Source organism: Schistocerca americana, chromosome 1 (assembly GCF_021461395.2).
Source record: "Schistocerca americana isolate TAMUIC-IGC-003095 chromosome 1, iqSchAmer2.1, whole genome shotgun sequence".
Classification (NCBI taxonomy): domain Eukaryota; kingdom Metazoa; phylum Arthropoda; class Insecta; order Orthoptera; family Acrididae; genus Schistocerca; species Schistocerca americana.
The window spans coordinates 688,408,355-688,696,712 of NC_060119.1; the positions used below are offsets into that span (position 1 = coordinate 688,408,355).

The 288,358-nt window shown below is 41.6% G+C and overlaps 1 protein-coding gene across 1 annotated transcript; it reads left to right on the plus strand.

Annotated features, from left to right (window-relative positions):
• The first annotated feature begins 76,542 nt into the window (after window positions 1–76,542).
• On the plus strand, window positions 76,543–186,631 carry LOC124591583 (hairy/enhancer-of-split related with YRPW motif protein). The gene is made up of 6 exons (XM_047131748.1): window positions 76,543–76,595; window positions 79,832–80,094; window positions 136,660–136,883; window positions 136,953–137,044; window positions 148,579–148,796; window positions 183,520–186,631. The coding sequence occupies exons 1-6, from the start codon at window positions 76,543–76,545 to the stop codon at window positions 184,176–184,178; spliced, it is 1,509 nt and encodes a 502-aa protein (XP_046987704.1). The 3' UTR covers window positions 184,179–186,631.
• Window positions 186,632–288,358: the final 101,727 nt, after the last annotated feature.

Sequence of the window (288,358 nt, forward strand, 5' to 3'; positions counted from 1 at the left end):
AAATTCCTCTTCTTCAGAAACGCTTTTCTTGCCACTACCAGTCTAGATTTTATATCCTCCCTACTTCGACCATCATCCTTATTTTGCTTCCTATCTACTACTTTAAGTGTCTCATTCCCTCATCTAATTCCCTCGGCATTACCTGATTTAGTTCTACTACACTGCGTTACCTCGTTTTCTTTTGTTGATGTTCATCTTATATTCTCTTTTCAAGACATTGTCCATTACGTTCAACTGTTCTTCCAAGTCCTTTGCTGTCTCTGACAGAATTACAATGTCATCGGCAAACCTCAAAGTTGTTATTTCTTCTCCATGGATTTTAATTCCTGCTCCGAATTTTTCTTTTGTTGCCTTTACTGCTTGCTCAATATACAGATTTAATAACATCGGTAACAGGCTACAACCCCGTCGCTCTCCCTTCTTGCCCATTGACTCTTATAATTCCCATCTGATTTCTGTACAAATTGTAAGTAGCCTTTCGCTCCTTGTTGTTGACCCCTGCCACCTCCAGAATTTAAAAGAGAGTATTCCAGTCAACATTGTCAAAAGCTTTCTCTAAGTCTACAAATGCTAGAAACGTGGGTTTACCTTTCCTTAATCGATTTTCTAAGATAAGTCGTAGGATGAGTGTTGCCTCACGGGTTCTAACATTTCTACGGAATCCAAATTGATCTTCCTCGAGGTCGGCTTCTAACAGTTTTTCCATTAGTCTGTAAAGAATTCATGTTAGTATTTTGCAGCTGTGACTTATTATACTGATATTTGATCATTTTCACATCTGGGATGTAGCTCATTTTCAACAAAAGCTTCAGCATTTTCTGGTGAAAACCGAATAATTAACCATGACGTGAGTGATTCCATGTATGGCATTACCAGCGAACGTCGCCATTATTCACTGTCGCTTTCCGATGGCGGATTGCTTCTCAATTTTTGCTTACGTGCGAAGCGTGGAAAATCAATTTCTATTTCCATTTCCTCTGCAGTGGCTTGTGACTTTCCAAGTTATTCGCTAGTTCTTCTGTCTGCTTCCTTTCTGTCATTACTGAAAACGTCAAGGATTCCTGTGATGTGCTCCTTCACCACGATTATATCTATAGACTTAGAATGCAAGACATTAGTCTCTGGTTCCAAAACCGCCGAATATTTGGCTATTGTTTGTAAAGCTAAGAGGAACACTGGTTCTGTAATGCCTGAATGCAACTGATACTCAGATTTTCTTGTTGCATAATTTCACTCCGTGGATAATTTTTCTAGAGCTCTCACAACCTATAAAAAATGTTGAGAAAATAGTCTGATGGATTTATATTTTTCAGACCATCTCGTCTCACACATTCGTGATAAACTGGGAGCATATTTCCGCCGTGTAGTCGATTCTCAACCAAAGTTTATAGTGTCTTTCACAGTGAATACAGCATTTCTAATTTACGGTACTGCATTTGCATCGTTCACCGTAAGGTTGAGTTTGTGACTAACAATGAATGTATGAGGCTGAATAATACTTCTTTCTAAAATTACTTGCCTGCCGTTGTTGAACAGCCACCGAACCTAAACCTTACACAATCTTTTGGTGGATGATTATTATTGATCGGGAAACTATCAATTGCTTCGGCGATTGATGAGGCACCTTTTTGTGTGTTTAGTTCTACAAAACCTACAAATTCTTCCCGGATTTGCACCTTGCTTTCATCATAGAACCGCACGCCAATTAATAACTGTTCCTTCCTGGGTATGTCTGCTGTTTCGTCAGGCAAGACTGCGTAAAACATTTTTTTTTTAATGTCAGTGGCTATATTGACCCTAATGACATTGCCACACGAATTTATAAATTAATTTTGTAGTTTCGGTGATGTGTAAACAGCTTTGCGGTGACAATTATCCAGATGACTCCTTTACTTGTCGTCGCCAAAATCGATTCTTAAATTGAATAAACGTAATAAAACACCTTCATCTTCCTGTTTTCTTCTTGTAAGAGACGTATCATGTGTACCGCAAAAACTATACAAGAAAGAATCGACGAAATATCTGCCTGTTTTCATCGGTCACTTTTTTATGCACGTGATGCTGTTGGACGTCTCCAGGTACTTGTTCAAGAAAAGTTTTTGCTGCAGCTGATGCTTTTTAAGGGAAGCTGGGTTTTAACACGTTTCCGACAGTTTTCGTGCATATTGTTGAATTTTGTGAATGGTCTAACTACAAACGATCCCAAAATGCTTCTAACAGTGCCAGCGACAGGAGGAAACAAAAAATAGTGCTTGCATAGGACACCTTTTAGTAGCTTGGAATATACTAGCCACGGTGCATATTGTTCTAACCAAGCATGATTAATATTTGTTTGCAAATGGCTTGCATCACATTCCAAGGATTTAGTAAGAGCTGGTAAAGAGATCGGAATATCAAAACCAATTGCAGAATGATTTAAATAAAATATCTGTATAATGCGAGAAATAGCACTTGGCCCTGTACAATGAAAAGTGTGAAGTCATCATGAGTACTAAAAGGAGTCCCTTAAATTTCGGTTCCACTACAAATCGCAGAAGTGTAAAGGCTGCCAGTACAACTAAATGCCTAGGAATTACAACTACGACCAACTTACACTGGAACTTTCACATGGACTACGTTGTGGGGAAACCTTACCAACCTTACCAGGAAAATTAGAAGATGCAACAGGTCTACTAAAGAGACTGCCTATACCACGCTTGTCCGCCCTCCGTTAAACTATTGCTGTGCGGCGTAGGACCAATACCAGGTAGAGTGACGGAGGACAACCAAGAAGTTCAAAGAAAGGCAGCCTGTTCTGCATTATCACGAAATAGGGAGACAGTTAGTCGTGTGAATGAAACAGAGAATGTACTTTATTCTCGAAGTTTCAACCAACATTCTCTGGAACGCGCTACCGTCTTCATTGTGTATTTCCTTCAACTGATGTTAACAATAATAGGCTCTCGTACTCACCCACAAAGTCACTTGAGCGTTTTCGTTTTGTTTTCCTAGTTCGTAGCGGTTTTCCGTAAGTTTATTAAATACCACAGTTGCAAATAACAGCCATCAATAATACATTCTCCTTCAGTATGAACAACAGACTACCACCGCTTTTCGATTCTGTGACTGCAGAAATAACGTGGTTTTCATGCGAATAACTCGTCAAGCCATATTCGGAGCGCATTTTCATGCGGAAAGGAAGTTCAAGGTTTTTTCCATAGGAAGCGGAAAAGTTGAGTATCTGTTGGCAAAAGGTAAGATGAATAAGGTGCTTGCGGAATGACTTGCCAACCAAACTACTGTGTAGTATTTTTTGTCAGTCTAACTGAATGCGGGCAGGCGTTATCGTGGAGTAGCATCACCTTCACGCAGTCTTCCTGGTCGTCGTTCTAGAATTGCGTCTGCAAGACGTCTCACTTGTTGACAATAAATGGCAGCAGTGATGGCTACACATAGGGGAAGCAATTCATAGCACACCACACCGCTGCTGTAGCACCAGATGCACAACATTATCTTTTGTGGATACGAGCAGATCTTTGTACGGGGAGTTGCTGCGTTGTTTTGGCTCAACAATTCCTTTCGTTCCCTTATGTTAGCATAAATGCTTCATTTCTTGTCACCAGTAACGATACAGTATAGGAATGGTCGGTGTTGTTCACGAGCCAACTGATGATGAGCAAGGACAGATGCACATATGGACAACTACTGATTTTTGTGTTTCTGGCACGGACAACAGCTTACGTACTTGATGCGCGAATGGACCATTATGGATCATGAATGAGATTTTCACTCTGCAGCGGAGTGTGCGCTGATATGAAACTTCCTGGCAGATTAAAACTGTGTGCCCGACCGAGACTCGAACTCGGGACCTTTGCATTTCGTGGGCAAGTGCTCTACCATCTGAGCTAGTTCTGCAAGGTTCGCAGGAGAGCTTCTGTAAAGTTTGGAAGGTAGGAGACGAGGTACTGGCAGAAGTAAAAGCTGTGAGTACCGGGCGTGAGTCATGCTTCGGTAGCTCAGATGGTAGAGCACTTGCCCGCGAAAGGCAAAGGTCCCGAGTTCGAGTCTCGGTCGGGCACACAGTTTTAATCTGCCAGGAAGTTTCATATCAGCGCACACTCCGCTGCAGAGTGAAAATCTCATTCTGGAAACATCCCCCAGGCTGTGGCTAAGCCATGTCTTCGCAATATCCTTTCTTTCAGGAGTGCTACTTCTGCAAGGTTCGCAGGAGAGCTTCTGTAAAGTTTGGAAGGTAGGAGACGAGGTACTGGTGGAAGTAAAAGCTGGGAGTACCGGGCGTGAGTCGTGCTTCGGTAGCTCAGATGGTAGAGCACTTGCCCGCGAAAGGCAAAGGTCCCGAGTACGAGTCTCGGTCGGGCACACAGTTTTAATCTGCCAGGAAGTTTCATTATGGATCATATTTCACTAAAATTACCTCTTGTTAGAAAACTCTGCCAGAGTTCCGGTTTGGAGTGGATGAAAATGTGATGCATTTTTAAGCTTTCGTTCGCATAATGTGCTCATGAAACTTCAGTAGAAAATGCATTTTCATAAACAATCCGTGTATAGACTTCATTTGTTGCCGCATATAAAACTAAAATCGACACTTGGTGCAACTCTTCTAGAACACATTGATACCAGTTCCATATTTGCACTTTGAACAGTTTCCTTGTTTGAGCAAGTTTAATGAAATATAAGCCGGCCGCGACAGACGACACACACACAGAATCTTCTCAAAAAGGAGGTGAGGTACTGCAGAAGAACTTCGTCCTCAGAGAAAAAGCTTCAGGTATTTTATTCACACGAAACTGAGAACTTTCTCTGAGATTATACTTTTACTTTGAGAATCTTCTCCGGATTATATTCTATGTTTCTTTCATACGACTGAGTGTCACAGATCTGACGCGCGAAATGGGGTGTCAATCATTAAAACAGAGGCGTTTTCGTTGCGGTGAGATATTTTCACGAAATTTTAGTCTCTAACTTTCTCCGTCGAATACGAAAATACTTTATTGACATCCACCTACATACGGAGAAGTGGTCATCGTAATAAATTAAGAGAAATCAGAGCATGCAAGGAAAGACATAAGTGTTCCTTTTACCCGCGCGCTATTCGTGAGTGGAACAGTAGAGAAATAGTGTGAAAGTGGTTCGACGAACCCTCTGCCGGGCACGTAAGTGTTGCGGCGGCGCGGTTCCTTTCGTCGAGTGCCTGCACCTACCTGTGAACTCGTTGCAGCAGACCGCCGGTAGGAAAGCTGAGCAGAAACCTATCGTACTGCAACTCGCACCGGGCTGCATACAAAGTAACTACTCTAGAAATCGGGAAAAGGTCTTAATTTTGAATGAAAGGTGGAAATACTGGCAAAACTTCGATATATTCTGAACCTTGATAATGTACACGTTCACTGCCAAACCCGTGCTAATCTTAACACAATTATGCACAAATCCTTTCAGACACGTTAGTAAGTATATAGTAATGTACTTCCCGAAATGTGAACAGCTACTAAGCACGGGCTGTTCTTAAATGAAAATGCTCGCCATACTATTACGTTTATAGGTGTCTAATGCACTGAAGTTCTTAGTCACCAATCTGCTCAATATGCCACGCGGAACTACTGTCTTTTGTCACACATGAAATTATTTAAAAAATTCGTACTTACTAAAAAAACACACCGGAATAAATTCACTTTAAAACACTTTCAAAGCATGTAGCACAACTGAAACCGGCAAACTATAACTTCCTTCGGAGCTCATACTACGCATGACCGTACCACTGAACGGCTGGGCTCCGCCTTCCTTAGACTGCTGTAGGTATTCTGTATCTCCAAGAGAAAAGTCGCGCGAGGAATACTCCGTTCTGATTAGTCAGTTTTCTTTAAGGCTAGTCCGCAGCTCGTGATCGTGCGGTAGCGTTCTCGCTTCCCACGCCCGGGTTCCCGGATTGGATTCCCGACGGGGTCAGGGATTTTCTCTACCTCGTGATGACTGGGTGTTGTGTGCTGTCCTTAGGTTAGTTAGGTTTAAGTACTTCTAAGTTCTAGGGGACTGATGACCATAGATGTTAAGTCCCATAGTGCTCAGAGCCATTTGAACTATTTGAATCTTTAAGGCTAATAGAAAAACATCGTTCTCCAGCGTTAGTCCACGCTTTTCACGACTAACCAACCAACTAATAATACCTTTCGAAGTGTACTTCTTCCCGAAATAAAGCCGCGCGGAGTGTCCGCGATGTCTAGGGCGTCATGTCCCGGGCTGCGCGGCCTCTCCCGCCGGAGGTTCGAATCCTCCCTCGGGCATGGGTGTGTGTGTTGTTGTTAGCATAAGTTAGTTTAAGTAGTATGTAAGTCTAGGGACCGATGACCTAAGCAGTTTGGTCCCTTAGGAATTCACACACACTTGAACATTTTTTCCCGAAATAAATGTTTAATATTCTTATATTTTGTTTATACTTTACGTTATTAACTATTTTCATTTGCACCCGAATTAGCTTTCGTTTTACCATAAACTTACTTCACATATTATGATTAAAAATTCCCCGTCGTCTGCATTCACAATGTCTTAAAAATTACTCACACTAGTTCGTACAGCGTTCATCAGTAGAACAGGGATCTACATATTTACTTTAGACCACATTCACGCATCATTCACACTACTAAATGCATATACAAAACTGTACATACATAAATAAACAAAAAAGCCTTCAAGGAATAAACAGAACACTTAAAAAATTATTTTGACCTGTTTCTTGAATGTCTCTGTGCACTGCTGTCCTCTAGCAGATGAAAATTAGAAATACGTATTCGACTGAACCCGCTTCAGACCAGCTGTCACTGTGCATGCATGAGTCATTCTCCCGATATACAGGCTCTAGACAGAAGTACACAGGCTCTATGCAGGATCGATATAAGGCGCCACGCCTCAGTGTGAATTGCGGAGTAGTCATGGAGAGTATTTGACTCAGTACAGCACCTTCGCTCATTGTCAAAAATTAAGATCATCAGGTTCAAATGGTTCAAATGGCTCTGAGCACTATGGGACTTAACTTATAAGGTCAGCAGTCCCCTAGAACTTTAAACCTAACTAACCTAAGGACATCACACACATCCATGCCCGAGGCAGGATTCGAACCTGCGACCGTAGCGGTCGCGCGGTTCCAGACTGTATAAGATCATAAGGGGTATCAAGTGAAATTTGTGGCTGGATTGAGGAGTTTTTGGTACGGAGGACAGCTTGTTATCTTGAGTGGATGCTCATCATCAGATGTACAAGTAACTTTGGATGTATCCCAGGGAAGTGTGATCGGACCCTTGATGCCCATGTTGTATATTAATGTCCTTGCAGACAATATTAATCGTAAAATCAAGCTTCTTTCAGATGATGCAGTTATTTAAAATGTAGTTCTATCTGAGAGAAACTGCTTAAATATTCAGTCAGATCTTGATAAAATTTCTGAATGGTCCAGAGATTGACAACTTGCTCTAAATGTTCAGAAATGTGAAATTTTGCACTTCACAAAACGAAAAAAGGTAGTACCCTATGACTATAATTCCAATGAGTCACTGTTGGAATCGGCCAAGTCATACAAATAACCAGTCCTGATTTTAAGTTTCTCGCTGTTCTCATTATTTCTCATTACTTTCGTCTTTCTTCGATTTCTTCTCAATCCATATTCTGTATTCATTAGACTGTTCCTTCCATTCAGCAGACAGTGTAATTCTTCTTCACTTTCACTGAGCATAGCAGTGTCGCCAGCGCACCTGATACTGATATCCTTTCACCTTGAATTTAATTCGACTCTTTAACCTTTCCTTTAATTCCGTCGTTGCATCTTCGACGTGCAGATTGAACAGTAGGGATGAAAGACTACGCCCTGTCTTACACCCTTTCTAACCCGAGCACTTCGTTCTTGGTCTTCCAGTTTTATTGTTTCCTCGTGGTTCTTGCACATATTGTATACTAGCTGAGGTACCCGGCTTCGTTCAGGGAGTTGGTGTGAGAATGTTTAATAGTTGGAACAAAGGGATAAAGAGGTAAAAATAATTTATTGAAAACATATTCTAACTATTTACAATACTTGTTTATAAACAACATTTTTCATTTTGTTATCTAGGATACAAATGCACAAATATTTCGAATTTCCTACTCGATAGTACTATAGTTGACCTTGAGAGAAGCAGGAGTCTTTGAGATTGATGCTGCAGTATTTTAAAGTTTGTCCTTGCGCTTTGTTAGTAGTGAAACCGTAGGCTAATTTCATTGTAAATTGCAAGTCTTTTAATTGGAATGGCGGTTCAGTAAATATCAGTGGTATTCTGGAGAAACATAGTGTGTGTTTTTTGTACTTACTGTCATATGTTCGACTTCGATGATGTTATTCGATAGCTGTTTGACGATCATCTTTGTTCCAGTAAATAGTTTTTGTGAGCTGGAATTTCTGAGTAATATGATCGGACATCCAATTTTAAGTGATGGCACTGTAATGGCATACCTGGTAATTGCGAAGAATTTAGAAACTTTCTTCAACGTTTACTATCGTGTCAATCGATCTGTAGATTGTCTCTTCACCGGGAATCTTCTGTCGAATATTAAAGTTGATATCGTCGACAGTATTATTTTTAGTTTCCAAAACTGCGCTTTCGAATAGCCAGTCCGGACTGGTATAATTTGAGAACAATGTTTGGATAAATTTGGTCGATGAATTCGCTTTCAGCAGTGGCTACGTTGCAGAAATCACCTTTGAGTTTATTAAGGCTGGTCATCCAATCAGTAGAATATGTCCCTTCGCCTATTTGTAAAAATTATTGAGCGAAATGTGCTGTTGCTTCGTCTTTCGATAGTTCAACTCTCATATTTTTTGTTAGTCGCAGTATTCCTTTGTGTGACCAGAGATGTGATTTTTTTTAAGCATGCATTGATCTCGTCTGCTGGTGTTGATTTGGGGATAACTGGAAGCGCAGAGTATGAGTAGTGCTCCTCCAATCACTTCAGAGTTTCCTCCCAAGCCTTGTAATGTTCTGCCCATGGCGTTGAATGATTTTTGTATGTCCCATAAGATAATTTTAGCTTGCTTTAGAAGTTCGCTCCGTCGAGATGCTCTTGAGATTTTACATACCGGGAATTGTTCTTCGGCTCTATTCAACGATAGCTGTAGTGGAGAATGAGCAGTTAGTCCTCCTTCCATAAGTATGGCTGCAATGCCGGATGATGCCAGTAAAGAGCAAGTTCGATGTGTTGTTTAGCACGTATTTCCATAAGCAGTAGATTTATTAGAAACGTTTTCCTGGTACCAGCTGGTGCGTTCAAGTAAACAATTCCGCCAGTGTTGCTGTCGATCCGGTCCATGATAACATTGTAAATTGACTGTTGCTGAGGAGTGGTTTGTTGTGCGCAATGTATTGAAGTAGTTCGTTGATTTGCAGCTTTTTTCCTTTGTAATTTCTAAGTTTAGTACACTGATAGCATCTTTCCATGGTGCCTGAATCCCAAGTTAGTTAAGGTCTGGTTGTTTATTGCTAAACATTTATCTTTGATGCGAATGAGTGTTTCATTGAAGATATCGTCATTGAATTCGATGGTCAGTTCAGAATGAGCTTGTCGCCTATGGCACAGTATGTCATCACTCATACTCTCTTTGAAGGAGTCCCGTAGCTGTTTTGGATTAGATGGTTTATATGTTGTTAGAATTATGGCGAATAAGTCTCATTTCTTCAGCTGAGGCTGTGGGTGAGACTTCTTGTAGTGTTAATTCCCACTGGTTGTCGTTTTCCAGTAGCTCTGAGCGTTGGCACCCTTCTCTGAACGTCTGGCATAGGTAACTGTCAACAAACTTCAGATCTGAGAAACTTGTTGGCTCCCGTAGCAACATCCGGATGTACAAACATTCGGCGTTGTTCCGATGTTCGGTGTATACTCAGCCTAATGCGCCAGTTTTCGTGATGCCTGAATGACCTTCTACTAGAATTCCTCTTTTTCGTCATTGAAATATTTTTGTTGTTGTGTTCCAGGTATAATTGAGCCATGGCTGGCTCGCGTCATGCCGTGTTTTTTATCATTGGTTGCTGTCCAGTGGTGTCTTATTTCTTCTTTGGTTACTGCCGTAACATTGCTGTCTTCTCTCTGTGAGTGGCAGCAGCAGCGTGTATCAATACTAGTGCTGCTGTACTATCTTTGGTGTGGCGGACATATTTTTCCGGGTGTGCTGTGTATGCCAGTCTGTCGGTTGGGCGGAGCAACGAGGAAGTCTCCGTGGCGCGTTGTCAGGCCGGAGCCGCTGGCGGCGTGAACACACGGTTGGAGTTGTGAGGCGCTTCTTGCGAGGGTTACGAAGTTCGTCGCCCACGGATCCTGGACGCTAAAGTTGAGTGCTCACTTAACCTACTATCAAGCCTCAACTGCTATCACATCTCTTAGTTTGATTCTAGTTGTCGCTTTCTGGGATATTCCAGCGAGCAACAATGTGTATGCATTGAAGTCAGCTACAATTGCACCCGTCTTCGTATGTATTGTTTAACTTAATTTAACTCATTCCTTCATTAAGGAAGTGTACCAGCGGTATCTGCTGCCTTGTGGCCGTTGACGTTCCGGTTACCTGCTCTGGTCGTTGACGTAGTTTTCGGCAGTGTATTTTACTCTTCGTGTTGATGCTGTCCAACACGGCGTGCAGTTCGACAGCTGTGGTGTTGTTGATAGTTTTGGACGTTTATTCTGACTTGGCTGGATTGGACACCAATATCCAGAACGTTGTGCTATTGACATCTTGTTGTTGTTTTGCTGGTCGGGTGGAGCAGAACTGGTCTTGTTGGTTGGTTCGTCGTCTGGCTTTCGGTTGGGTTGCCTTCCGGTTGTCGGTCTGGCTGCCTGTCTCACCCAAACGTGCGTTGGTGTTACCTTCTCAGGCCAACCCATGGAACCTTCTGAGAGCCGCTTCTTGTATTTTACATAGTGATTTCCTTTTTAGTCAAAAGCACTCTGTGTGGCCTTCAGCCGAATTGTATCTTATTAAAATAGCAAGGCTTTTCTTCCTAGGCCTTAAACCGCAAAAAAAAGTGTTTCTTGTTTGGTATGTGGCCTTCAGCCGAGTATCAGCCTTTCAAAAATAAAATTGAAAATTCCTTGTGCCTAGGCCTTAAGTCGCAAATATTTTTCAAGCTGGTATATGGCCTTCAGCCGAGTTTTCAGCCTTTTAAAATCAAAAATCTAGCGGGACAACCATAGCGACATGTAGTTTCCCCCTTCAAGCTAGACAAGTTTCGTTCTTTGTAGTTTTTTCGTTTGACGCTTATTTCGTGAGATATTTGGCCCGGTCACGATCAATGGACCACCCTTTGTAAACCACATCTTTGGACCACATCTTTGTAAACATATGTATAAACGGAACAACATTCACTGCTAACCGATCAGTCATTGTATTGGTATATAATAAGCATCACTCCCAACAGTTGAGTATGTGGGGGAAGGCCGGCATTCCGCGGTCATACTCGCCCTACTTTCTGCGCGGGACGAGACCACAAGTAGCTCACAACAGACACAAGTGTTTTCGGATACATGAGTGGCGACGGAGGCGGGCTGATCGCTTCTTTGAGCACACGGAGACGACATTATAGGACTCGCTGGCGAGGTTAAAGCAAGTGTACGGAGCTCATACGTAATGTCTTGTAAGTAAGGTCCAATCACAAAACCGTTGGCAATACCAGCTATACATTCACAGGAAACTCTATTGATAGGATAGACACATTAGTGCGAGGCTAGTCCTCCTTTCGAACGTGTACCCTCTCGTAAGCATTTCCTCGTCTGTAAACAACACGAAAGTATAAAAATCGTTCTTTCCGTATAGTGCCGTAAAATAAGTTCCCAAACCTTACTCGAAATGGGAACTCTGCTGGCGTCAATGATTGCACCTTCTGTGTGGATGATAGGGGTTCAGTTGTTGTTCATGTGGTACTCCCGAAGCAGTTGATTGGCTTGTGTTCAGAGCTCGTGTAAGGCGCTGACGGCTAGAGGCAGGGTTGCGACCAAGGGTGTGTCATATACTCCTCCATATCGAGCGTTCTAGTATATCTCATACTGCCAGTATCTTCAACTGTAACACGGAAGGATCCAGTTTCTCGTATGCGCCCATGTTCAGATGCAAAAGTACTGTGATGTGGCCGGCCGGTGTGGCCGAGCGGTTCTAGGCCCTTCAGTCTGGAACCGCGCGACCGCTACGGTATGGATGTGTGTGATGTCCTTAGGTTAGTTAGGTTTAAGTAGTTCTACGTTCTAGGGGACTGATGACCTCAGATGTTAAGTCCCATAGTGCTCAGAGACGTTTGAACTGTGATGTGTTTGCCGTCGGTGTGGGAACAGCTCGGCATAGCGTCGCACTTCCGCTCTTTCGTTGCTTTCAGTGAACCCATGCACGAGATACATGTTGGCCACCTCTTCATCAGTAAACCCATCGACAGTACTGCTGTGTATCACTGACAACGAACAATTAAAACGGCCGATAAACAATATCCTAGACAAAACCGAGCAGTGCTGAAGGCAAGCTCTTGCGGCTCCCCTCGTCGAAGGTTCGAGTCCTCCCTTGGCATGGGGGTGTGTGTTGTCGTTAGCGTAAGTTAGTTTAAGTTAGATTAAGTATTGTGTATGCCTAGGGACCGATGACCTCAGCAGCTTGGTCCCATCGAACTTACCACAAATTTCCATTGCTGAAGGCAAACTTGAGGGCAACGATGTCAGGCGGACATAATTATTGTCACTAACAGCTACCGTGAGCAAATGGAAACAAATCACAAAGCGCATACCGTCGACGTGTTCACTGTTGTGCACTTTTTTCAGTGCAATACAGATACAAACACAATTGGGACACGATACCCAACTAAATACAGTAACTCTGTAACGAGCCCACGGACATCGTGTGTTCCTCACATAAAATTACCGAGAAGGTATCTCTGATCAACCCATGAAAGATTGTCGGCAGAATTCTGCGCCTTTATATCGATCACGGTCTCTCAGTCCAGAAATTTGAAGTGAAATCTGCGGTCCGTACGCGCCTATTAGACTTCGATGAATGTCAGTGTCATATGATATGAGAGCTACAGCACGGTATCCATCCTCCTCATGAGAGGACGGCCACACGCATGCTGCCGTCAGCACCTGCCAGCCCATCCCCATCTGTCTGCGGGTACGCTCTCGCCCTCTCCTCTGTATACCGTAGGCTGCCCCAGCCCGTCTGGCGACCTACTCCTGCACCTTGCCCCCCCCCCCCCCCCCCCAACCTCCACAACTTTTGCAGCCACTCTTCTCCCCACAGTCTTCCGATACCCATTCATCTGCGCGTCCGTCTCCAATTCACAGTGTCGAGGATAGGCCTACACAAACCTGTCTGCTTTCACCCCCTGCGACCTTTGAATACGCGACCAGGAAAGTTGCTGCGGCAGCAAGCAAGCCTCTGGATAAACCAGAGACCTCATCGCAATTCTTAACAGTATATTAGTCACAAGAATTTTTGTGTGTTTGTTAGGTTATTTCCAGACTACGAAAAAAATAAGGAGAGAAACGTTCAGCAAAAAAAATTAATTAGCAGCTATTAGATGCTTGAGAAAGCATGGAAAGCCTTCAGAAAGCTGGGCTGTTAATATAATGGAGAAAGAATTTAACTGTTCAACATCGAAAAAAACGATTTTTCTGTCAAATACTTAGAAAATCAGAACAGTTGACTCTGATGGTTTACCTGCCCAATTGTAGGTATTGGATTGGTGCATAAGTTCGTAGCGTTTTTCCGTAGCTTCACAACAATTACATGTAACAGCGATTTTAGTCATCAAAAACATATTCTTCTTCATCGTTTACATCAAGCTGCCAACGCTGGGGTAACGTTTCAATTTCACGATTGTAGAAATGACGTGGTTTTGAGACGAAGGACTCGTCGAGGGCATTTTCATCCGGAAAGGAAGTTTCTTGAAGATTTGATTCATGAGTTTCTCCCGGCGTATTTGATAATCAACATATCCGTGCTCCCTCTGAGCAGCCATAGTGTACGGATCTCCGTGCCGGCACGTTCATAGGAGCTTAGTCCGTCAGTTCACCTGATGATGGCGACATGTATGATCGCCGAAATATTGTGCCCGTTGGACAATCTAGACCGGCAGTACACCCGTGGGTATTTTGATTATTCTTGAAGATTGTTCGATGGACATCGGAAAAGCTGAAAATTTGCGGGCGCAATATCAGATGAATAAGGTGGGTGCTGCATGACATCCCCACCCAGCTCCTATTTTTTCTCATTCTAGTAGAAATCGGGCGGACGTTATCGTGAAGCAGCATCATTTCACGCAGTCTTCTGGTCTCTGTTCTCGGATTGCGTCTGCAAGACGTCTCAGTTGTTGACAATAAATGTTAGCAGCGATGATTACACGGGAGGGGGGGGGGGGGGCGGAGCAATATGTAGTATACCACACCATCGCTGTTCCACGAGATGCATAATACTATCTTTTGTGGACGAGGGAGTTGCTGGTAGTTTGTGCTCAACCATTGCTTTCTTTCTCTCACTTTAACATGAAGACACCATTTCCAGTCATCAATAATGATGCAGGAGACGAATGATCGGTGTTGTTCACGAGCCCATTGATGACGAGCAGGCAGAGACGGGCATAGGGTCACTCGCTGGTTTTTGTGATTTTGGCTTAGAGAGTGCGGTACCCATACACCCGATTTTTGAACGTTCTCCATCGGAAGCAAATGTCGCACGATCGTATAATGATGACAGTTCTTCACGTTAGCCAGTTCTCGACTACATAACGGATTAGTGCGTTTAACAGTTCTTCATCAAACCCCAAAAGTCTTCCTGAACGTGGAGTCACTAATGTCGAAACGATCCTTCTTAAAACGAGAAAACCATTTTATTGCAGTGCTCCACCCAGTGACATTATCCCCATATTCCCAATGATATTATCCCCATACAAAGCGCAAATGTTTCTGGCTGACTTCGCTGCTGACATCCCTCTACTGAACTCCAACAGAAGAATACAGTTGGCACTCTATTTTCTAGTGTCCACAGCTCCACTCACTATCTCCAAATGACAAAATGAGAATACATAAACTCATATAGCAACAGTGAACTATAGTAAAAAAAAAGATTGCATTCATTAGTTAACCTCAGGTTTCAGGAAAGATATTCTGACTGTCTTCGCAGGCCACGCAAAAGTACTAGCGGGGCGTATACGACCGGCGGGCCGCTATTGGCCCACACCTGACCTAGTAGATAAGCTATAGCAATAGGAATACCAGCATGCAAAACAAAGATGCTACGAACTTATGCACCAACCTTATAAAATAAGCCAAAAAAACTCACACACCTTCATCAGCAATTTGCTATCGATAGCAGTAGCAACAAAACGCTCAATGCGTTTGGAAAAAGGAGCACGTCATTTACGTTTCCAAGAAGGGTGTCCATGTGCGGTAGACGTCAAGTGACGTCAATCAGCCGACCGTAGTGGCCGTGCGGTTCTAGGCGCTACAGTCTGGAGCCGAGCGACCGCTACGGTCGCAGGTTCGAATCCTGCCTCGGGCATGGATGTGTGTGATGCCCTAAGGTTATTTAGGTTTAATTAGTTCTAAGTTCTAGGCGACTGATGACCTCCGAAGTTAAGTCGCATAGTGCTCAGAGCCATTTGAATCATTTTTTTTGACGTCAATCCGTCGGGCAATTCCAAAACATGCTGTACACTCGCGTATTATGACCTTCATGGAGCCTGAGAAATTTCCTCCTGTAGGAATCAGTATGTACTCGGATAATGGAGATCTATGAAACCCAGCTCTCTTGTCGTCCGAGATCCAGAAGGCAGCAGTACCGGTGTCCAGGTAGATACTATATTCCCTTACTTCCAAAAGGCGTTCGATACATTCTTGCGCTGTCGCTAAACTAACTAAATACGAGCGTGCTCAATATTAGCCCAGCTTTGTGTACCGATTGCAGAGTTCCTAGCAAATAGAGCATAGCATGTTATTTTTAACGGAGGGTAATTTTCAAACATAAAAGTAACTTTGGGGGTTCCCCAAGAAAGTGTTATAGGACCATTACTGTTGCTGTACACCCAGATGACCTAGTGCAGAGGTGGTTAATAGTTTTGAATCGGGGACCACTTTGTTGAAGCAGATGTTAGAGGAGGGCCGTACGTATTGAAATGATTGCTTGCATTAATTAACTTTACGTTTCAGAAAAGGTATTTTGATTGTCTTGGCAGGCCACATAAGCGCTAGCGGGGCGTATGCGACCCACGAGCCGCTACTGGCTCGCACCTGACCTAGTAGATATGGTTGGAAGCTCCGCGAGGCTGTATGCCGATGAAGATCTTTTGTATAGGAAAGCTACAATGGCAGTGGATTGTAAAGAAATACAGGATGACAGCAGTTGATCAACGCAGATGGAGAGAGTGGCAGTTGACCAAGACAGCTGTACCCTACTGCGTCTAAATGGATATTGTATAGTTACACAATCGGCGGTCAGTCACCGAAAACAGTAATATCATTAGAATATCTAAGAGTGTGCGTCCAGAGACACCTAAACTGGAACGAACACATAAAATTATTAGTGGGGGAAACAGGTACCATAGTGGGAGAATCCTAAGGAAATGTAATTCACTCACGAGTACTCGACCGATAATTGCGACCCGTATGCGACCCCTAGAACGCAGTTAGAGAAGAACCAAATGAAACTACATGGTTTCAGAGAAGTTGTCAGGTATCTAACATCTCTGATGTACATATGCAGATTAAAACGATGAAGGAAATTTGTATTAAGGCCAGGATTCATATCCAAGTCTGCTGCTCACTAGCTAGATACACTAAACACTTCGCCAGCCAGGCACAGTGGCTTTGCACAATTGCACGGACTACCCCAGCACGCCTCTCACCTCGATCTAAATTTCCATTCACGCCTTAGCCCATGCAGTATTACCCCTAACCTGTAATAGCATTGCCGGCCGGTGTGGCCAAGCGGTTAAAGGCGTTACAGTCTGGAACCGCGTGACCGCTACGGTCGCAGGTTCGAATCCTGCCTCGGGCATGGATGTGTGTGATGTCCTTAGGTTAGTTAGGTTTAAGTAGTTCTAAGTTCTAGGGGACTGATGACCTAAGATGTTAAGTCCCATAGTGCTCAGAGCCATTTGAACCATTTTTTTTTTTTTTTTTTTTGTAATAGCATTGTAGAGGCTCTCCAATGGTGTGCATTGCAATTGCACCTCAGCATCGAACGAAATAGGAGATACTGCCTGAAACCCAGGCATAGGTGCTTTAATCAAATGAAACTGTATGATGTTAAAGTAGTCCGTGCTGTTGTGGAAAGCGACTGAGACAGGGAGTCACAGTGGTTAGTGCATCTACCTAGTGAACAGAAGACCTGGGTTTGAATTCTGGCCTTGGTACAAGTTTTCCTTCGTCGTTTCGGCAGTCATATTACATCACAGATATTTAAGGCTTCTAAAGGTCTGTGGAACCATATGGTTTAATCTGAGTAAAGCAACCATGCCTGGGTTTCAGGCAGGATCCCCCGTTTCGTACGATGTTGACGTGTTTCGTCAGTATGGATCCAGAGCCTCTGCAACGCTGTTCGATTGAGGCGTGAATTTGAATTCGGGTTGAGTAGGGAGACACATTAGAGTAGTCTGTGCAGTTGTGCAAAGCTGCTGCGCCATGATGGCGTACTGGCTAGCTCATCTATCTAATGAGCAACTGACCCGTGTTCGAATCTTGGTATTGGTACATATTTTCATTCGTCGCTTCAGTCTGCATATATACATCAAAGATGGAGAAGATTCAAACAAGAGCGGCACGTTTCTGAACGGGTTCGTGCAGTGATCGCGTGAATACCACTGAGATGCTCACCCAACTATAGTGGTAGATGCTGCAAGAGAGACGTTGTGCAACAAGGGGAAATTTACTGTTGAAATTCTAATGTGTTATGTTCCATGAATAGTCAAGCAACACATTATTTTCTTACACATATCACATGCGAAAACAGTGAATTAAATAACCTAGAGCTCCAGCGTAGATTAAATGACTGCCGTTCTTGCTGCGCACCTTTCGTTAATGGACCAACAAAGGTGGCAAACGTGGGAAAGGTGGGAGGGGGAGGCAGGGAATTGGGGAATATCACTTTGGTCTCAAAGACTGCAACAGAACAGGAGAATCCATTATAGTTTTGTGCTGATCCCGAAGTTTCGCATCAACTTCGTTTTCAAGTTTTCGAATCAACTGATCGGAAAAAAGTTCTATAAACAATTTCATGTACGTATATCGACGTAACTATAGAACTGACAAGTAATTGTTGCCATGAATGAAAGTTTTTACAGCATCATTTGAAAAGTAATCAGTAAAGGACAGTGATTAAATTTGGTCCCGATTATGCAAACATCCAAACAGACAGTATTACCTTGAGTTATGCAATACAGCACAGTTTTTTTGAAGTGTTGCTAGTTGTTGTATATTATTGGTTTTCATAAGTATAATTAACACCACTGTGTTACAAATTAACGTCTGTCTACACGTAAGCTCACGCGAATGTATTTTGTTCAGTTGCTGCATTACCAGGGTTTCCCATTATTTGCGTAATTTCAGAGTCATTGTAGTCATTTACTACATTTAACTTTTCCTGGTTTTGGAGCTGACGACCGTTTTTATTATTCTGCAATCTAAATTCTTTCAGACAGTTTTGGCATACAAAATTGCGGTTAACTTCAATGAAACTTTAACTTATTACCATTTTTTAAATTTTTATTGTGATTGAACACAGTAAACACAGGTGCGATAAGAATCGAGTTGTAATTATCTATATTTCTATCAATAAACATTGATTTTCGGATTCGATGTCTCGTTTACGTTAATTATGGAACATTATGTACACCTTTTTCTTCACCAGACAGCACAGGTACGCTATAATTTCAAGCCATCAATGTCTACTAATAGATGTCCGGCTAGTTTTGATCATGTAGTGTATGTGGCATAGCGTGACACGGCCAATCGGATATGTAGAAGCCTATCGCAGGAGAAGTCTCATCGATTACACCCCTGCTCCTGAAACTAAGTGTGCAGACCTCCCAGATCGTGGCATCTTTGTTCCACAGAGGTCTCGGAGAAACGACGCTTTCTCTCTCTCTCTCTCTCTCCTTAGCATAGTTGTAAGCCCGCACGGCGAACAGATTAAGCCGGCGAGGAGCAACCGGCCGCGGCTGCTGTTGTCGAGTTCCCACAGTGTGGAGTGAGCTGTGCCCCCCCCTCCTCCCCCCCCCCCCCCACCACTCTCTCTCTCTCTCTCTCTCTCTCTCTCTCTCTCGCTCTTTCTCTCTCTCCCTGGAGCAGGGCGTCTGTGGCGTTTAGGAGGTTTTTCAGCAGAGGAGCCTCTGGCGCTGAGCCGCACAAAAGGATTCCTCCGGCTGCTGGAATCGCAGATCACGCTTCAGTCCCGCTTGTACCTGCTCTTTGTGGAGGTGCTGCTCCCGGCGCTGCTCTGTTCTAGACAAATTAAATCGCCTCTCGGTTAGTCTGCGTTTTCTGTGGCCGATCGTGGAATCAATACTGGCAGAACAGAGATGTGAGAAGACGTCGGCTGGTCCCGGCGGAGGTTCGAGTCCTCCCTCGGGCATGGGTGTGTGTGTTTGTCCTTAGAGTAATTTAGGTTATGTAGTTTGTAAGCTTAGGGACTGATAACCTTAGCAGTTAAGTCCCATAAGATTTCACACACATTTGAACATTTTTTGAAGACGTCGGTGGACAACTGCACGTATCTATGAACAGTCTCGAACTACCGTTTGGTATTGCTCTTATCGAATCTCTCTCCTTTTTCCCATGTCTGATGAGAACTTGAGAAACAAAGCCATGCCTACATGGAAATACAGCGTAAACAGGCAAATTCTTGAATGGAGCAAACAAACTGACCTCACTTTGTACGAGAATTATTGCTATATCTTCTATGTAGATGGCGTCATTAAAAAATTTGTCCTGTCTTGTACGTTGTAGACCACGACACAAGTTGATACAATTTTGCGTTTCGCAGTCGGAAGAGATTTTCCTGAGAAGAGAAGACGCCTGAGCTCAAGTTGTATTGTTGTGTACAACATCTATATCTTGATTTACAAGTACATACATACTCAGCAAGCTACCGTGTGGTGCGTGGCGGAGAATACTTTGCACCACTACTAGTAATTTCCTTTATTGTTCCCCTCGCAAGCAGAGCGAGAAATATCTATTTTTTACCTTCGTGGTCCTTACGTCAAATATACTTTGGGGGCAGTAGAATCCTCATGCGCTCGGCTTCAAATGCCAGTTATCTAAATTTTCTCGATAGTGTTCCGCGAAAAGAACGTCGTTCTTCCTCCAGGGATGCCAGTTAAAGTTCACGGACCATATCCTAATATTCGCGTGTTGTTCGAACCTACCGGTAACCAGCACACCGCCTCTGAACCGTTTCGATGTCTTCCTTCGATCCGACGTGGTGGGGATCCAAAACAGTCGAGAAGTACTCAAGAATGGATCGAAATAGTATTCTCTTGAAGGTCCTCTTTACAAATGAACCACACTTTCCAAAAATTCTCCCCATAAACTGAAGTCGATCATTGGCTTTCCCTGCTACCGTCCGAAGTGCAAGTTCCATTTCATATTGCTGCGCAACGTTACACATAGATATCTGATTGACGTGACTTTCAAGCACTACTAATGCTGTGCTCGAATATTACAAGATTGTTTTTCCTACTCATCCGCATTAAATTATATTTTTTTCTGAATTTAGAGCAAGCTGCCATTCGTCACACCAATTTGTCTGAGTCCTCCAGTCGCTCAACGACAACACAACCCGGACTACACAACAGCGTCATCGGTAAACAGTCGCAGTTTGCTGTTCACCGTGTCTGCCAGATCGTTTATCTATGCAGAAAATAACAGCGGACCTTCCAAACTTCTCTGGGGCACTCCCAACTATACCCTCCTTTCTTCATCCAAACGCGCAAGCGCACCAGCACATAAAAATGTAAAGTCTTGGGAAGCCATCGCGAATTTCAAACAGCTTTGCACCACCGGACGCACTGATACATCATCAGGTGTCTAACAACCATAGTGGATCATCAGGTTGAGGGAATTTCAAACAGCTTTGCACCACCGGACGCACTGATACATCATCAGGTGTCTAACAACCATAGTGGATCATCAGGTTGAGGGAAATATTTTATTTTTTCTAGAAAAACTTTTTCGTTGGATCTCGTAAAGGGAAAAACCTGCCAAGAATATTGTCTACGAATAGACAGGAAGCTCGTCGTTATACATTTCCTCTATGAACGGCTTGAACTATATGTATGTTTTGGGATTTGAGCGGATCGTGTTGACAGTTTTTAGAGCTACCTGCACAACGTATGGATATTGCAAATGAAAGCCTGTACAATGCATAAAAGCGACAGGACTGTGGCCAATGTACGGCACTGCTGAGTCGACAAGACCCGCTCTAGATGCAGGCAAGAGCAGCAAGTGGAAAGCGAGTCATTCTGTGGCCACCTGTGGTACACAGCAATGAAAACGAAAAAAATTCTCTATATTTTCTGATAATTTCTATCGAAGTTGTAAGTGAAATGTCTTTTAACATGACGAAGTAACAAATTTATAAGGATTAGGGTCTAACTTCAGTAGAGGGTCTGTACCATTTCTGCCACTGTGATTTATGACCCTTACGTAAAATATCACCACCTATCATGTTCAAGGTCATCCCCAGCATCCCCCTCTCCCAGTAGCCCATTTGCAACCACATTTATTTATGACTCTTTCATTAACAGACCGTTCAGTTGTGCTATTATCTGGTATTTATGTAAATCTAATTTATGTCCCTTATGTAGGGAAACCGCGCACTTGTGCTCTTATCTGGTATTTATTTATGACCCACTCTCACAACATGAGGCAGTTTGAAGACTGCTAAACATGTGGATACTGTGATAAGGAGTAACACAGTAGGCAGTTCATTCAAAGAGGAGTGGACGTCTCTAAAAAAAGCGATCACATATGTCACCGAAAAATCAGAACAATCTTTGGTAAAATTGAAAGGAAGGGCGGCGACACAGAGATTGCAAAGGGAATACCATTGATACAGGCACACGAGGCAGAGGAAAAGTGCAAAGAGTACACTGAAGGTCTCTGTGAGGAGGATGAGTTGCCTGATAACGTTACAAAAGATGAAACTAGAGTCGACTTAGAAGACATGACGGACACAGTATTACAGTCAGAATTTGAAAGAGCTTTGAAGGGCTTAACATCAAGTGAGGCAGAAGGAATAGATAACATCCCATCGAAATTTCTAAAATCATTTTGGCAAGTGGCCACCAGTTAGTCTGTAGTATCTATAAGTCTGGCGAAATACCCTCAGACTTTTGGCAAAACATTATCCACATAATTCTGAAGATAACAAGCAGCTCATGCATCCAAGTTGCTGTCAAGAATAATATACAGAAGAATTTGAAAGAGAATTGAGGATCTGTTAGATGACGATCAGTTTGGCTTGAGGAAAGATAAAGGCGCCACAGATGCAGTTCAGGTGTTGCACTTGATAATGGAAGCAGGACTGACGAAAATTCAAGACATGGTCATACGGGTTCTTGACATGAAAAGAGCGTTGGACAATGTAAAATGGTGCAAGATGTCCGAAATTCTGAAGCAAATAAGAGTGAGCTATAAGGGAAGACGGGCAATATGCAATATGCACAGCAATCTATACATCGAAGAAGCAAGAGTAGGATTAAAATTCAGGATGACAGGATGCCAGTGATAAGATTCGCTGATGACATTGCTATCCTCAGTGAAGGTGACGAAGAATTACAGGTTCTCTCCAATAGAATTTATAGTCTAGTGAGTATAAATTCTGGACTGAGAATAAACCGAGGAAAGACGAGAGAAATGAGAAGTAGCAGATTGCAAATAACAAGGAATTTAACATAAAAAAATGGTTCAAATGGCTCTGAGCACTATGGGACTTAACAGCTGAGGTCATCAGAACTTAGAACTACTTAAACCTAACTAACCTAAGGACATCACACACATCCATGCCCGAGGCAGGATTCGAACCTGCGACCGTAGCAGTCGCGCGGTTCCAGACTGTAGCGCCTAGAACCGCTCGGCCACCCTGGCCGGCTTGGTGATCACGAAGTAGAAGTGGAAACATTCTGCTACCTTGGACCCAAACTAATGCAGGAGAGACAAAGCGTGGAGGAAATAAAAAGCAGACTAGCACAGAGAAAAAAGAACGCTTTCCTGGCTAAGAGAAGTCTACTAACATGAAACATAGGCCGTAATTGGAGGAAGAAATTTCTGAGAATGTACATTTAGAGCATAGCTGTGCATTGTAGCGTATCATGGTCTGTGGGAAAACCGGAACAGAAGAGAATCGAAGCATTTTCAATGTGGTACTCAAAAGAATGTTAAAACTTAGGTGGACTAATAAGGTAAGTAATGAGGAGGTTCCTGTAGAATCGGCAAAGAAAGAAACGCATACAGAACACTGATAAGAAGTAAGGACAGGATGATAGAATGTTTGTTAAAACATAAGAGAATAAGTCCTATAGTACTAGAGGGGCCTGTAGAGGGTAAAAACTGTAGAAGAAGACAGAGATAGGAATACCTACAACAAATAATTGAGGACGCAGGTTGCAAGTGCTATTCTGATATGCAGATGTTGGTACTGGAGAGGAATTTGTGCCTGGTAACATCAAACGTCAGAAGACTATTAAAAAAAAATCATAACATCCTTTTTTATTTAGATTCATCTTAGTTACTATAAGTTATGATCCAAAAATGACGTCATGGCTACCCAGACGCTTTCAGAGTATAACGGAAGCCTGAAATTCGATGGATATAGTATGTACCTATCAGAAGTGTTATAATTTCTTAATACGTGTGAGAAATTTTTCCTCGCATTATTAGTGAGTTAAAATATTTAACGCCAATCCAGAAAACTGCCTCTACACTTTAATGTTAATATCTGCGTTAGATGCGTATGACGCTAAAAGGTTATTGCAGACTTCTTAATAACTGCGCAAATTTCAAAACATTCAAGGAATGTTTCTATACGCCTATATGTCAACGAACTGTACTGATGTCTCATGTTTGAACAATTTCTTCCACCCCCTTGAGCAACTACAACCACCAATGGGGTAGAACGGTAACAATAGGTATTAAAATCCATGGAGAAGAAATAAAAACTTTGAAGTTCGCCGATTACATTGTAATTCTGTCAGAGACAGCAAAGTACTTGGAAGAGCAGCTGAACGGAATGGACAGTGTCTTGAAAGGTGGGTATAAGATGAACATCAACAAAAGCAAAACGAGGATAATGGAATGTAGTCGAATTAAGTGGGGTGATGCTGAGGGAATTAGATTAGGAAATGAGACACTTCAAGTAGTAAATGAGTTTTGCTATTTGGGGAGCAAAATAACTGATGATGGTCGAAGTAGAGAGGATATAAAATGTAGACTGGCAATGGCAAGGAAAGCATTTCTGAAGAAGAGAAATTTGTTAACATCGAGTATAGATTTAAGTGTCAGGAAGTCGTTTCTGAAAGTATTTGTATGGAGTGTAGCCATGTATGGAAGTGAGGCATGGACGATAAAAAGTTTGGACAAGAAGAGAATAGAAGCTTTCGAAATGTGATGCTACAGAAGAATGCTGAAGATTAGATGGTTAGATCACACAACTAATGAGGAAGTACTGAATAGGACTGGGGAGAAGAGAAGTTAGTGGCACAACTTGACTAGAAGAAAGGATCGGTTGGTAGGACATGTTCTGAGGCATCAAGGGATCACCAATTTGGTATTGGAGGGCAGCGTGGAGGGTAAAAATCATAGAGGGAGACCAAGAGATGAATACACCAAACAGATACAGAAGGATGTAGGTTGCAGTAGGTACTGGGAGATGAAGAAGCTTGCACAGGATAGAATAGCATGGAGAGCTGCATCAAACCAGTCTCAGGACTAAAGACAACAACAGCAACAATGACGTCTTTGTCACAAATGAAAAGGCGAGAAAAAGTCCCACGTGTCATTACCTCCAGTGTCCAGAGCACCTCTCCCACGACGAATAGACAGGTGATTCACTGCACGTCATTTCGCTACTCGTCTTTCCAGCAAACACTCCAGAGCTGATAAAGTGCTCAAGCAACGACTGCCCAGGAACTGTGTGTAGGTAGCTCCCACAGGTCTTAAACACACTCCAGTAATTTTATAACCCGCGTAATACTCATTTGGGATATTTCCAGAAATAAGGCATTATTAACAGTTCATCACCTTGTCACATTTTTCCAGAATAAATCCTGTATAGTAACCATATTCGCATCAGCTATACTAGACACAGAAAGTCGTTATTCTCTGATGGCGGAACGACTGTGCAGAAAGACAAATGCGTCATTGAATGCTCTTCTTATAGTTTGGATGGGGTAAAGATGGTGCCTACACACTGCAGACCCAGTAGGGTCTATAGCATTTCACACACAAGCCTAGATACTACGACTAGCGCTCCCACCTCGTTTTTTACTGCACCGACACATCAAATTTTTTTCTACTTTAATAGGATTTTTAAATGTCCTTAACACCTTTATTTGCAGAGACGAATTTGGGCATTCAACCCTGCTGCTCTAGTCAAAAATTTGCACCTGTCTCCAGGAACTGACGTTCCAAATATGTCACATTGCTTACCCATCATTTTATTTTCCGTAACGCAACAATATTGTAGTCTACAGAGATACAGAGTTCTCTTCCTAAGAGATATCAGGTGCATTTTCTCTGGTGTGTCAGTATATTCCTGCCATTTCGTATTTGCAATTTGTAGCTGTAAACGGCCCAAACAGATACTGCTCATAACGTCTTTCATGCAATGCAAGTGCCAATGGAAAGTGCCAGTTTGTCTACCGTTACGAACAAAATGGTTTTACGTCCCCTTTCGACATAGCAGGTCCCAAATTAGTGCAGTGGCTCCCAACCTGGGACTAATTACACCATTAGGGGTAAAATGTAATCTTCCGATTGGTAAAAACAAAATGGTACAATTATGTTCCAGACACACAACTAAATTATTTCCAATGCATCACACGATGTTGTTGGGGTTACTGCTTATGAAACTAATGTGTGAATATCATATTTCTCACATTGCCCACCCATTACATACATACTTTTTATTTTAAATCTTTATCTCTGACAGAAAAATTGGGACATACACACCACATATGCTTAAATATCTCGTGAAAATGCCTTCTTTGAGTTGTATATAGTTCCAGTGAAAGACCAGAAATTGCTTCATTGTTGAGTTTGCAACAGTAAGTATCAATGACTACTGTAAAGTTACAGTGCCTGATGCATTATTATTATCATTACATGTGGCACCCTCCTCCCATGAACCATGGATCTTGCTGTTGGTGGGGAGGCTTGCGTGCCTCAGCGATACAGATAGCCGTACCGTAGGTGCAACCACAACGGAGGGGTATCTGTTGAGAGGTCAAACAAACGTGTGGTTCCCGAAGAGGGGCAGCAGCCTTTTCAGTTGTTGCAGGGGCAACAGTCTGGATGATTGACTGATCTGGCCTTGTAACAATAACCAAAACGGCCTTGCTGTGCTGGTACTGTGAACTGCTGAAAGCAAGGGGAAACTACAGTCGTCATATTTCCCGAGAGCATGCAGCTTTACTGTATGATTAAATGATGATGGCGTACTCTTGGGTAAAATATTCCAGAGGTAAAATAGTCCCCCATTCGGATCTCTGGGTGGGGACTACTCAATAGGACGTCGTTATCAGGATAAAGAAAATTGGCGTTCTACGGATCGGAGCGTGAAATGTCAGATCCCTTAATCGGGCAGGTAGGTTAGAAAATTTAAAAAGGGAAATGGATAGTTTAAAGTTAGATATAGTGGGAATTAGTGAAGTTCGCTGGCAGGAGGAACAAGACTGTTGGTCAGGTGAATACAGGGTCATAAATACAAAATCAAATAGGGGTAATGCAGGAGTAGGTTTAATAATGAATAAAAAAAACAGAAGTGCGGGTAATCTTCTAAAAACAGCATAGTCAACGCATTATTGTGGCCAAGATAGACACAAAGCCCACGCCTGCTACAGTAGTACAAGTTAATATGCCAACTAGCTCTGCAGATGACGAAGAAATTGATGAAATGTATGATGAGATAAAAGAAATTATTCAGGTAGTCAAGGGAGACGAAAATTTAATTGTCATGGGTGACTGGAATTCGATAGTAGGAAAAGGGAGAGAAAGAAGCGTATTAGGTGAATATGGATTGGGTGTAAGAAATGAAAGAGGAAGCCGTCTGGTAGAATTTTGCACAGAGCATAACTTAATCATAGCTAACACTTGGTTCAAGAATCATAAAAGAAGGCTGTATACATGGAAGAATCCCGGAGATACTAGAAGATATCAGATAGATTATATAATGGTAAGACAGAGATTTAGGAACCAAGTTTTAAATTCTAAAACGTTTCCAAGGGCAGATGTGAACTCTGACCACAATCTGTTGGTTATGAACTGTAGATTAAAACTGAAGAACTGCAAAAAGGTGGGAAGTTAAGGAGATGGGACCTGGATAAACTGACAGAACCAGAGGTTGTACAGAGTTTCGGGAAGAGCATAAGTGAACAATTGACAGGAATGGGGGAAAGAAATATAGTAGAAGAATAATGGGTAGCTTTGAAGCATGAAGTAGTGAAGGCAGCAGAGGATCAAGCAGGTAAAAAGACGAGGGCTAGTAGACTTCCTTGGGTAACAGAAAAAAATTGAAGTTAATTGATGAAAGGAGAACATATAAAAATTCAGTAAATGAAGTAGGCAAAAAGGAATACAAAGGTCTCAAAAATGAGATCGACAGGAAGTGCAAAATGGCTAAGCAGGGATGGCTAGAGGACAAATGTAAGGATGAAGAGGCTTATCTCACTAGGGGTAAGATAGATACTGCGTACAGGAAAATTAAAGAGATCTTTGGAAAAATAGAACCACTTGTATGAATATCAAGAGCTCGGATGGAAACTCAGTGCTAAGCAAAGAAGGGAAGCAGAAAGGTTGAAGCAGTGTATAGAGGGTCTATACAAGGGCGTTGTACTTGAGGACAATATTATGGAATGGAAGAGGATGTAGATGAAGATGAAATGGGAGATATGATACTGCGTGAAGATTTTGACAGAGCACTGAAAGACCTGAGTCGCAACAACGCCCCGGGGGTAGACAACATTCCATTAGAGCTACTGACGGCCTTGAGAGAGCCAGTCCAGACAAAATTCTACCATCATGTGAGCAAGATGTATGAGACAGGCGAAATACCCTCAGACTTCAAGAAGAATATAATAATTCCAATCACAAAGAAAGCAGATGTTGACAGATGTGAAAATTACCAAACTATCAGTTTAATAAGTCACATCTGCAAAATACTACTATGAATTCTTTACAGACGAATGGAAAAACTGGTAGAAGCCGACCTCGGGGAAGATCAGTTTGGATTCCGTAGAAATGTTGGAACACGTGAGGCCATACTGACCCTACGACTTATCTTAGAAAATAGATTAAGGAAAGGCAAACCTACGTTTCTAGCATTTGTAGACTTAGAGAAAGTTTTTGACAACGTTGACTGGAATACTCTCTTTCAAATTCTGAAGGTGGAAGGGATAAAATACAGGGAGCGAAAGGCTATTTACAATTTGTACAGAAACCAGATGTCAGTTATAAGAGTCGATGGGCATGAAAGGGAAGCAGTGGTTGGGAAGGGAGTGACACAGGGTTGTAGCCTCTCCCCGATGTTATTCAATCTATATATTGAGCAAGCAGTAAAGGAACAAAAGAAAAATTCGGAGTAGGTATTAAAATCCATGGAGAAGAAATAAAGACATTGAGGTTCGCCGATGACATTGTAATTCTGTCAGAGACAGCAAAGGACTTAAAAGGACTTAGAAGACCAGTTGAACGGAATGGACAGCACCTTGAAAGGAGGATATAAGATGAACATCAACAAAAGCAAAACGAGGTTAATAGAATGTAGTCGAATTAAGTGGGGTGATGCTGAGGGAATTAGATTAGGAAATGAGACACTTCAAGTAGTAAAGGAGTTTTGCTATTTGGGGAGCAAAATAACTGATGATGGTCGAAGTAGAGAGGATATAAAATGTAGACTGGCATTGGCAAGGAAAACATTTCTGAAGAAGAGAAATTTGTTAACATCGAGTATAGATTTAAGTGTCAGGAAGTCGTTTCTGAAAGTATTTGTATGGAGTGTAGCCATGTATGGAAGTGAAACAAGGACAATAAATAGTTTGGACAAGAAAAGAATAGAAGCTTTCGAAATGTGGTGCTACAGAAGAATGCTGAAAATTTGATGGGTAGATCACATAACTAATGAGGAGGTATTGAATAGAATTGGGGAGAAGAGGAGTTTGTGGTACAACTTGACTAGAAAAGGGATCGGTTGGTAGGACATGTTCTGAGGCATCAGGGGATCAACAATTTGGTATTGGAGGGCAGCGTGGAGGGTAAAAATCCTAGAGGGAGACCAAGAGATGAATATACTAAAAAGATTTTGAAGTATGTAGGTTGCAGTAGGTACTGGGAGATGAAGAAGCTTGCACAGGATAGAGTAGCATAGAGAGCTGCATCAAATCAGTCTCAGGACTGAAGACGACAACAACAACAGGTGGCAGTTTGAAGTCTTCCAGTTGCTGACAGTTCAGAAGTAAGTAGAATCAAATTATTTACGAACAGTAGATGTAAGTGTAGTGCACGTAGTGCACACAGTTTACTTTGGTTAATATTAACTAGGAGTATAGTATCTGGGGGGAGTAAGTCACTAGGAAGAGGAGTGGTGAGAGGAAGCAAGTTCTGTAATATGCACCTAGCCTCAGTGTGGATAATTACCTTTCTTTTGTGAGCAGTAGTTTTAAGTAACACTCGGATGCCTAGAGAACCGCTTCATCATTCTACAGAAAAAAGTTGTTATAAATAAGCCATATCAGTTGAAACACGTATGTTGTGTGGCGGCGATGGCGAGGCATTGCAGAGTCTCTGACCAGAGAGCCATTTATCGTAGTTAGTCTGCGCTTGACCGCGCGAGTGTTGCGAGCAGTACGCTAGTAGTCGTCATGCAGTACAGTCTGTCGATAGCAGTAGCTCAGTGCAGTTGCGTCCAGTATGTCGGTAGTAGCAGTCGAGTGCAGTTGTGTGTGAGGAGTCGGCGAGCGTCGACATGGCATTCTGGTCAAGATGCTGAATGAGGTATATTGTTAATTAAGGTAATCATCAGATAATGTAAAGTTTATTTATTGTAATTAATTTTCAACAAGTGCCCCAATAATAATTTTCATTTCAAAGCAATATTTTTAACAAAAAAAAAATCATTTAATTGAACCAACGATTTCCTTCCATTTCCCTCAAAGAAAAGTTTCAGTTAAATTTCAAAAAAATATTATTTGCAATGCAGTTCCTCCAAGCCGTGGCCAACAATAAGAGCAGAAATTTGACATGCAGTTATACTGAGGTAAGAATTTAATTCTGATTTTTTTGCACAGGGCCAAAGACCGATATTTCGGTTTAATTGAATTATCATTATCACTGAGATTTTCTTATCACTGAATGGACTTTCATTTTTTGTGAGGAACTTATACATGGGTCAGATTGCGATTCTCTTTTTTTATTGTCATTAAATTTAATTGCTAGGGTGGTTAGCATTCATAAATAATATTGTCATTTTTTAAATTTTTGTGGGGAGGTTACACTTGGCGTCCCTGCCAGGATCGTATTTCGTTGAGAATCTTTTGAAAAACAGTCAGATATCTGCTCTTATTTGCTTAGATATAATTAGGATTTGGCGCAACGCTTTTACTAATCTTGTGACTTTATTTCTACAGGTCAACGGCAATTCGTTGCTCTGTTGTATTTGTGTGTTGTTTTTGCATTGTGCGTATTTCTTTTGTGAATAATTGTGACTTTAGCAAAAATGCCGCGAAAGACTATGAATAGTGTATCGCGAGGTATTATGAACGAAATTACCGACTTAAACAACGTGACCGGTAGTAATTGTGACAATCCTGCGTTCACTGACAATCAGTGCGTTCCAACCATTAATAATGATGTAGACCTTAATGATGAACAAACGAACTCGATTGTGTCTTCTGTTGATTTGACGACAATCGATGATGCGGAGCGCCCTATTGTAATGAGCGCTGCCCATCTTAACACACCCGATTTGGAAAACTCAAGTAACGTACAGACAAATTTGTCTAATGAAAATGAACAGGATACACAAAGTACGACGGATTTATTTAATTCCGAAATAGTGAGTGACAGTGTAGGTCCGACTGATAATCCTTTTTGTAAATTGCAGAATGACCAAATGGTCACACAAAGCGCGACAATTCCAGGTACACAATCAAACAGCACAGATAATGGAGTAGGTAATGTTACTTTGGAACAATTTATGGCAATAATGCTACAGTTTAGGAACGAACAGAACGAAAAACAAGACAAACTTAGTGAACAGGTCAAACAACAGAACGAAAAACAAGACAAACTTAGTGAACAGGTCAAACAACAGAACGAAAAACAAGACAAACTTAGTGAACAGGTCAAACAACAGAACGGAAAACTCAAACAACACTTAAATGAAAAACTAGATGACAATTCCAGACAGCTTAGTGAACAAATTAGAGCCGTTGCCGCGCAGTGCCATGACACTAAGGAACAGTTGCGCGTGGAAATTGAGGCTTGTTCAAAAAAAAGCAGCGAAGAAATTAGGTCTGTTGCTCAGGAATTAAGGGAAATGCAAACAGCTGCAACAGAAACACTCAGAGACGAAATTAGCGGAGTCGCTAAACAATGCTCTGAAAAGGCTACACAATTACGCGACGAGTTTAAAGCAATGACAGCAGAACTTTCGCGCACAATGGATGAAAAGATAGACGCGAAATTCGAACAACAGAACACTCAGATTGACGAACGCTTTAATCTGCACGTACAAAACAATGATACGCGTTTCCGCAAATTTATTCAGGATCAAAACAAAGTAAAACGACAAGTCATGGAAACAATCACTGCACAAAGACAAGAAGACAAACGTAAAATGTTCGCGAAAGCGTAGACATATGTAGACAATAATATTACTACAGTGTCCGACAAAATTAATACCATAGAACAGTTGAATGCGGAATTACGTGATGAAATTTCTGATCTTAAATCAAAAACAGATACACACACAGTAAATATTCAAACAGTGACAGACAGATTCGAACAATTAGAACTAATACAGGATTGCGATGTCATCAAAGCTGATGTTAAAAAACTGAGCGAAACTACACGTAAGTTGCAAAGACAGATTAATGCGTCCGATTCTAAAACCGATGATCAGGCAAAAATACTGACTGAAAAATATGATGAATTAGCCAGTCGTATTGATGCTATTGAAAGTAATCATGATAATAAATCAGACGATACTGCACCGGTTTCATTTAACCAAAAACCTGAATTTCAAAATTTACAGCAGACAATTAATGAGATCGATTCGTCTAATAACACGTTGCGTAGAAAGTTATCGAGTTTACAACAAGAAGTAACAGAAATGAAAAGTATTTCAGTTAATAACACATCACGGCAGACGCCACTTCGCGAACATTTGTCAGACTCGCGCAACGCGTATAATTTGGGTAATCTACAGAGAGTACGGGACTTAGATTCCGAACAACCACAGTTCAACAGATTTTCTTACAATCCTGAACCTGTTCCATCACACAGAGAGGATAATTTCGATTACAAACATTTTCTGTCAGTGAGAAAGTTTAAAGTGTTTAAAAACGACAGAGCATAGATTCACCCACTGGATTGGATACAACAGTTTAGCTTTGCTTTTCCACCGACTTGGCCCGTTACGCATAAACTTGAATTTATTTGCAGTTTTTTGGAAGGAGAACCGGCAACTCGTATGAGACCGATCGCGAGACAATGCTATTCGGTAGAAGAGTTTCAGAATGCTTTTCTATCAGCGTACTGGTCGAAGACGACACAGCGCGGAATTAAAGATCAACTAATTAGTTTGCCAAATTATGAGAACTCCAATTTTCCCATTGTCACGCAATTTTTTGAGCATATGGTCCAACAAAACCAGTACCTAAGTGAACCGTACAGTGAATCCGCACTTATACAATTATGCATTTCCAAATTACCACGGTCATTACGAGTGTCACTTTTAACTGGTCAGCAAATGGAAAACATTTCAGCATTCAGAGATCTTTTACAGCTTTTAGAAGTACAGCAATCTGATTATTCTTTTGTAAACAAAAATTTTTCTTATAATAACCAAGGTCAACAAACGTACAGCAATTATGATCAGACACGTAATTTTAATAGAAAAAGTAACAGACGATTTAGGAACGACAACTACCAAATCTTTAATAACAGCCAAAATTCAGATTATCAATATCGTCAAAATTTTCAGCAACAGGAAACACATTTTGGTAACAATAGACGTTTTCCACCACAACAGCATTAAAGTCAGCCGGTTGGAATACATAACCAACAATGTAATGCACAAGGTCAACCAGGCTTTAATGTTCCGCCGCGTGCACGTATAATCCCAGATCCAACAAATACTAACGCACGGCAGCAAGGAAACAACTACGTACAGAGAAGACAGTATTTCAATTCCTATCGCAATGCACCGTATAGGAATGACTTTCACGACAGACGTAAAAACAATGAGCATAATTACCAACATACGTTTAATAACAGTCGGTCTTACCAGCGACAAAGTAATCAACAAGAACATATTCTCATGAATGAACCCGACAGTAGGTATCATCCAGAGCGTAATACGTCTGGAAGAAGTAATAGAACAGTTCAAATAGTAGAAATGCCACAACATCGAGCTGAAAATAGTAACACATCAGATAGAATCTGAGTAGATACTGTACAAGTCGCATCTTCCAGTAACACAAGCACTACCTTTGACACGCAAAATGTAGTTCACGAAAATGTAATTACTTTTGACGACATACGAGACACTCATTTACAGGAAAGACATGTTGTTCAGAAAACCATTTCACATCCTGTTATCGAAATTAAAATTGGTTCATCGAAATTCTCAGCAGTAATTGATTCCGGATCACCTATATCAGTAATAAACGAAGAAACTTTCAACGAGTGCAACAAAGAAAACACTTATCCGACATTACCTTTAGGCAAAACAAAAGTGAAGGGAGCAGTATCGAGTAAAGGAGTAGACGTTAAATTACAGACGCATTTATCATTTTGTATTGGAGGTCATACTTTCCACTCAAATTTTTGGATTGTTCCTTTATTGACAACAGACGTTATTTTAGGTACGAATTTTCTGCTGCAACACGACGCAGTTATTGATTTCCAGAATTCTTATTTAATGTTGAAGGATGAAAATATACAATTGGCTTTAGAGTTTCAGCATTCATTGTCTGCGGAAGAACAAACACTTAACCGCACAGAGGTCATTTCCGCAACACGTAACATAGACTGTAATTCTGCATTGTTCACGGATACATACGCACATAACTATAATACTCCAGACGAAGCTGACTACGACGTAATACAGATGATTTCTGATAAGGTTAAAGAGAGCAGTGCAAATACAGACGACGAACGCACGCAGCTATACAAAATTCTTTTACAGCAAGCTCCAGTTTTCGACAACATTCCTGGTACTATGTCCGGTTTTATGTATGAATTTCAAGTCAAACAGCACGACACATTTAAAGCAAAGCATTATCCCATTCCATATATTCACAGAGAACAAGTTAAAAAAGAATTGCAGGATATGCTTGATCAAGGAATTATAGAGCCGGCAGTTAGTCCGTACATAAACCCGTTGCATATTGTTAAGAAAAAAGATGGCTCACTTCGCCTTGTACTTGATTCACGTCACATAAATGACATTATTATTAATGAAACAGATCGACCACAGACACTAGAGGAACTTCTACAAAAATTTCACGGTACTGCTATTGATTCTACATTAGATTTGAAATCGGGATTTTGGCAAATTCAACTTCATCCAAATTGCAGAAAATATACGGCTTTTCTCTGTTTCGGCGACTGTTATCAATTTTGCAAATTACCATTCGGCTTAACTATTTCTTCTGCAGCTTTTATTCGCGGTTTGAACACAATACTTCCCACAGAACTTAAGGACAGAATTACGACGTATGTAGACGACATTCTTATCGCAGAAGCTAACTGGTCTGAACACAATCTGATTCTTGAACAACTGTTACAAACTTTTCATGCACAAGGACTTACAGTTAACCTTAGTAAATCGCACTTTGGCAAAACTTCTATAAAATTTCTTGGACACGTAATTTCAGCAGAAGGCATTGCACCTGATCCGGAAAAACTTCAAGCTCTACGTGACATTACTGTTCCTACGACAAAGAAGCAATTACGCAGTTTTTTGGGCTTAATTAACATTTTTCGTAAATTTATTCATCACTCTGCTTTAGACACACCCAGATTATGCCAATTAACAGGTAAAAACAGTATTTGGTCTTGGGATAAGCAAGCACACTCTGAATTCATGAACCTGAAACATGCTCTGTTGAATGCACCATTTTTATCGCACCCAGATCTTACCAGAAATTTCTCCATTGCCACCGACAGTTCTAACACGGCTTTAGGCGTACACATTTTCCAGGAAATTGAAGAAGATGGGTCAATAGCAATTAAAAACATCGCATTTGCAAGTCGCATTTTGTCACCTGCTGAACGAAATTATTCTGTTACAGAACTTGAAACATTATGTGTTGTATGGGCTTTTACGAGATTTCGGCACTTTCTTTATGGCAGACATACCACCGTCTACACAGATCACAGAGCTATACAATTTTTACTTTCGGCTAAATTTACTCACGACAGATTAAGTAGATGGAAACTTTATTTACAGGAATTTAATTTTACAATAGTTCACATTCCCGGCACACAAAATGTTATAGCAGACGCACTATCGCGTTCTCTGAGCAACAATCAGCGAGACGTAGCAACCAACTTCTGCAAAACAAATTTCAGTGTCATGTACATTCAGCAAGTTGCATTTGAAAACTTTATTTCATCGTCATTACAGGACATAGCACAAGAGCAAAATAAAGACAATGTGTGGAAAGAAATTAAACACCTTTGGCTAGATAAGAATAATGTTACGATTAGAAACCATTACACTGTACGCAATGACATTCTGTTTCGCCGCTCTCATCCTGACAGCAACAATTGGTTATTATGCATTCCTGACGAACTGGTTAACAAATTAATCTGGTACACTCATTTAAGTTACGCACATTACGGAGCAAGAAAATGTTTTCTTATACTGAGACAGAACTGTTATTTTACCAACATGGAGAAACGTATACGACGAGTTTTAGCGTCTTGTAAAATTTGCCAGAAAGCTAAATCAAACACCACTTCACATATTCCTCCTTTATATCCCATTGTACCTGTTAAATTAAGACACATGGCCGCAGTAGATATTTTTGGTACAATTCCGAGAACTAACAGAGGTTTTTGCTACATCTTTGTCGCTGTTGAGCTCACCTCAAAATTTGTTACTTTCACTCCGTTACGCAAAGCTACTGCTAAAACTGTTTCGAAAGCATTTGTAAAACATTTTCTATTTCATGTAGGGCATGTGATGAGAGTAATTTCTGACAATGGATCTCAATTTCGTTCTGGTATATGGACACGCATGTTACGAGCTAGAAACATTTCTCCGATTTATATATCCAAGTACCACGCTTCTTCGAACCCTTGTGAACGGTTAATGAAAGAAATTGTTGAGCTGTGCCGAATATACTGCCACAAAAGACATATTGATTGGGATACACACATACTCTCATTCCAAGATGTAATTAATTCCATTCCAAATGAATCCACTATGCTATCTCCGTCTGTTATATTGAAAAACGTTGAACCACCAAACAAAATTAAAGAGTTAGTAAACTTCCCTAAATGTCGTCGCCTACGACACCATGAAATAATTGACATTGCGCTGAACAACATCAAACGTGCCGCAGAGCGCCGGAGAAGACAGCAAAAGCAGGTTTGTACACGCCGCGACTTTCACGTTGGACAGAAGATATTAGTACGTACACACTATTTATCCAGTAAATTAAAAGGTAAGTGCAGTAAATTTGAACTTCTATACGCAGGTCCATATCGGATTCGCAGCATCCCTCACCCCAATGTTGTACACGTCGAAACTTTGAGAACCAGAAAATCGAAAGGCAATCACCATATCTCAAACATTAAACCGTTTATTGAATGAAGACACTTTATGATTCAACACACTATGATGCCATTTACTAATGCAATTATATTCACCTGACTAATTTAAATTTCAAAAAAAAAATATATATATTATTTGCAATGCAGTTCCTCCAAGCCGTGGCCAACAATAGGAGCAGAAATTCGACATGCAGTTATACTGAGGTAAGAATTTAATTCTGATTTTTTTGCGCAGGGCCAAAGACCGATATTTCGGTTTAATTGAATTATCATTATCACTGAGATTTTCTTATCACTGAATGGACTTTCATTTTGTGTGAGGAACTTATACATGGGTCAGATTGCGATTCTCTTTTTTTATTGTCATTAAATTTAATTGCTAGGGAAGTTAGCATTCATAAATAATATTGTCATTTTTTAAATTTTTGTGGGGAGGTTACACAGTTTTCTGTTTTGACTCATTAGTTCGTGATTTAACAAAATACCTACAAAAACTAAATATAATTTATTTTCCATCATTTTAAAAAAGAAAGTTTATGAAGAAAGTTATTTTTCATTCTAAAGGTTATTAGATGGATGGGGGATAGAGAGGGGTACTAGGCAATATCTAACTGTATTCAGGGGTAACAGTAAGGTTTTGGACCACCGGTCTAGTGCAGTTTTTATCGAATCCATACGTATGAACAGGGATATTCAAACATGAAGAATTGCCAGTACCCCACCAGAGCAAAGTGCAGCACACAAGCTCAGATATTAATACCTTACATCACAAATCCATTCATGTCAGATAAGTAACTAATGAGCCTGTATGTGTCATATAGACATCATCCAACCCACTAAGAGTATATCCTCCAGTCATCTGTGTATTGTATGAGAATTTAAGTTACAGTATTGCATGTGACACTGCCTTTCCCTATTTTTTGCTGTTACCAGATGTTCCATTGACACAAAGTCGTCATGATATCCAGCATATGCAACTTTCATCTTCCTGATACTGAAATGCTGTTTGCTTATTGTCATCAGCACTTCTCTTTCTTTAATTGCAATATCCCAATTTGGCAATGGCCCAACGGTGTACTAATACACCATTATTTGTCTATAGTGGTAGACTTCCTCCACACCTTTGCAATTGACAGGTTCCTACGACTTCTGAATAACAATGACAGCGAAGAATCACTATATTTTACAAGAGCTCATCCCACTTAATAGTTGGTGCCGTACTACCACCAAGGTCAGGGATCTCCGATAGGTTGCTAGGCTTTCCCTCATTTTATAATCACACTAGCGTATTACGACAAGCAACCTTCACGTGTTTTGTAGGAACCTGAATGGGGTCCCATGGAGGAAACACAACGTCATTTAACCCCCACCCCTGCTCCATTCGGAGAAACGAATGATTGTAGGTAAATATCCATATTAGCTCCACTTCCTTATTGTGATCATTTTGTGAGATGTGTGTGGGAGGAGGTATTACATTTCCCACGGGATACTCTCTCGGATTGTGACAGGAAACCTCTTCGTGATACGGAGTGCTTCTCTTACAGCGACTGCCATTGGAGGCTGCCAACCATCTTGCACTCACTGTATGACTGCATGCGTGCCGCTCCTCATTGGATCTTCTAATGACCCGACTTGATATAGGTTCCAGACCGATGACCAACACTAAAAAATCTGTCTAATAAGTGCTTTGTAAGCTATTTCTTCGATGAATTTCATTTCCTTAAGATTCCTACAAATGAATCAGAGGACCCTGGCACATTCTTTTGCTTTATGTAGTCGCTCTAATACAGATCATTCTGGACAGTTCTCCTAGGTGTTACATAGCTGTTAATTTTTCCACCAACACCGTAATCATGCAGTACAGGATTTCTTGTCCTATATATGTTCATTGCGCTGTATTAATTAACGTCCAGTCTCTGTACCAACTGTCGATCCACTGCAGTTCACTACTTTCTTCTGGTGCTGCTGTCTTGTTTCAGACGACGGCATCATCCTAAAATAGCCTACATCTCCATCTAAACATACACTCTCCAAATCAATGTACAGGGCAGGATGGAGAGTACATGATAATACTAACAACGATTTTCCCTCCTGTTCCACTCAGATATACTGATAGAGGGAAGAAATGATAGGCTCTGTGCCTCAGTACCTGCCCCTGGCCTGTCTCTTAATTTATTCTTGTGATCGCTATGTCGAATACACGCTGGTGACACATTTTTTGTTGAATGCAGTTTCTTAAAATTTATTCAATAGCATTTAGTGAGAAATACATCGTCTATTTTCTGTTACATTGTTCGAGTGGGGTACACCAACCTGATGCGATCCTGTCAGTCTAGTGGAGCTTCTGACATTATCCACTGGATAATTTATATTGCTAGACCTGCTTTCTCGGTCAGCCACAACGAAATCAATTACTTAATGCGATCAGATATCTGTAATTAACTTGCATATTACGATAAGCAACCAAGTCCTGTTGCCTTTGATGATAGGATGTAGTGACTGATATTGTACTCCTTACTTATCGTTGATTCTGGAAGCTTCCAAGCTGAATGCGCCTTTTCTCTTGAGTAAGCATTGTCCCGCTGAATAACATCAACTGCCCCTGCGCTCGTGGCCATTCACCGCCGTTACGTGCGCGGAGAGTCGTCGTTGGGCTACAGCATGGAGCAGTCAGATGCAATTGAGTCATTGATAAATAGTGTGACGAATTTCCTACAATATATAGTTAAAAGTTGAAATGTTCATGTCGGTTCATAACGAAAATTATTCGAGTAATTCAGTTACTTCACGGAAAGGTGCCCGGGATTAGTTTTGAGATGTGGTTGCAACAGTATCATGTTCGCGAATAAGTAACTTTCGTGGGAATCATTGATATTAGGGTGTAAATGAAAAAGCTTCCCTGGTCAGTGATTAACTGTTTAATTAATATGGAAACATAACGTAGCAATAATGACATCATTGTGAATATGAAACGAGCTTAACTGTCACTGTAAGACTGCATGAGTTTAGGCATTGTTAGGGAAGTGTGTTATGTGCTAAAGGGACAATAAAACAAAGTAGTCTTACTTGTACTGTTATCATTTCGAACTGACGTTTTTCGTTAGCACCACAGTCAGGTTTATTTCACAACAAAGCGTGCTCTCTAAGTAAAGCTCCCATACTCGAGTCCGATAGTCACAAAGTTAACTAAAATAGCTGAAAGAAAGAACTGTACATCTCTTGCTATGATAGGGACAGTAATATCTCAACCCACTTTGTACACTTGCCATTATTCTATATCCCAGAACATCTATCTAAGGAGGAAATCAGGAGGTGTACATGTATTAAGGTGATGACTGTATCGTAGTTTGAGAGGTATATTGCTCCCTGTGCGGTATAGCAATACGTGCTGCAAAGTCCCAATCTGTTTGCAACGTTTTTTGACGGCGGTAGTCCCATACAGGAATCACTGACTGACTGGCGAAGTGCCCTGGGTTGTGCCCTCACTACAACATACAAACTGCCTCATAGATCAGTGTTCTGGACTATAAAACACATTTAAAACTTATTTACAAGAATAAACGTAAAGCATTCCTATATCATTATTTCCAGAGCAGAGGGTGACGCTGACTTTTTATTTTTTGTGATGAGCTTTCTATACTACACATAGTGACGCAATTGCAATTTGCGCCAGACGTAGTATTCTACTACAAAGCACTAAAGTGTTTGAACCAAAACTTTTTGTAATGCCACTAGGGTGGTTTGTTGCAACTGCTTCGCTGTAACATAGCACTGCATGTTGCAAATCATTGCAATTCTGTACATTCTTCTGAAGTTCTAAAAGAACCTTTCAGACGAACCGAGTTTGACACAAAATTCCTTGCTTTCGGTACAAAGTCCCTGATTTCGAGTTTTACCAATGAGAAAGAAATTTTTAACACATAATTACAACATCGAAATAGTTTGCTTTCTACCTTTACAGGATATGGAGAAAATTTTTGTAGCATTCTTCATTTATTGAAGTATAGATATGCTTTTGGTGTGGGATATACTGTGAAAAATACCATTTATTAGTACAAAAATGTCTAGCAACACCATGGAATTATAAGTACCAGCTTAATACCACATTCTTTGGACAGGAAGAAGTACGTCTGAGCATTTAGTAAGACTGATAAGATATGTGGCTTCCTTACACTAAATGTTACTCTACATCCTAAAAAACCTACTTTGGGAGGAAACTTAGTGGCTCACATTTATTAAAGTAATGGCCTACGTGCCCTTTTAGTGCAAGATGTCATTCCCAGGTGAACATCACTCTAACCTAAGCATCTGCAAGGAACAGCTGGAAAAAAAAAACAGCTTAATGCCAGCCAGCTGTTAACGCTGGAAGCTACCCAGGAATGTGGATCACTGTAATATATGGATGACATTCACATAGGTTTTAGCAGCACAAAGACAAGTTTTTCGACAGAATTTTCCAAACAGTTTTGATGTGGAAATAACATTTATTACTATGATACAAAGATAAAATGAATTTCTTGTTCATGGTCACAAATATGTAATCAGATTTATGTATTACAATAAGCAAACTGTTATGCCTAGCACCATCCTAGAGCTATAAATCACGGCTTTATGTCATGTACTCTAATCAGGAGGATGTGTACCAGGGTATTTTATAAGATCGATAACAAATCATAAATCTCTATGCATGTCTCTAGCACCCACAGTATCATGTAAGCTAATGTGTATTGATATACATCACAGTAGTACCATAGTATGCATAGTGACAGCTGCTACTCCAGTACTGGCAACATGTGAGTCATGTGCATTTTTTACTGTGATAGAACAATTAAGTTACAACGGTAGTGCTACATACCTGTTTTCTTTAACAGGGAATTGATTAAGTCTGTTCAACAACTAGTTCTTTTTATTAAGACCTTTGAAATAACACTGTTTGTAGGAACCAGTCGTATTCGATAGTATTTTTATTTGACAATATTGTAGAGAACAATATCCTGGAGTGATAAAAATAGATTTCCCAACCCTTAATATAACACTTCTGTATAATACCTATATCCTCTTTTTCGGAGTGTGTTAACAATATCCACGCAGTCTATAGATAATGCAAAAACTATAGGCAGACAGAACATAATTTATAACCTTTATCTCATTCTTGATTGCCTGGAAGGTTTAGTTACACACCTGTCAACTTCCATGTGTTCTTTCAACCCCAGCAGACAAGTTGCAAGACACTGTTAAATACAGTACAGCAGCAGTTTTGTAAGTTACCTGGTAATTTACACCTTACGGAAGTCATTGGCACAGAATACAGTTGAGCATGTTTTTAAAAAATTATGTTTGGTATCATTTAATGTATTTAGACAGTCTTTCACAGCGTCAAACATGAACGATTTATTCCACAGTTAAAAATCGTCACTTGTAGTCTGACAACAAAATGTTCTTTTGCCTGGGAAGATGCAAAAATTTCTGTTAGACTGTTATTATTAAAACGGTTATCAATAACTTTTTTTTACTCCTGGGATTGTGATTTGACACATAAATTTGTTATATATCTTTACTCTATGACTGGACGTCATCTACATAGTAGTCATATTGCTGCCTGCGATAACATTCCCGGTGGGCTGCTTCTTGCACACAGAAGCCATGGTTCGATGTTAGTTGGTCATACATACCCATTTAAAAAAAAAATTCTAGAAAAATCTTGCGTTATATCCACATCTATAAGCCAATAGTCGTCTACAGCGTTCCAATAGTCCACGTAGCTGGTTCATTAAAACATCAATTTCAACTTTGGCCAATTCCATTTTATATAGTTCTTTTACATTTCCTCAAAATGGTTTCTAGGCCTTCCTTGTAACAATACAACTCTTGCTGCCATAGTATTCCTCTCGTGTAGGAGAAATGGTAATTTCTTCTTCGCATTAGGTACCTAGAACGTATCTCCTTTCCTCTGTTAAAGTAGAGATATGTGGTATCGTCCCCCTTTTATATCTAGTATTCACAGATTCTGCCATAACTTTCGGTTGTTCCCACTGTATAAGCATAACTTTAAAAATGGTGTAATATTAAAAAAGTTATTTGACATTTGTGTAGACAATGAATCATAATTGTTATGTTACAAATAGTTCACATATTAACAGACCTGGATACTACTCTATGTAATATACCCCGATACAGCATACTGGTTTGGTGGAAAGTATAAATTCCCTCTGGAGTACTATGCCTACATTGCAAAGCACTTGTTAACACGTAATACAGAAGTGTGCAGTACAGACCTGATAAATGGGTGACCACACAGAATTAAGAGTATAATTGTTATGTAATGAGTCAGATATTTTGCATAATATACTTCTCAGTGGAGCCATAAGTCATTACTAGATTAGCAGAGTACAAACTGCCTCTAAATCTCCACATCACACAGGACTTGTTACCAGATGACACAGAACTGTGTGGCACAGATCTTAATGTCAGCACTCAGTGAGTAATGAAATACTGTTTTTTAACCCTATGGATGTCTCTCTATGTCAACATACAATGGTATTGTCTGTCAGTTCTATATTTGGACACAAAAATTATGATCATTTAATGCTAGCCAGAAGAAGGTGGTAAGATCATGGTGCAGTCATGCTATCACATTAAGGATTGACTTATCTAGATATTATTTGCCTCGATATAGAACGTTGATGTGTGGTGTATCTCTTCATCAGAAAATTGCTATATCCTTTGTGCATATACAATTATACTGCATTTTTTATAACTTTACCGTAGGATTTGTGACTTTGTATTCAAAACATCCAAAATGTCCACTTATTTTCTATATCTCTCATGTCTGACGTATCATGAAAAATTATATCGATGTAATAAAAAATGTAAAAAAATCCATCATTTCTCTGCAAGTATTCCAGTGTGTGTACCCTTTCCATTAGTATTTACATTAAATGGAGATATCTCGTATCTCCCTTTCACATACAGATTTTTCCATAGACTCCATTTAAGGTAACATGTAAGCCTTTCTTAGGCATAGTCGACAGCCTGTTCTTGTTTGAATAGGAATTTATGCTTTTCCTTTATGGTGATGATTTGCACATTAACTGTGTTTAAGGGAGTAATTTAATAAGGAATGGTCTTAGACTATTCAATACACTGCTTCTAATACGTATGGAATAACACTATTTATAGGAACAATAGTAGTTAATGATGCTTCTTTTTTATTTTAAGACCTGTAGAATAACAATATGCACGAAGTCCAGTCCGCCACATATTGAAACAATATAATCACAACTTTTTCAAACAGATCCAAATGCGACTGGACGTTTAGAAATAGACTTTTCATATATTCTCTATTGTAGAAAACACCTCGAATCCATCATTTTCCTGCAAGCATGTCAACATGTGACCACTTTCCATTCGTATATACAGTAAATGCAGCTGTCTTATATTCCTCTTTGTATAAAGATTTTTCTTGTATTCTATGTGTAAATGTATATCCAAATCATGCAACTTTTTTACAAGAATATTTGTATGCTTATTGCTTATCCTAACATGTGCTGGTTGCTCTTTATTTATTTATTTATTTATTTATACGTCAAGTTCCTTAGACCAAATTGAGGAGCAAATCTCCAACGTCATGGGACATGTCAGTACATGAAATTACAACATATGTAAAAGTAATAACGGATAAAAATAAAATGTTTATGAATCCGAAAAATATCAATCAATAAGTTTAAGTACATGCAGTCAACAATATAACAAGAATCAGTTTAATTTTTCAAGGAACTCGTCGACAGAATAGAAGGAGTGACCCATGAGGAGATTCTTCAGTTTCAATTTGTAAGTGAGAAGGTTTACTGCTAATATTTTAGAATTCGAGTGGCAGCTTATTGAAAAATGGATGCAGCAGTATACTGCACACCTTTCTGCACAAGAGTTAAGTAAGTCCGATCCAAATACATGTTTGATTTCTGCCGAATATTAAGTGGGTTAGAGCTGCTTATTCTTGAGAATAAGCTAATATTGTTAACAAGAAATGACAGTTAGGAACATATATATTGAGAGGCCAATGTCAAAATACCCAGACCCGTGAACAGGAGTTGACAAGAGGTACGTAAACTTATACCACTTATTCCCCGAACCGCTCTTTCTGGGTCAAAAAAATCCTTTTAGAATGGGGAGTGTTACCCCAAAATACAATACCATAAGACATAAGCGAATGAAAGTAAGCAAAGTAGACTAATTTTCGTATCTAACGATCGTTCACTTCAGATAGCATTCGAATAGTAAAAATGACAGCATTAAGTCTTTGAACAAAATCCTGAATGTGGACTTTCCATGACTGTTTACTATCTATCTGAACACCTAGAAATTTGAGCTGTTCAGTTTCACTAATAATACATGCCCATTCTGTGAAATTAAAACGTCAGGTTTTGTTGAATTGTGTGTTAGAAACTGTAGAAACTGAGTCTTACTGTGATTTAGCATTCGTTTATTTTCTACAAGCTTGAACTTAGGTCATGAACTGCACTATTTGAAACGGAGCCAATGTTGCACATAACATCCTTTACTACCAAGCTAGTGTCATCAGCAAACTGAAATAATGATCCCTGGGGCACCCCCCCCCCACTCCCTCCTGACTGTACCCCACTCAGACTCCACATCATAGTCATTCTCAACAGTGTGCATAATGGCATAATGACCTTTTGCTGTCTGTTTCTAAAGTAAGAGGTGAACCAACTGTGAACTACTCCCCGTATTCCATAATGGTCCAACTTCTGGAGCAATATTTTGTGATCAACACAATCAAACGCCTTAGTTAAATCAAATAATATGCCTAGTGTTCAAAGCGTTTAATATTCTGCGAGGCACTCCATCATAACCGTGAGAGTCCTCAATCTTCAGTGATTTAATTATTGACTCAATCTCTCCTCTGTCCTTATCGCAGAGAAGTATTTCAGACATCAATCTCGGAAAGGCATTTGCCAAGAAAGTAATCTGATTCCGTGTAGAAATTAAATTTTTATTTAATTCACCATCAATGCTCAGAAAATGATTGTTGAATACTGTACATACATCTGATTTATCAGTAACAGAAATATTTTTACCATGAACTGACTTTATTTCATCAACCTTGTGCTGCTGATGAGACACTTCCTTCACAACTTACTATATGCTTTTAATTTTATCCTGTGAATAAGCTACTCTATTTGCTTACCACATACTCTTTGCCTTCCCAATAACATTTTTAAGCTCCGTACAATACTGTTTGTGATGGGCTACTGCAGTTTGATTCTGACTACTTCTAACATTTTGATATAATTCTCACTTTGTTTTAATGATATCCTGATTCCACTAATCAGCCACCCAGGCTGCCTATTACTGCTAGTATATCATTCAACGGTAATACAGATTCCCCACAGAGTATATACAAAGTGAATGCAGGAGCACTTCCTCTAATTCTTCTTCCAAATGGCTATCCAGAAAAACTTCCGTAAATAAACACAATGCTAACTGCCAAAACCATCCATTATATATGTGTACACTAAAACACATGGACTGTGGTGGTGTTGGACTGTGTTACTGAGTTAGCTATCTTAACTACAGCTTTCTGCATACTGAAAAAATGGTTCAAATGGCTCTGAGCACTATGGGACTTAACATCTGTGGTCATCAGTCCCCTAGAACTTAGAACTACTTAAACCTAACTAACCTAAGGACATCACACACATCCATGCCAGAGTTCTGCTTATTGATTTTTATAAAATCTCTCTTCTAGATCATCTAACAAAGGATAAACGCATTCTTACTTTCTTGTATGTTAATAACACAGAACACATCAACTGCATCTAAGAAAGCTTTTTATATATTATGAAGATCCAACATCATGCAACAGAAGGAAATAATTTTTGAGAACTTGTGTTTATCCAGATGCAAACACCTACCACAAGTACCCTATTTTGTGTAGCCACAAAGGAAAAATAGTGGTTTGCAGAATATGTAAACAAGAGGTAAGAACATCCAGTAAACTGTCCACTAATTTTTTAAGGAAATGCAGCTTTTGATCCATAAATAACAAAATATAGCAACATATTATGCATTCATATTTTCAGTATGGCCATAGAAGATGTTTATAAATAAAACTGAAACCGCATGTGGTGAGAAATATTCTTTCAATCATTTTCAGTAAACTTAAGATGGAAAAACGAATAATAATCGACTCCAAAGTTTCATTTTCTGTGCATTGCTCTGAGTAACTCTGTGGGTGTACTATAATTTTGTCGCTCTGTTGCGTTGTTGGAAAAGCTTCCAGACATTCGATCTGCTAAGTCCCTCTACAGCTTCTAGAAGTGTGTAACATGAATTGTGAAATACGGGTATTGTCATGTGTCCACTGTCGCAGCATAACACTTGGTTATGCAGTCTGTCCTGAAGATAGCTTAAAAGCATAGAGGGCCAAAGAATAGAGATAGGGAAAGAGAGAAGACAGAGGAAAAGTGTCGGGAGAGAAACAAGTGAAGTACAATATATATCTTTCAAGCACAGAAACTTTTTAAGATCTTTCTTCTATCTCTGAGGTAGCTTTACACCTGTGCGACATGTAATTTATATATACAAAATATAAACATAAAGGAAAGTGCAGCAACTAAGAGCTGGGAGGATATCTCTGAACTAAATCTCAGGGAGGTTTAAGGAAACCATCGAGAATCGATTCCAGTCCCTAGGCCGTGCAAACAGCTCTTATTACCAATAAGGTAATAAGTTTTATAGACCTCTTTATCGGGAAAAAATATCTTCAGGCTGCTCGCCAACGCATAATACATACAGCATGGAGAGTCTAGACTGAGGGAACACCAGCAATGGCTTGAAGCATTGGTGCACACCCAGTTGCTTCTTTGTCCGCACATTACTAAATTTGGCCAAGTAGGCAACACATGGTCCTAGAAATCCAGCTGTTTCTAATACTTGTTCTTTAAGGACGATTAGGCTGCAAAACTTCAGGATATGAAGGTAGTCTCTTAAAGGTGGAGGATGAGTTAAATACGATCAAGTAGTAGGTAGTGAAGTTATTACAGGTGATAATTTTAGATGTCTATAAACCAAAAATGCTAAAATTAGTAGGTACAAACCCTCGAGGAATAGTTACTGATAAATGAAAGAATACAGAAAGTGAACAGCGTTTATCCATCACAATCCACTTTACTATCCAGATCTACAATATTTGCAATCCGAAAACCATTCAGATTAATCAAGCACACGATCAGAAGTTTATTTTACAGTAGTTACTTAAGAAATGGGGACTTACCTCGGATTAATTTCACTGTCAAGGTCAGTATGTTAGAAAATGAATATCATACGGGCATAGATGGAAATAGCCATTATTTAACAATTGTACATCAGTCCACTCAACGAAAAAAAATTAGGGGAACAAAATCATGTAGTCGCAAATTTTTGCGCAATGCCAAGAAGGAGCATCACGATCAGATACTATAAATCCCGGCTGGTTGGGTTTTGAGAGTTGGGGGGGGGGGGTTTAAGGTAACTTTTTAATATTTTTTCTCGAATAAATTTAATAACGAGGCTCCTAGAGAAAATCTTTCCCAGTAAAAAATTGAACTTCATTCAATTTCCTACAAAACAGTTCCTGTTCTGTTTTCTCAAGAATTGTTAGTTTCCCGGTTGCAGAGGATGTTAAAATTGCAGGTTATTAAAATTATTTTTTCAGCGGTGTGAAAGTACTGATTATCTTTAAATGAAGTGGGTTAAAAACAAATATTAAACGTGTGTACAGTGTTTAAGTCTAGTAGAGTCGTATTAATGAATAAATTGGGTTCCGGGGGTGTAACAGGGTGGCCGCCGGATTGTATTCAAGCACTTCTCTCCTTCACAGGCCTGCAAACTGAAGATCTAGCAGGTGATTTCCTATTCGATTTACCCTAATACGTCACTAGAAGCAAGTACAGGGTGATTCACTATCCACAGCTCTCCTTATAAATCACTGGCGACGCAGTGCGTGGACATTATCGTGGTAAATCTCTGCACATTGTTCTACACTGCTAGAGGGAAAATGATTCTTTGTCATCCTCTATGGTAGACTATACCTCTCCAACTTTCCTGACCAGTTCTCTTATGTGAACAGCAAAATAACTTCATTTAGAGTGTGTTTATAAAGTGGAGCTCAAAAATGGTTCAAATGGCTCAGCACTATGGGACTTAACATCTGAGGTCATCAGTTCCCTAGACTTAGAACCACTTAAACCCAACTAACCAAAGGATATCACACACACGCATGCCCGAACCAGCATTCAAACCTGCGACCGTAGCAGCAGCGCGGTTCCGGACTGAAGCGCCAAAACCGCTCAGCCACAACGGCAGGCTATAGTGGAGCTATTTTCAATCTATTAAATGAGTACTTTTACAGTTGTTAAGTAGGTTTCTATATAAAACACATTCCTGGAAAGAATAGCTGGGTACTGTGTACCTCGTAAGTGTGTGGATTGATTAAATGTGACACCTTTCTGTTGTCTGTCGTTGACAGCGTATTGTAAGGCTGCACAACAGTGTTGTAGTCACTTGGTGGTGAATTAATTGCTCTTTTCTTGTAACTAATTGTGTTACTGGTTCACTGCATAAATCGTTTTCATTCAGGAATTGCTGGCACTTGTAGAGTAGGCTGTACTGAGTGGACACACTTACCACGTGTCCACAGTATATCTTCCAAGACGGGTGTGAATATGCCCGACGGAATCGGACATGTCATGTAACAGTAATCTGGAGTAATGTATTGACTAACGTTGAATTATCTGAAGTTCTATAACAACTAAGTCAGCGCTGCAACTGGAGCCCGTGGGTCTCTTCAGATGTTGGGAGAGCTGAGACTCGACTGATGCACTGAGTGCCCCATATACGTGAAAAATATTCCAGACAATGATAGCGGAAACAACGATCTCGAAATTTCCGGAAACATATTGACAGCATGTTTCACTTGGGACAGGTTCTTCAGCGTGGCACACAGTTGACAAAATGCTTCAAAGCACTGTGGGACTTAACATCTGAGGTCATCAGTCCCCTATACTTAGAATTACTTAAACCTAACTAACCTAAGGACATCAAACACACACCCGTGCCCGAGGCAGGAGTCGAACCTGCGACCGTAGCAGCCGGTCTGAAGCGCGTGGAACCGCTCGTCCACAGCGGCCGCCGACAGTTGACAGCTCCAGCTGTTGAGCTATTTTGCATAATGACTCACCTAATGACCGCAAATATGTACTACCTTAGTAAACTGAATTTACTTTGTCTATTCACATTGTGAGGTGGCGGTCTCTTTCATGCCTTTCTCCTCACATTTTATCCTCTTCGCATACTGTATCTGCGTAAAGACTCTCTTGATTCATTTTCATTCCGATTCAGTGTTATTTGTTGGCTTTCCATCTCTAATTCATGTTTATATGAGAGGTTAGAAGTAGCTTGTGGCAACGGGGTTTCCTATCCTTACGTATCTAACTCATCATTTCATTCTTACGGTAGTTTTTACTATTAAATGCATTTGGTCTCGGATGAAAACAGGAGGAAATGTCTCTTCCTCTGGAAGAGCTGTCGGTCCCTCAGAAAGCAACTCCACACGCTAGCGTAACCCACAGAAATTCAGGCGAGCCTTACAGCGATTATCTTCCTGGATCAGCCTCCGCAGACAATGAGCGGAGGAATAAAAGACCGGTGTCCTCACAGCAGAACAAGAAACAGCTGGTGGAAGGGCTGAGAACTCTTGTTTGTTACGAGCCTTTGGTTGGAGTCCTCAGCTGTCCATTCGCCATTATCCTGCTGTGTGTGGTCCTCAGACATGTTTCCTCAAGCAATTGTCCTTCCAGTGGGAACGGAGTGTGAAGCCTAACAAATTTTTCAGAATTTCCAACAAACAAATCCGGAAGTGGGAATGAGACGACACTCACCTCCTGTTCCCAAATAAACGCATCTCATTGGTGAAAATATTTTATCTTTATCTAAGTCTTGTTTCAAAGGAGATTCTTTTTTCTTTCATAACCACTAATGTTTCGTTTCATTATCGAGTTAACGAATTGGAGCTCACCACCCTAGTGGTGTTTCTTTCTGATCTCTTCCTTTATTCATTGTTTTGATGTTTTATTTTATTTTATTTTTTTGCATAATTACATAGTTGTGCAATCACCAGTGAAAACGTAGTTTGCGTAGTGTATGTGTGAGTATTACCTCAAGCGAAATTGCGCTGCTGGTGATCCTAACAACCGTTCATTTTCTTATCATTTTTCTATTTTAATTACGTAAATTCTTTCTCAGACTGTTTTATATCCTCTATGTTTATATGTTTTGAGTAAGTTTTACGCACTGTTTGAGGAAATAGTTTTCACTCTATCATTCATCAACCATTAAAGTAAATTGTTCAACCGAAGTGCCCAGGTCCCTTGACCATAAGCAATAGGAGAGACCCCTGACGAGTTCAGGAACTTAGTAAATAACGTTTTCCGAAATGCGCGGCAGCTGATTTTTCAAGTAGCGTATTAGGTTCCCTGGGGTAATCTATAACTCTGTATGATCTGGGGGGTGATAGATTCAGCATCAGTCTAATCTGTATACTCAAGAAACACCTGATGAGCAGAAGTTCGTGTTCACAGCACAGCCGCCTTCTGGCAAAATAAGAGAACTAGATGGGAAATACTGGGGAAGTGTAGCCTGTAAACTGAAAATCGAGCTGTGCTCTTAGGTGGGAAGTTGCCTTTCTCGAAAGACACTACAGTTGCCGTACAGGATAACTCAGAATCAATTTCCCCTTTCGCAGTGTACAACAGTATGCAGAGATTTACGCGCATCTTTCCCATAAGTGTTTCTTACGTTAATGTTATTACTAACTTATATCTGCATTCCACGTAGTGTTAACATATTTTGTGGAAAATAAAAACTCCCGGGTACGTCAGTGCACTGCGTCGCCGTGATTCATAAGCCAAGCTGCGGAAGCTTTGTGAAATGCAGTGTAGTTGCTTCTTGTGACGTAGTGGGATAGATGCAGTGGTAATCACGTGCTCATCTTAAATTTGCGGACCTATGAAGGAGAGAAGTGCATAAACACAATACGCTACCTCTCCTTCCCAGGCTTCTGCCCCACATATATATCCCCCCCCCCTTTCCTACACCGTCTTACTCCTCCTGGACATAATTATTTATACCTTAATACGGCTCTAATGCGCTTGGATGTGGTAGGTATATTTAAGATTTGTTGTTGACACACTTTATTTAAACATTAATGTCATACCGTTAAAACAATATTTTCACTTATGCGTGATTTTGCATCCCCTCTAACGGGGAGGCTGTCAGTTCTAAAGAAAAAATGAATAGGATCTTCTTTTTTTTAGAACATTTAATGCAGTTTAATTTTGTACATGTAAATGTTTTCGCTAGAAGCCGCTGTTTTCGAATTATTCGATAAAAAGGCAAAGTTCCCTTAGAATGTCTTCCAACCCAAGGCTCACACCTGGTCAAATGGTTCGAATGGCTCTGAGCACTATAGGACTTCACTTCTGAGGTCATCACTCCCCTAGAACTTAGAACTACTTAAACCTAACTAACTTAAGGACATCACACACATCCATGCCCGTGGCAGGATTTGAACCTGCGACCGTAGCGGTCGCGCCGTTCCAGACTGTAGCGCCTAGAACCGCTCGGCCACGGCTCACACCTCAGTGGTAAGGACATTTAGTACGTTATTCATGACACTCCCTATTAGTACTGTGCATAAATTTGCGACTACTCGATTTTTCTCCTAATCGACATTTTTTGGTCTTCGTTGGCTGGGCTGCTTTTTCTATCTGCGAGAAAGTGTCGCCTGTGCAAGAAAAGCCAACGAAAAGAAACTCAGAAATGGTTGAAGGCAACCAGTAAAGAGAGTCGAATATTTCAAGAAAACGTTAACTGTCGCATAATAGAACGTACTGAGTTAAACAGATCCGTTCTCAAACTTGCTGAGAAGATCTGTGAAGGTACGATGCAAATTCGGTTCGAAATTCTACGAAGGAGACAAAACGGAAAGTTATGTTGAGTAGACATAAAATTTTATCAGTGAAGATGCAGAGTTGTACTGCAGATAACAACAAAGGGACAATTGTACGTATAATTGACGATTTTTGTGTTGTTCACAATATATAACAGAAACACATAGTGCCAGATTTCGTTCCAGCTGTAACAGCAGAGTAAGCCATTCCAGAAACAATGAAATAATATTCTCCTGGAGATGATGTTTCAGTAGAAATGGTGGCGGCTGGAGGAGAAAAAACACAGAATTAACTCGCATAATTGGTTAAAGAATTCTGTGGAGGAAGAATTTTCAAAAAAAAATCGGAAACATGAGCTAACTGGTCTGTTTGAAAGGAAAAGGACAGATACTCTGCAAAAAAAATATAACTATCCTCCATCGTATACAAGATATTAACTTAAAGTATCAAAACTTCGTAGGATAAAAATATATTTCAACCAAACAAAAGGAACAAGCTGCCCTTACAGAGAGATATAACACAATGGGTCGCTGAACGCTAGACTGGGGCAGTTACAGTGAATTTTCACTGTCTTTGAAATGGGTGACTGATTCAAAATTCGAAGGTCTTTATTTCTGATTCTTTCTTTTTGAGTCATAAGTCTTCTTACTGGTATGGTGTGGCCAGCCACGAGATTTTCTCCCTTGTGCCAACCTCTTCATCTCATAGCATCACTTGCAATCTACGTCCACAATTATCTGTTGAATGAATTCCAGTCTCTGTTTTCCCCTGCAGTTTCTACCCTCTACACCTCCCTCTAGTAGCATGGAATTTATTCCCTGATATTTTAACACTTGCCATTCCTCCATCTATAGCACAATGTGTCAAAAGCTACGATTCTTTTCTTTTCCGGTATTCCCAGAGTTCATGATTCACTATCATACAATGCTCTGCTCCAAGTGTAGATTCTCAGAAATTTTGGCCACGAATGGTTTGGGGGCTAATTTTGAATTTGATTTGAAGAAAATTATTGCTCTTTCTACTTTAAGACAACTTGGTTTAATAATAAGAATTTTGGCAATGGGTTATCCAAAACTTGCATTTTTTCATTTATTAGCTCATGCTTTATTTAAGGCGTTATTGTTTATGTGTGCAGGTTCAATAATTCATAATTTAAAGGATTCTCAGGATATTCGTTTTATAGGTTCAATTGTTAATTTTACACCTTTAACTTCAGTTTGTTTTAATGTTTCTAGTTTCTCTTTGTGTGGTATACCTTTTTTAGCAGGGTTTTATTCAAAGGATTTAATTCTTGAGATGGTTTGTTTAAGATGAATTAATTGTTTGATTTTTTTCTTTATTTCTTTTCTACTGGTTTAACTGCTTCTTATTCTTTTTGTCTTTTTTATTATTCAATTTCTGGTGATAATAATTTTTGCTCTAGATTTTCTTATGATGATAAGGGTTATTATATTTCGTTTGGTGTAATTGGTTTATTGTTTGTTGCTGTTTTTGGTGGTAGCCTTTTGTCTTGATTAATTTTCCCTGTTCCTCATGTGATTGCCTTGCCTTATTATTTAAAGTTTTTAACTATTACTGTAGTTGTTTTAGGTGCTTATTTGGGTTATCTTATTTCTAATTTTGCTTTTTCTCAAAATTTGTTTTCTTTACGTACACTTTCTTTTGTCAGATTTGCTGGTTCTATATGGTTTATACCCTTTCTTTCAACTAAGTTTATTAGATATATTCCTTTAAAATTAGGTTATTATTCATCAAAATCATTTGATTATGGTTGAGGTGAATTATTCGGTGGTCATGGTTTATATAGACTATTTATTTATTTAATTGGTTATATACAGGGTTGACATGATTTTAATTTTAAGATTTATCTTTTAACTTTTATTTTTTGAATATTTGTTTTGGTGGTATTATTTTTCGTTTACTTAAATAGCTTATAGTTAGAGCGTGACACTGAAGATGTTAAGGAAGTATTTTTACCTTTAGGTATTTATAAATATACATATATTATTTTTACAGTGAAAATGTAATGTTTTATTTAAACTATATAAATTTTAGAAATGTTAACGGACTTTAACCGCTAATATAAAAAGTTAGCAGCTTTCATATTGGCTTTACATTTCCTTAATTGGAACTTTATAGTTCAATTATATTATTAACAGTAATACACCTCTTTTTTGGCTTCAATTAATAAGAATAAGGGTATAAAATTTACCAATCTTCCAGGTCGAAACTGACTGCAATATTTCGCTTCTTATTCTATTTAAGGTTGATTGATTATATCAATACTTTTTGAATGCAACCCTTTATTCTGCTCATTGTAAGGCTCCTTGATTTCATTCATGGTATAGTCCGCCTAGTAATACTATAATAAAAAATATTGTTGATACTGTTCAGATTATAATGTCTGAAGTTTTAAAAATAATTACAATTGGAAGGATTAGTGCGATTTCTACATCAAAAATTAAGAAAATTACTGCAATTAAGAAAAATCGAAGTGAGAATGGTATTCATGCTGATCTTTTTGGATCAAATCCACACTCAAATGGTGATCTTTTTTCTCGGTCATTAATTAATTTTTTTGATACTGTTGTTGCAAGGATTATAACAATTATTGGGATAATAAATCTAATAAAAATTCTTGTAGATAAAATCAGGATTGTTTTTCTTGATTTATATCAAGCTTTCTGATTGGAAGTCAAATGTACTATTTATACTAGAAAAACAATTATCTACCTCATTAATAAATAGAGATGTATAAGAATAATCATACTACATCTACAAAGTGTCAGTATCATGCTGCTGCTTCAAATCCAAAGTGGCGTCTTGGTGAGAATTGGTTTATTGAATGTCAAAGTAGACATGTTGATAAGAAAATTGTTCCGATAATTACATGTAGACCATGGAATCCTGTTGCAACAAAGAATGTTGATCCATAAACTGCATCTGCAATGGTGAAGGGTGCTTCTCAATATTCGTATGCTTGAAGTATAGTGAAGTATAGTCCTAGTAATACTGTAAAGAATAGTCCTTGTAATGCTTGAGTATGATTAGATTCTATTAAACTATGATGTGCTCATGTTACTGATACTCCTGATGCCAAAAGAATAGCTGTATTAAGTAATGGAATTTGTATAGGATTAAAACGTTGAATTCCTATTGGGGGTCATAGTATTCCTAGTTCAATAGTAGGTGCTAGTCTTCTTCTAAAAAATGTTCAGAAAAATGAAACAAAGAATAGTACTTCTGATGCAATAAATAAAATTATTCCTCATCATAATCCAATTGATACAAATCCCGTATGTAGCCCTTGGTATGTCCCTTCTCGTACTACATCTCGTCATCATTGGATTATAGTTAGTAGGGTAATTCCAAATCCGATTATAAATAAGTTAATGTTAAGTAGGTGAAATCATTTTGCTAATCCTGATACTAGAACTATTGCTCCCATTGCTCCTGTTAATGGTCAAGCTCTATAATCTACTAAGTGGAATGGGTGGTTTGAGTGAGTTGTTAACATAGGTTTAATACACTTCTCTAGAATATAAAGTTCTTAAAATTGAGAAAACATAAGCTTGAATTATTGCTACTGCTGATTCTAGGATTAATAGAAGTATTTGCCCAATAATTAATAGTGAAATTAAGTTTATTGCTATAGATGGTCCTGTATTTCCTAGTAATGTTAATAGTAAGTGTCCTGCAATTATATTTGCTGCTAGTCGTACTGCTAGTGTACCTGGTCGAATGACATTTCTAATTGTTTCAATTAATACTATAAATGATATTAATGCAGGCGGTTTTCCTTGAGGAACAAGGTGTGTAAATATGTGATTGGTATGATTAATTCATCCAAATAACATAAACCTTAATCATATAGGTAGAGCGATTGCAAATGTTAGTGCTAAATGTCTTGTTCTAGTAAAGATGTAAGGGAATAATCCTATAAAATTATTAAATAGTATTGTAATAAAAATTGAGATAAAGATGAATGTTGTTCCATTAAATGATTTTGGTCCTAGTAATGTTTTAAATTCATTGTGTAAGGTTAAGTTTAGTTTATTTCAAATAATATTAATCCGTGATGGTGTAAGTCAAAACATTGTTGGGATTAATAATAATCCTAAGAATGTTCTAGTTCAATTTAATGATAAATTGAAGATATAGTTGATGGATCAAATGTTGAAAATAAGTTTGTTATCATTTTCAATTCAAGTTTTTTATATCAATTGTTCTTTTTTCTGCTCTTTTAATAAGATTTGGTTTAAATGAGAAAAAGTTTATTTGATTAAATAAAATTAATGTAGCCGAAAATATAATGAATAGGGAGAATCATATGAGAGGGGATATTTGAGGGATTTGGATTAAATTTCCCCATCAGAAGTAGTCGTTAATTTACTATTTTTTGGTTTAAGGGACCATTACTTACTTTCAGTCATCTGATGTATTTCAAGGTGTACTAATTATTTAGTTATTTTAGATTGACACTCTAATGTTATACATTTTAACTAACTCCTTAGATTATCTTAGATAATCACTTGATAAATACGTTTACTGAAGTTCTTTCAATTACAATTGGTATGAATCTGTGGTTTGCTCCACAGATTTCTGAGCATTGTCCAAGAACAGTCCAGGTCGCTTTATTGTAAATGTTCCTTGGCTTAGTCGACCTGGCGTTGCGTCAATTTTAACCCCTAACACAGGTACTGCTCATGAGTGTAGAACGTCTGATGCTCTTGTTAATACTCGTACTTCTGTATTTATTGGTAGAATTGTTCGGTTATTTACATCTAGAAGTCGAAATCCGTCGCTTTCTAGGTCTTGTTCTGGTGTTATATAAGTGTCAAATTCTACGTCTATAAAGTCTGAATATTCTTATCTTCAGTATCATTGTCGTCCAATGGTTTTAATTGTGATTATAGCATCTACTGAATCATTAAGTAAATATAGTAGTCGTAATGATGGAAGTGCAATAAAAGTTAGCATAATTGCTGGTAATGCTGTTCAGATTGTTTCAATTAAATGTCTGTGAAGTATGTTTCGGTTTGTATAGGCAATAAATAGTATATAACTTAGGGCATAACCTACAATTACTGTAATTAATAATAATACGACCATAGTATGATCATGGAAGAATGATAGTTGCTCCATTAATGGTGAAGCTCCATCTTGAAGGGATAAATTTGATCATGTTGCCATTAATGAATTTTCCTAATAAAACGTCAAACCTTTATTTGTAGAGCTCAAATCTACTGCACTAATGTGCCATATTAGAATCTAGAAATTAATGGTAGTTCTGAGTAACTATGTTCTGCAGGTGGGTTATTTTGTAGTCATTCTGTTGATCTTCTTATGTTAGCTCTAAATATGATTGCTCAGTTTGTAACCATTCTTTCTCATATAATTACAATGAATATAATGATTCCTACAATAGAACTTGTAGATCCAATTCTTGACACTACATTTCATGATGTATATGCATCTGGATAGTCTGAATGTCGTCGTGGTATTCCTGCTAGCCCTAAGAAGTGTTGAGGGAAGAATGTTAAGTTTACTCCAATAAATGTAATTGTAAATTGGATTTTAATCATGTATTATTTATAGTTAATCCTGTAAATAGTGGGTATCATTGAATAACACCTCCTATAATTGCGAATACTGCTCCTATAGATAATACATAATGGAAGTGGGCTACTACATAATATGTATCATGTAATACAATATCAAGTGATGAATTTGCTATTACTAATCCTGTTAGTCCACCAATTGTGAATAGAAAAATAAATCCTAAAGCTCATAATAATGGTGGATTGAATTTGAATTTAGCTCCATATAGTGTAGCTAATCATCTGAATACCTTAATTCCTGTAGGTACAGCAATAATTATTGTTGCTGATGTAAAGTATGCTCATGTGTCAACATCTATTCCTACTGTGAATATGTGATGTGCTCATACAATAAATCCTATTAGCCTAATTGATAATATAGCATAAATTATACCTGATGTTCCAAATGATTCAATTTTTCCTCTTTCTTGACACACAATGTGAGACATAATCCCAAATCCTGGTAGAATTAAAATGTAAACTTCTGGGTGTCCAAAGAATCAAAATAGGTGTTGATATAGAATTGGGTCACCTCCTCCTGCAGGGTCAAAGAATGATGTATTTAAGTTTCGGTCTGTTAATAGTATAGTAATAGCTCCTGCAAATACTGGAAGTGAGAGAAGGAGGAAAAGGGCTGTAATAGCTACAGATCATACAAACAAAGGTGTTTGATCTAGAGTTATACTTTCTGATCGTATATTAATTGCTGTTGTAATGAAGTTTACTGCACCAAGAATAGATGATACACCTGCTAAGTGGAGTGAAAAAATAGCTAGGTCTACAGATGCACCCCCGTGTGCGATAGCTCCTGCAAGAGGGGGGTAAACTGTTCATCCTGTACCAGCATCGTTATCTACTATAGAAGATGTAAGAAGAAGGGTTAATGAAGGCAGTAGTAATCAAAAACTTATATTATTTATTCGTGGAAATGCTATATCTGGTGCACCAATTATTAATGGTATAAGTCAATTACCAAATCCACCAATTGTAATAGGTATTACTATAAAAAAATATTACAAATGTGTGGGCTGTAATAATAACAGTATAAATTTGGTCATCTCCAATTAGAGATCCTGGTTGACCAAGTTCAGCATGAATAAGTATTCTTATTGATGTTCCTACTATTCCTGCTCACGCTCCAAATAAGAAGTATAAAGTACCAATATCCTTATGGTTTGTTGAGAATAATCATTTTTGCAGTAAGATGGCTGAATTTTAGGTGGTAGACTGTAAATCTACTTATGAGATGTTTCTCTCTTACCATGTTTTAGGTCTTATATTCAATTATGATTCTAGACTGCAATTCTAGAGGTGCAAAATTTTACTAAGGCCTAAAAGATTATTCTTTTAATTATAACTTTGAAGGTTATTAGTTTAATTAACTTAAGTCCTTAGTATAACGAGATTAAGGTTGATGTTGAGATTAATCCTATTGTTGAAATTATTACTGTTATAGAAAGAATAATTCGTGATTTTTCAGACTTTATTTTTATAGATCATGAATTTTCTGTGTATGACATAATTAGGGCTATATCTAATACATATATAATAATAAAGTGTAATTGTAGTTAATACAACCATAATGGTTATAATAGTTGTTATATTATTTTCTATTAATGATTGTATTACAATTCATTTTGGTAGAAATCCAAGGAATGGTGGTAAACCACCTAGGGATAGGAGAGATAAAAATATTATGAATTTAATTTCAGTTTTTATATTTCTGGCTGAGTAAATTTGGTTTATAAAAAATAGATTTATTTGCTTAAATAATAAGACAATAATTAATCTTAATAGTGAGTAAATAATATAATATAGTTCTCAGATGTTTTCTCTGACTGTTAGGGATCTAATTATTCACCCTAAATGTCTAATTGAGGAATATGCTAGAAGTTGGCGTAGAGATGTTTGATTTAAGCCACCTATTGCCCCAATGACAATTCTTAGAATGATGATTGTTCAAATGAAAGTTATTAGTTGAATACAATAAGATAATACCATTATTGGGGCAATTTTTTGTCATGTTATTAGTGTTAAACAGTTATTTCATCTCGAAGCTCCTATTAGTTCTGGAAATCAGAAATGAAAGGGTGCAGCCCCAATCTTTAATAATAATCTAGATCTAATTATTATTGAGGGAATAAATTGTGTTTCTCACCCTATTGGATACTTTATTTGAATCAGAAAAATTGAAAATAATAGTATTGTCGATGCTATTGCTTGGACAATAAAATATTTAATTGACAACTCATTTATTATTATATTTTTTATTCTTGTTAGGAGCGGAATAAATGAAAGTAAGTTGATCTCAAGTCCTATTCAAACTCTGAATCAGGAGTTTTATGAAATGGACAGGATCGTTCCTACCATTAATGTTGATAGGAAGAGAAGTTTTGTAGAGTTGTTGTTCATTAAAAAGGAGAGGATTGAGCTTGTTTAGCTTACCTTTTTACATTAAGGTGTATGATGCACGTTAGTTTTTGATACTAAAGGAGGTAGTTTAATTCTGTCTTATGTAATTTTTAATGAAGGTAATTTTTAGTTACTTGATTTACCCTATCATGGTAACCCTTTTATCAGGCACTTCATTTATATTTAATATATAAATTAAAATTTTTTTTCTAATTTGTTTATGTATTATTTTGGTTATTTCTAATTAATTTATCTCGATTCGGAAAATTTGAATATATATATATATATATAAAATTTATATTAATATATTACATTTAATTAAATTTAAATACCTATAATGTTATTTTATTATTATTAAATGATTTTTTAATACATTTATTTACCTAGGATTTAGCTTAAAATAGGTTATTATATTATTAATTATATAATAATATGTAATTTAATCTTAAATATTATTATAACTGGATATAATAAATATAATTAATAATATGAAATATAAAACATTACATTAATATAAATAATTATATTAATTATAATAATATAATTACATAATTTTCTATAATTAAATTATTTAACTAATAAATATTTAAGTTAATTTAATATAAAATTAATTTTATATTAATAACATATTACATTAATTTACATAATTATATAAAATATATTTATTATATTATTTAATCTTCCTTCAGTATTAGTGAAAAGAAAGGTAAAATAAGAAAGAATATAATGCATTTATTGGTATACATGTCCCATATTAATCTTTATTTATATATAATAGAGAAGTTGTTGTGGTCATATGGGGGTGCGTTTCTTTTTTTGTCATTTTTTTGTTTTTTTTCTTTAAATATTTGAAACTTTTATTTTTTCTTAATTTTATAAATTTTCAAATTTCTTATTTTTGTTTCCAAAAGTTTTATTCTTGCTTGTTTATTCACTTTTTCTTTGTATTATATGTAAGTTTCGTTAAACTAAATGTTCTTTTTGCAGTAATTTGATTTAATTATCAAGTGATTTTGGATTTAGCAATTGATTTAGTATCGGCATAATTCGTGCCAGCAGCTGTGGTTATACGATTGATACAAGTGAATATTATTGGTTAAAACAGTTGTTTATATTTTTAGGGTTAAAATATGGATTTGTAAGGTGAAATGTTAAAATTTATTTATAACTCTTTTTATGAATCTGTGAAATTTAAATAATAAACTAGGATTAGATACCCTATTATTTTTAATATTAATTATATTTACCAGGGTACTATTAGTTAAGGTCCTTAAACCCAAAGAATGTGGCGGTATCTCATTCAATTCAGAGGAACCTACCCCGTGATTGATAATACACGATTTACTCTACTTAATTTATTTGTTTGTATATCTCCGTTATCAGAGAATCTTTTTAGAGTTATAATTCTCAAGATTTATAATTATAAAATATTTCAGGTCAAGGTGCAGCTTATAGTTAAGAGGAGGTGAGTTACAATAGATTTTTGTTTATAACGGATTTGATGGTGAAATACTGTTAATGAAGGTGGATTTGATAGTAATTTAATTTATTTAATTTAACTGATATTGGCTCTGAGGTGTGTACACATTGCCCATCGCTCTCATTATTGATTATTCTATTTTATTATTTTAAGGTAGCTTCAATTTAGATGAGATAAGTTGTAACATAGTAGATGTACTGGAAAGTGTATCTAGGAAGAGTTTCAAGATATAACTTATTAGTAAAGTGTTTCATTTACACTGAAAATTTTTCTGTGCAAATCAGGATGTCTTGATTATTTATTTTATTATATTTATTTTTTGTTTGTTTAATTATTTAATAAAAATAATTTTGTCGAATTTTGTCTTAGTATATTTTGTAGAATTGATTTTTTAGATTATAGTTTATTGGAAATGTAATTGTTTTATGAAATATTATTTTAAATTTTAAAAAGTAGATTTTATTTATTGTACCTTTTGTATCAGGGTTTATCAAAATTTTAGTATTTACTTTACTTGTCTCGATTTGGGTTGATTTATAAATAATTTATAGTTAATGTATCACAATTATCATTAAATTATTTATAGAAATGAGATGTTAATCGTTTCCCAAGATATCTAGTTTCTTAAGAAAAAATTTAATTTTTTGAAGTTAATTGTTTTTATTTAATTTTTTAAGTATAAATATTAACTTATTTATTCTTTAAGGGATAAGCTTTGAAGTTAATATCCTATAATTTGTTTTATAAAATATAAAAGTAAGCTTAAAAACAGCTATCTTTAAGATTACGTTTTAGTTCATTATTTTTTATTTTGATTTTATAAGTATTTTAGGTTTTTTATTAAGATTATTGATTCAATTTTAAAGTTTTTGTAATAATGATAGAATTAGTATATTTATTTGTATATACGTTTTACCTTGTGAATTTATTATAAGGAACTAGGCAAAATTGATTTCCGCCTGTTTATCAAAAACATGTCCTCTTGAAAATACTTTGAGGTCTGGCCTGCTCACTGAGCGGATCTTTAAAGAGCCGTGGTATTTTGACCGTGCAAAGGTAGCATAATCATTAGTCTCTTAATTAGTGGCTGGAATGAATGGCTTGACGAGAATCAACTGTCTCTTAATAAATTTTTGAATTTAACTTTTGAGTCGAAAGGCTTAAATTTTTCTTTAGGACGAGAAGACCCTATAGAGCTTAACATTTTACTTTTATATAGCTTTTTGTTTGCCTTTCTATATTTAATGATGATGTTTTGTTGGGGTGACATGAAGAATAAATATACTCCTCATTATTATATCATTTATTTATGTTTGTTGTTTTGATCCATAATTTATGATCATAAGATTAAGTTACCTTAGGGATAACAGCGTAATTCTTTTTGAGAGCTCATATCGACAAAGCAGATTGCGACCTCGATGTTGGATTAAGAAAAATTTTGGGTGCAGCAGCCCAGTAATTAGGTCTGTTCGACCTTTAAATTCTTACATGATCTGAGTTCAGACCGGCGTGAGCCAGGTCGGTTTCTATCCTAAGATTATTAATTCATATTAGTACAAAAGGACCATATGGTTGAAATATTTTTTATTTTATTGATTAATATTAATTAGATTACTATTTTGACAGATTAATGTGTTGAATTTAGAATTCATTTATGTAGATTTTTTCTACAAATAGTATTGATACTCCATGATTTATTTATGTTTATTTTGAATTTTCTTTTACTAGTTGTTTGTGTTTTAATTAGTGTTGCTTTTTTAACTTTATTAGAGCGTAAGGTTTTAGGTTATATCCAAATTCGAAAGGGTCCAAATAAAGTAGGATTTGTAGGAATTCCTCAACCCTTTAGTGATGCTGTTAAGTTAATTTGTAAGGAGCAGCCAATTCCTATTATATCTAATTATTTACTTTATTATTTTTCTCCTGTATTTAATTTAATAATTTCCTTCGCTGTTTGAGTGATTTTCCCTTACTTAACTTATATATGTTCCTTTTCTTATAGATTTTTGTTTTTTTTATATTGTACTAGATTAGGTGTTTATACCGTTATAATTGCTGGTTGGTCTTCTAATTCATATTATTCTTTATTAGGTTCTCTTCGGTCTGTTGCTCAAACAATTTCATACGAAGTTAGTTTGGCTTTAATTTTATTATCTTTGATTATTTTAATTGGTAGTTTTAACATGTTTGATTTTATAAATGATCAGCTTTATTATTGATTTACTATTATTTCTTTTCCTTTAGCATTAGCTTGTTTTGCTTCTTGTTTAGCTGAAACTAACCGTACTCCTTTTGACTTTGCCGAAGGTGAATCTGAGTTAGTTTCAGGTTTTAATATTGAATATGGTGTAGGCGGGTTTATTTTAATTTTTTTAGCTGAGTATACTAGAATTGTTTTTATAAGAATATTATTAGCTTTAATTTTTTTAGGCAGTGATTTTTATTCTTTTATATTTTTTATTAAGCTTGCTGTTATGTCCTTTGGTTTTATTTGAGTTCAGGGTACATTACCACGTTTTCGTTATGATAAGTTAATGTACTTAGCTTGAAAAAGTTTTTTGCCTTTATCTTTGAATTTTTTTATTTTCTTTGTTGGTTTAAAGATTTTATTTATTTCATTTATTTAGTGAAATTTGTGTGTGCTAATCTACCTTCTTCATCCTTCTTACTTCATCCATTATGTCTTTTGCTAGGAGAATTCCTCAACTTCGTTTACTTCGTGGCGACCGACTTCGATGATAATTTTATTTCTAATCTCATTTCTGCCAGTCCTCATTACTTCGTCTTTCATCTGTTTACTTTCTATCCAGATTGTTTACTCATTAGACTGTTAATTCCATTCAACAATAATGAAATTCTCCTTCACGTTTACTCGGGAAAACAATGTCATCAGCGAATATCGTTTATACCCTTTCACACTGGGTATTAATTCCACTCTTGAACCTGCCCGTCATTGCTTTTTCACTGTGTACAGTAGGGGGCGAAAAATAACACCTCTGTCTTACATTATTTTCAATTTAAATACTTCGTTCTTGATCTTCCATTCTTGTTGTTGCCTCTGGCCCTTATACATATTCTATATTACTCGTCTTTTCCTGTACCTTATTACTATTTTTCTCAGAATTTCAAACATTTTGCACTGTTTTAAACTGCCGAACGCTTTTCTACGTCGTCAAATCCAATGAACGTGCCCTTTGTTAAGTTTTGCTTTCATTATCTAGAGCAACTTCAGAACTGTCTCTTTAGTGCCTTTACCTTCCCGAAACCAAACCTGATCGTAATTTAACAGGTCCTCGATTTTCTTTCACATACTTCTATATATTACTCTTGTCAGCAACTTGGATGCGCAAAGCTGATTGTTCGATAGTTGTTGCGCTTTTACACTTATCTGCCCCTACTATCTTCGGGAGTTCGTGGATGATATTTCTCCAAAAGTTTGATGATATGTCTCCAGTCTGTTGTTTTTGTTCCTAAGGAAACAACTTTTTTATGCAGTTGTGTTATGTGCTGCCATCTGATTCTTGATGGTAAGTCTACAAGCAGTATGTTCCATCTTGCTAAGGGCCATAAGGTGTACCAACCCGTAACACGCTTGGATAATGAACGAATCAGAAAACTGCTACATTCGATTACAGTAGATGCCATACCCATATGAGAAAATGTCAAGCCATCACGTTGTCAGTCAAGAAAAGCACAACGAAATACACTTGAAAAATTATTCATCAACGCATATAGAAATTTTATACAGATCAGCTGCAGGTAACTTGCACATAATCCAAAAAATAAGCTGATGAAATAAAACAGAATTTCTGCATGTACTGAAACTGCTGTACATGATGCACAGAAGTTTGCTGCCATTAGGAGCAATGTGATGTTTTAAAAAATTCTTGATACTGAACTGCATTAACTGGATTCTATTATTACTACCAGTTTCTGTTTGCAGCGACTAACAAATAGTATCACTTGCTTACTATGATACCAACATTATAATTTTTATAAAGATATTTTCTGTTAGCAATGTGAAACAATTCGGAGCAACAGGATCAATTAAATAGAGAAAAGCAATTCAATGAAATTAAAGTGTCACATATACAAGAATTTAATAGTAACTCATGAGTTCCTATATTGCAGTGCAAACATTATGTATTTAGACTGGCTTTCAATATGTACCATTTGAATATAAAAGTGTCTAGTCACATGTTAATGATCGTTATGATTCGATGGATCACACATCATACTGAAACTAATGTCCATCATTTCCGCATTGTAGGGTCTGCTGCACAATATAGGTCACAGTACTACATTTTAATAAATATTTAATACCTGTTATCTGCTTACAGTGTTCATTGGTCTCACATACTATAAACATGTTTCGGCGTTATTGTCATTTTCTAGTACAATCTGCAGTAATTATACCTAGTATGTATGTTGTCAAATTAGATGGTAGCTTACATATGATATGTACAAATTTACACTTACAGTAAGTTGTTTGTAATGTATGTACATAATGCACCTGTGTCTGGTCATTATTTTCTTACTGTCTTATGAACAATTATGTGTTTTCCATAAGATTTTGATGCTGTTCTACTTTGAGAGCTCATTAACTTGATCCAGTATTAGTTACTTTAAGTTGTTGTAACATATCTATATACTGGATTTGTACATGCTCGTAATTTTCTTGCTGTCTTATAATGTGAATAACTGCATATTTTTCGTAAACCTGGCAGTTTTTTCTGTATTGACAGCTTTATAGCTTGATCCAGAGATACTGTATGTTTATGTTTGTTCACCTATATCACAGATATTGTGGTTTGAGTTGGCATTTGCTTAATCTTTGGTGTACGTTTTAATTTGGTTTGTTGCTTCTAAATGCTAGTAACGTTTTCTGAGTAGTATTTACATTTAAGGCCTGTTTGGTTATTTCGAATGTAGTGCATGCTGTATCTTATCGGCAGGTAAATTTCAATTTCTTCTAAGATATTCATACTGATTCCATTTATAATTTTGTGAAGTATCTAGATTGCAGTTATGATGTTTTCCGTTTTATGATTGTGGGTTACTAGATTTGGAAAGAAAATGGATGGCTTGGTGTCGGAGTCTCTTGTGTGTTCTCTACATTTGATGTAGAAGTTACATACCATTTGTATTTCACAGTTCCCACAGTTCACTTTACATATTCCAGGATATGAGTATCCTGGTATTGTAGCATTTCCTGAATGGATTTGTGCACTTAAGTTGTTAGATGTTTTGAAAACTAGTTTTGTAGATGTGTTTTTTAATGCAGCATTTAGTTCATTTATGATATCATCCCAGTAAGTGGCAGGTATGTATGTGTTTTGCTTTTTCAGTTAAATTTCTTGTATTAGTGTTGCTTCCTATGTTTATTATAAACAAAGTGATATATTATCATGGACATGTAGATGATACACTATTGCTGAAAGAAACAACAGAAATGGTGATACAGCTAATCCACCAAGAGCTTAACAATGTACACAACAAAATTAAATTTACTACGGAAATGGAAATTAAGCAGTCCATTGCTGTTCTACCACTCAAACCAGAAGCCATACACAATTAAATAAAAACGATAGAAAATATGCAGCATATAAAAATGATTTCGATCCATGCATAGTACAATGACTATAACACAGAAAAAACCAAGTCCAAACACCAACTTATAAACAAAAAATGGCAATCATACAAGAAATTAAACCATAACAAAAATACATATATGTGGATGTCACATATATGGGCAGTATCTCAAATGAACTAAATGCCACATTGAAGACTACAACTACAAAACTACGTTCAAAACATCTAAGAACTTAAGCACACAAACCCAGCAAGTGCTATAATAAAAAATAATCATATCCTGGAATATATAAAATTAATTGTGGGCACTGTGAAGAGTATTACATAGAATGAATGGGACTTATTTTCAACATCAGATATAGAGAACACACAAGAGATTCCCACACTAACCTACCACTTTCTTTTTACATCTAAAAACCTACAACCATAAAACAAAAAAGATTGAAACAGCAATCAAAATACTTCATAAAATTCTGAAAGTAATTAACATGAAATATTTCAGAAGGAATGGAAATTTACCTACTTATAAAAAACAACCCAGAAAATATTCCAAATGACCAAAACAAGAACATTACTTAGGAAAACTTCATTAACATTTTGAGCAGTAAACCAAATTTTAAAAAAATACACCAAAAATTAGACAACAACTCAAACCACAATATCTATTATACAGATAAACAAATGTGAACATACAGCATCTCAGGATCAAGCTATAAAGCTTTCACTAAACCTACCATCAAATCTTATGGAAAATATGTGAACTTACCATGTACAACAGCGAGAAAATTACGAGTATGTACAAATCCAGTGATAAATACATCATAACAACTTAACATTCTGGATCAAGTTAATAACCTCTCAAAGTAGAACAACAATAAAAACTTATGGAGAATACATAATTGTTCATTACATAAGACAGGAAGAAAAGAGTGACGCAAGTATGGTATCTACACAATTTATGAACAATGTAATGTAATTATACCTTTATGCGTATTCTTTGTCAACTATCATCTAATTGATGGCTTCTGTACTATGGATAGTGATTACATATTGTTCCAGAAAATGGCAATAACACCAAAATAAGCTTATAGTATGAAAGACAGAAATTAACCCTTTGTTACGTACCTTTCTGTGACCTTTAGTGCGCTGCAGGCCCTATAATGCAAAAATTACTGACAATAATTTTCTGTGAAATTAAGGAGAACGTTTTGCTATTTACTTGCCTAAAAATCAGTATGATGAAAAAATTAGGAAGTATTCTATTCCACAGAAAATGCTTTACAGACAACATCACATCAGGATAGTACAAGTGCAGGTAGAGACAGAATCCAGCATTATAACAAGGGTGAAGCAGTATAGTGAAAAGTTATGGATGAAAGAAGAAATCAAGAAGAAAATTCATTATAAAGAAGACCTTAATCAAGATACATATATAGCACAATTCTGTCTCAGTAATGCACCTGCAACAGTTGATGACATAGAAAAATTTGTGGATAACTACATGTTCCATACAAGTATATAAATAAGAGATCTACATTTAAAAAATGAACAACTTAATACATACACAAAAGTAAGATAACACAAGAACAAGTATCACCATTCAATTTCATACAGAAACCAAGAAATCTTACAGAGATAATTTTCACAGATGAAGAAAAGAAACTATTAGACAAAGGACATAAATATCCACCAAAACTACATAGTAATAATATGAAGCATACTATTGCCACAATGAAAGTCGCAACAGATACCGAAAAATAACACCAAAAATAATAAAATGAAATCATAATAAAAGTAGCTAACATACTAGAAAAAGAAATACATGACAGAAACACATATAGTCAATGAGCAATAACACAAGGAAGCTCTCTAAGAAAGTTGATCAGAAACTGACAAACAATAACATCATAGCAATCAAATATAACAAAGACAATAGTGTAGTCATCATCAACCATACAGACCACACAAGTAAAGTTCTAAATTTCTTTGATGCAAACAATGTTATACAAATATAAAATAATTCAATAAATAAATATGCAGTTCAAACTAAAAACTACTAAGGAATTGTCATACATTACTAAGAAATCACGAAACCAAGCACATCACCACGAATCTATGAATGCACACACTTACAGGTCAACCAAAGGTACATAATCATCACCATATGCCCCATAGAGCCAGAGGGAGCTATTGATGAAGATGAAAAAAGGCCCAGTATACTGACAAGGGAAATAGAGAAGGCGATAAACGACATGAAGAATAGGAAACCTACAGGGGATGACGACATACCTCCGGATTTGCTTAAAGAAATCGGAAATGAAAGTTTGAAAGTTCTGACACAAGTCATAAACAAAATCTATGAAATGAGAGAATGGCCTGAAGACTTTTTGGACGTCACAATGGTTACCCCTGAGAAGCTGAGAAGAAAAAGCAAGCCAATAAGTGTAGTGATTATAGAACAATTAGTCAAATATCGCATGTGGCAAAGATCATTGCAAGAATACTAAATAGAGAGTTGGAAAACAAAATTGAAGAAGTGATGGGAGAAGGTTTGGCTTCAGGAAAGGAAAAGGGACCAGAGACGCCATTAAGTTTGCGCTTGTTTTATAAACTGGCAGGAGGCCTTCGACAGAGTCAATTGGAATATATTGATGAACATCCTTAAGGAAATAGGAATCAACTGGAGAGATCGGAGACTTATAAGAAACTTGTACCTGGGACAAAGGGTAAAGGTACGACTGTACTATGGAAAAACGAACAGTGCGGAAATAGGAAGGGGAGTGAGACAAGGATGTTGTCTGTCGCCAAGTCTCTTCAACCTGTATGGAGAAATGCTGGCGAGAGAAGCGCTGAAAGGATGGGGAAACTTTTAAGTAGCAGGACATCTCATCAACATCATCAAATATACAGACGACCTGGTAGTGCTCGCCAAAAATCAGAGACAGCTGCAGCACATGATAAACAATTTGGTGGAAACGGGAAGAAAATACGGCATGGAAATCAAGATCGAAAAATCAAAAGTGATGCGCACATCAAAACGTGAGAAGCACTTAAAGATAACTGTTGACAATGCCCACTGCACCAACGAAATCCGAGCAAGAATCGCCAAGGCCAAAGCTGCTTTCAACAAGAACAGGACTCTGCTGACGAGCAAGTTGAGTTTGGCATTGAGGAAAAAACTGATAAAGTGCCACATTTGGAGCGTTGCACTGTATGGAGCAGAGACATGGACCGTGAGAAAGAAGGAGAAAAAATACTTAGAGAACTTTGAAATGTGGTGCTGGAGGAGTATGTAAAAGATCAAGTGGACAGATCGCATAAAAATGACGATGTACTGCGAAGAGTAGGAGAGAAGAGAAGTATTCTGCGTACAATTCTTCAGAGAAAGGCCAACTGAATTGGACATGTACTTACACACGAGGGACTCATATATGATGTCATCGAAGGGAAACTCAGAGGAAACGCAAGACGAAGACGAAGAAGAAGAATTCAACATCTGGATGACACGAAAGATGGAAGGAGATACAACAGACTGAAGGAAGAAGCTGAAGGCAGGGAACAGTGGAATCAGATATTCTCTAGATGAAGACATGGACCTGCCACTAGGCAGAATACCACATAATAATTACAATAATAATATGCCCCATAATTAACAGTATCAATAGCCCAATGTACCAAAAACTAAGAAAGTAAACGCAATACTAACAAAATTCTGCACATATGAAAATAAAAGATATACAAATCTGGAACTATGCCAAATTTGTATCATTCAGCATTACATACCTGCATCAAAGTACTCTCAGACAAGAAACAACAGACACTGTTCAAGAGAACCTCTTCAAAACAATAACAGAAATACAGGAAATAACAGATCTCCTCAAACTGATATTAGCACAAGACTACTTCACATTTAGCAACATAATGTACAGACAAGCTGATGGGGTAGCTATGGGTAGTAAAATAGCATAAACAATAGTTGATATCTTCTTAAACAAACAAGAAGAAAAATTTCAAAAGTCATACATTCCGCTCATAAACAAACTTACATATTGTTACAGATATGTACACAATAAACTACTGCTAATAGAAGCAACAGAAATGGAAACACAAGTAACCTACCAATTGACACCAAAAACAAAATGTACTACAGAAATGGAAATGAACATATCCATTGTGTTTCTGTACCAAAAAATAAGCAACACTAACAAGAAGCACACCTTCCAAATTTATAGAGAACCGACCACAACTGACACTATAACAAAATATAATTCCTGCCACCCAAAAATATGCATCCTTCCATGCTATGATAAACAGACTTATGTATCTAACGCTTGAACCAAAAACCATACACATTTAAATAAAAACACTAGATATATAACATACAAAAATAATTTCGATCCAGGCTTAGTACAACGATTATACAACGAAAAAAAATCACATCCAAACACCAACCTATAAACCAAAGACTAGCACTTACACAAGAAATTCAATAAAAAACGCATACATACCTGCCACTTACGTCAGCTATATCTCATATAAACTAAATCGCATGTTAAGAAACACATCTTTAAACGAGCTTTCGACATATCTGACAACTTAAACACAAAAATCCATTCAGCAGAAACCATGATACCAGAATACTCATATACTGTAATACATAAAATTAATTGCAGTAACTGCGAAAATATTGCAGAGAACAGACAGGACTTAGCTTCTACATCAGATATAGAGAAGACACAACAGATCCCGCCAGTAAGTTATCTACTTTCTTTCTACATCTAAAAACCCACAATAATAGAACAGAAATCATCAAAACAGCAACCTAGATATTACACAAAATTGCAAATGGAATCAGCAGGAATATTTTAGAAGAAATGGAAATGCACCACTCATAAAAAACCACCTGGAAGATATTCTAAACGCACAAACAGACCTAAAACAAAACATAAACTCTATTTACAAAATTTTATTAGCATTTTGAAGCAATAAAGCAAAACATATACCAAAGATCAGATAAACAATATCTCAAACCACAATATCTATGTTATAGATAAAGACATGTAAATATATAGCATGTCAGGGATGAGCTATATACCTGTCAATACAGAACTAACTGTCCAATTTCGAAAAATACGTAATTACTCGCAATATAAGACAGCAAGAACATTACGATCAGACACATATGCAGTATGAATGTATGTTATGAACAACTTAACATAAGTATACTTTTGCACACATACTGCGTAAACTACCCACTAATTGACGACATCTATACTATGTATAATGATTGCAGGCTATATTGTGAAATGGCAATAATTCCGAAGTAAGCTTATAGCACAAAGGAATAATAAACTCTAGGCAGCTGACAGGAATTAATTACTCGTTAATCTGCACCAGTAACGGTTTGAGGTCCGAAATATGCTGTTGTGAAATTCCTAATGACAAAAGTAACTTAACATGATATGTCACTGCCTGATAACAAAGCTCAAAGAAACATGGACCACACATACAAATAACTGCTACAGGATAGTACAGGAGGTAACTGAAAGAAATAGGCAATGAGACAAATACAGATGATACTTCTACTACGAAGACAAGAATTACACTGAAGTCACAGCGATTTATAACGGTCCCCTGAACATTAGAAAATGCGGGAATGCTTCTTAATATGGTGTGTGATAACCATGGACGACAATGAGCGCTCTGCAACGTGCCCCAATGCTGGGCACAATTTTGATAAGGAGAGCTAATGGTAGGGCATACCATTCCTCCACAAGCGCAGTTGACGCATACTAGATGCTTCAATACCTCTGCCCAACGCGCTCCACATGTGCTCGATGAGATTAAGTCGGGGAAACGGTAGGCCAGTCCATTAGTCGAATATCGTCTCATTGCAGGAGGTCCTGCACTTGCGCGATCGCGTATTGTTATTGATAAAAATGAAGTCAGGGCCGAACGAGCCTCTGAAAAGACGCACATGGGAATGGAGTACTGTCTCACAATAACTTTGACCGTTGAGCGTACTGTGTTCGAAGATTTGGAGGTCAGTTCGCCTATGCAGCTTTATGCCTCCCCATCTCATAACACCTAGACCACCAAAACGATTATGTTCGACAGTGTTCCTGGATGCATTACGTGTTCCTACCTCTCGCCTCATGACGGTATGGTCAGCATTATCGAACGTAATCGTTTTGAAGATAGTAACTGCTCTCGAAAGAACAGGTACCATTGATGACCGTGTAGCTTCTCTAGAATAAATGATAATTAATTGAAACCCTCAGCTGCTGACAGGTGTTGATATACCTCGATGGGGACAGCTGAAAATGTGTGCCCCTACCGGTACTCGAACCCAGCTTCTCCTGCTTGCATGGCAAACGCATTTTCAGCTTTCCCCATCTAAGTATATCAACAACACCTGTCAGCAGCTCGGCGTTTCAATTAATTATCATTTATAATCGTTTTGGTCGTCCGTTCTATTGTGTGGGGACACACAATGTTACATCGGCGCACTCACTTCCAAATCTTCATGTTCGACAATGCTCCTAGGTGCATTATCACCATATGAGGGTACGTCCAGCATTGTTACACATGGTTGTTTTGGTGGTCCAGGTATTATGGTGGGAGTGAGAGACATAATGCTGCATGGCCATACTCACCACGAAGTCATTGAACACGGCAAGCACACCAGTAAACATTATTGCGACACTGTAAGTACAGGTGCGTTTTTTCACGCGTGCGTCCGGCCTTACCTTCATTTTTGTGGATGGTAATGCGCATTGGACAGCGCAGGTGGGAGGAGCTCTTAGAACGAGAGGATATCGGACGAGTGGGCAGGCCTGCCTGTTTCCCTGATGTAAATCCCAATGAGCGCATTGAGGAAACATTTTACAAGTTTGCAGCACGTCCACCTGCGCTAATGACCATCCAGCAGTTGTCAACGGTGCTGGTGGAGGAATGGACGCCATATCGCAGGAACTCCTTACCATACATGTGGCCGTAGGGAAGCACATTGTAGAGTATGCATTGCTGTCCATGGTGTCCACACACGCTATTAAGAGCCACATCCCTCCTTTTGTAATGTCCGGAGGACCTGCATGGATCTCGGCGGATTCAGTGTAATTATTGTCTTTGAACAGAAAAGTCATTTCTGTTCGTCTCATTGCACAATTCTTTCAGTTACTTTTTTTATTGTACTATAGCAGCTCTTTCTATGTATGGTCCAAGTTTTATCGAGCCGTATATGAAATTTATAATGGTAGTGACACACCAAAATCACAAAAGCAATCCATTGTAGTTGCTATGAATTTTATTACAATCAAAAGCATTATAAAATCACAATCATAGTGATACAGAAGACTGCCTTATAAGGCCAGATCACTTGAACAAATACAAATAAATTTCTTTAACTGGAACAAGACCCATAAAACTTGAAATTTGAATATGACTAGGTAAATGCACTCAGGTTATGCTTTACTTAAATAGTACCAATGTACATACAATTCCCATCAGAACTCTCATTACCTCCAAGCAACTGAGGAACAGATTAAGGGTAGAACACAGATCGTTTAAGGTTTGGCTAGCCAACTTTCCTAAAAAAAACTATATACAAATGACTAAAACAATTAAGGAGGTGCTTTAATTTTGACCAAAGCAATCTTCAAATTTACTTAGTTGATTAATCAAGAATATTCTCAGAATGAATATAGCTAGAACATTACCATATGACAATACCCCTAAAATGAGGTCGCTTCAATATCGCGTGTGAATTAGCGATAGAAGCGAGCAGACCAAGGATTCAAATCAATACGAGAGATCCATGAGACAGGAAATGACATAGAAATGTACTCAACTTTGCAGTGCAATTGAACTTTTGATGCTATAATTATCCACCGGAGAGATGGAATCACGCAACAGTGTCAACATAACCCGAGATGGAAAGGAGAGGCCAGGGCCTCAAATATCTCTCTGCCCCTGCGGTGCTCTGCTCCCAGTATGTTCGCGTCGACCACTGCCAATTATCTGTAACACAACACACATCAACGGCAGACAATATTCTGAGACATAAACTATACAATCTTATCTAGAGAACAGGTGATCAGTACAACTGGATAGAAACAAATTAGCCTCCGTGAGTTACTTGGCCAGAGCCTTAAACTTTGATTAATAAGTTCGCTAAAAATCATGCCCTAAAGTTAAGATGACAAGAAGTATCTCGGCGCACACTTACACGCCAAACTGCCAAATAAACTTGTAAGTAGGCTGTTTAGGTTTTTATGCTGCTAACGTCACGTAGTGCTCTGTATGAAAATCACTAACTGTGCTGTGTGCAGTCTGTGGCTGGTTTGCATTTGCCATTGTAGTGTTGGGCAGTTGGATGTGAACAGCGCGTAGCGCTGCGCAGTTGGAGGTGAGCCGCCAACAGCGGTGGATGTGGGGAGAGAGATGGCAGAATTTTAAGAGCGGACGATCTGGAGGTGTGTCCGCCAGAAAGAGTAAATTTGTAATACTGGATATCATGAATTGATATATATATTATGACTTTTGAACACTATTTAGGTAAATACATTGTTTGTTCTCTATCAAAATCTTTCATTTGCGAACTATGCCTATTAGTAGTTAGTGGCTTCAGTAGTTAGAATCTTTTATTCAGATGGCAGTACTGGCGCACGCTGTGTTGCAGTAGTTTGAGTAACGAAGATTTTTGTGAGGTAAGTGAGTCATGAAAGGTATAGGTTATTGTTAGTCCGGGCCGTTCTTTTGTAGGGATTTTTGAAAGTCAGATTGCGTTGCACTAAAAATATTGTGTGTCAGTTTAAGCACAGTAATTCATTAATTTTGCTAAGGGGAAGTTTCAAACTATAAGGTAGAATAGAGGACGTATCTTGGCGAGTCTTGAAACGCCAGAGCCGGACTTACTCACTACTCGTTGCACTTCTAGCCAGGTTTCATGTCGGTTGGTTGGGCGTAGCCACCCTTCCTCAACTGCCGTCAAGATAGTCACGACACCGAGTTAAGTGATATACAACTAAAACAATTCCAAAAGGATTTTTAGTACACTGGCATATTCAATTAAGCCGCACGCAACCCACCGAAGCAACTCGGCGACTCCAATTCAATCGTCCGGCGCAGCTTATAACAGACTCGAAGCAGCTTGTCCTTCCGCCCTCTAGGAAAACCAAATCACCATGGGCGGTGGATCTGCACTCTCGACTCAACACGCCGTAGCCGCTGGCCACGCTCTTTCATTGTCCGACTCGTCCTCTTGCCGTCCTGCCTACGTACCACAGTCCCACGTGACTCTCGCTCACCGCCGATCCCGACACACCTCCCCAGCAGAGCGCACGCGCTGCCGTTAAATCCGCGCCGCCAAAGATGAACAGAAGACAAATAAGCATCGATGTCGACTCAAAGATCAAAATTATATGTTCGGTGGAAACTGGCGCCAGAAACGCACCAGCTCAATATTGTTTGGCAGTAGCACATTTTGCAAAAGTTACTGGGAGTGTATATACGGCGACATAGGAGGTAGCGCGGTCATAAGTAAAGCAGCACCTAGTTGGTGACAAGCATAGAGTAAATATCTCTGGAGTGAGCATTCACATGCGCAGAACGGATTTTGTGCTGTCAACATTACATTGCCGGCCTGGTCACGTGTTCTCGGGACGTCGTGTATTTGTCCGTATAGCACACTGTATATTTAAAATGTCACTACATCACTAGTACAGACGAATACTTTTCGTACGTGTCGTGAATTATTTATATATGTTGCGCAAACATTTTAACAGTATCCATTTGATGCCGTGAATAAACCAGCTACGTAACTTGTAAGGGCAAGTGATATTGCATTCTGCTTCTTTGCGATAGGTGTCACAGTTCAGATGGACTCGATTTTTGGTAGTATTCGGTATGATACTGCACTTTATAGTATTACAGAGCCTGATGTACATTTTTGCAGTGATAGTCTTGCAAAACGACTTGACAGTGCGCTAGTATTTTCGCAAGTGTCCGAAAAACACCGAATTTGCCACACACTAGCGATTATATCCCTGCTAATTCGTCCTTTTTTTCTGCTATTTCTGCGTATTTATTTTCTCGTTTTTGTGACCTAAAGCATAATTTTTCTTACTGGTGACAGTTTGAAGTATTTATTTAACCCATTTTACGTACTTGCTCCCAGTTTATTAAAAAATAGTACACTGAGTAATCTATATACATAATCGAAAAGTCACTGATATATGGATGGACGATAGTATTTACATCTACATCTACATGTATACTCCGCAAGCCAACCAACGGTGTGTGGCGGAGGGCACTTAACGTGCCACTGTCATTACCTCCGTTTCCTGTTCCAGTCGCGTATGGTTCGCGGGAAGAACGACTGCCGGAAAGCCTGTGTGCGCGCTCCAACCTCTCTAATTTTACATTAGTGATCTCCTCGGGAGGTATAAGTAGGGAGAAGCAATACATTCGATACCTCATCCAGAAACGCACCCTCTCGAAACCTGGACAGCAAGCTACAACGCAATGCAGAGCGCCTCTCTTGAAGAGTCTGCCATTTGAGTTTGCTAAACATCTCCGTAACGCTATCACGCTTACCAAATAACCCTGTGACGAAACGCGCCGCTCTTCTTTGGATCTGGTCTATCTCCTCCGTCAAGCCGACCTGGTACGGATCCCACACGAGCAATACTTTAGTAATGGTCGAACGAGTGTTTTGTAAGCCACCTCCTTTGTTGATGGACTACATTTTCTAAGGACTCTCCCAATGAATCTCAACCTGGAACCCGCCTTACCAACAATTAATTTTATATGATCATTCCACTTCAAATAACTAACCATTCCCTTTCCTGTTCCACTAGCAAATTTACGAGAGGAAGCGATTGTTTGTAAGCTTTTATACGAACGGTAATATCTATTATAGATAGTCATAAAATCGTAGAAAAATAGGTCTACTGAATCAAGCCTTAATTATAATGCGTCTCGAAATTTTTAACATATACAGTGCCTCTTACTAATATGATAACTATAATTAGAGCTACATGGTATGTACCCATGAAAAGTTACTATCCCGCCTTTCACATATTTTTCTTTGCATCCGTAGCAACAACAGTAATTCACAATCGCTATTACTCTATCAACAAACGGTGAAACACAACAAAAACTCTCGATATTATAAACTTCAAACGCTACGGAAAGCACACACGCACAGCGAAGTCCCGAAAACACGTGACAATCCTGGTTTAGTGTTGACAACGTGCGCAGAACGCAATGCTCACTCCAGAGATATTTACTCTATGGTGACAAGGCGACAACACGCAGCACGTTGCGGTAGGGCAGAGGTACCTCGCTTGGTGGGGAGGGAGGGGGAGGGGGGGCGGCGTGTGTCTGGCGGTCAGCAGTGCCGCGTGGCGCCCCCTCCCCCATCTACCCCGTCTCGCGTTTCGCGCGCCTCTGTGCTCCCTGCTCCCTTCCGCGGCCGGCTGCAGAGCGGCTACGCTGGGGCTGGGGCTGGGGCTGGGGCAGGCGAGGGCAGCGCGTGGGAACGGCGCCGCGGCCGGCCTCACACGACACGGCAAGACACGCGCGCGCGTGCCGCCAGCCGCCAGCTGCCCCCTGTTGCACGCCGCGCGGACAGCTGCCACTTGCCGCATCCGCGCTGCAACAGGCGACCGCCCGCTTATAAAGTCACCGAAGCTCTCACCTCGTCCCCGAGCACCAGTGGCGGCCTGGGACCGCAATAATTTTGCGAGTTTTTTATTTACGAGCAACCCTTAGTACAGCCTCATAGGGGCTCTGTCCACAGCCTTTGCGTTCTATCCGTAGTTTCCTAAGGGATCTTCGATGTACAGCTGGTTTAAGCCTGATCGTCCAATGAGGCCGCATCCGCCCAACTCACGGGTTGTCCATATGGTCTATACGGTCCATATGTAAAAAACAAGGGAACCTCCCCATCGCACCCGCCTCAGATTTAATTATAAAGTCGGCACAGTGGATAGGCCTTGAAAAACTGGACACAGATCAGTCGAGAAAACAGGAAGAAGTTGTGTGGAACTATGAAAAAAATAAGCAAAATATACAAACTGAGTAGTCCATGCCTAAGGCCGGCGCGGTAGCTCAGCATGCTCGGTCAGAGGGTTAGCTACCCTCTGTAATAAAAAATACTGAGTGAACGGATCAACAAAGAACCTGAACGGCTGTCTTCGGACGTCTGCCACGAACAAATTCATAGACCAATATAAAGCAAGCCGGCACGGTAGCTCAGCGTGTTCGATCAGAGGGTAACGTGCCCTCTGTAATAAAAAACAGTTAACAGATCAACAGCGAAATTAAATGGATGTCTTACGACGCCCGCCCCGAGCAGATACAACGAACTAAAGCGAACAAAAAGGAAAGCCGGCACGGTAGCTCAGCGTGTTCGGTCAGAGGGCTGTGTGCTCTCTGTAATAAAAAAAAAAAAAAACTGAGTTAAGGTATCAGCGATCAACTTGAACGGATGTCTTGTGACGTCCGCCCAGACCAAACGCAACGAACTATATCGAACAATGCGAAGAAAAAAAAAAACAGCAGGCACGGTAGCTAAGCGTGTTCGGTCAGAGGGTTTGCTACCCTCTGTAATAAAAAATCTGAGTTAACGGATCAAGGACAAACTGAAACGGGTGTCTTTCGACGTCCGCCCTGAGCAGATACAACGCACGAAAAAGAACAAATTGAGATTTAAAAAAAAAAGTGGAACGTTTACTGTCTTTATTTCCGCAATGTTATGATTTGTCCGCTCGTTCATTGACGTCTCTGTTCATTGTAATGAGTTTAGTGTCTGTGTTTTGCGACCGCACCGCAAAACCATGCGATTAGTAGACGAAAGGACGGGTCTCTCCAATGGGAACCGAAAACATTTGATCGCATGGTCATAGGTCAACCGATTCCTCCACAGGAAAACACGTCTGATATATTCTATACGACACTAGTGAAGGCATGTGCGTCACATGACAGGAAAATGTTGTCGACCCACCTAACTTGTACACTTGGCGAATGGGTAAAAAGATTCTTCTACCTTTCGATGTTGTTTAGGTGTAGCGTCCCCATAGTAGGGCGCAGTTACCTCGCATCGGACGGTCGGACGGACAGATAATTATTGTACGAAAATAAAAAATTGAACTTTTCACTCGAGGGAAGACTCGAACCAAGGACCTCTCGTGCTGCAGCTGCTCACGCTAACCACGGGACCACGGCGCACCTCAGCTCACACTCTCCTTGATGTTGCCTATCTTACGCATGGACTACTCAGTTTCTATATTTTTCTTATTTTTTTCATAGTTCCACACAACGTCTTCCTGTTTTCTCGACTGATCTGTGTTCAGTTTTTCAAGGTCTATCCACTGTGCCAACTTATAATTAAATCTGAGGGGGGTGCGATGGGGAGGTTCCCTTCTAAGGCTCGTCCACCCGACAGATGACCAGCCACCAGACAGTCGTGAGGCAACTGAAGTATTTGGTGCCTCGTCTCCATTCCCTCTGTAATGGTACTTGAATTACGTAACCATTACGGCACCTCACCTCAATCTCTCGATACCAGCAATATCCTACTGTGTTTCTGTAGAATAGTTAACATATTTCTGAGACAACATTCAGATTTGATTTTATTAATGTAGAGGTACTTTGATACATCGATATGTTTATATTGCAATGATACTATTCTTATGTGAATTCTCTCTTTTGTCACTTTGATCTTTGACGTACTTGTAACTCTGAAGTTTTGGGCGTAAAAGTCAAGTCTTGGACGTCATGTTGGAAAGACGCAAATTGTAGTCAGTTTATAAAATGTCAACTTTAACAAATGGATCAAATGACTCTGAGCACTATGGGACTCAACTTCTGAGGTCATCAGTCCCCTAGAACTTAGAACTACTTAAACCTAACTAACCTTAAGACATCACACACACACATACATGCCCGAGGAAGCATTCGAACCTACGACCGTTGTGGTCTCGCGGTTCCAGACTGTAGCGCCTAGAACCGCACGGCCACTCCGGCCGTTTCAACTTTAACAGCGAGGAAGATATTTTCAAGTTTAATCTTCAAGAACGGTTTGTGAAACACATCTATAAAACTTTTGAATATCGCAGAATAACACCTAGGCCTCTTTGCATCCGAGCTTCGAATCATCACTACCTAGATTTTCGACGATAGAGCCATGATTTCACATCGAGACCGGCGTGGGAAACACGAAAAGATGAGTGCCTAGTTTATCCATTATTTCATGAAATGACTTTATTAACTGTGCTCTAATGACACCTGCCCGAAAATGCAGTATTTAACAGGGTGAGCGACACCACAATCATAATTAATTTTTGACCTTTGTTGTGGTACGGTTGTTAGACCTCTTTATATAAATCTGTTGTTTTCTCTACAAAAAAAAAAACTCCCTCAAATCAAACCATTCCTTCTTTGCAATATAAACTGGTATAAAAAAGTGGAATGAGTTCATAACCAGAAAAGAAAATTTGAACAACACAAATTATAAACCTGAGCCTGTCATGAAAAATATGCAGTGTATTGCATTCTTTAGTCATGCCAAAATTGTTAAGACAGTCCGGTTTTGCATCGGATGGTGACTTTGAAACTACGGAATATTTCCAAGGAATACCTACTCCTCACCTTGAGCAGATTATGTTGACTGTCAACATGATAATCTTAACGTGATAACGCCGGGAAGGCGTTAAACAGTATATCAATGGTACGCAATGAAAACTTAGTAACTCCATCTGTTTGTGACAACTTCAGCCGGCCGCAGTGGTCGAGCGGTTCTCGGCGCTACAGTCCTTAGGTTACTTAGGTTTAAGTAGTTCTAAGTTCTAGGGGACTGATGACCTCAGAAGTTAAGTCCCATGCTGCTCAGAGCCATTTGAGCCATTTTTGTGACAACTTCGTAATTCCAGTAACCACTATCTCCATTCTCAAAGAGAGATTTGAAGCTCCATGGATTTCTCTAACCTGTCAATAACTAGCTTTTGCATGTCCACCCTGTTAGCAGGAGGTCTCTGGGACGACGTCCGTTTACTATCGCGACAAAAAATAGAAACACCTACAGCCGTCCTTATGATTTTATTTTATTTTGTCGCTACTAGTTTCGACGCTTCATTGCGTCTTCTTCAGGCTGTTTTGATGGATGGTTAGAGTGCTCACACATTATCTGCGAATCCAGTAATGCTGGCCACTGATGGGTTACGCATGGGCATCGTATCAACCTGTACAGCATCAAAACAGCCTGAAGATGACGCAATGAAGTGTCGAAACTGGTAGCGACAAAATAAAATAAAATCATAAGGCTGTAGGTGTTTTTATTTTTTGTCACGATGTCAATAACTAGGCTTCTACTATACGCGTGTGCATGTAGCAATTTCATTTGTATCTTTTTTTATTATTTTTAAGACACCGTTCTTGCCTCTCCTGTGAAATTTGACAAAATAAAGTGGTGGGGTTTTCATTGCCTTTCATCGACATGCTCTTCATTGTTTGTTGCAGGTATCTGGCAAGCGACACTTTCAAAATATTGATATATCCATTTAGAGTATCGAACGTTACAGTTGGGAGAATACTAAAGGAGGCTTGCGAGCAATTTGAGATGACTTGCACCATTTTACATAGTTTTCCCGAAAGAAGACAATGTCAAGCCTATAGCAGGTTTTTGGGAAAAGTGGGAGTTTTCGAAGCGTGGGGTGCATACACTGGAACCAATTAAGAATAATGAATCCACGTCATTCGTGTAGCAAGTTTCTAGCTAGACACGTAGGGGCGTATAGCAAAAGTTTTGTCGCATTCGAGCCTTTTCAAGCAACTTGAAGAAGAAGCGCTTGGCGCTGGACGTCGCTGCGGTCTTCGAGGAACAAACATTGCGTACCTTACGTCCTCTTGGCCGATGAAGGCTATCCGCTAAGGACTTGACCTGATGAGAACATTTCCACTGTCAAAATTTGGATCAACGCAAACAATTTCTAAGGTTCGGCAAGTAACAGAATATGTCCTTGGAATAATATAGTTTGCTGGAAAGGAATAATGATATTTAAAAACCTGATAATGTTGCAGTCAAATGTAATTGCTTATTATACAGCATCTTAATTGACGATGAGGTGGAAGAACTACCAGCTGCATTCACTTGCTAGCTAAAAGATACGCTACTGTCGGCGATTTGTGTGATGTCAGAGGAGCGTATTCCGTCCGAGACAAAATTATGACATTCACTGCCGCACAAATGCAACCGGTTCGGGTACTTAACAGAATACTAGTTATATAGGGTACGCGTATAACTTAAAGTGTTCTTCTCACTTTTGGTTTTGAATTAAGCCAATAGAACTTTTTAAATAGTGTTATTGAATGACATTGTATGTCACTGAGCTATGCCGCGGCTCGCGTTGGCGCTGTTGTAGGTTTCCGTCCCATGTTGCGGGCCAGACTGTATCGTTTAGTTGAAATTGTTGCGGTTGTTTGTATTCTTCTTGTGTTGACTGGCGCAACTTGGTTTCGCAAGCGTTGCCTGTACGCTAGTGGCAGCAGCGGCGTTATCTATATATAGTAACTGTGGACCTATCTTTGGGGTGACGTCGTTGTTCTTCCGGGTCGTGTGAATGAGCAGTTCGGTTGGGCACTCCGGAGGGCAGTGCGAGAAACACGCCGGTACCGCTGGCGGCACGCATGCACTGCCGGGTGGAAGGGCTGTGGTCGCGAGGGTACACGACCTAATCGTGAACCAGGTCCAACAAGCTTTAAGTTGAGTGGATTTTAATCCTAGCAATGAAACCCCCACCATTGTGAGATGTCGCAATTCTCCAGTGACTTGGGTTCTTTTTGCTGCTCGCAGTGTCGCCGAGACGAAGAGCAGCGAGTGGAGTGCTTGGGGAAGACGGATCTAATTAGCTTTCCTCGACATCTTGTTATTAATTGCTGCATTCTATGTGTTACTATTTGCCAAGTTCAACCAGCGGTATTTTTCCTGCCTGTTGGCCGCTAACGCCCCTGTGACCTGCCCTGGAGGTTAGTGTATGTAACGGCAGTGTACGTTTCCTCGCCTTCCAGCTGCTGTCCGGTAAGGCGTCTAGTTTTGACAGTTTCCTTGTTTTGTAGATCGGTTGGTGTTTCTTCTACTCTGTTAGTAGTGGTTCCTTTCCCCTTTCGGACGCTCTAAACACAGCCTTCTGAGGACGTAGTACTGACCGCCAGTTCCGGCTTTGCTGTGGATTTCCATCGTTGCATTGGTTATCGGACGTTAAGTAGCTTCAGCAGATTGTCATTAGTCATTCGTTAGACTGCCACTAGTCTGAGTTACCATCTTGGGAAGTGAATTCAGCTCTTGGCTGCCTTCCGCATCTCTCTCAAAAGTGTTCTTGGCCTGACCTACTCAGAGGTCGATTCTTGGAGCACCGTCAGTGACTAGCCCTTGTGTTTTATTATTGTGTTTTATTTTATTATTGTATTACCAAGTTACCACCGTTTGTCTCACCTGTTTGGTGATCAGTTGCTTGACCTTTTGAATTAATCTTGTTATTATATTTGCTGTTTTATTGTATGTTTCTAAATTTTTTAAATATAATTTCCATTCTTGGCCTTACAGCAAGTTTAAACGGGTGGGCTACCAAGTTTACTATCATTTTGTCTCACCTGTTTAATTGCCTGTCTTTTAAATTAACTTTTGCTATTGCCTTGCAGTTTGACAGTATGTTGATTACATTTGTTTAATAATTGGCATTTCTTGGCGTTAAAGGCCTTCAGCCGTGACTGTCGCTACTGCCGAAGTGGCCGAGCGGTTCCAGGCGCTACAGATTGGAACCGCGCGACCGCTGCGGTCGCAGGTTCGAATCCTGCCTCGGGCGTGGATGTGTGTGATGTCCTTAGGTTAGTTAGGTTTAAGTAGTTCTAAGTTCTAGTGGACTGATGACCGCAGCTGTTAAGTCCCATAGAACTCAGCGCCATTTGAACGACTGTCGCTACTTGTCTTAAAATTCTAATGTGGCATTTGTATTTTAGCAGTTAACCATTAAGACCTTGGTGATTTGTTTTGAATATTTTAATAACTGTAGTTTGTAAGTTGCAATAAGTTACACAATTCTTAATTTATTGCCGTTAAGGCCTTCAGCCATGAAACAGTTCTTAAATTATTTCCATTATTTTAATTTGTTGTTGATTTTAAATAAATCGTGTGTGATTAAAAGAAAAGCCAGCCAATAGTAACTGATTACGGCCCCGTCCACAATCGTAACCGAATCCTGCCTTCCTTGACCACCAGGTCTCAGTCACGTATGTTTGTACTAGTTTCAAGTAAAAAATGTGTCACATATTCAGTAAAGCTGATCGCACAAAACTATGTTTCTTGCTAAGTTATTGACAGCTTTTCCACTTACCTCCACTTCTTGTGCTCTGCAATTTTTAAGCATAGTTTCCTTGGTATGTAGTGGTGTCAGCCATATCTCCTACCGGCCTGTACTCATTCATAAGACGTATAAGCTTCTCAAGTCTGTAGTTGTTAATGAAGTAAGAAACACACCGAGACACAAGCAGCAAGAGGCGGCCGCTATCACTACGTCCGACTACGTCCGACCAGTCCCATTATATTGGGACCCTTCCGCCAGTGAACGACCTTATACGTCGGACAGCGTCGTGTGCAGTGGACGCAAGCGAAGGCCGTTAAATGTGTTGGAATTAGTCGGTCGTGTGCGGCCGTATGGGGCCATCCAGTTAATCGGACAAATACGGTTCGAATGGACGCCTAGTGTAAGACTGAAGCGACACAGGCAGCTGTTTGGGATGCTAAGCTGAAACGGGCGCCTTAGGCGCCCCTTGTGCGAATCTCGTATACGAAGTATATCATAATCTGTAACTAAAACCGTGACAGGATAAAAGTATACGATAATAACGCCAGAACATTACAGTAAATATGGCTCCGCAAAAGGTCAGCTTGCGAGATAATTGTGAATTTGTCGTTAAGAGCCGCCACTGATTTCATTATTATGTATTGTCGTAGTTAGAAAGGTATCTGAAATGTAAACTTTTCCATCAAGTCCCTATTTAATTGGGCTCGAATTTCACCTAAGGCTTATCTTAACAAGAAATATGATACTACTTCAGCACGTTGCTTGATACAATTTCGTAGTCACTCGTACCTATTAAAAGGATATGTTCCACGTGCCGTCCTCGCATTTCGATGCACTACTCCACTCGTCTCTGCAGCGACTGAAGAATTCTTTGAAACATCCCCGCACATCTTGTAAATCTTCACAAAGCTTTACGATTCTCTATTCCAGTTCTGTAACCGTATAAACTCTGTCGTATAAAGAAAGTGCTGTAAACTTCAGTTCTGAGGTGAATACGGACAGAAAAATCCAGAGGATTTTGGTCGTGTGATCTTAGAATCCTGCTGTCTATCTTCGACTAGCGGCCCACGAGAAAGATAGGCCTCGCAACGAACTTGTAACGTCAGACTAGTGGGCTAGTCCGCCAAACTTCACGAACGCTCGACTCCCACGGGAAATCAATATATAGTTAACAATTGCGTCTTGTACTTTCGAGAGCGTGTAAGCATTTTAAGGAGCAGTCAAGAATTATTACAGTCCTCTGACATTGTTACCCGCTCCTCATCGGAGACGGCTGCTGGCACTCGTAAGCCCTGCAGTGTCACTGCTATGACGTACGCGCCACTCCCTGTCTTTCTCGTGGGCTTCGCTTCGGCTGTATTGATGCACTGTATGTTTTGCATAAACAACAAACTGTGGCGGTTCCCAATCATGCATGCACCACACTTCCCAACGTTGTGTGAGGTAAGGTAGGCCACGTGCGAAATTATGCCCAATTTCGTGGAAACGTAATGGAAAAGTTTGCGTTTCAGACACATATCTAGTACCTACAAGAATACGAGATCGTGCTAAGATTAATACCTCCGAATTTCTTATGCGAAAACTCTCATTCAAAGTTTTTTAAATAAAAATTTAACATTCTACATCTTTGTCCTTCGTGTGTACATACTTCCACCCTTCTGCAGCTAGAAGGCTCCGAATTGTAGGGTGTAATATGGTGGTGTGTACCGCAATTATGTCGGTACCTGAGAAACAGTTCAGAAAACTGTATACACGAATTCGAAGAGTTCATCCAGACAAGCAAAACCCTCCCCTTCAGGGTGACAATACCAGACCACTTATGAGCGCAGCGACATTTGCTACAATCCGACGCCTTGGTTCACTCCCATGGATCATCGTCCACGCACTCCCGATTTGGCCCCATCTAATTTTCAGCTGTTTCAAAAAGTTAAAGAACACGTTCGAGGACCGCACTTTGATAGTGATGAAGTGACGCAAGTAGATATGAGGTTGTGGCTCTGTCCACAAACATTGTACAGTGACGGTATCAACAAACTGGTGTCTCTTTGGGAGAAATGTTTTCTCTCCAGGGTGACTATGTTGAGAAACGTAGATCTAGACATGAAGAATAAAGATGTAGAATGTTATTAACGTTTGTTTCATTTACAAAGATTTAAATAAGAAAATTTGGAGGTATTACTTTTCAGCATGCTCTCGTATTTCATGCTGTACTCATTGGCAGTCGTAACCAAACATTTTCGTTTCCGGACCCATATTTACTGAAAAGTTTTTGCCTTTGTTCTCGTATACATTTTTGAATCAATTTCCGCAACTATCGTCTACCCTGTAAATACAATTACAAAATATAATATTTTCATCTGACGCAATTCAGGAGGTGGACATGACTGTTTACAGTGGAGCTGTTATCAGTGATTAAACTCACGTCTACGGCTACGCTACCATTAACTTCCGGATTCGCTTGCTATATTTATAGCATGAGTAAAATGAGTAGAAACCCAAGGAAGCGTTCCAAAGTACATCTAACGTGTGTGGAAAAACCTCCTCGAACTAGCCCTTCTTCAATGGTGGTGACAACTGTGTCGCGTGAGGAAATTTCGCCAGTGTTTCGAAACGATCATATTTGGCATTCTGCGAAATCCTTGAATTAACCAACAGCGGCACTCTTTTTGCGTCGCATGGAGGAGGCCATTAACAATGGCCTATTTCCGCCTTTTCACCAATGTCACGCTGTTTTCTGGTCTTTACCGGTGTTTCAGATTTCGTTTTGTAGGCCATGATTGGAAGAACTCAGCATATTGTCTTGACGGGTAGCGTAACTGACAGGGGGTCTCCAGCCACCTCGTGCCTTCACATTTCGTGCGAGGTAGGGATGAGTTATACGTAACTGCGGTGGAGTAATTGATAACAACATTGGCAACCAAAACTAAGGTCAGTAATTCTATTTGATGTTATTATAACCGATTGTATGCCACTGAGAAATGCAAGGTTTCGCAATTATTTGGTTCAAAAGCCGTGTTTGTCGTTTACGTTTGATCAGTTCTCACCATCTTCCGTACTTTTCAGGGTATCACGCAGACTTCAGCTTTCCGTTCGCCTGTACTTAAAGCCATAACCGAACCGTGATTAGAATTCAAAATTCCATGAAATACTTGTTGTTTCCTTTGGAATCCTCCAATTTTGTGAGAAGTTTCCCCCTTGTTTCAGACACGATATCTTTTACTTCATATACTTGCGGTACTTGTTTCGGTATTGCTAGTCGAAATTACCGTTGGAGATTATACTTACACTATCCTTTCTACTTGCACAGGTACTGTAATGATGATAGTATGGACAAAATATTACGGGAATCTGAGACCAATAGCACTTTTACATTTAAGTTCGGAGTACGACAACTGATTGAGACAGATTGTAGCAGTTGTATGAACATAAATAAAAAATTGGTTTCGATGCCTCTCACATTCACTTAGAACAGTAAATGATATATCTGCTAAAGTATACAATAATGGAAAACGATCGACCTGTTAGGTTGAAGGGATTAAGATGCAACAAGAGTTTGGGCGACATATCTCAATAAACAGTTTGTCTTCAGTTTGGCAGACCCAGTAACTCTATCTTCAAAATCGTCCACGGACAAATTCACCACCATAAATGAAAGAGTTACTGTGGGAATACCATAAGACTGGTTCATTGTTGTCAGTACTGAAAAGGAAATAAATAAAAGTGAGGTGATAGCTGATAAGCCTAAGAATCAAACAACAAGAGTTTGAAAAAATCAGCCCACTAGCTACAGAACAAATGTTTATAAGCCATTGACCTAGGTTTCGAAATTCCTAAAAATATCTTCTTCAGAATGAGTGGGCGTAAAAATGTATACAACCGGTTACAAAAATTATATACGTTTTTAGAGCCCACTCTTCTGAAGAAGATATTTTTAGAAATATCGAAACCTCGATCAAGGCTAATAAACCTTTGTTCTACAACTAGTTGGCTGATTTCTACAAACTCTTCAGATTTATACAGTTCCTGATTCGCAGCCATGTTTAAGGTTTTGAATCAAACAACACTTTCTCCAATGAGCTGCGACGATTTTCAGTGGATCCCTTGTTTTGTTCGATGGCACATCACAGAGGTTGTAGGTTTAAAAGATGACTGATAAAGTTTCCAGAGCACCAAATATAATGTGCAACAGATTCAGACGATTAGTTGTATAGAATGTAGCAATCTCAATATTGCCCGGTTTTCTACGAAAGGAACAGATATTCATGAGCGCGAAGACTTTATTTCGCACACACAGCGGTTAGCTTAACTCTGGTATATAGCTGCATTTCCACGGCATGCTAATTGTATCGCAAGAGAACAGTAGCGTTGCCCTCTTCGAGACTAAGAATTGCTGTCTCGATATCGGCTCCGTGAGTAGCATGTTACTGGAAACGGTGCTCCATTACTAATTCTCTCTCGAATTTCCTTTCTTATCTCTTTTGACACGATCCTCTGTTTCCACGAAGATACTGCTGACATTGAAAGGAAGACGTAGGCCTTCATAATTACAGCATTTTCTCATTCCACAGATTTCTTACTTAAATTGATAGTGTACGCTAAAAAGACACAAAAGCAGTGCATGTAAACACTATAATAACAGCACGCTTCAAAGTTAATGTTTGTTCTTCGAAAATTTGAATTATTCCTTCTGGAGTAAAAGCATTTTTAGAGCTAACAGGAAATCCATCGCTTGTTAGTACTTTTTACTGGTAGACCTCAGTTCTTAAGGAACACCATCAACACACGCAGCTTCAAAACAACAGGCTAATGACAAAAAACAAGTGCCCCTGTTATACCTCCCTTATTTTTCGCCTCCAAAGTAGCAACAAATCCTGTCGATGTCTAAATATCAAATAATTATTATTAAATGAATAAACAGTAGCTACGATAAAGGAGGCCAAACGTATGCATTACTCTCTGTACGTTCTGTTTTCTTGCTCCTTTAGAAGGCGCAGGTAGTGACAGAGAAGTTAGTACTAGTTCGTCATTGGAAACAATAAGATGGTTCTTGTTCACTCGTCCGCCATTATCAAGTATTCGCCAATACAAGAAGGCACAAAAGAAAAATATATTTAAATGCTAGTATCTACTTGGATTAATTTTATAAACAATGGAAAATAAAAAAAATTAAATCTGAAAAAATTCTGTGTCTTCTGTGTGTTATTAATACAAAAGAATTTCATATTCGCAGAGAACTAATGAAGCATTTTTTGCTATGGTATTCCAAGTCCCAAGTCAGAAACGACACGACAGCTAACTATATTCAGGGTGACAATTGTTGAACTATATGAAAAAAAAGTAAATTAGTTACAAACTACGGCGTGCACACACTTTCTTCAACGCGTAAAGGTCACTATAAATATTCGGTTATAACAAGTTCGATATGCCTGCCATCATTAACGATGATGTGGTGCAGACGAATAGCGAAATTCTGCATGACCTGCTGAAGCAACATTGATGCTGTCGATGACCTCCTGAATGGCTGTTTTCAGCTCAGCAATGGATTTGGGGCTATTGCTGTACATCTTGTCTTTAGTATAGCCCCACAAAAAGAAGTTGCGTGTGTCCAGATACGGAGAATACGGCGGCCAATCGAGGCCCACGCCAGTGGCCAGAATGTGGTCCCCAAAGTGCTCCTCCAGGACATCAAACACTCTCCTGCTACGATGGGATCGAGCTCCGTCTTGCATGAACCACCTCTTGTCGAAATCAGGTTACTTTTTGTAATGCGGATGAAATCTTCCAAATTTTCACGTACCGTTTTGTAGTCACTGTGCCATCAAGGAATACCGAACCGATTATTCCTTGACTGGACATTGCACACCACACTGTACCCGTTGAGGGTGAAGAGACTTCTCGATCGCGAAATGCGGGTTCTCCCCCAAATTTGCCAATTTTGCTTATGACGAACCCATCCATATGTAAGTGGGCTTCGTCGCTAAACCAAACCCTTACATGTGCATACCATACACACCGAAAAAAGTTATGCATCACCTTGGTTCTGCGAGTTCCGGAAGTTGTACAGAAAATTGGAATTGTGATCAACATAAACATCATTTCCGCCCTCTTTATTGCTCGTGAAAACCACACATTGCTTGTTGTACCATCATACAGCGAGACCTTCAGAGGTGGTGGTCCAGATTGCTGTGCACACCAGTACCTCCAGTACCCAGTAGCACTTCCTCTTGCTCTCGTGCATGACTGTATTCGTCGTGACAAACTATCCACAAGTTCATTAAGGCTGGTCCAGATTGTCCCACTCCTCAATGGCGATTCGGCATAGATCCCTCAGAATGGTCGGTGGGTCATCTCGTTCATAAACAGCCCTTTTCAATCTATCCCAGGCATGTTCGACAGGGTTCGTGTCTGTCTAGTCCAGTGTGCCTTTCCTCATCGTTTTGATGCTGTCCGGCACAACGTGTAGTTCGACAGCCCTTTAAGTTGTTTGGTTCATATCTTGCTTAGAGTGGTTATTGTTCCCTTGACTGTTTTTAGACGCCAATTTCTGAAGACGTAGTGCTGTTCGTATCCTCATCCTCGGCTGATATTTTCCATCGTTACGCCGTTGGTCGGACGGAAGGGAGCTGGTTAAATTGTTGGTCGGTCCTTGGGCTGTCTCTAGTTTGGGTTGCCATCCATTATTTAACTTCAACTCTTGGCTGCCTGTCTCACCTCATCTTACGTTTGAGCTGCCTTCTCAGATCCACCCTTGGAACACTTCTGAGCACCACTTGTTCTGTTTGTTTTAGATTGTGATTTTCAATTTAGGTTGAAGTATTGTGCGAGGCCTTTGGCCGTGTATTAATTCAGTTCTTTTTAAATTTTACTTAAAGGCCTTCAGCCGTGTTAAATTAAAAACTTGAAGATTTATTTTATTAAAAAAAAAGATTTTTTCCTTAAAATCTGTTCTATCTGAAATTGTTTGTAATCCAGGCCATAAGCCATTAGTTGTTCGATGGGTTATGTGTGGCCTTCAGCTCAGGATTTTCGCGAACCCCTTTTAATAAGTCCTTCAGCAGTGTATGTTCTTTAAAGAAAAATTTTTATAAGAAGGAAGGGGTTCATTTTAACTTGTTTGTCTGACTTGTTGTTAAAGCCTTCAGCCAATGTCTCAAATTTGTTTGTGGCCTTCAGCCGCGCTATTAGTAAATATCTCTTTAATTAGGCTTTCGGCCGTTCTTTTATAAACTTAAAAAAGAAATTTCTTGGTCAGAAAAAATTAATTATTAATGTGTTTTAATTATAGTTGTCCTTCAGACGTGTAGAGTATGCCTTCAGCCGCTGTTTTCAATTGCATGTTTTTTTTTAATTTTTAGCTTCTAGTTTTAATTGCTTTTGATTTCTAAGGCAGGCCTTCAGCCGTTCTTTTTTTTGGTGTGGTTTTGGGCCTTCAGCCCAGAAAGCATCTCAAGTTTTCTTAACTAGGCCTTCAACCGTATTGTTTACTTGTGATCCTTTAAAGCAATGTGTAAATAAGTGGTTCTTAGAAAAACAAAGTTGTGTGTTTGATTGTGCAACTCACAGTAACTGTTTACTGCCCCATCCACAACCGTCAATAGGGCTGCTCAGATCGTCTCCTAAATCCTTTATGTAGATCAGGTACAACAGAGGGTCTAATAATACTTCCTTGGGGAACGCCAGATATTACTTCTGTTTTACTCGATGACTTTGCCTCAGTTCCTGCTAAATGTGACCTTTTTCACAGGAAATCACGAATCCAGTTGCACAAAGGAGACGATATTCCATAGGCACGCAATTTGATTACAGTCGCTTGAGAGGATCATTGTCAACACCCTTCTAGAAGTCTAAAAATAGAAATCAATTTGAAATCTCCTGTCGACAGCGCTCGTTACTTCGTGAGAATAATGAGCTAGTTCTGTTTCACAAGAACGATATTTTCCGAATCGGTATTGGTTGTTTGTCAGTAAATCATTTCCTTCGAGGTCGAACACGGTGCCATGGGGCACTCAGGACGATATCTTTATATCTGATGAACACACACCGTACAGGTTTGTATTACTTAAAAGTCTTCGAGCCTCTTACATATTCTACAACCTATTCCGTAAGCTCCGTCTTTCGTTAAGAGTCTGCACTGTGGCACTGTGTTAAACTCTTTCCGGAAATCTAAGAATTTAGAATCTGCCTGTTTGGTAAGGACTGCTGATCAGGCAGAGCGTGTGCCATTGTCCACTGTGAGCTATCACCGTACAGTGAACAGGGTCGAACTAGACGGAAAATATTGAGGAAAGTGATAAGAACACGTATATTTCCTAAGTATCTTCTGTACTTCGTCGGCATATTAAAATAGTAACAGACTCCTGAGACTCAGTGCCAAGAGTTAACATGTATTCCATCTGTACTTTATGTGCTCCTTGATTGGCAATGTTTGTTAAATATCAGATGCCATTTCAGTCTCATATAAGATGCTACAATGGCCGTAAGGCACACAGTTTGTTATGTTATCGGTCGGCCACCACTTTCAGTGATTTGAGCGTAAATTTCGCTGCTTTGTCCTTCACGAAAGTATTCAAGTGACCCCGCAAATTAGTGAATAGAGGAAGAGCGCCAAGGTTGCCTACAGACTCTTCTCGCACTCCTCGCCACTTCTCGGTAAGTGGAAGCAACTAGATGCCTCCTCAGCGCTACACTGTTCGCAGAAGGACGTGGGATAGCAGAATTTCCAGGAATACGTAGGTTCCCAGCTCCGGAGCCATCCTGTGGAACTCCTGTTGCGCAATAAACGCTGCCCAGCGATACTTGGAAATGTAGTTCTGATCATACGCATCGCCTTTTCCTTACAAGGTGCTCTGTGACTATAAATACTAGTAAATTATTCGTAGGACAGCTACCAGCGCTAAAAAACAGTAGAGGATAATCAAAGAGAACAAGGTTTTGCCCTTTCTTTAACTTTATTTATGGAGAATCTCTCGCGCAAACGATAGTACTGCTTGCTCGAAGGAGCTAACCCCTCCCACTTGCAAATAAAGTAAAACAGCTGATATATGAAATTACGGATCAATTCCGCTAATATCCCTCTATCGCAAAATCTTAGAGCATATCTGAAGTTCGATTACCTCACTCCTGGGAGGGGCAGAAGGGGTGGGAGGGGGTGGTAAGAGTTGCTCTCAAATAATCAGTGCGACGTCAAGAATGGTCACTTGAGTGCAGATGCAAGTGGACAAGCAGCGTCTCTGTTTCTACATTTTTTGAAGTGTTCATGCTGTACCACGTTGCTGACTGATTCACAAGGTATGCGGTACACTTACAGACTTGTGGTTACGTCACGCAAGATTTTTCCGCTATACATTTGATATTCTTGTAGATTTATATTGACATTAGATCACTGTTTACAATGCACAATCGGATTATTAATCGCTTCTATGAGAAATGCCGTTGGAGAGGGTCATTCAATAAATAAAGAGACAAATTGGTCTGGGGAAAAAGCTGTTAGTAGGGCAAGTTTGGTACTTTCATGGCTTTAAGTTGGTATCACTGGGATAAGCCCTAATCAACTGATGTGTCACCATTGTTTTGTTTAGAACCTCAAAAACACATTTCAAGATGGCGAGTCCGCTGGAAACGTCCACATTAGTTGAACAACGTTCTGTTATTCGTTTTTTACTTTCTGAGGGCAAGAAACTAGTGAATATATACTGTAGAATGTTTAAAGTTTAGGGTGAAAGTTGTATGAATCGTATAACTGGGTAGAGCGATTCAAAAATGGTCGCGACTCAGTGACTGACGAACACCGTTCTGGCCGACCAGCTGCCGTTTAAAATCGTATTGTTGACGTTATTGGTGCCGACCACCGTGTGACTGTGAAAATGATAGTTGATAAGGTTCAAGTTAGTACTGGCACGGTTAATAACATTGTCTGTAACAAGCTTTCAGTCTGGAACCGCGCGGCAGCTACGGTCGCAGGTTCGAATCCTGCCTCGGGCATGGCTGTGTGTGATGTCCTTAGGTTAGTTAGGTTTAAGTAGTTGTAAGTTCTAGGGGACTGATGACCTCAGATGTTAAGTCCCATAGTGCTCAGAGCCATTTGTACCATTTGTAACAAGCTGAAGTACCGCAAAACATGTGCGAGATGGGTCTCAAATGAGTTGACGCGGCTACACAAGAAAACAAGGTTGAGATTGTGCACAGAGCTGAAGGAACTTTATGAAAGAGAAGGTGAGATCTTGCTCAACTAACACTCCCTTGGTGGTAGTGGGGCCTGACAATGGCGGTAATGTGCTGCCGGAACTAGTTACATGACACAATAAGGACATTCTGAAATTATGGCTGTGGTGGTACTTTTTCTGATAGCTCTTTCATGCGCAGGGTATGAGGCAAATTTCGACAATTATTGCACAAGACTTTTATTTGTTGAACAAATTTATAAAATTTGTTTAAAATTTATATAATTACATTAGAATAAAAACATTAATAGACATTATGGTGTATTTCAAAAGAGTCTTTCGAAAACAATGATGATACATTATGTGTACCACCACTCTTCAAGTCACATCGCAGTACTGGATGCAGGATCTGTTCTTGCAGAAAGAGAGGAGCCTGCCACTCGTAACACTTCAGGTCTTGGAAGCAAGACTTGTTTTTTTCCTAAGCAGAGAGGTACCTGCTTTTGCTTGGTGCTGCAATTTGCACATCTTCTGCCCCTCTTCCTTGAAGCAACCAGGGCGTTTCTCACAAGACTTCTGGACACTTCCCTCTGAAACTTCTTTATCGTCATTATTTCAAGCTTCAGTTCCTTGTGAAGCACAAAAGCATTCACGACACTTGCATCAATAAAGTACCAGAAGATACGAGGCCACCATCTCATACTCTTCCTATCGATTTCATATGCTGATTTCTTTTTATCAGATTTATCCACACAATTCATATTTTCATTGTAATCAACTACCAGTGGAGGTCAAGGCAGCTTTGTCACAGTTCCATCCTTTTCTTTCCGCTGTACGTCTGTTGTGGTTCTTGGTTCATGAAAGCCGGCCGGTTTGGCCGTGCGGTTCTACGCGTGTCAGTTTGGAATCGCGTGACCGCTACGGTCGCAGGTTCGAATCCTGCCTCGGGCATGGATGTGTGTGATGTCCTTAGGTTAGTTAGGTTTAAGTAGTTCTAAGTTCTAGTGGACTGATGACCGCAGCTGTTAAGTCCCATAGAACTCAGCGCCATTTGAACGACTGTCGCTACTTGTCTTAAAATTCTAATGTGGCATTTGTATTTTAGCAGTTAACCATTAAGACCTTGGTGATTTGTTTTGAATATTTTAATAACTGTAGTTTGTAAGTTGCAATAAGTTACACAATTCTTAATTTATTGCCGTTAAGGCCTTCAGCCATGAAACAGTTCTTAAATTATTTCCATTATTTTAATTTGTTGTTGATTTTAAATAAATCGTGTGTGATTAAAAGAAAAGCCAGCCAATAGTAACTGATTACGGCCCCGTCCACAATCGTAACCGAATCCTGCCTTCCTTGACCACCAGGTCTCAGTCACGTATGTTTGTACTAGTTTCAAGTAAAAAATGTGTCACATATTCAGTAAAGCTGATCGCACAAAACTATGTTTCTTGCTAAGTTATTGACAGCTTTTCCACTTACCTCCACTTCTTGTGCTCTGCAATTTTTAAGCATAGTTTCCTTGGTATGTAGTGGTGTCAGCCATATCTCCTACCGGCCTGTACTCATTCATAAGACGTATAAGCTTCTCAAGTCTGTAGTTGTTAATGAAGTAAGAAACACACCGAGACACAAGCAGCAAGAGGCGGCCGCTATCACTACGTCCGACTACGTCCGACCAGTCCCATTATATTGGGACCCTTCCGCCAGTGAACGACCTTATACGTCGGACAGCGTCGTGTGCAGTGGACGCAAGCGAAGGCCGTTAAATGTGTTGGAATTAGTCGGTCGTGTGCGGCCGTATGGGGCCATCCAGTTAATCGGACAAATACGGTTCGAATGGACGCCTAGTGTAAGACTGAAGCGACACAGGCAGCTGTTTGGGATGCTAAGCTGAAACGGGCGCCTTAGGCGCCCCTTGTGCGAATCTCGTATACGAAGTATATCATAATCTGTAACTAAAACCGTGACAGGATAAAAGTATACGATAATAACGCCAGAACATTACAGTAAATATGGCTCCGCAAAAGGTCAGCTTGCGAGATAATTGTGAATTTGTCGTTAAGAGCCGCCACTGATTTCATTATTATGTATTGTCGTAGTTAGAAAGGTATCTGAAATGTAAACTTTTCCATCAAGTCCCTATTTAATTGGGCTCGAATTTCACCTAAGGCTTATCTTAACAAGAAATATGATACTACTTCAGCACGTTGCTTGATACAATTTCGTAGTCACTCGTACCTATTAAAAGGATATGTTCCACGTGCCGTCCTCGCATTTCGATGCACTACTCCACTCGTCTCTGCAGCGACTGAAGAATTCTTTGAAACATCCCCGCACATCTTGTAAATCTTCACAAAGCTTTACGATTCTCTATTCCAGTTCTGTAACCGTATAAACTCTGTCGTATAAAGAAAGTGCTGTAAACTTCAGTTCTGAGGTGAATACGGACAGAAAAATCCAGAGGATTTTGGTCGTGTGATCTTAGAATCCTGCTGTCTATCTTCGACTAGCGGCCCACGAGAAAGATAGGCCTCGCAACGAACTTGTAACGTCAGACTAGTGGGCTAGTCCGCCAAACTTCACGAACGCTCGACTCCCACGGGAAATCAATATATAGTTAACAATTGCGTCTTGTACTTTCGAGAGCGTGTAAGCATTTTAAGGAGCAGTCAAGAATTATTACAGTCCTCTGACATTGTTACCCGCTCCTCATCGGAGACGGCTGCTGGCACTCGTAAGCCCTGCAGTGTCACTGCTATGACGTACGCGCCACTCCCTGTCTTTCTCGTGGGCTTCGCTTCGGCTGTATTGATGCACTGTATGTTTTGCATAAACAACAAACTGTGGCGGTTCCCAATCATGCATGCACCACACTTCCCAACGTTGTGTGAGGTAAGGTAGGCCACGTGCGAAATTATGCCCAATTTCGTGGAAACGTAATGGAAAAGTTTGCGTTTCAGACACATATCTAGTACCTACAAGAATACGAGATCGTGCTAAGATTAATACCTCCGAATTTCTTATGCGAAAACTCTCATTCAAAGTTTTTTAAATAAAAATTTAACATTCTACATCTTTGTCCTTCGTGTGTACATACTTCCACCCTTCTGCAGCTAGAAGGCTCCGAATTGTAGGGTGTAATATGGTGGTGTGTACCGCAATTATGTCGGTACCTGAGAAACAGTTCAGAAAACTGTATACACGAATTCGAAGAGTTCATCCAGACAAGCAAAACCCTCCCCTTCAGGGTGACAATACCAGACCACTTATGAGCGCAGCGACATTTGCTACAATCCGACGCCTTGGTTCACTCCCATGGATCATCGTCCACGCACTCCCGATTTGGCCCCATCTAATTTTCAGCTGTTTCAAAAAGTTAAAGAACACGTTCGAGGACCGCACTTTGATAGTGATGAAGTGACGCAAGTAGATATGAGGTTGTGGCTCTGTCCACAAACATTGTACAGTGACGGTATCAACAAACTGGTGTCTCTTTGGGAGAAATGTTTTCTCTCCAGGGTGACTATGTTGAGAAACGTAGATCTAGACATGAAGAATAAAGATGTAGAATGTTATTAACGTTTGTTTCATTTACAAAGATTTAAATAAGAAAATTTGGAGGTATTACTTTTCAGCATGCTCTCGTATTTCATGCTGTACTCATTGGCAGTCGTAACCAAACATTTTCGTTTCCGGACCCATATTTACTGAAAAGTTTTTGCCTTTGTTCTCGTATACATTTTTGAATCAATTTCCGCAACTATCGTCTACCCTGTAAATACAATTACAAAATATAATATTTTCATCTGACGCAATTCAGGAGGTGGACATGACTGTTTACAGTGGAGCTGTTATCAGTGATTAAACTCACGTCTACGGCTACGCTACCATTAACTTCCGGATTCGCTTGCTATATTTATAGCATGAGTAAAATGAGTAGAAACCCAAGGAAGCGTTCCAAAGTACATCTAACGTGTGTGGAAAAACCTCCTCGAACTAGCCCTTCTTCAATGGTGGTGACAACTGTGTCGCGTGAGGAAATTTCGCCAGTGTTTCGAAACGATCATATTTGGCATTCTGCGAAATCCTTGAATTAACCAACAGCGGCACTCTTTTTGCGTCGCATGGAGGAGGCCATTAACAATGGCCTATTTCCGCCTTTTCACCAATGTCACGCTGTTTTCTGGTCTTTACCGGTGTTTCAGATTTCGTTTTGTAGGCCATGATTGGAAGAACTCAGCATATTGTCTTGACGGGTAGCGTAACTGACAGGGGGTCTCCAGCCACCTCGTGCCTTCACATTTCGTGCGAGGTAGGGATGAGTTATACGTAACTGCGGTGGAGTAATTGATAACAACATTGGCAACCAAAACTAAGGTCAGTAATTCTATTTGATGTTATTATAACCGATTGTATGCCACTGAGAAATGCAAGGTTTCGCAATTATTTGGTTCAAAAGCCGTGTTTGTCGTTTACGTTTGATCAGTTCTCACCATCTTCCGTACTTTTCAGGGTATCACGCAGACTTCAGCTTTCCGTTCGCCTGTACTTAAAGCCATAACCGAACCGTGATTAGAATTCAAAATTCCATGAAATACTTGTTGTTTCCTTTGGAATCCTCCAATTTTGTGAGAAGTTTCCCCCTTGTTTCAGACACGATATCTTTTACTTCATATACTTGCGGTACTTGTTTCGGTATTGCTAGTCGAAATTACCGTTGGAGATTATACTTACACTATCCTTTCTACTTGCACAGGTACTGTAATGATGATAGTATGGACAAAATATTACGGGAATCTGAGACCAATAGCACTTTTACATTTAAGTTCGGAGTACGACAACTGATTGAGACAGATTGTAGCAGTTGTATGAACATAAATAAAAAATTGGTTTCGATGCCTCTCACATTCACTTAGAACAGTAAATGATATATCTGCTAAAGTATACAATAATGGAAAACGATCGACCTGTTAGGTTGAAGGGATTAAGATGCAACAAGAGTTTGGGCGACATATCTCAATAAACAGTTTGTCTTCAGTTTGGCAGACCCAGTAACTCTATCTTCAAAATCGTCCACGGACAAATTCACCACCATAAATGAAAGAGTTACTGTGGGAATACCATAAGACTGGTTCATTGTTGTCAGTACTGAAAAGGAAATAAATAAAAGTGAGGTGATAGCTGATAAGCCTAAGAATCAAACAACAAGAGTTTGAAAAAATCAGCCCACTAGCTACAGAACAAATGTTTATAAGCCATTGACCTAGGTTTCGAAATTCCTAAAAATATCTTCTTCAGAATGAGTGGGCGTAAAAATGTATACAACCGGTTACAAAAATTATATACGTTTTTAGAGCCCACTCTTCTGAAGAAGATATTTTTAGAAATATCGAAACCTCGATCAAGGCTAATAAACCTTTGTTCTACAACTAGTTGGCTGATTTCTACAAACTCTTCAGATTTATACAGTTCCTGATTCGCAGCCATGTTTAAGGTTTTGAATCAAACAACACTTTCTCCAATGAGCTGCGACGATTTTCAGTGGATCCCTTGTTTTGTTCGATGGCACATCACAGAGGTTGTAGGTTTAAAAGATGACTGATAAAGTTTCCAGAGCACCAAATATAATGTGCAACAGATTCAGACGATTAGTTGTATAGAATGTAGCAATCTCAATATTGCCCGGTTTTCTACGAAAGGAACAGATATTCATGAGCGCGAAGACTTTATTTCGCACACACAGCGGTTAGCTTAACTCTGGTATATAGCTGCATTTCCACGGCATGCTAATTGTATCGCAAGAGAACAGTAGCGTTGCCCTCTTCGAGACTAAGAATTGCTGTCTCGATATCGGCTCCGTGAGTAGCATGTTACTGGAAACGGTGCTCCATTACTAATTCTCTCTCGAATTTCCTTTCTTATCTCTTTTGACACGATCCTCTGTTTCCACGAAGATACTGCTGACATTGAAAGGAAGACGTAGGCCTTCATAATTACAGCATTTTCTCATTCCACAGATTTCTTACTTAAATTGATAGTGTACGCTAAAAAGACACAAAAGCAGTGCATGTAAACACTATAATAACAGCACGCTTCAAAGTTAATGTTTGTTCTTCGAAAATTTGAATTATTCCTTCTGGAGTAAAAGCATTTTTAGAGCTAACAGGAAATCCATCGCTTGTTAGTACTTTTTACTGGTAGACCTCAGTTCTTAAGGAACACCATCAACACACGCAGCTTCAAAACAACAGGCTAATGACAAAAAACAAGTGCCCCTGTTATACCTCCCTTATTTTTCGCCTCCAAAGTAGCAACAAATCCTGTCGATGTCTAAATATCAAATAATTATTATTAAATGAATAAACAGTAGCTACGATAAAGGAGGCCAAACGTATGCATTACTCTCTGTACGTTCTGTTTTCTTGCTCCTTTAGAAGGCGCAGGTAGTGACAGAGAAGTTAGTACTAGTTCGTCATTGGAAACAATAAGATGGTTCTTGTTCACTCGTCCGCCATTATCAAGTATTCGCCAATACAAGAAGGCACAAAAGAAAAATATATTTAAATGCTAGTATCTACTTGGATTAATTTTATAAACAATGGAAAATAAAAAAAATTAAATCTGAAAAAATTCTGTGTCTTCTGTGTGTTATTAATACAAAAGAATTTCATATTCGCAGAGAACTAATGAAGCATTTTTTGCTATGGTATTCCAAGTCCCAAGTCAGAAACGACACGACAGCTAACTATATTCAGGGTGACAATTGTTGAACTATATGAAAAAAAAGTAAATTAGTTACAAACTACGGCGTGCACACACTTTCTTCAACGCGTAAAGGTCACTATAAATATTCGGTTATAACAAGTTCGATATGCCTGCCATCATTAACGATGATGTGGTGCAGACGAATAGCGAAATTCTGCATGACCTGCTGAAGCAACATTGATGCTGTCGATGACCTCCTGAATGGCTGTTTTCAGCTCAGCAATGGATTTGGGGCTATTGCTGTACATCTTGTCTTTAGTATAGCCCCACAAAAAGAAGTTGCGTGTGTCCAGATACGGAGAATACGGCGGCCAATCGAGGCCCACGCCAGTGGCCAGAATGTGGTCCCCAAAGTGCTCCTCCAGGACATCAAACACTCTCCTGCTACGATGGGATCGAGCTCCGTCTTGCATGAACCACCTCTTGTCGAAATCAGGTTACTTTTTGTAATGCGGATGAAATCTTCCAAATTTTCACGTACCGTTTTGTAGTCACTGTGCCATCAAGGAATACCGAACCGATTATTCCTTGACTGGACATTGCACACCACACTGTACCCGTTGAGGGTGAAGAGACTTCTCGATCGCGAAATGCGGGTTCTCCCCCAAATTTGCCAATTTTGCTTATGACGAACCCATCCATATGTAAGTGGGCTTCGTCGCTAAACCAAACCCTTACATGTGCATACCATACACACCGAAAAAAGTTATGCATCACCTTGGTTCTGCGAGTTCCGGAAGTTGTACAGAAAATTGGAATTGTGATCAACATAAACATCATTTCCGCCCTCTTTATTGCTCGTGAAAACCACACATTGCTTGTTGTACCATCATACAGCGAGACCTTCAGAGGTGGTGGTCCAGATTGCTGTGCACACCAGTACCTCCAGTACCCAGTAGCACTTCCTCTTGCTCTCGTGCATGACTGTATTCGTCGTGACAAACTATCCACAAGTTCATTAAGGCTGGTCCAGATTGTCCCACTCCTCAATGGCGATTCGGCATAGATCCCTCAGAATGGTCGGTGGGTCATCTCGTTCATAAACAGCCCTTTTCAATCTATCCCAGGCATGTTCGACAGGGTTCGTGTCTGTCTAGTCCAGTGTGCCTTTCCTCATCGTTTTGATGCTGTCCGGCACAACGTGTAGTTCGACAGCCCTTTAAGTTGTTTGGTTCATATCTTGCTTAGAGTGGTTATTGTTCCCTTGACTGTTTTTAGACGCCAATTTCTGAAGACGTAGTGCTGTTCGTATCCTCATCCTCGGCTGATATTTTCCATCGTTACGCCGTTGGTCGGACGGAAGGGAGCTGGTTAAATTGTTGGTCGGTCCTTGGGCTGTCTCTAGTTTGGGTTGCCATCCATTATTTAACTTCAACTCTTGGCTGCCTGTCTCACCTCATCTTACGTTTGAGCTGCCTTCTCAGATCCACCCTTGGAACACTTCTGAGCACCACTTGTTCTGTTTGTTTTAGATTGTGATTTTCAATTTAGGTTGAAGTATTGTGCGAGGCCTTTGGCCGTGTATTAATTCAGTTCTTTTTAAATTTTACTTAAAGGCCTTCAGCCGTGTTAAATTAAAAACTTGAAGATTTATTTTATTAAAAAAAAAGATTTTTTCCTTAAAATCTGTTCTATCTGAAATTGTTTGTAATCCAGGCCATAAGCCATTAGTTGTTCGATGGGTTATGTGTGGCCTTCAGCTCAGGATTTTCGCGAACCCCTTTTAATAAGTCCTTCAGCAGTGTATGTTCTTTAAAGAAAAATTTTTATAAGAAGGAAGGGGTTCATTTTAACTTGTTTGTCTGACTTGTTGTTAAAGCCTTCAGCCAATGTCTCAAATTTGTTTGTGGCCTTCAGCCGCGCTATTAGTAAATATCTCTTTAATTAGGCTTTCGGCCGTTCTTTTATAAACTTAAAAAAGAAATTTCTTGGTCAGAAAAAATTAATTATTAATGTGTTTTAATTATAGTTGTCCTTCAGACGTGTAGAGTATGCCTTCAGCCGCTGTTTTCAATTGCATGTTTTTTTTTAATTTTTAGCTTCTAGTTTTAATTGCTTTTGATTTCTAAGGCAGGCCTTCAGCCGTTCTTTTTTTTGGTGTGGTTTTGGGCCTTCAGCCCAGAAAGCATCTCAAGTTTTCTTAACTAGGCCTTCAACCGTATTGTTTACTTGTGATCCTTTAAAGCAATGTGTAAATAAGTGGTTCTTAGAAAAACAAAGTTGTGTGTTTGATTGTGCAACTCACAGTAACTGTTTACTGCCCCATCCACAACCGTCAATAGGGCTGCTCAGATCGTCTCCTAAATCCTTTATGTAGATCAGGTACAACAGAGGGTCTAATAATACTTCCTTGGGGAACGCCAGATATTACTTCTGTTTTACTCGATGACTTTGCCTCAGTTCCTGCTAAATGTGACCTTTTTCACAGGAAATCACGAATCCAGTTGCACAAAGGAGACGATATTCCATAGGCACGCAATTTGATTACAGTCGCTTGAGAGGATCATTGTCAACACCCTTCTAGAAGTCTAAAAATAGAAATCAATTTGAAATCTCCTGTCGACAGCGCTCGTTACTTCGTGAGAATAATGAGCTAGTTCTGTTTCACAAGAACGATATTTTCCGAATCGGTATTGGTTGTTTGTCAGTAAATCATTTCCTTCGAGGTCGAACACGGTGCCATGGGGCACTCAGGACGATATCTTTATATCTGATGAACACACACCGTACAGGTTTGTATTACTTAAAAGTCTTCGAGCCTCTTACATATTCTACAACCTATTCCGTAAGCTCCGTCTTTCGTTAAGAGTCTGCACTGTGGCACTGTGTTAAACTCTTTCCGGAAATCTAAGAATTTAGAATCTGCCTGTTTGGTAAGGACTGCTGATCAGGCAGAGCGTGTGCCATTGTCCACTGTGAGCTATCACCGTACAGTGAACAGGGTCGAACTAGACGGAAAATATTGAGGAAAGTGATAAGAACACGTATATTTCCTAAGTATCTTCTGTACTTCGTCGGCATATTAAAATAGTAACAGACTCCTGAGACTCAGTGCCAAGAGTTAACATGTATTCCATCTGTACTTTATGTGCTCCTTGATTGGCAATGTTTGTTAAATATCAGATGCCATTTCAGTCTCATATAAGATGCTACAATGGCCGTAAGGCACACAGTTTGTTATGTTATCGGTCGGCCACCACTTTCAGTGATTTGAGCGTAAATTTCGCTGCTTTGTCCTTCACGAAAGTATTCAAGTGACCCCGCAAATTAGTGAATAGAGGAAGAGCGCCAAGGTTGCCTACAGACTCTTCTCGCACTCCTCGCCACTTCTCGGTAAGTGGAAGCAACTAGATGCCTCCTCAGCGCTACACTGTTCGCAGAAGGACGTGGGATAGCAGAATTTCCAGGAATACGTAGGTTCCCAGCTCCGGAGCCATCCTGTGGAACTCCTGTTGCGCAATAAACGCTGCCCAGCGATACTTGGAAATGTAGTTCTGATCATACGCATCGCCTTTTCCTTACAAGGTGCTCTGTGACTATAAATACTAGTAAATTATTCGTAGGACAGCTACCAGCGCTAAAAAACAGTAGAGGATAATCAAAGAGAACAAGGTTTTGCCCTTTCTTTAACTTTATTTATGGAGAATCTCTCGCGCAAACGATAGTACTGCTTGCTCGAAGGAGCTAACCCCTCCCACTTGCAAATAAAGTAAAACAGCTGATATATGAAATTACGGATCAATTCCGCTAATATCCCTCTATCGCAAAATCTTAGAGCATATCTGAAGTTCGATTACCTCACTCCTGGGAGGGGCAGAAGGGGTGGGAGGGGGTGGTAAGAGTTGCTCTCAAATAATCAGTGCGACGTCAAGAATGGTCACTTGAGTGCAGATGCAAGTGGACAAGCAGCGTCTCTGTTTCTACATTTTTTGAAGTGTTCATGCTGTACCACGTTGCTGACTGATTCACAAGGTATGCGGTACACTTACAGACTTGTGGTTACGTCACGCAAGATTTTTCCGCTATACATTTGATATTCTTGTAGATTTATATTGACATTAGATCACTGTTTACAATGCACAATCGGATTATTAATCGCTTCTATGAGAAATGCCGTTGGAGAGGGTCATTCAATAAATAAAGAGACAAATTGGTCTGGGGAAAAAGCTGTTAGTAGGGCAAGTTTGGTACTTTCATGGCTTTAAGTTGGTATCACTGGGATAAGCCCTAATCAACTGATGTGTCACCATTGTTTTGTTTAGAACCTCAAAAACACATTTCAAGATGGCGAGTCCGCTGGAAACGTCCACATTAGTTGAACAACGTTCTGTTATTCGTTTTTTACTTTCTGAGGGCAAGAAACTAGTGAATATATACTGTAGAATGTTTAAAGTTTAGGGTGAAAGTTGTATGAATCGTATAACTGGGTAGAGCGATTCAAAAATGGTCGCGACTCAGTGACTGACGAACACCGTTCTGGCCGACCAGCTGCCGTTTAAAATCGTATTGTTGACGTTATTGGTGCCGACCACCGTGTGACTGTGAAAATGATAGTTGATAAGGTTCAAGTTAGTACTGGCACGGTTAATAACATTGTCTGTAACAAGCTTTCAGTCTGGAACCGCGCGGCAGCTACGGTCGCAGGTTCGAATCCTGCCTCGGGCATGGCTGTGTGTGATGTCCTTAGGTTAGTTAGGTTTAAGTAGTTGTAAGTTCTAGGGGACTGATGACCTCAGATGTTAAGTCCCATAGTGCTCAGAGCCATTTGTACCATTTGTAACAAGCTGAAGTACCGCAAAACATGTGCGAGATGGGTCTCAAATGAGTTGACGCGGCTACACAAGAAAACAAGGTTGAGATTGTGCACAGAGCTGAAGGAACTTTATGAAAGAGAAGGTGAGATCTTGCTCAACTAACACTCCCTTGGTGGTAGTGGGGCCTGACAATGGCGGTAATGTGCTGCCGGAACTAGTTACTTGACACAATAAGGACATTCTGAAATTATGGCTGTGGTGGTACTTTTTCTGATAGCTCTTTCATGCGCAGGGTATGAGGCAAATTTCGACAATTATTGCACAAGACTTTTATTTGTTGAACAAATTTATAAAATTTGTTTAAAATTTATATAATTACATTAGAATAAAAACATTAATAGACATTATGGTGTATTTCAAAAGAGTCTTTCGAAAACAATGATGATACATTATGTGTACCACCACTCTTCAAGTCACATCGCAGTACTGGATGCAGGATCTGTTCTTGCAGAAAGAGAGGAGCCTGCCACTCGTAACACTTCAGGTCTTGGAAGCAAGACTTGTTTTTTTCCTAAGCAGAGAGGTACCTGCTTTTGCTTGGTGCTGCAATTTGCACATCTTCTGCCCCTCTTCCTTGAAGCAACCAGGGCGTTTCTCACAAGACTTCTGGACACTTCCCTCTGAAACTTCTTTATCGTCATTATTTCAAGCTTCAGTTCCTTGTGAAGCACAAAAGCATTCACGACACTTGCATCAATAAAGTACCAGAAGATACGAGGCCACCATCTCATACTCTTCCTATCGATTTCATATGCTGATTTCTTTTTATCAGATTTATCCACACAATTCATATTTTCATTGTAATCAACTACCAGTGGAGGTCAAGGCAGCTTTGTCACAGTTCCATCCTTTTCTTTCCGCTGTACGTCTGTTGTGGTTCTTGGTTCATGAAAGCCGGCCGGTTTGGCCGTGCGGTTCTACGCGTGTCAGTTTGGAATCGCGTGACCGCTACGGTCGCAGGTTCGAATCCTGCCTCGGGCATGGATGTGTGTGATGTCCTTAGGTTAGTTAGGTTTAAGTAGTTCTAAGTTCTAGGGGACTGATGACCTCAGTAGTTAAGTCCCATAGTGCTCAGAGCCATTTGGTTCATGAAAGCTTGACAACAAATGCACTGTTCTTTTGTCCTTCCATTTTACAATACACAACACAAAGTCACTTGAACACCAGTCTTATTCATCACGTTTTTTTTGTCTTGTCCAGCTTAGGCATATTCTTTCTTGCTATATTGACAGTACCACATGCATGCATTTGTTTCCTTCTCAGATGTTCCATCAGTTGTACTCTGGTGAAATAACTGTCAAAGAAAGCTCTATAACTTTTCCCTTCAAGACCTGTCAGCGGCTCGTTTACTCCCCTCTCTCCAAGACAAATCTGCCACCCACAAAATGCTTCACACGATCTTAGAATTCACACACATGAGTTCGCACAAACATTTTTTTTTTCCAATTCAACTTCAACGACTAATCCCGTGGAGTTGCGCTTCACACACTCGTTCGCGTGTTGGCGCCTCTAAAATCGATAGTAGACTGCCTTGGCTTAACACAACATCGCATAAGTATGTCATCGAAGGCAATTTCTCAACAACTAAATGGCTCTGAGCGCTATGGGACTCAACTGCTGTGGTCATAAGTCCCCTAGAACTTAGAACTACTTAAACCTAACTAACCTAAGGACAGCACACAACACCCAGCCATCACGAGGCAGAGAAAATCCCTGACCCCGCCGGGAATCGAACCCGGGAACCCGGGCGTGGGAAGCGAGAACGCTACCGCACGACCACGAGATGCGGGCTTATTCTCAACAACTGTTCCGTCTTTACATGAAATCAGATTTTCTAACGGATTCATGTATTACCTGCCAGGAAACAGACCGTAGACTAGTAGTGAGGTATCTGGGTATTTTGGCGACTGCCCTGTCAGGGAGCACTTGTGTTTGGTCCATCCATTCCATCAATAAACATTGACAGTAACTAAAATTTGTAATTAGCATTTCCTGACGAACTAAGTGATACTGAAATTGTATATCAACAAGTTCTCACAGCAAGTAACGTCATCAGCATGGTTGGAGCTGTACGTTAATGTTCAAACAATAAACATAAATAATAAAACGTTAGCGTTTTGCCTTCCAGCGTTGTAGGTGAATCCCCAGTGTCTTTGTTCCAGTACGATACGTCTCTTGGTTGCCCGACCGTTCTCACGCTATGTGACGATCTGGTGCATCGTTCCATGAGTATATCTTGTGAGTCTGCCTACTTGCTTGCCTTCTGTGACAAAACTTTCTTACACTGTGCATTAAAACACAACAACGAAAGTGTAATAAACGTGGACAGGGATGTGGAATGAACGTCACTGTAGGATTTGTGGACCTGGAAAAGCGTTCTACATTGTAAAATGGTGCAAGATGTTCGAAATTCAGAGAAAGATTGGTAGGGATGGATGCGTAACATACGGCATGTACGATATGTACAAGCAGGCCCGGATCTACGATATTTCCGAACTGGGACAAAAAAATTGATAGTGGCATCCCCCCTCTTTCCACTCGAGAGCCTGAGACAGCACGTCAAAAATTTATAAAAACATCGATTTCTCAAACATATTTTCATTTTGTAGTACACATGTACATCTACATCTACATCCATACTCCGCATGCCACTTGACGATGTGTGGCGGAGGGTACCCTGAGTACCTCTATCGGTTCTCCCTTCTATTCCAGTCTCGTATTGCTCGTGGAAAGAAGGATTGTCGGTATGCTTCTGTGTGGGCTCTAATGTCTCTGATTTTATCCTCATGGTCTCTTCGCGAGATATACGTAGGAGGGAACAATAAACTGCTTGACTCTTCGGTGAAGGTATGTTCTCGAAACTTTAACAAAAGCCCGTACCGAGCTACTGAGCGTCTCTCCTGCAGAGTCTTCCACTGGAGTTTATCCATCATCTTCGTAACGCTTTCGCGATTACTAAATGATCCTGTAACGAAGCGCGCTGCTCTCCGTTGGATCTTCTCTATCTCTTCTATCAACCCTATCTGGTACGGATCCCACACTGCTGAGTAGTATTCAAGTAGTGTGCGAATAAGCGTACTGTAACCTACTTCCTTTGTTTCCGGATTGCATTTCCTTATGATTCTTCCAATGAATCTCAGTCTGGCATCTGCTTTACCGACGATTAATTTTATATGGTCATTCCATTTTAAATCACTCCTAATCCGTACTCCCAGATAATTTATGGAATTAACTGCTTCCAGTTGCTGACCTGCTATTTTGTAGCTAAATGGTAAGGGATCTATCTTTCTATGTATTCGCAGCACTTTACACTTGTCTACATTGAGATTGAATTGCCACTCCCTGCACCATGCGTCAATTCGCTGCAGATCCCCCTGCATTTCAGTACAATTGTTCATTGTTACAACCTCTCGATAGACCACAGCATCATCTGCAAAAAGCCTCAGTGAACTTCCGATGTCATCCACAAGGTCATTTATGTATATTGTGAATAGCAACGGTCCTATGACACTCCCCTGCGACACACCTGAAATCACTCTTACTTCGGAAGACTTCTCTCCATTGATAACGACATGCTGCGTTCGGTTATCTAGGAACTCTTCAATCCAATCACACAATTGGTCTGATAGTCCATATGCCATTACTTTGTTCATTAAACGACTGTGGGGAACTGTTTCGAACGCCTTGCGGAAGTCAAGAAACGCTGCATCTACCTGTGAACCCGTGTCTATGGCCCTCTGAGTCTCGTGGACGAATAGCGCTAGCTGGGTTTCACACGACCGTCTTTTTCGAAACCCATGCTAATTCCTACAGAGTAGATTTCTAGTCTCCAGAAAAGTCATTATACTCGAACATAATACGTGTTCCAAAATTCTACAACTGATCGACGTTAGAGATATAGGTCTATAGTTCTGCACATCTGTTCGACGTCCCTTCTTGAAAACGAGGATGACCTGTGCCCTTTTCCAATTCTTTGGAACGCTACGCTCTTCTAGAGACCTACGGTACACCGCTGCAAGAAGGGGGGCAAGTTCCTTCGTGTACTCTGTGTAAAATCGAACTGGTATCCCATCAGGTCCAGCGGCCTTTCCTCTTTTGAGTGATTTTAATTGTTTCTCTATCCCTCTGTCGTCTATTTCGATATCTACCATTTTGTCATCTGTGCGACAATCTAGAGAAGGAACTACAGCGCAGTCTTCCTCTGTGGAACAGCTTTGGAAAAAGACATTTAGTATTTCGGCCTTTAGTCTGTCATCCTCTGTTTCAGTACCATTTTGGTCACAGAGTGTCTGGACATTTTGTTTTTATCCACCTACCGCTTTGACATAAGACCAAAATTTCTTAGGATTTTCTGCCAAGTCAGTACATAGAACTTTACTTTCGAGTTCATTGAACGCCTCTCGCATAGCCCTCCTCACACTACATTTCGCTTCGCGTAATTTTTGTTTGTCTGCAAGGCTTTGGCTATGTTTATGTTTGCTGTGAAGTTCCCTTTGCTTCCGCAGCAGTTTTCTAACTCGGTTGTTGTACCGCGGTGGCTCTTTTCCATCTCTTACGATCTTTCTTGGCACATACTCATCTAACGCATATTGTACGATGATTCTGAACTTTGTCCACTGATCCTCAACACTATCTGTACTTGAGACAAAACTTTTGTGTTGAGCCGTCAGGTACTCTGTAATCTGCTTTTTGTCACTTTTTCTAAACAGAAAAATCTTCCTACGTTTTTTTAATATTTCTATTTACGGTTGAAATCATCGATGCAGTAACCGCTTTATGATCGCTGATTCCCTGTTCTGCGTTAACTGTTTCAAATAGTTCGGGTCTGTTTGTCACCAGAAGGTCTAATACGTTATCGCCACGAGTCGGTTCTCTGTTTAACTGCTCAAGGTAGTTTTCAGATAAAGCACTTAAAAAAATTTCACTGGATTCTTCGTCCCTGCCACCCGTTATGAACGTTTGAGTTTCCCAGTCTACCTCTGAAGAGTTTGATGTATGAAATATATACGTTCGAGGAAATATAAGACATGTTGTTTGGTCCATGTGTGCCAAAGCGCAGTGACACGAGTCTTCAGACAGCATTCTTCTATCGCACGTCACTGTATTTCGCTCTGTGGAATTCAAACGTGTATATTTTGTAAGGGAAGCCATGAAACTTACATTCAGGACAGTGGAAATTAAAATGTCCTGCGCTGCCTCTCCTACTTCCAGTGGTCCGGTTTGACATCCTAACTCCCTTAAAAAAACTTACAGTTAGTACTGGATAGGATTATTTATGACCAGAAGAATAACAACTCTTCAGAAAATTTGTACTCTTTATTGTCTATTAGCTAATAACGTTCTCTTTTGTGTGACATAAAATTAAATATAGAAAACATAAAACCAGTGAAGACCAGAGACAAGCAAGACAGTACACATTTCTTCAATTCTTAGGTCCCAACACCTTTTTCTCTCTAATCTTGCTAAAGCTTTACAAGGCGTGCTTTCCTTTCTGCGAAAGAATCTGTTACCTCATCAAACTTCGTCAAACATTTTGCTACATGAAAAATAAAAATGTCGTTGTTTAATACTGAAAAAGCTGTTAATACGAATAGTACCCAAGACTGGAGTGGTTTCTCGATTTTCTAACGTCTGTTTTGTCACTGTATGATAAATAAAACAAAATGAGTCTTTCTATGATTGAACCACCTGTAACACACGCAAATATGCGAGATTGTTTTGGCACCAATGGTTATTTTTATCTACCTCATTTATATAAATAACACGACAATGTAATTCACGAAGTACCAATATCAAATACCTATTAGGTCTATTACAAGCAAAGAGTTTTATTTTAGGAATGAGTTTCACATTTCAATTACATGCTCCAGTTTCTCAAGCATGAGATTGAAAAGCAGTAGTAGTACGAAATTTTATATAAATCTGGAATCGGCACATTGGCAGATGATATTTCGAACATTCATTCCCCTGTCTGCTATGATAGTGCTTGACTATGAGTGTGTCCAAATGTTTGTTCAGTCTTGCTCTCATTATCAAGCGGAATGTCAGAACTTCCGCCCTAGTTCTTTCACCTTTTCGAAAGCAAAATTGATCGTCATCTAACAGATTCCAGAATTTCTTTTAAAATCTTCCGTATATTATTCTTGTCAATAACTTGCATGCATAGACTGTTAAGCTGTTTGTGCATAGTTCTCGCACTTCTCTGTCCTTGCTATCTTCGGAATTGTGTAGATGGTACTTCTTCGACGCTCTGATGACTCGAATAGTCGTATTGTTGCCACTTTCCTCAATTATTTTGGAACTTTCGATGATTTTTTTCCATCCCTTGTGCCTTATTTCATCTCAAGTCTTCCAGAGCTCTTTCAGATTCTGACACTCATACTGGATCTCATATGCCTCCCATACTGACTGCAATTTTTTCTTCTATCCGGTCATCTGACAAGTCCTCCCCCTCAAAGCAGCCTTCAGTACACTCTTACTTCCATTGGCTTACTCCTCTGCGTTTAACAGTGGAATTACCATTGCGCTCTTAATGTTCCCACCCTTCCTTCCCTTCATTTTAATTTTGACGAAGGTTGTTTTGACTTTCCCATACTCTATGGAAGTCTACCAGACGAACGTGTCTTTTCCGATTTCTTTCCATTTTTTCTGCAGTCACATCGCCTTCGCATCCCTGTACTTCCTATTTGTTTCAAACCTAAGAGATTTATATTACTGTACACCTGTCTTTCTCTGAACATTTTTGCACTTCCTTCGATCAGTTGAAATAACTCTCGCGTTACCCAAGGTTTCTGCACAGCTATATTCCCTCAACCAGCATCTGTGTTTGACGTTTTCAGACACGTCCAATCCCCTTCAACTGAAGTGTCTACTTTGTTATTCGTTATCTCAGTACCCACATCCTTAGGGAAATTTGAAAGCGTCCCTTCATTTCCCAGTACGTCAGTATCCCACTTTCTGCTACGCTGATTCTGCCAGACCTTTCTCTTAAACTTCAATCCACTCTTCATCATTACTAAATTGTAATCTGAGTCTCTACCTGGACCTGGGTAAGCTATACAACTGTTTGACTATGATGTAATCCAGTTGAAAGATACCTGTGTGTGTCCGGATCTTTTCCAAGCATACCTCCGTCTCTTGTGATTCTTGAACAAAGTACTCGATGTTACCATCTGAATTTCACTGCAGAACTCAACTTGCCCCTCTCTTCTCTCATTCCTTCTGTCAAGCCAATATTATCCCGTAACCCTTTCTTCTATTCCTTCATCGGCAACCGCGTTCCAGTTGCACCATGGTTCTTAGATTTTCATCTACCTTTACATATTGGATTGGCCGTTCAATATCCTCATATACTTCCTCTGTCTCTTCATCTGCTTGCGATGTTGGCATGTATACTATTGTTGTCATCTTTGGTTTGCTGTTGGATACAACAGCACAACAGCACTACGACGTACACTGGGATCAACCAGTGGGACTTGATGGATTCCCCCTCCTTCCCTCCTCCGCCCCCCCCCCCCCCACCCACCTAGTGCCATGTGTTCTTGCTAGAAGACTCACGTAAGTTACCTACAAACTGTCATTCATTCTGCTGGTTCTGCCACAGTTGCTACGTTGTTGGCCAACTGTCCACTGCTGCTGGTCATCCGGTGTCGATGAATCCTCAATGACACTCACTGCGCTCGTAGGATTGGCTTCAGCACTACGACGTACAATGGTGAAAGGAAGAAAATATTAAGTAGCTTGGATTTATCTGATTGCAAATAATATGAAGCTGAAACTATTTGTAAACTGAGCCTAACGAGAAGCTTTAAGTATTTGAAACTATTTACGTGGTATATGATTGTAAACCAGACATCGTATGTACACTGAGATACTTGTTGAACAATTGGAACAGAAGGTAACAGAAATCTGTTGAAATAACGCAGATAACTAAAAATCTAAACTCAGCACAAAACAAAAGAAGAAATAGAGAATAAAGTAAATATGAATTATCAAACATCATCAACAGTATGTGGAAGTCCATCGGTCTCGCAGACGTGCGACAGTAGCTGACGATATAAATAAATAAACCGAATCACCACAGCCATATAATCCGAGGAGTTTATTTCAAATTAATAGTTCCAACGTGACGCTCACACCATCGTGAGGTCCTCTTTAAACCAAAAGAGTACTTCCATTCCTTGGCACGTATACGGTATAAAATATACTGGTTGTACGATACATGGGCCAAGGAATGAAAGTATTCTTTAGGTTTATAATGGACCTGACGATGGCGCAAGTGTGGCATTGAAATTATTCGTTTGATATAAATTTCTTTGATGATACGGCTGTGGTGGGTCCTTTGTTTCAACAACAACTGGTTTGGTGTGTGGCAGTCATGAGATAAAATGTGACACCCGAAATCCTTTCATTAATATGGGTGAAACGATAATTTCCAGAAAGTAATAGAAAATGAAAACTTAAACTTTTTTTATTCCTGCCCATTTATATCAATCACATTACTGCGATTTTTGAAGATATTATACAATACTTCACGATAAAGGATGACAGCCAAAACAGTTGCAGGATAAAGATTTTGGCTGTCATCCTTTATCGTGAAGAATTTCAACAGTTGCTGTTTCGGCCATGTTTAAAATCTTGACATATTATACAATACCCTCCTTTCCAGGAACTGAAATTCGATGCCATTTTGTTTATAAGAAACGAAAATAAATAATTTCCATAAACGGGATGAGACGGATAGTGCTATGAAACTCAACATAACAGACGGTGGCTCTTGGGCTTCAAAAGATATGACGTAAAATCAACGTAAGGTATACATGCCTATGTATCTTTAAAATCTATCCAATACACATTATTGTAAGGCTGAATACTGTGAAGAATGTTCAGATTATCGGTTCTAAAGCAAATCTGAAATTTCCTGGCATTGTACTTACTATATCAACTCTTTATTCACAAACGCCTTTGTGTGATCGGAAGTGGTGAGACGCACATCAATTTTTGTTGTAATTCTCCCGGACGTTACCGTCTTTGAGCCAGGTCTGGCGTTCAGGTGAGTACTTTCCTCAGTATGCAGAAAGTTCGCCATCTTGCTGTCTCATCTCTTTTAGAAAGCGAAAGAATGATTTATAAAACAGTTGCTCGCACAGTCGGCAAACAACCATTACCACACTGTGCTAGCAACCTCTATAAAATTAGCGATCTCGAACACACCACCCGCTGAACAACGCACTGCCCTCTTCGAGGTCATTATCTGTTTTCTTCTAAGAAATAACTGAGGTACCAGTTTACGGCAGTTTCATGTTATGGAACAGATATCAGCATGGAAAGCTGCAGTAAACAAGGATTTTTGAAGACACCGGTGAGCCTTTCTGCAACGCAGCACTGGTGACCTCGACATCGAGCGCCCCGTAAAGCATAACAGCTGTGATACACCTATGTTCAAAAGTCATGTAGGCGCACGAAGTCTGTGTTGAGAAAGAGCAGACGAGTTGCGCAAATTTTTCACAGAACTCTTACCACCTTTCTCTCTAGTAAACGGCTTTTTCCGTTCAGCGTTAGGAGGAACAAGTACGCAATATTTATTCTCCTGCCACGCGTGGTCTACGAGGACCGTTCAAGAAGTAAATGCAAAACTCTTTTATTTTTAGAGAGGATTCCAGTACACCATGTTATACTCCACCCTTTTGGTTGCAAAACCCTATTTGTCAATATAATCTCCGTCCAATACGACGGCCTTACAGGACCCTACTGGTAGTCCCCGTATGTCCGCATGGGACCACACTGCAATGTCGTACTGCATCAGAAATCTCCCCATCCACAAACTGCTTCTCGCAACGTGCATCCTTCTTTCGGCCAGACAGATGGAAGTCGTAAGGTGAGAGATCTGTACTGTCAGGTGAATGACGAAGAACAGTATAGTGAAGTTTGCGAGCTCCTCTCGGGTGCGCAGACTTATGTGAGGGCTTGCGTTTTCATGGAGAAAAAGTTCGTTCGCGTTTTCGTGGCGACTAACACGCAACATTTTCTGAGGATAGCACAACACGTTTCTGAGTTGATCATTGCACCCCTGAGGGAGGACAACAAACAGAATAACCCCATCAGAGTCCCAGAAGACTGGTTTTACCGGCAGACGGTTCTAACAACCCTACCACAACAAAGGTCAACATTTAATAATGATTGTGGTATTGCTCACGCTGCTAAATACTGCATTTTCGGGCAACAACAATGTTATTAAGTGGCGGGTGTCATTAGAGCACAGTTAATAAAGTCATTTCATGTAATAATGAATAAATTAGGCACTCATCTTTTCGTGTTTCCCACGCTGGTCTCGTTGTAAAATCATGGCTCAATCGTCGAAAATCTAGGTGGTGATGATTCCAAGCTTGGATGCAAAGAGGCTTAGGTTTTATTCTGCGATATTCAAAAGTTTTGTAGATGCGCTTCAAAAACCATTCTCGAAGATTAAACCTTTGAAAGTTAGCACATTGGTGATGTAAAAAATAATCAGCACTCCGAATTTAAGTTACACTTCCTTTTTATTGCTTTAGTTGCAATATCACGTAACACACAAAACACCATTTCACAATACAAAACATACTTGAAAACATCTTCCTCACTGTTGAAGTTCACATTTTATAAGCTGACTACAATATACGTCTTTTCAACATGACGTCCAAGACTTGACTTTTTAGTCTCTAACTCTCTAATAACTGCTTACGTGCCCAAAAATCAGAGTTACAAGTACGACAAAGATCATAGTGACAAAAGAAAGAATACACATAAGAATAATATCACTGCAACATAAACATATCGATGTATTGAAGTACCTCTACATTAATGAAATCAAATCTGCATGTTGTGTCAGAAATATGTTAACTACTTTACAGAAACTCAGTAGAATATTACTGGTATCGAGAGGTTGAGTTGAGGTGCCGTAATGGTTACGTAATTCAAGCACCATTACACGGTGCAGCTTTGAATTGGTTCTTCAGAGGAGAGGTGATGTGGCGCTACTCCTTGGATTGCCGTTTTCTTCCGGTTCGAAATTATAAAACCATGTTACATTGCCTGTGGCGATGTACTATAAAAATTGTCACGATCAGACTCACAGTGCGCAAGCAACTCTGCACAAATGGTTCTTCGTTGCTATTTGTGGTCTTCTGTTAAGCGGCGAGGAACTAAGTGGACTCGCACCTTTGAGTAACCCAACTGGTGGACGAGACTGTCTGAAAGGCCATCAGAAACGTCCAGTTGTGCACCGAGGTGCACCTGGGATGAGAGTGTCCGCACGTTCCAACGCTGCAGGAGTCACAGCTGTATGCGGACGGCTGGTACCGGACAGGTATGATAACAGAGGCCTCGTCCAACGACTCACCATCCTTTTGTTCACTGCCGGGTCTCCGTAGAGACATTCTGCAAGCGCCTGTGATTATCTGCGATGCTGTGGTTTTGCGCCAAAAGAAACTCAATGACAACTCTCTGCTCGGAATGCACCTCCGTTACACTCGCATTTCGAAAGCTACGTGTACCGCAGCCACCTGTCCGAACTTCATGAAACTGTAGGGACTGAAGCGGGAATATCCCTCGATGTCCCACGACAAATTCCCGATTTTTAAACCTAAATTGGCCGAGAAAAAAAGTGCGTCGTATTATTTATTGAACGCCCTTCGTATTCGAACGTAATAATCTATGGGACAAATTTTTTCTAAGTAGCTCCGCACAGCTTTTGTAAATGATCCATTGATTTAAAACATCACAAGTTCACTTTTTTTTCTGCTATCCTGCAATAGTTTCGATACTGACGTCGCGGTCTGGAGGACTTCAAATTTTTGATGGTGTACACCATGTGTCTACGATATATATTTTAGAATTGTAGTTATGTGGTACATACCAAAAAATTAAAGTCTACAAGACGATGTAGAAATGAGACGCAGCTTTCGGTGATTTTACATCAAAATGTAATACATATAGCGATGTTATCAAAAAGTTAAAATAAACTTTCCAAAATGAATATGATCGAGGAACGATGACGAACGGGACAAGGTGATTAATCAATTAGTTATAGTTCATACTTCTACGTAGCTTCGACATACGGATACTAATAACTCTTCACAGGGTGAGGCACCCAAAGCTCCCACAGTGTAGCCGCTGCCGGCAGTTAAATGTGTGTTGGATTGCTGTCGTGTACATTACCTCCCGTGATATATAATTATGAAGGCGATCAGCGTAAGGACTTGTGACATACAGCTATTTGGCTAGTCTTTGCTCTATGTAGAGCAATATACGTTTCTGTGTCATTACTTATTTATATTTCATTGACGTTAATCCTAATCCAAAAATCAAATAATTTAGACAGAGGCGACTAGGACAAGTTGAGCACATCCTCTGTCGCATAGCAGCTACATCGGTAAGAATGGCCTTTGGTCCGAACAAATCATCATTTCATTCTACGAGCCCCTTTTGTTTAACGAACATGTTTTTGTGACACTGGAAACCATAGATCGTGATATTGTTGCAGACGGTACCAATGCTGAAAGTTTTCCAGCTTAGACTGCAGCACCTAAAAATCAACTCATAGAAGCCCGTAACAAACACAGTGATTAGAACAAAGTGGAATGCTTCCAAGGAATCATATCAAATGCGACACTAAAAATGGTTGTGACGACAGGATAACCTAGCTTTCGTTCTAAATCTTGAGGGTGTTTTCGATCTGTCATTGTAACTACAAAGTATGCGTGGGTTTTTTTTTTTTTATTTTGTCATCAGATACGTTTCGCTTTATTGAGGTAAAACATCATCAATGGTCTGTAATTAAATTATTTATATTTTGATTTGCTTTAAGATCGAAAAACAGTTCGTTAACAATATGTAGGCTTTTGCTTACGATGATTTCCGCTTGATTCCTCGTCTACATCGGGAAATGCCGTCTGCTAGCACATTGTTGATGTTTTTTTCTTTAGACACTGATGGTTGTAGTCTAATTTTATACCTTGAAGTATATAAACAAACGAACTACACCACTGCCGGTCCCAAGTCCGGGGCCTCATTTCGCAAGTGATGAGGAAGGAGGAGGGGGAGGAGTAACACCTCGTTAAAAAACCTGGGTCCATCTGGCTCCGGATGGTAGCACCCTGTAAGGGCCCCTGCCTAGGGTTACTAGGTGAAACCTGGTCAACGGTCTCAAAGGCGGAAGAGGAAGTTCAGATTCCCAACGGCGGAGAGAGCGGAAGAACTACCTCCAGGACTCACAATCTTGGTTGTACATTTTGTGGCCTTTGGGCCACACCCAAAATAACTTTCATCAATCATGGAAGTGTGTGATTAAACTATTTTACCCCATGTGGACGATCCACCGTACGCCAGTACGTCAGCAGACATTCGGATTCTGGGGAGTCTGCAACATTGCACAAAGACAAGTCGGAGTGTCTTGGAATCTCATCCAAATTTCAATATAGGCACTCAACGTACCTAGTAACTTTCAATGCAAACTCATTGTTGAAAACCGGAAAACTGAAACATCTAACAGATACGCTAAAGAACCACAACGTACTCATAACAGCCATTCAAGAAACACGATACATGGATACAGATACCTTCGATTCCGAAGGTTTTAGGATATACAAAGGGAAAGTGGGATCGAGAGTAATGAAAAATGTGCCACATCTTGGGACAGCCTTTATAATCAACAAACAAATCTTGAACTCAATAGTTGGCTTTGATTTCCAATCAGAAGGAATCTCAAGTCTTACATTCACAAGCACAAACAAACTCTACACAATTATCAATGCACATGCCCCTATAAACGAGGATAACAGGAAAAACAAAGAAAAAGTGGAGGCCTTTTGGAATCATCTAGATGACATTATTCAGAAAATTCCAGATAAAAACATCGTCATTCTTCTTGGAGATTTTAATGCACAGATTGGTAAAGAAAAAAGATATAAGAAAATAGTTGGAAACTATCCTGCTCACAAGAGAACAAACAGAAATGGTGTGAGACTAATAGAACTTTGACAAGCACACAATTTAATTCTTAAATCCACAGCTTTCAAGAAACTACCACGAAGACAAAAGACATGGGTATCCCCAAATCCTAGCCTTGGGGAATTTCAACTTGATCATGTGGCAATCAAGAAGATTTCTAGCAAAGAAATCATGAACGTTAGGGTACTCAGGGGTGGAAACTTGGATTCAGACCATTACCTTTCTAAAATTAAGTTCAAAGTCATCCCAAACAGGAAACGCAGCATGAAACAAATTAAGGGTCGGAAGTATAGCACAGAAAAGATATTAAAATCAGATGAATTCACAAAAGCAACAGAAACCATTCAGACACAAAGCTGGGGGGATATCAAGGAAAACCTCATTACTACAGCTGAACGGATAGCACCTAACAAAAAAAGTAAAAAACATGCCTGGTGGTCGCTGGAATGTGATGCCCTCATTGAAACAAGAAAACAGGCATGGCAAAATTGGCAATCACAGAAAACAGAAGAAAGTAGACTGAATTTCATTACAGTTAGAAAATTGGTAGATAAGAATATAAAAAGGATTAAGAAGACACATGAAAACAAAACTCTCCTCCAAATTGATGAAGAATTTGCTAAAAACAACACAAGGAGCTTTTACAGAACTTTCAAACAAAGGTTATCAAGATACAAAGCACCCACCCTCCAATTTCGAGATGTAAATGGACCATCGCTCACAACAACACGGAAAACTGCGAAATACTAGCAGGCTACTTTGAGAAACTCTTGAATTGTGAACCTATCCTTGAAAAATTTGAATCCATCCCAAACAACCGTGAGAAGCCGGATTCAGAACCACCGACGACTGAAGAACTACAGAAGATCATTTCAGAACTTAAAAACAACAAGGCGTCCGGAGAAAATCAAATAGTGGCCGAACTATGGAAAAAGGCTGACAAAAATGCAGTTACACCCCTAAAGTGTGTTTTCGATCAAATCTGGAAAGAAGAAGAGATCCCCGCAGAATGGAGAACAGCTCTCATCCACCCTATCCACAAGAAAGGTTTGAAGACAGACCCCAACAATTACAGAGGAATATCACTGCTGGATATAACGTACAAGATTCTTTCTAAAGTCCTTTTGAACAGGGCAGAGCCGCAATTGGATCTGCAAATCGGGCAATACCAGGGAGGTTTTAGAAAGGGTAGATCATGTTCGGAACAAATACTAAACCTCAAAAACATTATGGCATACCAAAAATCAAGGGCAAAGACATACGTAATCTCCTTCATTGATGTCAAAAAAGCGTATGATTCGATTGATAGAGTATCTCTGTTATCAGTCCTGGAAGAAATGGGTTTGGATAAGAAAACAACTAATATTATAAAAGCAACCCTTACAAATACATTTTCGAAAGTTAAATTTATGGGCGAACTATCGGAACCCTTTGTAATAAAAACGGGAGTGCGACAGGAGGATGGGCTCTCACCGTTGTTGTTCAATTGTGCGCTTGAGAAAGTAGTCAGAGAATGGAACACAAATATTAAGAGCGGTATAAGACTGGGTTGCAAAAAGAACCTTAAAGTACATTGCATTGCTTTTGCAGATTATATGGCCCTGTTTGCTGAAACAATGGAAGAAGCACGGGAGCAAATCCTTGAACTAAAGAAACAAGCAGCTAAAATTGGTCTTCACATCTCCTCTGAAAAAACTAAGATATTGACAAACATCAAGCACTCACGTAAATAAAATGGCTCTGAGCACTATGGGACTCAACATCTGTGGTCATAAGTCCCCTAGAACTGAGAACTACTTAAACCTAACTAACCTAAGGACATCACACACATCCATGCCCGAGGCAGGATTCGAACCTGCGACCGTAGCAGTCGCGCGGTTCCTGACTGAGCGCCTAGAACCGCTAGACCACCGCGGCCGGCTCTCACGTAAATAACTCAAAGTTCAAGAACAGGAGATTGAAATAGTAAAAGAATTCAAATATCTCGGAGAATGGATTAGTTGGAATGCTGAGGAAATCAAAGCAATGGAATCCAGAAAAAATAAACCTGAATTGGCCTTCCAACTAACAAAATATACATACAACAAAAAATCCCTTTCATGGAGGTCCAAAATTACACATTACAAGACAGTGATTAAGCCAGAAGCACTGTATGCAGCAGAAACACTTAACATAAATTTCAAAGGCCAAATGGAGAAACTTGAGGTAAAGGAAAGAAAAATTTTAAGAAAAATCATTGAGCCAAAATTTCAAGACAATAAGATTATATACATCAAAAATGAAACTTTCAACAAGAAAATTGAAAAACTTTCAGATTCTATGCGAAAAATGAGAATAAACTTTTATGGTCATCTTCTCAGAATGAATTCCAACAGATTAACTAAACAAATCTTTGACTTCTTCCGTAACCGAAAAACGAAGCCCAACTGGTTTAAAGAAACTGAGAAAGACCTAGTGGAAATAAATATTTCAGAAAATTCACTTATTGAACGAACTGCTAAATTAATTACTAAAGATAAAAACATAAGGTTCCAAGACAAATCCACACAAAAGTCCAAATCCTTCATCTCGGAAGAAGAGAGGAGAAGAAGATCAGAAAGAATGAAGAAATACTGGGCCCTAAGAAAAGAACAACGCACAAAGAAATGATTGATCCAGCGTACCCCAAAGAGGGTGAAACGAAAGAAGAAGAAGATATAAACAAACAGAAAACAGTGGTGTGCGAAAAAGTGTGCTGTGTAAAACATAAAAAATGCATAGTTCTGCAGAGCAATTAAAAATTGGACTACAACTACCAGCGTCTAAAGAAGAAAAACATCAACGATGTACTAGCAAACGGCATTTACCGATATAGGCGAGAAATCAAGCGGAAATCGCTGTAAGTAAACACCAACATATTGTTAACGAACTGTTTTTTGATCTTCAAACAACTCAAAATATAAATAAATTAATTACAAACACTTTTGATGATTTACCTCAATAAAGCGAAATGGGTCTGGTGAAAAAAACAAGCATTTTTTGTAGTTGCAACAACAGAACGAAAATACCTTGAAAAACTGTAAAGTAACGACGGACAATATGGCCACACAAATGAAGAATTTCTTCTATTTTTTTCTCTTCTGGGTGTGGCTGTGTGCTCTTCGGATGACTATCCGTATATTTGTGAATACTGACTACTTCTTTCTTAATTGTCAGTGGCTATTTGGTCGATATTACAGGCAGTTGGTGGTAAGTATTTAATCCACTGCAGTGGTCTCCATTTTATTTCGCCCTGCAACCGTTGGGCTCGACCTAAACTTTTATAGTCCAATGTGCCGTGAACAGGCCATTGTTTATCCTTCATCCGATAGACTAAAAGCTTCTGCAATCGATTCTACGCGGAGTTTCGAAAGAAAGAGGATGTAGTGAACTGAACTGGGGAAAAAATAAATTGATGGCACAACTTGACCACAAGAAGGGGTTGGTTGACGGGACACATACTGACGCACCAAACAGTTGTCAGTCTGGTAGTGGAGGGAATTGAAAGGTGGCTAGTCCTTCGGGTTCACCTCTCTTTCACCTAATTGATCACAGTTACGAACCGTATGCGAATTAAGGCACTCGTGTCGATTTAAGAAGGCACAGTGATCAATTCAGTGAACAGTATGGAAGTTGACAGTGATTAGGCACGGTGCTAGTTGTAACGTAATTTTGCATGTAGTATATTGGGGTAAAGGAATTGTCTCATGTTCAGCTAAGGTGGTAGTCGACGCATGCGTCTGTAGCAGAACCGCCACTTCATTCCTGGTATTTTAGAGGCAGTGAAGGACTGAGCTCAGTACGCCGGGGTGGCAGATGAGGAGTCGTTGTCAACGGTTCCCCCTGCTGGAGGATGGAGGAACGATGGCGGACGGGCCTTAAAGTCAGGAAATTTATCTGTGTCCAGCAGACGTTTATCGGGACCGGGTATTTCCGCGCAAAGGCCGGCACCTTAGTTTTATAGCCTCTTCGTCGAATCACGTCGGTACAGGGCACTCGCAATTGATCCCTGCAGAGAAGAAAGTCCATTTCAACTTTCGCAGGTAGCCCTGACAATGTTTTTTCCATGGGCATTCATTTTTTAGGGTCATCTTGGCTCCCATACCAGTGTTCCCATGTGAATGGTGAAACTGTGTCTCGATTGCTCTACTGACTCTGACACCGAGGCATGTGCCGCAGGGTGCCTGCTCGAGGCCACAAGAATTGGTGAAAAAAGATCTACCAAATTGTTGGAAGGAGGCAGTATTGTGTATTAAAAAATAGGTTATCGGCGGAAAAATGTAGCTCACGCCCCGCCATTGATGGATCGTGCATTTTGAAGGAACTCCGCAGTAGGAGGGTAGATAAAAATGTAAATGTCGTGTGACTCGGGCCTCCCGTAGGATAGGCCGTTCGCCGGGTGCAAGTCATTCGATTTGACGCCACTTCGGCGACTTGCGCGTCGATGGGGATGAAACGATAAGTTGCTGAGCGGAGAAAATCTCAGACCCAGCCGGGAATCGAACCCAGGTCATTAGGACTGACATTCTGTCACGCTGACCACTCTGAGCTACCGGGAGAGGACAGGAGGGTAGATGGAAGGTGGAGACAAAGATCAGCCGTGATCAAACTGTAGCAGTGACACTTCTAATCAGATGATGATGTGTCACGTGGTATCCGCAAGGCCCCACAATACATTCAGTTTTAGATGCAAGGCAAAACGCGTCGAAATTCAGTTTGTTGCAGCGAGGCAAATCTGACCAAAACCCTTGGTACACATGGCATGGAAATTTCATATCTAGTTTGGAGATTCAGTTCCGGGTCCTGTATCGAACAGTGCGGTTGTGCTACTTCGGTCGAGTCATCGATGTGGTGTTCAGTTCACAACTTTGCAGTACGTGGTAAGCACTGTGCTGCTCCAGCTGGATAGATACACTGGAGGTGAATTCCTCTCTTCGTCTGGTATTCGCCACTGCAAATAGCAGCAGTCGTAGCTCTATATACACACGGTACATAACCGTGTAGTTTGCTGATCACAATCTGGATTGATACCCAGTGAATTGTAGTCAGACAAAGTTATACATATTTTAAATGGAACCGTGGTAGGGACTCCACCAATTCCTGACTTTGGCAACTGCACGAACCTTATAATCAGAAATATTTGTGTTTGCTCGTCGAATTTCACCCTTGTCTTCTTCGACAGTAAATCTATGTAATCACGGTGGACACCTTCAATTTCAGTAGAAATCAGAACCTACAACCCTTCTCAAATAAGTTTTTGTGGGAGGTACTTAGAACTACTACCTTATGTCCACTATCTATGTCCACTTCAGTCTCACCATTAGGGTTAAAATATTGATTAGATAGAGTCAGATCTCCATTGCGCAAAGTTATATAGTGGTGTAGCTGATGAGAGGTTCTGTCACGTAGGGTGTCAAATAGAGTGGTATCCCACATTCATTAGCAAAACAAACTTGCATCACAAACGTTTTTTTATACACTGAGGAAAAAAATCGCAACACCAAAAAGTAATTAATGCACAGCAATGAAATTTCGGGAATATATATGTCTAGATGACATATTTAGATGATTAACATTATAACATCACAAGTTAATGTAAACGTGAGATAAGTCGCTGTAAATGTGAAATGCTGGTGCATTAATAACCGGTGTAATCGCCAATATGGTGAATGCAAGCCTGCAAAATGCATGCATTTGTTGTACAGGTGCTGTATGCCAGTTTGTGGGATGGAGTTCTATGCCTGTTGCATTTGGTTGGTCAATACAGGGATGGGTATTGCTGTTGCTGTTTGTGGATGACGTTGGAGTTGTCATCTGATGATGTTCCACACTTGCTCGATCGGAGGCAGATCTGGTTATCGACCAGGCGAAGACAACATCTCGACACACTGCAGAGCGTGTTGGGTTACAAGAGTAGTATGTGAAGGAGCGTTATCCTGTTGAAAAATACCCCATGGAATACCGTTCATGAATGGCAGAACAACAGGCCGAATCACTAGACTGAGGTACAAATGTGAAGCCAGGGTGCGTGGGTAACGACGAGAGCGCTCCTGCTGTCATACGAAATCGTACCCCACACCATAACTCTTCATGTCATCCCAACAAAACATTATGATCAAATATAGAGAGACCAACAAAAATTATATCAGGTGTAGGATGAACGTGTCTAGCACGCCAACAGGTTGGTTGCAGGCCCTCAACTGACCTTCTCCTAACCAACACACAACCGTCACTGTCATCGAGGCAGAACCCGCTTTCATCAGAAAACACCACAGATCTCCACCCAGCGCTCCAATGAGCTCTCGCTTGACACCACTTAAGGGTGTAAATGGCAGTGGTTTGGAGATCAGTGGAATGCACGCTATAGGGCGCCTATCTCGGAGCTGTCCTCGAAGTAACTGATTTGTAACAGTTCATTGTATCACTGTGGTGCCAAATGCTGCTCAGATCGTTGCTGCAGATGTAGTACAATGCGTCAGAATCATACTCAGAATACGATGGTCTTCTCTCTCAGTAGTGCAGCGTGGCCGTTCGGAACCCAGTCTTTTTGCGACCGTATATTCCCACGTCCATTGCTGCCAGCAATCATGCACAGTGTCTACATTCCTGCGAAGCCTTTCTGCAGTACCGCAGAAGGCACATTCAGCTTCTCGTGACCCTGTTGCACGGCGTCGTTCAAACTTTGTCGCCTTAAAGGGGTTCTACTAGTGCCACTCTTATGCGATTGGCGCGAAATTTGAATAGACATCATCATTCAGATGTAGAAGCACGCCCACTAACTTTCGTTTACCTCGCACAATTCCTTCTTGTTGTTGCGATTTTTTTCATTCAGTGCATAATTGATAACCCTGTACCAAGATCTCGTTTCCTGGAGCACTAGTCTCTAACGTTTTACTTAGTATCGGGCCAGTGAGCCACATTTCTGTTTCTTGATTTTGGAATTTTGCATACAACTGGGCATCGTTCGAACTCTGAATTCTGATCACGGGACACAATAAAGAATTGTCATTTCGTCTCAGAATTTAGTTTCCCGGAATACTGTGATCTTGACTTTGTTCAGTCTGATTTCAGATCTTTGGGATTGTATCGAACTGTTGTTCCCGTGGCTTCATTTTTGTTCCTTTTTTATGGTGCTAAGGCAGATTCTTAGCGTATATTTGTAATAAATAGCAGGATCTTCCATCGCTTTTTTTGGTTTTTATGAGATGAGAAATTGTCAGATAGATTCTTTTTTTTAATAACTTGACCAGATTGTGAAATCAATATTTTCTGTGCACGTTGATCTGCAGTTTCTGCAGCACGTGTTGTGATTTGCAGTGCCGCCACTAGCATTGAAGATAATTGGAGGGGTCGACTAATTGGTGTATTTGTATGTAACTAGAGTGTAAGTTTATATGTATTTTTGCGATCCAAGAAACACTAATATGCCTTTATTCATAAACCTATGAAAAATAACGGAAATCAGCCTCTCGTGACTCCACACGTAACAAAACAAAATAATCATACAGAAGGTGCGATATAAGCGATATAAAGAGGAGATGATGCGAGCGGCAGAGCGGTAAAAACTAAAAGAAGTATATATATGCCGTATTCCGCTACTAGTGCGTAGGGTTGTGAGTGCGCCGACCATAGTCTCGCCGCGCCTGAGTACTTAAATCAACCACCAACTTTATCATCAAGTGAAAGCAGAATTGGACAGATTTCAGTTACTAGAGGTTTTGGCTAGTGAATGATCGTCTCCGCTAGTTGTAGCTTGGAAGTCATCAGGGAAACTTCGCCTCTATGACAATTTCAGTACTACTGTCATGGATACGTATCATGATCCACACCAGGAAGAACTGTTTGTCAAAATATCGGGTAACCAGTAGTTTTCTAAAAGTGATTTGTCTGAAGCGTATCTGCAGGTTCCTGTGGATGATGAGTCCCGGCGAATTGTGGTTTTGAATACTCCTTTTGTTCTATATCAATATTTGCGCCTTCGTTCTAGTGTGGCTAGTGCCCCTCCTACCTTCCAAGGATTTTTAGAGCAATTGACAATGCCTGCCCTGGGTTGCATTAATTATCTGGATGATATATCTTCTGGTAAACCTTGCGGGATGTAAGGTCGTGGTCCATGAAACTCTTCAGCTCCTAATGTTTCGTCCAGTGCTTCGCTGGACATCTTCAGAGGGGTGTTTCTCCTCCGGTGAGTCTTGCCCGGCAAGTTAGGAGCTGAAGAGTTTCATGGACCACGACCTTACATCCCGCAAGGTTTACCAGAAGATATGTCATCCGGTCGTGAAAGCCTTCATACTATGATATCTGGATGATGTTGTTACAGGCTCCTCCGCGGTCGATCACTTGAAAAACTTGCAGACTTTGTTTTCTGTCTTGCAGTCCGGGAAACCTCGCAAAATCTCAGATTTTTCAGCCGGAGTTCGAGGTCTCTTGGGTTGAGTTTCGCCTCTGGCAGACCACAATTCCGCTGTTGCGTCTACGCCTCGCCCCTCATCCACAAAAGGGCTCCAGGCCTACATAGGGAAGACAGCTTAGTACCACAAAATCCTGCCAAGCACGGCCACATTGGCCCATCCGTTTCATGTCTTGTTACGCATGTCTTTTTTCTACTCGAGCCCGGATTACGAACTTTTCAAACGCTGAAATAGAACTACCCTCGGCCCCTTGTTTAGCTAGTTTTGGCGACTGACGCCTCACAGTACGGCCTCAATCTGGTCAAGCGCGCCGATATGCAAGTGGCTCTGAACGACCTGTTGCTTTTGCCTCTAAATCCCTCACTCTGGCGTAGCAGTGTTACTCTCAAGTGGGAAAAAGAGGCTCTGGCCATAGTCTGTGCTCTCCAGAAATTTCATGTTATTTTCTATATGGCCCTAAGTTTCACCTTACTGAGCATAAACCTTTGGTTTCCATGTATAACACTCACATTTTCTTGCCTTACAAAGCAACACACCGCCTACAATACTCAGCGCTGTTCTTGTCTCGCTACAATTAGGAAATCCATTTTCGACCTACGTCAAAACATGACAATGCAGACACCTGGTCCCCTTTTCCTGTAGCTCCCGATTCCGACTTGGATCATGAAGAATTGCGTTGCTTCCATCTTGTTACTGAAACACAAGCTGCGGTCAAGTGTTTCCCAATTACAGGGTCACACATAGCAGCTGCAATTGCCGTCGATCCGGTTCTCCCTCTGGTGGTTCGGTTTGTTCGACAAAGCTGGCCAGATAAACCTCTGGGTTGGACTTCATAACCCCTCGGCAACTATTTTTCCTTATGATACCGCCTCTCTGTTTATGACAGTGTTTTTCTGTGGCCTCTCTCCCAGAATAATCATTCTCGCTGCATTACCGAGCGAGGTGGCGCAGTGGTTAGCACACTGGACTCGCATTCGGGAGGACGACGGTTCAATCCCGTCTCCGGCCATCCTGATTTAGGTTTTCCGTGATTTCCCTAAATCGCTTCAGGCAAATGCTGGGATGGTTCCTTTGAAAGGGCACGGCCGATTTCCTTCCCCATCCTTCCCTCACCCGAGCTTGCGCTCTGTCTCTAATGACCTCGTTGTCGACGGGACGTTAAACACTAATTTCCTCCTCCTCCTCGCTGCATTACGGAACGAGGTTCTATGCCTTCTTCTCCAGGGCCATTGGAGAGTTTCGCGCACTAAAATGTTAGCTAGGAGACATGTTTTTTTTTTTTTTTTTTGCCGGGGATTGAGAGCGAAATCGTCCGTTTTGTCGCGGCTTGTGAGCGGTGTGCCTGACAACAAGCACCTCCCCGGGCGGCTCTGTCCCCCTGGCCCACTCCATGTCAGCCACAGAAATACATTCATGCAGACTTCGCAAGTCCCTTCTTCAATTCCTGTTGGCTCTTGGTTATGGATACATTTTCCCAGCTTCCTTGCAGTCTCTGCTGTGGGTCAAAATTGGCTAAGGTCACAATTTGTACCCTTTTGAGAGTTTTTTCTATTAAGGGATTGCCTTGTGCCTTAGTTTTCGATAATGGGCCCAGTTCGTTTCTCTCACCTTTCAGTTCTGTTGATCCTATCACGCCATTAATCATGTTATAGCTTCATCACTCAACCTCCAATCAAATAGCGAGGCGGATGCCAAATGAAATAGTTTGTTGTAGATTCATCGCCGGACAGTGCCCTTCTCCATTTTCTGAGCACCTATCAATCCACGCTTATGCAGGAGCAGAGCGCAGCTGAGTTGCTTCATTGCCGGCAGCCACAGACGTTCCTCCATCTTCTGCAGCCTGCGCCGACCTGCCGCGGTTGGGTTCATCCGGCCGCTTCACGCCGGTGCCGTCGGTGTGGGGGCGAGGGTTTTGTTGGTGGGCCTAGTGGAGACCGGTCACTGTTTTCCGCCGCCAGGGACGCCATCTTTGTTACATCCGTATGGTCGACGGGCTCGTGGAGCGCCAGTCTGATCAGTTGCGCCCCCGCTCGCGATTGTCCTCGGAAGATGCCTTCCGCAGTCGAAGGCCAAACGTCAGGGGAGAGTCTTATGTATGGACCACGGAAGTGTTAAGTGATGACAACACTTGCCGTGAAAGCCTTCATTCTATGATAGTCAAGTATGTTTCAGCAGGACACTATGAGAAATCGGTGTCGCCACTGCAGCGACGTAGTGCAGTGAGTTCCCAGGCGTCTATGCCGAAAATGAGTGTGGATAAGAATAAACAGATAACCTGGTCCTGGAATTTTTAAGGCAGTCAGAAGAGAGAAAACAGGAGAATCAGACGCACATATGTACCGAACAAAAATAGTTAATTAAAGATTCAAAGGAAATACAGGACCATGTTAAGAAAGTTGAGGATTGGTGTGCTAAGAAAGCAAGAGACTACTAGGATCATACAAAATGTATGGAGCGAGAGGAGTGTAGGGATCGATTGTACTCCACAACGAAGGAGTCTGTAAGTCTTGTGGGAACCCCTCTTTGTCAGCCAGCTGTTGTGTGTTCACCATCAGCGAGTGGTCAACAATCGTATCGAGTGCGTCCGAGTCTACGACTCTCATATTAGAAAATAAGGTAGTGCATATGACACAGACGTAGCTCGTGTCATGGGACCACGCATCACATACGAGTATCTGATGGACAAGAAAGACCAAGTACAATTACTGACAGAGACTTTGACCACAAGCTCTTCATCTTGGTACAAAATTTTCAAAATTACAAAGAGGGTGGTAATAATTTGCATTCAAAAGCTTGGATAGCTCAGTTTGTTAAAGCAAAGCCCCCCCCCCCCTTTGGATCTGATGACATAAATTAGAATTTGTCTGCAGTCAAAAAGTTGCAGAATGAATGCAGTGTGTACCAAGAGTTTAGAAATGCTTTCTCCATCAACTACTTGTCACAAGAGACACAAGAAAGAATTAAACAAGGAATTATGATGTGCAGAGGCATAGAATCGTCAGGATCCAAAAACCAGTACAGCTTTTTGATTCATTAGTAAAGAAGAATCAATTTTTGGGATGCTCCATGTACTACAAGCGAAATCATACGGTTCTGCTACATGAAGCTGTCCTTCAGCTATCAACAAATACAAGAAGGAAGGATCAAACACAACGTAGAAGCATTTAGGAGCATTCTCCAAGAATAAGAATTTGCATATGAAGCGAATAATATGCGAAAAACAGTAGAACAGGAACAATGATAGACGGAACAACAACAGATATGGATCGTAAGGACAGCATGGTTATGGCCGTCCACAAGCATACGAACACCGCAGAAAGGAGAAACAACTGAATCAATTTAAATGGCAGGAATAACAATAATTGGCTCTTTGAAAGAAACTGATGTGAACCAGATAGGACAGAACAGCAGGTAGACAATGTCGAGATTTGGCCGCCAAATTCGTCAAACAAACAACGCAATGGTAACTTGCACCACAATAGACTACAGATAGATGCAGATAGCTCCTAATATACCCGCGCCAGACGTTGGAACGAACCAAATAAATGTTAGTATATGGATACTCAAGTCAAGTCAAGCAGTAGCCGAGGAAAATAGCAGCTGCAAATGGTGTGTGAAATGTGGGCATATCCAATCGTCGTACTTGGTGGGAAAAAAGGCATCAAACACACTTTCATCCGTCTATATTTCAGGTTTTGCTTTACTTATACGAACAGTTTCGGCTTTCCACTACCGTATCTTCAGGCCCCTGACCGACGTGTAGGAAGAATCCAACCTCATGTGCAATGAAAATAGGGGCATGCATTCAGTAATATACGCACAGACAAAGTTGACACTCGGCGCGGTGGATGATGAGAACGACTGTAGATGGGAAATGCTTTTACAGTCGGTCGCATCGGCCACCGCGCCGAGCGTCAACGTTTTTTTTTTTTTTTTTGCAAATGTAATAAGTGGTGTACGTAGACTAACTGCTTAACAAAGTAATCCCTTCGTTCATCAGCTGCAGACTGCCTACACATGAGGTTCGATTCAGCCAAATGTCTGTCAGGGGGGCCGAAGATGACGTAGTGAAACGCATAAGCAGCATAAAATCTGAAGTACAGACGGCTTACGGTTTTTTTTTTTTTTTATTATTTGACCTTTTATAATAAATATCCGAAGTCCATCAGCCATTCTGTTTGAAGATGGATTTACAGGGAGAAAACAAGAAGTCCAAATGCGATCTCAAAATGTCCATTTGTGCCGGTCACGGTGGCCGAGCGGTTCCAGGCGCTACAGTCTGGAACCACGCGACCGCTGCGGTCGCAGATTCGAATCCTGCCTCGGGCATGGATGTGTGTGATGTCCTTAGGTTAGTTAGGTTTAAGTAGTTCTAAGTTCCAGGGGACTGATGACCTTAGAAGTTAAGTCCCATAGTGCTCAGCGCCATTTGATTTTTGTCCATTTGCACAGGGAGACGATAGATTGTCAATGTGATGGAAGCTGCGATCTTTCAAAGCCGATGTCAGTGATATCATCCGGGAATACCAGACCAATCCTGAAGTAGATCCCAGCATACGTATGAAATTCGATGGAGCCTCTTGTAATATTTTACTGTCTATTGTTGATGTTGTCGTATGTTACTGTGGGTGTCACCCCCCCCCCCCCCCCCCCCCCCCCACACACACACACACACTAACCAACTGCTTCGATTTGCGGCAATCGTGTCTCCGAAAAGCTGTTGCACCGGCATAGGTATGGAATCCGATGGAGCCTCTTGTAATATTTTTCTGTCTGTTGTTGATCTTGTCGTATGTTGCTGTGGGTCCCCCCACTAACTAACTGCTTGGATTTGCTGCAATCGTGACACCGAAAAGCTGTTGCACCGGCTGTTTTGTTACGTGCACCACCACGGTGCCGTATCACAGCTGTTGCCGACACTGGACTCGCGGTGGCAGGATTTGGCACGCGCAGCACCGCCGGCCGAGATCCGCGCGCCGATCGGGCCACAATAGCGGGCGCCTGCAATTACATTTGCCGTGAGATACCGACCGGCGGCAGGCCTCGCGATTATGCGGATGCTGGCCGCGGCGCGGCGGGGTGCCCCCCCCCCCCCCTTCCCCTCACCCCGGGTCGGGCGAGGGGGGCAGGGGGAGGGGGGCGGCCGCGTGGCCGAGCGGCGCTCCGCACACGACCGGCGCACGGCAGCCGGCAGGGCGAGCGGCGGCCGCAGTCAGTTGCGCGCCGGACGAGCACGCGTGCGCACGCCTCGCGCCACCCCTCCACCTCGCCGGAAGACCGCGCCGGCCGCGTGCCGCCCTAATTGAAGCACAAGACGACGCCGCCCAAGACAAGTGCCTTCGTCAGCCGCCACGGGATGCGCCATTGTCCGGCCACCCCCGCCCGCCGCCGATCCTTCATTAAACGGCTCAAACATTACTCAGGCTTTCCGACTGCTGCCGCCGTGTTTGGCATAATGAAGATGCACCGTGGGAAATCTAGTTAATGCCGTGCAGACAGCAGCACCGAAGTTATTCGATAGATTAATGATATTCTACACTGCGTGTCTCCGAAGAAGATTCTCTCCCTTGACGATGACGGCTTCGACATCTCTTTTATCCTCATTTTAACATCGTCTCAGACTACGTCCGAAGAATTTACTCAGTTCTCGTAGGTCGCTTTTGCTTCATACAGAGCTCAATCGAACATTGACAGTTCTCGATCAAGACTTCACCTGTGTTGGACAATTGTTTAAGAACGCTGGTGTGTGTGAGCTAAGCTGAACCTTTAGGTGGACTCTTGAGTGCTGCGTACTCTAGACTCTAGGGGATTTATATGTGACACGCGATCTGGTGCGGGAGTCTCGGACGTGACAAGTGCCGCGGTGGTGAGACAGGGACACGGGCTGGAGAACGCGAGCGTGTGGCGCGTGGTGGTGCCGCGCGGGCCGGAGCCCGCCGGTGCCGGCGTGGGCGTAGGCGTGGGCGTGGGCGCGCTGGAGCCGCCGGTGCCCTGGGGCTACGGCGGGTGGGCCGCCGCCTCCGCCGGCGTCCACCCGCCCCCGGGGCCCGCCCCCGGCCACCCGCTCGGCCACGGCCGGCCTCACGCGCAGCCGCCGCCGCCGCCTCCCTCCTCCCTGAAGAGGGCGCTCAGCGAGAGCGACGACTGTGACGACGTCTTCTCGGAGGAGTCCTCCAAGGACCGGTGAGTGGAGCCGTGCTCGTGCACTGGTGCGTTACGGAAGCACGTCGTTTGCAATATGCCAATAATACTGTGTGTCAGCCTCCTCTGATGGAAAATTTTCATGTTGTTAAGGAAAGTTATACCGAGTGCACCATTTTTCAGTAGCATCTAGTAAATGAGTAAGTCAGTACAATTTACACATGTTACTGAGATGTTCTAATGCTGTAATTGATAATACCGGGTGATCAAAAAGTCAGCATAAATTTGAAAACTGAATAAATCACGGAATAATGTAGATATAGAGGTACAAATTGACACACATGCTTGGAATGACATGGGGTTTTATTAGAACCAAAAAAATACAAAAGTTTAAAAAATTTCCGACAGATGAGGCTTCATCTGATCAGATTAGCAATAATTAGCATAACAAAGTAAGACAAAGCAAAGATGATGTTCGTTACAGGAAATGCTCAATATGTCCACCATCATTCCTCAACAATAGCTGTAGTCGAGGAATAATGTTGTGGACAGCACTGCCGGCCGGTGTGGCCTTGCGGTTCTAGGCGCTTCAGTCTGGAACCGCGTGACCGCTACGGTCGCAGGTTCGAATCCTGCCTCGGGCATGGATGTGTGTGATGTCCCTAGGTTCGTTAGGTTTAAGTAGTTCTAAGTTATAGGGGACTGATGACCACAGATGTTAAGTCCCATAGTGCTCACAGCCATTTGAACCATTTGAACAGCACTGTAAAGCATGTACGGAGTTATGGTGAGGCATTGGCGTCGGATGTTGTCTTTCAGCATCCCTAGAGATATCGGTCGATCACGATACACTTGCGACTTCAGGTAACCCCAAAGCCAATAATCGCACGGACTGAAATCTGGGGTCCTGGGAGGCCAAGCATGACGAAAGTGGCGGCTGAGCACACGATCATCACCAAACGACGCGCGCAAGAGATCTTTCACGCGTCTAGCAATATGGGGTGGAGCGCCATCCTAATAAAACCCCATATCATTCCAAGCATGTGTGTCAATTTTTACCTTTATCTACATTATTCCGTGGTTTATTAAGTTTCAAATTTATACTGACTTTTGGATCACCCGGTATTTAAAGCCAAGATCGCTTCATGTGAAATAGTTTTCTTCACGATCAGATTCGACAGTAACTAGCTGTCATCCTCACATTCTACGTCCCAGAAATATAACGACACTATAGTCTCGTCTACATACTGAGAACATGCTCCAATTATTATAGTTAAGGAACGCCGGAACAAAACCCGATATATCCACTTTTGTTGTATTCACGTGTTTGAGCTGTAGGGGGGAAATACGGGAGTAATACATGCTGCCACAAAATAATTTTCAGCACAACGCAAGTGTTTTATGGTGTGTTACTTCTTTTCATAGCTTGTGGAGCCATTTAGATATCACTATTTGTTACTTTTTGTATTAACAGCAAATGCGGATTTATCGGTTTTTGTTCCGGCGCTCCTCAATTACTATCGTATCAGTGTAGAGCTGCATTATTATGACTGGAACACGCTTTTAATATGTTCGAAGAGACTCATGTTTAGTTTTATTCCTGGAAGATCTGAGAGTCAGAGGATGACACCTAGTTACTGTCGAAACTGATCGTGGAATAAACTATTTCACATAAATCGATCCTGGCTTCGAAGAAATCAATCATTTTCCAACAATTTCCTTCCTAAACATCACGTAAAATACTATTCTCCGTAACTATCGGCACACTTTCCACAAGACGAAGTTATGCTTCCTAATTGCTTGCTAACATTTTGTGTTTACCATCCGCCTTTTCAGATAGAACATACGAGGGCTGTGTTTGAACTGCAGGACTACAGTGACACTGTTTTTCTGCTTTCCCACTTAAGTCGTCTGTAGATGCCCGCACCCAGTCGGAAGACAAACTCTCGACATCAGCAATAATTACTTAACAAATATACTAAAAACCACATAGTGTTAAGCGACGTTTACTAAAGCAAAGCGGAGTGTCATGTAACATCTGCCTCCATGCAATAAGATGTTTGCGAAGACTATGCCATAGCGCAATATTTCTGTCCAGGTTATCAGACATAATGTCCTTTGCAACTAGGGTTACCAACCGCTCCACTTTTTCCCGACATTTCGGTGCTTTTTTTTAGTATCCAGCCGGCATTTTTGTTTTTTAAAGATGTCCCGCTTCTTAATAAAAAAGTTGCATTATATTATCTAACGAATTTCAGTGTAGCGTCTGAACTATGATCAGCACGCACTTGACTTGACTTGACTTGATAAAATTTTCCACGTCGTTCCCTACACCAGTAGTGTAATTGGAGAAAAGTTGATTCATAGTCGGTATATGCAATACAGCGATTCGAGATAATGTAGTTTCTTTAGCATTGTCTCGATATTTTCACGCTTTGAAACAAAAGGTTGTTAAGTAATCGTTTTAAATTGGAATTTGCGTATGTTATCGTTCTTAGAAGCGCTAAACTTCGGTGAAGTACTGCCGCTGTATACGATTGCGTGGTACTAATAAGAAGTATGTCAGATCATTTTCTGCTCATATTGAGATTAGAGCATGTTTATTACCCCACTGCGTAAAACATGAACAATTTGTTCATTCTAAAATAAATTGCCCGGCTTTTTAAAAAGTTTTCGGCTTTTGGTGAAGCACTGCCCTGTTTTTGATAATTTGAAGATGGTAGCCCTATTAGCAGAAGGAAATTATTTAATTCATCACAGGCTAACATCCCATAACTGCTAGCTCCAATGAAATAAAACATTGTCCATGAACGCCTTCAATGAAAAGTTCGTACTTTTTGTACACCACATTTGTAAGTTGCTAGTATACACATAGATAAAACGTTTGCCAATAATGTTTTTACAGAGAGTGCTGCAGCATGCGACTTCTCATGTGACGTAATTTAGATATGTGATGAATTTTGAGAAGTAATAAATGCATTGTTTACACACACATTACAATTTACCCTTCACTTTGTGCTATTAATTCACACGACCACGTTCGTGAGAAGCTGTCATCTGAAATATGTTCTTATGTTCACAACATAGATGAAATCGTTATATTTTATCATTCGTTAAATTCGTAATATGATATTGCCTGTTTGTAGAAACGCCTAGTGTGGGTTTTCATGAATAAAGTAACCTGAGCGAAAGTTTCCCTACCTTATTAGTTTGTTTCTATCAAAACAAAATGTCTACTTAGTGCGAACTTGTCACTGAAAGTAGAACGGTCTCTCTCGCTAGCCTAATGCACATGTTGCCGGGAATAGGCGCCATTCGTGGTGTTGAGAAGGTCTTGTTTATACATTGTGCACATTTTTATTTTTCTGTGTACGAGTAAGTGAAAGAATAGTTTGCTATCTTCAGATTATCTGATGATATTTCTTGCAACACGAACTGAAACATCAGGCGTACGAAGTCGATCACAACCTTCCACCCCTTTAGTTATTTTGTCACCTATCATCTACAACAGTTGTGCCCCGCAGACCATTGTGTGAAAATGGCAAGGCGCACTTACTGTATCACGAGCACCGTGTACCTTCCTGTGCGTGAAGTACAGTTACTTTCCAAAAGGAATTATGGAAACTATGGGAGAAATGCGGTCGTTTGTGTACCCGAAAATAATAGGTATTTTGACTTCTTTATGAAAACTACTACTCTAAATATTGGAAGTGTCACTTGTGACATAGCCTATGCATTTATTTTACTATAAGTCACGGGAATTAGTTAACTGTAATCCGTCCGACGAACCGTACTTCAAGAGTGATAAAAGGATCGAAAACAGCCGCATGAAGTTGAGTTTCAGCTTCACCTGATAGATTCTAGTGAATGACAGTACCAATTGCTTTCTCCTGCTAAGAAGTTCACACCTTACACACCTCGACAGGTATTTTTCAAACATTTGGTCGCTATAACAGGCTAGCGATTTCATTAGTAAATCCATACTGTATTTACCTTCATTTATGGAGATAATCAGAAGAGCCGGTGTTTGTATACACAAATTTGTTATACTCTGAAACAGATAGGGTGGTGGAAAAGAGAGAGGAACATTAGGGCTTAAACTCTCGTAGAAAGCGTTAGCATTAGAGACAGAACGCAGACTCCATGGGATAAGGAAGCGACATTACACTGTTTGAGGAGCCATCTCTGCATTCATTGTAGCACAACAAGGTGAACTACGAATAACCGAAATCAGTCTGGGATATTAACCTTGTTACTTCCTCTGGAATATGGGTTCAAAAATGGTTCAAATGGCTCTGAGCACTATGGGACTCAACTGCTGAGGTCATTAGTCCCCTAGAACTTAGAACTAGTTAAACCTAACTAACCTAAGGACATCACAAACATCCATGCCCGAGGTAGGATTCGAACCTGCGACCGTAGCGGTCTTGCGGTTCCAGACTGCAGCGCCTTTAACCGCACGGCCACTTCGGCCGGCGGATATGGGTTCATAAGTTATTTTCTTAGTTCAATGATCCAGTGATGTTTACGGTATCTCGTCATAATGTGCAATTTTTCGAGCTAGTGTACAAAAACACTAAATTTTAACAAAAGAAACAAACAAACAAAAGAGAACAAAAAATGGCTGCATGGTGGACATATACAGGTACAGTTTTAATCTACAACGAAAGAACTGTCTACTTGCCTGTCTTTGAGGCGAGAACCAGACGATCATAGACAATAAATATTATCTATTTAAAACGACCACACTGAATTAGAAGAATGTAGATACCACGCACAATGGATTTCTGTTTGTATCTGAAGCTTTTCTCATTTGTTGTTAGCAATTTTACGCCACTAGGTAGGTTGTCCAGTGTATTTTGTGGCTGCCATCCAGTTTTATAGCCACTCACCTCCTCGTTGACTTCATCTTATACTTCTTAACTGCTGTGCATGTCACGCTCCGAGAACACCAGGAAGTTTAATTATTTTATTTTATAAGTTTTACTGTCATTTAATAATTGTTAATTGCCAGCCATTCGCACTAAGAAATACTTAATTTAGTTTGAGTCATGCCCGATTCAACAATCAGAAAATTTGTTGATCCAGTGGCTTTATAAAAGTATTTGTCTTTCTTTGTGGAATGACACTCTTCTGTGTTTCTTTTTTTAAATTTATTACAGTTCTACTGAAACTACTGTCTGTGAACTCAAACTACTGTCCCTTTACTTATTTTTATCATTTCAGCACTGACCTACAGAATTTTCCCTGACAAAGGCAACTCAAACTTGACCTATTCATTTATTCCCACAATATACAAACCCAAAGCAATCTGACTGTTATCCAGTGACAACATGGCTTCCAGTAAATTACACAAAAGAATGGCCCTGAATTGCAAGTAATCCTAACAATAACCCATACTTTTTCAGAAGTCACTTACCTCTTCATAACACGAACTGCAGCAATTACAGAAATCAGCAACTACAGCCAGCTAAATAGAAAGATTCTAACTCTACCATAATTGTGTACATTACCACTTTCTGCTACTGTAACGTGAGGGTACGGCAGAAAGCGGCAACAAATAGACATCAGACAAAAGTCTGCAAAAACCAACAGTAAGAAAATCGAGGTACGTCAACATTCGGGAAAAGGTGGTGAGTCATTGTTGCTATAAGCAGTGAAACAATATTCCTGTCGAAATTTCGGTGAGTGGTATTGTAAAACAAAGGAAAGAGAAGATACGAAAAAAAAAAGGATCTCTGTCACAGTACCCATTCTTGTTGCCTGCTGCAGCTCGTCAGTCAAATTCTGCGGTACAATGCAAATCAAGAACAGATTTTCCGTTTGCCGAAATCATTGTGAATGGTGGCACAAACACTGTCTCTGCTAGTCCTATAATCCCTCGATACCAATCTCCGAAACAATCATTTGTTGTTGTTGTTTTTTTGGTTTGTGGGGCGCTCAACTGCGCGGTTATCAGCGCCCGCATAATTTCCCAACCATTGCTCAGCCCAATTCCGCCACTTTCCTGGATGATGATGAAATGATGAGGACAACACAAACACCCAGTCATCTCGAGGCAGGTGAAAATCCCTGTCCTCGCCGGGAATCGAACCCGGGACCCCGTGCTCGGGAAGCAAGAACGCAACCGCGAGACCACGAGCTGCAGACTGTTGTTTTTGTTGTGGTCTTCAGTCCTGAGACTGGTTTGATGCAGCTCTCCATGCTACTCTATCCTGTGCAAGCTTCTTCATCTCCCAGTTCTTACTGCAAACCTACAGCCTTCTGTATTTGTTTAGTGTATTCATCTCTTGGTCTCCCTCTACGATTTTTACCCTCCACCCTGCCCTCCAATACTGAATTGGTGATCCCATGATGCCTCAGAACATGTCCTACCAACCGATCCCTTCTTCTAGTCAAGTAGTGCCACAAACTTCTCTTCTCCCCAATCCTATTCAATACCTCCTCATTAGTTATATGATCTACCCATCTAATCTTCAGCATTCTTCTGTAGCACCACATTTCGAAAGCTTCTTTTCTCTTCTTGTCCAAACTAGTTATCGTCCACGTTTCACTTCCATACATGGCTACACTCCATACAAATACTTTCAGAAACGACTTCCTGCCACTTAAATCTATACTCGATATTAACAAATTTCCCTTCTTCAGAAACGCTTTCCTTGCCATTGCCAGTCTACATTTTATGGAGTAGACGACCAAAATCGTGTCCTAGCTTCATTTACTGAAAGCACGAACTGATGTTTGTATGAGCATTCTTGGACTGTGTGGAGCAAATGAAATTTCTGCATGCTTACAGGAATGCTAGATCTTGTGCACATGTCAAGTTTGCTGTGAGGAGCATTTAGATACCGACCTGTTCGACAAACCTTTTAGTGAAGATGAAATGATAGCAACTGCTACGGAGAACTGCAGTGAGCAACGCGTCCAGGGCAGCGCAGGGGGTGGGAAGGGAAGGGAAGGGCAGAGGTCGCGCTCGCTCACACGGTCCCACGTGAGCGGCGGCTGCGCAGCGCGGCGTGGTGCACGCGAGGTTCGCAGAAGCGGCGCGGAGGTGCGCGTGACGGCGCCGCAACACCCGATACACGGCGGCCCGGCAGCCGGGCACACACGCCTCGCGGGGCTGCGGCTGGCTCCCGTTTCAAGGGCCGAGCCGCCCTACACCGCGGCGAGGTGTTCCGGTGTCAGCCGGCGCGGCACGCAAAGCACGGCAGACTCGCCGTTGACGCCGACGGCCATAGTCTTCTTACCGACGCCACTCACCCAGCCAAGATTTCGCCGGCGCTGTAGACTCCGTGATATTTAAAATAATTTTGACATATCGTTCATTTTTCAGTTCCTATTGCACGACTTTTTTAATACATGACTAGTTTCGAACTTCCTGGATCATCTTCAGATCTATGTAGCTGCGTCAGCAAACTGTCGAGGCCGATCGCTGTGGCCGAACGGTTCTAGGCGCTTCAGTCCGGAACCGCGCTGCTGCTACGGTCGCAGGTTCGAATCCTGCCTCGCGCATGGATGTGTGTGATGTCCTTAGGTTAGTTAGGTTTAAGTAGTTCTAAAGTCTAGGAGACTGATGACCTCAGATGTTAAGTCCCCTAGTGCTTACAGCCATTTTAACCATTTTTTACACTGTCGAGCCGGCCGGAGTGGCCGAGCGGTTCTAGGAGCTACAGTCTGGAGCCGCGCGACCGCTACGGTCGCAGGTTCGAATCCTGCCTCGGGCATGGATGTGTGTGATGTCCTTAGGTTAGTTAGGTTTAAGTAGTTCTTAGTTCTAGGGGACTGATGACCTCAGAATTTAAGTCCCATAGTGCTCAGAGCCATTTGAACCATTTTGACTCTGTCGAGTCTCGTGTCTGCATCAGAATCACATATCTGAATGCTTGGGAGATAAACACTAGTCACGTATTAAAAAAAATGCCACTGGGACTGAAAAATAAATAATATATTACGTAAAACTGTCTTAAACATCAACACAGTTACTGTTCTCTCGCTACGCATATGTTTGCTGCAGTGACATTTTTCTCACGATTCCACCAACCTTACCTGGCAAATGAACCCTATCAGACTCAAATATCTGTGATGTGACAAGGTCCTGGTTTCTTGGTGTCCTCCTAGTACTGTACCTGGCACAAACTTCATTTTAGCATACCTGCCGCAACCGCCGTCTTACACCTACACCTGTCTCCGGTGTGTGGTGGAGGCTTCTTTGCGCACCACTGTCACTGTTCTCTTTTCCTGTTCCAGTTCCGGACGGTGCTCAAAGAAAGACGGTTGATAAGTTTCCGAAAGAGCTCAAATCCGATTTTGCTGCCAATGCCTTTTCGTGAGAGCGGTAGTCACAGAGTTGCAATTATCACGACGAGAAAATAGGTTCCGTAATTAAGTTTTCGTTTGTTTGTGGGTACGTCCTTGCAGCCCTGGTACAAACTGAAATTCATCTACATCTACATTCCGCTAGCCACCAAGAAATGTGTGGAGGGCACCATTCGCGCCAAAGTCATATTCCCCCTTCTGTTCCACTCGCGGATCGCGCGCGGGAAAACGACTGTGTGTACGCCTCAGTACGAGCTCTAATTTCCCTTATCTTTGAATGGTGATCACTGCGCGATTTGAAAGTTGGTGGTAACAATATATGCTCTACATCCTCGGCGAAGATCGGATTTTGGAATTTATTGACCACCCCCTTCCGTTTAGCGCGTCGTCTATCTCCAAGTGTGTCCCACTTCAAACTTTCTGTGAGATTTGTAACGCTCTCGTGATGGCTAAATGTACCAGTCACAAATCTTGTCGCCCTTCTTTGTACCTTCTCAATCTCTTGTATCAGACTCAACTGTTAAGGGTCCCATACAGACGAACAATATTCTAAGAGTGGACGAACTAACCTATTGTAAGTAATTTCCTTTGTTGAAGGACTCCATCGCTTCAGGATTCTACCAATAAACTGCAGTCTAGAGTTCGCCACAGTACCGCAACGCGCAGCTAGTGGGGCTAAAACGAAACGGTGCAGCTCATTGACAAAATGGAGTATCGTGAGCTAATTCGTTTTTGGCAGCAGCGAAAATGTTGCAGCTGCCAGATCAAGCCGGACCGCTAAGGAAGTCATCTGGCTTGGTCTGACACAGTTGAAATACATTCACTGCGCCCTAAAATGTATTATCTCACTGTACTCCATGTTTTCAATGAGATGCGCCATTTTGTTCTGGGCTCACTAGCGGCGCGTCGCAGTGCTGTGGCGATGAAATGTCAGTTTATACCAGGACTGCAAACACGTACCCACAAACAAACAAAAAATTAATTACGTACCTTTTTCGCCGCGATAATTACAACGTTATTACTAACTCGTGTAGCGACTCGTGTAGCGACAAGCATCGCATTGCTTGAATATTCTAGGTACGTACTCTCTCTGAATTTTAACAGTGTGTTGCACAACTTCTCTTTTGTAGCGTTTTGCACTGGTGTTCTCTATTTCGTCTATCAGTCCCACCTTCCAAGGGCCGCAGCGAAGACGCAGTACAAAAGCATGGATCGAATCAGAGTTCTCAGCGCTGCCTCCTTCAGTATTCTTCTAATGAGGCTCAGTTTGGGTTTCCGACGGTTACTTTTCTCTGGTCGTCCTATATCAAATCCGTGCGTACACATGTCTTTCGATTTCCCACCACTTCACTAACCCCTATTGCACCTGCCACCTGTTAATTAACCAACTATGGGAGAACCGTAGCTCATGTCCAACTGGATTTTTAGTAGTTTTCGAGATATATATATATATATATATATATATATATATATATATATATATATATATATATATATATATATATATATATATTTCGTCATTTACATCTCCCCTCGCAGTAGAAATTTAAAATACTTTCTTTCCCTTACCACATAATATTGAGAACGGACAGCCAATTTCCGAAACTTCATTCTCATTTACGGCCTGTGTTTGATATCGGTAGCCGGCCGTCGTGGTCGAGAGGTTCTAGGCGCTTCAGTCCGGAACCATGCAGCTGCTACGGTGGCAAGTTCGAATCCTGGCTTAGGCACGGATGTGTGTGATGACCTTAGATTAGTTAGGTTTAAGTAATTGTCGATGGGACTGATGACCTCAGTTGTTAAGTCGCACAGTGCTTAGAGCCATTTTAATCATTTTGATATCGGTAGCTTTCTCTGGTCATGTTGTGTAATCATGTTTCCAGTATTTGATATCTGTAGAGTTCATTGCTTGTGTTTGAGTGATCTTGTTTCCTTCATTCCCCTTTCAAACTTTAGCCATTGCGTGTATGAAGTACACTTCGCCTCCTCTTAGATATGAAAACTAAACGTTTGTGACAGTAAGCTAGAACCGTTACTTAACATTTTGCTATCGAAGTATTGTCACCCAGATAGGTCTACATTATTGGTCACGGTGCACTGCAAGGCGTATAGCTCCAATAATCTTATAAGTCGCTTTCTTTATTGTGCGTTTCGATTTGTGGAAACTAAAAAACAATGGCTGTATAACTTCATTAGCACTGCTCATTAAGTATACGATGGGTAGAATAAGTTATTTTATTTGAAAATTTGTGGTAAGTTCTTACGGGACCAAACTGCTGATGTCATCGGTCCCTTGGCTTACACACTACTTAATCTAACCTAAACTAACTCACGCTAAGGACAACACACACACACACACACACACACAGCCGCGCGGGATTATCCGAGCGGTTCAAAATGGTTCAAATTGCTCTGAGCACTATGGGACTTAACTTCCGAGGTCATCAGTCCCCTAGAACTTAGAACTACTTAAACCTAACTAACCTAAGGACATCACACACATCCATGTCTGAGACAGGATTCGAACCTGAGACCGTAGCGGTCGCACGGTTCCAGACTGAGGTGCCTAGAACCTCTCGGCCACTCCGGCCGGCTAGCCTAGCGGTCCAAGGCGTTGCAGTCATGGACTGTGCGGCTGATCCTGAAGGAGGTTCGAGTCCTCCCTTGGGCATGGGTGTGTGTGTTCGTCCTTAGGATAATTTAGGTTAAGTAGTGTGTAAGCTTAGGGACTGATGACCTTAGCAGTTAAGTCCCATATGATTTCACACACACACACACACACACACACACACACACACACACACACACACACGTGCCCCAGGTAGGACTCGAACCTCCGACGGGCAGAGCCGCGCAAACCGTGGAAGGCGCCTTGAACCGCGCGCTTGCTGATTAGCTCAAATTTTCACAGTTAATGAACGAGACAAGTGCATCGAGGACAGTTTACACAACAAATCAATCGCTAAAGACTGTGTTAACATCAGTGCTGTATTTGGTGTTGTAGGGCAGTTATATTTCAGTGGGTTAGGTTCTGAAACCGCTCGGCGCCTGGTTCTTGACGTTACTTTTTTCTCTACTATGAAAAGTAATTCTTACGTCACCAAGTGCTGTTTGTTCGTGCAAAATGTCAGGCTGCATTGCGTTTCGGATCGTCGGCAGTTAACTTCGGCTCGAGGGAAACAAACAACCTTTCGACGACTAGGAACTGCTGCGGGGTGGTCTAAGTGAGAGAGAGGTAGAGCTTGTGGTGGTGCCTGCAGGTGCTCGTCGCCGGGCGACGCGGACAGCTGCCAGCTGCTGAGCCGCAAGAAGCGGCGCGGCATCATCGAGAAGCGGCGGCGCGACCGCATCAACACGTCGCTGAGCGAGCTGCGCCGTCTCGTGCCCGCCGCCTTCGAGAAGCAGGGCTCCGCCAAGCTGGAGAAGGCCGAGATCCTGCAGCTCACCGTCGACCACCTCAAGAGTCTGCACGCCAAAGGTCAGTCACAGTCACGGCCGCCACGCCGACAAGTAGCAGCGAAGCTACTGGCGAGGTTTCTCGGGCGAACGGCCGAACCGTTGTGGCACTCTGGCAACGTTCCAATTATCGAGATCTCTCATATCTAACTACTCTTTCTGCCCGCCACCATGGCCCAGCTGTTCATCCGAGAACTCTCACATAAGCCCATGTGAACGACAGTCATTAGAATGGCTCTGAGCACTATGGGACTTACCATCTGAGGTCATCAGTCCCCTAGAACTTTGAACTAATTAAACCTAACCAACCTAAGGATATCACACACATCCATGCCGAGGCACGATTCGAAGCTGCGACCATAGCGGTCGCGCAGTTCCAGACTGAAGCGCCTAGAACCGCTCAGCCACACCGGCCGATCGACAGTCATTAGAAAATTTATTGCCTGCAATGAGATGCGCAATAAATCATCAGATTTCGATATTATGAACGAATAAATGATTGCCGTTTAAGCTACTTTTTTCAGTGACAGGTGATGCTTTAGTTGAGGTAGTACTATGTCTAGCTTTGTACAGTTCACAACGCCGGCCGTTGTGGCCGAGCTGTTCTAGGCGCTTCAGTCTGGGACCTCGCGACCGCTACGGTAGAAGGTTCGAATCCTGCCTCGGGCATGGGTGTGTGTGATGTCCTTAGGTTAGTTAGGTTTAAGTAGTTCTAAGTTCTAGGTGACTAATGATCTTAGATGTTCAGTCTCGTAGTGTTCAGAGCCATTTTTTTAGCTCATAACGATGTACATTCGTACGAAAACTGTATCTCACTAATAATCTTGACCATTTTGAGCTTCACAACTGATTGATACTACTATTAATTGTTAATAAAAACCAGGACAGCTATACTGGTGCACATTTATAGTGTCACATCGAACAGAACTGGTCGAGACACAATAAGTGTGTATCAGCACACCTGCGTTGGTTGTCAGTAATCATTAATATTAGTTTAATAATCAGTATTCAGTCAATTCTGTTTGAACCATTCACCAAATTCATCATTAACAAATTAAGTCTCAGTTAATGTTGAATGCATTTCGTTATTAAGTTTAATACCAAATACCCATTTTGAACCTCGGGTCGACGTTAGACGACAACGTTAGACGACTGTACTATTACGTCATTATGCTAAGATTACCAGCATCAAATTTTCGCCTTGCGGCAGAATGTGCGCTGGTATGAAACATCCTGGCGGATTAAAATTGTGTGCTGGACCGACACTCTTATCCGGGACCTTCGGAAGGTAGTAGACGAGGTACTGGCGGGTCGTGAGTCGTACTTGGCTAACTCAGCCAGTAGGGCACTTGCCCGCGAAAGATCAAGGTCCCGAGTTCAAGTCTCAGTCCGCCATACAGTTTAAACCTGTCAGGAAGTTTAAATGCAAAGGTTAGGTGACATTCTGCACGTTCTTTCCAAGATTACGCTCCTAGTATTCGCAATACATTCGCAGCCTAATGGCTGGAGCAGGAAAAGTTTGCAGCATCTTTTGGTCATGGATGTGAGTCTTTCCTTAGTCATAGTCTACGACAGGGTCGGGTTCTGGGACAAGAAAGCATTCTTCACCTAGAGCTGATGGGTCGGTCTTACCTGCCAAATGAATTGTGGCCGAAACGTAAGTGGCTGCCTTACGGGAAGGGTAATTTCTCCACGACAGCCATTGTTTCCAACATCCGTTGCAGAAAAAGTTCTGAAAGGCCGACCAGGAGCAGCACTTTACAATACGTTTATTAAAGGGAGCAGAAAATGGCCAGTGAGAATGCCCACATTCTGCTCCTGACTGCCTGGCTGAAAGGCCCGAATAAGAGGAGATCATTTTGCTGCAGCGTATATGCAGTGTAGCGCTACTTCGATGAGTGGATATAAGCGCCAACACGTAGGCAAGGGGCGTATCTTTCCTGCCTGTAGTAAATGCGGAAACATGAACTATGGTGACGTTATTAACAAATGTGTCCACAGGACCAAGGTGCTGCTGCCGGCCGCTGGTGGCCGAGCGGTTCTAGGCGCTTCAGTCCGGAACCGCGCGACCGCTACGGTAGAAGGTTCGAATCCTGCCTCGGGCATGGGTGTGTGTGATGTCCTTAGGTTAGTTAGGTTTAAGTAGTTCTAAGTTCTAGGGGACTGATGACCTCAGATGTTAAGTCCCATAGTGCTCAGAGCCATTTTGAACCAAGGTGCTGCTATCCTTCTCGGCTGCCGAAGGACCAACACCGGTAAACGTGACATCGGAGAGTGAAGAATATGTATGGAACATCATGTCTGTCGAAAACCACCGTTCTGCGACAAGGAATGGTGCTTGCTGCCTAATGATAACGCACGTCCCATATCGAAAATGTCGTAAATCAGAAGTTACGCCAACTCACATAGGAGACACTGGAACACCCGCCCTACAGTCCTGATCTCAAAAAGGCTTGAAGGGTCAGCGATTCCTGTCAGACGGCGTTGTGCAGCAGGCAGTTAAGGACTTCTTCACGCAGCACGACAAGGAGTTTTACCAACGGGTATCTTCAACCTGCTGCGACGGTGGGTTTATTGCCTCAGTGCCCACGACGATTCTGCCTGATTGGCACACCGATCCTGGATTTTACGGCCTTTGAACGGAAACTTCTTGATCGCCTCTTATAAATAATTTTTTGGATCAGTCAATAAAATTCTTCTGGGTTTGAGGCCGGATTTTCATCTGTAAATTTTTGACGTTTCGGCGACAGTTGCAAGAAGCCTTCGTCAGGGTGTATTGTTAACTGCTTGTTCGTGGGTCAGTTTGGAGCTCTCTCTCTTTGGGGGGTGCAGATGTCCTGTACCCTCAGAGGAGGAGGCGTCGTTTATAGTATATCTTAAAAGTCGGGAGGAGCTGATCTTTCGCCATCAGTCGAATTATTTCTTTCAGTACGGAAAATTATGAGAGTTCATAAATGAGTTCCCATGGGCGGGTCTGGATTTCGGGATGAACTTTCCGGTGTTCTAAACGAGTGTTTTCTTTTTAGAGACCGTTCAAGTGCTCGCTAGCCAAAGCACAGATGCTGACATCACGGAGCAAGTAGCTAGCTGGAAGTATTGTTTTAGTGAGTGACACGAGCTTGGCAAGGTTTAATAGACGCCAACAAATTATTCGAGGGTCACCCCAAAAGAATTGCACACTGCTTCTTTAAAATCCGTCTTTCATTCTACATGTTTGAAAGTTTTACAGTGTGTAGATACATCTTTTAGGAATAATATTTTCATTTCTCCACATAATTTCCATCCCTCTCAACTGCGTTACGTCATCTTGGAACCAGCGCCTGCATACTCGCACGGTAAAATTTTGGACCAACCTGTTGGAGCCACTGTTTGACAGCGTACACAAGGGAGTCATCATCTTCAAATCTTGCTCCACGAAGAGAGTCTTTCAGTTTCCCAAAGAGATGATAGTCACATGCAGCCAGGTCAGGACCGTAAGGCGGGTATTTGAGTGTTGTCCATCCGAGTTTTGTGATCGCTTCCATGGTTTTTGGCTGACATGTGGCCGTGCATTGTCGTGAAACATCAAAACATCCTGCTTTCACCGATGTGGTCGAAAACGACTCAGTCGAGCCTGAAGTTTCTTCAGTGTCGTCACATATGCATCAGAATTTATGGTGGTTCCACTTGGCATGATGTCCACAAGCAAGAGTCCTTCGGAATCGAAAAACACCGTAGCCATAACTACACACTGTAAAACTTTCACACATGCAGAATGAAAACTGTATTTTTACAAAAAATAGTGTGGATTTCTTATGGAGTGACCCTCGTATTTGTTTCCGTGGAAATTTGAGAGTGATGTTTTTGTGTGACTCAGGGAACTGTGTTCATGTTTTGTCGTTGTGGCAGTTATCGGCAAGAGTTGCCAGTAGCCAGTGTATTGGGCTACTAGCAATGGACATATTGCAGCCCAGTGGTAAGGCCTCGTAATTTTTCCTGAAATTAGTTAGATAGCTACAGGGCTTTTGCACATTCACTTTGGAGATATGAGAAATGTAACACAGTCTCGCGGATCAAAACGAGGCTGGCTAGCGTTATTTGGACTCGTGGTCTAGTGGTGGTGGTTAGTGTTTAACGTCCCGTCGACAACGAGGTCATTAGAGACGGAGCGCAAGCTCGGGTTAGGAAAGGATTGGGAAGAAAATCGGCCGTGCCCTTTCAGAAGAACCATCCCGGCATTTGCCTGAAACGATTTAGGGAAATCACGGAAAACCTAAATCAGGATGGCTGGAGACGGGATTGAACCGTTGTCCTCCCGAATGCGAGTCCAGTGTGCTAACCACTGCGCCACCTCGCTCGGTCGTGGTCTAGTAGAGTAGGGAGTTAAACCAGGTTCGGCATTGAACGTTTCCGATTAAATCCATCGAGCAGCGCGTCGCGTAGGCTACATTGTGTCCCTCGCCGCACATCGCTCACAGCGCATGGTCACAGGCCGCGATGGCGAGTGCGGTTTCGAACGACGCTTTGGGAGCTCCGAGGCGCCGACGAGAGGAATGTGTCTGCTAGTTTGAAGTTTGTAAACATTTACGTGCTGGCTTCTATTTCCGTCCATTGCATCACCCTTTAAAACTGAGCCGCAGTTATTGTGCTGCAGACTAGTTTCTTAGGTTGTCCTTGACAGCCGGCTGCTGTGGCCGAGCGGTTCTAGACGCTTCAGTCCGGAACCACGCTGCTGCTACGGCCGCAGGTTCGAATCCTGCCTCGGGCATGGATGTGTGTGATGTCCTTAGGTTAGTTAGGTTTAAGTAGTTACGCCGGCCGAAGTGGCCGTGCGGTTAAAAGCGCTGCAGTCTGGCACCGCAAGACCGCTACGGTCGCAGGTTCGAATCCTGCCTCGGGTATGGATGTTTGTGATGTCCTTAGGTTAGTTAGGTTTAACTAGTTCTAAGTTCTAGGGGACTAATGACCTCAGCAGTTGAGTCCCATAGTGCTCAGAGCCATTTGAGCCATTTTAAGTAGTTACATTTCTCACATCTCCAAAGTGAATGAGCAAAGGTCTAGGGGACTGGTGACCTCAGATGTTACGTCCCATAGTGCTCAGAGCCATTTGACCATTTGTCCTTGACGAAGTATTCTTTCATATAGACACTTAGTAACAACACTTAACGAAAACGTATGTCTCGATAGTTTTAGGGGGGATACAGGTCCAGTGCTGTGTTCATGTACTGCATTATCACACCGCAGAGAATCTTTCATCGTAAAGCTAGCACCTGAAGACTACAGTTAATTTTGTTGTTTTTCTGTTACTTTTCGATTATCTGATGTTAACCGCAGAATTAAGATAATAAGGCGTTTCCACACTTCGTAGAGTAACGTACATCCCGCGACTGGTTGTTATCGCCGTTCCGAACCAAGCAGGACAAAGGCCGCCTCCGCCGCAGACGTGATACGGTAGAGAGGCGGTGAGGCAGCTGCCCGCTAATTGCTGCCCTACTTGCCGTGTGTGCACAGAGCGCGTGTGGCCGCGTACTGACGGCGTCCCGGCCACGTGGCTTCTCAATTAATGTCCACTCGTAGCACGGCCGGCGGCCGCGGCCACCTCAGTTTACCAACGGAACACCGGAGAAGGCAGCTGGCGACTGCCTGCGGCAAATCACGCCGCGAGGGCGTGAATCATCTCTCGCGACTGCCTGTGAGAAGTTTATTGCGGTGACTTCAGATTCATTGCGCGGGAGACATCGTAGCATGTGTATGTAACGAATATTGCTACACTGCGTGCAAAAGATGGACTTATTTCTAAATTATTTTTAATTTTTATATTTACCCACATTTCATATTCACAAGTAGTGAGAAAATCTATATAAAATCTTTAACATTTAGAACTTCATCTGATAAGAGTGTTTCGTCTACCTTAACTTACTCACTATCTCGTCCATAAATTCTTGTCGTAATGGTATGCCACTTAGAAAACGAATATTTAGACTTGTAAATGTCAAGGACACGACAGTTCGCTTATGAACAAATTGCAGCCCAGCACTCCAAACTGAAAATTTAAATCAGTTTGTCTGTAGCAATATTTATTGTTGCGAAACATTTTTTCGAATTAGAAAAACATCCCCCCGTAGTTACTGCTGATGGTACTAGCGGGGAAACCAAACACCAAACGCCCCATTGGACGACCAACGCACCGCTGGATGGACGACCTGGCGAAGGACCTAGCAGCCCTGGGGATTGAAGACACCTGGAGGAACCAGACCCAAAACAGGAAGGAATGGAGGCAGTTTGTGGAAGTAGCGTGTGGTCTGCAGGGCCTGTGATCGCTGAATATCTATCTATCACCCGTAGTTATTTACATCTCTAAATGGTATGGATATTTAGGGCCTGCCATTTCATTGTACATACGCCATACTGAACGAAAGTGTCATTTTTTTCCCTGTTTCACGTTATTATCTGTGTCATTCGGCGACCGTAACATTTCACTAACTCGTCCAATGGCTTTACTTTTATTTCGTCTGTCGGAATGGCAGGTCCCAATTCAAAGGACTACACACCGGTTTTTTTTTTCATTTTCTCACCTCGCTCTTTTGAGAACAAAGAAGGCTATCACTGATGAATTATTCTCGCGGTATTAATCGAGTGAACTGGCGATGTGTAAAGTAGCAAGTAAGAAACTTACCGAGACGTCGCTACACATCAGCCAGTTTACCTCGCTGTTCACAGTTTCTTCAAAGAAAAAGGGTCCAATAAGTCCGTGACTGGAAATTGCTGCCCACGCTGTAATCTTCGGAGTATAATGTTGTCGTTCATGAAGCACTTGTGGGTTTTCAGTGGCCCAAAAGCGTACATTTTGTTTGTTAACCACACCGCCTAAATGAAAATGTGCCTCGTCTGATAACCAAACGTTGTTGAAAGTTTCTTCCCTATTTTCCGCCCACTGAGCAAACAGTAGTCTCTGCTGCTTGTGTTCTTCAGTGAGCTTCTGTGCACAGGTCATCTTGTACGGGTACATATGGAGGTCACTTTTAAGAATGCGTTGAACGGAGCGTCTGCATATTCCCAGTTGCACTGCTGCCTTTCCACACGATTTCCCGGGACTTCTCTGTACAGCATCTCGTACCGCTTCAATATTCTCCAGCGAACAAACAGGCTTAGGCCGAGGTCGCTTCGCTTCCAATACTGTTCCTTCCTGTACAAATTTATCGTACAACCTGTGTATGGTCTTCTTGCAAGGGACGCATCGTGTGTTAAATTGTTGTCGAAAACGCCTCTGAGTCACAACAAGGCTTTTCGTTTCATGAAAAAGTAACACAATTGCCGATCGTTGCTGTGTCGTCAGTCTTCCATTGTCAGTCATTGCTGCTTACTAGTCTCCTAGCGGCAGTATCGTGAATTACACGTCATTTCGTAACTCATTTGTTTTTCCAAGCTCTGCTGGTACTGCTGTAGAGATCCCAGCGGGATTTCTAATGTGCGTCGTAAATTGTGAAAGAAACAATTGGTAACACAATTCGTGCGCCACCCTGTAACGTACGCTAAGGACGACACACATGCCCGAAGGAGGACTCGACACACTGACGCGGGGAGCCGCTCGAACCGTGGCAAGACGCCCTAGATCGCGCGGCTACCCCGCACGGCAACGTATGAGAGGTGTACTGTGAAACGCATTCTATTCAAGGTGAGGATCCTACATTTCACTTTCAAGAATGTGGAACACATGGTGAAGAGCCCGCATACCAGCGCAGTTTGTGCAGGATCGCAGTGTTTGGCGGGAACTCTCCAACTACATGTTGGACTTGACAACACCCCTACCAACAGACAGGGTGAGGAAGGTCTGTCGCAGCTGCCCTCAGAATTCCACGAAGAACCGCCTTCTCTGGTGTAGCTGCTGCCTGGGCCCACGGTGTGGCGGGCTGTTCCCACGCGGCTATGGCTGGCCTGCAAGGTGTCGGGTGGCGGCGGCGGCAGCGGAGGCGCGCCAAGCACAGGTGCCTGCCTGCCTGCTTGCCGCCTCTGCGACGGCCACATGGCACTTCCGGCAACAGCTTCCGGCCTCCGCACCTGTTCCCTTCCGCAGTGCCTTATTGGCTCCCCGGCCCACGCGCTTTTGTCACACGGCCGCTTCCGCGCTCATCTCGCCGTTAATTACCGCCATTCGAAGTCTTCTGCTCAAGGCTCTGTCTTCAGCTAAGTTGAGAAGTAACCTACTATTTCAGTTTAAAGCCATGCTGACTGGTTCACTCCAATAATGTCTTCCCAATACTTGTCATAGGAGTCTAACTCACTAGGGGCACCTTCGACCGAGACACCCAATCATATTTCTCCGAAAATACAATGTTTTTGATGCCCCTAATACCGACGAGCCATTTAACTAACTTCATTCTGAACATCGTTCTTTTTACGAAACGCCAGGCGGGATTAGTCGAGCAGTCTAAGGCGCTGCAGTCATGGACTGTGCGATTGGTACCGGCGGAGGTTCGAGTCCTCCCTCGAGCATGGGTGTGTGTGTTTGTCCTTCGGATAATTTAGGTTAAGTAGTGTGTAAACTTTGGAACTGATGACCTTAGCAATTAAGTCCCGTAAGATTTCACACACATTTGAACATTTTTTTTACGAAGCCAGCGCGTCAATTCCGTTGCAGATCCCGAGAAAAATCGCAACTTTTCCCATAAAAATGATCTAACCTGTTCTTTACTTTCTACGCCCCGCCTTTTTGTGTGTGAATAATAGAAATTGGATTAGCAGGGACGAAGTGCTCGGATTAAAAACGGTATAAGACAGGGATTCAGCCCGTCGCCTCTACTGTTAGATCTATACATCGAAGAAGCATCTTCATCTACATATACATCCATACTCCGCAAGCCACCTGAGGTGTGTGGCGGAAGGTACCTTGAGTACATCTATCGTTTCTCCCTTCTATTCCGCCGGCCGGGGTGGACGAGCGGTTTTAGGCGCTACAGTCTGGAACCACGCGACCGCTACGGTCGCAGGTTCGAATCCTGCCTCGGGCATGGGTGTGTGTGATGTCCTTAGGTTAGTTATGTTTAATTAGTTCTAAGTTCTAGGCGACCGATGACCACAGCAGTTAAGTCCCGTAGGCTGAGAGCCATTTGAACCAACCTTCTATTTCAGTGAGGGAAATAAAAGAAAGGTTCAAGGTGGGATTAAAATTCAGTGCGTAAGGATATCAACGGTAAGATTCACTGACTGACATTGCTATCTCAGTTAAAGTGCAGAAGAATTCCAGGATGTGATAAGTGGTTCAAATGGTTCAAATCGCTCTGAGCACCATGGAACATCTGAGGTCATCAGTCCCCTATAACTTAGAACTACTTAAACCTAACTAACCTAAGGACATCACACACATCCATGCCCGAGGCAGGATTCGAACCTGCGACCGTAGCTGCCGCGTGGTTCCAGACTGTAGCACCTAGAACCGCTCGGCCACCCCGTGTGATGAATGGAATAAGCAGTCTAATGAGTACGGAATGTGGATAGAGAGTAAACCGGAAAAAGACGGAAGTAATGAAAAACAGCAGACATGAGAACAGCGAGAAATTTACCATAAAAGTTGGTAATAACAAAGCTGACGAAGTTAAGGAATTCTGCTACTTTGGAAGCAAAATAACCCACGACGGACGAAGCAAAGAGGATGTAAAAAGTGGTCTAGTACAAGCAAAGAGAACATTCCTGGCCAAAAGCAATCTATTAGTATCAAACGTAGACCTTAATTTAACGGAGAAGTTTCTGAGAATAGTTTTGGAGCACAGCATTCTCTGGTAGTGAATCTTGCACGCTTGGAAAGCCGGAAAAGAAGAGAATCGAATCGTTTGAGATGTAGTGCTACAGAAGAATGTTGAAAATTAGTTAGACTGATAAGATAAGGAATGAGGAGGTTCGCCGGCTGTTGTGGACGAGCGGTACTAGGCGCTTCAGTCCGGAACCGCGCTGCTGCTACGGTCGCAGGTTCGATTCCTGCCTCGGGCATGGATATGTGTGCTGTCCTTAGGTTAGTTAGGTTTAAGCAGTCTAGGGGACTGATGACCTTAGACGTTTAGTCCCATAGTGCTCAGAGCCATTTGAACCTCTTTTGAGGAGGTTCTCCGCAGAATCGGTGAAGAAAGGGACGCATGGAAAACACTGACAACAGGAAGGCACACGATGATAGCACATGCGTTAAGGCATCAGGGAGCATCTTCCATGGTCCTAGAGGGAGCTATAGAGGGCAAGAACTGTAGAAGAAAACAGAGGTTGTAACACATCCAGCAAATAATTGAGGACGTAGATTGAAAATGCTACACCACACTACATTACCGCACGAAATCGCAACACTTTGGTGTAAACGTAAGTTAAGGGAAAGATACCAGGAAACTTCAGAAAGTAACTTACACATTATTATGGCAGACCAAGCAACATTTTAATGTTGCGCTGAATTTCAATGTGACACATATACATGCGACTATTTTTCAACATAGTCACCAAGTCTTTGTAAAGAGTGGTCGGACCGTTCTACGAATACTTGAGTTCCTCGACGATATAAATTCACTCCTTGGCCATGGAGCGACTCGAGAACCGCAGTCTGAACGACTCCATCGTCGGAAAACTGCTTCGAATCGATTCCGCAATAGTCTGGAAGCTGCCCTCTGTGGTCGATGTCCGTGGCCTTCCCTCCCGAAGGTCATCACCCACGTCTGGGCAGCTTTCGCCTGATTGTTGGCATCTTAGCACTACGGATGTACGCGACTTTACATTTGGTCCCTATACCGACAGAATGTGACGATGATTTTGTGTACAATTAAGACGTTTTGCCCATAAGTATCATACTGTCCCGCTCACTTCAACTTTGGAGTACGTTTCATGTTGCCACGCCATTTGTAGTGTACCACATCCTTTTGATCAAATGTTTAAGCGGAGCGAAACTCCCTAGCAATCACATAACGGGTTTTTGTCCGAATTTTCATAGTCAAATGAAAAGTGGGAAATGTACAAATGAGGTACGTATCAAATTGGCCAGCGTGAGGTTTAGATTTGGAAATTAATTGCTTGAAACTAATTAGGATAATAAGAAAAACTAAATTAGTGATTTGAGGGGGAAATTGAAATATTTTACTAGCAGCTGCTGCTAGCTACGTAAGTCAAGTCTCAAGAAGTTCACCTCTTCAAGGTCTAGCTATTTTGTGCATGAAAGTTACGTTGGTGTGATACTTAACCGTTAAAAATTTGAAAATAAAAAAAAACTGGAAAATACTGTTACATGTTTTGTGAAATGATTTGTCCAAAAGTAAGTAACAAAACTGTCTAGAGAAACATTTGACGCGCTTTTGAATAATGTCGAAATCATGTACAATAAATACAGTCCCGACTGAGAATTAAAAGTATAATGTATAACTTGGAATCTCATTTGCTGTAAATGGCTTTTCGAGCACCATTCAAACGCGCGTCAAATGTTTCTGTTATGTGTTTTGCTTCCTGGTTTTTGACCAATTATTTCACAACACATTTGATCGTTTTTTTTTCAAATTTTTACAGTAAAATAATTTTATGCTTCACTATATCTCCTCAGTAATTATTACTTTTGTTACCCTTTTTTGGGTAAATGTCTAAATATACGTTCATAGATTTCTGGAATTGTTAGTCCGCCACTATTTTTTTCCTTTGCATATTTACTGCCTTATTTTCGCCAACTAGTTACCAGACCATCAAGAACAGTGAAATTTGTAAATCAAAACCAACAGAAATAATCATGTGACAAGGCTGCGCTTTCTTACAAAGGCAGTTTTCCCTTCAAAATACGTTCACATCGAATGGTTCCCTTTCATGGCGGTAATGTGGTGCTTTTTCATACTGCTAAACACTCAAATATGGCTTAAGAAGCCGATACTGACTTTGGAACGAGGAAGAAGTCAAAACAAGTACAACTTGCGTGGCAAAATTCGGCGTTCTCTTAGTTGCATAAGCTTTCATCGAAATTACTCAAATGTGCACCCTGTGGCACATTCTCTCGTAATGTTGAGTCCAATGCTTGCACTGAGGCCCACGAGAAAGACAGGTCTTGGCGTATGTCTCACACCACATTACAATGCAGGTCTTTAAAATGCCAGCAGCCGTTTCGAGCGGGGAGCGAGCAAGCATTTCAGACGAGTTTAATGATTCTTCACCGCGTGTTTTTAGTTCATGCAAGTTCTCGATAGCACACGAGAAAATTACGATATTTGGTGGGTACCTTTCTACACCACTGGCTATTAAAATTGCTACACCACGAAGACGACGTGCTACAGACGCGGAAATTTAATCGACAGGTAGAAGATGATGTGTTATGCAGATGATTAGCATTTCAGAGCATTCATACAAGGTAGGCGCCGGTGGCGACACCTACAACGTGCTGACATCAGGGAAGTTTCCAACCGATTTCTCACACACAAACAGCAGTTGACCGGCGTTGCCTGGTGAAACGTTGTTGTGATGCCTCGTGTGAGGAGGAGAAATGTGTACCATCACGTTTCCGACTTTGATAAAGGTCGGATTGTAGCCTATCGCGACTGCGGTTTATCGTATCGCGACATTATTGCTCGCGTTGGCCGAGATTCAAGGACTGTTAGCAGAATGTGGAATCGGTGGGTTCAGGAGGGTAATACGGAACGCCGTGCTGGATCCCAACGGCCTCGCATCACTAGCAGCCGAGATGACAGGCATCTTATACGCATGGCTGTATCGGATCGTGCAGCCACGTCTCGATCCCTGAGTCAACAGATGGGGACGTTTGCAAGACAACAACCATCTGCATGAACAGTTCGACGACTTTTGCAGCAGCATTGACTATCAGCTCGGAGACCATGGCTGCGGTTACTCTTGACGCTTCATCACAGACAGGAGCGCCTGCGATGGTGTACTCAACGACGAACCTGGGTGCACGAATGGCAAAACGTCATATTTTTCGGATGAATCCAGGTTCTGTTTACAGCATCATGATGGTCGCATCCTTGTTTGGCGACATCGCGGTGAACGCACATTGGAAGCGTCTATTCGTCATCTCCATACTGGCGTATCACCCGGCGTGATGGTATGGGATGCCATTGGTTACACGTCTCGGTCACCTCTTGTTCGCACTAACGGCACTCTGAACAGTGGACGTTACATTTCAGATGTGTTACGACCCGTGGCTCTACCCTTCATTCGATCCCTGCGAAAGCCTACATTTCAGGAGGATAATGCACGACCGCATGTTGCAGGTCCTGTACGGGTCTTTCTGGATACAGAAAACGTTCGACTGCTGCCCTGGCCAGCACATTTTCCAGATCTCTCACCAATTGAAAACGTCTGGTCAGTGGTGGCCAAGCAACTGGCTCGTCACAATAAGCCAGTCACTACTCTTGATGAACTGTGGTATCGTGTCGAAGCTGCATGGGCAGCTGTACCTGTACACGTCATCCAAGCTCTGTTTGACTCAATGCCCAGGCGAATCATGGCCGTTATTACGGCAGAGGCGGTTGTTCTGGGTACTGATTTGTCAGGATCTATGCACCCAAATTGCGTGAAAATTTAATCACATGTCAGTTCTAGTACAATATATTTGTCCAATGAATACCCGTGTATCATCTGCATTTCTTCTTAGTGTAGCAGTTTTAACGGCCAGTAGTGCACTTAAGTATTGATTTCCCGTGGGCCCTGCACGGGGTCGACCGAGAGCTCGCGAAGTGTGGAGAACTATCCGAATAGCGTGTCGTCACAAGTTCATTGGAGGGCCCGTGAACGTCATTGGCCCCGTCCTGTGCCAGGTGACGGTACTGTCGTCCTTTACACGGCAGCTCACTCGCTTTCCCGTGGCAGCGAGCAGGCGGTGGGCTGGCGCGTGTCTGCCGCCGGCGGCGGCAAAGTTCCGGCGTGAGAGCGGCTCCCGGCCCCGGCGCGCTCTCACAGCAATGAGCGCCGCTCCCACGGACGCCAATTACTGCCCCCCCCCCCCTACCCGCCTTACGACCCCTCTCCCGTCTCCCCCCTCCAGCTCTCCCTGCACTCGGCTTCTTTCACCGCACTCTCAGTGCATCCCGCGTACTACCTCTTCATGGTGCCGAGATCCGCACTCTTCAGCCAAACGCCATTTGATGATAAACCGATCAATCCATTTGACAGTATCATTATCATAATCGACACTGGGGATTAAGCCACCTCTGGTTTTTCCGCCCTCGAGTATTTCGCTCTGTCCACCGTTTTTTGGGCTGACTAATTGTCCTTCTTCCTTGTCTTCCAGTTCGTCAGTGACTTCATATTCTTCTTGCCAGAATGAGATTTTCACTCTGCAGCGGAGTGTGCGCTGATATGAAACTTCCTGGCAGATTAAACCTGTGTGCCGCACCGAGACTCGAACTCGGGACTTTTGCATTCGCAGGAGAGCTTCTGCAAAGTTTGGAAGGTAAAAGACGAGATATTGGCAGAAGTAAAGCTATGAGGACGTGGCGTGAGTCGTGCTTGGGTAGCTCAGTTGGTAGAGCACTTGCCCGCGAAAGGCAAAGGTCCCGAGTTCGAGTCTCGGTCCGGCACACAGTTTTAATCTGCCAGGAAGTTTCATATTTTTCTTTCTTTTATTCTTGTTACGTGTTGTTTCTATGTGTTCCTGTACTTTTCCTGTTTCTTTATCCAAGCTATTTATGTTTCACTATTTCCTGATATCTTCGCTTTGATTCATATCAGATAATGTTTAGCCACCTGCTTTTCTCAGAAATCTCTACTCTTTCTATCCTTTCTCTCTGTCAAACATTCACATAACAACGTTGGTACTTGCTTTATTTTATAATGTTTATGCAGTATAGCTCTTCTGTTACATTTAAATGGTGTTTGATTGTGTCACATAGATAATGGAATATCTGTAGGTTTCTAATCACATCAACAGTCACTGTGTCTGTAACATCACACCCGAGAAAAAGAAATTTGGCATGTTGCTCTATTGTTTCGTTATTGAAGACGATTTTGGTACAATCAGATTCGTACTGTCTAAATGCCATCACCTTTGTTTTGATGTGGAGGTATTTCAGTTACATTAATTTACTATTTTCACGAGTAGGTACAGCTCTGGCTGCAGATCATTGCCCGTTATAATTAAAGTCGCTGGGTTTATTGAATAAAAGCAATTTTAATGTAAAAAGCTGTTATTGCCTAGACCCCAGTTTTCATTATACAATTAAAGCTGACCGAGCGAGGTGGCGCAGTGGTTAGACACTGGACTCGCATTCGGGAGGACGGCGGTTCAATCCCGCGTCCGGCCATCCTGATTTAGGTTTTCCGTGATTTCCCTAAATCACTCCAGGCAAAAGTCGGGATGGTTCCTTTCAAAGGGCACGGCCGACTTCCTTCCCCGTCCTTCCCTAAACCGATGAGACCGATGACCTCGCTGTCTGGTCTCCTTCCCCAAAACAACCAACCAACCAACCAAAGAAAGCTTGATGACTAGTTTCGGTTGCTTTCCACAACCATCTTCAGATCTGTAACGATGTAGAGCAAAAAAAAGCCTAAGAAAATTTTATGCAGTGAAGCTGAATATAAAAAAATATGTACAGGTTAATTCCGTCCAGTGAAGTTCATTACAAAAAAAAAAAAAAAAAAAAAAAAATCTACACGGTGACACAAAAGTATCGAAAATTTTTGAATGGAGGTTAATGGATGAGCACAATTGCTTTGCACATATTTAATTATGTCAGTGTATAGCACAGAGCCTGAATGTCAGCAGCATTTTTATTTCTTGAATATCACATCCGATAGATGAGCTCTCCGTCGCACACATTCTTGCAGCCTCATAGGAACGTTATGCATGGCTCGACCCAACATTTCAATAGGAATCTTTGAGATTTTCACTCGTATTTTTGCTTTAAGTTCTTAGATGGTAACGGGTCGTGTGCGTAAACAGCGCTGTCAAGGTATCCCATCAATATCCGTGCCGTATGTGCCGTTACTCCGTCATATTGAAACCAACTGTTTGTAGGAAAATGGGGCCGTTCATGTGCAACAAAACTTCCTATCATGGCAACATACCGAGCAGACGTTACAGCGGTTGCGCACCCGTCATCTTCTTCAAAAAAGTAGGCGCCTCTAACGCCAGTCGATGACATGGCGCATCATAGAGTAATTTGCTGCTGTGCAATGGACGCTGGTGTAGATGACGTGTGTTTTGCCTAAACCAATTTCGAAAATTCTGTCTATTGACAAACCCACTAAGGTGGAACATATAGTCTACGCATTAGCAGATCGTTAGGTTGAAGTTGCTGATCTGCAGCTTGTGCGGATGGAACTGCAAATCCCCTTTCAGTATTCGTTGAACACTCGAACGATGCCAATGTAGAGACTGTGGGTGACGTCGAACAGAGCGCTGTGGGCTCCTTACGAAAGCACTTCGCACAGCCTCGATATTGTCTCCCGTACGAGCGGTCGGAGTCTCCCTGCAGATTGCTTCTTCAGTGCATAGCCAGTTGCTTCAAAATTGTGAACCCAGGTGTTGATTACATGCGCTGAGGGAACACGACCATACCGTCCATTGTTGAAATTCTCGACGCGCGGCGTCCACACTTCCATCCTTGTAGTGTAGTAGGTTTTCACCGCAAAGACAAGCTGTACACCGTTCCCTTTCTCCATGTTTAACTGTTTACTAAATGGCAAGACAGTGGTAGCATCATTCTATATGCCATTCGGCAGCAGTTGCCCCGCAGCGTTGCCACAACACGTTGCAAACTTTCCCATTCTCTTCAGTCACTCTGTATAACAGATGAACATTAAATATAAGAAGAGTAAATTCCAACAGCAAAAGTTACTGCGTAACAAATCACTTAACAGTGTTGTATATATAATATGTTTTTGCTTTAAATAAGATCTATCGTTCAAACCGTAAAAACGAGTTGAGTATGCGTTGGAAAACATAATTAGCAAAAGGCAGGCAGTGAGATGCATTCGTATTATTGGCCACCAAGTATGCAGTTGAAAGCTTCATCGAGAGCGAGCCAGGTTATAAACTGCCGAAATAAGACAGAAACCTAAAAACTGTATGTCTAAATCCAAGTGATTTTAAAACTACAGTATAAAAATAACAATGGAATGAAGTTAAAATTACAAAACAGTTAAGCTGCCTTATGTAATTAGCTGGCAACATGTCATACATAAAACAAAAATCCTACGTAACTGTCAACAATTCAAGGCAATAATCTTAGAAAGCTTGTACCTAAATCCAAGCCAGTTCAGGTTTGACTAAAATCACTTGGTCGTCTGCGTAGAGCAATGCATGTAGAGTAACGTTATTTAAAGCATGTTAGTAATAATGTTAGTGGGGGGAGAAACTAAATTACTCATTTACTGAAGACACAAAGAGTAGGCAGGGAGGAGGAAGGGAAAGGAATTAATAAAAATTGCTTCCTCACCAAAAGAAATTAATTTGTATCACACAAGGGAAAGAGAAATTCCTGAAAGCGTGCACTTGGCACTACAGCATCGCAGTAAATTGAAACGCGTAGAGTAGAAACGGAAAAGAAGGAGACACTAGTGACTATTAAGAAACAGTGCTACAGAGCAATGTTAAAAAATAAGGTGGACGAAAGAAGTACTAAATAAAAACCTGCAAGACATAATACACGAGGAAAGATAGCTTTTCTAAAATGTGATAATGCCGGGATATTTATTTAGACGTCCACGAGTAATTGCCATGACAGTGGAATAACTGGTGGATGAGGTAATTGTAGTGGAATTGATTCAGATATGGAGAGACTTTCACTTCTAGAATGTTACCGGATATAGCCATTTCAAGCAGAAAAAACAGTTATTTCTCGTTCTTAAAGACCCCTCTCCAAATTTATTTGTCAACACAAGAGGTTACTAACGACGTACTATGTTGTTTTCAACATTGATAATCCTTTTAGTGCCCACTGTTGTCTTCCATTATTCATTTATCACTTTGGCTACGCATGTCTAATAGAAGCGTTGTTTCCCAATTCTGCTCCTTTTGTATTAACTACCGTACTATCGTAATGACGATAGGCATCAGCTTCTAAAGTTCATAGAACGTTGCCAGAAAAGGAAATAGAAAAATCAACTAAATATGAACATTAGCTGTAAGCCTTGTAACATACGTCAGCCCGTTAAGAGGTCATACGCATTGGGAAACAGTTGACTTCGTGCTCACTGATTGCGAAATGGAGGTAAAAAGCGAAGCAGTCGCATGTAATCTGTAAGCAAACAGCCTCAAACGCCTTATGTAGAGGCCCTCAAAGGCCAAGCGAGTTAAGCGTTCGGCTGAGTCCTTGAGTTCCAGCGAACGACAGCAGCCTCGGGTGAACGAGCCTACAGCATATACTATGTAAGTGAGCAGTCAGACTTAATCAACTTTGTGTATTAAGAAGGACTAACAAAACTTGCTTGTACGTACCTCTTGGCCGGGGTGGCCATTTGATCTGGTAAAAAAAAAAAAAAAAAGGCTCTGAGCACTATGGGACTTAACTTCTGAGGTCATCAGTTCCCTAGAACTTAGAACTACTTAAACCTAACTAACCTAAGGACATCATACATATCCATGTCCGAGGCGGGATTCGAACCTGCGACCGTAGCGGTCGCGCGGTTCCAGACTGTAGCTCCTAGAACCGCTCGGCCACTCTGGTCGGCTGATCTGGTAACTGATTGGATAATCCAGTAAGCCTCATCTATGTTATTATAAACCAATATCTATGGTCTCCTGGGTGTTCATTGCTAACATGTGAAGAAACAGTAAAAAGGCATGTCTCACTTCACTATCATCAGCGTATCTACTTTCTTTAGCTGAACATCCAAGTCATCCTGCACTGTCTCCAACTAAAGAGATCTCAAAAATCTCAGCTTGGTCCCGTCGTCGCTTCACTCCTCTACACAGCCGCTCGTGTACCAAGAAACGGATGATCAAAAATCCCGCGTCTCCGCCGACCTCAGAGTGAGCTTCTAAAGTAATTGTTGTTCGCGATGAGTACATTATTTATGCAACTCATCAGCCGTGTCGAAAACCGTCACACGTTGGGAAGGCTTTTAAAACTAAGTCCATCATACCGACCGGTCTTCGCTGCTGGAGTCCCCGTTGCTTTGTTTAAGCTGGGGCTAGAGCCAGCAGTTAGGCGGCCAGCGCCACGCGCCGTCCCTGTCACCAGGAAGTGGACGCGCCCACGCCAGGAAACTGCAGCGAGGGAGTGGCGTACGCCAACCTTCAGCTGCGTTGTCACGTTACAGCCCGCTTCCGCAGCAAGCTGAAGCGGTCAAGAAACTGATAATGGATTGCGCTGGATCAGTATCACACTTACTTTGCTAACCAGTTCGAAACGTTCAGGAGCTTACGGAGCATGCTCGTGTACGTAACACAAATTATCTCCCTGTTGAACTCGGTATCAACTGTAAAAAAATACTTTTGATGCACTTATGTTTGGTTGTTGTTTCGATTAAATTAAAATCAGAATTGACAAATTTCTAGTGACCGACGGTATCAAAAAATGTTCAAATGTGTGTGAAATCTTATGGGACTTAACTGCTAAGGTCATCAGTCCCTAAGCTTACACACTACTTAACCTAAATTATCCTAAGGACACACACACACACACATCCATGCCTGAGGGACGACTCGTACCTCCGCCGAGACCAGCCTCACAGTCCATGACTGCAGCGCCTCAGACCGTTCGGGTAATCTCGCGCAGCCACCGACGGTATCCAAGTGAAATCTTGGTTAATATGGCTTAACCGTTATCCAGAGACTCACGATAAAAAAGAGCACACTTCGAATATTCAGTAAGGATTTGCATCACCTTAGCTGACTTTGGTGACTCATTGGATCATTATAGTGTAAAAAGAAATTGGTGAGGGAGTGTTTGACCGGGCATGGGAGCAGTCCCTATACTGTGTTCATCATAAGAATGAACCTGACATAAATATTTCACCACATATTCTTACGCGTTTGCCTGGATCTCGTTGGATTTCGTTTCTCGTGGAGCAGAAGCCAAGCTGTGTCCAGTACAGTCAAATACGATCATAGGGATACATTTTATACTACGTTACACGCACACAGAATGAGCGACAATGCAGCACAACAGCTTTACCGGCGCATTTAACCTGGGTAGCACTGGCCAGCTAGCTGGTCCAACTAACCTGCAATGATGTGAGCAGTTGCAGTTCAGTCATAAAAGGCGACGAGCAGAGAAACAATATAGTTTCGAATGTTATTTAAGTCTTAATGAGAATGAAATAATGTTCGGTAAAACTACAGCACTACCGCTCCTTCTTTGGTGATCGGGCGGAAATAATGAAATGTTCTCGTTCTCACCTAACAAAATGGTTCAAATGGCTCTGAGCACTATGGGACTTAACTGCTGAGGTCATCAGTCCCCTAGAACTTAGAACTACTTAAACCTAACAAACCTAAGGACATCACACACGTCCATGCCCGAGGCAGGATTCGAACCTGCGACCGTAGCGGTCACTCGGGTCCAGACTGTAGCGCCTAGAACCGCTCGGCCACCCCGGCCGGCCTCTCACCTAACAGAATATTACAATTACTACCAAGATTGATGAAAATTCCTAACTTATACACAGAGTAATTTTTCTGAGTGAGCTACGTGTGATGCAAAAGCACACTCCAAGGATTTCACCGTATTGTTGAATACTGACGCCACTGAAGGTATTAATTACAGTCAGTCGTCTGGTATTCTCTTAGGTCCTTCCTTAACCGAATCTGAGAAATACATTTTAGTTCTGGAACTGTCATCTGATGCGTGTATAACGAGTAGATCAACAACGGACCCCACGAAGCTACCCATGCGCCGCCGCATTTCTCCTGTTCGTTTATGATGTGCGTTTGGCAGTGACATGTGAAAAAGCTGCGTGCGTTAGTTCCAGAACGTCTGGCAGCTTAGCGGTCTTGTTCTTTCTCGCGACAAATCCCTTCGTTAACTTGGCTCCACATCAGTCCTGTTGGCTTCATAGTGTAATGGTACAGTGACAAATGTAAAAATGCAGCATTTGTATGATGTGCTCGATGCCGTGAAAATTATTATTTTTCAAGTTTCTACGCCACTTATCATCACTTAGGTTCGTGCGAGACTACAACTGTGGTACAAAACAATGGACGTAATCCAAATAAAGAGTATTTAGATTTTTATTTTTGTCCTAAAAATTAAATTGTTATGTTTTCTTAATTTAAGCAACCTTTATTAACAATCTTTCACAAAATATCGATAGTTAAGATTCACATTTGAAATGAAAACAGGAATTTCGCTTGCAGTGTGTAATTAGAAACAAGCAGTCGTGCATTATTGATAAAATGAGGATGAATTTTACAATTGGGAGATGTAGGTATTTCAAATTGAACGAAAAAATGGGATGACCAAGCCGAGTCGTAAACCAGCGATCCACAAACTGCACCAGACAAAATGATGATGAATTTTACAATTGCAAGATGTAGGTATTTCAAACAGAACGAAAGAAAAGGAATGACCAAGCAATCCACAAACTGCACCATATTATCAAGCAAGCTACAATGCTACCGATTCCGCTATTCATCCATTGTGCATTTTTATCTCAACTGTATCAAATGCTGTCCCTCGGAAAATTTCGAAACCGGTTTTTTGTCTGTAAATTTGTGAAAAACATTAAGAACAACCTACTTCTCGGCACTTTTTACCCGTGTTCCACAAGAGTGTTTCACTATGGAGCAGGAGGCAGCCTCAGCCATTTTCTTACTGCATATCAACAGCGCGGCAGACACAGCACAACAGTACAGAGACTGTGAGTGTACATGATTTTTTAAATAAAAACTACGTGGCTAAAGCGTGATTAACTTAGTATAAAGATATCTAATGCATAAGTGGCACCTACTTCCAAGAGCGTAACAACACCTTAGGCATCTGACCAATCATAACGTTTGTGTTTGTTTACATCAGGTTTATATTTGTTCAAATGTGTGTGAATTCCTAAGGGACCAAACTGCTGAGGTAATCGGTCCCTAGACCTACACACTACTTAAACTAACTTACGCTAAGAACAACACACACACCTATGCCCGAGGGAGAACTCGAACCTCCGGCGGGAGGGGACGCGCAATCCTGACATGGCGCCTCAAACCGCGCGGACACTCCGCGCCGCAGGTTTATTCTTACGATGAGCAAAATTTAGTCACGAGACTATGCCATTTTCGTGAATTACGCCAAGGCTCTCGATAGTGCATACACAGTGAGGCTTCCAACACTTGACTGTGAAATGTTATTAGGAGAAGAATCCTGTCTCAGCATTCAGTCTGCGCTGTGAATATATTCAATTTCCAGTCGATAAATAGGGAATGCAATATCGGGTAAACTTTTATATGAGCTACGGGTATCAGACTGCATTTTGAGACCGGCGGAGAAGCAAGAGAAGTATATAATTCGTGTACTTTCCTTTTGCTTGTGACTCATTAACAACATAAAGACCATTTTTAGGGTACTGTAACTCAATCGATAAAAACGGAACCCTTGTAGGACAACTTCGTTGCTCTTTTGTCTGTCTGTCTGTTAAGACCCCTTTTTATTAGGAAAGGGTAGATGTAGCACGTTGAAGTCTACGTCAATTAAGATATGCGGTCCCTTGGCAGTGTAATAAATTTAAGCCTTTAAATCAATGCATTCAAAAATATGGCCACTTATGTTGCAAATGTTTGATACGCGCAAACTCATTCATCAAAACCTAAATATGAACTATCTATGCCGGCCGCGGTGGCCAAGCGGTTCTAGTCGCTTCACTCCGGAACCGCGCTGCTGCTACGGTCCTCCCTCGGGCATGGGTGCGTGTGATGTCCTTAGGTTAGTTACGTTTAAGTAGTTCTAGGGGACTGATGACCTCAGATGTTAAGTCCCATAGTGCTCAGAGCCATTTGAACCATTTGAACTATCTATATACATAACTGAATTTCTTAGGAGCCTTCAAAGCAGGAGTCCTACTCGGATTTGTCTGGTTTTTACGTTTCTAGCGATGTTATCTACGAAGATGATGTGCGAGTTAAGATGTAGTCTCCTTTTTCCGAACGAGTTGAGTTCAACATCCGAATTATTTTACATTGTTTTAATTTTTCCGACGGCACTGTGTTTTCAGATGAATAGAGAGACATTCTATTCACCACGTCGAAAGACAGCTCCTAAGCTAACATTTCGTCTGCATAAGTTTAAAGATTACGAGACGCCGAAATCCAGCTTTGTTCCGCCAACTGCTCCATACCATGGTACTATCCAACAATTTAGAGTAAACGTTGATGCACCCAAACGAGCACGACTAATCCTTGTTGAGTAGTTGATGACGGATACCTTTTTGTAGTGGACAGCGACTCCGAGCACTGGCTCTTCACATAGTCTGGAATCTTGATCTGATGATGCTTATTATAACCGAAACAGATTACCTCCGGTAGAACGAAAACAGCTATTATAACTTTTACTTTTTTTGTAACTGCCTGCCAATATTTCTCGAGACGTTCTACGAATCATATCGCATCAAATTTAAGATGTGGTAGACCACACAGTGGTGGACGCTCAGCTAGTGTTTGAAAGGAGAGTACATAATAATTTGCTGCATGTTCAAAGTTTTTGGTCATTATTTGCTAACATTGGTATTGTAGGTTAAGTAGATGAATACAGTGAGTCACAAAGCGCCTGCCTGCAAGTTTACCGCAAATTGAGAGCAAGAGAGTGAGAGAGCGAAAGAGAGCGGTGGCCGGCCGCCGCCTCGGTGCAGCAACCGGTGGCCGGCGCGCGATAAGGCGTGGGCGGATGAGAGGCTGTGCCGCCGCCTTGCATCAGCCGCGCCGCCGCAGATGGCGTCTGCACGCGCCGCGCTCCGCTAGGCCCTCGCTCAGCTGCTTATCGGTCAGCCAGCGAGTCAGCTAGTCCCCCCCCCCCCCCACTCTCTCTCTCTCTCTCTCTCTCTCTCTCACCACTCCACATCGTTGATCGCTGCATATGCCCAGCCCCGTTCCATTCCGTTCTGCATATCTTTTCCCCTTCCACTCGTCCACTCGTTTACTAGTCCGTTTACAGAGAAACTTCTGAACAAAAAAATTTTCTTGTGTCCCCACTGGGAATTACAGACTTTTATTATCACTCGAAACAATTGTATGAAGAGAAAGGATGCAGAGGAACAAATACCACTCACTTTGTAATTGTCTACCTCTATTTTCCAATACTACTTGTAAATGCAGAACTGTTGGTCTAAATGGTTGCTTCAATTATTCGGATGGTGTATAACTTCTTAGCGTTTTTCCACGAGTTTCGTATACTCAACAGATGCATACAGGGTGTTACAAAAAGGTACGGCCAAACTTTCAGGAAACATTCCTCACACACAAATAAAGGAAAGATGTTATGTGGACATGTGTCCGGAAACGCTTAATTTCCATGTTAGAGCTCATTTTAGTTTCGTCAGTATGTACTGTGCTGTACATGTGTGGACTGACGAGAATCCGCACGCAATTGTGCAATCACGTCATCAACACAGATTTTCTGTGAACGTTTGGGCAGGCTTTGTTGCTGGTGTCTTGATTGGGCCCCATGTTCTTCCACCTACGCTCAATGGAGCACGTTATCATAATTTCATACGGGATACTCTACCTGTGCTGCTAGAACATGTGCCTTTACAAGTACGACACAACATGTGGTTCATGCACGATGGAGCTCCTGCACATTTCAGTCGAAGTGTTCGTACGCTTCTCAACAACAGATTCGGTGACCGATGGATTGGTAGAGGCGGACCAATTCCATGGCCTCCACGCTCTCCTGGCCTCAACCCTCTTTCATTTACGGGAGCATTTGAAACCTCTTGTCTACGCAACCCCGGTATCAAATGTAGAGACTCTTCGTGCTCGCATTGTGGACGGCTGTGATACAATACGCCATTCTCCAGGGCTCCATCAGCGCATCAGGGATTCCATGCGACGGAGGGTGGATGCATGCATGCTCGCTAAAGGAGGACATTTTGAACATCTCCTGTAACAAAGTGTTTGAAGTCACGCTGGTACGTTCTGTTGCTGTGTGTTTCCATTCCATGATTAATGTGATTTGAAGAGAAGTAATAAAATGAGCTCTAACATGGAAAGTAAGCGTTTCCGGACACATGTCCACATAACATTTTTTTTTTCTTTGTGTGTGAGGAATGTTTCCTGAAAGTTTGGCCGTACCTTTTTGCAACACCCTGTATAACATATACATTAGTCATAAATAATATTCTCTTCGCTATTTGCAACAGTCTGCCAACGCTGGGTAACATTTCGATTCCGCGACTGTAGAAATTGCTTGGTTTTCAAGCGAAGAACTCGTCGACCCATGTTCGGAGCTCATTTTCATCCGGAAAGGAAGTTCCTTGAAGGTTTTTCGATAAACAGCGGGGAAGGTGACAAATAGTTCAAATGGCTCTGAGCACTATGGGACTTAATATCTGAGGTCATCAGTCCCCTAGACTTAGAACTACTTAAACCTAACTAACCTAAGGACATCACACACATCCATGCCCGAGGGAGGATTTGAACCTGCGACTGCAGCAGCAGCGCGGTTCCGGACTAAAGAGCCTAGAAAAGGTGATAATTTGAGGGCGCAACGCCAGGAGAATAATGTGGGTGCGAAATGACTTCCAAACCCAACTCCTGTAAAGTGCTTTTTTGTCAGCACAACAGAATGCGCGTGGGCATTATCGCGCAGCAGCATCACTTCACGCAGACTTAATGGTTGTTGTTCGTGGACCGCGTCTTCAAGACGTCTCAGTTGTCGACAAGATGTGTCAGCAGTGATCGTTACACGTAGGGGAAGCAATTCATTGTATACCACACTGTCGCTGTTCAGGGGGGTTGGGGGGTTGCTGCTTTGTTTGGGCTCAAACATTTCTTTCGTTCCCTTCTTTTCTAGCGTCCACAGCTCCACTCGCTACCTCCAAATGACAAAATGACAACATGTAATCTCAAATAGCAACAATGAACTACAAACAAAAAAAGATAATCAGTAAATAAAGGCATAGCAACCGTAATATCAACCTGCAAAATAAAACGCTACGAACTTACAATCAACCTGAATCAATTATTCAAAACTAATCGTCTTTGAATTTTAGATGTAGACCCTCTGTGGTGTCACCGCCAGACACCACACTTGCTAGGTGCTAGCCTTTAAATCGGCCGCGGTCCGTTAGTATACGTCGGACCCGCGTGTCGCCACTATCAGTGATTGCAGACCGAGCGTTGCCACACGGCAGGTCTAGAGAGACTTCCTAGCACTCGCCCCAGTTGTACAACCGACTTTGCTAGCGATGGTTCACTGACAAAATACGCTCTCATTTGCCGAGACGATAGTTAGCATAGCCTTCAGCTACGTCATTTGCTACGACCTAGCAAGGCGCCATTATCATTTGCTGTTTATCTTGTGATGCATGTACCGTCAGACCCATGTTCACCAATTATGGATTAAAGTTAAGTATTCCACCAGCTACGTCCGTTTTTTCTAAAATTCTAATTTCCTTGTCCTGTTCCAGACCTCACGCCAGCTTGCGTGAGCTAAAACGCGTGCCTTTCGGCTTCCTCTAGTAAAACGGTGTTGGCTCTCCTGCCAACCCACAACACCCTCAACTAACATTTGCAGGATATTAACAGAAATAAAGACTAGCTGCTACCTATGGTTTCCTTGCTGATATACATTGTTTACGCGTTTTACAACTCTGTGATTTTCAGTCAACAAGCTTGGGTCTTTCGGTCGCAATAAAAACTTGATGTGTAGTCAGTATTTACGGTCACAGTCAGAAGAAAATTTAAATACCATCAATCGCGAATTTTAACCAACGTCACTGCAAACACTGTTACAATAGCGAAACGAAATTAATCCCTGAGATGAGAGTGGTCGTTTTCTGCAACTGTATGGTAAGTGCACTTTATAAAAAAGGGACGGCTTCACACTCCGTGCAACGTACTAAGCTTTCGCCACTTGAGAAAGTCACTAAGAAAAAAGAGAGATTGAAGGGAAATGCAACTTGGTCGAAAGATTTGTAAGGACATGCGGAAGAAAAAGAAAGAAAGAAAGACAGAAAAACGAATAAACCACTGAAACAAACACATTTTAATTTCCGCAAGAGAAGGTATTTGTTAACTGCAAGCCATGTTTACCTTTCAGGTTATTAACATTGGTCCATGTAGCCACCACCTGTACCCACGACAGCCTGAGAGTTTGTATGGGTACCGTTCACAATTGTCCGCAGCACTGTGGACTAAGAAATGTTCAAGGTGGCGTGACACAGCGCGTGCACAGCTTGAAGCTCGCACATTGCGTCCAGCATTTTCAATCATGGCAATAGCAAATACTTCAACAATTCGTGGTGCAATTGGTCGTCGTCCTCTCCCAGGAGCAATCCCGATATCGCCAGCTATTTCCAAATTCCGGATCATATTCAGCAACCCTGGTGCGGAAAAAGGACCTCTCCGTATTCCATTAACGAGTGGATATTCTTGCAGATCAACAGCACTATTCCTCTTTTGATAAAACAGCGATTTGTGCAAAACCCTGCTCAGCTTCTCCAGACCCCTGTTGGCTGTCTGTAGCTGCCACGATGCTTGTGCTTCAACCCTACGTCGTCGTACCAGAACCGGTATCTAAGGCGCTACAGTCATGGACTGTGCGGCTGTTCCCGGCGGAGGTTCGAGTCCTCCCTCGGGCATGGGTGTGTGTGTTTGTCCTTAGGAACCGCAAGACCGCTACGGTCGCAGGTTCGAATCCTGCCTAGGGCATGGATGTTTGTGTTGTCTTTAAGTTAGTTAGGTTTAACTAGTTCTAAGTTCTAGGGGACTAATGACCTCAGCAGTTGAGTCCCATAGTGCTCAGAGCCAGTTAATGTAGCGAAGCAAACGACAGACGTTCGAAATCTAAACTAATGAGGTCGTCCAGTAGAATATAAACAACAGATATTCCCAGTGGAGGTAGGAGTCTGCGCATATGGGACACTTGTAAAAACCTGCCTAAAGAGCGACCAGCACATGCCCTGGAGAAAAAATGATCCCTGTATTAGCCAACATCGTGTTTCCACATAGTTATAGCCAGTATACTCAGGCAGACAACCATTTTCGAACGGTCGACGAGGGACACTAGGTACATGCCATTGGCCCACCAGTACGACTGGGCATTCCTTCGGGTCTATAATAAGAGCCAAATGGCCCGTGAGAACGGTTTTCGTCGTTGGGAAATTAGACGTTGCTCGTGTAAGCTTTTGCTCGCACGCAGTATACTAGAACATAAATCTGCAGCGAGGTTCGGTTGGGACCGCGCCACGAACTGCGTGCCCTTGTTTTCGGGCCGAGTAGTATTTCTTTACAGGACATAAAATGGCTCAAATTAATGTCGGACCGAAAGAGCGGCCGGCATGCGCGGTGGGGCGGACAAATTTCGTGTGGATCGGAACGTCGGAAACCGCAGCGCAGCGGGAGCGGGGACGAGCAGCAAAAAGCCAGTCGGCCGGTGGCTGGCTACCTGTTGTGGCGGTTCACGCGCCGCTTGCTCCGGGCCTCGCCCAAATTACAGGGCCTGCCGCTGCTTCATTACACGGCCCGCGCATGCGCACACGCTCGGCGCTGGCGCTCTTCCGTTCCCAAGCGGACCGCGTGCTCTCTCGCTTTCCTCGATTCCCACCGCACTGTGCCCACGTTTTCCCCACTACCTGCGTGAAACTCACTTTTAATAAATCAGTAATACAGTTGGCATAGAAAACGTTAGACTTTTAATTTTTTGAGGACACATCCGTTATCATCTTCCGATTTTTTCAGTGTTTTAATTGTTTTCCCCTATTCTTCAACAACAACAAAAAATGGTTCAAATAGCTCTGAGCACTATGGGACTTAACTTCTGAGGTCATCAGTCCCCTAGAACTTAGAACTACTGAAACCTAACTAACCTAAGGACATCACACACATCCATGCCAGAGGTACGATTCGAACCTGCGACCGTAGCGGTCGCGCGGTTCCAGACTGTGGCGCCTAGAACCGCTTGGCCTCTCTGACCGGCGTTTGAAGAACATTCTGGACGATTCGAGCGAGTGATTTGGCCACCCACATCGCCCGACACGAATTCCGATGAACATTTATGGGCCATAATGAGAGGCCAGTTCGCGCACAAAATCCTGCACCGGCAACACTTTCGCAGTTATGTACTGCTGTAAATGCAGCATGGCTCAATATTTCTTCAGGAACAGTTCCAGCGGCTTCTTGGGTCCATGCCACGTCAAGTTGCTGCATTACGCGCTGTAAAATGAGGTCCGACACGATATTGGGAGGTATCCCATGACTTGGGTCACCTCAGTTTGTGTGACTAGACACTCGGCACATAGTGTCCACCGAGCGTTCCTAACATTACTGTTGCTTTCTTCTTTCGAGGTGGAGTACGATGTGTTCAGTGAAGAACGGCATGTTACGGACTCGCCTGTGCTTCAACAAGTGCGAACATGGAGGGAATACCTGTACGACAACCGCAACAACGCGAACAGAGTCCCGGCGCAGCCACTGCCTCGGAGCCACAACTGCCAGTTGTTTGGAAGCCTACTGGCTGCGCTTCCTTTTTTCGGTTCGGTTTCGACGCCGATTAGCGCCACAACACGCCCGCAGAGACCGCCGCTATCTCCGACACACACCGCTGGGGGCCCGTTGCCTAAGTCTCAGGGTCAAAGGACACGTGCTATCACTGTCTGATGTTAGAAGCACCAACCGCTGTTTTATTTACGCTTATCACCGCTGCTGAACTTGACCCGCGCTCGGTGAAAAAGAATCGTCCCATGCTGCAAAACATGTCAACTGTTCTCTTCTTTCGTCTCCTGGCGCCTGTCTCGCAGAGTGGCTGACGGAAGGAATGACCGTTTATTGTCTCAGACGCTGCACTTATTGCCACCACCACAAGTACTATTTTCAACACATTAGTAGTTTACCAGCGTGCTGTCTGATAACGCGATTAGGAAAGTCTTTCTTAAAACAAATTATGGAAGATTCTATTTAGAATTTTGTGATATTCTTGAGCTATGATAGTGTAGTGCAAATACGAAACAAATTTCAGAGTTAAAAATAGATGGGTCTTGCAGCAAACTAAGTAACAAAATTAATTTAGTATTACATGTATTACCGGCTTTACTCTTCTCACGTCTTTGTTCCTCTCATTCCACGCACTTTTAACAGTGTGAAGCAATGTCTCTCCATGTCCTCCTCCCCACCTTCGATCACCGTCACCAAGCTGGTGGTTCTTACTCACACAGTACTTCTTTCCACATAGTAAGTGAGTACCAAGTTTGACTGAAATCGATGTAAGGCTTTAGGAGGAGCTTTTCTCGTTTGACTTTGGCAGAGTGCCCACATGTGAAATATATTTTACACGTATTTAACATACGTCACATATATTTCTACAAACATTTCACCTGTATCTGTAGCGAATTTCGCCGTGCAGTTTAGTTTTAAGGCAGCTCAAGTGTTGATGACGCCGTATCCCCCTGGACTATGTGTCGTGCAGTGATACCGTTCTGTAAGTACGTCCAGCGGGATATGTGGCTACTATCTGCAAAATTTGTTGCAAATACAGTTATTAGCAGATAATAAATTTAAACGCCATGCATGGTTCAAATGGCTCTGAACACTATGCGACTTAACTTCTGAAGTCGTCAGTCGCCTAGAACTTAGAACTAATTAAACCTAACTAACCCAAGGACATCACACACATCCACGCACGAGGCAGGATCCGAACCTGCGACCGTAGCGGTCGCTCGGTTCCAGACTGTAGCGCCTAGAACCGCACGGCCACTCCGGCCGGCAAACGCCATGCATGATTCGACAGTTTTTCACGCATACCAATGTTTATGACGTCATATTTCCTGAACTGTGCGTCGTAAAATGATATAATTTTACACTTAGATTCAGTGGAATAAATGAATGATTACTGTCTGCAAAATGTCTCGTGAATAAATTTTATGGTAAAGAAACAATGAACTAAAACGTCCTGCCTGATGCGGTAGTTTCACTACATAAACAGCGAAAATGTAGTTTGCGATATACGTTTTCCCTTTCATCATTTTGTGGGCTTGTCGGGGAGAAAAAGTTTCTTAAAGGTTTGAAATTATGTCTAAAGTTTGCTGCAGGTCACTAAGTACTCTCATTCTCAAATAATGGATGAGCAGTCGCGTGTGGTGACCAGACAGGTTTTTCACCCCCATCGTCGCCCCTCTGATATGCACGTGGTTCTTGTGGCCACAGCTATTCTTTACAGACAGTAAGCGATCTTAATTACTTTTAAATAGATTGTGGGAGGAACAGTGATCAATGTTGTTACAAATATTTACTATCAAAACAGTCTCGATCACAAATTATTTGTTCCGGCGACCGGTTTCGACGACAACTGTGATCGTCTTCAGACCAATGAGGAAGAACCTACTTCTGGTGGTAAATCACTAGTGATTTACCACCAGAAGGAGGTTCTTACTCACCAGAAGGAGGTTCTTACTCACTGGTCTGAAGATGACCACAGTTGTCGTCGAAACCGGTCACCGGAATAAATCATTTGTGATCAAGACTGTTTTTGATAGTAAAAAAAAAAAGTAAGCGGTATGTGTACAAAGGTGATTGAAATCGGTCCACCTGTTTAGGACGAAATGTGGAACACACATACATTCATATATACATACGTACATCGGTTACTATAATGCATATGGATTAATAGCAGTAATTCAGGTTGACGTAGCTACATGTGACTGTAACTCAACCGAGGATGAAACGTGGTGCCGAAACGTGTGGTGTTAATAAAAGCAAAAAGTGACTGGAGAAGTAAAAATAATTTCATAAATTTGGAAAACAGTCGCTGACTTCAGTTGACTACCACTGAACTTGGGTAAATTTGTGCAGTTATTTTTGTCAGACTTTGTTGATCATTTTTATTGTACACGCCGTGCCTTCCCTCTAGCAGCACGTTAGACGCAGTGCCCTAGGGATGTCGGTGTGAAGGTTGGCGGTAACGGCGTCGGCCGGCTGGTGCAGCGGCCCGGGTTCACGCGGTTCCCACGGCTGCGGCCGACCCGCGCCTCGGCCTGCCCGCACAGCCGTCTCCTCCCGGGCTCTTGCGCAGTCCGTTTAGCGTTCCTCAGCACTGCACGTCTTCCCCTGCGCAGTTCATATTCTCACCACACATTTTCCGTTCAACTACACTGTTCTGACATCAGACAATCATCCTCTCACATTATCTTCACAACTGCCGAGATACTGACGATTTAGGATAAAACGAATCGAAAATTAGGAAACTTATTAATTCAGCAGCTTTTGGCTGTTTAAAGTGTCTTTTTCAGTATCAGTTGTGATATCCCTGCCTCCGTTAGCCACTTGCTGTGCAAACTTCCTGCCTCCCTAGCAAAGAAGCTGGATGTCAGATTTTCCTTTCATCTACTTTAGGGCCTTAACGACACTTACTAGAAACTCTACTCCTTTTCGGTATGAAGACTTCGATTGAGAGAAAGTTTTCATTAAATGCTTCTTAGTTGTAATCCACGTCATGTTATACAATGAGATCACAAAAGTCATGGAATATCTCCTAACATCATGTTGTGCCTTCTTTTGCCGGCCGTGATGCAGCAGTTCGACGTGGCACGGACTCAAGTCGTTGGAAGTCCCTTGAAGAAGTACTGAGCCACGCTGCTGCTGCAGGGCTCCATAATTGCGGAATTGTTGCCAGTGCAGGATTTTGCGCATGAGCTGACTTCTCGAGTATGTCACATAAATGTTCGATGGCATTTATGTTGTGCGACCTCGGTGGCTAAATCATTCGCTCGAATTGTCCAGAATGTTCTTCGAACCAATCATGAACAACTGTGCCCCGCTGACATGGCGCATTGTCACCTATAAAATTTTCATCGTCCTTTGGAGACATGAAGTCCATGAATGACTGCAGATGGTCTCCAAGTAGCCGAACATAACCACTTCCAGTCAATGATCGGTTCACTTTGGCCAGAGGGCCCAGTCCATTCCCTGTCAACACGGGTCACACCATTATGGAACCATCACTAGCTTGCTGAGTGCTTTGTTGGCTCCCTGGATCCATGACTTCCTGGCGTCTGCGCCATGCTTGATTCCTACCATCAGGTTTTGCCAACTGAAACTTGGACTCACCTGACCTGAACATCGTTTATCAGTCGTCTACGGTCGAAACATCTATCCAGCCCATCACAAAGGAATTCCAAACTGCATCAGTGTGCTCTGCAAGTACTATAACAATTAGGCCGGAAGAGAGAAAACTTGAATTTCATGGTCGAACGGCTACTCATAAGCGACACATCACGCCAGTAAATGCAAACGACGCCTCGCTTGGTGCAAGGAGCGTAAACATTGGACGATTGGACAGTGCAAAAACGGTGTGGAGTGACGAATCACGGTACACAATGTGGCGATGTGATGGCGGGGTGTGGGTATGGCGAATGCCCGGTGAACGTCATCTACCAGCGTGTGTAGTGCCAACAGTAAAATTCGTTGGCGGTGGTGTTGTGGTGTGGTCGTGTTTACCGTGGAGGGGGCTTGCACCCCTTGTTGTTTTGCGTGGCACTATCACAGCACAGCCCTACATTGATGTTTTAAGCACCTTCTTGCTTCCGTCTGTAGAAGAGCAATTCGAAGATGGCGATTGCTGATCAAGGAACTGTTCATAATGCACGGCCTGTGGCGGAGTGGTTACACGATAATAACATTCCCGTCGTGGACTGGCCTCCACACAGTACAAAATGTTCAAATGTGTGTGAAATCCTATGGGACTTAACTGCTAAGGTCATCAGTCCCTAAGCTTACACACTACTTAACCTAAATTATCTTAAGGAGAAACACACACACCCATGTCCGAGGGAGGACTCGAACCTCCGCCGGCACCAGCCGCATAGTCCTTGACTGCAGCGCCTCAGACCACTGGGCTAATCCCGCGCTGCCCTGCACAGAGGCCTGAATCCTGTAGAATACTTTTGGGATGATTTGGAACGCCGACTTCGTGCCAGGCCTCACCGACCGACATCGATACCTCTCCTCAGTGCAGCACTCCGCGAAGAATGGGCTGCCATTTCCCAAGTAACCTACCAGCACCTGATTGTACGTATGCCTGCGAGAGTGGAAGCTGTCGTCAAGGCTAAGGGTGGGCCAACACCCTACTGTATTCCAGCATTACCGATGGAGGGCGCCACGAACTTGTAAGTCATTTTCAGCCAGATGTCCGGATACTTTGGATCACATAGTATACATGTCTAGCTCAGATTACCACTCTACGTTTTAAGTTGTTAATTTCCGTCGTGGGGAATAATCACGTCGCAAACCTTTTCACATGAATCACCTGAATACACATGGCCGGCAGAAGTGGCCGAGCGGTTGTAGGCGCTACAGTCGGGAACCGCGCGACCGCTACGGCCGCAGGTTCGAATCCTGCCTCGGGCATGGGTGTGTGTGATGTCCTTAGTTAGGTTTAAGTAGTTCTAAGTTCTAGGGGACTGATGACCTCAGGAGTTAAGTCCCATGTCCTCAGAGCCATTTGAACCATTTTTTGAACACAAATGACAGCTCAGCTAATGCAATGTCCTTTTCACCTTGTGTGCGCGGTACTAGCGCCGTTTTTATATGTGCATATTGCTATCGCATGACTTTCAGTTGTCTCACATGTCTAATCCAGCAGCTGTAGCCTGTGCAGTTAGATTTAGGAAGTTAGTCGTCGTGCTACTGTGCGTAGTTCCGACTGTGTTCTGTAGCGGTGCGCGGTGGCTTGTTGCAGGCGTGGACGCGTTCGCGTACGACCCGCACAAGTTCGCGATGGACTACCACGGGCTGGGCTTCCGCGAGTGCGCGGCCGAGGTGGCGCGCTACCTGGTGACGGTGGAGGGGCTGGACGTGCAGGACCCGCTGCGCCTGCGCCTCATGTCGCACCTGCAGTGCTGCGCCGCGCAGCGCGAGCTCGCCGCCAAGCAGGCCGGCCCGCCGCCCGCATGGCCCTACCCTCCCGCCCCCGCGCCCGCGCCGCAGCCCTACGGCGCCGAGCACCCGTTCGCCGCCGAGCTGGCGGCCGCCTCCTCGGGGGCGGGCGCCGCCTCCGGGGGCGGCGGCGGCGCCGCCGGGCTGCACCACGGCTCGCACCACCAGCAGCAGCAGCACCAACACCAGCACCAAACGCAGCAGCAGCAGTGCCATACGCCGCCCACCTCCACTGCCGTCTCCTCGGCGGGCAGGCACCCTCAGCAGCAGAACCCCGCGACGACGAGCGCCACGTCGGCGGCCGGCGCCGCCTCCCTGGGCTACGCGGCGCCGCCGCCCTCGCAGTACCACATGAGTCTCAACTCGTTCCCCTCGGCGTCGGGCGGCGCGCACCACCAGACGCCCTTCAACTCGGCCGGCGCGAAGCCGTACCGGCCGTGGGGCGCCGAGGTCGCCTACTGAACGCCCGTGTTCCGTCGACTCACATCTTCGTCTACAGACTATACTCCGAGGACAGTATGTCGAAGAGATTCTGCGATATTCTTCTAGTCTCTGGGAAACCTCGCACCAGTAGCAACGATTTCCGTACGGCTACAAAGTAACTTCGAGGGTCGATCACTTATATACATATACGAGAAGAAAGCTTTTCTATGCAGCAGTGTGCGCCAAGCTTAGAGATTAAAATTATTTCTGACAGGAACTCATATATTTCTGGTCGCAGAAAACGCTGTCAGTCAGAGCTGTTCTATCCTGACGTACAGAGCAGCACAGTACTCTGCCGTCGCTTCTTGCCTACCTTTTGATACTCCATCGTAATACTCGTACTTTTGTAAGTAGAAATTGGACAGATCCAATCAAATTATATGGATTTATAAATTATCTCTATTCCTCTCTATGCTTCGTTACGGGTAACAAGAAGAAATAAGCCCAAGAAAAGATTCTTTCTTCTGACACTGAAAAGTACCAATAAGATTGAATTTGATTCGTTGTTCGTGGGAAATATAGTAACACAGAATAAATATCTGACTAGCAAACAGGCGAATTCGGTACAGGAAATACATCACTAAAAGTGAACTGGCGTTCAGTATTTAAATGGAATTATGTCTCAAACATTTTTGCAAAATTTAATTTCGAACACGATAGGTTCTAATAACCAAAACAATAGAGAATTTATTTTCTAAATGTTCTTTAAGACAGACAAACTGAATGATGTAGCAATCGCGTATTTTGCGAGGGTAAATGAAACAAAGAATCAGAACATTATTCTACATATGTTAATCTTTACGAGTTTACATTTATCACCTGAGCAATAGTATTCTTTTGCTCTCGTAGTAGAAGGTCACCAAACCCACATACAGCAAACTGACCTTTGCTTCCTTACTCTGTACCTAACTCTAAATGATAATTGGGTTGTAGGCAACATAACTGAGACGCTGCCCCGTATAGATCTTCCAATTTCCCCCTACTTAACTCAAGTACTGTATGGTATTGTCTTGTAACTGTAGAGAAGGACGTTGGCTATTCAGTTTCTCACAGTAATTGTCAGCAGTAAGCACTTCGAACAGTTCGTATCAATACAAAAAAAGCTAAAAAATGCTAAATTAACGACGCAAAGACCGTCATATGAAACTTGTAACAGGTAACAAGGATTTTGAATTCTGTGTGGCTCCTTCGTCTAGTTATCGTCATTGCAAGTTACATCATTTCATACTAGTGAAATTTAGTATTTCACCGTACACCGTCGAGTTCAACAGATGCTCTGTTACAGCTGGTTTAAGACCCTCGAGCATGTCACTAATCGTGAAGATCAATGCACAAATGGTGACATAAATAATTAATCGATCCTGCGCACAGCTCCAAAAGAAAAAATTTTTTTTTAGAAAATTATCCTTTAAAAGTGGTCGACCCTAGTAACATAACAGAAGATTTCACAAGAAGTGGATTCTGTAGCCTAAAATAGTAGTTTCCAGTTTCAAGAAGTGATCGTCACAGGAGAAGAATTATTCCCGTGTTGTATAGGTTCAAAACTTTTGGGAAAAACTTCTAAGTGCAACTCTATCTTGCAAAATTCTCGCGATCGAGCTACATCGCAAACAAAGCTTTCTACTTGTCATTTCCCATGAGTAGTTTCCGGCTCCAAGGGCAGCTACAAAGAAAGCACGGAATTGACTGTGATCGCCGACCTGTGATAGGAAAGGCACATATTTCTGCTTTCATTCCATATCTGTCCTACAGAAATATTGTTGGTAATGTGACGTAGAGTAACTTGCGGCCCTAGTAAAAAAAAAAAAATATATATCATTGAGATCTTATTCTGCGCTAGAGGTTGCCGCTATGACAAGCCTTACAGGCAGAATTAATAAGTTCGTGCTTCAGACAAAACCAGCACAGAATGTGCTAAACAAGTTCCTTCCATTGCATAATTGACTGGGTTTCTGAAGTGCCCTATGTCGTCTGTGAGTCAACCAACAGAGCACAGTAAACACTAAGGTACCTGCTGTAAATTATCACGCGACATTTTTTGTTGCGTTATATTCCAAATATGCTAGTCGATTTGCCTGTGTGCCTTTTTCTCTGTAAGTTATCTCGTGTCTTGTTTATATGTGTGTGTGTGTGAAAGCATTTGCAAGCACGGCGTGTGAGTTGTTGAATAATCACGAGTTATGACTCAGTATTACTAATGTTTCCACGCAAGTGTCTTCTGAAGTGGGCCGATCGGTTGCACTGCAGTATTAAATATGTGACAATACTGGTGTCTTTCTAATGTGCCTTTTCTGATGTCAAATGCCATCTTAAATTATCTTTTGTACATAGAAGTATATTTTTGAGTAAACTGATCTCATATTTTGAATAAATATATACTAGAGAATTGATCTCACAAAGATTAAAAATGGAAATAAATACCTGAAATTTAACTTGTTGAAATTCATTTCTTAGAAGACTTAGAACCCTTCGCATATATGTTGTTTTCAGGAAAGCAGAGCAAAAGCAGACCGTAAATTCGAAAGGTAAGATTAGATTAGATTAATACTAGTTCCATGGATCATGAATACAATATTTCGTAATGATGTGGAACGAGTCAAATTTTCCAATACATGACATAATTAAGTTAATTTAACAACATAATTAAGTTAATATAACAACTTTTTATTGTATTTTATTTTTTAATTTTTTTATAATTTTTATTGTTTTTTTTTCTTTTTTTCTTAATTTATATCTAAAAATTCCTCTATGGAGTAGAAGGAGTTGTCATTCAGAAATTCTTTTAATTTCTTCTTAAATACTTGTTGGTTATCTGTCAGACTTTTGATACTATTTGGTAAGTGACCAAAGACTTTAGTGGCAGTATAATTCACCCCTTTCTGTGCCAAAGTTAGATTTAATCTTGAATAGTGAAGATCATCCTTTCTCCTAGTATTGTAATTATGCACACTGCTATTACTTTTGAATTGGGTTTGGTTGTTAATAACAAATTTCATAAGAGAGTATATATACTGAGAAGCTATTGTGAATATCCCTAGATCCTTAAATAAATGTCTGCAGGATGATCTTGGGTGGACTCCAGCTATTATTCTGATTACACGCTTTTGTGCAATAAATACTTAATTCCTCAGTGATGAATTACCCCAAAATATGACGCCATATGCAAGCAATGAGCGAAAATAGGCGTAGTAAGCTAAGACATATACACAAACAGCGCGTAACACTTTTCCACACAGTCAGATGTGAGAAGAGAGACGGAAAACCACTGACTGCACTTGAAATTATCAGCATAGTTAGATCAATAAGAACTGAGTTGTCTTCTTCAATAAGATACTTGTGTTACATATGTACACCACCATTAAGTGAGGCATGTGAACATAATATTCCAAATTAGTCCCATATTAAACTTTTGTTGAAATAACCCAGTAAATGAAAATAGCTTTTATGCAGTTGTTTTTCAGCACTTCTGTTATTCAACAGTTCATTCTGATAGGAGCGCTACATGCACACTGTTACCAGGATATACAAAATTTGACAGGTGTCAGTACATGTGGAGACACCGTTATATATTGTTCACACTATTTGTTATCCGTGAAGTGCTGGTGCAGGGGCCGCGATTCTACGTCTTTTTTTCTGTTGGGATCCCGTCTTACACACGAATATCTATTCAATAGTATTATAAAAAAATTTAATGATCGTATGGCAATGCTGGCCGGGAGGACCCATACGGGGAAGTTCGGCAGCCGAGTGCGAGTCTTATTGCAGTCGACGCCACATTGCAATTAGCGCGCCAGTGATGAGCATGACATGACAATGAGGACAACACAACACCCAGTCCACGAGCGGGGAAAATGTCCAAACCGGCCGGGATTCGAACCCGGGACGGCTGCATAGGAGGCAAGCACTTAACCATCCAGCTAAGCAGGCGGACAAAATAGTATTTTAATTTGTACAGGGTGAAATCCGAGGAAAACGACAAACCATATTCCTGACTAGCGTCCATTCACCTACGTAAAACTCAGTAGCTTGGTCAAACGTACCCTTTAATATAGACAAGACATACATATCTCACAGCTGACAGAAGGTAATAACCCTACTCGAAGACCCTTATAACTGTATATGCATTTATCGACACAGAATAGGTAATATCTTTCGCATTATGAAAAGAATAGTTTTTAATTCCATTCAGCAATTTACCTAGAGGAAAACACTTTAAATTTCTGTACAATTCAAAGGAATTATTACCTTTCATCGAAATAGCTACTTACCTGGTAGCACTTCAGAATAGCATTTATGATACTCTCTTTCCCCACCTCTTATTGTACTTCGATTATTATTTATTAGACGTTCAGAATGGTATCCAACATCAGCTATTTCAGAACTTGTTCTATTCTGTTGTACCTCAAACACTGCACCGGATTTTCTTATTCACTTAAGCGCAGGTCTTCCATTTTTAGTTCAGTGTAGCTTTCCTTCTGCTTTATTAATTACGAGAGAATTTCAGATTGATGATAAATTCCGCATTGTTATTAAAACATCACGTACATTTCAGACAAGAGCAATAACAACACTACAGAATTCTGCCATCCTCCCTTGAAATCAAAACGACGTACAACAGTTACGCAGGAAACGAAAAAACAAAGTAAAATTACCGATCACAACGCAATCTCTTATCCACTTCACAAGGAGATTTTGAAAGTTCAAGTACGCAAAGAAACAAACATTGACACAGACCACTACCTAACTAAATTTAAAGCCTCAACAGTCAAGCAAAAGAATGTCTGTAATTACTGAATTTGATACTAGTAAAATCCAACCAGTATCAGCAAACAAAGTACAGAACGCAAGCACAAAATTGGAACCAATTCAAGTAACAAGCTTATCAAAACTATCCGTAATTAAATTCCTTTACAAAGGTGAATGAAGCACCCAGATACGAACAGACGGTAAAATTTATAGACACAAAGCATCGAGACATGAAATAGAAACAAATCAAAAAATGCATATAGTACGTTCCTAGCAAGTGCAAAAGAAGTTTCAAAATTAATTAGATGAACAAAAAGACAGCATTAAAACTGTTAACTCCGTGAATTTGAAGAAGACTCGAAAAAGTTAAAAACGAACACGTTAGGATTTTTTATAAAACATTTAAAACTAACCTAAATAGGTACCAGTCACAAAATCTCTGTTTCATGAAGGAATATAAATAGTTGGCACTTAGACAAGAAAACTACAGAGAATCTTTTACGTGTTTTAAAGAGCTGATACATTATCCTGAGCCCAAAAAATGATTTCTGTCAAAAATTCCCCCAAAAAAATCCAGATTCCTAAGCATCAAATGATAAAGTACTACAAAGATTAAAAGACTAAAAAATAACAAAGCAGGATGGAAACGAAGAACACCTGTCGGCCATTCTGGTCACCGCTGGGCCAATCGGGAGCGACCGACCGCCGTGTCATCCTCACCAAAGACTGAGGCGGGTCCCCCGCATAGGAGTCGTCTATGTTGACCACTCTGGTAAGTAGGCAGACCAAGTACCGTAGCTCTTACCCAGAACAAATTTTAATACAGAAAAAATATTCTCGGCCATCAAAAAACTTATGATGATAAAATGTTTCGTACCTTTGCAGATTTTTAAATAAACTTACGATTCTATATACCGTAAGTCCCTCATTCAAATTCTGAAACAACAAGCGTGGACCTCAGAACCATTGCGATTGTTAGTGAAAGACTGAATGTTAGAAAACCTGAGGCAAAATTCAGAGGAGAATTTGGAAATTAAAGCAGGGGGAGACGAGGTGATGGCCTTTGATTACTTTTCAATGTGTCTTTCAAAAAAACTATCAAAGAGTGTCGAAAACTAAAATCGGAGTTTGAAACTGACGAAACAATCAAATTAGGAAAAATTAATATTGCGTTAGACTGCTTAGTTTTTCCAGACGATCTGGCAGCTCTATGTTAACACATTCTAGAAAAAAGAGTAGGTTTGCAAAATCATTAGAAAAAGAAAATAATATATCTCTCTAGCTACAACATGGCATGCAAAATCTTAAAACTGTACACGGGAAAATCGAGAAAGTATCTCTGTTCAAATATTTAGGCGAAACCATTCAGGAAACAGGCCTGGTTGTAAGAAACGTGCATCAAAATAGAAAAATCCTTCAGACTTACAACGATATCTATAACAAAAAATGCGTCTGAAAACACAGCAAAATGAGGCTCTTCTTCAATTCTCAAACCAGAGTGTCTTTATAGGGCTGAAACACTCAATTCAATAGAAAGAGACACATTGAAGAAATCAAAAAGAGAGAAAGAAAAGCAATCAGAAAAAGTTTAGGTCCAAATTGTACTGAAGAGGAAACGTAGAGACTAAGAACAAACAAAGAACCTGAGTAGTGTATCAAAATGTATTCGGATATGGAAAAACGCCGGGTAAAATACTGGAAGCATATGAAATGAATAGAACCAACTAGGTTAGCTAGACAGGTTGTGAAATTCAACGACAGTCGCAGTAAAGCTAAAATTGCAACAGCTGAATAAATCGGTGCAGTAAAACAAGACCTGAAGGAAGCAAAAGTAACACAACTTGGTATACTAAACAGAAAAGTGAGGCATGAAACACCAAGAAGACCCCAACATTGTGGTCTGACGAGCGGAAAAGGGTCCGTTCTGAGAGAATTAGTCTTGCGCTCGCAAAGAAAAGCTGAAACAAAACTCTGAACAGCCGTGTCACCCTCAGCAGTCAGACGTCACCGGGAGTGGATACTGAGGGGCACGTGGTGAACACACCGCTCTCCCGGCCGTTGTTAGTTTTCGTGACCGAGGCTGCTATTTTTCTATCAAGTAGCTCCTCAATTGGGCTCACAAGGATTGCGTGCACCCTGCTTGCCAACATCGCTCGGCAGACCCGGACGGTCTGTAACCGACCCCCTTCCTATTCGGCCTATTGGATTGTGATATAATTGACCGTAATCGCGTATTCCAAGTGAAATTTTGCAGTGAGTAAGGCTAAAGTTACCGAAGGAAAATAATACCGATTAGTGAGAGGGAAGTGTATGACAACCCTTCTGAAGGAAGTATGTTTTCTAAACCTAATCTAAGTACAGATAATAATTTTGAATTGGGCGGAATATAGTGCAATCGCTCACGAACCACACAAGGAGTGGGGGGGAAGGGTACCTCGTAATATTTTAATACAAAAAATACTGATAATACAAAAAATACTGATTAGTTAAAAAAGGATAATTAAACATTCGTCAACCTACTAGGTCAATGGATATCCAAAGTCCTAAGAAAAGTAACGGTAAAGAAAATTAAGCAAATAATCACTCGCTTGACAACAGAATGTTGTCACGCCTTTCCACAACACAACAGTTTACGAGAAAACAAATAAATAGGAAAGCACTGCATTTGCAGTCACTTATTCTGAAATCCTAAGTGTTGAAAGTACAGTTAAATGAAGTTGCTGGTTAAATAAATGACTGACTGTAACCGAAACTTGTTTTCGTAAAAAACGATTTTCAGTAACCTAAGCATAACGTAATGCAAAATTTGGAAAAAAAGACAATTAATTTACTTTTAATTGCTGAAAGAATGAACTTGATTTACTTTAATGAAATGAGCAACTGATTTACGTTTAGCATAACAATAAGGTACGTACCAAGCCAGTAGAAGTCACTCGCTACGCTAAATACAGAATAAATGAAATTGCGCACACTTAATTTGTGCTGTATCTTTAATTATTAGTTTTGCCAGTGAAATTTTACCTTACTTTATGTGAGTGAAGTTAATACTCAAAACTGCAAATTAGTTAAGCCTTTGTTATGCAATATAAGAACGAAGAGTTACTTACGTCGTAAAATTTTAGCTGAAACTGGTCATTAGCAAACAAACAAAACTGGCAGTAAATAGTTAATCACTTGTCATATTTTTACTACACTCACTCGAAGTTGCTCTGCTTCCTCTCTGTTCGTAGAGCGACAGAGACTTCGACTGTCCATACGCAAAGATAAACAACGGCACAGCTACTGAAATTCCATCTTGGCTGTCGATACATTTAAATAAAGTTCCCTTGGCTATTACCCAGCGATTTAAAATATTTACATTATAATTACAATCTACATCTACATCTACATGGTTACTCTGCAATTTACACTTAAGTGCAGTGAACACATGGTGTGTTGTGGGGGGGATCACTCTGTTGTAGAAAGAATTCAAAAGCCAAGATCGCTTACATATTGTTTACTAGATGACCGGTTTCAACACACTAAAGGTGCCATCGTCGGATCTGAATGTAGATTAACATGTATAAATAATTTGGATATAACGATACAGGAGGCAGACCAGCTGATATAAAATCATTGTCGCAGAAATAAAAATTAAAAAATAACTGCTCTAATGGTCATACTATTCCATCAGATATACAAAACCTAAGTCACACGATAAAAACTAGTTTTTATCTTGTGACTTCGGTTTTATACAGGGTGTTACAAAAAGGTACGGCCAAACTTTCAGGAAACATTCCTCACGCTCAAATAAAGAAAAGATGTTATGTGGACATGTGTCCGAAAACGCTTAATTTCCATGTTAGAGCTCATTTTAGTTTCGTCAGTATGTACTGTACTTCCTCGATTCACCGACAGTTGGCCCAATTGAAGGAAGGTAATGTTGACTTCGGTGCTTGTGTTGACATGCGACTCATTGCTCTACAGTACTAGCATCAAGCACATCAGTACGTAGCATTGTTGGTGATGTCTTGATTGGGCCCCATGTTCTTCCACCTACGCTCAATGGAGCACGTTATCATGATTTCATACGGGATACTCTACCTGTGCTGCTAGAACATGTGCCTTTACAAGTACGACACAACATGTGGTTCATGCATGATGGAGCTCCTGCACATTTCAGTCGAAGTGTTCGTACGCTTCTCAACAACAGATTCGGTGACCGATGGATTGGTAGAGGCGGACCAATTCCATGGCCTCCACGCTCTCCTGACCTCAACCCTCTTGACTTTCATTTATGCGGGCATTTGAAAGCTCTCGTCTACGCAACCCCGGTACCAAATGAATGGCTCTGAGCACTATGGGACTCAACTGCTGAGGTCATTAGTCCCCTAGAACTTAGAACTAGTTAAACCTAACTAACCTAAGGACATCACAAACATCCATGCCCGAGGCAGGATTCGAACCTGCGACCGTAGCTGTCTTGCGGTTCCAGACTGCAGCGCCTTTAACCGCACGGCCACTTCGGCCGCCCCCCCCCCCCCCCGGTACCAAATGTAGAGACTCTTCGTCCTCGTATTGTGGACGGGTGTGATACAATACGCCATTCTCCAGGGCTGCATCAGCTCATCAGAGATTCCATACGACGGAGGGTGGATGCATATATCCTCGCTAACGGAGGACATTTTGAACATTTCCTGTAACAAAGTGTTTGAAGTCACGCTGGTACGTTCTGTTGCTGCGTGTTTCCATTCTATGATTAATGTGATTTGAAGAGAAGTAATAAACTGAACTCTAACATGGAAAGTAAGCGTTTCCGGACACATGTCCACATAACATATTTTCTTTCTTTGTGTGTGAGGAATGTTTCCTGAAAGTTTGGCCGTACCTTTTTGTAACACCCTGTATATCTGATAAAAAATAGTTTTTTTCTTGTGACTTCGGTTTTATATATCTGAAGGAATAGTTTGACCATGAGAGCAGTCGTTCTTTAATTTTTATTTCTGCGACAATGATTTTATATCAGCTGGTCTGCCTCATGTATCGCTATATCCAAATGATTTCTACATGTCAAGCTACATTCAGGTCCGATGATGGCACCTTAAGTGTGTTGACACCAGTCATCTAGTAAACAATATTTAAGCGATCTTGGCTTTTGAATTCTTCGCACTTAAGTGCCAGGCAGTCAATTATACACTGTCGGTAATAAATACACTATTACAGTCATTACATATTAAATATAGTTCCTGTAATAAAGCTTATAGATTCAGAATTAGAAGTACAGTACAAGTTATCAACGGATATTAAACGGTGAAAAATTGTGGACGGTGCAGAAGGCATTTTATCTGCATTTTCGATGTTTCAGGTCACCCATTCAAGTGCTAGCGAAGCCCGACGGCACTTAACTTCGGTGATCTAACGGGAACTGGTGTTACTACTGTAACAAAGCCGTTGGCTAATAATAGTACTAATAATAATAATAAATAACAAACTTACAGAAATATACAGAACTAAATATTATCTAAAGAAACTTCAAATATAACAAGAAAATTTTTTACTCTCGAAGTGGCAACCATAATTAATCCAATACATTGTGTAGTCACGGAGAACAGCCCGCGTTTGTTTCCACATGGAGAGAAAAATCATTACCCTTATTGATGTAGAACAATTTGCCAGTCATTGAGGAAAGCAGTCTTCATCACAGGAATGTTTGGAGGAGATGAGAGCTAGAATATGTTTTCCATGCGAAATCCAAAATATTCAGTATGATCCAAATAAGCTGACCATGCTGGCGGCTGCATTTTAATGACAGATACAGCGTAGTACACGGTGTTCATCAACTGAGATGAATAGGGACGCGAATGGTCGTAAATCGAGAGCGAACGATCAAAAATTACGCAAGGAAAGTATATGCGGCATGCGTATGAATGGTTTTTAGATTAAGGAATCTAATTTGCGTATTAGACGAGCAGACAAGAGTAATAAATTTGCGGGTCACCTTTAGTTATTCTAAAGAAAATTTAATCATTATTGTAAGTCAGAAAAATCCAGTGGAACATTTCCGCAGTGCGGGCCAGGAAAGCGATAGATGGATGAAGTTATGAAAGTCTGTGATACTGGGAGACAGAGATAGAATGAAACAGTTTAAGATCGGAGGTTCTGAATCCATATTTTGATCTCTCCACGCGACCTTCAAACTCGATAAGCGACAGAAAGATGGATGGTGAAACCCTCTAGATCCTAATGTTAGAGTGTTGCTTTCTTGAAATATGAACCCAGTGGTGTGAGAGAGGACGGATAAACTGGTCGCAAGTAGCGTCTTCTTTTGAGAAGTTTCGTTAAATATGGCAGTGTAGACAGACAATTATAGCTGGTCATTTGCTCAGAAAGTGCGAAGAGCTACAGCGATTACGTATGTCACACAATCTTCTCATTTTAGTCTTATGATGGACTCTTCTAATAATGTTACTTGTCATCGTCATTGGTTACTGGAAGGTCTTTAATTGCTGTCTGTTGTGAGTACGGGTTATCATGTTCTTTTACACAAGAAGACCGTTTCTTTGGGGAGTTCGATTTAGGGAGAACGCGACGTCTAGTTCGAATTGATAAAATATCTTAGCGCAAAATTCATCACCTCACAAAAAATTAGACGTTACGGAAGCATGTAAGCTAGGATCTAAGAAACCCTTCCAACTGCATCCTCTTGGAGGCGAATGATTTGACTACTAGAATTAGATTGTTACGTGGAAAATAAAGAACGAAAACATTTCAATAGATAATGACCCCCAATTTTTTTTCTCAGAACATATTTGTTTTTAAGAGCTAGAATTTGGTAACAATACCAACCAATATTCCTTTTACATGTACTGCTCTTATACACTGCTCCACCAACTTCGATGACCTCAACCCAGCGTTGTGTAAGAGCATGTATTCCTGCCCTGTGCTCATAGCCATGTTTACCTCATAAATTGCGTTCTCATCACCTCCAAAGTGTGTTCTACGAAGAGAATCCTTAAATGGTCCAAACACATGAACGTACGAGGACGCCAGGTCTCGGCTATAGGGTTGATTAGGCAACGACTTGTGTGTTGGCGAGTTTTGTCGTTTTGGAGGAAGATTACTTTTGGTCACTTGTCAGACTGAATACGTCGGAAATGGTTCTAGAATTTGTTCAGAGACTTCACATATACCTCTGAATTAATAGTATGCCCTTTTGGCTACATATCCACGAGAATGACACCATCACTATCCCGAAAGACTGTCATCATGTCTTTGTCTTGAAGTTCTTCTTTTTTGGTGATTTCGGATGGTGCCATTGCAGTAACTGCCTTTTTGCCTCTTGCTCAAAGTGATGCAACCAGGTCTCGTCAGCTGTAACGATTCATGAGAGAAAGGCCTCTCTATCGGTCTCAGATAGTTCCAACAGTTCAGATGAAATGAATTTTCTTTGAATTTTGTGGCTTCCTGCGAATATTTGTAGAACCCATTTCGAAGTAACCTTGGAGTGCCGAAGAGTGTCATTCACTTCACACACACTTCCAGTGTTCATCGATAACAGCAGAGCCAACTGTCGAGTTGTAATGTACTGAACTCCACGAATAATTTCATCCCTGCGATTCATCATGTAAGAAGCAGTAGCTGTGACATGAACATCCCGATGATGGATCTCAGTTTATGGACATCCTGACTCTCTCTCTCTTTGCCCATCGTCCAGCAGTATTGCTGTCAACTGCAACACTTCCACACATTGCACACAAATGTTTATGGATGTTCACCACGGTTTTCTTTTCAGAAGCCAAGAGCCTAGTTACAGCCCGTTGCTTGTAAGGCGTATACTGCGTAGATACCATTTTGATGGCTCATTGCGGCTCTGCCATCTTTCGAAATCGTTGGAGACTAAGAATAAACAAAGTTTTAAGCGCCCAAACGGACGTTGTCCTATTCAGGTGGTCAGACACAGTCTGAAAAGCTTGTAACAAGCTTATAACGTTGTTGTAGGGAATGTGGTGCTCGGAAATAATTAATAAAAATCGATACGTTGCGCCGTCATTGCGGTATGAGAACAACTTACACTAATTATATCTGGCGGGTCACTTGAATGTCAGTGCGTAACGGTCTGAGTGGCTGACTTCGATGATTATTAGCTCGGAAACGGCGCAACGTATAGAATTTTATTTCCCAGCACAATCTACCCACCAACAACCTTACAAGCTTTTCAGACTGTTTCAGACGACCCTGTAGATATCAATGGCTGTAAAAAGAATTGAGGTGTTACTTGCTGACATACCCTTCGAACTGCTGCACTTTTCTGTGGGTGGGTAGTCGGGGAGATGGGCGAAAATAAACATCTAAGAAATTTGCAGCTTCTGCAGAATGGTGCACTTATATTAATAACATATGCTCCCTAACATAAGCCAAATCATATTACCTACCAAGCAATAGATATCCCTCTCATTTCACCGCTCATCATAAATTGTATACCTCGTCGTTTTACATAAATTCAGGAACTCCAATCCATGTGTTAACGTAACCATATTGCGTAATTGGATCAACGCGTATTACGGTGTTAATAGCGGTGAATATGTCACGGCCCTAGGATAAAGATTTTGATTGTGTTCCAGGGGCTTTTTTTCGGGTAAAAGCGCAAGAAAGAAGTCCGTCTCCCCAACTTCCAAGATTCTTTTCTAACAAGACAACAGTTCCAATCATAGTGTCGGAACTTTTTCCATTTTCTATTCATTTTGAGTGAATTTTATTTCATGTGGAGCTGAACACTACGTCGAGAACAAATAACTCGTACTCAAAAGCACTGCTTTGTATGTCTATGTTAACCATCATTTCGCTAGATAACTGTGCGGATATGTACAACGAACTTTTCACTTATTTCGGAAACTAGGCTCGAAAATTAATCCTCTTAAAGACGACATGGGCGCTCCAGCCACCGCCAGCAGCAGTAAAACAGGTAATCACTATCCACGAGGAACCACGGGGAGGCAATACAGCCAAAGCATTAGCACAGTGAAAGTGGACCCAGGATAAGAACTGACCAGACCTACCCACTGTTGAGTCGAAGTCACCGCAGGATCTCAATTGGTACCAATGGGATCGATTCTGGGTGAATTTGTCTCACAGTATTTGACGAGTCACCGTCCGGATTGTTAACGTTATCTGCACTGCACATCTCTACTGCCGATATACATACACTACCTTAACACGTGGGATGTCATGGTTCGCAGACAGCTTAAGGGGCAAATTGTGTCCGGTTTGCCCTTCGATTTTGTTGTGGCTACGAAGGCCCTGATAGATCCTCCTATGGGAGCGACCGGACTCCTCAAATGACTAACACTAACCGCAAGAAATGCATGCTTGAACATAAATGCAGATACTAGCCAAGTCTAGGTTGCACTGTTGTGTTTGATCACGAATGGCATCTGTGCTGTTATCTCAATACGTTACGAACGACTTTTCAAGAGGTTGGGAATATGTCCACCTATTCTACACGGACAGATCACGTACTGCAGATGGTGTTGAAATAGCATATTGTGTAGGACAGACGTACCAAAAAGTGCCCAATTCCAGCTCCCTGCGGATGCCTTGGTAATTACAGCGGAGCTCACCGCTATACTAGAGAACCTCAAATACGCTGACAGCTTACATACAGATACAATATTATTGTGACTGAGACGAGATTAGCATTGCTCCTCATACGGAACCATGTCACCAATAATACAATTCTACGAAAAAAAGAAAGAAAAACGACGCTTAAAGAAGGAATTATCCGAATGGGACGAAAATCGGTAAAACAAAATTAGAATTAATTTTTTAATACCGTCAGCTGCTGACGCGCGTTGATATATATCAAGTGGGACAGGTGAAAATGTGTGCCCCGACCGGGACTCGAACCCGGGATCTCCTGCTTACATGGCATACCCTCTATCCATCTTTTTTTTTTTTTTCTTTTCAAAATGGTTCAAATGGCTCTCAGCACTATGGGACTGAACATCTGAGGTCATCAGTACGCTAGAACTTAGAACTACTTAAACCTAACTAACCTAAGGACATCACACATATCCACGCCCGCGGTAGGATTCGAACCTGCAACCGTAGCGGTCGCGCGGCTCCAGACTGTAGCGCCTAGAACCGCTCGGCCACTCCGGCCGGCTTTTCATTTTTTTATGGTTATTTTTGGTCGTTGCGGACGTCATATGACATCCATTCAAGTTCGTTGTTGATCCTCCCTCACTGAGGCACCGAGGGCACAGAGGGTAGTGCGACTGCAGGGACTATCTCGCGCACGCCTCCCGCGAAACCCATATTCTCACACTGTATGTCCACACACTACATTCGTAGTGTCCCACCCCCACACACTCATTACTCGTGGAAGACGTTCTTGCCAAGACCCGTAAGAGTTCGGGGAATATGTGTGCATCCGCACAGAAGAAGAAGGTCATGGCTGGTGTTGCCAGAACTATATACTATATGGATATGGTGGGTGTTCTGTCGGACATGTCCGAAAGAACAGACACCATACCCATATAGTAAAATCGGTAGATGTGAGGTACATGTGGAGACAAACAAATTATTACAATTTCAGAAAAACAGGCGATTTACTCGGCTTTGCACTGATTGATAGAGTTATTGGATGTATTCCTGAGGGATATTCTGTCCAATTCGTGCGTTAGATCGTCAGAATCCGAAGATGGTTGGAGTGTCCTGTCCATAATACTTCACCTTTCTCAGCTGGGGAGAAATCCGACGACCTTTATGGTCAAGGTAAGGTTTGGCAAGCACGAAGAGAAGCAGTAGAAACTCCCGCTGTGTGTGGGCGGGCATTGCAGAAATGTAAGCACGGGATGGCCTCTCGTGAAGAGCAACAGAACGATGCGTAAAATGTCGTCGACGTACCGCTATGCTGTAAGTGTGCCGCGGATGACAACCAAAGAGGTCTTGATATGAAAATAAATGGCACCCTAGACCATCATTCCCGGTTGTCGGAGGGTGACAGTCAGGTTGGTATCCGACCGCTGTCCGGGGAGTCTCCAGCACGAATCTCATTTCAGCAAGATACACGGCGATAGTCCCTCATATGGACATCCAATAACTCTGTCAATCACTGCCAAGCCGAAGAACTGCTTGCATAAGATTCAGAGGTCCACTAACCTGTTTTTACTTGCTCAATTTGTGAAGCTCTTTCTATTGAATAAATCACCCAGTTTTTCTGCGATTGTGATAATTTGTTTGTCTGTTCGTGTACATCCAATCTGTCGATTCCCGTCTCATTCAGATAATTCCTCCGTGGTGCGTCGCTTTTTTTTTCTTTGTCACTGGATGTACTAGATCATAGTCTGTATTATAGCACTACAGCATTACAGCGTCGTAACAAGGAAACCACCATGCTGTGCCAGCGAGGGCAATGAGACTATCGACGCTCTCTCGTTAAGAGTGCCATCCACCACGAGACAAAGGAGTGCGAACATGTTCCGTACACAGACCTACGGCAAGACGTGCGGCAGCACGTGAGAACCTTGTGGAACAATAATTGGTGCCCACTGTTCCAACAAAGAAGGTTTTCTGCAACTATACTGCCGTATATCCCTGCACGACCGAGGAACTCCCATGGTATGAATCACAGAAAGTTTCTGGTTACCATGTTCCGTCTCCGCTTTATGTTGGAACTAAGTGACGTCGAAAGTGTACCAGTTGTTGGTGTTCGTACGGTGGATGCTTTCGTAACCCGGGCAGCCGAAAAGTTTGGTGTATCAGGAGGCACCGTATCGAAGAGTTATACCGCATACAGGGAAAGCGGAAGAAAACATTATCCGCTAAGTCACAACACGGGGGAAAATGTGAGTTGAATAATCGTGATGGACGCTCATTGAAGAGGATTGTGACGAAAAAAAGGACGACAGCTGCAAAAATCACTGAAGAACTGAATGTCGCACCAAAACAACATCCGGGGACCTCTGTTGTTGTTATTGTTGTGGTCTTCAGTCTGAAAACAGGTTTAATGCAGCTCTCCATGCTACTCTGTCCTGTGCAAGGCTCTTCATCTCCAGATAACTACTGCAAACTTCATTCTGACGAATCTGCTTATTGTATTCATCCCTTGGTCTCCCTCTATGATTTTTATTCCCCCACTCTTCCCTCCAGTACTAAATTGGTGATCCCTTGACGTCTCAGAATGTGTCCTATGAACCAATCCTTTCTTCTAGTCAAGTGGCGCCACAAATTTCTCTGCTCCCCATTTCTATTCAGTATCTCCTCATCAGTTACGTGATCTACCCAGCTAATCTTCAGCGTTCTTCTGTGCACCATATTTCAAAAACTTCTAACCCCTTCTTGCCTCACTGTTTGTCGTCCATGTTTCACTTCCATTCATGGCTACACTCCATACAAATACTTTCAGAAATAAATACTTAACACTTACATCTGTATTCCATGCTACAAAATTTCTTTTCTTCAGAAACGCTTTTCTTGCCATTGCCAGACCACGTTTTATATCCTCTCTGGTTTGGCCATCGTCAGTTATTTTGCTGCCTGCAATCATATCTAACCGTTTTCTGCTGCTGAGTTGCTCTTCTGAACAGCATCCCAAACGAGCAAATAAGTTGCGTCTTTACCTGTGGTTACTCCCAGTTTACGTACTTGGACTATTCACGGCTGTGTTTGAAAAGAATAGCTCGATGTAGTCATAGGGTCGAGCTGCGAACGTCTGCTTTCACGCCCCGCAGCTAATTCGCTGCAAATAATAACCTGTAGCTGTGATCCTGCAGTAAAATAGTCTATGCATTGGCTAGAAATGCGAATTAATAAAATATAGAGAAATACAAAACAAAAGTTAAATAAATAATTTGTCCGCCTCTGGTAGCTGAGTGGTCAGCGCGACGGAATGTCAAACCTAACGGCCCGGGTTGGACTCCCGGTTGGGTCGGAGATTTTCTCCGCTCAGGGACTGGGTGTTGTGTGGTCCGTATCATCATCCTTTCATCCCCATCGACACTCAAGTCGTCGAAGTGGCGTCAACTCGAAAGACTTGCACCAGGCGAACGGTCTACCCGACGGGAGGTCCTAGCCACAAGGCATTGTTTTTAATGAATAATTTAATAACAAGGGTTCTGCTCTAACGTCTGTAATTGATGTAGATGACAGAGGATTATGTTCAATAATCTTTATTCAAGAAAGGACATCTCAAATAAACAGGAAGTAGTCCTACGATATTCAGTTAAAATACAGACAGAAAATGCTATTATTCAAAATGGTTCAAATGGCTCTGAGCACTATGGGACTCAACTGCTGTGATCATAAGTCCCCTAGAACTTAGAACTACTTAAACCTAACTAACCTAAGGACATCACACACATCCATGCCCGAGGCAGGATTCGAACCTGCGACCGTAGCAGTCGCACGGTTCCGGACTGCGCGCCTAGAACCGCGAGACCACCGCGGCCGGCCCTATTATTAAATGCAGTAAAGTTATGTTGCGAGCGTTATGAGAATAGTAGCAAAATTCCCATACTAAATTGTTATCGAAGATACGCAACAACTAAGTCTATTTCGTAATCACAATACACTTAATATTCACTAGCTCGAAACAGTTCAGAGTTCAACATAGTCATTTACAAATTATTACATGCGATACAAAGTATATACTGATATTCGGTCTATCCTCAGTTGCCGGCCGAGGTGGCCGAGCGGTTCTAGGCGCTACAGGTTTAAGTAGTTCTAAGTTCTAGGGGACTGATGACCTCAGAAGTTAAGTCCCATAGTGCTCAGAGCCATTTGAACCATTTATCCTCAGTTCCACAACTCAAAAATTTAGAGATCTGCGCTGGAGCACATTCAGACCTCTCGAGATGTAAGTCCCTTCAGAAGTTAAAGTATGGTAGTGGCCGTTTAACGCCCAGAATAAATCACGTACACGATCGAACACCCTCGTTACCACAGGCAGCTCTGCCTCTTTTAAGCACATACGCGAAAGTGCCCAGAATCGCTTCCTTGAGCTCTTCACTAGACTCCTATAGTTTTCTGCTACTGTTTGGTTTTCTAATGGCTGAAGGCCACCCCACAAAAAAAAAGTAATTGTTACGTTCTACAGACATTTGAATCAACTCGACCACTTCCTGGTTTAAACATATATATTACTACAATATTTAAGTAAAGAAACATTATAAACATTCGTTCACACTCAGACCATTCACAATAAACATGAATAAAGCCGGCCGGTGTGGCCGAGCGGTTCTAGGCGCTTCACTCTGGAACCGCGCGACCGCTACGATCGCAGGTTCGAATCCTGCCTCGGGCTTGGATGTGCGTGATGTTCTTAGGTTAGTTAGGTTTAAGCAGTTCTAAGTTCTAGGGGACTGATGACCTCAAATGTTAAGTCCCATAGTGCTCAGAGCCATTTGAACCATTTTTGAACCAATCCAAACTGACCTTCGGCGAGGTTGGCTTCTGTAAGGAATTCGTGCTAGCTCCTGTCTGCTCCCCCCTAAGCAGGGAATTACAGATCGAGCTGGAATTCCAAAACCACTCATTTGTGATGCAAATGTCTGTGGCGAGAAAATGTGACATCGAAACCACAATACCTGGACTTTGGAAGAATAGAAGATGCCATTTGGACGAATGAGTCTTGCTTCACACTGTTTCCAACTTCTGGCCGAGTTTACGTCCCAGGAGTGAAAGTTGCCTGGGATTCGCCGATGGTTTGGGCTGCCATATCTTGTTATTCCACGGGGCACAAGATTATTCTGCAAGTTCACACTACTGCCAACGATTATGTGACCACTTTGGCTGATCTCGTCCATCCCACGGTACAATGTTCGTTCTCCAATGGCGAGGCTGTGTTCAAAAACGACTGGGCTTCGGTTCACATGGCTCATCATCCAGGACGGGTTTTGTGAGTACGAGGATGATTTGTTGCAGCTCCCGTGGCCACCGCAGTCACCATATCGCAATATTATTGAGCCCTTATGGTCTAGTTTGGAGAGAAGGGTGCGTGATCTGTACCTACCTCCATTGTCGTTACCTGAACTTGACACCGTTTGGCACGAATAATGTGTAAGATTCCTTGAAAACCATATAGGACCCGTATTTATCGATTCAGAGCCGACTGGAAGCTATCATCAATGCCAACGGGTTTCCTACACCGTATTAGGGATGGTAATGTGCCGCGCTATTCGTGTTTCCATATTTTTTTCCAATTCCCGTACTTCAAGGAGGGGTGACAATCCGATTTGGAAAGACGACATAGCGAACAGGACAGCAGTATGTTAACCACATACCTTTCGTCCAATGACGACGCCTTGGGCTGCGAGAAGCGGTCATTGTCGCACAGCAAGAACCCTGAGTTACTTTTGAAATAAGAAAGAAAAATTAACGACAAGCTGAACGGCGACACACAATGTGACGCCCGGGTTCCCACGAATGGTGTGCCTGCCAGCGGTGATCCGGAGACTGGTCCTACCGCAGCCCGATGTCCGCTCCGCATCGAGCTCGCCGCACAATTCATCTCGGAAGCAAATGGAGAAAAGAGAGTGAAGAGGTAGCGGAAAGGGGCGGTGCCCGGCCGGTGGTTAGGTGGGTGGGAGGAGGCACAAGGCGAGCGGGCCGCACGTGCTGGCGGCCGGGCGCGTTTTTGCCTTTGCGGGCGGCCGGCGACGTTCCCAGGCAATGTGGCTGCGGCGGCCGTGGGACGGCGCGGCCCGGCGTAGCCGCAGTAGCGGCGGTGGCAGCGCGAGCCGCGGCGGGGCCGACCGGCGCTTCTTGCGGCGCTCGCCTTCACGCGTGCTGCCCGCAGGCTCCGGACACGGGCTGCAGCAAAAAGGCGGCGCGCGCTGCCCGGCCGCTCCTGGGAAAGGCCGCAGCCGGCCCGTGCTGCGCCATTGTCCCGCCGCCGCTGCCGCACGCCTGTCACCGCCTCAGTCCTACAGTAACTCGGCCAGGTGCTGTCCGCCTCTGGCCGGCTGAGTCGCTATTAATCCTCCAACTTGCCTTTCAACAGGAGCTTGGGTTAATTTTGCGACAGGCAGTTACCAGTTGTTATTGTTATTGTTGTCTTCAGTCCAGAGACTGGTTTGATGCAGTTCTCCATGATACTCTATTCTGTGCAAGCTTCTTCATCTCCCAGTACCCACTGCAACCTACATCCTTCTGAATCTGCTTAGTGTATTCGTCTCTTGGTCTCCCTGTACAATTTTTACCCTCCACGTTGCCCTCCAATACTAAGTTGGTGATCCCTTGATCCCTCAAAACATATCCTACCAACCGATCTCTTCTTCTAATCAAGAAGTGCCACAAATTTCTCTTCTTCCCAATTCTATTCAATACATCCTCAGTAGTTAAGCGGTCTATCCATTTAATTTTCAACGTTCTTCCGTAGTACCACATTCCGAAAGCTTCTATTCTCTTCTTATCCAAACTGTTTATCGTCCATGTTTCACTTCCATACATGGCTACACTCCATACAAATACATTCAGAAACGATTTCCAGACACTTAAATCTATACTCGACGTTATCAAATTCCCGTTCTTCAAAAACGCTTTCCTTGCCATTGTCACTCTACATTTTATATCCTCTGTACTTCATCATTAGTTATTTTTCTCCCCAAATAACAAAACTCCTTTACTACTTTAAGCGTCTCATTTCGTAATCTAATTCCCTCAGCATCACCCGATTTAATTCGACTACATTCCATTATCCTCGTTTTGCTTTTGTTGATGTTCATCTTATATCCTCCTTTCAAGACACTGTCCATTCCGTTCAACTGCTCTTCCAAGTCCTTTGCTGTGTCTGACAGAATTACAATGTCATCGGCGAACCTCAAACTTTTTATTTCTTCTCCATGGATTTTAATATCTACTCCAAATTTTTCTTTTGTTTCCTTTACTGCTTGCTCAATATATCGATTGAATAACATCGGGGATAGGCTACAACCCTGTCTCCCTTCCCAACCACTGCTCCCTTTCATGCCCCTCGACTCTTTATAACCGCCATCTGGTTTCTGTACAAACTGTAAATAGCCTTTCGCTCCCTGTATTTTACCCCTGCCACCTTCAGAATTTGAAAGAGAGTATTCCAGTCAAGATTGTCAAAAGCTTCCTCTAAGTCTACAAATGCTAGAAACGTAAGTTTCCTTTCCTTTACCTATCTTCTAAGATAAGTCGTAGGGTCAGTATTGCCTCACGTGTTCCAACATTTCTACGGAATCCATACTGATCTTCCCCGAGGTCAGATTCGACCAGTTTTTCCATTCGTCTATAAAGAATTCATGTTACTATTTTGCAGCCGTGACTTTTTAAACTGATAGTCCGGTTTTTTCACACCTGTCAACACCTGCGTTCTGTGGAATTGTAATTATTATATTCTTCTTGAGGTCTGAGGGTATTTCCCCTGTGTCATACATCTTGCTCACCAGATGGTAAAGTTATGTCTCCCAACGCTATCAGTAGTTCTAATGGAATGTTGTCTACTCCCGGGGCCTTGTTTCGACTTAGATCTTTCTGTCCTCTGTCAAACTCTTCAAGCAATATCATATCTCCCATTTCATCTTCACCTACATGCTCTTCCATTTCTATAATATTGTTCTCAAGTACATCGTCCTTGTATAGACCCTCTATATACTCCTTCCACCCTTCTGCTTTCCCTTCTTTGCTTATAACTGCTTCTGAGCTCTTGATATTTATACAAGTGGTTCTCTTTTCTCCAAAGGTCTCTTTAATTTTCCTGTCGGCAGTATCTATCTTACCCCTAGCGATATATGCCTCTACATCCTTACATTTGTCCTCTAGCCATCCCCGCTTAGCCATTTTGCACTTCCTGTTGATCTCATTTTTGAGACGTTTTTATTCCTTTTTCCCTGCTTTTACTATATTTTTATATTTTCTCCTTTCATCAATTAAATTCAATATTTCTTCTGTTACCCTAGGATTTGTTCTAGCCCTCGTCTTTTTACCTACTTGATCCTCTGCTGCCTTCACTATTTCATCTCTCAAAGCTACCCTATCTTCATCTACTGTATTTCTTTCGCCCAGTCTTGTCAATCGTTCCCTAATGCTCTCCCTGAAACTCTGTACAAACTCTGGTTCTGTCAGTTTATCCAGGTCCCATCTCCTTAAATTCCCAGCTTTTTTGCAGTTTGTTCAGTTTTAATCTACAGTTCATAACCAATAGATTGTGGTCAGAGTCCACATCTGCTCCTGGAAATGTCTTGCAATTTAAAACCTGCTTGCTAAATCTCTGTCTTACCATTATATAATCTATCTTAAACCTTCCAGTACCTCCCGGCCTCTTCCATCTATACTATCTTCTCTCATGCTTGTTAAACGAAGTGCTAGCTATGGTTAAGCTAAGCTCTGTGCAAAATTCTACCAGGCATCTTCCTCTTTCATTCCTTACACCCATTCCGTATTCACCTACTATTTTCCCTCCTCTTCCTTTTCCTACTATTGTATTCAGTCCCCCACGACTTTTTAATTTTCGTCTCCCTTCACTATATGAATAATTTCTTTTATCTCATCATACATTACATCAAACTCTTCGTCATCTGCAGAGCTAGTTAGCATATAAACTTGTACTACTGTGGCAGGCGTGGGCTTCGTGTCTATCTTGGCAACAATAATGCGTTCACTGTGCTGTCCTCCTGAGAAGTCCCCACCCAGAGATCCGAGTGGGGGACTATTTTACCTCCGGGATATTTTACCCAAAAGGACGCCATCTTCATTTAACCATACAGCTGTATGCCCTCGGGAAAAGTTACGGCTGTAGTTTCCCCTTGCTTTCATCCGTTCGCAGTGTAAGCACAGCAAGGCCGTTTTGGTTAGTGTTACAAGGCCAGATCAGTCAATCATCCAGACTGTTGCCCCTGGTGCCCCTCTTCAGGAACCACACGTTTGTCGGCCTCTCAACAAATATCCCTCCGTTGTGGTTGCACCTACGGTACGGCTGTCCGTATCGCTGAGGCACGCAAGCCTTCCCACCAACGGCAAGGTCCATGGTCATGGGGGGAGTCACCGGTTATGAAAAGAAAAAAAAATACATTATTGTGTGACCATTAAATTTATAACGACTTCTTTACGCCATGATGTAAGATATGATTCCTGTCGGGTAGTCCTCTTGGCTGTTGTGGACACCAGAACCAATTTTAGGTATTCCAGTGAATTGGAGCTTTGTCCAACCTGGATATGACGCGTATCTCTTTCGGTAATCCGCCTACAGTGGTATCTTCTCAGAATCTACTAGGTTATCTTAAACTCCAGCGACGTCACCATGTTTCCACCACCTGCCGACAATAAACTTCTGAAAGGTTCTACCAGAAAGCGACACTTTGCAGAGGAGTGCTATTAGTGAGAACAGTAAATGACCAGTGAAAATGTGTGCATAACGCTCCCGAGGCTGACAGGCTCGAATCTTAACACCATTTCGTGGGACTGCTTGGAGCTAGCAAAACTACACATTCCGCTGGAACCCCCCCCCCCCCCCCCCTCCCGCCTAGGCGTAGAATGCAACTCGAGGATCCTTTGCACCAGAGATGTGGTTTCAAAGTGATAACACATCTGAAGTAGGAAATATGCGATATTTCGCTGTGCAAAAAGTTATTGTTTCAGTACGAAAGACCTATTAGAATTCACAATTGTTTTCGTTTTAGTACGAAGGACCTATTAGAAATCACAAATGTGTTCTCGTGTGCAGGTTTCGAATTCTGGTAAGTTATTTTCCGGTTTCCGAGGCGAGTTTTGTGGTTTAGTGATCCTTCGTGTATTCATATCAGAGCATGGTACGAGTTGCTTATCGGCGGTACCGTTTAACAAAAGATACAGAATCGGCGAGGTCTGATTGAAGCCAAAAACTCACATTTGTTTTCCTGGGAACTTGAGACTGGCGTTTTCTGTGTCATTTGACCTATGGATACTGAACTGTTATTCTATTTTGTCATTGTGCAACTTATCCTCGGAACTTGCGAAATCCAGGCGCAGGAAATTTAGTCACTGTTAGCCATCATCATCATCATCATCATCTTCCTTTCAAGGATTAGGTTGTCGACTGTTGCGAACTCACAAACAAGATCATCCCCATCTTTTTCGAAGTCTCCAATATATCTTTTCGGCTTGTAGTTCAGGATCGTCCGAGGGAATTCTGCGACCTGGCAATCTCATTAGGTCTCCAATTTTCACGATATTTTTGAATTTTTCATTCACACTGGAAATATTTAATTGCGTTCTAATCGTTTCTGATCACATCTCCTCTTGTACAACCCTCCATCGGAGGTTCGAGTCCTCCCTCGACCATGGGTGTGTGTGTGTTGTCCTTAGCGTAAGTTAGTTTGAGTTAGATTAAGTAGTGTGTAAGTCTAGGGACCGATGACGTCAGCAGTTTGGTCCCATTGGAACTTACCACAAATTTCCAGATATCCATATTCAGGCATAATCTTCAATAGGTTATCACGACTCACACGGTCAGAGGTCTTCTCAAGGTCGATAAAGGCCATATGGGTTTCTGTATTAAATTCTCTTTGTTTTTCTATAATGTTTTTAATTTCATACACATTGTCTGTACTTGAATGACCTGATATAAATCCATTTTGTTCTTCAGAAAAGTATAGTTTGTAGTCAATGTTTGGAGACTGTTGCTACGATAGTTTTTACGCTCGTTACGTTTCGCTTTTTTCGGAAGAGAGATTACTTCTGCTGTATACCAAGGGTCTGCGATCTTGCAGTTCCTGCAACATTCATTTATTAATTGTAAAAGTCTTTTATCTGGCAGTAACCCTCTGCATTTATTCCAGCTATACCAGTAGCTTTTCTGCTGCTCGTGCCTTTCAAAGCCTCTTATAGTTCCTCCATAGTAACTGGGTCTACTGTTTCATTGTACATACGTTCTCCAGTGTCATTTTCGGCCCTCTGTGTACACCACAAGTCTGTATAATGATTTATCCATGTATAATGTTCAGTGAGGCAGTATCTTTTTTTTTCCTTGTTGAGGGCTTTCACGACATTGTATGCACATTGCTGTCTACCGTGTACGTCGTGTTCTAAGACGTTTATGAATGAGTCCCACGATTCTTGGTGTCATTTGCGCACTATTTGTTCCGCAGCATTCCTTTTTGTTTTGTGTTTTTCCCAGTTCTCTGATGTTTTTGTCTGTAGAAACTTCAAATAAACTATTTGTTTTTCTTTAATGGCTCCTTCAATTTCTGTGTTTCAAATTCTGAAATGCTTTTTCCCGTCTATTTTCTTCCTTTTACCAAGTTCTCCTGAGACTGCTTCAATCATGCAGATTTTGATACTAAAAAAAATGGCTCTGAGCACTATGGGACTCAACTGCTGTGGTCATAAGTCCCCTAGAACTTAGAACTACTTAAACCTAACTAACCTAAGGACAGCACACAACACCCAGCCATCACGAAGCAGAGAAAATCCCTGACCCCGCCGGGAATCGAACCCGGGAACCCGGGCGTGGGAAGCGAGAACGCTACCGCACGACCACGAGATGCGGGCTATTTTTTGATACTATTCAGTCCTACATCGACGACTTTATTGACTGGTAGGGAAGCAAGCTTTTGTTGTAGTCTATATTGATAAAGTTTCCTAATACCATATTCCAACAGGAGATGTACTTCGAACCACTGATGTTGTGACTTCTTTTGGAGTTTCTGTGTATCCTTATCTTATTGTCTAAAAGGAAATTGTCGCTATCTATTTTATCATTAATTAGTTAATTGTTGATGACGTCAGCAGTGCAGTCAGCAAACACAGACTTTAATCCTCGTGCACTCCATGTAAACTTGTGAATGTCTTCCTTTCTATAAAATGTGCCAGTAATTTTAAAATTATTGAAGGAGGCAAATTGGCGTAGTTCATGGCCATTATTATTACGAATCTTTAATTAAAATAGTCCTACTACTCTTGGTATAGGGATGACAACATGGTCTATCTTGCTGACTTTGTTCACTTCTTTCTGAATATAGTCCTAAAAAGTATCGGTATCATCCTTCCTTCCATACTCTCGGCTATAACTGTTAGATGACCTCTTTAAATTTGAGATCTGACTGCCATTCTTCTTTCATTTATAATATTGTATTCACGAACGCTTCCTCTCCATTTATCAGTGACTAAAATTCGTAGTCCAGCACTATCTCGTTTTCTTTGTGGGACGCCACTGTAAGCCATCCAGTAGTCTTTCAAATCTTTTTATTTTTCTTTCTTTCTGTTATTATTGCAATGTCTACTCTCTTCCGTTGAGTAATAACTCGGTTTTTTTGCTCGTCAATCCCCGAACATTCCACGTTGCCAAAGACATATAATCCGTAATGCCAAATCGTTTGACTTTTAACATATTCCGGTTGTTACCAGTTGATCCAGTTCTGTGTCCGAGGTTGTCTGTGAGTTGGCAGTAACTTTCAATCCCCTGGCTGAGTTACGAGGGCTGCGCAGGTTAAGTCGCGTGATAAGGCTGCCACGACTAGGTGCGCGACCTATTAGATTTTCTGTCGGCGTTGTCTCCCTTAAAGAAGCTGGCTTCAGCACACCTCTAGGTCCCTCCCTGGTGTACATTTTCCAGCCCAATGGTCGGATCTCGGAATCGTTCTCAAAGCAGGAAAAAGAAAACTGGGGAACTATTAGATAACGAAGAGCTTAGCTTGCGGAGAGATAAGTGCGCCAGACAGTTGCTACGTTACGAGTGACAATAAAGCAAGACTTAAGACGAATCATAAACCTTCATAGGACTTGTCGACGTGAAAAAAGCGCTCGACAACGTAAAATGGGGCAAGACGTTCGAAATTCTAAGAAAAATAAGAGTAAGGTACAGGGAAAGACGGGTAATTAAAATAAGTACAAGAACCAATAGGGGCAATAAGAGTGGGAGACCAAGAACGAAGTGCTTGGATTAAAAATGGTTTATGACAGGTATGTAGTCTTTCGTCCCTAATGGTCAATCTCTACATCAAAGAAGCAATGACTGCAATAAAAGAAAGGTTCGAGAGTGGGATTAAAATTCAGGGTGAATGGATATCAATCGTAAGATTCGCTGATGACATTGATACGCTCAGTGTAGGTGCACAAGAATTACGGAATCTGTTGAATGGAATAAACAGTATAATGAGTACAGAATATGGATTTAGAGTAAAGCAATGAAAGACGAAAGAGTTGAGAAATAGCAGAAATGAGTGTAACGAGAAGCTTAACATCAAAATTGGTGATCACGAGTAGACAAATTAAGGAATTCTGCTGCATAACACAAGACGGACGAAGAAAGGATGACATAGAAAGCAGGTTGGCACAGGCAAAGAGGGTGTCCCTGGTAAAGAGAAAGCCCCTTGTACCAAATGTCGGTCTCAATGTGAGGAAGAATGTGAGCACAGCATTATATTGTAGTGAAGTATGGACTGTGGAAACCGGGAAAGAAGAAAATAGAAGTGTCTGAGATGTGGTGTTATGGAAAGATGCTGAAAATTAGGTGGACTGGTAAGGGACGAGTAGGTTCTCCCAGAATCAATGAAGAAATGAAAATAGCGAAAACATTGACAAGAAGAATGGGTAGTATGATGGGACATGGGTTAAGACATCAGGGGATAGCCTCCATGGTTCCAGAGGCGCTGCAGAACGTTAAAAGTACAGAGGAAGACAATTATTGGAATATATCCAATTAATAATTGAGATCTTATGGTACAAGTGCTACCTCTTAAATTAAGAGATTTGCACAAGAGAGTAATTCGTTGCAGGTCGTATAGAATCAGTCATAAGACTGTGACTGAATAAAAAAAATCTTAGTTGATCTAAGAATCAATAGTTCTACGTCGTTTAATTCGTTTCGTTCGCCAATAGCGCCGAATTCCGGCCGCGAGTGAGACTTTGCGCGACGCTGCGGCTTGCACGAGGACGAGACGAAGGAACGTTTTCATAGTAATAGCAACCACGTTAGTCGTAGCTACTAGGACGCAGAACACATGGTAACTCAGGCAGTCTGTTCACCTCAGTTGCAGCCTGCGCCACTTAATATATTTTAATTCTGTCTACACGAAAATGAATAGCGAAAAAGTCCTCACTAAACGACTTATAGTCTCTTTTCATATGTACTTTCATTACATCGGTATCAATTTTCTCAAATGGAATTGCAATAATTTCAGCTGCCAGTACTGCAGTTCTAAAAGAGAGAAATTCAAACGCGCTTCACTCTTCAAAATGGGATTAATGGTTTCGGAGAAATTATAATATTTAGAACTTAGGATTCATCTCTTTTGAACATAAAACCGATTACCGTCTTGTGCGGAAACTCGTGTTATACGGAACTGTCGCATGAGGCTGATGGGCGCTCCAGCCTGACTCAACTAAGAGAGTCTACCTGCAAAATCGGAATAGTGGAGAAAAGTTTAAATGAAAAACTGATACTAATCACATGTAGCTACATGTGGCTGGACAGAGGCACCAACTGATAAACAAAGGATGTGGCATCTGAGTGTGATTCACCAGTTAACGACGTTTACAGTTTTGGTCTTGTTTCTGCCAGAGTCTTGAAAGGAAGATGTTCGTCAAAAATTGAATGGATTTGTAAAATGATGAATGAACTACCAAGATTGCTAAATAACAACTTCGCCTCATGAGTTTAGTATCAAAATTAAATTAGGTCGGAAAATTTTATCAGCAACAGGAACAAAAAAGAAATCACATAAAAATGGCTCTGAGCACTATGGGACTTAACATCTGTGGTCATCAGTCCCCTAGAACTTACAACTACTTAAACCTAAGTAACCTAAGGACATCACACACATCCATGCCCGAGGCAGGATTCGAACCTGCGACCGTAGCAGTCGCGCGGCTCCGGACTGAGCGCCTAGAACCGCGAGACCACCGCGGCCGGCAAGAAATCACAAAAACATTTCATTTTTGTCATTAAGTGGCCGAAATTCCCACCGTCTACTGCTGTACGCATGTGCAGTCGATAGTGCAAGAACTTATGGAGAGTCAAGACATTCCTTCGACGTCATAGTACATGCTGCAAAAATGCCATGTTTTAAATCCTCTTGGGACATCAGAACTTCCGCATAACTTAGTCTTTGGATTTACCCCAGACAAGAAAGCACATTGGCGTCAAATCAGGCGAAAGTGCAGGCTAAATGATAAATACTTCCAAATCCTACTCAGCGTCCACGAAACAGCTGGGTGAGCGCTTTCCTAAGCCCAAGCAAACTAGTGAACCGCGCGCCGGTTGTGCTGATCCCGCATACGTATGGGTATTTCAAGTGGTGCAGTCTCTGGAGGAGCCGGAAACATTTGGGTGCGTTTTCTTTCCCCTTTAAGACTTCCTCAGTGAGCCAATCATTTATCACATAGTCTTCGGCATATGCACACTAACTATTCACATGCTACTGCCTTTGACGTTCAGCCTACCGCAGCCAGTGCGATTTCTCAGCGACATATTTGTTATGGTTACCTGATATGATCATTCAGTTCAGGAGGCAATCCATAATTTTGTGTTGTAGTCTTCTTTTGAACACCAATTTATTTGCCTTGATTGCTACGTTAACACAATAACAGGATTACTAGTGTTAGCAATATGTATTTCCATCCAGAGATACATAAAACCGGGCGGTGGTAGTTCCATCACACAACGCTTACACCAGTCTGTCACGTGAGGAGTATCCAACATGCACAAAGATGCCTCGACTTCTTTTATGCATTTGGTATAGTCCTCATGTGATAGAATGGTGTAAGCATTGTTTGATATAATACCATAGTGCAACGTTATGGATCTGAGGATGGCAACACATGTTTCCAAAACAAATGATCCAGTAATTATGTTACCATATCGATCTTGGCAAACAAATTGGTTTCCAAAAGAAGACTACAATAGCTATACATTTCTTACGTCCAGCTTTCTATAATTTTGTAAAATTAGTTTAATCGATAAAGAGAATACTCCAAGGAAAAAAACTGCTTTCCCGAAATTACATCAGAACCAAGCGACAGAATTCCAAGCGTCTTCTGCACTCCCCATTATTTTAATCTGCTGCCAAAGTAACACGTGGTTCGGATGGAAGCTCTTCGCAAAATGCGAACAATGTTGGACTGACTTACTTCACTCACATGTTCTCTGGAGTTAACACGGTAATTACGAGCAATAGCTGCCAGAAGATATATTTCATCCGCTCTGATCGTTGTAGACTTTGCTCTCAGCCTCCGCCTGATATTCCAGTGTCCCTCTAGTAACAATGTTCTACATTTTCGCTGAATTGTCATTCTTCTTGACACCGTCTGTTTAACTCAACCGTTATTTTCACGTTCCTTCCGCAATATCCGTAAAGAAGTGGCATATTTCTCTTGATTTGTGAAAGACATTTATTTTTTCAAACTAACCAGCAGTTGAGACGCGTGGACCACATAAACAGCTTGAAAGTTTCGTTTCTACTGCGCCCATTTTATACTGGTATCGCGGCGGTGCAACACGCTGTTTTCTCCTGATCTAGTGTGTGACGTGTTGTGTATGAAATCACGAACATTCGAGTAAGTAGCAATCGATTTTATACTCCTTCATTAGTAACCTGTTTTAGAAGAGAGAAACAAGTTGCATTCGTCTCTTCTCGAAGTATGATACCAACAGCAGAAATAAGTATAGTTCGGTTTGAAAAAGCGATGTTGACACTGACATCTCAGTAATTAATGCAGTTATGAAAAGATACCACAAGTCACTTAGTGAGGAATCCTTTTATTTTTTTTTACTTTTTGTGTATGTGACGACTTGAAGATAAATTAATACCAGTCTGGGTAGAAAGACAGTTTATCAAAACAAGAAGTATGCTGTAATTATTTTACTTGGTAAAAGAACGCTAACTCCGCAGGTATTAAACTGGATTTTCAACAAGTAAAGGATGAAGTTGACTTTATTTGTGGCTGTAATAAAGCGGGTTATTTGCAAGTCGCGGATGAAATTTTAGAGGGGGCAACATATAGTGATGTCCCATTTTGTTTGCGATTAATAGAGTTTGAGAAAGTTTTTTACTCATTTTCAATAAAATCTGTACTGAAAGTACTTCAACAACAAGCCACTGATTGAAGATACAACAGTATACTGAACAATTCGTCAATCCTAGAGCTGTTTTTAAGCTTTCTTTGGATAGGGAGAAATTCAAAATTGAAAGGGGAGCCAGGTAGTGAGACTCATTGCCTCCAAAACTATTCTCAGCAGCCTTACAGGAAGTTTCCACATCCTTGTACCGAAAACGAAAAAGGAGTACGGGTTAACTGGACACAGCAGAGTCATCTGCACTCTTTAGCGCTAGTGTACATGGATTTTCACAACGAATGAGATACCTTGATCAAGTACGTCAGTATAATATAACTAAATTAATGTATAACAAACGTATCTCAAAAAAGAGTATAAATTTATAATTAAATCTTAGAACTGTTTGTCAAGTGCACTCGTTGCGTTTGGAGACGACTGAATGGTTAGCAAGAGACATAAATAGAAGAGTATAATGTCCAGAGTGCTTTCGATTAATTAAGTAGATAACTATGGTTCTACCTTTAATAAACACAAATTCTTCTTCTTTAACGTCTAAACGCATGGACAAAAAGTGGGTTTCAGTCACAAGATGAAACCTAAACAGAGTTTTCAGAGCTCAACTTAAAATTTATTTGAAAATAAAAGTTCATAGATAGTAGTAAGAGATAACAACTCCTTTGCTAGATTTCAAGAGATGAGCAAAGGCCGATGCGAGACACTAACGGCAGAAGGATATGGAAAATGTTCTAGAAAACCAGGGGTTCGTGTAGGACACAGTGATGCATAGATCGCTTTAATGGAGGGTTTTACCCAACAATGTGTCCAAATGGCTGATGAATATGCTCTGCGACTTGTAGAAATCTGGGCATCACACGTCAAAGAATCCATTACGAGTATTTGTCTGACAACGTGTCGAGGGCAGCAAATATTTCTCATCTGTTATAATTTGCACCAGCTGTGGAAGTTGTAGTCTGTAACATTGCAAATGAAGAGGGACCTGCGTTTCGTATTGCCAACAAATTGCAGTTGTTTTACATTACTGATATGAGTAGTTCATATGATAATTGTTAATATCTGTACATACGAAATATTTTCCATCGTCGTTAACGAAGTTGAAAAATTTTTCACAGCAAAAAGCTTAATATGATTTATAGCGTGTAGAATCTTCGTAATGAAACATTTGTCTCCAGAAGTACGAGGGTGAGTCAAATGAAAACCTTAAATTTGTAATAACAACTCGAAATTTCGCGCCGTTATCCTGTAAGTTGGTAAGCGTGCTACAAACAGCGTGCAGAATGGCCTGTAGGTTGCAGTATAGTGCAGATGCACACATGCCGTGGCAGTATCAGTATATAGATGGCCGCCCCACTTGCGACTTGCACCAGGGAAGAACAGCGTTCTGTTATTCGGTTTTTGCGTAGTGAAGGTGTGGAACCTATTGAAATTCATCGACGAATGAAGGTTCAGTACGGTGATGCATGTTTGTCACAGCAGCAAGTCTACGAATGAAGTTAGCAAATGGTGTGACTTCACTGGAAGATGCTCCTCGTCCAAGTAAGGCACAAGGAGTTGTGACTCCACAGAACATTGCAGCAGTTGAAGCCATAGTGAAGGAAAACCGCCGAGTGACACTGAATGACATTGCAACAAGTTTACAGATTAGTCGTGGGTCAGCACACGACATTATGCATGATGTGCTCCCGTTTCACAAAGTGCTTGCAAGATGGGTGCCACGGCAGCTGACTTCTGGAAAGAGAGAACGACGTGTTGATGCTTGTGAAGAACTTCTTCGGAACTTTGAACGAGAAGGTGATGGCTTCCTTGCAAGAATCGTTACTGGGGACGAAACCTGGGTTCACTTCCACCAACCGGACACGAAGAGAGCGAGCAAGGAATGGCGACATTCCTCATCACCAAGTGATTTCCATATGTGTGGACCACTCAAAGACGCAATGGGAGGAAAGAAGCTCCGTTCTGATGAAGAGGTACGCCACGCGGTGCATGAGTGGTTGCGCGGACTACCAAAATAATTCTTTTCTAAAGGAATTTATGCACTTTGTAAGCGCTCGAGGACTTGCATTGAGAGTGGAGGAGATTATGTTGATAAGTGATACAGCTTCGTACCACTTCTGCACAATAAATAATATTTAAAAAAATATTTAATGTCTTCATTTAACTCACCCTCGTAGCATGTCAATCATTTAGTTAGAAAATGATTTCAAGCAGTTTCATTTACTATTTGGAATTCAGACATTCATGATCACCGAAACTGAGCAGTTGCAAAGACTGATTGTGTTATTGATATTGTGTCGATATTGTTACAGGTACCGAGTTTGAATATCATTGGCTCACTTGGAATGCTTTCTATTGAACAGCTATTTAGTTGAGCTTTCGACTAAGGTTGAAGCTGTGAAGGGTATCATTTATCCGAGACAAACTAAAAACCTGTGTGGATCAGAATGTAGAGTCTATTGTCGCACTTCGTGGTAATCTCAGAGACAACAGATTTTGTCACGTGATATTATAATAGCGGAAGAGGTCATGCCAGACGGACTGGCTGTAAAGGCGCCGCTCAGCCGTCGTTGAGCTAGCGGCAGTCCGTTGCAGTTTTGGCACCTGAGGTCACATGACTCATACATATGTGCCGTGATGAATTGTTCCAGAATCGTAGGGTGTGGGTTACTTCCTCGCAAGCTGTAATCCACCTTAAACAAAATCACGCAAATGGCAATTTCTCCTGGACTACTAAGCAATCAACGACATTGCCACGCCTGAACCGTGACAAAGGAAATGTCAGGAGAGAAACGAAAACTCGGATACGAGCTCAGTCGACGACGATAACGATTATAATAGCTATTTTTCTTTGTCGACCTCTTACCAGCTCTGCCAGCAAATACTACTCCCACGTCCACGAAAGCGAGAGCCGCGTAGTTAATGGGTAATGCACTCCATCGAAGAGCACCAGTCGGGAGAGGGTGAAAGGCGAGTCCCTGGCACCTCCAGACTGGTTTCTGGCTAAGGGAGGCAGCCACGACGGGAAATCAAGCAGGTCGCAATACCTAGAGGCGGCAGTCCCACAACGCGAGTTACTCTGCGCAGCGCTCGTTTTGCGGCCGGGATAAGGTTATCACTGAGAACCATTAGAGGAAGGGGCTGGCTGAAAGAAGTTCAAAGATCGCCGGAGAACAGTGACGTAAGTATAAGAAGTCCAGCCGGCCGGGGTGACCGAGGGGTTCTAGGCGCTACAGTCTGGAACCGCGCGACCGCTACGGTTGCAGGTTCGAATCCTGCCTCGGGCATGGATGTGTGTGATGTCCTTAGGTTAGTTAGGTTTAAGTAGTTCTAAGTTCTAGGGGACTGATGACGTCAGAAGTCTTAGGTTAGTTAGGTTTAAGTAGCTCTAAGTTCTAGGGGACTGATGACGTCAGAAGTTAAGTCCCATAGTGCTCAGAGCCATTTATAAGAAGTACATGTTTGCTAAAAGGCAATTCCATCAACTATCTTTTTGGGGAGAGATTGAATAAAGTGTGTGATAACATAGGGGAAAAAAACAATAACTAGAGAAGAAATGGGAAAATATCCAAACTGTAACAGAGCAGGCAGCTGCGGACGCACTAGAACATGAAAAAGTCAAAGAAAGAACGAAAAAATTGAACTACTGGAATCAAAATACAAATAGACAAAGAGGAAAAAAGAGGAATATTCGAAATGGTTAGGGAACAAGACAGCTGAAAATACAGAGGAATATAAAATACTGTTAAGATAAAGTTAAAAAATGAATCAAGAAAGCAAGGAAAGATTCACTTCGGAAGTGAAAAATATGCCTATGTTAGACGGGAAAATGCTTACCAAAGGATGAAGAACTTAAATATATAAAATGCTGTAAGAGTAGAAATAATAAGTAAGATGCAATGCGTGGACTGTTGTAACAAATTCCCATAGGATTAGAAATTAGCAGTGTTCAGTATGGAGAGACATTTACTATTCATATACTGTATGAAAGGTTTGGATAAAGTAAATAAAGAAAAACTATGGAAAATCATGAACAAAAGAGGAATGCCTCTGCACATAATAAAGGTAGCAGGAAGTATCAGAAATCCCCATTGCAGGTACGCAACAAATTTGGGAGTAAGATAAGAATACATCTTCTCTTCGATTCTTTTTAACATTTTGTATTGATGACATGTTGAGGCAATGGGTAAGCAAATTTACTTCTACGAAAAGTATAATTCTTTGACATTACTCTTTGTTGATGACAAACGGTAATTGCTGATAGCGGTAACACACTCCAAAGAGCTGTTCACATTTTATCTACAATAGTTAAGTTATATAATCTATTATAACTTCGAGGAAAACAAAAGTTATGGCGTTCAGGAGCCAGGAACAAACTCCCGGTAGAATAATAATAAATGATAAGAAAATAGAAAGAGTAAATCCTTCAAATTATTGAGAAATACTATCTCATTCATAACAGGAGTGGATTAACAGGAGACAGCAGTTAATTACATCGAACTCTCAGAACTAAAATAAGGAGAGAATCTCGATTTAAGTCCTACAAAACGATGTCAGTACCAACCATGACGTACGGAAGTGAGTCATGGACTGTAAAAAAAAGAAATTAAAGAAGAACAGAAACATCGGAGATGTGAATCGTAAGAAGAGTGGCTGGATACGTTCTGTCCGAACTGACGAGGAATGCTGATGTCAGAGAAGGACTGGAAATGACAAGCTTAAATGAGCAGATTAAGGAACACATGAACAAATGGAAGTGCTACCGACCGGCTTTGATGCGCAAATCTCTATAGGCTCATGTATTCTCACTGAAACTGCGCACAACGGGATAAATTACTTAGAAAATGGTACCCCTGATAAGACATCAGTTATAGATCAACAACAAAGTAACACACAATTAAAAGGGGAAATCGTCCGACTAAGAAATGAAACAGAATTCCAAATCAAAACGTTATTACAATAATTGTCTTACTTAAACTGTGGATGTAAAATCGATCATAAAACATAACTGAGGTTTGAAATGCCAAGGCCACAGAGTGAATAATCGTTTAACACGAGTGAAACAAAACCCTTGGCAATGACCAGAAGGTAACAGGAAACATGTGAGGTCGTCATCTAATAAAGCAACTGCGTGACGGCAAACTCGCAGTACTTGATCAGTGATTGCGTGATTTCACCGAAAGAACTGATCACCAAGACATGTTCAACGTTGAATAGTGAATGAGCCCTCAAAATCTTCCAGAATTTACAAGGTTCGCAACAGTTATTCGCTCCTATAATCAGGCCTACAAATAATTTCTGAGTCCTGTCATCTGTTCACCTAAGCTCGCATAATCTCACCAAATTGTGCAAGTCGTTGAACAGGAGACTGTGTGTGCCATAACCTGCTACTGACTGCTGCAGCGAGGAAGAAGTCCTCGCTCTCCGATTATCTAGGTAAAGTTCCATATTCGCTGCTCTCGGAGGGAAAGGTCCTTTCTCGTTGTCTGCCAAGAAAAAGTCATTTCTCGTTACTCTCGCAGAGGAAATGAATTCTGCTCGCACTTGTAATGCATCCCTTTCATAATAAAAGAAAACATGTGACTGAAAAGCAGCGAATGTATTTCTCCGAAAACTAATTTTTAGGAGACGGGATGCATCACTGTGACCATAACAGGAGAAAAACAAGGCAAGATATGAGATAATGAATTCAATTTAATATAATTCACTTTTTGTTGTCCAAAATAAAACTCTTCCGTCTCTTGATTTTCTAGTAGTCAGGTTCAGAGTTGTTGCTGGGGAGTGGATAAGCTTGACGGCAGCATACCGTACCGTGATAATATTAAGTATGAGGTGACAAAATGTTTTGCATTAAACAAAAACATTGATCGAACTTCGTGACAAGTATTTAGACTGCAAGTTTCGACTAATATAGAATGCAAATCTGCATACAATGGCATAGATGGCGCGCTGATCGACTCGTCACGGAGCCAGTCGCATCCCAACGTAATTGGAAACTGAAACATAAAATTTCTGGACATATTATTAGTGCCAGGATCTCTATTAGACTGCTATAAAATAAACACATATACATGCATCTAAAACCATTATTATTACTTGTAATAGCACGTAGAAAATGCGCTGTTACATGAAGCAGACACAAGAAGAAAGGCGATGTTCAGGAGGCTGTATGTACCTCAATTATTTTTTAAATTTAATAGCAAAACGACGGCTTCAGAGCAATACAGATAAAATGTACAATTTTATCTTTTTAGTATAAAAACAGGTTAATTAATTACTCTCCCTAGACTAAGTCTCTGCCGGCCGGAGTGGCCGTGCGGTTCTAGGCGATTCAGTTTGGAACCGCTTGACCGCTACGGTCGCAGGTTCGAATCCTGCCTCGGGCATGGATGTGTGTGATATCCTTAGGTTAGTTAGGTTAAGTAGTTCTAAGTTCTAGGGGACTGATGACCTCAGATGTTAAGTCTCATAGTGCTCAGAGCCATTTGAACCAACTAAGTCTCTCTTCTTAAGCCTACACGCATTTCTGTGCGCCAGTGAGACAGCTTGTTTTTTAAAATATTCTGTCCAATAGTATGATAGTAAACAAACTAACAATACCCCAAGTTAGCAGCACTAACCAATAGAAGAACGCAGCTCTTAACTCTTCTGTCTGATGTCGCCCCTCTGCAGTCAAATTGTCTCACCAGCCACCTCGCTGGGCACCTTGTTGAAATTTTCTGAGGAAAGTAGTGTTCGGTAATATCGACACCAGCAGAGAATGCTAGACGGTAGTAAGATTCGTTGTGAATAGTGAGTTACTGTGAACAGTTCAGTGATATGCTTGTTCTCACCAGAATCGACAGCAAACCAACACCGGCAACAATAATTCAGGTACACATGCAGACGTCTCAGGCAGAAGATGAAGAGACAGAGAAAGTAGGTGAGGACTGAAACGGTATTTCAGTACGTAAAAGGAAATGAAAATCTAATAGTCATAGGGGACAGCAGCCTCACGCGATGGCAGCGCCGTTTGAGGCGCAATGTCACGGATTGCGCCGCCACTCCTGCCGAAGGTTCGAGTCCTCCATCGGGCATGGGAGTGTGTGTGTTGTTCTTAGCTTAAGTTAGTGTAATTTTAAGTAGTATGTACGTCTAGGGACCGATGACCTCAGCAGTTTGGTCCCTTAGGAAGTTACGCACACACATCGTAGGGGACTGGAATGCAGTTGTAGGGGAAGGAGTAGAAGGAACGGTTGCAGGAGAATATGAGATTGTTAGTAGGAATGAGAGAGAGAAAAACTAGCTGAGTTCTACAATAAATTTCAGCTAGTAATAGTTAACACTCTGTTCAAAAATCAAAAGAGGGGATTTGAATTAGAATATATCATGGTCAGGCAGAGATTCCGAAATCAGATATTAGATTGTAAGGCGTACCCAGGAGCAGATATAGACTCAGATCACAATTTAAAGAAACAATTGCGAAAAAGTGGGACACGGAAATACTAAGGAGAGAAGAGATACCCTTGAGATTCTCTGACGCTATAGATATTGCGACAAGGAATAGGTCAGTAGGCAGTTAAGTTGAAGAGGAATGGACATCTCTGAAAAGGGCAATCACAGAAGTTGGACGGAAAAACTACCATGGGTAGCAGAAGAAATACTTCAGTTGATCGATGAAAGGAGAAAGTACAAAAAAATGTTCAGGGAAATTCAGGAAACAGAAACATAAATCGCTTAGGAATTAAATAAAGGGAAGCGCAGGGAAGCTAAGGCGAAATGGCTGCAGGAAAAATGTGAAGAAATCGAAAAAGAAATGTCTGTCGGAAGGACTGACTCAGCATATAGAAAAGACAAGACAACCTTCGGTGAAATTAAAAACAAGGGTGGTAATATTAGGAGTGAAATGGGAATTCCACTGTTAAAAGTGGAGGAGAGAGCGGATGGGTGGAAATACATTGAAGGTCTCTATTGGAGGGGGGGAGGGGGGAGGGGGGGACTTGCCTGATGAGATGATAGAAGCAATCGATATGGAAGAAATAGGGGATCCAGTATTAGAGTCATAATTTAAAAGAGCTTTGGAGGACTTCAGATCGAAAAAGGCAGAGGGTATAGACAACATTCCGCCAGAATTTCTGAAATCATTGGGGGAAGCGGTAACAAAACGAATATTTAAGTTAGTGTGTAGAACGTACGTGTCCGGTGATATATCATCATCCTTTTGGAAAAATATGATCCACACAATTTCGAAGACTGCAAGAGCCGGCAGGTACGAGGATTGTCGCACAATTAGATTAACAGCCCATGCAACCAAGTGTCAAGAGTAATACACAGAAGAATCGAAAAGAAGATTGAGAAGGTAATAGATGACAAGTTTGGTTTTAGAAAAGGTGAAGGCAACAGAGAGGCAATTCTGACCTTGAGGTTGATAATAGAGGCAACACTAAAGAAAAATCAAGATACGTTCAAAGGATTTGTCAGCATGGAATAAACGTTCGGCAATGTCAGATGGTGCAAGATGCTCGAAATAGGGGTGAGTTACAGGAAAAGACGGTTAATATTGTACAATATCTACAAGAGCCAAGGAGGAAGACCAAGAAGGAAGTGCTTCGATTAAAAAGGGTGTAAGACAGGCATGTAATATCACGCCCCTACTGTACAATCTGTACATCGAAGAAGCAATAACGGAAGTAAAAGAAAGGTTCAAGAGTGTAATTAAGATTCAAGGCAAAAGGATACCGATGGTAAGATTCGTTAATGACATTGCTGTTCTCAGTGAAAGTGAAGAAGAATTAGAGGATCGGCTGAATGGAATGAAAGAGGAAAGTAATGAGAAGAAACAGAAATGAGAACAGCCAGAAACTTAACATCAGGACTGGTTATCACGAAGTAGAAGGAGTTAAGAACTTCTGCTACCTAGACAGCAAAATAATTCATGACCGACGGCACAAGGGGGACATAAAATGCAGATTAGCACTGACAAAAACGACATTCCTGGCCAAGAGAAGTCTACTAGTATGAAACTTAAGCCTTAATTTGAGGAAGAAATTACTGAGAATGGAGCACAGCATTATATGGTAGTGAAACATGGACTGTGAGGAAGCCGGAACAGAAGAGAATCGAAGCATTTGAGATATGGTGCTACAGAAGAATGTTGAAAATTAGGTGGCCTTATAAGGCAAGGAAAGAGGAGGTTCTCCGGAGAATCGGCGAGGAAAGGAATATATGGAAAACACTGTCAAGAAGAAGGGACAGGATTGTACGACATCTGTTAAGACATCACGGAATAACTTCCCTGGTATTAGAGGAAGCTGTAGAATGTGAAAACCGTAGAGGAAAACAGAGATTGGTATGGATCCAGCAAAAAATTGAGGATGTAGGTTGCAAGTGCTCCTCTGAGATGAAGACGTTAACACAGGAGAACAATTAGTGGAGGGCCGCATGAAACCAGTCAGAAGACTGATGACTCAATCAAACACTGTTCAGCTCCTCTTTTCAGCTAAATTATTTCCATTAACCAATGAGATGTTTCGATGTAAATCTTCAGCAAACGTCTGGCTTGCCGCCGTGAAGCGAAAGGGCTTTCATGTTTCTCAGAGTGCTGCAAGACGACTGATGACCCGTTCCATTCGATTCCAGGAAAGATTTTCGGTCTGTAAACAAACTTCTTTCGTTCTACAGTTACGGTCGACTGCCCCGGCACATTAAATCTGCGAGTCGCGCAAGCTCCAGTGTTCGTCCACTCCGTTATCTGATTTTCTCAGGAAGGTGGCCAGACCACACATAATGTGAGGTGCAGCCCATCAACAAGTAGGACGCCAGCCTGTAGACAGTGCTACCGCCCCGCCGGCTTTAGACTCTACTGCTCACCTCCTGCCTCTCAAGATAAGATTGGATGTACTTTTCGTTCCTAATTCCATAGTGAGGAGATCCTCTGGGATGTGTAACACGTCAAAAAACAGGAATACACAATAAATATTTACAAAATAAGAAGAGACATGCTAATATACACTACTGGCCATTAAAATTGCTGCACCACGAAGATGACGTGCTACAGACGCGAAATTTAACCGACAGGAAGAAGATGCTGTGATATGCAAATGATTAGCTTTTCAGAGCATTCACACAAGGTTGGCGCCGGTGGCGACACCTACAACGTGCTGACATGAGCAAAGCTTCCAACCGATTTCTCACACACAAACAGAAGTTGACCGGCGTTGCCTGGTGAAACGTTGTCGTGATGCCTCGTGTAAGGAGGAGAAATGCTTACCATCACTTTACCGACTTTGATAAAAGTCGGATTGTAGCCTATCGCGATTGCGGTTTATCGTATAGCGACATTGCGGCTCGTGTGACTGTTAACAGAATATGGAATCGGTGGGTTCAGGAGGGTAATACGGAACGCCGTGCTGGATCCCAACGGCCTCGTATCATTAGCAGTCGAGATGACAGGCATCTTATCCACATGGCTGTAACGGATCGTGCAGCCACGTCTCGATTCCTGAGTCAACAGATGGGGACGTTTGCAAGACAACAACCATCTGCAAGAGCAGTTCGACGACGTTTGCAGCAGCATGGACTATCACCTCGGAGACCATGGCTGCGGTTACCGTTGACGCTGCATCACAAACAGGAGCGTCTGCGATGGTGTACTCAACGATGAACCTGGGTGCACGAATGGCAAAACGCCATTTTTTCGGATGAATCCAGGTTATGTTTACAGCATCATGATGGTCACATCCGTGTTTGGCGACATCGCGGTGAACGCACATTGGAAGCGTGTAGTCGTCATCGCCATACTGGCGTATCACCCGGCGTGATGGTATGGGGTGCCACTGGTTACACGTCTCGGTCACCTCTTGTTCGCATTGACGGCACTTTGAACAGTGGGCGTTACTTTTCAGATGTATTACGACCCGTGGCTCTACCCTTCATTCGATCCCTGCGAAACCCTACATTTCAGCAGGATAATGTACGACCGCATGTTGCAGGTTCTGTACGGGCCTTTCTGGATACAGAAAATGTTCGACTGCTGCCCTGGCCAGCGCATTCTCCAGATCTCTCACCAATTGCAAACGTCTGGTCAATGGTGGCCGAGCAACTGGCTCGTCACAATACGCCAGTCACTACTCTTGATGAACTGTGGTATCGTGTTGAAGCTGCATGGCAGCTGTACCTGTACACGGCATCCAAGCTCTGTTTGACTCAATGGTCAGGCGTATCAAGGCCGTTATTATGTCAAGAGGTGGTTGTTCTGGGTACTGATTTCTCAGGATCTATGCATCCAAATTGCGTGAAAAGGTACTAATATGCCAGTTCTAGTATAATATATTTGACCAATGAATACCCGTTTATCATCTGCATTTCTTCTTGGTGTAGCAGTTTTAATGGCCAGTAGTGTATATACCTTTCACAGTTCCCAAATGCCCTAGTGGATGTGGAATCGGTAACAAAAAGAAGAAAAAAGAAATGAAGCGTATTGGCATTTAAAAGGATATGATGCTGCCAAATATCAAATGTTCAGTACTTTTTAGCAAATGTTCAATACACTTACGTGTATATGATAGATCTTAGGCTGCTGTAGCCACGCACCATAAAATAAAAAAAACATTACAGCACTTATTTAGAATGATCGCATTACTGCGGCAGAATTTCTACAGAAGTCAGATTGTGCGCAATATTAACGTTATGAGATATTATTAATAACATATACGCATCAATCGGTTCTGGTAAGAAATTCTTCAACGCAGTAGAAAGAGTTGGCCACCAATAAATCCTTTAGACTCTTCTCAGACTGAATTTTATTATTAATTAAACTTTTCATGACTGTTAAATCGTTCAAATGGCTCTGAGCACTATGGGACTTAACATCTTAGGTCATCACTCCCCTAGAACTTAGAACTACGTAAACCTATCTAACCTAAGGACATCACACACATCCATGCCCGAGGCAGGATTCGAACCTGCGACCGTAGCAGTCCCGCGGTTCCGGAATGCAGCGCCTAGAACCGCACGGCCACCGCGGCCGGCTTCATGACTGTTGACATGTTATTGAAAATGTGTACTGCTGAATAGCGGTCACCCTTCTGAACTAAAGTAAATCTTTGAGAAACTTATTCTTATTTCTAGTATTAAGCCAAAGTGTCGTCTCACTCGGGACCGTGTGGAATCTCGTTCTACCCGTTCACAGCCTGAGTTCCCGTCTGGGATACACCAACCGAAACAATTATATGCAACTGCGACCATTCTGCAGAGAAAGAAATAAGATATCGAGTGGTTATAATTAAACTGCAGCAACGGAGGTCAAGTACGGACTGTAATTACCGCATATCAGCGAAACTTTGTAGATCTGGTAGTGAGTTAATGCGGAACCCATTTATGCTTGGAAAAATTAGTTCCAGTTATGGCTACCAGGTGCAAATTCGGCGCTGTACACAGTTTGTATGAAGCTATGACATCCACGCTGTCATTTGACAAGCCGCAAAGTGAGTGAACAGCATAATTAATAAAAAGATAGACAGTGTGATGTTAGTGAAACCGTTTTATGTGAACTACAGCAATTACAGTGCAGCATTCAGAGAGTACCACCGACTGAAAGGTCTCTGAAAAGGCCCGTTGTCATTAAATAGTGTAAAGGAGATGATAACGAAATTCGAAAATACCGTTGAGATTGGTGTGGCACCTAGGGAAGGAAGGCGTCCTATCCTGGTGGAAGTTATTGACGGGGTTGCTGTTGCTGTAACAGACCATGCAGCACGGGCCTCGAGTGGTGCTAGTGCCCGTGCAGTGTCACGAGAATTCTCCATCCCATCGTCTATTTTACACTGGCAGCCGTACAAGACCCAGACGACGCAACAACTGAAACCTCATGATCCGCGGCAAATTTGATCTTCGGTTTCTTGCACGGATCGAAATTGATGATGTGTGACTGGGGAATATTCTGGGACTGACGAGGCACAGTTTACACTACAGGGCGCAGTGAACACACAGAACTGCCGAATTTGGGTACTGTTAAGCCGCGTGTTGTGCATGAAGAACCATTGTACCCGGCATATGCGAATGTGTGTGTGGATTCACAAGCATGTCTATTCTCATTCTGTTCTGTTTTGAAGACCACATACCCAGGGGACCTTTCAGGCGTACAGTGACGTCTACGTGTTATCGAGACCTCTTTGTACATCAAATGGTTCAAATGGCTCTGAGCACTATGGGACTTAATTTCTGAGGTCATCAGTCCCCTAGAACTTAGAACTACTTAAACCTAACTAACCTAAGGACGCCACACACATACATGCCGAGGCAGGATTCGAACCTGCGACTATAGTGGTTGCACGGCTCCAGACTGTAGCGCCTAGAACCGCTCGGCCACCCCGGCCGGCTTTTGTACATCATGTGATTTCTGCTTTGGAACGGCGCATCTTTGAGGAGCCAATTGTTTTCATGTAAGATGAAACATCTCATGTCGCTCGCTTAATGCAACCTTCCACGAACGTGTCATCTGCAGTGTTTTGCCAGATGCATGGCTTGTAAGATCACCTGATCTGAATCCATGTAACTTTTGGCTCTGGGAATATCTAAAAGAACGCGTTTACAGGAACACATTCGGTTTCTACCTGATCTGAAGGCCAGTATATTGGAACACGTTGCTCAGATTCCATCGAAAATGTTGCGAGCAACTGTTGACGACGTCGTTTTACGGTTTCGGCATCTTTCCGACGTCTCCGGTGTTCATATTGAACAAATTGTGTAAGCAGCGGTTAATAATAAAATCAACATTAAGCAATTCTCACATGTTTGATCTTTTCTGCCCATGTCGCATTCCTCAAAATGGCTCTGAGCACTATGGGAATTAACATCTGAGGTCATCAGTCACCTAGAACTTAGAACTAGTTAAACCTAACTAACCTAAGGACGACACACACATCCATGCCCGAGGCAGGATCATGTCGCATTTCTAATCCATTACATATGGAAACATGTCTGTGCGCCTTTCTTGCATTCACAGTTCCAGATCTGCACCTGATGGCCAAAATTGGAACTTTCTTCATCCAGCGTAAACCGGTTCTACATTAATGCATTACAATATCTACAAAGTTTCGCTGCCACACGGTAATTACACCTCATACTGAAACTCAGTGAGCAGCTGCACTGTAATTATAAACACCCGGTATTAACTGAAGTTCTAATCTGTGCAGTCACTGAGCTTCCTGGCTGTTAACGTGAGTATTCATCAACTGATATCAGTCAAATTCAAACCACGTAACATTAAATAAAGCATGAAAATGAAACATGAGACGCGTCAGTCACGTATCAGAAGGACTGTTACAAGAATGGAAGGCGACAGAATACCGAAACTAATGATGAATTAATATCCAGTGGGCATAATAAAAGGCGGGAACGTGAATAATTTCAAGCAAGATGGAATGCCTAACACATGCGAGAAGAAGAAGGAAAATGAGATATCATAATTCCTTCACTTCTTCTTTTATGTTTTTTCCGATCATTACATAGTTTATGATACAGAGTAACATGTCGAGAATATATAGCGCTCGGTGTCTTGTCCTAAAGCCTCGGATACCGCGTGAGCGGTAGAACCGATTGAGACTTTCTCAAACCCAAAGTCGCTCCCCATAGTAGGTCGTGATAGGTAGAGCCTCTGGGCTAGGCTGCACGAGAGGAGTCCACTGACCTAACGGAATCTCCGCCTGCTGCCTCCTCGTCCGCTCCCACGCCCGCCTGAATCACCGGCTCTTGTGGTCACCTATAGGATGCTATCTGAACGGTTACTCTTTTACTATGTGACGGTTTTTCAGCTACGCGAGGTTTTATTAATGTTATTTACTCTTAACTGCGCCAGTGCTGCTTATAATTACACGTACGTTCTTTGTAACGCAGTTACTTACGACGTAGCACTTTTGTACAGTAAATTACTGGCAAACAAGACAGAAAAAGGTAAAATGATAATTCTTACAGTTTTATTTAAATTAGCTGGCAAATGTCTGAGGTTCAAAGTTGCGACGTTGATGTTGCGACAAGTACTGCTTGCAAGAAGCCGCAACAGCGCGATGCTCTCCACAGAGATAGAAAATCGATATAAAGTCTCCATTTCCTACCAAAATCACATACAATAATCTCAGTTTCGCATATGCTAGCGATCTCTATACCTCGCTTAATATTTCAAATGTTTTTTATTCCAGTCTTTGATGACAATATCAATTATTTTGACGATGACCGGTTTCAGTCAGTAATGACCATCCTCATATCTGCAATATCAAAATATATTCACCTAGTGAGCAGTGCGTCTTTCAACACAATACAGCATTACGTATCACGATATACTATCATACAACCAGGGAAATGTATAGATAAAATACGGTAAAACGTACCTTTTCTACACCATGTCCTAAAGTGATAAGGCCGTAGTGGCATCGTCAAAATATATAAATATACTCACCACAGCATCGTCACATTGACCTAAAATAAGATGTAGAATAGGCCACATCGTCCACACACTCATTTTTGTAAGTGGCTACTAAAGTACAGTAGCTGCCAGAAACATGTTTGCCTACGTCCTCCATAGATATCGCTACTGTGGGCTTAGATGTAGTCATCATTTATGTAAGAAACATAATCCGATAAAAACACATTAAGTCAAATACATGTAGTAGACTTTTAAATATTGATAACTGTTATAGAAACCAATGTGTTTTTATCAGATTATGTTTCTTATGTAAATGCCGACTACATTTAAGCCCATAGTAGCGGCGTCTATGTACGATGTAGGAAAACATGTTCCTGGTAGCTACCGCACTTCAGTAGCCAGTTGCTAAAATGACTGTGTGGACGATGTGGCCTGTTCTACACCTTATTTTAAATCTATGTGACGATGCTGTGCTGAGTATTTTTATATGTTTTGACGATGCCATTACGGCCTTATCACTTTAGGACATGGCGTAGAAAAGGTACGTTTTGCCGTATTTTATCTCTACATTTCCCTGGTTGTATATTGTGATACGTAATGCTGTATTGTGTTGAAAGACACACTGCTCACTAGGTATATATATTTTGTATAGTGTAGATCTGAGGATGGTCATTACGGAATGAAACCGATCATCGTCTAAAGAATTGATATTGTGATCAAACACTGGAATAAAAAGTATTTGACAGTATTGCATCACTGTTCATATATGCGACTATGTCGCAGCTGGTGTATCAGATATTTGTTTTTAGTTTTAATTAGAACCAGGGTTAAGTTTTTAAAAAGGTCGAAATTTTCCTGTCTGTAAAAGAGCTTCAAATGTATCACGTCATACCTCAAAAACTACCAAACTCGCCAAAATACTTTTTTTTGTTATTTTCAAAATACCTCGTACATCAACAGATCTTTGTAAAGTTACCTAATGTATTTTATTTGATACGTATAAGCTTCAGAAGATGTGGTATTTTGGAGTTGTGTGAGTATTTAACTCATAACAAGTATGAAGTTGTAAGTTTCTTTCCCCTACAAGATTTACCTAAGAATTATGATCTTCGCATGGGGTACAGATTTCTCTTTGAACTAAAGTCATCGCGGAACGTAAAGGCATCAGAAACTAAACAGAGTACAAATCTCACACTGTACCGGCTCATTGACTACTGAGATGCATAATACTTTGCGCAGCCGAAGGGACGACGCATTAGGAGCCAACAGTGCCAGGCTGCAGTTGGTGTATTGCTGGCGGTAACAATAACCCCACTAGCAGTCAAATAACATCATCAATTTCTTGGGCCTTTGTCCCACTGCAAAGCGGGGTCGGCCCTGTTACTTTGAATTTAGCAGTGTTAGTCTCAGAGGGTGGCCGGATGCCCTACCTGTCGCCAACCTGTACCCCCCGGGACGGAAGTACTGTGCGCCAGCTGTCCGTGCATAGTGTAAGAAATGAAATAGTGCGAATGTTTTCAAATGTCTGCGAGTTGTGTAAGTCAGGCGGGACATGGGGACCAGCCCAGTGTTCACCTAGTGGGATGTGGAAAAACGCCTAAAAACCATATCTAGGCTCGCCGGCACACCGGCCCTCGTCGTTAATCTGCCGGGCCGATTCGATGCGGGGCCAAGGCGCCTATCCGAGTCCAGCTCTCGGCTAACCTGGCGGATAGCTGTCAAATCACAACTTCTTTAAATCAGTCTATAAATCTCGAGAATAAATTGTGGACACATACAGTTAATCTACATTGCCTACAAAAATATTTCTTCGAGAGAAAAACTTGTTCCAGTATCAGGAATGACATGGATACAGGTATTTTTTTTTATTTCAAAAGCTCTGACATGGTCGCGAATAAAACAGTGACCTGAACATACAATAAATTTCCTCTACGCTACGTCTATGGTCACAAATTTTTTGTCATCACACTACCGGTTTCGATCTACATGCCCATCTTCAGATCTGAAGCAAAATATCGGAAAACATAAACACACTAGCAGATTGTCTACAGCTTAAAACAATAAAATAGACCATAATGAAAAGTACTACTGACATACATGTACATTTGTGCCCTTTATGTATGAAGAGGCATACCTGTTTTATATAAACATGCCCTAATGTACTGCAGCCATAGTGGCATCGTCAAATGTTAAACACAACATTAGCACCAGCATCGTTCAAATGGCTCTGAGCACTATGGGACTCAACTGCTGAGGTCATTAGTCCCCTAGAACTTAGAACTAGTTAAACCTAACTAATCTAAGGACATCACAAACATCCATGCCCGAGGCAGGATTCGAACCTGCGACCGTAGCGGTCTCGCGGTTCCAGGCTGCAGCGCCTTTAACCGCACGGCCACTTCGGCCGGCACCAGCATCGTCAAATACATATAAAAAATTAGGACATGTTTACAGAAAACAGGTATGCCTCTTCATATTTAAAGCGCACAAATGTACCGGGTGATCAAAAAGTCAGTATAAATTTGAAAACTGAATAAATCACGGAATAATGTAGATAGAGAGGTACAAATTGACACACATGCTTGGAATGACATGTGGTTTTATTAGGATCAAAAAAATACAAAACTTCAAAAAATGTTGGAGAGATGGCGCTTCATCTGATCAGAATAGCAATAATTAGCATAACAAAGTAAGACAAAGCAAAGATGATGTTCTTTACATGAAATGCTCAATATGTCCACCATCATTCCTCAACAATAGCTGTAGTCAAGGAATAATGTTATGAACAGCACTGTAAAGCACGTCCGGAGTTATGGTGTGGCATTGGCGTCGGGTGTTGTCTTTCGGCATCTCTAGAGATGTCGGTCGATCACGATGCACTTGCGACTTTAGGTAACCCCAAAGCCAATAATCGCACGGACTGGGGTCTGGGGACCTGGGAGGCCAAGCATGACGAAAGTGGCGGCTGAGGACACGATCATCACCAAACGATGCGCGGAAGAGATCTTTCACGCGTGTAGCAATATGGGGTGGAGTGCCATCCTGCATAAACATCGTACGTTCCAGCAGGTGTTTATCAGCCAGGCTGGTGATGATGCGATTCTGCAACATATCGGCATACCTCTCACCCGTCACGGTAGCAGTTACAAAACCAGAATCACGCATTTCCTCGAAGAAAAAAGGCCCGATAACAGTAGATGTGGTAAATCCAACCCATACCGTGACTTTCTCGTCATGCAATGGAGTTTCCACGACAGTTCTAGGATTTTCGGTAGCCCAAATTCTGCAGTTGTGTGCGTTGACAGACCCTCGGAGCGTGAAATGAGCTTCGTCGGTGCACAACACGTTACTCAACCAATCGTCATCTTCCGCCATCTTTTGAAACGCCCACACCGCAAATGCCCTCCGCTCCACTAAATCACCAGGTAACAGTTCATGATGCCGATGGATTTTGTACGGATAGCATCGGAGGGTACGCCTCAGTGCCAGCCAAACAGTAGTGTATGGAATGCCGGTGCGACGTGCGACTGCACGAGCGCGGACTTCCCCGTGCGTAGACGAACCCGCTACAGTCTCCATTTCTTCCTGAACTGTCTCAACAGCATTACGCCTTGTGCTCGGTCGGCCACTACGGGGTCTATCTGTTAAACAACCCGTAGCTTCGAACTTCGAAATCATTCTCGCCACAGTTGCATTTGTCAACGGACCTTTACCCGTTCGAATCCCCTTCCTATGGTGATAAGATCTTAACGCTGAACTAGCACATTCTCCATTCAGATAATACAGCTTCACTAAAAGCGCCTTTTCAAGTAACGTCAACATGCTGCGACTACTGGCGCATCTGAGTCTCTCTCTCATTACAGCTCCTTTTATACACGATTGTTATGCGCAGTCAGTGACGTTTCGCTGTCCAGCGCCATCTGTAGGACATTTTGTGAACTTTATTTTTTTTGTTCTAACAAAACCCCATGTCATTCCAAGCATGTGTGTCAATTTTTATCTCTCTGTCTACATTATTCCGTGATTTATTCAGTTTTCAAATTTATACTGACTTTTTGATCACCCGGTACATATATGTCAGTAGTACTTTTCATTATGGTCTATTTTATTGCTTTAAGTTGTAGACAGTCTGCTATAGTATTATGTTTTCCCATATTTTGCTGCAGATCTGAAGATGGTCATTATAGACCGAAACCGGTAGTCTGATGACAAAAAAATTTGTGATTATAGACGTAAAGGAATTTTTTTTGGGTTATTTACTGGAACGCAGTATTATACAGAATTCAACTGCAGCTGTGGGAAAACGGTAGAAGAAGCCACTGGAACCATTTAAAGCATACTTCTATTGAGAAATGTTGCAGAATAAATGAGCAGATAAAGGAGGAAGAAACAGATAGTAAAAATAACAGGCGAGGAAAGTACGGGATGATAGAAAAAGAGAAAACAGATTTCTGTTGTTTATTACAGACAAATTATAAAAGGTAGAAACACATTGCGCATGGCCGCGCGGGATTAGCCGAGCGGTCTGGGGCGCTGCAGTCCTGGACTGTGCGGCTTGTCCCGGCGGACGTTCGAGTCCTCCCTCGGGCATGGGTGTGTCCTTAGGATAATTTAAGTTATGTAGTGTGTAAGCTTAGGGTCTGATGACCGAAGCAGTTAAGTTCCAAAAGATTTCACACATATTTTTACATTGCGCTTTTCATTGGATAGAGAAAGTTTCAACGTTTTAACACAGCTGCATTGCTGTTCGTTCGTAGCAACATGTCGACTACACCACAAGACAAATCATTTTGTGTCTTCAATTTGCGTCAAGCAGTCCGTTGTTCAAGTGCAACATAACATTCCGTCGTCGATTCAGCAAAGAGCCACTTATGCACAATCAGATTTGTGACTGACATGTCAATTCTTCGAAGATGGTTGCATTTGTAAACGGAAGATCATTGGTCGGTCACGCACGCCTGATAAAAATTTCGAGCGTATCCGAGATGCGTTCGTACGGAGCCCGCAGAATCCCTCAAATTGGGCGGGCCAGGAACGTTAGTTTCTTCAAACTACGGTGTGGCGTCTTCTGAGACGAAACCTGTATATGAGTCCTTACAATTTGCAGGTACTGTAGCAGTTGCTTAGCACTCCGTCTTCAGGCCACGAGTGGCCTACCGGGACCATCCGACTGCCGTGTCATCCTCAGTGGAGGATGTGGATAGGAGGGGCGTGGGGTCAGCACACCGCTCTCCCGGTCGTTATGATGGTTTTCTGTGATCGGAGCCGCTACTATTCGGTCGAGTAGCTCCTTAATTGGCATCACGAGGCTGAGTGCACCCCGAAAAATGGCAACAGCACATGGCGGCCTGGATGGTCACTCATACAAGTGCCGACCACGCCCGACAGCGCTTAACTTCGGTGATCTCACACGAACCGGTGTATCCACTGCGGCAAGGCCTTTGCCTGCAGCAATTGCTTACCGGCGACCATAACAGAATGTACGAATTTTGCATTTCAGTTCTCCAGGGTATGGAAGAGGACACATTTTCTGACGAATCGATATGTCATCTATCACGCAAAGTAAACCGCCATAATGTACGAATTTTGGAGACAGAAAATCCTGGCGTCGTCATCGAACATGAAATAGACTCACCGAAAATGAATGTTTCTGTTCACGAAGTTTATGCGCTTTCTTTTTTGTGAAGGAAACTTTGAAAGGAGTACCATACCTGTACATGCTGCAAAACTGCCTGTTTCCTTAACTTCACGAAGATTCCAATGATTTGATTTTTATGAATGACGACGACCCGCCTCACGTTCACCTTGAGGTACGGCGTTAGCAACACCGACCTACAATTTTGGATTGGAGGAAGTGGACAACAGGAAGGAGTTAATTGATTTTGGCCTCGCAGGTCACTAGACCTTACATATTCCGATTTTTTTCTGCGGGTGTACATAAAAAACAGAGCCTTTGTCCCACCTCTGGCGACCACTCTTCATGAGCTGATAAACCTAGTAGTTGCAGCTAGGGATTCAATAAAAGGACCTGTTGATTGGTGCGCAAAATGAAATGGACTACCGTTTCGTCCATGTCGCTCATGTTGAGTGTATGGTATCGTGTCTTCGCAAACGTAAACTGTGGACCCTCCTTTATCCAGTGATACGCGCAATCTGTTTGTACACTACTGGCCATTAAAATTGCTACACCAAGAAGAAATGCAGATGATAAACGGGTATTCATTGGTCAAATATATTATACTAGAACTGGCATATTAGTACATTTTCATGCAATTTCGATGCATAGATACTGAGAAATCAGTACCCAGAACAACCACCTCTTGGCATAATAACGGCCTTGATACGCCTGGCCATTGAGTCAAACAGAGCTTGGATGGCGTGTACAGGTACAGCTGCCCATGCAGCTTCAACACGGTACCACATTTCATCAAGAGTAGTGACTGGCGTATTGTGACGAGCCAGACGTTTTCTATTGGTGAGAGATCCGGAGAATATGCTGGCCAGGGCAGCAGTCGAACATTTGGTGCATCCAGAAAGACCCGTACAGGACCTGCAACATGCGATCGTGCATTATCCTCCTGAAATGTAGGGTTTCGCAGGGATGGAATGAAGGGTAGAGCCACGGGTCGTAACACATCTGAAATGTAACGTCCACTCTTCACAGTGCCGTCAATGCGAACAAGAGGTGACCGAGACGTGTAGCCAATGGCACGCCATACCATAACGCTGGGTGATACGCCAGTATGGCGATGACGACTACACGCTTCCAATGTGCGTTCACCGCGATGTCGCCAAACACGGTTGCTACCATCATGATACTGTAAACATAACCTGGATTCATCCGAAAAAATGGCGTTTTGCCATTCGTGCACCCAGGTTCGTCGTTGAGTACATCATCGCAGGCGCTCCTGTCTGTGATGCAGCGTCAAGGGTAACCGCAGCCATGGTCTCCGAGCTGATAGTCCATACTGCTGCAAACGTCGCTGGACTGTTCGTGCAGATGGCTGTCTTGCAAACGTCCCCATCTATTGACTTGGGGATCGAGACGTGGCTGCACGATCCGTTACAGCCATGTGGATAAGATGCCTGTCATCTCGACTGCTAATGATACGAGACCGTTGGGATCCAGCACGGCGTTCCGTTCTACCCTCCTGAACCCACCGATTCCATATTCTGCTAACAGTCATTGGATCTCGACCAACGCGAGCAGCTATGTCGCGTTACGATAAACCGCAATCGCGATAGAGTACAATGCGACCTTTATCAAAGTCGGAAACGTGATGGTAAGCATTTCTCCTCCTTACACGAGGCATCACAACAACGTTTCACCAGGAAACGCCGGTCAACTGCTGTTTGTGTATGAGAAATCGGTTGGAAACTTTCCTTATGTCAGCACGTTGTAGTTGTGGCCACCGTCGCCAACCTTGTGTGAATGCTCTGAAAAGCTACTCATTTGCATATCACAGCATCTTCTTCCTGTCGGTTGAATTTCGTGGTGTAGCAATTTTAATGGCCAGTAGTGTATCTTTCACAGCTTGTCGGTAGTAAAAAACTGAAATCTGTTCTCTCTTTTTGAATTGCCCTGTAGTATGCAGTACAAGTAAAGACACATGTCAAGGTGTCAAGAAATATTGTTACTTTAAAGATGTTAATTTTACTGACTAAACTTCTTACTTTAAAGTACTTCTTAGCAAATCATTACGTTGCTCATAACAATTTGAGTAGAAGTCATCATTGATGTTTTGTTGTTAGAAGAAATCATATTTTCAACAGCAGGTCCCTTCCTTTCGGCCAGCATTGCTCTCGATGCATTCAGCAGAGCATACTCTAATATTTTCCAGATGTGTCCCATTTTCCCACTAGAGACGCCTACGTTCTGCCATTGTTTTGTCATTACAGGGTGGGGGCCTTTCGGAACGTTCTCAAGTCAGTAGTCTCAGTGCGCGCTTAACCGCAATGCACGAGTGGCACCGAACACCTGCGATACACGGAACAAAGAACAAAGTGTGCCTTTTGGGGCAGACCCGAAGCTTTAAAGAAGATGAGCGACGCGCAGGGGCCTCATTACGGGGCTTTAAGGATGATGTTCTCGAGGTGATTGCGGTGTTGTCGGTGATCTTTATGGGAACCGGGCCGGCGGCAGGATATCACGTCTCGAGTCTGCGGTTGGCCGCAGAAATCGCGCCGTCCGCGGGCATTTAATACCGCTGGGTTGTGAGGTGGGCAGGGGGGGGGGGGGGGGGGGTAGGGGCCAGGGGAAGGGGGCGGCTCCAGATGGGAGTGACCGCCACACAGCTGCTGTGATTGGTCCGCAGATACCTCCCACGTCCGGCTATCCTTTTTATTCCCGCAGATCACGAATCCAGTGCTCCACGCTGGGTGCCTCTTAGCGACAGAACAACCTAATCGCCACTGACCTTGAACAGCAGGTCTCGCAGCTACCTGCTATATTGCCTTGAACGTACGGAGTATCGGCAAATGAAAAAGAAAGCAGTAAGGGCTCACACGCTGAGAACAGTAATAGTCAGAATGCAACTATGAAGCAGAAAGAATTAGACATGGATAGACAGAGAGGGATGGGCACGACCCATAACGCTATGACTGAGCGATCTGGCGCAATAGTAGACATTACAATCGTATTCAGGAAGACAGCGACTAACATACCCCTCCGAACACCTAGATTTAGGTCCCACATCTACATCTGCATATGCGTTGTTGGCAGCTAATGATGGCAAAGCCTTCTTCAAAAACAATTTCTCTAAATGCTGCCTACAGGTTTCACGAGAACAACGTCTTCTTTGTACAAACGAGCCCTGCTTAAGTACCTCGAATACTTCTGTTAAAACTTTCGTGGTCTGCATTGAGCTGTTACGATACTAGCAGCGCAAAAACTGGAGCAAAGCTCTAGAAATGGCTCCACTAACGTCTTGTATGCAATTTCCGTTACATAGGCTCTGCATTTTCAGATAACCCTTCCAACAAATTTAAATTTTCCTTTCACCTACTATAATACTGATTTTAAGTGATAGTCCCATTTCACATCGCTTCTTAATATTACACCTAAATTCTTATACGACGTGATGTATTCGTGAATTTCACCACTAATCTTGTAATGTGAAACTGTACTGTGCTTCCTCTTTGTTGTAGGCATTATCTTACCTTCATCCACAGCTTTCATTACACCAAGTGGAAATTTTGTCCAAGTCTTTCGAAAATTCTTTACGATCGTGATTTTCCTTAAAGATTTGCTCCGTCTCTAATGACCTTCTCGTCTATGGTACACTAAACTTTAATGTTCCTTCCTTGTTTTCGAATGTTGTGGGGAGAGGAGGGAGGGGTGAATGTTACTTTCGTGTCTAAATTGTTCTATAACAGTGCAAAACTCATGCAGCAAGCAATGCAGTAATATTTAAGGTCTATTATTGATTTTTTGTTACATTTGATCTCGAAAGCACCTGCGGTAGCGAGGTTATCTACCCACGTCACATTTTCCGAAATTTTAGCACAACAAACCGTACTAAAATGATTACTCTTGACGACACCAGTTAAGTGTTTTATCACTTAAACCACATTTATGCTAACATGCAAGTATAAACCAACACAGTCTCCAATCTTGAAAAAAAAATCAAACTTTACACCAAAATAAAATTATGTCTCAAAATATGGAAGACCTTTAACACAAAACATACGTGGCAGTACTGTCATAATTTAATTGTTCAGTGAGACTAAAAAGCTAAATAGACTTGGATTGCAAATGGGCAATACTGATAAAATTTATAGGTAAAGCAGCGCTAGTTGAAAACTAAATTCAATCTTTTTAAGCACAATCGGCCTTCAGATTAAATATTTCCACATCTAAATTGTCTGTATTACTTATAACATTACACATGTCTTGCTTATTGGCAATACTAAAATAAATTATCAGTTAATTGATGAGTGTAGTTTGATATTTGTGTCATGTATTCAATTCACCAAAACATGTAAAAATTGCTTCTATAAGAAAAAAAAACTTCTCTGAAATCGATATCAAAGTCAGTCAGGCATTACAGTGACCTCAAGTTGGGTATAAACTTTAGCTTGCTGTACAAAACGTTTGTCATCTTCTGCTGATATTGCTAAGATACTCTAATTGCTTCACAGTGTATTAAGGGTACGAAGTTTATTACATGACAATGCTTTGCGACATTTCGAGTACAGAACACACTGTCAGTAATTGTTATCATGTAATACACAAATTAAGTGCTCCCCAAATCTATTGTCCACTTACGTAGTTTAATGTGTCACTGATTGGATTCCGTATGCAGGTGACTACATGGACTGTGATTATGCTATTAGTTACGCTTCTGTTTACGTTAATAAAGTTCATGTTTTCCCTTTGGTTTTGATATATGAAATAAAACAGTAAATTTGTAAAAACATCGATTGATTTTTTTCTGAAGAAATGTTTACTGCAACATGTTGAAAGTTTCCCTCGTGAATTTTTTGTAATTGTGTAGTAATGACAACATTTGAATGTTCTGCTTTCTACACAGCATTTCAATCACAACAACACCCCGGAGAATTAACATTTTTCCAAATATGAAAAAGTGTTCCAAGGTACAACATGGTCATGCACCTAGGAACAAATTTCTATTCAAATTTAAAAGTGTTGTAATCGAGAAAATCTTCTCAATTATATATTTAATAGTCTATTTGTTACTCTGCTACACACCAATAATCAGTAATCGAAATCAAATAAGAGAGAGGTATAATCAGAAACCAGTAAGAAGTTAAAAACAGTTTGAAATAGAAGCTTTTAGCAACTAACACAACTTGCCACTTTGAAGACAGAGAAAATCGTTCAAACATTAAAAATCTCAGTTCATTTTTAAATATGAACTGTTCCATGGAAGGAGCCTTCTTCCATTTAGAGGTACAATATGGTGCCTAGCTGACTAAGCATTGCTTAACCGACCGGGCGTTAAGTAAGAATTTAAAGAATTTTACTCTCCACAAAATTCTGTAACTGAAGAATTAACAATATTCCCCAAACAGCTTTCATATATTATACGGCAGTTACGTATGTAAAACTCATAATATTTACAAACGGTGCACGAAACACAATCTCATCTCTCACATCAACAAAAACGGTAGAAAAGTCCGTAAAGTGCTTATGGCAGCCTCTAGTGCGCATTCCTTAATGTGATTCTGGAATCATTCACTAGAGTGAAACACCGAGTAATAAAAATCATGTGTTCCCAGGTGCACTATTCTCCAGGTACAGCACTCACCCGTTCATAATATTGTAATTTATAACTGATTCAGAAAACGCAGTCTAAAAGTAATTCTTGTAATTGACCATGTGAACAGATTAGCACTGCCTGTAGCTGGTTATTAATTTACTTTACAGAGGCGGCCAGCAGAGGCTTCTCATGCTTACTGATGTTCAGAGTGGATCCGAACACCAGTCACAAAATTTAAGAGGCTATTCAGGGATATTACTTACATGCATGTCTGAAAGAACAGACGCTATTGACGAACCGCAACTGTACTAAATACGTCGAAATTAATTAGATAACTGCGAATTCCTTGACATCAGCTGAATTAGGTACAGACCTGTTACTCCCTACAGGGATACTATCCTAATATTTTGATATACGGGACCTGTGGTATCCAGTGGCTCGTTACGGAGGAATAACGCAATTATGATTTATTCAGTTTCTTAACTGCAGTTGTCTTTGCTTAGTGACAGCCCATGCACTTCTCTATCCACTCGCTAACTGCTAGTCCGTCCAACCACAGTATCTCTTGCCGAGGGCGCATAGCGCTGTCAGCGATATTAACACAATCTGTAGCACTGCCAACATACAAACAGGCTACTTACAGACTGTCTTGCACTCTCAAGAGCACTTGGAGTTTGACTCGCTATTTTCTCGGCTGCAACAATTGCAATAAACCGATCCATGTGAGCATCGACGGGACTCCCAGGAACTAGGCTGTTCAATGAATCGAAAAAGATAAGTCGATTGTTATCACGTGACCGAGCTAGCTATGAAACAGGACCATCGCGACTAAACCACGTACAAAGGAAATGAAATTACTCTGTAACGAACCACCATATATGTCACTTCTACCAGAACAGAAATTGGCCGGCCGCTGTGGCCGAGTGGTTCTAGGCGATTCAGTCCGGAACCGCACTGCTGCTACGGTCGCAGATTCGAATTCTGCCTCGGGCATGGATGTGCGTGATGTCCTTAGGTTAGTTAGGTTTAAGTAGTTTGTAAGAGGTCCATAATTAAGGAATTTGTTGCCAGCGCACTCGAGCAGATGTAATTTCGATGGATTGCTCTCGCGCTGCCTGCGATATGTAAGCTATAAGAGAATCTCAGACCAGAGAGCAGTGTTGTCAGCAGTAGGAACTGTGTAGCAGTAGGAGTAAGTAATTGCTAGCAAGCAGTCGTGTGTGTGGAGTTGGCTGGGTCGGTCGTGCGGGAGCGATGGCGGTGCCTGTTCATCGTAGTATAAGGCAAAAGCAGCCTCTCGCATACGTAGTATTGTTACATCAAGTACTATGTAAATGTTTTTAAAAAGAAATCTCTTAATAATAATCTTTCTAATAAAAATTAACTTTTTGACAATCATTCATCTCAATTTAAAGAATTTACTAATTTCTCCAATCCATGGTCATCCCAATTATTGTAAAGAAAAATCAGTTGTTCCTTTTCATACATGACAAATCTATTGGCCAGCATTGCACTGAGCTGTGCCACAAAAATTTCTTATAGGAGCAGATATATACGCTTTATCTGGCGACTTTATTGAGGTAAGAATTTTAATTTTTTATTCAGAATGATATTTCAGGGCCATGACGCAGCGCTGCTGACGTCCAAAATTTACCAGTTTAAATTCACAGTCAATTATTGAAAGTTTATAAGTGAGCCACAATTTTATTGAGAGATTAGTCACATTGTATTATTGGGAGGTTACGGAATTCATTTATCTGTTGGTAGGCTACGCAGAACGTGAATGCTATAATTATATATTTTTTACTGTTGGGAGGTTATTATATAATTTTTCTGTTGGGGAGGTTACAAGTTCTAATTTCTAGGGGACTGATGACCTCAGATCTTAAGTCCCATAGTGCCTAGAGCCAGAACAGAGATCTTTAGTCCCATAGTGCCTAGAGCCAGAACAGAAATTATCCTCGAAAAGCCTCCGAAATTTTGTCTGTTGACTTCGGTTTCACCGATATACAAGGCGATTCAGCTGACCCTAACGATGTGCTGTATGCAATTATTTTTTTTATGGGACTTAACTGCTAACGTCACCAGTACCTAAACTTACACACCACTTAACCTAAATTATCCTAAGGACAAACACACTCACCAATGCCCGAGGGAGGACACGAACCTCCGCCGAGACCAGCCGAACAGTCCATGACTGCTGCGCCCAGACCGCTCGGATAATCCCGCGCGGCTGTATGTAATCCTTAACATCTTTAAATACTAGATATTCATATTCTCTTGCTCGCTGTGCACAAACTATTAATCCTACAGAAAAAATTAACAGGATTATTTTTGTAGAAAATTCAATGTAGTTAAATTTTGTACTGGGGTACGTTTACGTTGGAAGAAGTTTTCGAACTACTCAAGAAAAACGTACAAATATGACCTTCAAACGTGGATTTCTTGAATAACTCGAAACTGTGGCCTCCAGCAAATATCCCAGTGCGAAATTTAACTACATTAAATTTACTACAAAAAGATACTGTTCATTTTTTCTGTGGGACTAATAGTTTGCGCATAGTGAATGAGAGAGGATATGAAAATCTCGCGCCTGGATTTTGGAGGCATTGCGGGTTGCATAAAACCCAGCTATAGGGCCAGCTGAATTACCCTGTACAATTTAAGTCGTTCTTCATTCCTGGGAGTTCCCCTTCGTGATGGTATACTCAAAACACAAGTGTGGTTGACTGTATGAAGGAATTAATGACTGAGTGAACGTCAGTTCAAAAAATTCGATCGATGGAGATGACACAGTCGTTATTTTTAAAAAAATTTCTTTTTAAATTCAGTCTTGATCGCACCACGTATGCTACAAGAACATAGGTGGCCGGTTTCGGTCATATCACATGACCATCATCAGACCTGTAATTTAATTTAGAAAGTAATATAAACCTTACTAGATTGACAATAAAATATGGCAAAATGTTTATAAGGATAAAATACAAAATAAGACTTGTTATACCCATGGCATCCTTCGAAGATGGTAGGTGGATCACTCTTCTCAGCCGCTGTGATGTCAACTGGTGCCAGCAAGTGACGGGCATACGCTTAAGTACAAAGATGCTCCGCCTACCTCTTCTCCCTCTACTTCACGTCAACCAACCAGTGTAAAACGGGTTCATATAATCATCAAAACGTAAAAAAACAAAATATAATAACAACATAATAGTAGTTATGTATAAAATATCTCTTTACAACCATGGAACTACTTTAATATTGTATAAAATATCAATTAAAAGCTTTAAAATAACTGCACAGATGATGTATACTCAGGTGAAGGTCTTTGGCATTGCGGCATCAATTCGATATGTGAGTTGTGACTCGACCATGTCCGTCATAGGACCCAGTTGTATCCATGGCAGAAATGCACCTTAGAACAGTACGTAAATATTAATATCACAAACCTCCAACTAGAAATATTACTAAATATGACTCCATTTTCAATAAATCAGTTTTATGACATTTAAAAATATGTATGTAATATCATACCACTCTGCAGATGATCATTCCATTATTACATATATCCCCACTGGCAAATAAAGTTAATATAAGACAGACTAAATCTAGCATAGGTGTATACTTGCAGTGCAGTCACAACTCACATATCGAATTGATGCCACAATGCCAAAAACCTTCACAACATCGTTGACTTTCAAACTATTGAGGTAGAACCACCTTAGCCCATAGAGGGCACACTGAGTATACTCCGTCTGTACAGTTATTTTAAAGGCTCTGAGCACTATGCGACTTAACATCTTAGGTAATGAGTCCCCTAGAACTTAGAACTATTTAAACCTAACTAATCTAAGGACATCACACACATCCATGCCCGAGGCAGGATTCGAACCTGCGACCGTAGCGGTCACGCGGTTCCAGACTGAATCGCCTAGAACCGCACAGCTACACCGGCCGGCACAGTTACTTTAAAGCTTTTAATTGATATTTTATACAATATTCAAGTAGTTCCATGGTTGTAAAGAGATATTTTATACACAACTACTTTTATGTTATTATTGTACTTTGTATTTTTTTTACCTTTTCACAATTATGTGAACCCGTTTTACACTGGTTGGTTGACGTGAGGTAGAGGGAGAAGAGGTAGGCGGAGCATCTTTGTATTCAAGCGTATGCCCGTCACTTGCTGACACCAGTTGACATCACAGCAGCTGAGAAGAGTGCTCCACCTACCATCTTCGAAGGATGCCATGGGTATAACAAGTCTTATTGTATTTTATCCTTATAAGCATTTTGTCATATTTTATTGTCAATCTAGTAAGTTTTCTATTACTTTCTGAATTAAATTACAGGTCTAATGATGGTCATGTGATATGGCCGAAACCGGTCACCTATGTTCCTGTAGTGTAAGTGGTGCGATCAAGACTGAATATATATATATATGATCGCTGTTCTAAAAATGTTTATTAAAACTGTTCACAGTCGTTATTGGTACAACGGAATTTGGGTTCGAGTACTATTTTAGGCATCCTTAATCCACTATAGTACGTCGGTCCTCCCTGCTCCTCTTCCAGCTGGTAAACACGAGGGGCGACCAGGACGGCCAGCCCAGACAGTGGGACTCCAGCGGAGGTCCCGGCGAGCGTTGGCTGTGCGGACAGCGGACAGGTCGTGATCGCGGCGTCTCACGGCCGCCGGCCGTGCAGCCCGCTCGTGCCCCCGCCGGATCGGCGCATGCGCGCGAACCGCTCTGGGAACGACGAACGTGCAACAATGCGCCATTACTCACCAGTTTGGGGCCCATTAAGGCGCGCCGGTAGCACGACCTGGCTACAGCCGAGACGGCTCCATTCATCCCCGGCGGGATGCGGCACCGGGCCTGCACGCCCGACACGCTCGGCCACCGCCGTGGCATCGCGAACGCTGGTAAGGTACTGGCTGCGATGTGCCCGCCAGCCGGGCAGCGACGAGACGTCGGGAAGGTGGTCAACTACTGGCCATGCGTGTTTGCGGTGAACGCAATGGACCAGCGCCATAATTTTCTCCATTGATGCGGCGGGCGACAGAAGTCCGTATAGCGGCAACAACTGGTAAGTACCTTGCAATTCCATTTCTGTAAAACTTCCAACACTGTCGACCTAGGCGTACGAGAGCAAATCAAAAGGCAAAAGCATATTTTTCTAAGAGAGAAAGTTTATAGGAAAAGCAGAACTGCAAGTATATCTACATCTATATCCACACTCCGTAAGCGTGGTGGAGAGTGCTTCTCCTACCACTGTCTGTTGCCCCCTTCCCTGTTCCATTAGCGAACAACGTGTGGGAAGAGTGACGTCGGTAAAGCTCAGTGTTAGCTCCAATTTTTCGAATTACCTCGTTGTAGTTACACTACTGGCCATTAAAATTGCTACACCAGGAAGATGACGTGCTACAGACGCGAAATTTAACCGACAGGAAGAAGATGCTGTGATATGCAAATGATTAGCTTTTCAGAGCATTCACACAAGGTTGGCGCCGGTGGCGACACCTACAACGTGCTGACATGAGGAAAGTTTCCAACCAATTTCTCATACACAAACAGCAATTGACCGGCGTTTCCTGGTGAAACGTTGTTGTGATGCCTCGTGTAAGGAGGAGAAATGCGCACCATCACGTTTCCGACTTTGATAAACGTCGGATTGTAGCCTATCGCGATTGCGGTTTATCGTATAGCGACATTGCTCCTCGCGATGGTCGAGATCCAATGACTGTTAGCAGAATATGGAATCGGTGGGTTCAGGAGGGTAACACGGAACGCCGTGCTGGATCCCAACGGCCTCGTATCACTAGTAGTCGAGATGACAGGCATCTTATCCGCATGGCTGTAACGGATCGTGCAGCCACGTCTCGATCCCTAAATCAACAGATGGGGACGTTTGCAAGACAACAACCATCTGCACGAACATTTCGACGACGTTTGCAGCAGCATGGACTATCAGCTCGGAGACCGTGGCTGCGGTCACCCTTCACGCTGCAACACAGACACGAGCGCCTGCGATGGTGTACTCAGCGACTAACCATTGGTTACACGTCTCGGTCACCTCTTGTTCGCATTGACGGCACTTTGAACAGTGGACATTACATTTCACATGTGTTACGACCCGTGGCTCTACCCTCCGTTCGATCCCAGCGAAACCCTACATTTCAGCAAGATAATGCACGACCGCATGTTGCAGGTCCTGTACGGGCCTTTCTGGATACAAAAAATGTTCGACTGCTGCCCTGGCCTGCACATTCTCCAGATCTCTCACCGATTGAAAACGTCTGGTCAATGGTGGCCGAGCAACTGGTTCGTCACAATACACCAGTCACTACTCTTGATGAACTGTGGTATCGTGTTGAAGCTGCATGGGCAGCTGTAGCTGTAAACGTCATCCAAGCTCTGTTTGACTCAATGTCCAGGCGTATCAAGGCCGTTATTACGGCCAGAGGTGGTTGTTCTGCGTACTGATTTCTCAGGGTCTATGCACCTAAATTGCGTGAAAATGTAATCACTTGTCAGTTATAGTATAATATATTTGTCCAATGAATACCCGTTTATCACCTGCATTTCTTCTTGGTGTAGCAATTTTAATGGCCAGTAGTGAATTTCGCGAGGCGTATTTGGCAGAACTAATATGTTGCCCAACTCTTCTCGGCACTTACTCTCTTCGAACTTCAATAGCAAACCCCTCCCCGTTCCAAAACACCTCTCTTGTATTGTCTACCACTGGAATTTGTTGAGATCGGCAATAACACTATGATACCAACTAAACGATATCGAGAGGATACGTGCCGCTCTTCTTTGGTCCTCTTTATCTAGTCTCTTAATCCAGCCACTTAAGATACTGATGTGCAGTGCTCATTCTTTGTAAACCATATCGTGGATGAATTTACATTCCTTGAGGGCCGCCGGCCGCGATGGTCTAGCGGTTCTAGGTGCACAGTCCGGAACCGCGCGACTGCTACGGACGCAGGTTCGAATCCTGCCTCGGGCATGTATGTGTGTGATGTCCTTAGGTTAGTTAGGTTTAAGTAGTTCTAAGTTCTAGGGGACTAATGACCACAATAGTTAAGTCCCATAGTGCTCAGAGCCATTTGAACCATTTGAACCTTGAGGGCCCTACACACACACACACACACACACTGAAAGGTGGCTACACTGAGCCAGAGCGCCAGAGAGTTTTGTTTCGCCGCCTCCACTGGCAGTGATTATTGAGAAATAGCGGAGTGCAGTGCTTGTTGAGAACTCGTAGTAGAGAGCGCTTGCTGAGATGTCGTAGTGAAGAGTTCTTGTCGAGAGGTGGCAGTAGTCAGTTCTTGTTGAGATGTGGTAGTAGCGAGTCGGTGTGGAGATATTGTAATGATTAGAGTGCTTTTCATCAATATAAATGAAGGTAACAAACTACTTTTCTTTTTTTCCTATTATCTCAATGTTTTAAATAATGCGTCATTACAGGTTCAGTCAACAAAGCATCTGGCTTGTGTTCTTGTATTAGAGTGTAATTCTGGTTTTCTTGCGCAATTATAGTATTTCTAATTTTTCTGAATTACTTCAGTATAAATGGTATTTAAAATTTCTCGTCGATTTTTACCTGGACGGCTTCGTCAATAAACAGAACTGGCGCATATGGGGAACCGAAAAGCCCCAAGTTGCAGTCCCATCGTCCCTGCATCCTCAAAAAGTACTGGTCTGGGCCGCCATTTCTTCCAAAGGAATCATTGGCCCATTTTTCAGATCCGAAACGATTACTGCATCACGCTATCTGGACATTCTTCGTGAATTTGTGGCGGTACAAACTGCCTTAGACGACACTGCGAACACCTCGTGGTTTATGCAAGATGGTGCCCGGCCACATCGCACGGCCGACGTCTTTAATTTCCTGAATGAATATTTGGATGATCGTGTGATTGCTTTGGGCTATCCGAAACATACAGGAGACGGCGTGGATTGGCCTCCCCATTCGCCAGACATGAACCCCTGTGACTTCTTTGTGTGGGGACACTTGAAAGACCAGGTGTACCGCCAGAATCCAGAAACAATTGAACAGCTGAAGCAGTACATCTCATCTGCATGTGAAGCCATTCCGCCAGACACGTTGTCAAAGGTTTCGGGTAATTTCATTCAGAGACTACGCCATATTATTGCTACGCATGGTGGATATGTGGGAAATATCGTACTATAGAGTTTCCCAGACCGCAGCGCCATCTGTTGTTGAAAATTGTAACTACTGTAATTTCGAAAGTTTGTCTGCCTGAAAATGTACTGTTGTCCCAAGCATATTGCAACAAACGGTGTATTTCTATCGCTGCGCGTTTAGTTTTTATTGCCGTTTCAAATATACCGGTCATTTTTGAAACACCCTGTACATACCTAACCACATCAACACAATTAATCAGGTGACAATTATAATTTAAATAAATAAGCACAGCAGGCACATAATACAAAAATATGACATCAGTGAAAAAGCAGTGCAGCCAAGCGATGCATAATATATACAAATAACAACCCTGTTCATTAATAAAACATTGACAAAAATCAGCAAATGTACGCAAGCACGTCGCTTCACAAGTAAATTCATAGAACATGAAATTAGCACAAAGTATGAATCACGTAATGGCGAGCAGCAAATTACGTCTAAAGTACGTACCTAAGTGGAAATATGTTACCTAAAAAAATAAACTCAATTAATAGTTACCTATTTAGTTTATTAGTTTCTTCTTGGAAATTACATTCTTTCTGAAATTTTCTCGATAGCAAGTCCTCTTAACGTCGGAGACACACAGAATTTACCTTAAGTTCTTAAATATGTTATACAACCGTATCCTGAAAAATACTGAACGTTAATAACATAATTTATCAAGTCACTATAGCTTTATACTAGATTTATTCGGAGAATTTAGACTGTGTATTTGTTTACGGCTGTCAGTGCATTCGCACTGAGCGCTCGATCAGCTGTAGACGCGTGACGGAGGAAGCAATTGTTTGCGGTCAACGACTACCTTGTGCGGCGCGCAGACTTGACTGTTGCTTTGAGTATATGCCGCCGCCAAAACACAGCGCGGTATCCTTGTATTCTCTGCATGTTTACGTAAACTGTTGGTTTCTCGAAAGTATGTCATTCCACAAAAATTTTAACGTTTGATATATGATGTATTCCCTTAGAGCGTCGTGATTTAAGAATTTCTACTTCAACAGTGTTATCATGAATAATTTTGCGAATTCTGTATGGACCGTTATAAAGCAGAAAAAATTTGCGACACAAGCCTTTTCCTTTGTGAGACAAACGATGAGACTTAATTAACACCTTTTGACCAACTGACAAGATTTTTAAACGACCAGGATGCTTAGCTGATTTCTCTCTTCTAGCAGCTGCAGATGCAATATTTTGTAGAGCCAGGTTGACAACTTCAGAATGCCGCAGTTTCCGTGTAGGCGGAAAAGGAACAATTTCAGAAATGCGATTTGTCGGTGCTTTGTTTTTTAATATCAGTATAGGCGGTAAAGAAGTTGAGTCATTAGGAAGTTCATTCAGGATGTTTTGAAAAATATGAAGATACTGATCCCACGTTCTATGATTCTGATGACAATAAAGACGACACGATTTATTGATTTCCTTCATCCATCTCTCTGAAGCGTTAGATTGAGGGTGAAAAAGTGAAATGAAAATTGGTTTAATTTTACGACGCCGTAGAGTACGAAGCCAAATTTTAGAGCGAAACTGTGATCCATTATCTTATATAACCTTATCAACATGACCAACTTCTTTAAGAAAATCTTTGATGAAAGCGTTAGATACTGAACGAGCTGTTGCTTTGCGTAAAGGTGTAAAACACACATATTTTGATGTCAACTCCACTGCTACGAAAATGTACGCAAAACCATTAGTAGAACGAACCACTGGACGGAACAAATCGACTGCAGCCATGTCCTTTAATTTCGCTGGAATGATAGGAAACAACGGTGCTCTGTGAGAAATTGTTGGCGGCTTTGCCTTTTGACATAATTTGCATTTGGCAAGAACAGATCGAATACGTTTTTCCATATTACTGAAGTAGCAATTTTCTCGTAATTTATGAAAGCATTTTCTGGGACCAAAGTGCGCATAACTGAAATGTGTGTACCAAATCAATTTATTGACCCACTCATCAGGAATACAAACTAACCAAACAGAGTTGTCGACCGATTTTCATTCAAAAAAAAAAAAACTTTCCAGATAGTTCGCAAAAACGAGGTGTGGCCAAATTGTCCAATCTAACAAAGCGTCTAGGAAAATTAGAGACACCAAGGAAACTACGAACGTCACGTTTTGTGGTAGGTACAGCATAATTACGAATAGCGTCTAGTTTCTCTGGATCAGGAAGAATACCTTCTGTAGAAATAATGTGACCGAGAAATTTCACCTGAGAACGACCAAATTCAGATTTTTCCAAATTCACTGTAATGCCAACTCTTGCAAAAATACGTAATAATGAATCCAAAATTTTGTTATGCTCACTCCAAGAACGTTTAGCAATAAGAATGTCGTCAACATATGAAGTAATATTGTCACGAAGATAAACAGGTAAAATTTCGTTTAAACTACGAATGAATGCTGCAGAAAATATAGTAAGTCCAAACGGTAATTTCCAAAGTCACTTTTGGGTAAAACAGTCAAATCCGGTTATTCTTTAGATAGATTGATAGTCGAAGAGTTGTTTTGACAGATGCAAAGAATAGTAAAAGAGTAGGCAGCGGTGCAGAAAACTACAAGGGAAATAGCACCACTACAGCTCGGGGCCCTATGCCCGCTACGGCACATATTCACTTAGAGTAGTGAATCCCCTGAGGACTTTAATAGCCGCACATAATTTCCAGTTTGTGACTTAGTGGCAAATTTGGCGGAAGTGCGTACGTAAATTGATCTAACCATGAACATGGATGTATGTCATTCTTAGAATTGCGAAAGATCTTAAATTTCCGAACAGTCAAAAAATGTTTATAGTCAGTTTTCGCCTCGTGGCGACAAAGACCTACCGCGTCTGTCCCAGTCCCAATGTCGATTATTGTCAAGTTCGCGCGCCTGGCGCTCTCTTGTTGCATCCCGTAAATGAAACAAATTATTTCCTTCAAACCCCTCTGCTATCTGTGATTCCAAATTTCTTTTGCTGTCTTTTCCTACAATTTCGCCTTCGATTTGTTTGACTTGTTTTCGTAATGCCTCAACTTCCCTTTTAACGCGTTCATTAAATTTTCCCTGATTTTCAACATGCTTATTTATGTTCTGGTACTCTTCGGTTTCTGCAAATGGCAATGGTGCTGTATCATCTGAATCCCTGTCCCCATTTAAACTAAGACTTGTCAATTTGTCTGAAATCTCCTCAACTCTTTCCGATAAATCACCTATTTGTTCTTTCTGTTTATTTACGTCTTCCGTAAATGTCGCGACTCGGGTTTCAGTATTAACACAATTAGTAGTTAACTGTTCATACTGTTGTGTTAGGTTATTTAATCTGTCATTTGGTACGGATTCCTCGATTCTCTCAAATATTTCTTCCTTATCTTTTGCACGTTGTAAATTTAATTCTGAAAATTTCTGTACTATCACGCGATCTCTTTCTTCCTGTTCTCTATCCTGTTCCCTTTGTCTAATCTCTACTGCAACTAATCTATTATTGTGAGCATTCAAAATCGGTTGTACTTCTTCTCTGATTTCTTTCTTTAATTCATCTTTCATATTTTTGAAACATGTCCCTATTCGTGAATCTAACCGTGTTTCCAAAGTTCCCATCTCTGTTTTAATTGTTCCTATCTCTGTTTTTAATTCAGATCCTAACTGTGATCCAAGTGAGTCTAACCGTGTTTCCATTGTTCCCATCTCAGTTCTAATCCTACATCTACATCTACATCTACATTGATACTCCGCAAGCCACCCAACGGTGTGTGGCGGAGGGCACTTTACGTGCCACTGTCATTACCTCCCTTTCCTGTTCCAGTCGCGTATGGTTCGCGGGAAGAACGACTGTCTGAAAGCCTCCGTGCGCGCTCTAATCTCTCTAATTTTACATTCGTGATCTCCTCGGGAGGTATAAGTAGGGGGAAGCAATATATTCGATACCTCATCCAGAAACGCACCCTCTCGAAACCTGGCGAGCAAGCTACACCGCGATGCAGAGCGCCTCTCTTGCAGAGTCTGCCACTTGAGTTTATTAAACATCTCCGTAACGCTATCACTGTTACCAAATAACCCTGTGACGAAACACGCCGCTCTTCTTTGGATCTTCTCTATCTCCTCCGTCAGACCGATCTGGTACGGATCCCACACTGATGAGCAATACTCAAGTATAGGTCGAACGAGTGTTTTGTAAGCCACCTCCTTTGTTGATGGACTACATTTTCTAAGCACTCTCCCAATGAATCTCAACCTGGTACCCGCCTTACCAACAATTAATTTTATATGATCATTCCACTTCAAATCGTTCCGCACGCATACTCCCAGATATTTTACAGAAGTAACTGCTACCAGTGTTTGTTCCGCTATCATATAATCCTACAATTGTTCCTATTTGTGTTTTTAATTCCGATCCTATCTCAGTTTTAATTGTTCCTATCTCTGTTTGAAATTCAGATCGAAAATTTAATATTGCACTCTTGAACTGCTCCATATTAACTTGTTCGAAATTCTTTTCGCCCCTAATATTTCCCACAAAACCAGCTTCCTTCGTCATAGCAGTAAAGCTACCTGTGTTCGATACTATTTCAGAATCTTCTATCGTTAATCTCGTATTCTGTGAATTTTCTGATTGAGAAAAATTTTGAAATGGTTCCGGACTATCTTCCCTACTTATTAAATTGTTTTCCACTTCATTATTCATCATACTGTTGTCCTGTGTTGGCGAGTTCGCCATGTCAACAATTTCGTCATTCTCACTATTCATCATTTTTGTTAAACCAAATGCTGCCCACATGCATATTGCCGTCATCAATCCTGTGCACTATATCGTTAGCGAATGTCTCTCGTGCAGCAATGGTAGCGGCGCTGAGGGGTTGCCGCATTTGAATTTTGTATGGATAGAGGTGTAAACTCTGGCGCATGAGACGATACGTGGACGTTGGCGTCATTTGGACCGCAGCTGCAACACGGCGAACGGAAACCCGAGTCTGCTGTTGGATCACCTGCTGCACTAGCTGCGCGTTGCCCTCTGTGGTTGCCGTACGCGGTCGCCCTACCTTTCCAGCACGTTCATCCATCACGTTCCCAGTCCGTTGAAATTTTTCAAACAGATCCTTTATTGTATCGCTTTTCGGTCCTTTGGTTACATTAAACCTCCGTTGAAAACTTCGTCTTGTTGCAACAACACTGTGTTCTTGGCGGTGGAATTCCAACACCAGCAAAATCCTCTGTTCTAAGGAATAAACCATGTTGTCTACAGCACACTTGCACGTTGTGAACAGCACACGCTTACAGCAGAAAGACGACGTACAGAATGGCGCACCCACAGACTGCGTTGTCTTCTATATCTTTCACATCACTTGCAGCGCCATCTGTTGTTGAAAATTGTAACTACTGTAATTTCGAAAGTTTGTCCGCCTGAAAATTTACTGTTGTCCCAAGCATATTGCAACAAACGGTGTATTTCTATCGCTGCTCGTTTAGTTTTTATTGCCGTTTCAAATATACCGGTCATTTTTGAAACACCCTGTAAGTTATACTTTGTGATTTATCTGCTTGCGCCTTCATGTTTACTTATTAAGATTACATATGAACTTTTATTTGCTTATGCTGATATGATGCTAATGACCTGTTTAGTACGTAAGATATATGTTTGCTGCTATGCGTATGGATTGCATATTTATACATTTCTGTTTGTTGTCATAACTACTCTTTAATTTGGTATATAGAAATGCTGATATACTGTGTACAAACATAGAGTTTAGGTCACACTATGGTATTAATTATAGATTGTTTGCTTGGCAGAGCCTCGTTGTAAGAATTGTGCTGCATCCAGTTGTTGACATTCTGTTCTCTACTGGTATATTTACTCGCTATTGCATGTTTTGCTTACGCTCAGTGCCTTATATTTTTAAGATAAGAAAATGAACTGCTATAATTCGACGAACGACATTAGTACAAGAACTTCATAGAAGTCACATGAGCTGAGGTTTTATGGGAGCTGTATAAATTTATGCTAATAGGAAGGAAGCTAACGACATGACATACCAAAACTAGGTTTAGACCATTGACAGTTATTACACTGCATTTTTTGTGAGCAATTGAAATAGGAAGTGACACTTGACACAAGAAATACTCCACATGTTTGCTTTTGTTTGCCATAATTCTTGAAGTGGTGTACACACTGTGAAATATTATGATCATTAACACTCCATAATCGTAATTAATTACTGAGAGTTATTCGAACTAAGTCTGTTAGAGGTCATGTATGCATTTCTTTTATTTAATGATGGACAAGGTAACCAGAATCCATCTTATAATTTATAATGAGTAGAAGATTTGGGATAGATGGATTACACAGAGGTTGTGTGTTGACAGTGTGTCTTCGGATTGTATGGGATGATGAGGTTTGCATTAGGATTTTATCTGTACTTGTTCGAGGAGACTGACTAGAGGAAAGAGTTGTTATGGAAGTGAAATGATATTGGCGATAAGGTTTATATGTGTCGACGTATTGAAGAGGTATTATTGAGGTATTGACATTATGTGAAGTTGATGATTATTGGAATTTTGGTGGACAACAGATAAGGTAAATGATATTGATGATAAGATTTATATGTATCGACGTAAGAGGTATTATTGAAGTATTGAGATTATGTGATGCTGATGATTATTGGAGTTTTGGTGGATAAGAGGTAAAGTAAGTGAGGTGCAATTTTTTTTTTTTTTTTTTTTTTGTTGGTCTATATGGAACAAGGAGGATGAAGATAGCAGACTAGAACACTCAAGTAGAAGGAAGATTGTCTACACACACTTTGTTAAATTAATAAGCAGTACATTTTTTTTTTTTTTTTTTTTTTTTTTTGGAGAGAGGAAGTAATTGCATATCTTGGCTCACTGACAGTTGTTCAGCAACTGTACATTTTGATCTGGCTTGGCAAACATTGGTCTTGACATGATGACTATGACGTTGACTTAACTATTATTGACTGTTATACATTGCTGCCACTACTACTTGATACACATGATGAACATCAAATTTTGACAGAATTGCATTTACACAGTTAACACTATTCAATTACACAGTAGTACTTAATGTGGATGAAAGATGAGTGAGTGTGTTTTCCTTTCCTAATCCTACCCACCTATCTCCTAAATATTATTTTATTTGTTTGTAGTGGCTTGCACTGATACCCATAAATATTATAGGTTTACTGATATTTGAGTATTTGTAATAGTTAATATGACAATTATCTGGTATCATTTGTGTGTTTATTAGAATTTGTATGTTTAGTGTAAGAGCATTGAGAATAATTTTGTAAAAGCATTTGTATGTGCATTCAAACTATTGTTCATGCCTGAACTGTCTGATTAGTGATGGTGAATATTATGGACTGTTACCTGCACTTTTTCAACATAATGGGTGCCACTTAGAAATGATTAATTTCTGCTGATGAACTGTGTGATTAGGATAGTGAATATTATGGACTGTTACTTGTACTTTTTCTACATGATTGGTGCCACTAGGACATGTTTAATTTCTGCTTATAAACTCTGATGAACAGTGTGATCAGTGATAGTGAATATTATGGACTGCTCTCTGGACCTGCTCATCATTGCTAGGTGGACTGCTTCTACTGAAATGAAGTCACTTGTTGGGGGCTGCACCTGTTCAACATTACTGGGTGCCACTGATGGACTGTTTTTTACTGAAATAGTGTGACTTGTTGCTATGTGTACCTGCTCAACATTGCTGGGTGCCACAGAGGGAACTGCTTCTACTGGAATGATGTCACTTGTTGGTGTCTGCACCTGTTCAACATCACTGGGTGCCACTGATGGAACTGCTTCTACTGAAATGAAGTCACTTATTGGTGTCTGCACCTACTTAACATCACTGGGTGCCACAGATGGAACTGCTTCTACTGGAATGATGTCACTTGTTGGTGTTTGCACCTGTTGACCTTTGCTGGGTGCTGCTGCTGGAACTATCAACTTCTTTTTTTTTTGAATAATTAAAAGTATTTTATGTGAACATTTGTATAAACTGATTTTTTTTGTGTATTGTGTAAACTATTATGTAAAGCCACATGTATGAAAGAATTTGTATTGCCTACTGTATTTTATATATTAGGTTATTGAAAGGTCAGAGCAAAGCCAAAATTTTTTCTAATTATGTGATATTTACGTATTAATATTATCTTTTATTTTTGTCTGTATTTTTTTTGACGAATTTGGTGGTATTTTCACCACCAATGCTGGCAAAAATACCATCAAATTCTAGTCCGTGGAGGAAGGGCATATGAAAGGTGGCTACACTGAGCCACAGCGCCAGAGAGTTTTGTTTCGCCGCCTCCACTGGCAGTGATTATTGAGAAATAGCGGAGTGCAGTGCTTGTTGAGAACTCGTGGTAGAGAGTGCTTGCTGAGATGTCGTAGTGAAGACTTCTTGTCGAGAGGTGGCAGTAGTCAGTTCTTGTTGAGATGTGGTAGTAGCGAGTCGGTGTGGAGATATTGTAATGATTAGAGTGCTTTTCATCAATATAAATGAAGGTAACAAACTACTTTTCTTTTTTTTCTTATTATCTCAATGTTTTAAATAATGCGTCATTACAGGTTCAGTCAACAAAGCATCTGGCTTGTGTTCTTGTATTAGAGTGTAATTCTGGTTTTCTTGCGCAATTATAGTATTTCTAATTTTTCTTAATTACTTCAGTATAAATGGTATTTAAATTTCTCGTCTTATTGAAGAAGATCCGTGCCAGATGTGTACGTTGAATCACACTCCCACACACAGAACAGTTACTTCTGCTTTGTTGTTGCGTTGGTTTTATAGCTGCTGGGGACTTAATTAATTAATTGTGTTAACAGAAAATTTTCATTTCATTCTTTGTTGTTGTTCTAAGCAGTCAGATTGCGTACAAAAACTAGTCAGGGCCAATCGTTTACGAGACCTCGTAATCGGACATACAGCTACTAAAAATTTAAAAAGAATCTGCATTCATAATTTAATAATTAAGCCCCCATGCAACACACACACACACACACCAATCGACCGGCCGAAAAACTTATTGTATGTAGACGCTTTGGCCAATCGACCGACTAACTTGAGTAGTCGGCCGTCGGTTGGATATGACCACCCTACAAGAGACCCCTACAACCTCTCCACCCCGCCCCACCCCCCCCCCCCCCCACCCCCCGCCACCACTTAACACAACAAATTGTGCCCTGTGTAGCGCTAGGCATTGTCGTGCCAACGGACCGACAAAAGTTCGGCATTTGTCACTACGGCGCTGTAATCGCTAAGTTGGTCGGGAAGTGTGTAGGCTGTACACGGTATTGGTCACTCCGCCGGATGGACAATCGGTTGGTGTGTGTGTAGGGCTCATTAAGATACTTCCCATGAAGTGTGCGGATGGTCCACCTCAATAGCTGCACGGTCAGCACGGCGAATTGCCTAGCGGAGGGACCTGGGTTCGATTCCCAGCCCGGTCGGCTTTTTTTCCTCCGCCCGAGGACTGGATGCTGAGTTGTCCTTACGTTTGTATCGCCATCACTGACAATTCATTAATGAACTGGCTGAACAGGTACGCGCCGAAAGCCAATACAACCAAAACAAAATAACTCTCCGGATGATTACACCTCTGTATTTTACGGTAGCTGATCCTTCCAGTGATCTGCCACCAGTAGTGTAATCATAGAGTAGTGGAATTCTTCACCTATTCATGAGCAATACGTTACATTTATTTATGCCCAAGGTCAACTACCAGACCCTGCAGAGATTATGGATTCTCTATAGGTCTTCCTGCAATTCAGTACAGTTTTCTAGCGTTGCTACCTTATTATAGATAGCTGCATCATCTACGAATAGTATTATAGAGCTTCTGCCGATCCACTGGATCGTTTACACATAGAGTGAATAGGAACAATACGGACAAACTTTCAGAAATGATAGTATTGACTAAACAAAAAAGGTGGCAATCAAGACACAAAGGAATTATTGACATTAGCTGCAAGTGGACACTGATTTAAATCAATGGGAAAAGTCAAAAATTTGTGCCGGACCAGTATGTGAACCCGGGTTTCCCGCTTACAACTCATATGGACTGACCACTGCACCATTTTTTGTATAATTTTGTTCGTTTTTGTTCGTTCTATTTATTCAGGGCGAACGTCACATGACTCTTGTTCAAAGTTCATCGTCGATCCATTAACTCAGTTTTTTTGTTACAGAGGGCGGCTAACCCTCTGACCGAACACGCTTTTTTATCTCATTTTGTTCGTTGTTGGTCGCTGAATTTGTTCGGGGCAAGCGTCCCATGATGCTTGTTGAAATTAATCGTTGATCCATTAGCTCAGTTTTTTTTATTACAGAAGGCAGATAACCCTCCGACCGAACACGCTGAGCTACCGTGCCGGCTGACCATGTGGACACAGTAGTCATCGCATCTGCATGGACTATCCTATCACGCCCCCCGTCAGCCCAAATTCTCAACTTATAGGTACACTAGTGACGCAATGACACAGTAGTCATCGCATCTGCATGGACTATCCTATCACGCCCCCCGTCAGCCCAAATTCTCAACTTATAGGTACACTAGTGACGCAATGACACAGTAGTCATCGCATCTGCATGGACTATCCTATCACGCCCCCCGTCAGCCCAAATTCTCAACTTGTAGGTACACTTGTGACGCAATGTCCCTAGCCCATTATCCTCATTACTCGTTGCATTTTGCCGATTCAAGTAACAATTGGAGCGTGGTGTGCATCTGCACTGAAGTGATCAATTGATCGTCCTCATCGTAATCACATACGTGGTGTCTGTTCTTTCGGACATGTCTTTCGGAGATGTGATTCATCATATATATTGTAATTAGTAACGGTAGTATCACATTTCCATGGGGTACTCCTGAAATTATATGTGTCGATTTTGTTCCATTAAGGACAATTGTTGAGTTCCGTTGCAAAGAAGTTCTGAATACAGTCACAAATCTGATCCGATAGTAGATGAGCTCGTAATGCGGAACTGTATTCAGTATAACATACTTTCTCCACATGTAACATACTTTCTCTACGTCATGTCCTACAACCTCTACGCAACTAGTCCATCTCTTAACAAACTTCCTTACATCGTTCTGGACGAAGCTATGGAGCATCGTTCACGTTCACCCTTGCATCGCCCGTCATCGGACGAAAAGTTGGATTCACTCAGGTGTTCCTTCATCAGATCAAAAAAGTTAAAATCACTGTGTGTGCCCTGACAACTCGAAACAAAGCTTTTGCATGCACTGGGTTCTTTTCCCGGCTGTACAAGGGCAGGTACTATCCTGAAGTAAAATCTTCCCTCTCCTCTTTCTTTTGATTTAGGGTTTCGTACGTCGCAGAACCTCTCAGTAGCTGTCACTGTTCACTGTTCACCGTTCAACGTTAAGGATTGTAACGAATCAACAGTGCACCTGTCATATCCCAAAACTTTGTCGTCATCATCTTCCCTGCACAGGTTTTGTTTCTAAACTACTTTGCTGTACACGAAGATGGTTCTTTCCAAACCTTGCTCTAGCGCATAGTCTGTGGTTCGTAGCGATGGTTCCACGTCTCATCAATGCGATTGAGAAAGTCCTGTTCCTCCTTTTCAAGACATCTCAGATATAATATCGACATTCCCAAACGTTCCTATTTGTCTATCACATAAGTTGTTACTCGTTGAGTAGGATCTTTGGCATAGTTTGGAGCTTCACGGACGACTTTAGTTGTTACTCGTTGAGTAGGAACTTTGCCATAGTTTGGAGCTTCACGGACGACTTTAAGTGGTGAAGCAAAGCTTGTCTTCAACTCATACACACTATTGTTAATTCTGGCTGTTTCAATATTCCTGTCGGTTTCCGAAGTGGATGTCCTTACCCGAACACTGTTCGCCGTAAATACACGTCCAAGTTTAAAACGATTTATCTACTCGTAAATTTTTCATCCTCTACGACAGCTATCACCATATTGGTGATGCATTCTGTGAATAATCTCCGCGGTTTTAGTCCCTTAAGAATACCGAAAACGTGTCACCCCCTTCATTACATTCTTGGTGCATACACTAACGGGGTACTCTAATAAAATGTGTTGATATTATTACTAATAGTGCTATCCGCTGAACCAATACAGTTAACCCAGCGAGCTTAAGACATATAGTGGTTGAGTTAGTGCTGCCAACATGGAGCAGAAAAAATTCACTTGGTCTTTGATTTCCCTCGCTACTGCAAGCTTGCTAAATCTTCGGTTGTGTGTACCAAGCAAATGAATCACATGATACAGCTTAGCATCAAGTGCGTAATGAGTGGGACCAAAAACAATGGTGAGACGTCTTATGATATTTACCCCAACACTGATCACAGTTCGCCAATATAATTACCGTCTTAATATAGACGACCTTCAACAGTATCTGTATGGGGAACTACAAAATACTATCAACCCTATGACATGGAAATATCCAAGCTGCTAGGGCATAAAAATGGGACGTAAACTGAACTTTCTCAAATCGTAATAATCTTCGTTGCTCAATAGAAATTGTTCAAATGGCTCTGAGCACTATGGGACTTAACATCTGAGGTCATCAGTCCCCTAGAACTTAGAACTACTTAAACTTAACTAACCTAAGGACATGACACACATCCATGCCCGAAGCAGGATTCGAACCTGCGACCGCACCGGTCGCACGGTTCCAGACCGAAGCGCCTAGAATACTCAGTAGAAAACCGCTAGCCAATATAAACGTTAAGGGATGCGGGTATAATGCTGCAGTAAATATAATTAGCGTAATCAGTACGTCGTGCGTGTCACACGTCATCTACACTACAAAATAAGTATAAGTCGTTGCATCTACACTACAAAATCTTCTTGACCATTTATTTGAGAAATTTGCACGATACTTTACACAAAATATATTGTCGACATATCTTGACGATTTATTCACTTGCAATGTTTACAAAATTAACAAAGAATAATTCAGAACAATAATGTACAGGTTCCCTGTTAAAAACGACTGCGAGAAAGAAAATGCTGTGCAATGAAAATCTGCGATTTCGTTTTCCTTCTCGCAGACAGTTTTTACTACAATGGCAGGGCATTTAAACTTCAGACAAATTGCTACCCCTACATACATATTTCTACTTACATATAATCTTAATAAAAACTGAATACACAAAACTATTCCGTTCTGTTTCTTTCCTCGCAGTGGTTAAAAAAAAAAAGAAAACAGGGAAGTTAGTTTACGGCTTATTGGCTTATGAAGCGAATACTACATGGATTAGAATCGTCCGAAGCCGCATAGTCCTTCCTGTTCACAGAATAAAACTTTCCGAAATACTGTCACTGTAGATATTATTCGCACAGATCCAGATGCTGGAGAGCTCTCTCTCTCATATTCCGTAGACCAACGACCGCAACTGATTTACTCGTTCATTTTAAGCGATTCAATTCCCGATCAAGGTTTCCTTTTCACTAACAATAAACAAGGGTCAAGATACGAGAGGGAAGGGAAGAGGAGATGGACAGTGTGAGAGGCGGGACAGGAATTAAACGGACACAGAGAGGGGGAAGAAGGTGATGGATGAGAGAGCGGTGAGGAGGAGATGAAGAGAGATAAGGGGGTGGAGGAAAATGGTTCAAATGGCTCTGAGCACTATGGGACTCAACTGCTGAGGTCATTAGTCCCCTAGAACTTAGAACTAGTTAAACCTAACTAACCTAAGGACATCACAAACATCCATGCCCGAGGGGGGTGGAGGAGATGGACATAATGAGTCAGCAGGTAGTGATAGACAGAGAGAGGGGGGAGGAGTAGTAGGAGACGGACAAAGAGAGGATGAGGTTCAGATGGACATAGAGAGTGGAGGAGGAAGAGATAAGGGCGTATATCTAATTCTTGTACCTATTTAGCAATTGCGAAGCACTTATAAAAACACAAAAACAGTTTCTCCGGAAATTCTGAAGAATAAAATGGCTCAATGCAAAGTACAACGCATCCTCAGTTACTCTTACATCTAGGAATATATTTTACTTGTCTGCCCTAAGGATTTCGTTTCTTCTGCTTATGAAGCGTCCTGCAACACTTAAAGCGGAAGTGCTTAATAGAGCCCTTTAAACTGACAAATGACGACCTAAGTTGTCGAAATTAGATGCAGCTTTTTGGTGGTATGCATACACACACAGTTATCAAAGCAGTGGAGCACAACCTAAAGACCATTTTAACATAATGTTTGTTCCGCCTCCATAGCTGAGTGGTCTGCGTGGCAGAAGGTCATGCGAGGGGTCCGGTTTCGATTCCCGGCTGGGTCGGAGATTTTCTCCGCTCGGGGCTGGCTGTTGTGTTGTCGTCACCATATCATGCTCATCGACAAGCAAGTCACCGAAGTGGCGTCAACTAAAAAGACTAGCACCAGGCCATTGGTCTGCCCGACGGGAGTTACTAGCTACACGACGTTTCATTTCACAGAATGTTTCAAAATAAAACTGAGAATTAATTACAATAAGAGTAAAATAATGTATAAACTACATCTAGAAATAAAGATGGGTACAAACTGACAACGAAACAGTATATTAATTACAATAAGAGTAAAATAATGTATAAACTACATCTAGAAATAAAGATGGGTACAAACTGACAACGAAACAGTATAAATAGCTGAATAGCATTTTACTACGGTCATATCAAGATATCCGGCCGGAGTGGCCGAGCGGTTCTAGGCGCTACAGTCTGGAGCCGCGTGACCGCTACTGTCGCAGGTTCGAATCCTGCCTCGGGCATGGATGTGTGTGGTATCCTTAGGTTAGTTAGGTTTAAGTAGTTCTAAGCTCTAGGGGACTGATGACCTCAGAAGTTAAGTCCGATAGTGCTCAGAGCCTTTAAAATAACTGTACAGACGATGTATACTCAGTGTGTCCTCTATGGGCTAAGGTGGTACTACCACCATGGTTTCAAAGTCAACGATTCTGTGAAGGTTTTTGGCATTGCGGCATCAATTCGATATGTGAGTTGTGACTCCACTGCAAGTATACACCTATGCTAGATTCAGTCTGTCTTATATGAACTTTATTTGCCAGTGGTGATATATGTAATAATGGAATGATCAGCTGCAGAGTGGTATGGTATTACATACATATTTTTAAATGTCATAAAACTGATTTATTGAAAATGGAGTCATATTTAGTAATATTTCTAGTTCGAAGTTTGTGATATTAATATTTACGTACTGTTCTAAGGTACATTTCTGCCATGGATACAACTGGGTCCTATGACGGACATGGTCGAGTCACAACTCACATATCGAATTGACGCCGCAATGCCAAAGACCTTCACCTGAGTATACATCGTCTGTACAGTTATTTTAAAGCTTTTAATTGATATTTTATACATTAATCAAGTAGTTCCATAACCATGGATATTTTATACATAACTACTTTTATGTTATCATTGTACTTTGTTTTTTTACGTTTTGATAATTATGTGAACCCGTTTTACACTGATTGGTTGACGTGAGGTAGAGGGAGAAGAGGTAGGCGGAGCATCTTCGTATTTAAGCATACGCCCGTTACTTGTTGGCACCAGTTCACCAGCCATTTGAACCATTTTTTTCATATCAAGATAACAACTCGATGGATAGGTAATGAAATAAATATAAGAATAAAAATGGTCTGGAATGTGTCTGTCAAAGAAAAATAAGAGAGAGTAAATAGAATAGAAACAAACTGAAATTGAAGACATAATTACAGGTGTAATGAAAACGATATTGAGGACTATGTGAACTCTGGAGGTGGCCTTTATTCAACAGTGGATATCAGTTATTTACATTCTGCGCAGATCATTAACGATTTTTTTAACGGAATTTTGTGTAACGAGTCAGTTTATAGGATATGTATATATGATTAATTTTACCATTATTGATTGTGCTATTTTTCGGTCCTATTCGTACAGAAACACTTAACAGCTAATTTTTTTACGGTATCAGTTTCAAAATAAAAAGTCCTCTATTGAATAGCAGAAATTATCAGAAGCCACAATTTTAGGTTAGACTGAAAACTTTTTTTTGCTGCCAGGTGTTTTATGTTATTTGGCAAATGATCAAAAGCATTTGTTGATGCATACTCAGTTCCTTTCTGAGCTAATGACAGCTTAAATACTGGGCACTGAAGGTCATTTATTTCTTCTAGACTGTTGGTACAAACATCACTATTCTTCTCAAACTGTTGAGGATTACTATCCATGACGAATTTCACTAGCGGTTCTTGATGATACAAGTTAAATGAACAGTAGAAAGCCATTAGCTACAGAAACAAATCTTCGCACAGTACGTGTAGAGATTAAAATTAGAGTTTTGGGAGGGCGGGGGGGAGGTTTTTTGGAAGGGCACATTATATCGATTGTTGGGAGCGCGAAGTACGCTGATCAGCCAGAACGTAATGACTACTCGCCTCCGTTACGTCTAAGGCCACCTGGTGGCGTTGCGGCACGTGACGCAGTTACAAAAAACAAAAATATATAAGCGGAACAAACGGAACAAACCCTAGCGAAGATGTGGGCTGCAGCAGGGCCGGCTCTGGGGGGGGGGGGGCTAACTATGCCATCGCCCAGGGCAGCAGATTCGTCTTGCATAAATAAAGAAATGAGAGATTAAGTTGGAAATACAAATTATTCATAAAATCAAGGGTCTTATTGAAAATTACCTACGGTACGGAAACAGTGTGTTCCGATTGACGAAAGAAACGTTGACCTCCACAAAAAATTGGCAATATTTATTGCTGAGCACATTGATATAGACAATAGTTTTATGCTCATGTAAAATAAAAAATGCGTATATAATCATAATATATTTTATTACTCTTGCTTAAAAAGTTTCATTCGTCACACGTATAACACCACTGGTTGTTTCTCGTTCCCATAACGGTACCGTGAAATAGGTGACAGCCGGATCGTGCCAATGTTTGCGAATTAAAAAACAGATTGAAGTTTTACGTATTTGGATACTATTTAGTTGCTTAACACTATTTGTACGAATCTTCAACAGACTTCCACAAGTCTGTTTAGGACATGGAGCAGTTATAAACACAATAATACGTTCACTGTTGGGTTCTTCATTTCCAACAGTACAATAACGAAGATGTTTCAGAATATGGCCTCCCTCTTCCTCTTTAATTTGTATTAAGTTTATACATAACAATTTCAAATATTGGATGTTTAGATTATTGTAAAAAAATTTAAAAATCTCTGATGCATATGCATTAAAATGCCTGAGATGGTTTTGGTTGTTCACATTTGTCTGCAACAAAATGCTGATCTTACATTACACGTAATCCACTCAAAATGATACTTTTGTTTGACATTAGCATTAAAACTTCGAATGCTCCATGAAGAGCTGAAATTATAGAATGAAATTTTCACTCTACAGCGGAGTGTGCGCTGATATGAAACTTCCTGGCAGATTAAAACTGTGTGCCGGACCGAGACTCGAACTCGGGACCCCATCTCTGAAGGCACTAAGTAAAACAAAATGAGAAATTAGAATCAATGCAATCGCTCCTCTCAACTATAACATAGTGTAGGTCGGTGATACCCTAGTTGAAATAAGCGGAAACGAAAATACAGATAGAATGTATATGAAGACAGTAACTGAAGGTCAATGGCTGGGTAGCCTTTAACTATATATATACTACCCAGCCATTGACCTTCGTCTGTGCGAATGCGCACAGGTTGCCCAAACTCTTACGGGAATCGCCAAAGCGTGCGCGAGTAATGAGTGGATGGGCAAATGTCTATAAGGTACATTACGTTTGTAGAATTGTGGACAGTTGGGAACGTGAGTCTGACGGGAGGCGTGCAAGGGATAACTCCCTGCAGTCGCGCTATTCATCTGTGTCCTCGGTGGCACAGATGGCTGCCGGCACGGTAACTCAGCGTGTTCGGTCAGAGGGTTAGATGGCTCTCTGCAATAAAAAAAAACTGAGTTAATGGATCAACGACAAACTGCAACGGGTATTTTGCGACGTCCGCACCGAGCAGATGCAACGAACAAAAACGAACAAAATAAGATAAAAGAAAAAGATGGATAGAGCGTCTGCCATGTAAGCAGGAGATCCCGGGTTCGAGTCCCGGTCGGGGCACACATTTTCAGCTGTCCACATCGAGGTATATCAACAACACCTGTCGGCAGCTGAGGGTTTCAGTTAGTCATCATTTATACAGATAGAATGGTTGCACATGAGGCTTGTAGTTTGGCAAACTTTATTTGTCATTTTACGGTCTTTGCTCAATGGTAATATGGTATGATGTATTACTCCATATCAAAGTTGTCAGAAACACATACAAAATATTACCACGGATATATCGAAAGCTGTTGACTTACTCGGAAAGATAACAGAGAATTTGATAAACTGCGGGGAGGACTCCAAATTCCAAGATTATCTGCTTCACTCTAAGGCACTGGCAACGCAGCTCGGTATAGAAAACCCAGTCGTAGGTGGTACAGCACAGATACGAAAGCGAAGGAAGAAGAAACAGTTCCAATATGAGGGAGAGGATGAGAAAATTAAAAGCCAACAATTGGTGTAAAAAGTAGATTTTTTACTTTAAGGTACTGGATGTTATAATATGCGCTCTCAGCGAGAGATTTCAACAGCTCAAAATCACACAGATTTTTTCCTTTTTTGTATGACATTAGCACAATTATGGATAAGTCGCCTGACGTTCTAACTGAGAAGCGTTGCAAGCTGTGCGACAGTTTTAGTCACGGAGAGGCTAAGGACATCAGTCTCGTCGATTTTAAAGATGAAATTAAAGTAGCGTCAACGTTTGGTGAAGCCTGGTACATCGCCAACTGAAACGTTGAAACTCATACAAGAGTATGGCTTTGCGCTTAACGTAAGTCTAGCATTACGAAATTTGCTGACGCAATTGGTGACAGTGACAAGTGTAGAAGCACAAACTGATAAAAACGTATCTGAGGTCAACAATGGGCTAGGCACGACTAAGTGGGCTGGAAACGGTGTCGATTGAACATGACCTAGCTGAAGCGTTATATTTGAACATAGTCATACAGGAGTTCGCTGGTGCCAAAGCAAGAAAAATATGTCGTATAGGGAAGTGTTTCACACATGTTTTTGATTAATTTTAGATTTTATTGATTTATGTATGTCATACTTTTCCAGTCATCTGCGTAGTGTAGACTTATTGTAGGGTATGCCTACATTTGTTTTGTCTAGTGGCGAAAAGTTGACAAATGTCATCCGCCTGTGCAGACATTGTTGGGGGACATACTACAGTCCCTTTATTTTTATTGTTCTCTGAGGTATTTTTAAATCGATTAATCGTTAGCCGGCCGCGGTGGCCGTGCGGTTCTAGGCGCTCCAGTCCGGAGCCGCGCTGCTGCTACGGTTGCAGGTTCGAATCCTGCCTCGGGCATGGGTGTGTGTGATGTCCTTAGGTTGGTTAGGTTTAAGTAGTTTTAAGTTCTAGGGGACTGATGACCACAGCAGTTGAGTCCCATAGTGCTCAGAGCCATTTGAACCGTTTGATTAATCATTGGTGTCGATGTTGACAATAGTAACAGTAGATTATATCGATTATAAATATTTATTCATCATTTGTGTGGCCATATTGTCCGTAGTTGCTTTACAATTATTGAGGGTATTTTAGTTCTGCCGTTGCAACTGCAAAAATGCGTGGTATTTTTCAACAGACGCGTTTCGCTTTATTGTGGTAAAGCACCATTAGTGGCCTGAAATTAATTTATTTAGATTTTGATTTGCTTTTTGATCGAAAAACAGTTCGTTAAGAATATGTTGATTTGTACTTCCGGCGATTTTCGCTTGATTTCTCGCATATATCAAGAAATGCCATCTGTTAGCACGTCGTTGTTTTTCTACATTAGACACTGATAATTTTGGTCTATAACGTTTCCACTACTTTGTCTTTGACCTACAACCTTTTTTTAAATATTTTTTAAATTTTTTATTAAATTGTTGTATTTGTGTGATTCTATTTAATTATGTTGCTGTGTATTTATATACTGTGTAAGAGTAGGGAAGGAATAGTGAAGGAGGAAATTTTTTTCCGTTTAGGAGAGGAAGAAAACCATGATGAGTGGACATAAGTGTATAGTAGTGTCATGGACTGTGAGTTAGAGGAGAAGGTGAGTAGCAACAAGTGAAATGAAATTGTGAAAGAGGGGGGGGGGGGGGGGAGGGGAGATTGCGGAAGGGGGTGAAAGATGAAAAAGACTCTTTTCTTTTTCATGTAATTTCATCATAGAAACTTTATGTTGGCAACACTACAAAACACATACTTAGAAGTAAAAAAAAAAAAAAAGAAAAAAAGAAAACAGTAGCGTGCGTAAAAGTATGCTGTAGAACAACTTAAAAGTAGACCAAAATTTCAGTGTCTAATGTAGAAAAGCAATGATGTGCTAGCATGTGGCATTTCCCAATATAAGCGAGAAATCAAGCTAAAATCACCGATCTACAAACAACATATTTTTTTTCGATCTAAAAGCAAATCAAAATCTAAGTAACTTAATTACAGACCACTGATGATGCTTTAACTCAATAAAGCGAAAAGCGTCTGGAGAAAAAAATCACGTATTTTTTCAGTTGCAACAACAGAACAAAAATACCCACAAGAAATAAATATTTATCTTTCGATGAACCGGCCCTAGTTCAGTGCGCATTGAAGAGAAGTGGTTTTGTTTCTTTGTCTTAATTATATGCTGCGACGAATATGTGACGCATGTGAAGATATACGTCTCTGTACAAAGTGCTTTCAGGAACCTATGATTTACAAAACAACAGTTAATCGGTAAGACACTGATCCTCTGCTCAAGGAACTAGAACAAGTAAACAGAGTTTAGTTTTATGCTCTGCTGGTGACGTAAATTAATCTTGGTTGACATATTAATTTTTGAGTTATGGCTGCAAATGGGGAAATCCATTGGGAAAAATGACTTTGACAAAGGGCAGATTATTATTACACAGATATACAAGTTTCTCGAAAACTACAAATCTGGTCGAATGTCCACGTGTTACTGTCGTGTGCATCTACGGATGGAGGAAGGACAGTGGTACTACCACAAATAGCTGGACGTTCACGACTCTTCACAGACCACGGGGTTCGGATGCTTGTCTGCTTTGTAATTTAGGGTAGATGGTGATCTGTGGCATCTCTGCTGAAAGAGGGCAATGCTGGTGCACGCACAGGTGCTTCGCAGCACAATCGTACATTGTTGAACATGGAGCTCCGTAACAAACCACCCCTAAGTGACATATTGACCCAAAGATATCGCCAGTTACGTTTGCAATGGGCAGGGGATCATCGGAATTCGACCGTCGATCTTCGGGTGAATCACATTTTTGCTACACTAGGTGGATGGTCGTCTCCACAAACACCGTAATCGAGGCGAACAGAGGCTACAAACGTGCAGCGCGCCACGGACGCAAGCCGGTGGGAGCAGTATTATGCTACTGGGGATGTTCTCGTGCTCTTGCATGGGACCTGTGGCAGTAATCGAAGACACTCTGATAGCTACGAAACACTTGCATTCCTTCCTGTTTGAAGTCTTTCCCGACGGATATGTCATCTTTCAGCAGTATAGTCGTCTGAGTCTCGGAGCCAGAACCATGCTACAGTGGTTTCAGGTGCGTTATAGTGAACTCACGTTGATGTCTCGCCGACCAAATTCGCCTGATGTAAATCCTACGGAATCCGTCTGGGTCGCTATCGGGCGCTATCACCGCGTACGCAAATGAGCGGCCCGTTATTTATGCGAATTATATGACCTGTGCATAGACATCTAATGCCACATACCTCCACAAACCTGCTAACAACTGTCGTGTCCCTGATAGGAAGAATCAGTGTTGTATTTCGTTCCAAAGACGGAGAAACAAGCTATTAGGCAGGTGGTCATAGCGTTTTGGGTCATCGGTATATATCAATTACGTGGACAATTTTAGCATGGACGTCAGGAGAAATAGGAACGAAATTCACGAAAAGACAATGGAAACGCTTTCCTAATAATGGAAAGAAATAATTACAAAGAAAATCTACGTAAACAAACTGATAGTACTAGCAGAAACATAAAAACAGTGTTTCTGCTAATTTTGACAAATGTGGTTCATGAAGACATGATTATAATGAGTTTAAAAAACTGTAATCCATTTAAAGATTCATTTTTCAAGCTATGGATTTTAAAACATATGAGACTCTTTTGTGGATGTCAGATGTCAGATATACTCGTATGCCTAGTTTCGAGAAGTTTTATCGTCGTCGATCTGTTGTAAATGGTTGACTTAATATAGTTATCTTTCCTCTGCATAACAGAACTAGATGTCCCTCAACAGCTCGGGCTTTCTACTTGTGTACCATAAGAAACATAAGTAATAAAATCTGACACTGAACAATAACTAAAAGACATACAGCAATGAAACTTCCGGCAGTTACACATTAAACTCATGCGTGTGCAGGGATGCCATCCGCATTTCGCTCCAACAAACCATTGGAGCGAAATTACGATTATTTCGGAATTTTTTGAACAGACCTCGTATGCTCCACAATATACGTTAACTTGCAATGAAAATAACTCTTTTACTGTTTGATTTTCATTAGTTTATGCCGTGTACCTAATAAATTATAACTGTTATCTGCAACACGCACCTTAATTCATTGTTTAGTTTAGTTTACAAAAGTCTAGTCCCCATTAGCAATTTCTCAGATACGCAACTCCTGTGGATACACTTATCTTGAGGTGGTTGTATATCGAGTTTTGCATGTCCACGCCGGCCGGAGTGGCCGAGCGGTTAAAGGCGCTACAGTCTGGAACCGCACGACCGCTATGGTCGCAGGTTCGAATCCTGCCTCGGGCATGGATGTGTGTGTTGTCCTTAGGTTAGTTAGGTTTAAGTAGTTCTAAGTTCTCGGGGACTTATGACCACAGCAGTTGAGTCCTATAGTGCTCAGAGCCATTTGAACCATTTTTTTTTTTTTTTTTTTGCATGTCCACGGTTCCGTTAAATATTTGATGTGATCTTAACTTTTTAAATAACAAATAAAATATTCGGGCAATTTTTGTTCAAAACAAAAACAATAACACGAACACGATGCACTGGAAATACTACGTTGTCTCAGTGTCGCCACCTTCAGCAGAGCAAAGACAATATAGCACCATATCTGCAGCTATAAAAGCATCTGCTAGCTAAATTCGTTGATATCGCGTCGGAGAATGTCACTACAACTGACCAGGTGCCCCTCCCCCCAACCCTAACCAACTTTTCATCTGGTGCTCCTGTTTTTCTTCTAGTTATTTGTGGCTCATAACCATAGCGTCAAAAAGTCATATGTCAGAATTACGACATTTCTTGTGAACCGAATTTTGTTTCATGTGCATCGAAATAACATTTGGAGTCTCTCACAAATTGTCGGTTCTGTTTGCATGCTAATCATGTTAATGATACACTGCCGGAAAAAATCGCAACACCAAAATTGACTAATATAGAGAAATGAAAATTCAAATTCGGGAATGCGTTTCCCTAGTTGTTGCATCTAAGTGATTAACATTGCAAGATTAGAGGTTAACGCTGGTGCGAAATAATCCGTTGCAAATGTGAAAAGCTGGTACATTAATAACCGGTGTAACTCCCAGAATGTTGAAAGCAAGCTGAGACCTGGTACCAAGGAAGGCAGGATTGGGTTGCGATTGTGGACGGGGCCGTAATCAATTACTGTTGGTTAGTTTATTTTTCAATCATGTACACTTTATTTGGAAACAACAACAAATAAAGGTGACAATAAATTAATATGTGTTCCACGGCTGGAGGCCTTAATGACAACAAATTCAAACTATTTCTCGGCCGAAGGCCCCAATAGTGATAATTTAAAACTTTTTCACAGCTGAAGGCCTGAATAGCATTCTTAAGAACCAGTCAAACTACTTCAACCAGCAATTACAGTTATTAGAATATTTTTAAAAGAACAATCATCAAAATCTCACTGCTAGAATACAATTGCCTGATTATAATTTTAAGACAAGTAACACACACAGCTGAAGGCCTTAATGACAACAAATTCAAACTTTTTCTCAGCTGAAGGCCCCAATAGTAATAATTTAAAAACGTTTCACGGTGAAGGCCTGACTAGCAATCCTTTTAAGAACCAGTTAAACATCTTTAAAATTGAAATTACAGTCATTAATTTAAAAAAAAGCAGTCATCCAATCTGACCAAACCAAGGGGGATTGGGGGAGCTGCAGACGTTGCTCCAATGATCGACCTGGGAAAGTCCCTCAAAACTTCGCAGGCTATGAGACAGACAGCCAAAAGTTGCATTCACTTCACGACATGCTAACTCAGACTAGTGGCAGCTTAAATGCATGACCAATAATCATTTTCCAAATCTATCTAACATGCGATGACCAATGCAACGATGGAATAACACACCCAAGCCGAAATCGGCGGTCAGCACTACGTCTTCAGAATCCGATGTTTAGAGCATCCAGAAGCAGAAAGGAACCACTACTACCAGAGTAGGAAAAAAAAAAAACACCATCCGGCCCACAAACCAAGAAAGCTGCCGAACTGCACGCCTTACCGGACAGCAGTGGCAAGGCGAGGAAAAGTACATTGCAGTAACGTACACTAAGCTCAAGGGCAGGTAATTGGGGCGTTAGCAGCCACTAGGCAGGAAAAATACCACTGGTGGAACTTCACAAATAATAACATATAGAATGCAATAATTAATAATAAGAAGTGGAGGAATGCTAATTAGGTTCGCCTTCAACAAACGCTCCACTCGCTGCTCTTCGTCTCGGCGACACTGAGCAGCAACACGCAAGTAAATGGCGAGATCTCACTACTTGAATTAAGGTCCACTCAACTTAAAACTTCCTGGGTCCGGCTGACAACGAGGTTGTACCCCTCGCGACTACAGCCCATCCATCCGGCAGTGCATGGGTGCCGCCAGTGATCCCGGCATTTTCTCGCGCTGCACGGACCTGGCTGCTCGTCTGTCCCCAACCGAACTGCTGACTCACACGACACGGAAACGCCACAACGTCGTCCCAAAGATAGTACCACCGTTACTAGATATCGATAACCGCCGTTGCTGCCACTAGCGGACAGGCAACGTTTGCAAACGGAGTGGCGCCAATGAATACAAGAAGAAGACGACAACCGTAATTATACCAACTGAACGATGCCAACCTAGCAACGGCACCAACGCCAACCGCAGCACGGCTCACAAGCATGGAAACGTGCATGCCTTGCCGGTTATCAGTTTGTGAGATGGAGTTTCATGCCTTTTGCACTTAGTTGTTAATACAGGGACAGTTAACCCTGGTTGTGGTTGACGCTGGAGTTATCGTCCGATTATGTCCCTTATATGCTCGATTGGAGACTGATCTAGTGATACCGCAGGCCAAAGCATCATGTCGACATTCTGTAAAAAATGGTTCAAATGGCTCTGAGCACTATGGGACTCAACTGCTGTGGTCATAAGTCCCCTAGAACTTAGAACTACTTAAACCGAACTAACATAAGGACAGCACACAACACCCAGCCATCACGAGGCAGAGAAAATCCCTGACCCCGCCGGGAATCGAACCCGGGAACCCGGGCGTGGGAAGCGAGAACCGACATTCTGTAGAGCATGCTGGGTTACAGGAGCGGTATGTGGGCGAGCGTTTGTCGGGAAACACCCCCAGAATGCTGTTCATGAACGGCAACACAACAGATCGAATCACCAGACTGACGTACAGATTTACAGCCAGGGTGCTTGGGATAACCACGAGAGTGCTCCTGCTGTCATACGCCCAGATCATAGCTCCAGGTGTAGTAGTTCCAGTGTGTCTAGCATGCAGACAGGTTGGTTGCTGGCCCTCAACTGGCCACCTTTTGACCAGGCCATCAGTGGCACCGAGGCAGAACCAGCTTTCATCAGAAAACACAACAGACCTCCACCCTGGCCTCCAGTGAGCTATCCCTTGACACCACTAAAAATGCAAATGGTGGTGGTCTGAGGTCAGTGCTACCGGGCCTCTGGCTCGGAGCTGTCCTTGAAGCAAGCGAATTGTAACAGTTCGTTGTGTCATTGTGGTGCCAACTGCTGCTCAAATTGCTGATGCAGACGCAGTACGATGCGCCGAAGACATATGCCGATCACGATGGCCTTCCCTCTCGGTAGTGCCACGTGTCTGTCCTGCGCCCGGTTTTCCTGTGACCATATACCGGTATTCACGTGACCACCGCTGGTATAGTGGTTACTTCCTGCCAAGTCTTTCTACAGTATCGCAGAAGGAATATCAAACTTCTCGTAGCTCTATTACACAACCTCGACCAATCTCAACGAAGTGTTGATAATGGCGTCTTCGCAGCCTTAGAGGTATTCTTGACTAACATCGGGTCACCACATCCAACCTCCAAGGTAATTAACGTTCACGGCCGTTACAGAGTGTATTTAAAGCAAACCTGATTTGCATCCTCATAGTTGCGCTACTAACGCCACTCTTTTTCGAATGGCGCGAAATATCAAAAGACTTCATCTTTCAGATGTAGAAACACTCCTGCCAACTTTCGTTTATGTCGCACAACTCCTTCTTGGTGCTGCGATCTTTTTCCCGTCTGTGTGTATCTATACACAGAACACGTGAAAGATAAACTGATTCGAAAACTTAAAAAATATTTAACACTATTTAGAATTCCACAATTTTCGACTCAATGTATCACGTGCTCTATAAACATGGTCGCTATAGTCTGTTATTAAGAAATGTCATAATGTGACTCTGGCAAGACGCAGCAGAATAACATTTCCAATGAAGGTTCTGTGTTCAGATCCCGGTCCGATACGATATAGCAAGGAATGTTGTTAACAACACGACACTTGGAAGGCTCTCGCGGATCAGGATGCAGACGTGTGTGTTCTCAAGAGGAAAGAAACAGACTCCAGGTATAAAAAATAGGTACATATTGCAGATTCCGGACCTATTTTTAATAACTGCCTCAGTGGTGAAGTTGTTACCGCGTTATCAACTCTCGCGTGATTTATGATAATATAAAATATTTTCCTCTTTCCTTTTATATGACTGTCGTTATTACGTGGTGGGCGTTTCTCAAGATTAATTGCTAATTTGGTTATTAGTTTAATTTTGATTTTTTCTTTGACTTGAATTAAACTGCTTTTTGTAAGATCGGTTTGTTCAAGGAAGGTTAATCCTTAAAAATGATTCAAATGGCTCTACGCACTATGGGACGTAACATCTGAGGTCACCAGTCCCCTATACTTAGAACTAGTTAAACCTAACTAACCTAAGGACGTCACGCACATCCATACCCGAGGCAGGATTCGAACCTGAGACCGTAGCACCAGTGTGGTTCCGGACTGAAGCACCTGGAACCACTCGGACGCAGCGACCGGCTAGTTAATCCTTAGCAAAATCATTAATCACCTTAATAATTGTAAGACACACTGATCCTGTAACACGTTACATATAAGTTGAAGAATAAAATAAACTCCTTCAGGTTCTTGCCTCGGCTAAACGTCTCTGCTCAAACATGAGATCTATGAATATTATTTCCATTTGCCCGCACACGCGCGAGAGAATAATTTCTTAAAAATTTTCTTTCGCAGTGCATTGTAGTCTGAGTCGTGGCTCTGGATCTCGGCTGTTAAACTGAAAATGAAAATTAAAGCTATGTCTTCCGTTGCAAAGGCTGGCGCCTGTGGAAAAAATGTGTTATAATTGTAGCAGGCGAATAATTTCATAAATTAAAATTGCCACGTAATGGCGACTGTGGCTACAATTGTTGCGCTGAAAATAACTTGAATTATTGATATTCAAAGGAAGCGATCATGAGATAGGGCTCACCTCTTACTATTAAAAGTGAATAATAGCATGGAACTAATATATTATCTGATTACAAGTACAATAATGTTTACATTCAACAGCACTCGCATCGAAGACAAGAGAGAGAGTGCCAACGGACGAAAGATGACAAATGATGGGTCCTTTTCCATCTACGTGGTTCATTATTGTCAGACTGCATCTTTTGTATTCTTTGCACTCGAAAATGACGCACAGAATTTTATATAATAATAATAATAATAATACACATGAGAGAAAATTACATATCGCCTGAGCGGTTAATGTTCACGTATAATCCAATATCAAATGTTTCAAATTTTTGTAATATTTCTACTGGGGACGGTACACAACTTTATTTCGAAATTCTCAAAACATGAAATACAAATTTACCTCGCCGACTCACCTCAGAAGATGTTGCCCGCAGTAGGCAACGACACCGCCAGGAAGGAGAACAAGTTTTACATATGGACCACAGCAATTCAGCCCGGAAGTTTTAATTAATGAAATTTACCTTTGATTAAAAATTCAGAGAGACGAGTGACAATAACAGATAGACTCCTGACATACTTATGAACCGTACGTCGGATTCTAAATTCGAATTTAGTCATTTTGTGAGGACCTGATGGTATGCTCAATAGGTCGGCAACTATTAAATCCAGACAGAATTTGAAACACGATATTGCACTGCCTGTGTTGTTAAGAAGAACACAACGTTCCTTCTGACATGAATGTTTATGTCCGAAGGAACAGGCATTGCGGCGACTACAACGGTTACATAATACACGAAATATATTCGCAGTTGCGAATACGAAAAACCAACAGCTGTATAGTGGAATGACGACGATGTAAACTTGTCTACACCGGGACTCGAACCTGGAATCCCCGCTTTATACGAGCGATCGCTTTAACCGCTTTGTTTATCGGTGCGCGACTGACGGGTGAATATCGCCGATAACAGGCAGCGATTCTGAACTGAAATGTCCTCCCCTGTAAGGGAATTACGTAATGTGTGTAGGAGTGCAGGTTGTGACATAGGAGCGACGAGATTTGGGAGTTTGGACCTGGCCGTGAGTCGTGCACAGGTAGCCAAAGCGCTTAGGACGGCCGCTCGCGTGGGAAATCTGGGTCTGGAGTCCCGGTCGGTTACAAATTTGCAGTGTCGTAATTCTCTTATACAGCCGATGGTTGTTCGTATTCACAATTGTGAATACATTTCATGTAAGAATTTGAACTCTCTTCTTCTTCCTCAAAGGCTACAAAAACGACTGTGTTGGTTGGAGTTAACGAAGAACAGGAAACCTGCGTGGACAAAAAGTGTTGACTGTGCGGACATTCTGAATTCATGAAACCTCCGCATCCACCCCACCCCTAGTTTGCTACATTCACTTCAGACCATTGGTGCAGCAAGATGACTCCCACTCGCACACAATGTACTCTATCTGATCAAAAGTATACGCAAACCGCTATGTAAAACCGCTATGTAACTCGGAATTGACCACCAGATCTCACGAGAGGAGGACACCAGTTAAAAGTAAGTGAAGAGTGTTAAGAGCAGGCTGGATCTGTCAGGACAGCTCGGTGACCTCGAATCTGGAATTTTCATTGGATGTCACCTGAGTAATAAACCCTTAAGAGACATTTCAACCCTTCTGAAGATGTTTGCTGGTGATACGAATGCGAAGTAAAAGCGAAGGACCAACCATGACAAAACAAAGACCAGCCAGACATTATGTTCTGACGGACAGAAACGGTAGAGCATTGAAGCCACGTAAAATCAGTGGATGGAAGCGCTTCATAGGGCGCCCATTACTGGAGTCAATGCTAAGCGGCGCATGAAGTGCTGTAAAGAGAGACGCCAATGGACAGTGGGTGGCCGGAAACGAATTATTTGACGTGATGAATCATGCTATACCCTGTGGCAATCAGATGGAAGGGCTTGGGTTTGGTGAATGCCTGGAGAACGTTATCCGCTGTCACGAGCAGTACTAAAAATGGACTACGAAGGAGATGATGTTATGGTATTGGGAGTTTTTCATAGGGTGTGGTTCCATTATTTTGTTCAAGAGAACACTGTATACAGAATGATCTGAACACATCTTATAGGACTGTGTGTACAGTAAAGAAACAGTATGGAGACAGTTATTGATTGTATCAGCATGACAATACACCTTGTCATGAAACAGCATATGGGAGCAATGGTTTGTGGGCAATAACATTCCTGAAATGGACTGATCTAGCCAGCTCTAGCCTGAACCCAATGTATCACCTTTGGTATGACTTAGAACATCGACCTCACTCCAGACCCTACCGTCTAATAACCTTCTCTCCTGCAGTGTGGACACTCCAGGGTACACGTTGGTGGACCGTGCGTTCAACGAAGACGTAATGGGTAATGGCCGTCAAGCATTAAGGGTGCTGGATCCCCAAGCAGCACTGAAAAACGACTCACCCTGGCGCATCTTCAACGATCCTGCAGCCGCAGTGTCCAGGAAGACTAAGGAAGACGTCACGAGGCGTTCATCCACATGTCCGCATGCAGTCATTCCAGCCAGACAACAAACTCGACAGATGAAGAAGAAGACAACTGAGGTCGACGACCGTGGAGTGAAATGATCTTTCAAGAATTTACTTGCGTTGGTCCTAATGACCAAGAAAATGTTGATTCCAAGCCGTTACAGTGGGAAGTGAGATCTATCGTTACAGTGGAAACACTGCTGTCGTGCTGCCCTTTGCTCAAGGAATCCAGCAGACCGGAATAGTAAGAGTCGGATCCAGTAGTGGAAACAACCAGCTACAGTTTAGATGTACCCTAATAACTGAACAAAAACAGAATAGAATGTGTACTACTAAGTGCAGTATTAGTGTCTGTGTAATTGGTTAATGGGTTTTATTGCAGCTTGATAGTAGTAGAAGTGGCTGTAGTACTAGATGTTTCTAATAAGTACCGGGAATGAATATTTAATATACATATTTATTATTATCCGCGACAATATGAATTTATTTTATCTTCTCAAATGATAGGGTATAATTGTGAAGAATTAATAAATAAACAATGAAACAAACTTTTTCGGCTTTCGGCTCTTGAGGAAGAAAGGACTGCCATTCCTCCACAGGCACCTCAATGAATGTGCCTGCAGCAGAGTCTAAGACGTCGTAAAGGTGAAAAGTGGACACAGCCCTTATTAACGTCCACTAATAGGTGTCCGGAGACTTTTGATGAGATGGTGAACTCTTGGCACTTGCTTCTTTGGGCCTGATTAACGTTTGCTTGCTCACTATCTTGAGCGGAAGACAGAAGTGCCTATCGCATATAGGCACCACTGCCTGCGACTGGCACGTGCGACTGTGTCGTATTTTTGCCCTGAGGCCACACTTCCCACCATGTTGTTAAGCATCCACCACTCAACCTGCTTTGTCACGTCAGTTGCTACCTCACCTGTTGAACTCTCCTTGTAATATGATAGAATTGAGCCATGAATTCATCTCTCACCAGAACTTTAAAAACACAGGGGGTCATTTAAGTTGTTTTAATAACCATGTATGTCGATTGCTGCATTCGTTGACTCCTATGTCTGTATGTCAGTAGTTGACCTTCTCAGAGAAGGCTGCTCTCTGCCACATATTTGTAAACTCTAGGAGAATGTATACTTTTGTTAAACATTAAGCTATTTTAATGAGAGTTGAATCCTCTGTCCACATCCTTCAGTCTCACAAGTAATATGGACCTCCTGCAGCTAGCAATAGTGTTGATTCCCCTTGAAGGTCAGGACAGAGGTATACCGCAATTAAATTCTTGACAGTTTGCAAATTCCCATCAAAAGGCACAGTCAATGCCAGGACCTGAAAACTCTGTGGCGAGATGTTTTTGACCGGCTGCGTGCTTTTAAGGACACAGCAAGGGGTTAGAGAGATCCTCTACGTTTTCTGCCATCTTCCTAAATCACTTCAAGCGAAACAAATTTCATTCTATGTGCATATGAAACTGTAGTAATGTTCGCAGGCATAACCAGAGGGAATTTACTGCACGAAGACGTATTAAGGATGGGTTCACACAAGCGCACTATTTGCGGGAACGTCAGCTGCGCAATAAATGGCCGCACGGGGTGCAGCGTTATATGTTCTAAAATGCACAGAATTTAAATAAAGCGACGACGTTTTTTGCTACAAACTTTTCGAAATTTTACTTTATTTCGAAGTATCACAATAAGTATGGGCAACAGCGAAAAGAAAATCGGTTCATTATCGGTCTGTAATGTCAGGCCATATGATGAGTAAAAATCGATTTTTTTTATCGAGTAGTTTCCTCACAATCGAATGAGAGGACTGTGTAGTGCAGAACACACGCAAATCGGAAAACAGCACTTTTCAATTTTTTCAACTAAAAGTAAAATGCGAACTAACTACATAAAGAAATGTAGCTTTGCTTCTTTTACAAAAAATCGTTTTTTTAGAGACACAGCAGGTGGCTCGGTATTCGGCCCTCCGCATTTCGTTCCGCAGCTAGCCGCATGGCTACAGAACTTTTCTTCTCGCAGCAGTCCGTCGCCCGTTGTGGAAGCATTCCGCTCGTGTGGCCCCAGCCTAAGGGAAGGAATGTAATATTCCCTTGATGTGTTACATTGAAAGCAAATGTGAGTAAAGGCGACTGTTGGTGAATACGGTAGCAGTCCTGCACAGTACGAGACCGGCTTGCTAATTGGTGGGCGTGGAGGAGACGTCGTTGGTGGCGAGATTCCTAATGCGTCCGTGTGAGAAGAGGCCGCATTCCGGGGGAGTGTGTGACTCGGGAGCTGTGTCCCCAAACGACTGTTATTCAGTAATTAGACTGGCGCGTGCTTGGGAACGAGCAGGCGCCCATAGCAAGCGAACAGCGGCCCGGAGCCGTGGGAAACGCGCGTCACATACCGCTGTCAGTCTCGGGCGAGCAAACACGCTACAGCTGACCCGTGTATGCTAATATAATGGGCACCTGCCTGCCTTCTGCCTCTACTTGGTCCTTCCCGAGGGGCCTGCAGCACGCCATCCATCTTAAACGACACGGAAATACCGTTGCGGTAAAACGTTAGCCTGTAAATCTACTACAGTTGCTTTCGAAGTCAATTAATGATTTCCTCCAACCTTTCTAGCTGAGTGACAACATGGACTCTTCAACACGGTCGTCTTTAATTCTTCGTTTACTGGTTCCCATACATTAGAAACAGCTCTTTATTGGACTCGAGTCCAGCCAAAGTGGATATGCAGCAGTAAGCGTGTTTATTGAAAGTTTCAATAGTATTAATCGCGATAAAAATGAAAGTGCAATTTACTGACTGCCGATTTCGGTTCACAAACAACCATCCTCAGGTAGTGCTCGCTGTGTTATTCAGTGGTTTGGTATTTAACTAATTTGTAATTGAAAATGATAATGTTATTTCATTACAATGAGTAATTACAAAATAATTTTTTCTCCCGGCTAAACATTTGGTCAAGTTGCTAAAGAAATCCAAGTTAAAGTTGTGTTAAATTGTTGCAGTTATCTTCAGCAAAATGATCATTAAAACCATCGAAAATCATTCAAAGTCTTTTCCATCGCTGGCCACTACTTTCTTCCATCCTTCGAGCAGTGTACGAATAGCGCGTCGAAAAAATTGTTCATCTTTTGAAGCGATCCACGATCGATCCAATTTGTGACTTCTTCATGACATCAGAAGTGTTGGTCAGCCAGGCCATGAGCCATTGATCTAAACAGGTGATAGTCAGAGGGAGCAATGTCTGGAAAATACGGCGGTTGGAGTAGGACTTCCCATTTTAACGTTTCCAAGTGCATTTTACCCTCTTTTGCAATGTGGGGTCGAGCGTCGTCGTGCCGCAAAATCACTTAATCGTGCCTCTCGCTGTATTGTGGACGTTTGTCTTCTAATGCTCTGCTCAAACGCATTAATTGCGTTCGATAACGAGCACCTGTGATTGTTTCACTTGGTTTTGACACCTCATAGTACACGACGCCGAGCTGGTCCCACCAAACGCAGACCATGATCTTGGAGCCGTGAATATTCGGTTTGGCCGTCGACGTGGAAGCATGGCCGGGATATCCCCATGATTCCGTTTTTGCCTCTGAAGCAGCTGTTCACAAACACATAAACGCCGTTGAACGTCTTTTGGTTTCAGCTCACACGGGACCCGAGTTCCTTCTTTCTGTATCATGCCCATAGCCTTGAAACGTTTTGAAATGGCTGGCTGTGTCACTCCCATTAATCGTGCCAATTCTTCTTGAGTTTGACGCGAGTCTTAGCAATTTCTCCAATTCTGCATTTTCGAAAACATTCCACCACTATGCCGGTCTACGACGTTAAAATCACCGCTCTTGAAGCGTTGAAACCACTCACGGCACGTTCTTTCACTAATAGCGTCCTTACCACACGTACTTGAGAGCATTCGATGAGACTCAGCCGCTGTTTTCTGTGTTTTCTTCATATCGAAACAAAACAGTAACACCTCCCGCAATTGACGAGAATTAGGCTCGTAAACTGACATTTTCAATCAAGAACAACTTTATGATGCAGACACAAATCGACTGTGCTTACCAGCAACCTCTTAAGGAGTAGTAGGCACTGAAGCTTCGTGTTGATGAATAGCGACTGCTACTGGCTGTCTCTTTCCAGTGACCAAAACCTTTTCGTCACTAACATTTCACTGGAAGTTTTAATACCAAATCGAAGAAAATTATAATTGCTTCTAAACTACCCCCGCAAAGTAGCGGAATTTTGAAAGCATTTGCTAATATGCGGAGAAAACCTATAAAAGTGAACAAATTTTGACACCAAATTGTTTACGATGAAGGTTATACTGTCGCCTCCAGCAGGTCGTGAGTGAGCTCTGCAGATAAGTTTTCTGTGGATAACAAGTGTAAGACAACAATGCTGCATACGTCAGCACGTTTCAGGAGAATTCTTGTAGTGAATATCTCTGTAGCACACTGCTGTCCTCTGTACTGCATTCCAGAATACTGTTCCTCCAGGAGGATCGAAAATATGATTTTCACAGTGTCCTCTTCCTCCTCCTCCTCCTCCTCCCACTCTCCCCCCCCCCCCTTCCGCCGGTCCCCCTATTCACGAAGTCACCTCCGTTTACGGTACAGCATACGACAAGTTATCGAGGATGTTGGCTGCCAAAAATATGCTATAAGACCAGTGCAAGATAGGTAGAGACCGAGGGCTCCATCAGAGCTATTGAGAGACTTGAAGAACAGAATAAATAAGAATATTTCTGGCATTGGTACAATATTTCCGACTTCTCAAGAACAGATGCTACAAATTTTCCATTACAGCATTTTCGTAGAAACTTTTTTTCAGTTAACTTTCTTTTTACCTCCAATTAATTGTGTTTGCCGCAGCACTGTTATCTACAGGCACTTAAGCGAGATAATTGGTTCTGCCTACAATTTATTAAAGTTATCATGAAAGAGCACCATATCAACTATAGAAAAGTAGTCTGCCTTTCCTGTTTCAAGACACTAGCATATCTTGCGTCTTAGTTTGGTGGCTGACTGGGCTCTTGTCACAAGACTTATTGAAGTACAGTTGCAACATCTGCGAGCTGCCTCTTCGGCTGTTGCTTCTGTGTCTGGAATCACTTAAGTCTGTCCCAATATATCACAGTGCTAAGTTAACCCTGCAGCAGCTTTATCACCGGTTTCTCAACGAACATCATAAAACTTTGAACAGGACCAGTTAAAAATTACGAAAGAATAAAATAATAAACAAATTATCAGGGTCTAACAGCAGGTCATTTACATGGGACATAATTGACCAATTACGAATTCCAATCCCCTTCAGATAGCGCTATTAGGTATGTACGCCGGAGAACAGGACTAATCCCACTGAACGACGATAAGCACTTGTTATTAAGTAAGAACAGAACCTCCTCCCACTATTAGGGATAGGAGGACTATTAAGAGCTGAAGGTTACGTGGGAGCGAAATACGTTTTTACGAAACAGCAAAGAAGTTCCGGAACGAATGGTGCCGTAATTGAGCTTAAGTGGTACCAAACAAGCGCTCCTCATGGCCTCAAGAATTAGTTGTCGTAGTAAAATCAGTGGTGTGCCTAAAAAAATACACAATTTTGAAAAGTTTTCCCCGCTCTTCTACAGTATGATAGGTTTTTTTGTTCACAATTATCTTGATCGCTTTTAGTGGAGTTATGACAGTTTACTGGTTCATTACAAAAATTAAAAATCCAGGCAAAACTAAAATGCAAAATGTATTAAATGCAAATTTCTGTAAAATATTGAAAATAACAAGATGAAGAGAAAAAAATAAATGTGTACCAAGTGCCTTGTTACAGAATTAATACGTCAAATCCTCATGTGGCGTCCATTATGGTACTTAAAGCCGACTGCCGTATCTGCTTATCCTTCAAATGGTTCAAATGGCTCTGAGCACTATGGGACTTAACAGCTATGGTCATCAGTCCCCTAGAACTTAGAACTACTTAAACCTAACTAACCTAAGGACAGCACACAACACCCAGCCACCACGAGGCAGAGAAAATCCCTGACCCCGCCGGGAATCGAACCCGAGAACCCGGGCGTAGGAAGCGAGAACGCTACCGCACGACCACGAGATGCGGGCTGCTTATCCTTCATGTTTATAAAATGGAGCAGTTATGTTCATAGATCATACTTACATGTGCGACAACTACGATTCAAACAATCATTTACGTTTAAAAAGCTACAATTTAATCCTTTCAATCCATATGTGGCATACAGCAAACCAGTGCTTAACAGTATTGATTAAAAGCAGTCTTGGTTGCCATTTTAGTTTTTCATTTTTCAGCCACGCGATTCGCCTTATTGAGGCATCTTCAAGTTATCTTAATTTGGTATTTCTTAAAAGAATCCTTTAGTCAGTGTAGCCAAAGGGCATCGTCGAAAATATCAGGCCAACATCGCCTTCGTTAAACTCAGTAAAACTTTTCTAGATGGACGCGAGTGACACCAAGATCGGCATAACGCGTTCCGGTTCACAGGAGCGAGTAACAGAATAAGATGGGGGCTCAGGTAGTAAGAAAAAGTTTTACTGAGTTTAACGAAGGCGATGTTGGCCTGATATTTTCGACGATGCCCTTTAGCTACACTGACTAAAGGATTCTTTTATGAAATACCAAATTAAGATAACTTGAAGATGCCTAAATAGGCGAAACGCGCCGTTGAAAAATAAAAAACTAAAATTGCAACCAAGACTGTTTTTAATCAATACAATTTAATCGTCATTTTTCATTTGCTGAAATGCAATCAATCACAATTTAAAATATTAAAAGAAACTCAGAGACCTGGGATCAGTTTGTTCAATACTATAATTATGAACCATGTAAAATCATAAAAAGTGAAGACACAAAATAAATTTACCAGCAAAGGACCATAAAACTATTTTATGTCTTTAACAAATTGGTTGGGAGAACCTGAACGGTTTTTCAACCACTTAGGCTGAAAGGATGTTCTTATTCCTCCCCCAATGCCTTCTTTCTTCGCAATGTGTGAAAGTTGGTCTTAAGTGTATCTATTGAGAGTAGGTTACCATTATGAATATGTGTGTAGTGTGATGTCATATTTGGTTTATATGATGTTGAAAAAAAAGAAACGGAGAAAACCGATACCGGCACGTAGCTTATTCCCCTCCAATGGCACCAGGGAGAAAGTCGGGCTTAACGTCCCCGTCCGTCGTACGGATCACTGTCAATAGTCCCGCACTTGGCACGAGAACCTGTGGACAGGTTT

Bases quoted from the DNA above. Each gene is read 5' to 3' on its own strand.
- LOC124591583 (XM_047131748.1), top strand. From the start codon at position 76,543: ATGACAAGAAGTATCTCGGCGCACACTTACACGCCAAACTGCCAAATA. The intron at 80,095-136,659 runs GTTTTTTATTTA...TGCGTACTCTAG, and splicing joins GGACCGCAATAATTTTGCGA to ACTCTAGGGGATTTATATGT. The intron at 148,797-183,519 runs GTCAGTCACAGT...GGCTTGTTGCAG, and splicing joins CAAGAGTCTGCACGCCAAAG to GCGTGGACGCGTTCGCGTAC.